Source organism: Dendropsophus ebraccatus, chromosome 5, assembly GCF_027789765.1.
Source record: "Dendropsophus ebraccatus isolate aDenEbr1 chromosome 5, aDenEbr1.pat, whole genome shotgun sequence".
Classification (NCBI taxonomy): domain Eukaryota; kingdom Metazoa; phylum Chordata; class Amphibia; order Anura; family Hylidae; genus Dendropsophus; species Dendropsophus ebraccatus.
The window spans coordinates 139,368,556-139,614,491 of record NC_091458.1 but is presented as its reverse complement, the minus strand read 5'-3'; the positions used below and the strand labels follow the sequence as shown (position 1 = coordinate 139,614,491).

The following is a 245,936-nucleotide window of genomic DNA, read 5'->3' as shown; positions in this document are numbered from 1 at the left end:
CTATGCTCCCCAATAGTATATAGCTCCCCTATGCTCCCCAATAGTATATAGCTCCCCTGTGCTCCCCAATAGTATATAGCTCCCCTGTGCTCCCCAATAGTATATAGCCCCCTGTGCTCCCAATAGTATATAGCCCCCTGTGCTCCACCATAGTATATAGCTCCCCTGTGCTCCCCCATAGTATATAGCCCCCTGTGCTCCCCCATAGTATATAGCTCCCCTGTGCTCCCCCATAGTATATAGCTCCCCTGTGCTCCCCCATAGTATATAGCCCCATGTGCTACCTCATAGTATATAGCCCCCTGTGCTCCCCCATAGTATATAGCCCCCTGTGCTCCCCAATAGTATATAGCTCCCCTGTGCTCCCCCATAGTATATAGCCCCCTGTGCTCCCCCATAGTATATAGCTCCCCTGTGCTCCCTAATAGTATATAGCTCCCCTGTGCTCCCCCATAGTATATAGCCCCCTGTGCTCCCCCACAGTATATAGCTCCCTCATAGTATATAGCTCCCCTGTGCTCCCCCATAGTATATAGCCCCCTGTGCTCCCCCATAGTATATAGCTCCCCTGTGCTCCCCCATAGTATATAGCCCCCTGTGCTCCCCCATAGTATATAGCCCACTGTGCTCCCCCATAGTATATAGTTCCCCTATGCTCCCCCATAGAATATAGCCCCCTGTGCTCCCCCATAGTATATAGCCCCCTGTGCTCCCCCATAGTATATAGCTCCCCTGTGCTCCCCTATAGTATATAGCCCCCTGTGCTCCCCAATAGTATATGTGCTCCCCTGTGCTCCCCCATAGTATATAGCCCCCTGTGCTCCCCAATAGTATATGTGCTCCCCCTCCCATATAACATTGAAAAAAACAAACACTTTTACTCACCTAGGTCCACGCGTTCCTCTTCTCTTCCCTCTTGTGGCCGCACTTCCTGCAGTGACAAGAGGCTGCACTCCCCTTACCCTCGCGCCGACGCTCCAGTGACGTCGGGCGCTAGAGGGAGAGTGCGGCCTCTTGTTATAGCAGGAAGTGCGGCCACAAGAGGGACTGACAGGGAGGGAGCCAATGGCTCTCTGTCTGTAACGCTGCCGCTGAAGCGCTGAAGCGCCGTAGCGGCGGCAGGCGGGCAGGGGCAGCGGCGGACGGGGGGCCCTGCAGGGGGCGTCATGAAGGGGTAAGTAGATTACCCATCCATGGCGCTCCCCCCTGATAGGCTGGTGGCCCTAGCCCTGTGCGACCGCACTGGTCGCACATAGCAACGGCCGGCCTGCTCGGGGGGCCCCTTTAACCAGTGGGCCCGGTGCACGTGCACCATGTGCCCTCTGGTTAAAGCGGCCCTGGCCATGTCAGCCATTTTATGGACAGACTCACCACACAGCAAGGCAGTACAGCCTGGAGGAGGGGAGTCTGACTTAAAGAGAACCAATCACCTAAATATAACTGTCCCTATTATGAAAGTACATCTCTCCCTAAGTCTATTCATGAAGATACAGACTGCCTTTGCAGTCTGTATCTTTATACTTTACCTGATCCTCTGTTCCCTGGCTGTTCCGGTGGGCGCCGCCATCTTGATGACGTCACTTGCGTTCCAGCTGTGCGTTCCAGCGTGACGTCATCAAGATGGCGGCGCCACCGGAACAGCCAGGGAACAGAGGATCTGGTAAAGTATAAAGATACAGGCTGCAAAGGCAGTCTGTATCTTCATAGATAGACTTCATGAGGATACAGACTGCATTTGCTGGAACGCAAGTGACGTAATCAAGATGGCGGCGCCGGCCTTGCTGCACCGAAGAAGAGGATTAGGTAAAGTATAAGATACAGACTGCAGAGGCAGTTTGTATCTTCATAAATAGATTAGAGAAGAGGGACTTTAGATAATACACAGCGATCTTGCGCTGTATAGCGCGAGATCACTGTGTATTAACAGAGCGGCAGGCAAAGGATCATGGGAACCTTTCCTGCCACTCTGCATGACGGGAGTTTCCTGTCTCGCGCCGGCTCTTTTGAAAAGAGCCGGCTCGAGACAGGAAAGTAAAAAGGGAATAATTCAAAAACGTGGCAATAAAAATAATTAATTATATTTGCAAATGTCAATAAAATTATGATTTGCATCTAATTAGGGAATAAAGTTTTTTTAACTTTCGTCCATGATTGGTTCTCTTTAAGCTCTATGAGGTACACAGGGAGCTGCTGTCAGTATATACAGTGAGTACACCTACTAATACTGTATACGAAACTATTTTGCAATAAAGTGGCCAACCCCTTTAACGATTAACGATTGCAAACTAGATCATTTATCGTTAACTTGAAATATTACACAGAACGATAGTCGTTAGTTACAATCGTTTACTCTACCTGATCTCAGCAAATGAAGGAGCGATGTGGAATTATGCTGCGTTTACACGGAAAGATTATCGTTCGAATTTTCGCGATAGCGATGGCATTTGAGCGATAATTCGCCCGTGTAAACACAGCGAACGATCAAGCGACGAGCGAGAAATCGTTCGTTGTGATCTTTCAACAACTTCTCAAATCATCGTTGGTCGTTTACAAAAAATTAGCAGTTTGCTTTGTTTAAACCGTCTTTCACCGATTTACCGTATGTGTGAGATGGGCTTAAACAATCTTAAAACGATATCGTTTCGTCTAAACGCTGTTCGTTCTAAAAAACACATTGTTATATCTAAATCGTTAATCGTTCGATTGGGCGAATTATCGCTCAGTGTAAACTCACCCATTACACTGAACGATTAGTGAATGAATGCGGAATTACAATGCACAATGAACAATTTCTCATTGGTCGTTTGATCGTTGCCTGCATTTACGGTTATTGTTTAAATGTAAACAATATACCGATAATTCACTCGCTAATCCTCCATGTAATAGGGCCCTTACAATCTACAAGGTAAGGGGATGGAGACTGACGGTACAGGCAGCTGGTCGCAGTGTAGTGCAGTTATTATTATCTTATATCATGTTAGTTTCCATCGTTCCAGCAGCCGCTTTATTTCCAAGCTCTTGACCTCCAGATGGAGCAGTCTCACCACTTATCCAGAAGCTGCTCACACACTGCAGTCGCTAGTAACATTACTGCATATTATTCCTATTAGCATCAGCGGAATTATCATTGATAATTTCATGATCATTACGACCTTAACTTATGATAATGAGGGCAAAACAGACAATAAAGGAAACAACAAAGCGTAAATTCTAAAAGAGAAAATGTAACACCATTATTACATTCTTCTTACAGAGAACTTTACCCTCCCGCTTTACACAAGAAAGATTTACAATTGTTCTACATCATTTAAACAAAAAACAAAGACTGATATACCCTCTGATATATGAAAAGTCATGTGACACATTGTTGATAATATACCACTATATTTTATATCTAACATCTGCGTGAATGGCGTCTGTACAGTCATGGTTATTTCCACTGAATATGATTTTTACATAAAAAGATTAAATACAGTGGTGCCTTGGATTACGAGCATAATTCGTTCCGGGACCGTGCTTGTAATCCAAATCCACTCTTAAACCAAAGCAAATTTTCCCATAAGAAATCACTGAAATGCAGACAATTGGTTCCACACCCCAAAAATAATGATTTATTATTATGAATAACATGTAAAACAGATGAAACAAACAATGAGAAACAGCTGAATATTTTATATTATTAGTTACTGTACAGTATAGCAATCCCCATAATGCAGTAGTGCAGTACAACAGATTAGAGAAGAAGGACTGCTGTCAGAGGACTGTGTGGACAGCATGACAGGGGTTCAACCAATCAGGAAGTGAGAATCACAGAGCTGTGCAGGAAGTCAGTGACAGAAAATTTTCTATACAGCAGTGTGAATGGCTGAGTGCAGGCACATTATAGCAGCAGTGTGTATAGCTGAGTGTTAGTGCAGGCACATTATAGCAGCAGTGTGTATAGCTGAGTGTAAGTGCAGGCACATTAAAGTAGCAGTATGTATAGCTGAGTGTAAGTGCAGGCACATTATAGCAGCAGTGTGTATAGCTGAGTGTAAGTGCAGGCACATTATAGTAGCAGTATGTATAACTGAGTGTAAGTGCAGGCACATTATAGCAGCAGTGTGTATAGCTGAGTGTAAGTGCAGGCACATTATAGTAGCAGTGTGCATAGCTGAGTGTAAGTGCAGGCACTTTATAGCAGGGATGGAGAGGATGGGAAACACAAGGGCTGACAGATACTGCTGGCAGCATGAAGTAGGAAGGAAGTGGATCTGCCATGATTAGGAAGTAGGGATGGTTTGAACCTGCCGAGGTTTGGGTTCGTACGAACCCAGACTCTCGGCAATGATTCCTTCTGTCTTAAACCTCCGTGCAGAGGGTGGATACAGCAGGAAGACAGCCTGGAAAACTCGGATACAGCCTATGGCTGTGGCTGTATCCCGGCTTTCCAGGCGGTCCTCCCGCTGCATTCACCCTCTGCACGGAGGTTTAAGACAATAGGAATCATTGCCGAGAGTCTGGGTTCGTACGAACCCAAACCTCGGCAGGTTCGGGCCATCCCTATTAGGAAGGTGAGGGAGACTTCCTGAGTCAGAGTACAGAGATGTAGACAACCTAAGCAGACCATGCCCCTCCTGCTGCTCTTAAACCAAAGCAATGCTCTTAAACCAAGTTACAATTTTGAAAAACTGAGCTCTTCTTGCAAAACGCTCTTAAACCAAGATACTCTGCACATTTCTTTTAACCCCACCTCCTACAGTTTTGCCGTACCAGGACTGATCGCGGAGGGCTTTGCACTGAATACCCCCGTGATCCCAACTGGTACAGCAGAGTATCTCAGCCGGGACCCTGCTGTAACAGTCGGGAACAGAAAGCAGTTTGTTACCAACTGTTTAACCCTTTACATGATGCAGTCAATAGAGACCGCGCCATGTAAAGAGAGAATGACAGAGGAACTGAGCTCCCTCGTCATTCTCCAACACTGCAGAAGAAGGACATCCCAGCCAGGTAAAGAGGGGTCCATTCCAGGCAGTGGGCGGGTCGGGCGGGCTGTTCAGGGGTGGGGGTTGGGGTGATGCGCTGCCAGAGGCTGACAGGGAGAGAGGGCCTACAGGACTCATGCGGCCCCATGCAGTTTTTTAACTATGCCCCTGGCTTCATGGTTTTGATGCTGCGTTTTCTGAGATCTGGACTATTTGACGCCCTTACCCTTGAGTTCATATGTCCCTGACAGAAAGAAACTAACATTTATTGTCACACTCTATGCAGGATTTTGGTTTTATAATCCTTTTCGTTGACAGCTCTCTTGTTGGTCTTGCTTTGCTTTCAGTGATCAAAGTGTAACAGCGAGGTAATAAGCACTGTTATTTAGTTGTCCTTTTACATTAAAAGATGGGCGCTTGTTTAGGAGTCTTTACATAGCACAAGAAAGCGAGCAGTCGGGATCCATGGGAATCCGTCATTCGTGCACTAGTAAATGAAGATAGCCAGCTCACCATTGTGTGTCTTCTGGTGCACGGATCCACACTCGGCCAATACAAAAAATAGATGAGCCAGCTCTCCGGTAAAATCCACACCTTTTTATTTGTAGTCCATATAAAATTCAGGTATATCGCACCATGATGCAGCTGACCACAGGGTAACACATTATGTATTTCAAACGCATGGGCATTCTTGGTCACTGAAAACATAGCATCTAGCGCCAGGCATTTAAAGTGTAACTGTCAATTATAATTTTTTTTTTGCAGAAATCTGTAGTATAAGAAACTCTATAATATGTTTTATTAGACGAAAAAGTCTCTTTCTGTACTCAGAGCAGTTTCCCAGCCTCCCCCCCCCCCCCCCCTCACTTCTTATTTGTGCAATATCAGGCAAATCCGTCTTCATTACAGAGAAGCAAAGTGATAACGGGTTCTGCTGTGTCTATTATATCCTATGGAAGGGGGAGGGGCCGAGGGAGATGAGTAAGCAGGAAGAAGAGACATGAAGGTCGCTGGATTCAGAGGTCAGAAAGGTCAGTTCTTATCTAGGAACTTGCTGAGAGAAGATTGCAGGGTGTTGTGCTGTACTGGACTGATATTTCTCTCCTCTGTGCTCACTCACTCCTCTCAACCCCTCCCCTCTCCATAGAGCATAATAGAGACCCGGCCGGGTCACAGAACGGCCGGTGTTACTGATGATTATCCCATTATTGTCGAGGTTGAGGTCATCCTTATCAAAGCGGGTGTTCCAAGAGGCCGGAACAGGAGTTTCAGGGATAAATTAGGACTTAATATTCCTCTCATTGCCATTCAGCTATTAAAGGGGAACTATGATCAGGTTAGACAACTCTAACATGCTGTTATGCCCCTATTGTGCAGGAGGTGCCGAGGAGGAAGGTATAAAACAACTCATAGGTACAAAGGGCCCAATAGCCCACCTAAATCTGGATTAAGAAATAACTTTTAATAAAGAATAGTAAATGTTTTGTTATATAAGACACACATTTAAAAACACTCTGCTACCACATTTCTACAGGTAAGTAATAAGTGGTGTGAACCCTAATATGGGGATTCATTGAGAGCCGAGATCCTATGCTCAGTGTCTATATTAGTAGCTGCAGACTATCTAATCAGACAAGGAACTGTGGTAGAGGTGAGAATACACTGTTTTTTTATGTTATCTCCATAGATAGTGACATAGCCAAAGTTATTTTTGAGCGGAATACCACTTCAAGCTTTACAAAGTTTTAAAGACTGAGAACTGCCCCCACAAATGCACCTGCTGTAGTAATGCCAGGTCCCTTGAGTGGACATAACCAGATGTTCTGTGTGAGTGACATTTTACAATGCATTTCTTGACAGCCACACAATATGTTACTTAGGTTGGTAAAGCTCATAAATGTTATCTAATCTAATAAACCATATACTGTTCATTGCCCTGTCATACCGGCTCCAAATCCATCTCAAGTTAATGTAAAACGTAGGACAGACGGGTCAGACCACGAGAGTTCATGTCTTTCATGCCATTTATTCACCTTTTCTGCTTGTTTATGAGAATGCCATGCACCCTGAGACTGCCATCTGTCCTGAGACTACCATGCGTCCTGAGACTGCCATCCCCCCTGAGACTACCATCCGCCCTGAGACTGCCATGCGTCCTGAGACTACCATCCGCCCTGAGACTGCCATCCGCCCTGAGACTGCCATCCGCCCTGAGACTACCATGCGTCCTGAGACTGCCATCCGCCCTGAGAATGCCATTCGCCCTGAGACTGCCATCCCCCCTGAGACTGCCATCCGTCCTGAGACTGCCATGCGTCCTGAGACTACCATGCGTCCTGAGACTGCCATCCCCCCTGAGACTGCCATCCGCCCTGAGACTGCCATGCGTCCTGAGACTACCATCCGGCCTGAGACTGCCATGCATCCTGAGACTGCCATCTGCCCTGAGACTGCCATGCGTCCTGAGACTGCCATGCGTCCTGAGATTGCAATGCCTCCTGAGAATGCCATGCCTCCTGAGAATGCCATGCGTCCAGAGAATGCCATGCGTCCAGGGAATGCCATGCGTCCTGAGACTGCCATCTGCCCTGAGACTGCCATGCGTCCTGAGACTACCATCCGCCCTGAGACTGCCATGCGTCCTAAGACTGCCATGCATCCTGAGACTGCCATCTGCCCTGAGACTGCCATGCGTCCTGAGACTGCCATGCATCCTGAGATTGCAATGCCTCTTGAGAATGCCATGCCTCCTGAGAATGCCATGCGTCCAGAGAATGCCATGTGTCCTGAGAATGCCATGCATCTGGAGACTGCCATGCATCCTGAGAATGCCATGCGTCCTGAGACTGCCATGCATCCTGAGAATGCCATGCGTCCTGAGACTGCCATGCGTCCTGAGACTGCCATCTGCCCTGAGACTGCCATGAGTCCTGAGAATGCCATGCGTCCTGAGAATGCCATGCGTCCTGAGAATGCCATGCGTCCAGAGAATGCCATGCATCCGGAGACTGCCATGCATCCTGAGAATGCCATGCGTGCTGAGACTGCCATGTGTCCTGAGACTGCCATGCGTCCTGAGAATGCCATGCGTCCAGAGAATGCCATGCGTCCTGAGAATGCCATGCGTCCTGAGACGGCCATGCATCCTGAGAATGCCATGCGTCCTGAGACTGCCATGCATCCTGAGACTGCCATGAGTCCTGAGAATGCCATGAGTCCTGAGACTGCCATGCGTCCTGAGACTGCCATGTGTCCTGAGACTGCCATGTGTCCTGAGACTGCCATGTGTCCTGAGAATGCCATGCGTCCAGAGACTGCCATGCATCCTGAGAATGCCATGCGTCCTGAGACGGCCATGCATCCTGAGAATGCCATGCGTCCTGAGACTGCCATGTGTCCTGAGACTGCCATGTGTCCTGAGAATGCCATGCGTCTGGAGACTGCCATGCATCCTGAGAATGCCATGCGTCCTGAGACGGCCATGCATCCTGAGAATGCCATGCGTCCTGAGACTGCCATGCGTCCTGAGACTGCCATGAGTCCTGAGAATGCCATGAGTCCTGAGACTGCCATGCGTCCTGAGACTGCCATGTGTCCTGAGACTGCCATGTGTCCTGAGAATGCCATGAATCCTGAGACTGCAATGCGTCCTGAGACTGCCATGTGTCCTGAGACTGCCATGCATCCTGAGACTGCCATGCGTCCTGAGAATGCCATGTGTCCTGAGAATGCCATCTACCCTGAGACTGCCATGTGTCCTTAGACTACTACAACTACCCTGAGACTAACTTTGCTGCCTGACTAATCCATCTTTCCCAGTCCCTTTACTTTCCATAGCCCAACAAATTCTATGTAAATTGTTGACCATGACATACAAGGCCATCCACCTGTCCCCTATGTATATCTCTAACCTGATATCATGCTACTGCCACACTGACCTCCGTTTGTGCTCTTTCTTGTTCGTACCTCACACAGCCGCCTCCAAGATTTTGCCCAAGACTCCCCCATGCTCTGGAAGGGGTGTGGCTTATGCTAAAAGGTCTACTATACTATGGTTTACTTTGCACCAAAAATGCACCTGAATCTGGTTGAATATTCTGGCGGACTTTAACAACTGTCCTCAAGTGCACCATATTTGTCAAACATCTGGCACTTTTAAAGATTTATCTAGTCTAGGTTTGCACTTAGACAGTTTTAGTAAATGTGGGCTAATATAATAAAATACTGTATTTTTCGCTTTATAAGACGCACTTTTTTTCCTCCCAAAGTGGGAGGAAAAACCAAGTGCGTCCTATAAATCGAAGACGGCTCCCAAGCAGTGCTGAGCACCGCAAGGAGCCCGTCCCGCCCGCCCCCTGTATTGCCGCTCACTATGCATATGCATAGTGAGCAGCCCTGAGTGATCCCCTCCGCCCGCCCAGCCCGCCCCTTCTATCGCCGCTCAGCTGAGCCGATCAGAAGCCTGGGAAAGTGCAATGAGCAGCACTTTCCTGGGCTCCTGATTGGCTAAGCGGCGATGGAGGGGGCGGGCTGGGCGGGCGGAAGGGATCGCTGTCCTACTCACCTGTCCGCCAGCACCAGCAGCTCCTCTCCCGACACTCGGGTCTCCCATCATCCTCCGGCACAGGCAGCGGGGTACAGAGACGCAGCGGCTGCAGGACACTTCTGGCACAGGCAGTCTCTCTGTACCCCACTGCCTGTGCCGGAGGATGACGGGAGACCCGAGTGTCAGGAGAGGAGCTGCTGGTGCCGGCGGACAGGTGAGTAACCTGTTTGTTGTTTTTCTGGTCGCAGGGGGCATTGGCTACTGTATGGCGGCATTGGCTACTATGGGGGCACTGTATGGGGGCATTGGCTACTATGGGGGCACTGTATGGGGACATTGGCTACTGTATGGGGGCATTTGCTACTATGGGGGGCACTGGCTACAATGGGGGCACTGTATGGGGGCATTGGCTACTATGGGGGCACTGTATGGGGGCATTGGCTATTATGGGGCACTGTATGGGGGCATTGGCTACTGTATGGGGGCATTGGCTACTATGGGGGGCACTGGCTACAATGGGGGCACTGTATGGGGGCATTGGCTACTATGTGGGGCATTGGCTACTATATAGGGGCATTGGCTACTATATGAGGGCATTGGCTACTATGGGGGGCACTATATGGGGGCATTGGCTACTATGTGGGCACTATATGGGGGCATTGGCTACTATGTGGGGCACTATATGGGGGGATTGGCACCAATCACACTGCTGCTATCTCCAAACTGTGACAATGAGCAAAATATTTTTTTTTCTATTTTTCCCCCCTAAAATCAGGGGTGCGTCTTATCAAAAGGCGCGTCCTATAAAGCGAAAAATACGGTATATGACTACAATAATTGGCAAGAAGAAGGTAGTAAAACAAAAAATATGAGAAGAGTGATATCATATAATATGGTCCATTAGTAGTGTTGCAGGAACTTTCGAGTACAGCAATGTTCGACTGAACCCAAACACTCAGCATTTGACTCCCAGCGGATACCACATTCAGAAGTAGCACGTTAGAAGTCCAAATGTGTGCGAATTCCGGGACACCAAAGCACTTATCGGCACTTGCAGTTCACCGCATCAAGGATGATGGGAGACGTGGTTGAGAATCTAGAAAGTTCTATTTATAATTAAAACTTTGTTTATAAGAAAACTTTCTAGCTTCTCAACTACGTCTCCAATCATCCTTGTTGCAGTGAACTGCCAATGCCGAACATTCGCGCACATTTGGACTTACAACAAGCCACTATCTTCTGATTCAATACCGGTCTCCCCGGATCCGTGGATGGGGAGCAAGGGGCACAAGTTTTACAAGCGGTGTGGGGCTCGTAGCATGACAGCCAGAGGTCAGTGGCATCACTACAATTCAGCTTATCCTTTTCAGTTTGTAGTTTTACGCTATGTGCACCCCAGTGTCTTTTTATTCTTCAAGTGATTCTAGATATTGCGTTGTCATTTGTCTCTCATACGTGGAGGGATAAGAGGGAGGAATTAAGACCATGTGAGGTACAGTAGATACGTTGGACCCTATTTTCTCGGTGTAGAGAGGCCTCTATTCAGTCCGTGAGAAAGAGATGGTGGGGAAGGGTCTATCTATCAGTGAAAAATAGATTTTCTTGCAGCATTTGAGACATAAAATAGCAATTGTTTGTCAGTGGTTATTCATATTGGGGGTTCTTCTGAAGGAATGCCACATATACACTAATGGGGTTGAGGGTTGAGAGAACAAGAAAGTCTGAGGGTCCTATTCTATGGGCCGAGCAGGGCCAGATCAACGATGTAAACGAGCGACAATCTCCTAGATCGGCGCTCGTTTACTGGGCCTATTCCATGGGCCGACAATTGTTAGGAAGGGCTGCAGGGACATAGTTACCGATGTCCTTGCAGCCCTTGCAGCACACATTACCTTGCAGGGATTCTCCTCCGTTCCGTCTTCCTCCCTGGGTCCCGCGGCGCAGCATCACATGACAGCTCAGTCAGGCCGCTCCGGAGTTGATGCTGTGCCGCGGGACCCAGGGAGGAAGACGGAGCGGAGGAGAAGCCCTGCTAGGTAATGTATGCTGCTTCTTAAATAGTCGGTCACCCGCCGTGCACCGCTATTCCACGAAGCGATGCACGGTGGATGACCGATGATTTTAGGTGTGGGCCTAAATAAACGATAAGCTGATGACACGATCATCGGCTGATTGTTTTCTCTATTCCACCGAGCGATAATCGGCTGAATCCGGTCGATTCAGACGATTATCGCTCCGTGGAATAGGCCCCTGAGACGGGTGGTCACAAATGTTACAACCATATTCGAAAAAGTCTTTATAAACAGGAATGCCTATAAGCAATGGAAGAGGTTGGCATAGGGGGCCTTGCACTTCAAGCAGGAGTGGTCTGTTGTATTTCCCATAAGGTATTCCCTATGTGGAGAAACATATGCTATATGGTTAATTTTCTAAGACATTTCCCAAAAGAAAGAGGATGGAAGACATTTGGCTGTAGTGAGTAAAGGTCTCCAGGACACCTTAGACTTATATGGGCAAAATCCACTGCTCGTGGTGGATTCAACCACCGGTATAACGTGTATGGGGCCGTCTAGAACAACCACCAACAGATTATGGAAAATCACGGCCAAATCTTTTGGTAAGAAAAAGATTTACTCCTGCCTATAGGCGTTTCACATACAGTAACTGTGACGACCGGATTGTTCGTCTGTCAGTTATTAAAGGTGTATCGGAATCTTAGGGCTTGTAATATATCATCAACCATGAGGTCTTCTATTACCGGGCGTCCACTATGATATTTCTGTGGTGGAATTGAATTTTACGGGTCAGCCACAAACTGTACAATAAATTGTTATTTTCTTAGAATTTAATTGTTTAGAAGGCGTCAAAGCAAGGAAGGGGTCATCCCAGTCATCCCTACTTTAATAATGGAACTATAACTTTGGAGAGAATAGAAGTGGTGAGGGCCCACAATCTCATTGCGCAGGTGGAGCTTACGGAAGTAGGATGGCTGCTTCTGAGCTTTGTCCATTATGTGTTCCAGCTGAGATATCCTATTTTCATGCGATCTATGGAATATAGATAGGGGGGTGCCATTTTGGAAGCTAGGGATATGAGTGAGCGTTATAAGCAAAGAGTAATGAGGGTTTAGGGAAAGTATGTGTCTGCTTTTAGTCCATGATTTCGAGGTGGTGTGCAGAAGGGGATTACGTTTGACATCCAGGGGTAGATCAGAGTGGGGGAGATGTAATAGGTTAATCAGGGGTAAGTCCAGCCTACAGTGTTCGTCTAGGGATGTGTCTGTGTATACTGAAGAGTACGCTATCCAGTCACCCACCACCCACAACTGTGTCGCCAGGCTATAGAGAAATAGATCGGGGAACTTGATCCCTTCATTTCATTTATGTTGTTTTAGGATGTGGATGCCGTTCTTGGTTTACGATACGTCCTTGAGGTATGAGTGTCATTGACAAGAAGCAAAGCCACTGATCATGTCACATATACTGCTGGCATTTTTTAATTATTTTATTTTTTCTATAATCAGAGCCCTATGAGGATATGTTTGTTTGTGGGACCAATTGCACCTGCATAAACGTCTTTCAGCTTTAATGAATTTGTACTGTTGTCTGGTTAGAATATGTATTCTGAGAGGTTAGGATGGGGACATCACAATATAAGGGGAACACTTACCTGGAGGAAATATACAGGTAAATCCAAGGAGCAGGAATAGTCTGGAAAAGATAGTTTAAACAGGTATGAGACCGGGAACAATACTCGGACAGGAAGTAAAATGGCTCCTGTTAGTATAAACATTGGCCATCTTGATTGAGGGCAAGTTTAAGGGCAAAATAGCGGCCTCTAGTGGTCAAGTGTAAAGGTATATTCACCCATCCCAAGGGCACTAGGCCCAGGGGAGATAAACTTCTTAGTTAGCGCACCCCTAAAAATAACTTTTATTGTTTGAATATAAAACATCCCTGGTAGGGTATAGAGAACCAAACTAAAAGATTTGCAGGCCTCCCTGGGCATATATCTAACTGACGTAATATATCTAGGCAAGAGGTATACTCAGTGCCTAGTCCAGAGGTTAGCTCATTCATCATGCACAGGGAAGGTCACTATTAAAATATAATATAATATGCCCCTTCTACATGTTTCATCACATCAGCAACATCATCAGGAAGTATGGCTATTAACCCGAGGGGGGGGGGATTGTTGGTCCTGTGCATGGTAGCATGATCTTCATTGGGCAGGAGTTGTTTATCATAGATCACATGATCTCCAATAGGTGGGATATCAATCATGATATCAAAAATTCCCGCCCACTGGAGATCATGTGATCGCCCTGTATGGGCTGGTGATCATATGATCTGTGACATCAGCGATCTGAACTGGTAATCATTGGACATTCAGTGTGGGGCGGTTCTGTTAGCGGTCATATGACCAATGACATCAGGGATAAGTATTAGTAATAAAGAAATCAATGAATGGCTGATGTGAGTATCCTTAGCAATGATTGGATACATTGGGGGCGATTTATTTAAGGGGGGTAAAGTTTTACCACAAGTTCTTCACAGTTAAAGGGAAGCAACTAATGGTCAATTTAGAGAAAAAATATCTTGACAACAATGACAATGCTAAGATCATAATGTTTTGAATTCAGTCAGGGAGCATCAATATTGTTTATTGGTTCCCAATAATTATCCTCAGGGCCATAGCCATAACCTTGAAATTGTAAGACAATGGGGGAAATTCATCAAAGGCTTTGCGCCTATTTTTAGGTGAATAATTGGATTTTTCACCCATCTATGAACCAGTATTCGACGGGCGAATATTTTTTAGCCAAACAGTTGCAGGGAAAATTTTAAAATCGAAAAGACACGACTTTATATTTTAAATGTCCATAATGTGGTTCTATTAATCACATGGTCTAAATTATAGACACCTCAAGGATCTATCGTAGTGAAAATCTTTGCTTGATGAACTCAATCCAGCATCTCGAGAATCCGTGGCGGAGAGTAACGGTTTTTGATTGTGACTTTGTTTAATTGTCTATAATCAATGCAAGTTGTGCCGGAGACATCTTTTTTACTAACATAGATTGCACCTGCTACTGATGAGAATGTATGAGGAAACTCTCCAGGTTCATCTATGTATTCTTTATTTCTAGCTCTGCCATTGCGTATATGTAACCAGAAGGCTTGGCTCTAGGCAACAGTCATTCAGAAGATCATAAGGTCGTGTAGGGAGTTTGTCAGCGTTCCTCTCGTCCCAGACACCAGTGATCTCTTCATATAAGAATCCCTCAGAAATTTCTAATTCCTGCATGTATTTGACCTAAAATTACATAAGTCTTTAAGTCTTAAAAGTATTTAAAGAACCAAATCAAACAAATGAGTCAAAAATATAAAACTTGGTCATTAATTTATTGATGAAAATGATTTATTATCACATATTTATTCCGTATCTGGTATGACCTCCGGGTGCAGCGTATTTGCTGCTTTTTCCTAACTCTCTTATGGAGATAGTGTTTTCTGTCATATATTTATTCAATATGTTGTTATGTATTATTCCTTAATAGTACAAGTGTTGAGCTTGATCAGTGCTCCTCCCCTGCAACCTATCCCACCCTAGTGATTGGCCAGGGGAAAGCTAGCTCCGCCCACCTTCTACCCAGAAGGGCTGTGCGGTCTTGTCAGTGACAGTTGGTAGTCTGGCATTGCCAGAGTCACATCTAACCTCCCTACGTCACCTCAGTAATCCTGTCAGACTCCATCTTCAACCCCCTAACCTGTTTCCAGTCAGCCATAAGGACTAATACGTGTCTTCAAAGTCTCAGCAGGACGTCCTCTGTATTTATTAGTGCCTGCTGTCGGATTGGTGAAGTGATAGAGGGTCTCCTATTCACTGTCCACATCTTCCTGGATTCCAAGTCAATGTGTCCGTGCGTCTTCCTCCTAGATGATAGCGAGTGTAGACAAGGTAAAGTCTCTTCAGTAACTTCAAGTACCTATTCACACGTACCTTATAAAGGCTGGAAAACAGCAAAGTCCCTGGAACAGGTCTGTCTACTTAAAACCCTATTTATCTACCAAGTCTAAGCTTTAGTAACCAAGGTAACCCTCCCCCTGAAGCTAAGGACTCCGATCAAGCCAACAGTTTGCTGTCATCAGATGCCCCTGTATTGGATTGTACATAGTTATCCTTCAAGTAAAGTCTTGATATACTTTCACCGCTATTGTGTGAAGACTTTTATTAAAAATTATATGTCCCTGCTGAAGAAGACAGCACCATCGGACCCCACCGTGACAGGAAGGTTTCAGAAGGTGAGCCCTAAGGTTGCACTACACCACCCAGCAACACAACCCCTCAACATCACTGCACAACACCAAAGGGACATTATAAATCCACTCCTGGTTTTGGTTGCCAAATACTGACTCAAGTACTGTGTGTGAACATAGCCTTCATTTTCATAGTGCAGTGCTAATAAATATGTTAAAAAAATCCATTAAAAATTCTTAGAGCACCCTTAAGGGGGGAAGTTTACAAAATTAAGTCTACTGAGAGGTCTTTCTTATTCAACTCCTTTGCAAACTGGAATGATGCTTAAAAAGTATCCTAAGAAAAAAACACACATAGATGTTTGCTGAGGCCTGTGTGGGAGATAAGTAACACACTTGGGCCACATACCGTATTATTTCTTTAACCCTTTCACACCCAAGCCAATTTTTGTGCTTTTGTTTTTTCCTCCTTGTGCATAAAAGGCCATAGCACTTGTATTTTTTGACTTACAAACCCACATGAGCCCTTATTTTTTGCGACATAAACTGTACTTTGCAATGACAGAGTTGTTGTGTTTGTGTTGTGTTTACGAAAATTGACATGTTATCTATGTTCCTCAGGTCGGTACGATAACAGTGATATGCATCTTATATAACTTATTTTATCTGACGGCTTTTAAACAAACTAAATTTTGGTCTATGGGGCTGTGTGAGGAGTTTTTTTTTGCATCATGATCTGTACTTTACATCGGTAGCTGGCGGGCATATATATGACTTTTTGATTACTTTTTATTTTTTGACCAAAAATCTGCAAAATCTGATCAAGCTGGCTGAGCAAGCTGGAAGCTATGTGATGTGAACCATCCAATAAAAATACTGCCGGTGTGCATGCGCACCAGTAGCCTTTTCTCTCCCATTCATTTCACAGGAACCCGGAAGTGATGGAGAAATAAAGATGCTGACCGGAGCTGACGGAGACTGGTGGGAAATTCAAGCAGAGATCGCCTCCAGAGTGATGGTGAGTATGAAATGTATGTTTGGCAGAATTTTTTTTTTTTTTTGAACGCTGGAGTTGTCCTTTAACATTCTTCGCCTTTGAAAAAGTTTGGCCAATATCCATCTTGCAAAACTATTGCAGTTTGCCATAGGAAGAGGGTTAGTCGTTTTATCATAATAAATCACAATATTTCTGCCTGTTCATGTAAGCGCGATCGGGAGAAGATTAGATTTTCTAGGTTACACGGTTGAGAATTGCATTCTAATAAACTTGCTATTCAATTTCTTAAGTGCTTTCTCCGGAATCTTCTAGCGGAATCCTAGTCTATAGGTGAATTGGGATGAGTCTATGGAAGAAAGATGCAACATATATTTAGCTACACTCTTATATGTATTGTGGGAGGCCAATCTGGCCACTAGACCACCACGGAGGGCTTTAACGGCCCATTTAAATGCTGACAGTGGTATTAAAATGTTTTTTTAGCAGGCACAAACAATTAGTTTGTCCTTTGTACAGGGGAACAAACCCTGCTCTGTATAGCGATAGCACTGTTCAGCATCATTAGAACAGAGCGGGTATCGGGAACTGCAGGTCTTAGAGCACAACACATTTGGAGTACCCCTTTAACCCCTTGACGACCTAGGGCATATGCGTACGTGACCCCGCTCTTAATTTCACGAATCCCGGCTGCTATTAGCAGCTGGGGACTGCGGCTATTAACAGGGCGAACCCTTCTATGAAGGGACGAATTCTTCCCTGCTTGTTGCCTGGCTGAGGCTCTGCGCCGTAGTGGCGCTAATCCAGGCTTGGCGATCCATCGCTCTGGGCTTCAGCAGGCCAAAGCAATGCATCACTGATTTCATGGATCTATGCAGTACATATGTATTACAGCTATAGCGCTATAAGCCTGGGAATAGAGCATGATTAAGAACTTTTTTTTTATCTAAAGGTTTTAATTTTTTAAAAGCTGTCAAAAGAAATAAAAGTTATACAAGTTGCATATCATTGTAATTATACTGACTTGAGGAACATAGATAACATATCAATTTTATCATAGGACGGACTGCGTAAACATGAAACCTCCCAAAATGAAAAAAATTGAGTCTTTTTTTTTTTTTTTCAATTTCGCAACTCAAATAATTTTCTTCTGGTTTAACTGCATGTTTTATGGAAAAATTAGGGGTACTATTACACAAAGCAATTTTTTTAATGATAAAATATTAACGATAAACAATCTCAAATGACCGCTGTGACGAGCGACCTGAAATCATTCACCCAATTACATGGAACGATGATCGTTACTCATGATCATTCTTGCGGTCGTCTTGTCGTCACTATTGTGTTTGTCGCTACTGCGAACGACCGAACAACATCTTATTCCATGCAAATGATTTGCAAACGATCAACGATAAAAATAGGCCCACATTCTATCAAACGACCAATGATTTCTCGTTGGACGTTTAATCATTGTCTGCTATTACGATTATTACTTTCGATTATCATTCAAATCCAAACGATCTAACGATTTTTCGAACAATAATCGTCATTGCAAAGTACAATTGGCGTCACCAAAAATAATGGATCTTGTGGGTCTGTAGGAGAAAAAATACAAGTGCTATGGCCTTTTAAACACAAGGAAGGAAGAAAAAAAAAGCGCTAAAACGAAATTTGTCCTGGTCATCAAAGGGTTAAGCAGATTAAGAGCACCATTACAAAATTTAGAAACAAAACAGTCGCAGTGATGTGGTTCTTATTCAAAGCAGCTGGATATTTCCGAACATACTAAAAAGAGCATTATCAAAGCCCATCACACTTACTAAGAGAACAAGCAAAATTGTAGATCAAAGAGCAAAAAAAATAAAATAAAAAACACTACTGGTGCCGCTTCATTATATAAACCAGTTTTTCTTGTGTTCCAACTAGTAACAGAAGCAGAAAGGCGAAGGCTGTGTACATTGAAGATCCTGGTAGATGTTTTAAATGCAGTTAATATTGTAAATGACATTTGGGAAACTAAAGCAAAGCTGGATTCTGTGCCATCTCTAGGACGACTGCCAACACGCTGCCACAGAGGCCGTCATCATTTTACCTTTGTATTACGTGACACTTTTTTGATTCCAGACCAAAATTGCTTATGAAATATTAAGAGCGTAATCTCAGATCCCCCAGTATTGTTAATATATGTGTACGTGTGCCGACTAAAACGGGGCATTAAAGCAGAACTGGCTGCGAGGGACTGATCATTTGCACTCTGTTAGTAAATAATGTTCAATCCCCGTAAGGTTACTTGTATGAAAGAAAAGCAAAAACAGATAAATCTTTTCATGTGCTCCGTCTACAGCCCATAAATTATATTCATTTATCCTTATATTTTTTTCATGCATTCTGCATTCAGACAACTGTCGCTTAACTCTATTTATGGCAAAGTGATATTAGTTTGCAGGGTAGCAAAAACAGTAATAATTCATGAGGTTGTTAAACTCTTTAGAGACTGGATAACATGGTGAGCAGCCAGGGTACCGAGGGATACATTCATGTTTTTTTGTGATTTATTAAAATGTGATTAAAGGGTTGTTCACCAATCAACTAGTGCTAGATAGTGCCAAAGATTTGTAATTTACTTCTATTAAAAATTCTCAAGTTTTCCAGTACTTAGCAGCTGCTGTATGTCTTACAGGAAGTGATGTATTGTTTCCAGTTTGGCACACTGCTCTCTGCTGCCACCTCTGTCCGTGTCAGGCACTGTCCAAAGCAGTAGAAAATCCCCATAAAAAAAACTTACTGCACTCCAGACTGGAAAGAATACACCACTTCCTGCAGGACATACAGCAGCTGATAAGTACTGGAATACTTGAGATTTTTTTTAATAGAAGTAAATTACAAATCTCTGGCACTTTCTGCCACCAGTTGATTTGAAATCAAACATTTTTTGGTTAACTACCCCTTTAAATGCAGGGAATTCTTAACTAGCATATACATTTATATAACCAATACAAATGTCTAAAAAAATCATTTTTTTTTTTTGCCTGACCAGCCTTATTTCTTGTGATTATATGTGAGATTATGCAAGAAAAAGGTCTCTGGAGCCTAAGTTGCGAGTCTCAAAAGACAGGAATAGCCAGATATCCCTCCAGGGAAGGAAAACCTGTTGCCAAGGGGAGCCTCCCAGATCACTAAACCACCTTGATAAGTAGCCCCTTAAGTCCCACTTGGTTGCGAGTATTGGAACATAAATAGGGAAATACCAGGGTATTACTTCATTGGATTTTTTCAGTGTTCTCCCTAAGCTCAGTGATTGCTGTGTTTTGTTGGTCTACTTTTCATTGCTTTTTTTTTTTTAAATTCTTTATTTAAAGCAAAGGCAGGGAAATACAACAACACCTCAGTGCGATAGTGCATATAAAAGAGCCTGCACCCACATAATACAAACGACAGAAATAACCAAGTGAGGACCGGGAGCAATGTCAGCATAAAATACAGAAACAGCATATACATATCACACCTAGCGTCGCTGGACTCCCCACCTTCCTCAAAAATTTTTATTTTCCTTTGGCATAGAGAAGCATAAACACCCGGGGTATGCCCAGAACAGGGGAGGCAGGCCCCAGGGTTCAACAGATAGAGAAAGTTCGTCTTAACCCAAATGTAGGGAAAGGACAAAAGGGGAGGTGGAGGGGGGGGGGAGGGTATGAGGGATCAAGGGGGAAGGAGAGTACAGGACAGTGAAGAAGGGGCGAGTATGGGGAGGGGGAGGGAAGGGAGAGGCGAGTCTGTCCCCACCCCCCACGGATACGGTGACCCGCTAAGGGCAGGAATCCTGTCCATCGATCCAATCCCCGCCGGAGAACAAGGATCAGCCCCAAGCAAGCCTAGAGAGTTGAAGACAGCATCTACTCCGGGGTCCGTAGGAGGTCAGAGTACTCAGTAGTGCCTTTGAACTCCATCCAAGCCCACCACGTTTGAGTGAATTTCTTATTGGAGTCCGTCAAAGAGGATGTAAGATCCTCCATCAGCATCAAGTTATTCACTTTACCGATCCATAGGGACACCGGGGGGGGCGCCGCTTTTTTCCAGAAGAGGGGGATGCAAGCGCGGGCTGCCATCACCAGGAAGCGGAGGAGAGATTTTTTGTACTTCTGGGTCGAGATATCACAGTGGTGTAGGAGGAGCAGCGCAGGTGTAAGCTCAGAGGGAAAGTTAGTAATACGTCTAATCAGGTTACAGATTGCATCCCAAAAAGGCCGCAAGGAGTCACAAGACCAAAATATATGCAGGAAAGTGCCATCTTCCCGGCCGCATCGCCAACACACCGGGTCCACATGTGGCCACATGGCATGTAGACGGGTAGGGACCCTGTACCATCTAGTGAGGATTTTGTAGCCTGCCTCCTGATACCCTGAGTCCATGGACGACCTGTGAACCAGGAATAAGATCCTGTCCCGCTGGGGAGTGGTTAGGGTCAAGCGTAGCTCCGCTTCCCATTTTAGCAAGAAGTCGGGAGGTTCCTGATCTGGAGGAGAAATCAGGAGCGAATATGTCATGGAAAGCGAATGGTGCAAAGCACCCTGTTCTAAACACATCGTTTCAAACGGTGTCCTAGGTGAGCCAAAGGAGGACGGCATCGGGAGTGAGAGGAGGAAATGTCGGATCTGCTGAATTCGCCACGGGCCTAGAGGCGTCGGGTCCCTAATGTCACCTATAGCTTCTGACGAGAGCCAGGTCTGGTGGGACAAAAAATCCCGTGCACGGGCCCTGCCATGTTTCGCCCATGCCCTAAAGACGGGGTCATCCACGCCAGGTGGGAAGGATGGGTTCCCCAGTATGGGAAAACATGGCGAGTGAGATGGTAGCAGGAGACGTCTACTGGACTGGGAGGAGCAAGCAAGTAGTGTGGGGCCGATTGTCGGGTGAGTTCTCAGGGAGGGGGCGCTGGAGGGGTGGAGCCATGGCAGACAAGCGAGGGGGGCATCAGAGAAGGACTGTTCTAGAGATACCCATGGTTTAAACGCCGCATGTCTACACCAGTCCACCACTCGAGTAAGCAGAGCGGCCAGGTGATACATACGGATGTCCGGCAGGCCCAGCCCACCCGAGGACTTCGGACGGCACAGTAAAGACCTTCGCAAGCGGGGGGCCTTGTTGTTCCAAACAAATTTAATTTGGAGGGATACCAACGTTTTGAAGAAGGAGGCCGGGATGGACGTCGGAACACATTGGAATCTATAGAGGAGTTTGGGAAGGATATTCATTTTCAGGATTGCACAACGCCCAAACCAGGAGAAGTAACCCCTGGACCACTCGGCACAATTCGATTGAATGCTGGATAAGAGGGGGGGAAAATTTAGCTCGTAAAGTTTCCTCAGGTCAGAGGGGAGAAGTATGCCCAAATATTTGAGGGCGACCGAGGACCATTTGAAGCGGAAGGAGGACCGCAGTGTCGACACCACGCATTCGGGGAGCCCCACATTCATCGCCTCTGACTTTGCAAAATTTATCTTAAAGTTGGAGAGATGAGAGAAAATTTCCATCTCCTTAAGCAAAGAAGGCAGGGAAATCGTGGGATTGGAGACAAAAAATAGCAAGTCGTCTGCATAAGCGGCAACCTTATGCGTGGCGTCGCGTACTGCTATCCCCCCCACATCAGTATTGGCGCGTATTCTACAGAGAAATGGTTCTAAGGTCAACACAAAAATGAGGGGCGACAGAGGGCACCCCTGCCTGGTCCCGTTCCGAATCCTGAAGTCTTCCGAGAGAAGGCCATTCACCCTAACTCTGGCGGAGGGCGTCTGATATAGAGCAAGAAAGCCACGTCCCAGACCGATGTAGGAGAGCGTTTCAGACATGAATGACCAGTTGACACGGTCAAACGCTTTCTCCGCGTCGGTGGAAAGGACCATAAGCGGTAAATCCTGGGACGTGGCCCTGTGGAGTAGATTGATAGCCCTGATGGTGTTGTCTCTAGCTTCCCTTTGTGGCATGAAGCCCACTTGGTCAGGGTGAATGACCGCTCCCAGAAGGCCGACCAGCCTCGTGGCCAAAATCTTGGCAAATAGTTTGAGGTCAACGTTCAGGAGGGAGATCGGGCGGTAGCTACTACAAAGCGTGGCGTCCTTCCCCTCCTTTGGGATGACCGAGATATGTGCACGAGTGGTATCCAGAGGCAACTCACCCCCGGAGGACAGGGAGTTGTATGCGGCCAAAAAGTGTGGGGCCAGTTTATCAAGAAACAGTTTGTAATATCCAAGGGAAAACCCATCAGGGCCTGGTGCTTTGCCCGTCTGGGACTCCTTCACCGCCATGGAGAATTCTTCCCTCGTGATTGGGGATTCCAATGTTTCCGACGCCTCAGGGTCAAGCCGGGGCATACCCGAATTAACCAAGTATCGTTGGATACGGTCCCGAAAGCTCGCGCTGAGCATGTCAGGGTTTGAAGTGTCGATGTTGTACAGGGTTGCATAGAAGTCTTTAAAGGCGCGTGCAATATCAGCGGGCATGTGGAGAGGGGACTGTGCAGGCGACTTAATCATGGGTATGTAGGACCTGGCCTGTTGGACCCTCAGGGCGCGCGCCAGCGCCCGCCCTGGCTTGTTGCCATGCTCGTAGTAGTAGCGTTTACATTTTGTCAATGTGGCTTTGGCTTTATGGATCAAGTGGGCCCTCAGCTCCTCTCGTTTAGCTAGTAGTGCGGAAGTGGTATCAGGGTCTTGAACGCGTTTATGGGCCGTCTCAAGGTCTCTTAACTGAGTCAGTAGGCGGTCGGTTTTTGCCGCTCTGTCCCGTTTCAATCTCGCCCCATGCTTCACTAGGACGCCACGTACTACACACTTGTGCGCCTCCCACAATGTCAACGGGGAAACCTCGGGAGAGGAGTTCTCCTGGAAATAATTGTCCATGGTGGTCTGCATGTCCGACCGGACCAGTGGGTCCTGTAGGAGTGACATATTCAGTGTCCATTGCCATTGTGTGGTGCGCAAAGCAGGCAAGTCCAAGGTCAGGGTCACAAGGGCGTGGTCAGAGAAGGTTATGCTGTCGATTGTCGAGGAACGGGTCAGTGATAGGTCTCTGTGGCGCAGAAGAAAGTAGTCAAGCCTAGAGTAGTGGTTGTGAGCAGGGGAAAAAAAAGTATAGTCTCTGTCGGTCGGGTGGCATAGACGCCACACGTCTACCAGGCGATGGTCATGGAGCGTCCGTTGGAACCGGCGAAGCGTCGAGCGGCTAAGGTGTGAGAGGCCAGAAGAAGTGTCTATGGATGGGTCGGGAGTCACATTGAAGTCACCCCCCACCAGAAGTGTCCCCTCCACAAAGTCGTCCATGGAGTCCAGCATAACAGAGAGCGCCTGCGCCTGACCCGCATTGGGTAAATAAAGGGAGGCAAAAGTGAACACGTGTGTGGCGATGCGGCCTTTCAGAAGCACCATCCTACCTGCGTCGTCTGTCCTGGTGTCCAAGTGTTCCCAAGGTAGGTGCTTGGAGATCAGGATACTTGACCCACACGATTTGGGGTTGGCTGAGAAACTGTGGTAAGCAAATGGGAAATATGCATTAGAAATAGAGGCAGGTTGAGACTCTGTCAGGTGTGTCTCTTGGAGAAAGACCACATGTAATTTCTGCTTGCGCAACAAATTAACCAGAATAGAACGTTTGCCAGGGTCGTGCAGGCCCTTTACATTCAGAGAGCCCACCCTGAGATCCATCTGGGGTGAGGACATGTCGCCTAGTGAGGAGGGGGGAAGGGAGAGAGGGTGGGGGGGGGGGGGGGGGGAGGGGGGGGGGGAGTGAGAAGGAGGGGGGAGGGAAGGGGAAAGAGGGGGAAGGGGAGGTGAGGGGAGGGGAAGAGCTGGTGTAAGAGGAAAAGGAGAGAGGGAACCCCTTATCCCTTAGGGCAGTTAGAGCCAAGGAGGGAGGTCAGAAGTGAGAGAAAGACCCGGAAACCTCCCTAGGGAGGGAAGAGAGAGAGATATGAGAAAGAGCGGCGGGTAAGACCCTGAAAGATCCCCACTGGAGACCACCTAAATCGAGGGCCCCAGGGGGAGAGAAAAGAGGGGAACGTAGAAAGCAATGGGGAGAACCGCAGCCAGCGACCGCCATAAATGGCAAAAATTTCTCCGAGGAGGCATCGCCGTCCCCCAACAAACAAAGGGGGAGAGGCGAGGCCCCCACGGGGCACAAAACTTAGCGGGAAAGAACATATTACAAATAAGCGCAAATATCTAACTGCATACAAAAACATATGAAAAGGCACTCAGGCAGAAACAAAATGTAGAGTTAGAGCCCCCACCAATTGGGGAGGAGGCCAAACTGACTAGGAATGAGAGGCAGAATTGGACCCCTTCGGCAAGGATCGGAAGCAATTCAGGGAGAACAACGTCGACCTGAGAAGAGGACCCATGCCATTAGTGTCCACTCTAGAATAACTGGATGGCTGCAATGGGGAGATGTGAGGCCATCAAGCCTCCCATGGCAGGGGAGCAGACAAGTCTGGGCCTGCACGAACATCTGGCGGAGGTAATGGTTCGCCACGGGGCGCAATGAGGGTAGATGGTCTGCGTCGCCGTCTATTCGAGGTCGCCGAGGTGCGCTCCAGTATCAGCCAGTTCGGAACCGAGACCGCTGGAATCTCGAGAAAGGCAAACAGGTCTGGCAGCTCTTCCGGGCGGCGGAGTGAAAACGTGTTGGTGTCTTTCCGGACGATAACATGGAACGGGTGGCCCCATCTGTAAGAGGCTCCAGCCTCCCGGATTGCTATCAGTAAGGGCTGCATGCTCCTACGCATGGACAGCGTGCGTGTAGACACATCTGGGAATAGATGGACCGTCATGTCCTCAAAGCGAACCTCGCCATATTCTCTGGCCGCACGCAGGATAGTCTCTTTGTCGGTGTAAAAGTGCAGTCTACAGAGAATGTCCCTGGCCGTCCCGTCAGGGAGTGGGGCTCTGGCCACCCGGTGGACCCGGTCTATCATGTAGGTGGCATCGGCAGGGCGGTGAGTGACCAGATTAAAGATGGTGGAGACCCGGGTTAGGAGATCATCTCGGGCCCCCAGTTCTGGGACTCCTTTGAGGCGCACATTGTTGCGACGCCCCCGGTTCTCTTGGTCATCAACCAGCAGGGACATAGCTTGTAGCTGGTTGCTGGTGCGGGAAGAGTCAGCTTCCAAAGAGGTGATCCTGGCAGTGAGGACAGAAATGGCGTCCTCCGCTGCCGAAGTGCGGGCAGTCAGTGACGTCACGTCCTCCCTCACGGCCTCCAAGGCCTGTTGTTGGGCGGCCTCGATTCTTTGTACCACCAGGTCTAAGTCCTGTTTGGACGGGAGGGCTTGGATGAGGCTGCGTAGCAGCTGTAACTCACTGTGCACTATGGCGGTGGGGGAGTCCTGCTGCACGTGGTCCAGAACCTCCATAGCTGTAGAGGACCGCGGAGGGGAGAAGCTCCGAGCCGGTAACCGGGATCCCTGAGGCCCGTTCTCCTGAGTGTTGCAGGTCTGACGGTCTGCAAAGTTCTCTGAGGGAGAGGTGAGGGGCTGATCGGCTGCCAAGCGATGTGCAGGGGAGACCGGCGCCATGTTGTTGTGTGGCGCGGTCTGTAGGCCTGCTGTGGCCGGTCTGAAAAAGCGGTCAATACCGGGAGTAGCGGAGGCAGATCTCGTCACCGGACGGTTCTGTGGGTCAGCCGGGGTGCCCTGAGGCTTGCGCATAGCAGTTGAGCCGCGTCGGTCCCGCTTATATGGGTTGCAGGCGGCCGCTGGCACGGAGCTCCTGTGAAAGACGTCCTCACGGCTCCATTGCTAAGCCACGCCCCCCCTTTTCATTGCTTTTGTTAGCCAGAATCCTGCTCCACACTGATGAGGGGCAAATATCCCAAAACAGTTGTCTGTGGATGGACGCCTGGCTTTAATAAACTCTTGTCCTGTCGCAATACTCGCAACTGAGGTAGACTTTGACACAAAAGGGGCCAACTTGGTATTTCCCTATTTATGTTCCAATACTCGCAACTGAGTGGGAGTTAAGGGGCTACGTATTAGGGTGGTTTGGGGATCTCTCCACTGAGAGGCTCCCCTTGGCAACAGGTTTTCCTTCCCAGGAGGGATATCTGGCTATTCCTGTATTTTGAGACTCGCAATTGAGGCTCCACAGACCCCTTTTCTGCATATTTAAATTTATAGGGGGCAATGTATCAATGGAGATTTTTTACTGATGTCCCTGAGCTCAGTGATTGCTGTGTTTTATATGTGAGATTATTAGTCTAGCTTCGGCTGCCCAGGCATAATGGGAATTGGATTTAGCAACAGCTGGAGGGCTGAAGGTTCCCCATCCCTGCTGTACACTTTTCTCTCTGACTATAAGAGAGGGGTTTCCTGTTCTAGTTAGTCAGTTAGTTCTGCATAGTATGTATAAGAGACAGACTCCAGACCAGAGTTCCTGCTGTAGTGACTAAGCCGGCCTGACTTAGGCCTGAGCCCTTGACAGGGACTACACATTTTTCCTGTATGCTGAGACAAAAAGCATACAGGCTGTTTTGAACCCTAGAAGTAGGGTAACCGGACATTAGGAACAACCCTTTTCTATGCCATAGATTTTCTCTAGTCAGGACAGTCACCCCCTAAGGAAAGGCAGAGGGACCGATCCCCAGTAAGGCAAAGATGCTAAGATCTGAGGCACCTTACTGACACATGCTTGTCCATTAGGGATAACTTCAGTGGGAGCTCAACCTAGAGACAGAGACCTAGGACTCGAACTACCTCACTTGGCAGCCTATGAACTAGTGCAGACAGAAGGCGGTCAGATACAAATGATATCTAAATGTGAGTACGAGAAGTTCTTCCAGTATACTATATTCAACCTTCATCCCGATCGAGTACTGTTACTAATTACACAAGGGCTCCTACCCGGCCCCCATACTACTCTGCACACAAGTCTTCACCTCTTCTACTACTACGACATCTCAAAGGTTCGTCTAAACTGTATTGTATTTTTTGCACTAGAACCCGTGAGCTCTGGGTTTTTCTTATACCTTGTATTGCACTGAAGCTGTTTCAAGTAACGTTGAACCACTGGTTAAGTCAGGACACTGTCATCACTTGCATCGCACCTTGTACCTAAACCTGCACCTCACACCAGTTCTACCAAGATCCGGTGCTTGTGTGGCCGAGACCAGTGGACCGGATCTGCGGGATACCAGGCACCAGCGTTGGAGCAGGGGAGGTGAGATCATGTTACTACTTTCATCCTCCCCCTCCCCATCTCAGAGTTCTCCTTTAAATGAAGCCCTACCCCCACCTTCCTGGCCAAATTTACATGCGGGACCATGCCTATATTCCTATAATAATAATAATAATAATTTTTATTTATATAGCGGCAACAGATTCCACAACCCTTTATTCTGGGGGTACATACATAGACATAAATCAGACATTACAGAGATATACATATATTTATCCATACATGAGGAGTGAGGTCCCTGCTCGCATGCATGAGCTTACAGACTATTAGGTAGCAGGAGGCCACACCTCCTCTTCTCATTGCCACACCCCCTGCCCACCCATCATGCGAGCAGGCTTTATAAATGCCATGGAAAAGGTAAGAATCTGCGCCTTTTTCGTGGCATACACCAGAGCCGTATAATTAATAAATGTGCCCCATTGACTACATAATAGCTGTTGAATCTTTTAAAAGTTTGACTTTTGTGCTTATGGTTTTCAACTGTTGAAAGAAAAGGTGATTTTTCTGTCATGTGGCAGAGATGTAATTTTTCCTCTTAGCTTTTATTCCCTGGCTGGACTGTAGCAATCTGTCCGCTAACACTCTATACATACATAACACTCTATACATAAAAACATAATGCTCTATACATACATAACACTCCATACATACATAACACTATACAAACATAACACTCTATACACACATACATAACACTCTATATATATATAACGCTGTATCCACACATAACACTCTATACACACATAACATATACATACATAATACGTTATACACACATATCGCTCTATACACACATACATAACACTCTATGCACACATACATAACACTCTATATACACATAATGCTCAATACATACATAACACATCCATACATACATAACTCTCCATACATACATAACACCCTATACATACAAACATAATGTTCTATACATACATAACACTCTATACACACATACATAACACTCTATACATATATAACGCTGTATCCACACATAACATATACATACATAATACGTTATACACACATATCGCTCTATACACACATACATAACACTCTATATACACATAATGCTCAATACATACATAACACTCTATACATATATAACACTCTATCCACAGATAACACTCTATACACACATAACATATACATAATACACATATCGCTGTATACACACATACATAACACTCTATACACACATACATACCACTCCATACATATTACTCTACACATACATAACACTCTATACATACAAACATAATGGTCTATACATACATACATACATAACACTCTATACACAATATAATGCTCAATACATACATAACACTATATACATATAACACTCTATCCACATATAACACTCTATACACACATAACAAATACATACATAGTACGCTATACACACATATCGCTCTATACACACATAAATAACACTCTATACACACATACATACCACTTTATACATACATATTACTCTATAGATACATAACATTCTATACATACATAATACTCTACACATACATAACACTATACATGCATAATACTATACATACATAACACTCTATACATACAAAACGCTCTATACATACATAATACTATACATACATACATATGTACATAACACTCTATACATACATAACGCTCTATACATACATAAAACTATACATACATACATACGTACATAACCCTCTATACATACATAACACTCTATCCATACATAATACTATGCATACATAATACTATACATACATATATAACACTCTATACATACATAATACTCTATACATACATACATATCACTCTATACATACATAATACTATACATACATACATACATAACACTCTATCCATACATAACACTCTATACATACATAATACTATACATACATAACACTCTATACATATATAACGCTCTATGCATACATAATACTATACATACATAATACTATACATACATACATACATACATAACACTCTATACATACATAATACTATACATACATACATACTGTACATACATACATAACACTATACATACATTATACATACATACATACATACATACATACATACATACATAACACTCTATACATACAATATTTGATGATATAATGCTATGGCCACTACATGGCAGCTAGTCGGCCTCAAAAATGTATTGGTAATTATTACATTGCTCATGTTAGATTGAATCAGGCGCAGTGTAACTGGCAGGGGACAGGCGAGTCTACAAAGTCTATTACTGAGAAGTGACTGCCTTCTCCATACAGCCCGCTAGACATTTGTCACTAGATTTAATTAAACCACTCAATTAATTTACTCAGCTAACTCTACCCCAGGATTGTCCCTCACTTCAGTAAAATAAAAAAGTGTCTTCTCTCCTGAGCAGATGGATAAATAGATCATATACTTCTAGTATATTATATATGATATTTATACTCTTATACATCCTTTGCCTGTGAATGGCCATTACCAACATTCCCTCAGCAAGTATGTTTTCTATGGGATTTTCCATATATCTCACCCAGCTTTCCCTGGATGAGACATGTGCTTCTTGATACCTGGTTGACACATATGACAGCATAGTTGCCAACAGTCCCGGTTCTGAGAGGGGTAGTACTATGATGATGGAGGAGCAGGAGTATGAAGGGGGAAGTAGTATGATGATGATGGAGGGGTAGGAGGACGATTAAGGGGTAGTAATATGATGATGGAGCGGCAGGAGGATGAAGGGGGTAGTAGTATGATAATGGAGGGGCAGGAGAATGATGAAGGGGTAGTAATATGAGGATGGAGGGGCAGGAGTATGAAGGTGGTAGTAGTATGATGATGGAGGGGCAGGAGGATGATGAAGGGGTAATAATAGGATGATGGAAGGACAGGAGGATGAAGGGGGTAGTAGTTTGATGATGGAGGGGCAAGAGGATGATGAAGGGGTAGTAATATGATGATGGCAGTGCAGGAGGAGGAAGGGGGTAGTAGTATGATGATGGAGGCGCAGTAGGATGAAGGGGGTAGTAGTATGATGATATGGGGTGCAGCTGGATCATGTGCATCACAAACTACCAGTATATAGAGTCAGTCAGTAGAATGCTATCTCTGAATCTCAGTCTGCTCTGAGTGGGGTGTGTAATATACTGGGGACCTAATACTAGGGTGTGTAATATACTGAGGACCTAATACTAGGGTGTGTAATGCTCCTTTTTCGTTGTTCTGACTGTAAATTCTAACTGAAAAATTTTGAACTCACACCCATGATAGGCCACCCCCCACCGAGACCACACCCACAATAAGCCACACCCCCTTTAACATTAAAGTGTCCCTGGAAAAAAAAAAAAAATGTTGGCAACTATGTGACAGGTATCTTACATAGTAACCTAGTTAATAAGGCTGAAAGAAGACAAGAGTCCATCAAGTACAACCACTGTGCTGACCCAGAGGAAGGCAAAACCCCTCACTAGGCAGGTCCCAATTGCCCCATCACAGGGAGAAATTCCTTCCTGACTCCAAAATGGCAATCAGCATATTCCCTGCATCAGCAGCCTATCACATGTAATTTAATGCCCATAACTTGTAATATTATATTTATAGAGAAAATCATCCAGTCCTCCCCTGTACTTATATAACTAATTAGCGATGACAGCATCCTGTGGCAGAGAGTTCCATAGTCTCACTGCTCTTACAGTAAAGAATATAGAGAGCTCCATAGTCTCACTGCTCTTACAGTAAAGAATATAGAGAGTTCCATAGTCTCACTGCTCTTACAGTAAAGAATATAGAGAGTTCCATAGTCTCACTGCTCTTACAGTAAGGCTGGGTTCACACTACGTATATTTCAGTCAGTATTTGGTCAGTATTTTGCAACCTCAACCAGGAATGGATTGAAAACACAGAAAGGATCTGTTCACACAATGTTGAAATTGAGTGGATGGCCGCCATATAACGGTAAATAACGGCCATTATTTCAATACAACAACAAATATTTGCCATTAAATGACGGCCATCCACTCAATTTCAACATTGTGTGAACAGAGCCTTTCTGTGTTTTCAATCCACTCCTGGTTTAGGTTGTAATATGAGGACCACAACACTGACTGAAATATACGTAGTGTGAACCCAGCCTCAAGAATATAGAGAGTTCCACAGTCTTACCGCTCGTACAGTAAAGAACCTGTGTCAATGCTGGTTACACACCTAGGAGTAAAAAGATCCCTACAAAGATCTCTGTACTGTCCTTTCATATATTTGTTCATTGTAATCAAATTGCCCCTAAGACGTCTTTTTTCTAAACTAAATAGCCTCAAGCTTGATAACCTGTCCTGGTCCTGTAACGTCCAGTTGCTGTTGCCACCAGAAGTTGGGATAGTTACAGATACAACCACGCCGAGTCAGTTCCGTTCACAAGCCATATTCTGATTCTGTAGTGCTTGTGAACGGAACCGACCCAGCGTGGTCGAATTCATAGTTATCCGGTGACAGGAGCGACTGCACGCCGATCAGGTGAGTAAACCTAATGACAGGCACCCTTTAAGACTTATAACATTCTCCATGTCACAAATCTCACTGGCATCTCCAGGACTTTACCCAAGCTTCACCAGTTCTCAGAAAATCCAATTTTTTTCCTAATACACAATCGTTCCCTCAAAACTCAACCTATATATATATATAAAATATTATTGTTATTATGCAAGGACAAAGAAATGAAAAAAAAAGTTGTGAGGTCCCTACGGCCCATAAGAGGTTAATATGATAATAGAGTCCGATTTGCATTCCTCTCCCAGCAATCACTTCAGCACCTGTGATATCGCGTTTATTCCTTTAACAACATGTGATTTGCATTTCTCCTTTTTTACCACATTTCCCTATGTCTTTATTTTTCTAGGTCGCTCTTGTCTCGCTATACATTGAGCTGTGCGCCATAAATAAATACTATAATTGTATGAAGTGAAAACTGAGAAAAAAATCTTATAACATTAATATGAAGCAATGGTGTAAGCAATGTTATATTATAATCAGCGTCGCGGTGTAATCATAGATCCATGGAGAACCTTTCCCAACAGTATTAAGCCTATTATTATTATGTGTAAATACAAAAATTACTTCAAATTGTTGACTATAAACTTGTCATTTGTTTTCTACATCTAATAAATTGAAGCCCTGTAAAGCATTTACTTTAATCATATTTGTAGTGAAACAAAAGCACTTAAAGGGGAACTCCGACATCAGGTAAAAAAAAAAACTGCTGCAGAAGCATATAGTTTTGTTTACCCATCTACCCCAGATGCGAAACCACAAAAATCCATTTGTTTTCAGGGTCTTAGTTCTAGGTTTCATGGTTGTGCTTCCTGCTTGAACAGCTGCTCAGTACAAGTCCCAGAATGCATTGCTTTCCATCAACTGTTCATCACAGTTCTCCCACCCTGCCTACTCTTCTCCCTCAGCACTCCTGCAAGTTCCTTGCCCAAAGCTGTGTCACTGCAGACTATTGCATTAGTGTAGGAGATGAGCACAACTTGACTCCATCCAAACTCAGAACTTCTCGGTAATTGACTACCGGTGCCTGAAGAAGTTGGATGCAGCCCTAGGGGGACTGGGAAAACATGGACACAGCCTGTGGATGGGCTTGAGTTGCGCTCATCTCAGTAAAGTTGCGGCACCTGCTTCTTTTACTCTGCTCAGGATGATGGCAATGAAGGCTGGAGCGGCTGGTCAGGGATGGTGACATCACTCAAGGGGTGGAGCTAGAGCACAAAGACAAGTTCCAGCCCCGCCTCCTGTGACATCAGAGGATGATGCATTATCACAGGAGAGAGGGAGGAGCTCTAGACAATACTCAGTCTGTAATTCTTCTATTTTCCATTTCCTGTCAGTGGTGAAGCAGCTATAGCCAGTACTATTAGTGACAACTCTATACAGTGGTGCCTTGGATTACGAGTATAATTCGTTCGGGGGCCGTGCTTGTAATCCAAATCACTCTTAAACCAAAGCAAATTTTCCCATAACAAATCACTGAAATGCAGACAATTGGTTCCACACCCCAAAAAATAATGATTTTTTTATTCTGAATAACATGTAAAACAAATGAAACAAACATTTAGAAACAGCTGAATATGTGATATTATAAGTTACTGTACAGTATAGCAACCAGCATGTGAAGTATAATGTATAGTAAGGGCATAAAGCTGGAAAAACAGCAGCAGTTTGTAGATACAGGATGAAACTGCAGATCCCCATTAGTACAACAGGCTAGAATAGCGAGGGCTGCTGTCAGAGGTTTTGCGGTCACATGACCGCAATCAGGAAGCATGGACCAATCAGGAAGTGAGAATCACAGAGCTGCGCAGGAGGACTGTGACAGAAACTTTTCTATACAGTAGTGTGTATAGCTGAGTGTAAGTGCAACCCCAGTCTGAAGTGGATCTGCAATGATTTGGAAGGTGAGGGAGGTGTCCTGGCGCAGACTACAGTGCTGAAGACCCCGCTGTGCAGACCATGCCCCTCCCCCACGCAGTACAGGGAGCTTTTACACCAAAGCAATGCTCTTAAACCAAGCTACAATTTTGAAAAACTGTGAGCTCTTCTTGCAAAACGCTCTCAATCCAAGTTACTCTTAAGCCAAGCTACCACTGTATTAGTATGTTATATATCTTGGGGTGAAACAATCTTTTAATACAGGAATACCCCTTAAAATGAAGACCTCTATCAGATTTCTATACAGGGTTAACGATCAGCGTTTAGATGGAACGATACATCGTACGGAAAATTTGCTATGCGATCGTTTTGCGATCGTTTAAGCCTATCTCACACATAGGTGAAATCGCTGAAAGAATGTTTACACAGAATGCTCGCTGCGTTTACACGTACGATTACTGTTCGAATTTGACCGTTATCATGCAAAAACAAACGATCAATTGTCCCGTGTAAGAGGACCATAACTCATCCACAGTGCTTTGGGAAAAAAAACAGCTGAAATCCAGAGGCAGCATTATACATATGGGCACTAGGTGTCTCCCTTCCTGTCAAACTGTACTCCATTCTCACAGACATGGTTGTGAATGACTGTTATTCCTGAGCAGCACAAGTCTTTACTAGGCATGTATACAGCTGCTGCACGTCCACTTTCAGTAGCAGAGAATCATGGGGGTGCTCGCATTGTATGGTCAGCTCTCCTGTCACACAGCTGTCCGAAAACACACAGTGACATTATACTGAATTGTAACAAAACAAAGAGCATTGTCTCCTGGTAAACATTAACATCTAAAGGACCCCTGAAAAAGGGAATGAATGCGCCAATTCCCAATGCAAAAGAACCTTAATGAAAACAAGGAAGCATTTAATAGGAAGTTAAAACACTTTATTAATCACAAAAGATAAAAAAAAATGGGTCTATACAGCACCAAGATATATGAAGAACATAGACAAATCACATAAAAAGCAAAGACCCACAAACAGCAAAGAGAGAGTAAGCCCTTGTAAGATTGCATATAGGATAAAGTGTAATGGTGCTAGGCTGAACTGGCATGTCGAAACAAAAGTATATACAACCACAGAGTCTGGAGCCAGGTATACGGTACGTGTCACCTGGATTCTTGCTTCAGTGGCGCAGCTACCATGGAGGCAGACCACCCAACTGCTTAGTAGAAGAAGAAGTGAAAAAGATAAAATACTTGTGATCACATTTAGATATGGTATTTGACCGCCTTCTTCCCTAACCAGTCCAACCAGTGCCAGGTTGAGTAGTACAAGCATAGCAGACTTTCAAAGACTTCCCAGAAGAGCCATGTGAACAGTAGGACACGTCAGCTTTTCCCGCTATTTGTCCTACTCGGGTCAGTACCTACCAGCACTGGTTATTGCCAGGCGTGGACAAGGTTTTCCTCAAAGGACAGCTATCCCTCTCAAGGGGTTTTAGCACTGCGCGCTAGGAGGTTACTTGCATAGAAGAGAAACTAGTAGAGCCTCTATGGTCCCTGACAAGGGTCCTGGACTAAGCCAGGCCTGGCTTTACTGCAGCAGGAATTCTCTCTCTCTCTCTATCTCTCTCTCTATCTCTCTCTCTGTCTTTCTGTACCTCTACTGACAAAAGACTAGAAGGACCCCCCACCTGGAACTAACCTCCCTTCTATAGTGGTAAACCAAGCTGTGTGGTGAATGGTGGGCTGTAGAAAGAGGAGAGTGAAGAAGTATGATAGGTGAAAAAAGTGAGGGAAAGATGTATTGACCCGGTACGGGCTCCTAAGTCCTGTTGCACCTGAATAAGTAAGTGGGATGAGGTGTCCGCTGTAACTAGCATTTTTCCAACTAGTTGTCACTACTATGTTTCCTTGTAACTTATTCTATGCGCGGCTGAAGTCTTCTGGGGGTTAACTGTTATGTGTCACGTGTTGCCTTTATGACCACTCACAGGTGCAGATGCTTTCCCACCTTTCTCTAGCCTATCTCGTTCACACTCTTTTCTACACACACCGTCCCACCAATCAAAGACAGGGTTAGATAGATCCCTGGAGTTAGGACTTAGATCCTGGTGGGAGGATATAGTCATTCTAGCTTCAGTTTTAGTGTTGGAGAGAGCAAAAAGAACGAGTCTCAGCAGAAGCTAAGCTGGGGCCTGGCTTTAGCCAGGTTCTCTAACAGGGACACAGCTAAGCAAGCTGCAGCATCTTCCTATGAGCAATAGAACCGCTATGCAGTGCTAAGCCTTTCACAAGGGAAGAGAAGCCAAAAACAAGGAACACCTTGCCCACGCTGCAAAGCTCTCTAAAAAGTGCAGGGCAGTTAGCTTCAGAGTCACAGGAACTGACCCCAGTGGAACAAAGGTGCGGAACGTCTACGTATTCTACTGCGCAGCGCAAGACAACTGGGAAGGCTGAAGAGTAGGCTCAACCCAGATAACAAGGCCTGGGGCTCGAATTACCCACCTATGACGGATAGCTCGCAACTAGGGGGAATAAGGCGGTCAAGACTAGAAGTCATCCGTAAGTACGAGTACTTTCTCTTCTGCTACACAACTCTACTGTTTCAGAAGAGTACACTTCTACCTTAGGCAAGGCCCTACTGGCAACCCCTCTCCTCTACTGCAAAGCCCCTCCTTACTACAAGCATCTGGTCTCTACTTCAACTCCTAGCACCTGAGCTATCGCAGGATTGTAACTATTGTATTGCACTGGACTGTATTGTTGCCACCAGTATTCTTTAGTATTGCACTATAGTTATCCTAAGTAAACTGTTCTACTTTGTTAAAGTACTGGACTCTGGCTTATCTCTTCCGCACCAGCACACACATCTCTACACTTGGGTTATTCCCTTTTTTTTTTTTTTTGTGCTGGAGAGGCTCCAAACTGTCCGGGGTGGGTTCTATACCACTCCAGGCTACCATGATAAGTGCCCAAGTGACTCTAGACCCACTTAGCTACCACAGCACCGTACCAGCTGACCCGATGGGCGTTCACCCAAACAAAAACTCCTGGCGCCTCACCGCAAAGAGCCTACAAAACAAAACATGTGACAAAAACAGTTAACCCATTCCACTTTCAGCTGTGCCTAATACATAACATATAATACAGACAGTGACACCTAGTGGGGAAAATACATACTGACATCTCCTTCATCCCCTTTGTGCTACCTGGCAGATACTTTACTCAGATGTAATAGAATGAAGTGGAACCACCTGTATTGGGACACAGGGCCGTTTCTTGCACCGGGCGGGCCGGGTGACGGCACGGGGCGCCGAGAGTTAGGGGGCGCTGGTGGCTCCCCCGGGACCTCACACAGCCTGGGTTGGATAGCGCACCACACGCTCCCACACCCAGACCGTCACCCGGCCGCCCGGCATCTCGCCCCCCTGAGATGAGCGGCACGGGACGCTCATGTCAGCGACAATCCCGTCCGCAGCTGCCGCGACCGCGCTCATGTGACTTGCCCCGGCCGTCCCTGCGCCTCACCTACTGCCTGCACTCCTCCAATCAGCGCAGAGCGGGAGCTTGGGGCCGCTGCGGCCGGCCGTGGTGCACGCAGCCAATCAACATGTTCGCCACAGCCGGCCGCAGCGGCCCCACGCTCCCGCTTTGCGCTGATTGGAGGAGTGCCAGTAGGTGAGGCGCAGGGACGGCCGGGGCAAGTCACATGAGCGCGGTCGCGGCAGCTGTGGACGGGATCTGACAGATCGGGGGGGCGAGATGTCGGGCGATGCGCACTACTACCGCTGCAGCACTCATCTGAGAGGTGAGAAGGCAGCCATCTATGTAATATGAAGTGGGGTAGTGTGTATGTGTGAGGAGGAAGGGTGGGGGTCAGAGGGATAGTGTGTGGAGGAGGGGGGTCAGGGGTATAGTGTGCGGAGGGGGGGGGTCAGGGGTATAGTGTGTGGAGGGGGGGTCAGGGGGATTGTGTGTGGAGGGGAGGGGTCAGGGGTATAGTGTGTGGAGGGGGGGGGTCAGGGGTATAGTGTGTGGAGAAGGGGGGGTCAGGGGGGATAGTGTGTGGAGAAGGGGGGGTCAGGGGGGATAGTGTGTGGAGAAGGGGGGTCAGGGGGGATGGTGTTTGGAGGAGGGGGAGGTCAGAGGGATAGTGTGTGGAGTAGGGGGGTCAGGGGTATAGTGTGCGGAGGGGGGGGTCAGGGGTATAGTGTGTGGAGGGGGGGTCAGGGGGATTGTGTGTGGAGGGGAGGGGTCAGGGGTATAGTGTGTGGAGGGGGGGGGTCAGGGGTATAGTGTGTGGAGAAGGGGGGGTCAGGGGGGATAGTGTGTGGAGAAGGGGGGTCAGGGGGGATGGTGTTTGGAGGAGGGGGGGGGTCAGAGGGATAGTGTGTGGAGGAGGGGGGTCAGGGGTATAGTGTGCGGAGGGGGGGTCAGGGGGATTGTGTGTGGAGGGGGGGTTAGGGGGATTGTGTGTGGAGGGGGGGTTAGGGGGATAGTGTGTGGAGGGGAGGGGTCAGGGGTATAGTGTGTGGAGGGGGGGGGTCAGGGGTATAGTGTGTGGAGAAGGGGGGGTCAGGGGTATAGTGTGTGGAGAAGGGGGGGTCAGGGGGGATAGTGTGTGGAGAAGGGGGGTCAGGGGGGATAGTGTGTGGAGAAGGAGGGGTCAGGGGGGATGGTGTTTGGAGGAGGGGGGGTCAGGGGATAGTGTGTGGAGAAGGGGGGTTGGGGGGATAGTGTGTGGAGGAAGGGGGGTCAGGGAGATAGTGTGTGGAGGAGGGGGGGTTAGGGGGGATAGTGTGTGGAGGAAGGGGGGTCAGGGGGATAGTGTGTGGAGGAGGGGGGTTAGGGGGGATAGTGTGTGGAGAAAGGGGGGTCAGGGGGATAGTGTGTGGAGGAGGGGGGGTTAGGGGGGATAGTGTGTGGAGGAAGGGGGGTCAGGGGGATAGTGTGTGGAGGAGGGGGGTTAGGGGGGATACAGGGCTCCAGATGGCGACCAAAATGGTCGCCAATGCGACTGACATTTTGCAAATGGCGCCCAGATTTATTAATCTGGGCGCCATTTGCGACTGGCCCCGGTGGCGGCACGCTGTCTCTTTAAGTCCGGGCCCCCGGCTGATGCGCGGCTGCCGGGGGTGTCCCGTCCTATCCCCGGCAGCGCAGCGCATCAGTGAGCTGCCTGGGGCCCTGACTTCTGGCACAGGAAGCGCACGTCAGAGACGCTTCCTGTGTCAGAAGTCACAGCCCCGGCGTACAGGGAGCTCACTGATGCGCCACGCTGCCGGGGATAGGACGGGACAACCCCGGCAGCCACGCATCAGCTGGGGACAGCGTCCGAAGAAGAAGAGGATCGCCGGGGGAGCGGGTTGTCAGCTGAGTTTGTGTGTTTGTTTTTTTTAAATACTGCTTAGCATAGAGGAAAGGGGGGGGGGCATCTATAATGGGGGGGAAGAGAAGGGGGGGCATCTATAATGGGGGGAGAAGAGGGGCCATCTTCAAGGGGGGGAGAGGGGGCCATCTATAAGGGGAGGGGGTATCTATAAGGGGGGGAGAAGAGGGGGCATCTATAATGGGGGGGGAGAGGGGGCATCTATAATGGGGGTAGAGGGGGTCATCTATAAAAGGAGGGGGTCATCTATAAGGGGAGGGGGCCATCTATAAGTGTAGGGCAAACTGGCTGCAGACACTGGGAGATAGATATATGCACAATTATTATTATCAGGGCCCCTCAGGTGTCTGTATTGTAGGGGGTCACTTGCATTAGTCACTAGGTGAGAGATATATCTATCTATATACACATCTTGTGGGGGGTCACTATGGCTGCAGTCATAAGTCTAGCTCAGTATGTATAGACTGTTGCAAGCTTTTAAAGGGAACCTGTCACCCCCGGTAACGGGGTGACAGGCTCCCAACCCCCCGTTAGAACCCCCTATACTCACCTCATCGCGCCGGGTCCCGCTTCTGAAGATGGTCGGGTCACGGAGATCTCAGCCGCTACAGCCCGGCGCGCACACTGAGAGATGAGTCCAACGCTCATAGATAATGACGGAGCGCTGGACTCTCCCGTCATTCTCTATGAGCGTTGGACTCATCTCTCAGCGCACGCCGGGCTGCAGCGGCTGAGATCTCCGTGACCCGGCCATCTTCAGAAGCGGGACCTGGCGCGATGAGGTGAGTATAGGGGGTTCTAACGGGGGGGTTGGGAGCCTGTCACCCCAGCACGGGGGTCGACAGGTTCCCTTTAAGTTCAAGTTCAGAAGAGTAAGCCTCATTAAAAGGCTAACCAAGTGAAGCTGAAGTACTGAGTCAGACTGTAAATGGTTGTCAAGTTGCAAGTTTCCATGTTGAACGTTTTCAAACTAAGAAAAGAAAGGATCTAAAGGAGGATGATGCTGCCGTGGCCTCTGCACACAGTAAGTCCCATTTAACATAACATTAATTTTACATGGTTTAAAATGTTGGCGACCAAATATTCTATTTGGCGCCTAAATTTTTCAGGTTAGGAGCCAATGGCTCCCAGGTAAATTTTTTAGTCTGGAGCCCTGGGATAGTGTGTGGAGAAAGGGGGGTCAGGGGGATAGTGTGTGGAGGAGGGGGGTTAGGGGGGATAGTGTGTGGAGGAAGGGGGGTCAGGGGGATAGTGTGTGGAGGAGGGGGGGTTAGGGGGGATAGTGTGTGGAGGAAGGGGGTCAGGGGGATAGTGTGTGGAGGAGGGGGGTCAGGGGGGATAGTGTGTGGAGAAGGGGGGGTCAGGGGGATAGTATGTGGAGAAGGGGGGTCAGGGGGGATAGTGTGTGGAGGAGGGGGGGTTAGGGGGGATAGTGTGTGGAGAAGGGGGGTCAGGGGGATAGTGTGTGGAGGAGGGGGGGCTAGGGGGGATAGTGTGTGGAGGAGGGGGGGGTCAGGGGGATAGTGTGTGGAGGAGGGGAGGTTAGGGGGGATAGTGTGTGGAGAAGGGGGAGGTCAGGGGGGATAGTGTGTGGAGAAGGGGGGTCAGGGGGAATAGTGTGTGGAGAAGGGGGGTTAGGGGGGATAGTGTGTGGAGAAGGGGGGTCAGGGGGGATAGTGTGTGGAGAAGGGGGGGTTAGGGGGGATAGTGTGTGGAGAAGGGGGGTCAGGGGGGATAGTGTGTGGAGAAGGGGGGGTTAGGGGGGATAGTGTGTGGAGAAGGGGGGTCAGGGGGGATAGTGTGTGGAGGAGGGGGGGTTAGGGGGGATAGTGTGTGGAGAAGGGGGGTCAGGGGGGATAGTGTGTGGAGAAGGGGGGTCAGGGGGGATAGTGTGTGGAGAAGGGGGGTCAGGGGGGATAGTGTGAGGAGAAGGGGGGTCAGGGGGGATAGTGTGTGGAGAAGGGGGGTCAGGGGGGGATAGTGTGTGGAGAAGGGGGGTTAGGGGGGATAGTGTGTGGAGAAGAGGGGTCAGGGGGGATAGTGTGTGGAGGAGGGGGGGTTAGGGGGGATAGTGTGTGGAGAAGGGGGGTCAGGGGGGATAGTGTGTGGAGAAAAGGGGGGTTAGGGGCGATAGTGTTTGGAGGAGGGGTGGTCAGGGGGGATAGTGTGTGGAGGAGGGGGGGGTCAGGGGGGATAGTGTGTGGAGGAGGGGGGGTCAGGGGGGATAGTGTGTGGAGAAGGGGGGTCAGGGGGGATAGTGTGTGGAGAAGGGGGGTCAGGGGGGATAGTGTGTGGAGAAGGGGGGCCAGGGGGGATAGTGTGTGGAGGGATGGTTAGTGGGGATAGTGTGTGGAGAAGGGGGGTCAGGGGGGATGGTGTTTGGAGGAGGGGGGTCAGGGGGGATAGTGTGTGGAGGAGGGGGGGTCAGGGGGGATAGTGTGTGGAGGAGGGGGGTCAGGGGGCATAGTGTGTGTGTGGGGGGGGTTAGGTGTGTGTTGATAGTGTGTGTGTTGGGGGGGGGGGGGAATGGCGTAGTGTGTGTGTGTGTGTGGGGGGGGGGGCGCTTTTGTCAAGATTCGCCCTGTAGTCAAAATTACCTAGAAACTGCCCTGTTGGGACACTACAAGAGTGGTGGTCTGTAACCTAGTAAATGATCTGTCAACAATGGAAGGAAAGGAGAAGCAGATCAGGAGAAGGAGATACGTTTGGTAAATGAATGTATGGTCAAACTTTAACTATGTTAGCTGAGATATAAAAACCCTCCTAAGCTGTTACTGACCGGAGCAAAGAATTTTATGGATTTCTCCTAATAATGCCAGTGTGTCTGCTGCTCCCTAGTCAGGAATTTGTCATAAAAAATTCTTATGGGGGAGACATGTCCTGACTTCCTGCTAATAATAACGGAGTATTTAAATAAAACTCAAATCTAAAAATCTAAAATGTCTGCCTACAGATAAAACTATAGCTATAGAAGGATAATGTATGTACAACTGCAGAGAATGTACAGGATGTATAACCTTTATTGTATGATATGTCATTTACCAGAGCCCTCCAGTGCATCCTGTTGTCATCACTGTGAAATTAAGCACTATATCCCATCACATGGCGATGACACATGACCAAGGTGGCATTAGACCAGCATTAGGCCACAACATCTTTTTTGGCTGCTTTTTTTTTTATTTTGGTGCGGTTGTGTTTTGGCGCCCAAATACCTGCCATTATTCTACAAATTGTTTTGAAATAGCAGCCATTAAAAACAACCAAAAAATACATTGTGTGGTTGTATTATACACTTAAATTCCACTGGACATGCGCCGCCGTATCTCAGCATAACACTAGCCTGATGTCCATTTAACAAAACTTAAAGTCCATAACAATACATTATCTACAAAGAAGAGGACCAAGTATAATAACAATGAATCTTTATTAATCAAAAACACTACTCATGATAAAAAATAAAAAGCTGCATTACATGGTGTATTATGGCAATCCAGATAAACTGACACAGTGAGGTAGGTAACATAGGCTTAAACAGGCAACTGCTCCGAAAGTGCTCAGTGCAGTGTAAACATGGGTTATATACAGGGGGATGGGATAAGACCAAGCACAAGCTACCCACAATGGGGACTATCTCCCTACTTCCTCCCACAAGAACCATAAACCCTGTAGGCCCGTAATGATTCACCACTCACCCATGTTAGCGTCTCCCCAACGTACGTTTCACGTTTGGCGCTTCCTCAGGGGACGCCCCCTTAAGCCCCCTTAATCACTTAAGCCCATCTTTCACATGGGGTGAATCTTTGAAAGACTGTTTACACAAAGCGATCTGCGAATTTTTAGCGAATGACGATTTGAGAACATGTGGAAAGATCACAATGAACGATTTCTCGCTTGTTGCTTAATTGTTTGCTGTGTTTATACAGAACAATTATCACTCAAATGCGATCGTGATTGCAAAAATTCGAATGATAATCATTCCGTGTAAACGCAGCATAATTCCACATCATTCCTTCATTTGCCGGAATCAGATGGAGTAATGTTGTGTTTACACGGAAGGATTATCGTTCGAATTTTTGTTATAACGATCGCATTTGAGCGATAATTAACACAGCAAACGATCAAGCGACGAGTGAGAAATCGTTCATTTTGATCTTTCAACAGGTTCTCAAATCATCGTGGACGATTATCGTTTGCATAATCGTTAACGATTAACGATCTCAAAAGACTGCTATTTCGAAAGACCTGAAAACTTTCACTCATTTCCATGGAACGATAATCGTTACTTATGATCGTAATTGCGATAGTTTTTTCTTCGCTATTTATCTATTGCAAACGACCGAACAATGTGTTATTCAATGCGAACGATTTGCGAACGAGCAACGATAAAAATAGGTCCAGGTCTTATAAAGCGATCAAAGATTTCTCGTTCAATCATTAATCGTTAACTGCATTTCAACCGAATGAATATCGTTTAGATTCAAACGATTTAACGATAATCTGAACGATAATCGTCCGGTGGAAAAGGGCCCTAAGGGTTGTACGCTCAGTGTGGACATACATGGCACATCAGTTATCTCTAGTGATGGGTCCACTAATGGCCTTGATGGCCCAGATACCGGGAGTGCACACCATCAATCCAACAACTGGTGCCTGGACCTATAGAAAGGCAGCCATAGAATATCTTCACACACAGTATTTCCATCAGTGTTTTTTCATCCAAAACCAGGAGTGGAACTGACATGGCAAAATTATAATGGATCTGTTTGCTGCTTTATTTACATCCACTTATATACTGGGTTCACACTACGTATATTTCAGTCAGTATTGTGGTCCTCATATTGCAACCAAAACCAGGAGTGGATTAAAAACACAGAAAGGCTCTGTCCACATAATGTTGAAATTGAGTGGATGGCCGCCATATAACAGTAATTAACGGTCATTATTTCAATATAACAGCTGTTGTTTTAAAATAACAGCAAATATTCGCCATTAAATGACGGCCATCCACTCAATTTCAACATTGTGTGAACAGATCCATTCTGTGTTTTTAATCCACTCCTGGTTTTGGTTGCAATAAGAGGACCACAATACTGACTGAAATATACGTAGTGTGAACACAAGATGTGCAACATTTTGTCAATAAATGCCTTTATCATAAAGGTTATTGACATAACATTGCATGTCTAAGAGATTTATCTGACAGGTTTTTAAAGCCAAAGCCAGGAATAGACTAAACAGAGAACAGGTCATAAAGGAAAGACGCTTTTCAAATCCATTCCTGGCTTTGGCTTCAAAAATCTGTCTGTGTAAACGCATCATTATGATTGGATATAGATAAAGCAACAAACAGCATAATTTGACCAGACCTCCGACTCCACTGTGGCCTTTTTGAATTTCGCACCTTCTTACAGTGCTACACTGTCTCCGATTTTTTAAGATGCGGCACCCTGAGCAGTACCATCATCTGTTATGATGAATACTGTATTGAACTCAAATAGTACAGCCTTGTACAAGTAAATATATCATACCCGACTGAAATAACATTGCTCAATCATTAAACAAGGAAACGTAGCTGATTTGTATAAGACTATGTCCACACATAGTATTTCCATCACTTTTTTGGTCAGTCTTTTTCCAACCAAAACCAGGTCTGCTGGCCCCCATTATGACCATCTCCCCTCTGTGATGCGGCTCCATTAATTCTAATGGAGCCGCATCACAGAGGGGAGGGGGTTTTGTCCCACTGGGCACTGGCAGTCCTACTCCCGATGCTCTGGGGCGGGCCGTGATTGGAAATAGACCGGCGCCGTGCGCAGGAACCGGGCAGGGGTTAAAAAAAAGAACTGCACCACTGCCATCTAGTGCCGGTCTGTTCATGTAAAAAAAAAAGCAATGTACCTAGTGGTACATTCGCTTTAACTATCCCTCCAATACTCTGGAGTGAGCACCGGGCCGCTCATGGGCGCTTACCTGGGGCGGAGAATAGGACCAGGGAGGCGATGCAGGCCCCGCCTCATTGACACCGCCGTTGAACAATAAAAGAATGTTTTTAAAATAAAGGACGGCACCAGGAGGATATTGCAAAAGACATCCAAGAAGGACTTCACCTCATCTAACGATTGATACCAGTGGTTTGGAGGGGGCAAGGTTGGGTCAGTGGGTACAGATTTGCTTTAAATCATGTACTTTCCCTTTAACACCAGCCACCTGGTCAGGGTTCCCTTATTACGGCTCCTGGCTAGGAGGGCATTCCAGCTAGTTGCATTTCTTCACAAGAAGGTAAAGGTATTTATACTGTAGTAAGCATAAGAAAAATTCTCAAAATTCTGTAAACGGTACCGGACAATCTTGTCTGTCCAGTTGAAAACCAGAAAAGTAGCAACCGCGTAGAGAGTCATCTCAATACCGCGCTCACTGAGGCGTTTATGCAAAGGTTTTTCTCCTTAATCCTTAAAAACACTAACATTACCTCCAGATCTGTCCTTCCTTACCTCACGAGTCAACACCAGGCAAACGTATATATGTCAATGTCTACGCTACATGTGTCAATGTGTCTTCCTGTTACTTTTTACAGACTTCTACACACATCAAGATTTACAGTATTATTTGCAAAACTGGACCAGACCCCAAATTCTAGGCCCCTAGGCCTGACACCATAGGAGAGCCGGATGCCAGGGGCGTGCTGCCATTCTGGGAGCTCAATCAGCACAATTATGTTCATGGGGTTATCCAGCGCTACAAAAACATGGCCACTTTCCCCCCTACTGTTGTCTCCAGTTCAGGTGCGGTTTGCAATTAGGCTCCATTTACTTCAATGGAACTGAGTTTCAAAACCCCACCCAAACTGGAGACAACAGTAGGGGCAAAGTGGCCATGTTTTTGTAGTGCTGGATAACCCCTTTAAGGGGAAAGTAAGAAGAATCTGAACTGCTGTGATGTTCCTGTAGGTCATTTTCTTACCCTCATACTCAGTGCCGGTCTCAGCTAAATCTTCAGTTTAATTAGTATGTAAATTAGCTGGTTTGGTGCCGGGGGGCGGCACAGATCTGCCCACCCGTCCTCATGAATAAACTTTCGACATTAAAGGGGTTATCCAGCGCTACAAAAACATGTCCACTTTCCTCCTACTGTTGTCTCTAGTTTGGGTGGGGTTTTGAAACTCAGTTCCATTGAAATAAACGGAGCTTAATTGCAAACCACACCTGAACTGAAGACAACAGTAGGGGAAAAAGTGGCCATGTTTTTGTAGCCCTGGATAACCTCTTTAATAAAATCTAGAACACAGTCCTCTACCAGGACTGGAGGACGGCCTTATTAAAGGGGTACTCCAGCGAAAATCTTTTACTTTTAAATCAACTGCTATCAGAAAGTTATACAGATTTGTAATTTACTCCTATTTAAAAATTTCCAGTCTTTCAGCACTTATTAGCTGCTTCATGTCCTGCAGCAAGTGGTGTAGTCTTTCCAATCTGACACAGTGCTCTATGCTGTCAACTCTGTCCATGTCAGGGACTGTCTAGAGCAGCAGAAAATCCCCAAAGAAAACCTCTCCTGCTCTGGACAGTTCCTGACATGGACTGAGGTGGCAGCGGAGAGCACTGTGTCAGATTGAAAAGAATACACCACTACCTGCAGTACATACAGCAGCTAGTAAGTATAGGACTTGAGATTTTTAAATAGAAGTAAATTACAAATCTATATAGCTTTCTGAAACTAGTTGATTTAAAAGGAAAATATTTTTAATCCACAGTTTTGACAAGAGTCAAATTTCACAGGAAGTTGCTGCTGGTGTTCCCCCCACTGTGCACAGGCCACTGTAGCCAGTCACTGGCCACAGAGGTCACAACCTCTTGCACATGACCAGTGATTGGCTACAGTGACTCATGTACAGTATATGGTAACAGTCTTTCTCTACTATTTTCTGTGAGTGGGCCAGAAAACTCCTTAAATAATATATATATATATATATATATATATATATATATATATATATACACACATACACACAAGTGGAATGTATGCAATTCTGGCCCCCCCAAAAAATCCTCCAATATTCTTTCTTTCCCATTTCTGCCTTGTTCCGGGGCCCTATCCAAACTTTTTCCAGCACCTGCAGTCTTCATGCATGGTATGAAGGGAGTGCAGTGCGTCTATTGTTCTTGTGGTCACATGGCAGCGGTGATGGCAGATGTGGGCATGGTTGGTCAGCGTAATAATGCAGCCCAGGCCCACAGAGGCGATGGAGATCATGTGTTTGGCTGCAGGCAAGCTGTGCCGAAAAATTAAAGATGACTATTAGATTTCTCTTTGTACAGTAGATGCGGTTTGAAGGCTGGTAACTCTTTCCTTTCCGGAATACCCCTTTAAAGTCAATGGGGTCACTGTCAGTATGCAGCAGTGTATGTTGGCATCTTTTTTAGTCAAGATGCTGACATACCCCAGGAACATATAGAGAAATTGACAGAAAACAGGCTGGGATTACGGCTGATGTAAAAGGCCGGATGGCTACTTCAGTTATGGTCACTTCAGCTTGGGATAAAACAAGTGATACTGATGAATGTGAACCCAGCCGACACAGCCCACCCAACACAAATGGGAATGAAGATCCAGCGTATTAGCAGAAATGCCATGACTGGATGTATGTGTAACACTGGTCAGTTGTCCCGGCGACCGCTCTTTTACTTACTACCATGGCCATCTTCCCCCCTCTGCGGTGATTGGTGTCCCTGCTCTCCATCGCGGGCCGGGTCATTCAGGCCTAGCTGCATGGAGCAGCATGTGTCCTACCTCTTTGTGCAGTATAGATCTGGTCACTAGAGGGGGCATGTGCCAACCCTCTCTGGATCAGCAGATCTAACCTGCTAATATGTCCCTATTGCACTGAAGACGCTGAGGAGGAAGGTGTCTCTTACCTTCTTCCTCAGAGCCGTTCTGGTGCGGTAAGCTGCATGCTCCACAATCTGGAGAGACCGTTAGGAGCACTAGAGCACCCATCAGGAGCACTCTATAGCGCTCTACAGGGGGGACATTATAGTAAACGGACTGGCACCAGGGAACTAATCAAAGGATGAGTGCAAGTCCCAACAGCCAAGAATACATATATGCCACAAGAAAAAAAGACTGAAAAAATTGGACTGCACCTCACAAATGATGTAAATTGATAGAAATTTTATTATACATAAATGCCGGGAACAAACAAAAACCATAAAAACAATAAAAAAATATGTTCTCTCCTACCCACTGAGAGATGGCCATAAGTGGTTGTATTGCACTTACCCCCTCTTCTTTGCACTTTGCTTGCACTTGCACTTTCTGATTACTTGCATTGTCATGATGTATTTATTTTTGTGATTCAGTGAGCTTCAGCACAGGGGATTTGAGATATTACCGCGTCTGGTCATTGTATATATTCATTTGTTTCAATATAGTTATTTATTCACACATTTATTTATATATTTATCTATATATTTATTTATTTATTTATTCATTTTTTGATGAAGAGTATGGCCATCATCTAATACATTTTTCAGTGGTCTAGGTACCACCTGGCCGTATCGGGGCCGGTGGTTTGGTGGTATTTTTTAATTGTTTTTATGGTTTTTGTTTGTTCCCGGCATTTATGTATAATAAAATTTCTATCAATTTACATCATTTGTGAGGTGCAGTCCAATTTTTTCAGTCTACAGGGGGGACATGGCTACTAGGGATACTAGCTACAGGGGGGACATGGCTGCTAGGGATACTACCTACAGGGGGGACATGACTACTAGGGATTCTACCTATAGGGGGACATGGCTGCTAGGGATACTACCTACAGGGGGGACATGGCTACTAGGGATACTACCTATAGGGGGACATGGCTGCTAGGGATAGTACCTACTGAGGGGTACCTGGCTACTGGGGATACTACCAACAGAGGGGCACTTTGCTGGGGGTGCTACCTACGGTGAGGGGGGGATGGGGGCATACCCACTGAAGATACTAACTACAGGGGGACCAGGCTATCAGGGATACTACCTACAGTGGGGGACCTGGCTACGGGGGATGCTACCTACATGGGGGACATGACTATTAAGACACTACCTACATGGGGGGATACGACCTACGAGGGGGGGGGGGGTTCGGGAAACATGGCTACCGGGAAAACTATCAACAGGGGGACATGGCTACTGGGGATACTACCAACAAAGGGGGACATGGCTGCCAGGGGTACTACCATGGGCGGATTAACTTTACCATAGGCCCGGGGCTGTTCAGTAAGCTTGCCCCCCCCCCCCCACCCCACTGTAACTATGGCAGCACTAGCGTGGTGTTCATAGCGCAGAATAGATAATATCATGATGCCCTGATTTGTGGTAAATATTGAGGTAAAAAAGCAGCAATTTTTTTGCAAATTATGGCAGAAATGTAGCCAGGAGACAATACACCACTGAAAGTAAAAATCTTTTTGGGTGTTCAAGGGCCCCCCAGGAGCTCATGCCCCGGGCTACCGCCCGAAACGGACCTATTATAATCCACAACTAGGTACTACCACCAGTGGGAGCTGGCTACCGGGGATACTACCTACAGGGGGGACATGGCTACTGATTGCTGGGAGTCCAGGACCACCACTGACCTCACACAGCTGGTTTAGCAGCTCCTTCATACTGTAGTGTTTCCTGCTCGGTAGCATTGCTGCCACTGATCAGAAATCTATTGGATCTAAGGATTGCTAAGATTCCCATTCTTCAGTGACCACATATCTTACACGGCCCTACCTTGAAGTCATGTGACTTTATGAGAACAATATTACATACAAATGGTTAAAGATATCTTTAATGTTTGCATCAACTCTCACACCCTGAAGGATTTTAGGCCAGACTAGAATCTATGGTAGCTGCAGCCATATCAGCCTATCAGCTATAGCTATATAGTACCCCCAGCCCCCATCCCTTCACATCTGTGCACTACCAAGTCCCTTACACACTAAGGGTATGTTCACACTGAGCAAAATCAGCAGAATTCCATGGCGGATCTCTCCGCTGCGGAATCCCACCCGCCTCAGTGTCAAACTCCGTCAGAATTCTGGCGATTTTGCTCAGTGTGAACATACCCTAAGGGGCAGCTGCATCATCTACGCATTATTGAGCAGATGGCACTTTTTATGGGTTGTGCAAAATTTTACGGTTGTTGTTACAAAATCATCATTAGGTGCAAGTGCCTTAATAAATCTTGTACAATCTTTTGACTAAACAACTATGCCAGGGTAGGAGGGGAGGACTGCTGCAGGGCCGCTTTAACCAGAGGGCACAGGGAGGACAAAGAGGGGCTATATAACCGGGGCAGCACACAGAGGGGGTCTATATGCTACTAGAGGTGCCACAGGGTTGTCTATATACTACTGGGGGAGTGCACAGGGGGGTATATATAACTGGGGGGTGCACAGGGGGGTATATATAACTGGGGGGGTGCACAGGGGGGTATATATATATAACAGAGGGAGCACACAGGGGGTATATATAACTGGGGGAGCGTACAGGGGGGCTATATGCTACTGGGGGGCGCACAGGGGATAAATATATACTACTGGGGGCACACACAGGGGTCTATATGCTACTGGGGGCCAGCACACATGGGTCTATATACTACTGGGGGGCTCACAGGAGGGGTCTATATATAACTGGGGAGAGCACGGGGGGGCTATATACTACTGGGGGGCGCCCAGGGGATATATATATAACTGGGGGGGGGTACAGGGGGGTATATATAACTGGGGGGGTCCATAGGGGGGTATATATAACTGGGGGATTGCACAGGGGGGCTATATACTACTGGGAGGCGCACAGGTGCTATATATATATTTTCAACTGAGGGGGTGAACAGAGGGTTATATATAACTGGGGGGCGCACAGGGGGGGTATATATAACTGGTATATATAACGGGGAGTGCACAGGGGGCTATATACTACTGGGGGGGTGCACAGGGGATATATATATACTACTGAGGGCACACATAGGGGTCTATATGCTACTGGGGGGCAGCACACAGGGGTCTATTTACTACCTGGGGGGCGCACAGGGGGGTCTATATATAACTGGGGGAGCGCACGGGGGGCTATATACTACTGGGGGGTGCACAGGGGGTATATATAACTGGGGGAGCACAGAGGGGGCTATATACCACTGGTGACAGCACAATGGGGTCTATAGTCCTGGGGACAGCACACAGGGGGTCTATACTACTGAGGGCAGCACGTAGTGGTCTATAGTACTGGGGGCAGCACACAAGAGTTATGTCCTACTGGGGGCAGCACACAAGGGGAATATCCTACTGGGAGCAGCACAATGGGGTCTATATACTACTGGGGGCAGCGCCTATTGGTCTTTAGTACTGGGGGCAGCACATAGGGGTCGATATACTACTGGGCGCAGCACACAGGGGTCTATATACTACTGGGGGCAGCACACAGGGGGCTATATACTACTAGGGGAAGCACACAGGGGGTGCTATAAACTACTGGGGGCAGCACAATGGGGTCTATATACTACTGGGGGCAACACAATGGGGTCTATATACTACTGGGGGCAGCACATAGTGGTCTATAGTACTGGGGTCAGCACATAGGGGTCTATATACTACTGGAGGAACCACAAAGGGGGGCTAAATACTACTGGGGGCAGCACAATGGGGTCAATATACTACTGGGGGCAGCACCTAGTGGTCTATACTACTGGGGGCAGCATACAGCTGTCTATACTACTGGGGGCAGCACATAAGGGGTCTATACTACTGGGGGCAACACACAGGGGTCTATACTATATTGGGGCTGCACAGAGGTGCCTATATTATATAGGGACCTTACTACTATATTGGGGCACAGAGCATACCTAATTATTAAGTGGGAACAAAGGGGTGTAACTACTATATAGGGGCACAGAGGGGGGTAACTACTGTATGTGTTGGAGCCTAAAATGTTTCTCTGGCAGATTCTGGAGAGAGGATTCACAGCCGGGGAGACTTCAAGATGGCCCACGCTGTATGGAGTAAAAGAAAAGGTGGCAGACTCTGATCAGAGAAGACGCTCCCTGTGAGTAAATGGATGTAACTGCACTCTGTTATAGGGTTGTAGTGATAGTGGTCATGGTGTGGCGGTATTATGTAATGGTATCATTGGTGATATCTTTATAAAGTTATAAGGTAACTACCATATGTATTGGGGCTCCTAATACAGTGTGGGGCACTTTCCGGGCATTATACTGTGTGTGGAGCTCCGATCCTGATAACGCTGGGTTGGGCGGGCGCCAGAAAGGGAAGGGGCCCACTCTTGAGGGCCCTGGACTGCTGCACTTTTTTTTTTTTACACTAAAACAGAAAAATCGCATATGATAAACCTCACTAACATAGTCGCTAATATGAAACCGCATCCCCTCCGAGCGTAAAATAATGAAAAAGGCGCAAACTGCTCAAAAGTAGCGGAAATATCTTTATGAATGGAGAGCAGGGTTGTATAGCACCTATCTGCCCCTCAGGCTCTTGGGGGGGTCACATCACAGGTCTGTCCCCCCACTATCTGCCCCCTTGTTACTACCTTTCTTCCTAGTGTAGAAAGTGGCTGTTTTCTATGGGGCAGAGTGGAAGCCTCTGAGGGCAGAAGAAGAAGCAGCCAACTGGTAGAAGTGTGTGAGCAGTGCCCTGGTGTCCTGTATGTACAGTATATACAGTATGGGAGGGCAGGAGAGGGTTAACCCGGCACAGAATGCAGGGGTGTGCCCGCACAGCAGACACTATTTGCATTCATGAAAACTTCCTGGTTGTGTTACAGGTGAAGAGCAAGACAGTGAGGAGGAGGAGGAGGAGGCGGGAGAGGAGGAGGAGGGTGAGGAAGGCTGTGAGGGCTGTGAGGGCTCTGCTCCGGGCTCACACCGGGAAAAGACGAAGGAGCAGCTCAGCACCGGGCACAGAGTGCTGCCACCAGGTCACAGTGCTGCCACCCCACCCAGAGTGCTGCCACCGGCCCAGAGTGCTAACATTCAGAGCGCTTCCATCAAGTTAGAGTGCTGCCACCCGGCCAGAGTGCTGCCACCCCGGGGGCCATTGATGCCAGGCAGTCCCCGCACACAGCACCGGCAGGCGGGCACCGGCACAGCGGGCAGGAGACAACCCGGAGCCGACAACCATGAGTGACAAGTCCAGCTTCCTGCACATCGGGGACATCGTGTCCCTATACGCGGAGGGCACAGTATGCGGCTTCATCAGCACCCTGGGGTAAGTGTGAGCAGGGCAGCCTGGGGTAAGTGTGAGCAGGGCACCCTGGGGTAAGTGTGAGCAGGGCAGCCTGGGGTAAGTGTGAGCAGGGCAGCCTGGGGTAAGTGTGAGCAGGGCAGCCTGGGGTAAGTGTGAGCAGGGCAGCCTGGGGTAAGTGTGAGCAGGGCAGCCTGGAGTAAGTGTGAGCAGGGCAGCCTGGGGTAAGTGTGAGCAGGGCAGCCTGGGGTAAGTGTGAGCAGGGCACCCTGGGGTAAGTGTGAGCAGGGCAGCCTGGGGTAAGTGTGAGCAGGGCAGCCTGGGGTAAGTGTGAGCAGGGCACCCTGGGGTAAGTGTGAGCAGGGCAGCCTGGGGTAAGTGTGAGCAGGGCACCCTGGAGTAAGTGTGAGCAGGGCACCCAGGGGTAAGTGTGAGCAGGGCACCCTGGGGTAAGTGTGAGCAGGGAAGCCTGGGGTAAGTGTGAGCAGGGCAGCCTGGGGTAATTGTGTGCAGGGCAGCCTGGGGTAAGTGTGAGCAGGGCACCCTGGGGTAATTGTGAGCAGGGCAGCCTGGGGTAAGTGTGAGCAGGGCAGCCTGGGGTAAGTGTGAGCAGGGCACCCTGGGGTAAGTGTGAGCAGGGCACCCTGGGGTAAGTGTGAGCAGGGCACCCTGGGGTAAGTGTGAGCAGGGCAGCCTGGGGTAAGTGTGAGCAGGGCAGCCTGGGGTAAGTGTGAGCAGGGCAGCCTGGGGTAAGTGTGAGCAGGGCAGCCTGGGGTAAGTGTGAGCAGGGCAGCCTGGGGTAAGTGTGAGCAGGGCAGCCTGGGGTAAGTGTGAGCAGGGCACCCTGGGGTAAGTGTGAGCAGGGCAGCCTGGGGTAAGTGTGAGCAGGGCAGCCTGGGGTAAGTGTGAGCAGGGCAGCCTGGGGTAAGTGTGAGCAGGGCAGCCTGGAGTAAGTGTTAGCAGGGCACCCAGGGGTAAGTCTGAGCAGGGCACCCTGGGGTAAGTGTGAGCAGGGCAGCCTGGGGTAAGTGTGAGCAGGGCAGCCTGGGGTAAGTGTGAGCAGGGAAGCCTGGGGTAAGTGTGAGCAGGGCACCCTGGGGTAAGTGTGAGCAGGGCAGCTTGGGGTAAGTGTGAGCAGGGCAGCCTGGGGTAAGTGTGAGCAGGGCAGCCTGGGGTAAGTGTGAGCAGGGCACCCTGGGGTAAGTGTGAGCAGGGCACCCAGGGGTAAGTGTGAGCAGGGCACCCTGGGGTAAGTGTGAGCAGGGCAGCCTGGGGTAAGTGTGAGCAGGGGAAGTCTGGGGTAAGTGTTAGCAGGGCAGCCTGGGGTAAGTGTGAGCAGGGCAGCCTAGGGTAAGTGTGAGCAGGGCAGCCTGGGGTAAGTGTGAGCAGAGCACCCTGGGGTAAGTGTGAGCAGGGCACCCTGGGGTAAGTATGAGCAGGGCAGCCTGGGGTAAGTGTGAGCAGAGCACCCTAGGGTAAGTGTGAGCAGGGCAGCCTGGGGAAAGTGTGAGCAGGGCACCCTGGGGTAAGTGTGAGCAGGGCACCCTGGGGTAAGTGTGAGCAGGGCACCCTGGGGTAAGTGTGAGCAGGCACCCTGGGTTAAGTGTGAGCACAGTGTATGTGTGGGGGTGTACAGGAGCCGGAGAGCAGAGTGTGTTAGAAGTTCTAGCACTGGACGGGAACTTCCTAAGGGGGGAAACCCATGAGGTAACAGTGACAGCAGTGGATGCTACAAGCTGCCCGTCTGTATCTGGATGCCCATTACCCATTATGTATATGCCCATTATGTACTGTATGCCTATTACCCATGATGTACTGTATGCCCATGATGTACTGTATGCCCATTACCCATCTGTATCTGGATGCCCATTACCCATGATGTACTGTATGCCCATTACCCATCTGTATCTGGATGCCCATTACCCATGATGTACTGTATGCCCATTACCCATCTGTATCTGGATGCCCATTACCCATGATGTACTGGATTCCCATTACACAATATTATTTCTGGGCATTGTGGGTGTTTCCATGCAGAGGGGTGATTACCTGGCCATGTGTATGTATGGCAAATCATCACAGAACAACCAATAACCGAAAACTGACAGACCCCAGGTATACATCAGCATCCCTGCCCCGGGCCTATTCACTCTAATGGCCCAAACACAGTCAGCAAGTGACTACACTGTGGTGAAGAACGGTGCAGGAAAGTGAAGAAACCTGCAGCCGGGGCCCCCAGTATATGCCAATATACACCTGGGATGCCAATATACACCAGGGATGCCAATATACACCTGGGATGCCAATATACACCTGGGATGCCAATATACACCAGGGATGCCAATATACACCTGGGATGCCAATATACACCTGGGATGCCAATATACACCAGGGATGCCAATATACACCTGGGATGCCAATATACACCTGGGATGCCAATATACACCAGGGATGCCAATATACACCTGGGATGCCAATATACACCTGGGATGCCAATATACACCTGGGATCCCCATGTACACCTGGGATGTGCTGTATAACACGTCATTTCTAGGACTTGTGGGTGTTGAGCGGATTTCCACGCCATATAATGTTCCCTGGTAAAGTTCCAGTTCCCATGGCTTCAGAATATTGTGCCCTTCCTGTTGAGCTTTGGGGAACAGACCATTTGATAAGCCACAAATCTTGCCCGGTGTCTCCGCCGGCCGTAGTAGTGGCTGCCGTCCATAGACTTTCATTGCCCGGTGTCTCAGTCGCCCGTGGTAGTGGCTGCCGTCCATAGACTTTCATTGCCTGGTGTCTCAGTCGCCCGTGGTAGTGGCTGCCGTCCATAGACTTACATTGCCCGGTGTCTCAGTTGGCCGTGGTAGTGGCTGCCGTCCATAGACTTTCATTGCTCGGTGGCTCAGTCGCCCGTGGTAGTGGCTGCCGTCCATACACTTTCATTGCCCGATGTCTCAGTCGCCCGTGGTAGTGGCTGCCGTCCATAGACTTTCATTGCCCGGTGTCTCAGTCGCCCGTGGTAGTGGCTGCCGTCCATAGACTTACATTGCCTGGTGTCTCAGTTGGCCGTGGTAGTGGCTGCCGTCCATAGACTTTCATTGCTCGGTGGCTCAGTCGCCCGTGGTAGTGGCTGCCGTCCATACACTTTCTTTGCCCGATGTCTCAGTCGCCCGTGGTAGTGGCTGGCGCCCATGGACTTGCATTGCTCGGTGTCTCCTTTTGTTGTGGTAGTGGCTGCCGTCCATAGATTGCATTGCCCAGTGTCTCCACCAGCCGTTGTCATGGCTGCCGTCCATAGATTTGCATTGCCCAGTGTCTCCACCGGCCGTTGTCGTGGCTGCCGTCCGTAGATTTGCATTGCCCAGTGTCTCTACCGGCCGTGGTCGTGGCTGCCATCCATAGATTTGCATTGCCCAGTGTCTTCACCGGCCGTTGTCGTGGCTGCCGTCCATAGATTTGCATTGCCCAGTGTCTCCACCGGCTGTGGTCGTGGCTGCCGTCCATAGATTTGCATTGCCCAGTGTCTCCACCGGCCGTTGTCGTGGCTGCCGTCCATAGATTTGCATTGCCCAGTGTCTCTACCGGCCGTGGTCGTGGCTGCCGTCCATAGATTTGCATTGCCCAGTGTCTCCACCGGCCGTGGTCGTGGCTGCCGTCCATAGATTTGCATTGCCTGAGGTTTCATTATTGAATAGGCCGCACTTTTGTGATGATGAAAGTTGAATTTTCTTGCAACAAAAAGTCTTTGTTTCCGCGGCTGGGGGTGACTTGTGGTCCCCACTGTAAGGCCAGAGCTACTGTACATACAAATGCCTTAAAGGGATTGTCTGTGAGTGTTATAAATGAAAGGACCAGCAGGAAATGCTATAAAGTAACAGAGCAGCCATTGCTTCTATGTCAGTTTCTGCAGCATTGACGCCTGGGTGGTCCCCACTGATCTGTGGTAACTGATCTGCAGTGATGACGTCCTGTACATCTCCAGAGCATCCAGAAAATATACACCTTGTATACCTGTATACCTGTACACCTGGGATGCCAATATACACCTTGTATACCTGTACACCTGGGATGCCAGTATACACCTTGTATACCTGTACACCTGGGATGTAAATATACACCTTGTATACCTGTATCCTGGGATGTAAATATACACCTTGTATACCTGTACACCTGGGATGCCAGTATACACCTTGTATACCTGTACACTTGTGATGCCAGTATACACCTTGTATACCTGTACACCTGGGATGCCAATATACACCTTGTATACCTGTACACTTGGGATGCCAGTATACACCTTGTATACCTGTACACCTGGGATGTAAATAAACACCTTGTATACCTGTACACCTGGGATGTAAATATACACCTTGTATACCTGTACACCTGGGATGCCTGTATACACCCTGTATACCTGTACACCTTGAATACCTGTATACACCTTGTATACCTGTACAACTGGGATGCCTGTATACACCCTGTATACCTGTACACCTGGGATGTAAATATACACCTTGTATACCTGTACACCTGGGATGCCTGTATACACCCTGTATACCTGTACACCTTGAATACCTGTATACACTTTGTATACCTGTACACCTGGGATGCCTGTATACACCTTGTATACCTGTACACCTGGGATGCCAGTATACACCTTGTATACCTGTACACCTGGGATGCCAGTATAAACCTTGTATTCCTGTACACCTGGGATGCCTGTATACACCTTGTATTCCTGTACACCTGGGATGCCTGTATACACCTTGTATACCTGTACACCTGGGATGCCAGTATACACCTAGTATACCTGTACACCTGGGATGTAAATAAACACCTTGTATTCCTGTACACCTGGGATGCCAGTATACACCTAGTATACCTGTACACCTGTGATGCCAGTATACACATTGTATACCTGTACACCTGGGATGCCAGTATACACCTTGTATTCCTGTACACCTGGGATGCCTGTATACACCTTGTATTCCTGTACACCTGGGATGCCTGTATACACCTTGTATACCTGTACACCTGGGATGCCAGTATACACCTAGTATACCTGTACACCTGTGATGCCAGTATACACCTTGTATACCTGTACACCTGGGATGCCAGTATACACCTTGTATACCTGTACACCTGGGATGCCAGTATACACCTTGTATTCCTGTACACCTGGGATGCCTGTATACACCTTGTATTCCTGTACACCTGGGATGCCTGTATACACCTAGTATTCCTGTACACCTGGGAGGCCAGTATACACCTTGTATACCTGTACACCTGGGGCTTGCTGCATTATCGGAGTAATTCTTGATTTATTATTTGATAACATATTCTGCAGGTGCTTTGATTTTTTTCTTATGTCGGACAAATCCTTTAAATCCTTTAAATCCTCTACAGTCAGGAGCCTCGATAATAATTTCATTTTGTAATCTATACTTCCTGGGATTTCTTTTCTTGTTTTCATTTCTCCTGTATGATTTTATTATTTTGATGAAAAATCTTTTTCCTGTACAGAATCCAGTGCTCACCCACATCAGAAACCCACAGACATACCCGTGCATGGCTACGTTCACACGTTCTTTTTTGGCCGTTTTTTTGGATAGTCGTCATTTTGGCTCCAAAACACAGCAGTTTTATGCAAATGACGGACGTTATTGGAATATAATGGATGGTCTTTGGCGCCAAAATATCGACCATATAAAAAAAAACCGGCCACGAAGCAGCCACAAAAAGAATGTGAATGTAGCCCATTTCTGATGCAGATTTTCACTCCACTGTGTGTTGCAAATTTTGCTGTGGTTTTAGGGTTATGTTCACACTATGTGCACACAGCGGCCGTTGTTTTATATGTTCATCCGTCCGATACTGCATTATCAGCCAGATAAACTTTAATGGGTGTGACTGAGAATTATTTAAAGGGGTACTCCGGCGAAAATCTTTTTCTTTTAAATCCACTGGTTTCAGAAAATTATATAGATTTGTAAATTACTTCTATTTAAAAATCTCCAGTATTTCAGGACTTATCAGCTGCTGTATGTCCTACAGGAAGGGGTGTATTCTTTCCAGTCTGACACACTGCTCTCTGCTGCCACCTCTGTCCATGTCAGGAACTGTCCAGAGCAGTAGCAAATCCCCATAGAAAACCTCTCCTGCTCTGGACAGTTCCTGACATGGACAGAGGTGGCAGCAGAGAGCACCGTGTAAAACAGGAAGTCCAGTCCTGGAAGACTGGAGATTTTTAAATAGAAGTAAATTACAAATCTATATAATTTTCTGAAACCAGTTGATTTGAAAGAAAAATATTTTCGCCTGAGTACCCCTTTAAGCATTGATGTAATTGACAGTGTGTGAACTGTCAATTACTTCCCGACACTTTTTGGAAACAACGGACGGAAATAATTGACAGGTCAAATTGTTCCACGGCCGTGTTGCACAACATCTGTTTTTTTCAATTGATTTCAATGCAGTGCGTTATTTTATGACAAGAACGGCCGTTGCTTTAATCGCCAACAATGGCCGTTCTTGTCATAAGAACTACAGTCCAATACAATAGAAAGGCATCAGTAGGTATCATGGCTCTTACTTTTATCCCCACATTGGAAAAATCTGCAAAAAATAGTAACGCACAATGCAGATTCCTATTGAACATAATAGGATGTGGTGGCGTAGGAATGGAAGTCAGGCGAAATCTGTGTAATGGGAACAGATCCTAAGGATCAGCTATAACAAGTAGGAACAGAGGCTGCCGATTAGTTTTTTCCCCAGGAATTCTGGGAATGCTCACACTATGTATTGATTCCAATAAAAGGAAAATATATTAGGGAATTGGTAGGCAATGGATTGTTTATGTAATTCTTTAATCTGGAGATTGATTTAAACCAGGGATAGGGAACCTTCAGCCCTCCAGCTATTGCAAAACTACAATTCCCATCATGCCCGGACAGCCAAAGGCTGTCCGGGCATGATGGAAATCGTAGTTTTGCAACAGCTGGAGGGCCGAAGGTTTCCCATCCCTGATTTAAAGGGTTATGTAAAACTCACAATGTTATGTGAATAGGGAATTACTAGGGATGACTAATTGACTTTTAAGAATCAGCACTGAATCATCGAGGAAAGTGTTATGGACGGAAAGTGGTCTCGCGGAATTCCGTGCGGAATCGAAGAAAAAAGTGTTCCGCCTGGAATCATCTCTGGCGGAATTCCACGCAAATGAATTTTTCATTTAATCAAATTCATTCTTTTTTCCCCAATTCCGCCTGGATTCCGGTGCTGATTCCATGCTGAAAATTTTTAATGGAATTGCGCCAGTGTGGCAGAACGCGGATCCACTGCGGAAAATTCTGTGCTGAAATTCCCCTGTGTGTCCTGCAGAGCGCAAATTCCATTGAACTCAATTTGGCTCTGCACTATATTTTCAGGCTGAATTTGCAGCGAGGTTTCAGCGCTGATTCCTCAGTGTGAACTGGCCCTAATAGGGAAGAAAAATCTGGCACCAAAAAAAAGCTACATCAGCAAACCACCACGATTGGTTGTGTGAATTGATTTTGGATTGGTTGTGGAAATTATCTGTAGTAAATCCTATCCGCATGGATTCATCCTTCCTGTGTGGAGGAGAGATATCCCCTTCATATCCCTTATATCCATAGACGCTGCATTGTTCAGCCCTTCAGAGGAATGCTTGTGTATTGTGTGTCTGGTGTGTTATACAGAGCGCCGTGACATTATAAGACACAGGGGGAATACAAGTGTTTTGGAGAGTGCGTCGATGTGAACATTGTGCAGTGTAACCGCACAGTGAGTAAACAGTGAGTATTCCTTCCACCAGTGTTTGAATAGAGCACTGCACAATGAGCTTAGAGGGTGCGGTGCGCAGATAGTGTGTACTTGTACTAGGACTCTCTATTACTTTATATCTCTACCTCCTCTGGCTAGTCTCCACTTGTGGCATTTCTTAAAGGATTTTCTCATTGCAGAAAGTTATCCCCTGGATAGATAGGAATTACTGGTGGGTTGGTGGGGGTTCAACCAGCAAGCCCCCCGCCGATCCTGAGAACGAAGGACAAGTCTTCATTGTATGGCTGGTTCACCTTTTAGCCGTGAGCTTTAACACTGGAGGACAGGAGATGATCGGTTTGGCATCGGTTTTGTCATTGCTTCTGTTTGCACTCAGATAAATAAGTTATTTTGGGGGCTATTCCACTGGTGCACACGGGGGGCACTACTCTACTAGTGCACTTTGGGGACTACTCAATTGGTGCACGCGGGGTTGGGGGGTGGACTACTCCACTGGCGCACTGAACAGGACTACTCCATTGGTGTACTGGAGAGGACTACTCCACTAGTGCACTGGGGGGGGACTCTTCAACTGGTGCAGGGGGGTGGGGGATGGATTACTCAACTGGTGCACTGGAGAGGACTACTCCACTAGTGCACTGGGGGGGGACTCTTCAACTGGTGCAGGGGGGTGGGGGATGGATTACTCAACTGGTGCACTGGAGAGGACTACTCCACTGGTGCACTGGGGGGGGGGACTACTCCACTGGTGTACTGGAGAGGACTACTCCACTGGTGCACTGGGGGGACTACTCAACTGGTGTACTGGAGAGGACTACTCCACTGGTGTACTGGAGAGGACTACTCCACTGGTGCACTGGGGGGACTACTCCACTGGTGCACTGGGGGGGGGACTACTCCACTGGTGTACTGGAGAGGACTACTCAACTGGTGTACTGGAGAGGACTACTCAACTGGTGTACTGGAGAGGACTACTCCACTGGTGTACTGGAGAGGACTACTCCACTGGTGTACTGGAGAGGACTACTCCACTGGTGCACTGGGGGGACTACTCAACTGGTGTACTGGAGAGGACTACTCCACTGGTGCACTGGGGGGACTACTCCAATGGTGTACTGGAGAGGACTACTCCACTGGTGCACTGGGGGGACTACTCCAATGGTGCACTGGGGGGGGACTACTCCACTGGTGCACTGGGGGGACTACTCAACTGGTGTACTGGAGAGGACTACTCCACTGGTGTACTGGAGAGGACTACTCCACGGGTGCACTGGGTGGACTACTCAACTGGTGCACAGGGTTGGACTACTCCTTTGGTGCACTGGAGAGGACTACTCCACTGGCGCACTGGGGGGACTACTCTACTGGTGCACTGGAGAGGGCTACTCCACTGGCGCATTGGGACCATAACACTGGTGCACTAGGGAGGACTACTCCACTGGTGCACTGGGGGAGACTATAACACTGGTGCACTGGGGGGGACTACTCCACTTGTGAACTGAGTGGGCACTGATCCACCCTTCTTAATGAATATTGGAGCCTAGCATTGACGTCACTCCAGCTTTGACGTAACTTCATAGCGGGGGATGAATATTCATTTGGTGGGGCGGAACGGTGCACTGAGCGCAATATCACCCCCCCCCACACACACACACACCTGGTGCCTCATTTGCATGTTGAATGAAGTCAAGATTTCCCAAAAGGAGGAGCAAGGCAAGAAAATGACCTTCATCCCCAGCGTCTGGTGTGCTATGGGGGCATAATGTCTCTAGCCTGCTGTTACTTTCCCTTTTAGATAAATGTATTTCATCTGAGGAAGGGTTTTAGGTGCAGAAGTGCAGTTTAGATGGCGGCATATTCATTTATCATGGAGGGATTGCACCATTGACTCTCCCGGACACCTTCCAGCCCTATCTGATGTCTATTGCTTCAGGCCAGGAGACCCCAGAAATACAGGTCACACAGGTCTATTCTAGCTGATACCCTACAGGGTTATGTGCTTTACTGCATAATTATAAGGAGTTTCTCTAGATGGCGGAACATGATTAGGAGCTCATAAGGCCTAAGGAGAGATAATAGTGCGGACTAACCTGTTAGGGCCTGTTATACACGAGCGTATTGTTATACGTCCGGAATACGAATGTACTATGGAATGGATTAGTGTTTCATCTCTATTGCTGCAGCATTGCGTCTGTATTTCTGTACAGTAAAGAACTGTATGTCCTCTAGGCAGGAAACTTATAAATGACCGACAATGCAATATGTATGATATATGCGGATGCATCCGTATATCGGAAATATTTTCAGGCTATATTCACACACAGTATTTTTGGTCAGTATTTTGTTCAGTAATTTGGTCAGTAATTTGGTCAGTATTTTGAAACAAAAACCAGGAGTGGGCTGAAAACACAGTAAGGCTATGCTCACACACTGTTGAAATTGAGTACATGGCCGTCATTTAATGGCAAATAATGGCCATTATTTCAAAACAATGGCCATTATTTGCCATTAAAAGACGGACGTCCACTAAATTTCAATAGTGTGTGAACATAGCCTTTCTGTGTTTTCAATCTCCTATCCATCTCTTTATCTCTCTTTCACTCTCTATACAGTAGATAGTTGGATTTCACTACTTTTCTGCTATTTTTTCGCAATTTTCTTTCTATTTTCGAACCAACTGGTGTCAGAAAGTTATATAGCTTTGTAATTTACTTCTATTTAAAAATCTCCAGGCTTCCAATACTTATCAGCTGATGTATGTCCTGCAGAAAGTGGTGTATTCTTTCCAGTGTGACACACTGCTCTCTGCTGCTACCTCTGTCCAAGTCAGGAACTGTCCAGAGCAGCTGAAAATCCCCATAGAAAACCTCCCCTGCTCTGGACAGTTCCTGACATGGACAGAGGTGGCAGCAGAGAGCACTGTGTCAGACTACAAAGAATACACCACTTCCTGCAGGACATACAGCAGTGGATAAGTAATGGAAGACTGTAGATTTGTACATAGAAGTAAATTACAAATCTCTATAACTTTCTGACACAGATTTTTTTTTTCTGTTGGAGTATCCCTTTAAACAATGTGTGTAGTAATATCCTTAGTTTGTGCCCATAGGCCGTATATCCTGCAGTGTGTGAGCGTCCCCTAATTCCTATGTGTTCGGCACAATGCTTTCATTGTGATCTATATTTACTAGCAGGCAGAAAGGTATGTTCACGCTTCTTTTCTCCTTATTTGGCACCTAGACCTGTGCTCGGAAAGCCTGGGACTCTGTCTAGTGCTGCCATAGATGTCTCTTGAATGGGTTAAGGAAAGTTCTGTCTCTGTGCCTTGCAGATAAAGAGAGGAAATGAATGGGGTGGGGGAGAGCAGGAGACTCTGTGTTCCTTCTTCTGCCGTATAGTCGCTGGGATTGGCACAACTACTTTTTGTAAAAGTAAAAATTTTCTGACTTTTCTTTTGGTTTCACCATTTTTGCTGAAAAAATACAAAAAGTGTAAAGGCTTTAGCGCTGGGCAAGAAGCCAGGGCCCATTGATTCTGCTGAGACTGGATTTACATCTTACTGTGTTTGTTCCTTGAATCCCTCTATACCAGGGGTAGGGAACCTTGGCTCTACAGCTGTGGCTAAACTACAACTCACATCATGCCTGGACAGCCAAAGCTTTAGCTTTGGTGATGGGAGTTGTAGTTTTGCTACAGCTGGAGAGCCAAAGTTCCCTACCCCTGCTCTATACTCTTGAATGGCTTTGGTCAGAAGTTTAGGTATCTGCTTTGCTGTCAGTTCCCTTCCTTACATTCATACATGTAAAGGTTGCGATGCTCTGCAGACGCCCTGCAGGAAGGTGACTACCTTGCAGGATTATTAACGGGGTTGGCCACTTTATAGTAAAATAGTTCAGTGTACATTATTAGTAAGTGTACTCACTGTACATACTGACAGCAGCTCCCTGTGTACTCACTGTATATACTGACAGCAGCTCCCTGTGTACTCACTGTATATACTGACAGCAGCTCCCTGTGTACTCACTGTATATACTGACAGCAGCTCCCTGTACTCACTGTATATACTGACAGCAGCTCCCTGTGTACTCACTGTATATACTGACAGCAGCTCCCTGTGTACTCACTGTACATACTGACAGCAGCTCCCTGTGTACTCACTGTACATACTGACAGCAGCTCCCTGTGTACCTCATAAAGCTACAATCAGACTCCGCAGAGTCTACAGACTGAGCTACAAAATGAGTCTGTCCAAAAGATGGCTGACATGAAGTAGCATGTGACCATGCCCCGCCCCCAGTGTCCTCTATATGCATATACCGGCTCAATGGTGAACACTGGGGGGGCGGGGCATGGTTACATGCTCCTTCATGTTGGCCATCTTATGGATAGACTCACCACAGAGTAGGACAGCACAGCCTGGAGGAGGGGAGTCTGATTTTAGCTCTATAAGGTACCCAGGGAGGTGCTGTCAGTATATAAAGTGAGTACACAGGCAGCTGCTGTCAGTATATACAGTGAGTACACAGGGAGCTGCTGTCAGTATATACAGTGAGTACACAGGGAGCTGCTGTCAGTATATACAGTGAGTACAGGGAGCTGCTGTCAGTATATACAGTGAGTACAGGGAGCTGCTGTCAGTATATTCAGTGAGTACACAGGCAGCTGCTGTCAGTATATACAGTGAGTACAGGGAGCTGCTGTCAGTTTATACAGTGAGTACACAGGGAGCTGCTGTCAGTAAGTGCAGTGAGTACAGGGAGCGGCTGTCAGTATATGCAGTGAGTACAGGAAGCTGCTGTCAGTATATACAGTGAGTACAGGGAGCTGCTGTTAGTATATACAGTAAGTACACAGGGAGCTGCCGTCAGTACATACAGTGAGTACAGGGAGCTGCTGTCAGTATATACAGTGAGTACACAGGCAGCTGCTGTCAGTATATACAGTGAGTACACAGGGAGCTGCTGTCAGTATATACAATGAGTACACAGGGAGCTGCTGTCAGTAAGTGCAGTGAGTACAGGGAGCGGCTGTCAGTATATGCAGTGAGTACAGGAAGCTGCTGTCAGTATATACAGTGAGTACAGGGAGCTGCTGTCAGTATATACAGTGAGTACATGGGGAGCTGCTGTCAGTATATACAGTGAGTACACGGGGAGCTGCTGTCAGTATATATAGTGAGTACACAGGGAGCTGCTGTCAGTATATATAGTGAGTACACAGGAAGCTGCTGTCAGTATACACAGTGAGTACAGGGAGCTGCTGTCAGTATATATAGTGAGTACACAGGGAGCTGCTGTCAGTATATACAGTGAGTACAGGGAGCTGCTGTCAGTATATACAGTTAGTACACAGGGAGCTGCTTTCAGTATATACAGTTTGTACACAGGGAACTGCTGTCAGTAAGTGCAGTGAGTATACAGGGAGCTGCTGTCAGTATATACAGTGAGTACACAGGGAGCTGCTGTCAGTATATACAGTGAGTACACAGGGAGCTGCTGTCAGTATATACAGTGAGTACACAGGGAGCTGCCGTCAGTACATACAGTGAGTACAGGGAGCTGCTGTCAGTATATACAGTGAGTACACAGGCAGCTGCTGTCAGTATATACAGTGAGTACACAGGGAGCTGCCGTCAGTACATACAGTGAGTACAGGGAGCTGCTGTCAGTATATACAGTGAGTACACAGGCAGCTGCTGTCAGTATATACAGTGAGTACACAGGGAGCTGCTGTCAGTATATACAGTGAGTACACAGAGAGCTGCCGTCAGTATATACAGTGAGTACAGGGAGCTGCTGTCAGTATATACAGTGAGTACACAGGGTTGCTGTCAGTATATACAGTGAGTACACAGGGAGCTGCTGTCAGTACTGTATATACAGTGAGTACACAGGGAGCTGCTCTCAGTATATACAGTGAGTACACAGGGAGCTGCTGTCAGTATATACAGTGAGTACACAGGGAGCTGCCGTCAGTACATACAGTGAGTACAGGGAGCTGCTGTCAGTATATACAGTGAGTACACAGGCAGCTGCTGTCAGTATATACAGTGAGTACACAGGGAGCTGCTGTCAGTATATACAGTGAGTACACAGAGAACTGCTGTCAGTATATACAGTAAGTACACAGGGAGCTGCTGTCAGTATATACAGTGAGTACAGGGAGCTGCTGTCAGTATATACAGTGAGTACACATGGAGCTGCTGTCAGTATATACAGTGAGTACACATGGAGCTGCTGTCAGTATATACAGTGAGTACACAGGGAGCTGCTGTCAGTATATACAGTGAGTACACAGGGAGCTGCTGTCAGTATATACAGTGAGTACAGGGAGCTGCTGTCAGTATATACAGTTAGTACACAGGGAGCTGCTTTCAGTATATACAGTTTGTACACAGGGAACTGCTGTCAGTAAGTGCAGTGAGTATACAGGGAGCTGCTGTCAGTATATACAGTGAGTACACAGGGAGCTGCTGTCAGTATATACAGTGAGTACACAGAGAGCTGCCGTCAGTATATACAGTGAGTACAGGGAGCTGCTGTCAGTATATACAGTGAGTACACAGGGTTGCTGTCAGTATATACAGTGAGTATACATGGAGCTGCTGTCAGTATATACAGTGAGTACATAGGGAGCTGCTCTCAGTATATACAGTGAGTACACAGGGTTGCTGTCAGTATATACAGTGAGTATACATGGAGCTGCTGTCAGTATATACAGTGAGTACACAGGGAGCTGCTGTCAGTATATACAGTGAGTACAGGGAGCTGCTGTCAGTATATACAGTGAGTACACAGGGAGCTGCTGTCAGTATATACAGTGAGTACACAGGGAGCTGCCGTCAGTACATACAGTGAGTACAGGGAGCTGCTGTCAGTATATACAGTGAGTACAGGGAGCTGCTGTAAGTATATACAGTGAGTACAGGGTGCTGCTGTCAGTATATACAGTGAGTACACAGGCAGCTGCTGTCAGTATATACAGTGAGTACACAGGGAGCTGCTGTCAGTATATACAGTGAGTACACAGAGAGCTGCTGTCAGTATATACAGTGAGTACACAGGGAGCTGCTGTCAGTATATACAGTGAGTACACAGGGAGCTGCTGTCAGTATATACAGTGAGTACACAGGGAGCTGCTGTCAGTATATACAGTGAGTACATAAGGAGCTGCTGTCAGTATATACAGTGAGTACAGAGAGCTGCTGTCAGTATATACAGTGAGTACAGGGAGCTGCTATCAGTATATACAATGAGTACACGGGGAGCTGCTGTCAGTATATACAGTGAGTACACGGGGAGCTGCTGTCAGTATATACAGTGAGTACACGGGGAGCTGCTGTCAGTATATACAGTGAGTACAGGGAGCTGCTATCAGTATATACAATGAGTACACGGGGAGCTGCTGTCAGTATATACAGTGAGTACACGGGGAGCTGCTGTCAGTATATACAGTGAGTACACGGGGAGCTGCTGTCAGTATATACAGTGAGTACACAGGGAGCTGCTGTCAGTATATACAGTGAGTACACAGGGAGCTGCTGTCAGTATATACAGTGAGTACACAGGGAGCTGCTGTCAGTATATACAGTGAATACAGGGAGCTGCTGTCAGTATATACAGTGAGTACACAGGGAGCTGCTGTCAGTATATACAGTAAGTACAGGGAGCTACCGTCAGTATATACAGTGAGTACACAGGGAGCTGCTGTCAGTATATACAGTAAGTACAGGGAGCTACCGTCAGTATATACAGTGAGTACAGTTACTAATACTGTACATTGAACTATTTTACTATAAAGTGGCCAACCCCTGACCCTTCACTTTGCAGGTTTTGCTGGCACCATAGAAGAATCTCAGGAATCTTTAGCCTGGGCGCTATCACTGACGCATCTTTATTTGACCATCAGCTTATCCCACATTATCTATGCTATTAATCCATGACCAGTCACATGTCTGCTTATGAGTAATAGTCTGCAGGAGTTTCCTCGGAGTTCCCAGGAACAGATGATTCATTTGGCCATCGGACAGACGTCTGCTCTGCATAGAAGTTAATGGATTTCAACATTTGTATTTGCATTTGTGTTAGATTCATTACATATCAAACATCTATTGATGACTGTGAGGACGTCTGTTTATTCAGCCTTGGTACCAGTCTGTGCTGAAGTCATTATGATAATGGGACCCCACCTCCAGGTTGGTGCGGCAGGACATGTGGTGTTTAAAGTCCCTATTACACCAAGCGATTTTTGGCAGTATTCGGACGATTATCGACCCGTTATGGGCAATTATTGCTTGGTGTCATAGATCCTGTTAAAAGGCAATAATCAGCCAATACGCATGATGTCGTCTCATCCTTGTCTTTCAACATGTTGAAAAATGTGTGAGTGATGACGACTATCACCGCTATCTCCTATGGGCTCCCCACATTGTGCGGCGAGCCCCTCCCCCTCCTGCAGCTCCCTGCCCCCCCCCTACTCTTACCCGCTTGCTGTTGGCACGTGTAATATCACCAGCAGCAAGTGGGAAACGAAGAGCAAGCAATCGCTCATCTGACAGGTCGGCGCTCGCTTGCTCCTCCTAATCGGCCATGTAATAGGGCCTTAATAGTAAAAATACTTAACTTAGAGATTTAAAGGGAAACACCAACATTTTTTTTTTCTTTCAAATCAACTGGTGTCAGAAAGTTATAAAGATTTGTAGTTTACTTTTAAATACAATCTCTAGTCTCCTAGTTCTTATTAGCTGCTGTATGTCCTGCAGGAAGGGGTGTATTCTTTCCAGTCTGTCACAGTGCTCTCTGCTGCCACCTCTGTCCATGTCAGGAACTGTCCAGAGCAGGAGCAATTCCCTATAGAAAACCTCTCCTGCTCTGGACAGTTCCTGACATGGACACAGGTGGCAGCAGAGAGCACTGTGTCAGACTGGAAAGTATACACCACTTCCTGCAGGACATACAGCAGCTGATAGTTTTTTCCCCCCTGTGGAGTACCTGTATAAGTCAGTCGTGCCTGGCAGGGGTAAATGTCGGACACAATAGAGAAGCACTCACCATTTTAGCCACTGCATGTGCGCAGCTGAGCGGTGGTGAGTGCTTGGACCTGCAGACATGGTGCCAACTGCAGTTCTATTAAAGTGATATTGTCACCCCCTTATACACCTGTATAAAACATGTCTGTGTCTTCTTTCTGCTCTAAAATTACTTCATTTTATCAGTGGAAAGTGTCACCTAGGCGGGGCTTCACTCCCCTGGGGAGATAGCCGAACTACCATGGAGCCCCGCCTAGGTGACACTATAAACTGATGATTAAGCGATTTTACAGCAGAAAGAAGACACAGACAGGTTGTATACAGATATATATAACATGTACAGCATGTAAACTTGTGCATGGTGCGGAGGACCACACATAGAGTAACATTGACAATATCACTTTAAGGCTCCAGTCGGTGTCTACTTGTTGGCTACAGTTTCTGACACTAAGGTCTCCTTGCCCCCTGTCTATCTCTGTCCTCTCTGTAGCTTTGTATTCAGTGCATGGGGAGCAGATTACTATTATTGAAAAATATCATTTTAACTTAAACAGATGGAAAACATAGTCACCAAATGTGTATGTGACAGAAGACACTGACTAGGGGAAGAAAATAAGTAAGAATTATAACAGTGTATACACATTCAACTTCAGAGGAGCCGCAGGTATCAGTGTCAGTGTAGGAAATGCTTTACTAAGCCGGTTAGACCAGTATCTGCAATCACATATACTCCACGCTGATCCGGATCCTGCAACGATCTTCATTCCTATATGCAAATAACTTACTGCCCCCAATTGTTACCTATTTCCTATTGGCAGAATGTGTTTCTTATGTCTTAAAGGAGAAGGGCGGTAGTTTTGAAAATCCGGCAGCCGACAGAGACACGGGGGAATTTAATAACAACTTACGCTCTCTCCCGCAGTGAGCAGTAGGATCGGCCTTGAGACCCCTGCCGGTGTCCGGGATCTCCAGCGCTGATAAGTCACGACCTGGCTGGGACAGGCCTTTTCCCCAAGCTGTGGCGTCATCACAGCTTGGTGGAAAATGCCTTCCGGCGGGGGTCCCAAGGCTGTCCCGCCGCTCACCACGGGGAGAGGTAAGCTCGTACGGGTTATCAAATTCCCCCCTGCCCCTGCTGGCCGCTGGATTTTCAGAACGGCTGGAATTCACCTTTAAAGAGAAGATATCCCCATGAAAATGCTATCCGATCTGCCAACATAATGTATAGAGCAGGAGGCGATGTATCATCAGTCCAGTGGACGGTCACACTTACCCATCCCCTGTATACACATGCACACAGATAGAACCACCCACTTGACTACTAAAGGTGCAGAGATTTATGGGATGAGAGAGAGACAAAGAGCCTGGGCTGTGCAATGTGTGGGCCAGTCTGCCTGCTGAAGATTATCAGCTCTGTTTCTCAAAAGGTAAATCAAGGCTTCCATCTCATCTCTGACCGTCCATAATGTTCTGGGCATCAGTATCCCAAATATCTGTATATCTACTCCTGTATGACTCCTGCTGCTCTCCGTTCCTCTCTTCCTCCAGCCTCTCGGTGCTTAGTGTTAAACCTTCTCTTTCTAAGATCTTGTTGTCATTTCTTATCCTTACAAACTCACTTAAAGTGGTTATCCGGTTAGGGATAACCTTATATATGGTTGCAAGTATATAGAAAATAAAAAGAACCTATGCTTACCTCTCCGCGCTCCCCCGGTGTCCTCCTACGGGTCCTGCAGTCTAGATGAAATTTGATCCTATAAAAATATGCAAATTAGATCTTTTCGACCACCGGTTGGCCTACCCGCCAGCTCAGATGCTCACGAGTACTTATGCATATTCCAGTCTGCCAACTTATACATATGTATAAGTAGGCGAGAGCAGGCCCAGCGGTGCTCTATGGGGCTGAGGAACGCCCTCAGTGCTCCAAAGGATCTAGTTTGCATATTTTTATAGCATCAAATTTCACCAAAACCGCTGGACTTACAAGCTTCTTATGTACGTAAGAGAAAGTAAGTGGCTACCGGGAACTATGCACCAACCAGGGCTGTGGAGTCGGAGTCATGAAGTCGGAGTCAGAGTCGGAGCTAGTTTTGGCTGGAGTCGGAAAAAATGTACCAACTCCAGTTTTAAAAAAAATCTTAGAACAATTTAGAATTGAGTTTTGATATGAATTTTATAAGTTTTGCTCATCAAAATATATTATGAGCAACATTTTCATAGGACACTGGCCCTATTAGATCAGGGTGGTCGAGGAAAAGTTGTCGGTCACTATTTGTTTCTGAGCTGGAAAAGTCCATTGTGTGGGGGGAGATCTGTGCTGTTCTCTTCCTGGATGCTGGATGACTGTATATGAGCAGCAGTGTAATATGGAGATATCCTGTATAATATAGAGGAGGAGGAGGAGAAGACATAAGTAGTGGAGCAGTAACCTCTGTCGTCAATGTGGTGTTTTTCTTCAGTGTTCTATGGCTGCAGCTTTGTGTGTATGCTATGGCTGCAGCAGGCTGTGTGTGTATGCTATGGCTGCAGCAGGCTGTGCGTGTGTGTATGCTATGGCTGCAGCAGGCTGTGTATGTGTGTGTATGTACTATGGCTGCAGCAGGCTGTGTGTGTGCTATGGCTGCAGTAGGCTGTGTGTGTGTGTGTGTGTGTATGTACTATGGCTGCAGCAGGCTGTGTGTTTATGCTATGGCTACAGCAGGCTGTGTATGTGTGTGTATGTACTATGGCTGCACCAGGCTGTGTGTGTGTGTGTGCTATGGCTGCAGCAGGAAATGTATGTGTATGTATGTACTATGGCTGCAGCAGGCTGTGTGTGTGTGTGTGTGCGCTATGGCTGCGGCAGGCTGTGTGTGTGCTATGGTGTGCCCCCACACCCACAGTGACCCCCCTTTATCACTATGGCTGACCTCTATTTTACAGGGATCTGGCATTGTTAGCAGTGTTTCTTTAAGTATGGTAAATATTTAGTTAGAAACATAGAAGACTATCAGCAGGAAAAGACCACCTGCTCCATCTAGTCTAGTTGTGAGTAGGTCAGGACATAGAGACTGGAGACTGGCTGCATCCACTGCACACACAGGAGAAGTTGCTTTATATCTTTCCTCATTCCCTCAGAAGTAGTCCCAGGATCATGTAGGACATTAGGGAGAAGCTGCTGAGCCAGTGTGATAAATAACTCCCTTGGTATATGACTGGCCATGTATGAAGGAGCAGGAGTCGGAGCCGGGACTTGGAGTTGGTCCTGATTAAATTCAGGAGTCGGAGTTGGAGTCGGAGCTGCGGCTTACCGACCCCACAGCCCTGGCACCAACCTGCTAGAGTTTAGTACTGTGCTGCGATTGGCTAGAGAAGTAAAGGAGGAAGTACCTATTTGTATAGTACTGACAAACAGTCCAGCTCTGGCCCTGCCCCCTGATAAAAAGCTGCGCACGTTGGAGGTGGTTCTCAGAGGCTCAGTAACAGCATTGTGACCACTAATAACTCTGTCTATAAAAAGGTAATCAAAACTATGCAAATCTCTTTAAACCACGGATACACTTTAAATGAATGAAGGACAAGTTATACTGGAGGTTTCCATAAAATTATATATATAAATCTGCAGCTCCAGCTGCCCTGTAACATACTAGCAAATCAGATTGCTTGTTTAGAGTACGTTCACTTGTACCGGATCCGCATTGGAGATCCGCTGCGGATCCCTGCCCAGTAAACTCTATGGGCAGACAAACTCGCAGCAGGATGCACATCCCGATGCGAGTGTGTCTGCAGCCCGCCCCGTTGACCCCCTGGCCATCGGAGCCTATACATCACCTGGTCCCTGCTCTGGCTTGCTTCGGGGGTTCTCGGGAGGTCCCGCTGCACCGCCGCAGCCCACTGAGTGGGACGTGAAGACACCGGGAGCCCCGAAGCAAGCCGGAGTGGGGACCAGGTGATGTGTAGGCTCCGGCGGCCGTGGGTTAACGGGACGAGCTGTAGACAAACTCGCAGCGGGATGTCCATCCTGCTGCAAGTTTTTCTGCACATAGAGTTTACTGGGCAGGGATCCGCAGCATATCTCGCTACGAATATGCAGCGAGAAATCCGCTGCGGATCCGGTACGTGTGAAAGTACCCTTAATGTACCAGTGTCCCTTCGAGTAGTGTCACCCTTGCTGCATGTGAAGTGAGAAAAAACTGCCAGTACTAATGGGACATATCATGTGACTGCGATTGAACTTCCCAAGAAAGTGGATGCCTTATCCAAGGACAACAGGTTATTAAATAAAGTAGCACATGGGGGATTAGTGAGTTTGTACATTGGAAATATGTTTAACATAATGCACCACTATAAGCCTACTTTTCCTCTTTCTTTTCCCTGATTCTGTCTGTGTGGCCTGGCCTTTTAGGGTGCACTGCAGCCTTTAGTTACCACCATGTGATCTCTAAAGGTTGCAGTGCAGAGGAAGTCAGAGTGAAGCCTGCAGTGCAGAGGAGGGGAGAACACAGCCTGTAGTGTAGAGGAGTGAGTGTTAAGGCTGTGTTTGCATTTTGTGCTTGTTTTTAGCATTTTCAGAAAAAAATGTTAAAGTGTCACTGTGTTTTTTTTTTTTTTTGCAGAAATCAATAGTACAGATGATTTTAAGAAACTTTGTAATTGGGTTTATTAGGCAAATATGTCATTATCTGCATTCAGAAAGGCTTTCCCCAGGTCCCCCCCTCCTCTCTCTGATTCACTGCTTATTATCAGGAAATCTCGACTCTTTTACATCAGTCGGGCCCTGTGTAACCTATGGAGAGGGTAGGGGGGAGGAGGGAGATTAGTCGCCAGCAGAGAGCAAAGGATTACACAGTGGGAGCTGTGTGAAAGCCGGTATTCAGAGGTCAGAGAGGTCAGTGCTGACTTCAGAGGAGATAGCCCCGTGATGTAACTGTAAATTAACTCTTTGTTGTCATGTTTTGGTGCCTCATCTCCCTCTACCCCTCCCCTCTCCATGGAAAACGATGAAGACAGGGGGGAGAGCTTCAAACTGCTTTTTCATTATAAAAAAAATACATTTTTCGGCTAATAAACCCAATTACAAAGTTTCCTAAAATCGCCTGTTGATTTCCCCCCAAAAAATTTAAACGACAGTGACATTTTAAATACAATAAGTAGGAATACAGCCATAATAAAAGCTCACTATCTGTCCCGTGTCCCCCAGTCTGATTGGTGTGGGGGTATTTGTGTTGCCATCACGTGTCTGTGGGCTGATGGTTACAGCTGAGTGCTGTACCTGTGACTGGTGGGATATGGATATGGCCCATTGCTGTATCCATGTTTTCCTAGGGCTGCATCCAACTTCTTCAGCCACTGGTAATCAAATGGAGCCAGAAGCCATTATTAGACTATGTTCAAACAATGTTCTTTGAATCAGAAATATGTCTGTATTTTGATAATTATGGACGTAAATAAATACATGATCACGTTGTAAGCTGTCAGTGTTCAATGCAACCCTATGGGTCAGGAAATCCTGACAGGAATTCCTGATAAGAAAAACGGACAGATTTTCCTGAAGTATGAATGGAGTCTAACACTGGCATTGTAGTCACACTGATAAAAACTACTATATAAATGCTTTCCTATACAATTGTGTAGTGTGTAGAGAGATGGAGCACATGTGGGGTTCCTGACCAAAGCAAACGTAACGGATATATAAGAAAGCTGCTATTTTGGTTGTATGTTTTGTCTATTACATGGATAACTTTGGTATTATTATAATTTGCTGTGGTCACTCAGGGCTTGAGGAAAAGTTCTGCTGTAAATGATAACTCCCAGCTATATTTAACCATGTTTTCCATGAGTAACCTGTGCTTCCTGTAACACCTCCCATGTGTCCGCACTATGAGCCGCCAGCTTCCTATATGCTCTCTGCTTTATCACAGCTATCCTCACAGCTGGGCACTGCAGGCCAGGCACAGCTTCATTTGTATATCCATTGTATATGTACACTTATTCAAATAAGTTCAGTTATACACATTGTAGGTTATTACATAATAATAGAAAGCAAATGTGACAACACACTTAGCTTATAAACTGTTAAAGGGGTTTTCCAAGTGATTTAAAACTTAGCAAAATGCATAAGAATCTAGACTCTTTAAAGGGGTACTTCAGAGAGAAAAAAAATATTTTTAAATCAACTGATGTTATATAGATATGTCAATTACTTGTATTAGAAAATCGACAGTCTTCCAGTACTTATCAGCTGCTGTATGCCCTGCAGGAAGTGGCATATTCTTTCCGGAATGGCACAGTGCTCTCTGCTGCCACCTCTGTCCATATCAGGAACTGTCCAGAGCAGTGGCAAATCCCCATAGAAAACCCATATAGGATAACTGCGTGTATGAACGCAATACATGCAGACTTACCATATTTTTATGAATAACACCTAAAGACACGCATTGCATGAATATATGTCATATTGTGATTATTGTTTACTTTTGTTTACTTTTCTTTGCCTTTCTTTATACTTTAACTATATAATGTGTTGAAAATTTTATTCCTTTTTGATTGCAAAACCTGCTATGTATGCAATAATATATGGAGATAATTCAATAAAAAATATATTGAAACAGAAAACCTCTCCTGCTCTGGACAGTTCCTGGCATGGACAGAGGTGGCAGCAGAGAGCACTGTTTAAGACTAGATTTTTGTATAGAAGTATTTTACAAATTTATATAACTTTCTGACACCAGTTGATATAAAAACTATTTTTTCTCTCTGAAGTACCCCTTTAATCCACCACTGTTTCCAGCACAGCCCTTTTGATTCCCCTCACCTGCTTTGATTACTCCTCTGTATACCACTGGAGTCACCAAAAGTTGTCATATGGGTTTATTGCTACAGCAATGAAGACAAAGCCTGGCGGGGAGGACCAGAGAGGTGATGGGTGTTTTTGCAATTTCTAGCGTAAGGGGAGGAAAAATAACTCAGAAAACCACTTTGGGAAGTGCACAAGTGTTATGGTGAGCCGTAAGTGTTTGCTTTTAATATGTAGAACAAGTTTTTAAAAATATGTAAAAATGTCTTCACTCAGCACCATGTCTTCACTCAGCACCATGTCTTCACTCAGCACCATGTCTTCACTCATTTTCACCACAAAATGCTAACTCACCACTAGTATTCCAGCAGTATTTGTTTCATCCATACAGTTTGAACACCTTAGATGTGTCATATCATCTCCAGCTAACCTCTGTCCCACAACATGGCTGACCTCTGTGCCCCCCACAACATGGCTGACCTCTGTGCCCCCCACAACATGGCTGACCTCTGTGCACCCCACAACATGGCTGACCTCTGTGCACCCCACAACATGGCTGACCTCTGTGCACCCCACAACATGGCTGACCTCTGTGCACCCCACAACATGGCTGACCTCTGTGCACCCCACAACATGGCTGACCTCTGTGTCCCCCCACAGCACTGCTAACCTCCGTGCCCCAACAGCACGGCTAACTTCTGTACCCCCCACAAAGGGCCGTTTTAATACATTGGTGGGCCCAGTGCACAGGCCTCAAGAGTGCCCCCCCCCCCAACCCAGCGTTATCAGAATCGGAGCTCCACACACAGTATAATCCCCTGAAAATGTCCCCACACTGTATTAAGAGCCCCAATACATATGGTAGTTACCTCACAACGATATCACCAATGATACCATTACATAATACCGCCACACCATGACCACTATCACTACAGACCCTATAACAGTTACATCCATTTACTCACAGGGAGCGTCTTCTCTCATCAGAGTCTTTCACCTTTTCTTTCACTCCATCCAGCGTGGGCCACCTTGAAGTCTTCCCCCGGCTGTGAATCTTCTCTTCAGAATCTGCCAGAGAAACATTTTAGGCTCCAACATATACAGTAGTAAGGTCCCTTGTACCCCTATACAGTAGTTACCCCCCTATGTACCCGTATATAGTAGTTACCCCCCTCTTCCCCCTATATAGTAGTTACACCCCTCTGTGCTCCCCCACAGCTGTGTGCTGCCCCCAGTAGTATATAGACACCTGTGTGCTGCCCCCCGTACTATAGACCACTAGGTGCTCCTCCCAGTAGTATATATACCCCCTGTGCACCCCCCAGTAGTATATAGACCCCATTGTGCTGCCCCCAGTAGAATATAGACCCCTTGTGTGCTGCCCCCAGTACTATAGACCACTAGGTGCTGCCCCTAGTAGTATATAGCCCCCTCTGTGCTCCCCCAGTTATATATACCCCCCGTGCATCCCCCAGTAGTATATATACCCCCCGTGCAGCCCCCAGTAGTATATATATATCCCCTGTGCTCCCACAGTAGTATATACTCCCCCTGTGCACCCACAGTAGTATGTATATCCCCTGTGCTCCCCCAGTAGTATATAGTCCCCCTGTGCTTTTCCCAGTAGTATATATACCCCCCTGTGCACCATCCAGTAGTATATATATTCCCTGTGCTCCCCCCAGTAGTATATAGTCCCCCTGTGCATCCCCCAGTAGTATATAGTCCCTCTGTGTGCCCCCCAGTTATATATACCCCCCTGTGCACTCCCCCAGTTATATATACCCCCGTGCGCTCCCCCAGTTATATATATACCCCCTGTGCGCTCCCCCAGTTATATATATCCCCCTGTGCACTCCCCCAGTTATATATACCCCACTGTGCACCCTCCAGTAGTATATAGCCCCCCCGTGCACTCCCAAAGTTATATATACCCCCTGCACCCCCAGTAGTATATAGCCCCCCTGTGCCCTCCCCAAATTATATATACCCCCCGTGCACTCTCCCTGTTATATATACCCCCTGTGCGCTCCCCCAATTATATATACCCCCTGTGTGCCCCCCCCCCAGTTATATATGCGCCCTATCCCCCCCCCAGTAGTATATAGGACCCCCTGTGGCACCCCTAGTAGTATAGACCCCGCTGTGTGCTGCCCCCCCCTTATATAGCCTCCCTTTGTGCTCCCCCCTCCCATATAGCAAATAAAAAAAAAAACACTTTATACTCACCTGGGTCTGCGCGTTCCTCTTCTCATCACCTCACCCTTGTGGCCGCAGGCAGTGCTTTGCCCGCGGTCACAAGAGGCCGCTCTCCCCTCTCGCGGTGTCGGCTCTGAGTGACGTCTCTCAGCACCGATACCACCGCGGGAGAGCGGCCTCTTGTGACCGCGGGCAAAGCACTGCCTGCGGCCACAAGGATGTCCGACAGGGAGGGAGCCAATGGCAGCTGCTGCTGCCTGTACCTATGAGCGCTTGTTACGAGCGCTCATAGCTACAGTACAGAGCGCAGCAGCAGGCGGGGGGCCCTGCAGGGGGCGCCATGGATGGGTAACTTACCCATCCCGATGGCGCCCCCCTGGCAGGCTTGTGGCCGGAGCCCTGTGCAACCCCCTGCGCAGGGTGGGCCCCTTTAACCAGTTGGCCCGGTGCACGTGCACCATGTGCCCTCTGGTTAAAACGGCCCTGCCCCCACAGCATGGCTAACCTCTGTGCCCCCCAACACGGCTATCCTCTGTACCCCCCACAACATGGCTGACCCCTGTGCACCCCACAACATGGCTGACCCCTGTGCACCCCACAACATGGCTGACCTCTGTGCACCCCACAACATGGCTGACCTCTGTGCACCTCACAACATGGCTGACCTCTGTGCACCTCACAACATGGCTGACCTCTGTGCACCCCACAACATGGCTGACCTCTGTGCCCCCACAGCATGGCTAACCTCTGTACCACCCACAGCATGGCTAACCTCTGTGCCCCCCACCCAACACGGCTAACCTCTGTGCCCCCCCCACCCAACACGGCTAACCTCTGTGCCCCCCCCCACCCAACACGGCTAACCTCTGTACCCCCCCCCCCCCCCATAACATAGCTATTAAAGCTCCTGGTCTCCTCCATGTCATGCTGCCCTTATTGCTGCAGCTTCCATTGAACTTAGATGTTAGCTCCTCCCACGGGGTTGGGGCTAAATCAATGTAGACGCATAACCCCACCCACCTGATGACTCACTGTTCCCTCAGGAATCGGAAACTGGCATGGAGCGTGACATCACAGGAAGTAAGGAAAACACAGGTAAAGGTCATGTGACTAAGCCTGAGAACACAGTAAGCGCTCTAAATAAAAATGAAAGTGTATATAGAACAGACAGCACCCACATAGGTCAATGTCAAAAATCCTGGATGCTCCCTTTAATTCCCTTACTCACACTGCCTATGTCTCCTCTGTGCAGAGTCTCTAGTGTATCCTATGAGATGCAGCTTGACATTGCTCTCCCCTTCCTCCTGCCACAACTAGAAGCGTCACACAGGAATACATGACGACTCTGGAGGGGGAGATAGGGAGATTGTGGTGAGACTCCGGAACATTAGGAGAAATAGAGACTGAATTAGGAGACTCTTATCAGAGGGGAAGAAAAGATGGCAGACAGCTCATACACAGCTCATAGAAACTAGAATAGTCGCCACAAGGCACAAGCCGACATTTCTTTTTAATAATGACCTTTTGTGCACATATTTGTGCTTCCCTACCTGGGTGCGCCACCAACCAACGCATGCAATTCATTAAATAAGTGCAAGGGAGGCCTGGATGCTTTTCTTGAAAAATATAAGATTACAAGTTATGGGCATTAGATTTCTGGTGATACACTGATCCAGGGATTATTCTGGTCGCCATTGGAGTTAGGAAGTCATTGGGGGTTTTGCCTTCCTCTGGACCAACACAGTAGGGTTTCTCCAGGCTAAACCTGATGGACGCTTGTCTTCTATCTTCCTTATTAACTATGTCACTATGTTACAGAACTCAAAAGCGGCCACGTTTTATAAGTCTGCTTAATCCCTTAGCATAGATCTAAGGCCCTATTACACAGGACGATTATTGTGCCGATTATCGCTAACAATAATTGTTTTGTGTAAATGCAGGCAGCGATCAATTGACCAATGAGAAATGTTGGGATCAGATGGAGTAAACGATCGTAGTAACAGTCGTAACTAACATGTAATATGGTGAACAATTTCAGGTTAACAATAAACATTCTCGTTTGCTATCGTTAATCGTCTAATAGGACCCTTAGGGCCCTATTACACCGGGCGATAATTGGCCGAATGTAATAGAGACAACGATCTGCCGTTGATAACGATCATCGGCTAATCGTTGTTTTAGGTTTGGACCCAAAATCATCGGGTACTGACCGTGTATCGCTACGTGTAATAGCATTGTGCGGCCGGTGGCTGACGATTCCCCAAACACCTTACCCCTCCCCGTTTCGGGAAAGGGGAGAGGTAAGGTGTCAGGTGTTTGGGCAAGGGCTGCATGGACATCGCTAACAATGTCCATGCACCGATGACATTGTGGGGGTTCCTTGGTCACCTGCTGGTCTTTGTTCCCCCAGCTCCAGCGATGACATTGTGGGGGTTCCTTGGTCCCCTGCTGGTCTTTGTTCCCCCAGCTCCAGCGATGACATTGTGGGGGTTCCCTGGTCACCTGCTGGTCTTCGTTCCCCCAGATACAGGGATGACATTGTGGGGGTTCCATGGTCACTTGCTGGTCTTTGTTCCCCCAGATACAGGGATGACATTGTGGGGGTTCCCTGATCACCTGCTGGTCTTTGTTCCCCCAGATACAGCAATGACATTGCGGAGGTTCCTTGGTCCACTGCTAGTCTTTGTTCCCCCAGCTCCAGCGATGACATTGTGGGGGTTCCTTGGTCACCTGCTGGTCTTTGTTCCCCCAGCTCCAGCGATGATATTGTGGGGGTTCCTTGGTCACCTGGTGGTCTTTGTTCCTCCAGCTACAGCGATGACATTGTGGGGGTTCCTTGGTCACCTACTGGTCTTTGTTCCCCCAGATACAGCGATGACATTGTGGGGGTTCCCTGGTCACCTACTGGTCTTTGTTCCCCCAGATACAGCGATGACATTGTGGGGGTTCCTTGGTCACCTGGTGGTCTTTGTTCTGCCAGCTACAGCAATGACATTGTGGGGGTTCCTTGGTCACCTGGTGGTCTTTGTTCCCCCAGATACAGCGATGACATTGTGGGGGTTCCTTGGTCACCTACTGGTCTTTGTTCCCCCAGATACAGCGATGACATTGTGGGGGTTCCTTGGTCACCTGCTGGTCTTTGTTCCCCCAGATACAGCGATGACATTGTGGGGGTTCCTTGGTCACCTGGTGGTCTTTGTTCCCCCAGATACAGCGATGACATTGTGGGGGTTCCTTGGTCACCTACTGGTCTTTGTTCCCCCAGATACAGCGATGACATTGTGGGGGTTCCCTGGTCACCTACTGGTCTTTGTTCCCCCAGATACAGCAATGACATTGTGGGGGTTCCTTGGTCACCTGGTGGTCTTTGTTCTGCCAGCTACAGCAATGACATTGTGGGGGTTCCTTGGTCACCTGCTGGTCTTTGTTCCCCCAGATACAGGGATGACATTGTGGGGGTTCCTTGGTCACCTGCTGGTCTTTGTTCCCCCAGATACAGCGATGACATTGTGGGAGTTCCTTGGTCACCTGGTGGTCTTTGTTCCTCCAGCTACATCGATGACATTGTGGGGTTCCCTGGTCACCTGCTGGTCTTTGTTCCCCCAGATACAGCAATGACATTGCGGAGGTTCCTTGGTCCACTGCTAGTCTTTGTTCCCCCAGCTCCAGCGATGACATTGTGGGGGTTCCTTGGTCACCTGCTGGTCTTTGTTCCCCCAGCTCCAGCGATGACATTGTGGGGGTTCCTTGGTCACCTGGTGGTCTTTGTTCCTCCAGCTACAGCGATGACATTGTGGGGGTTCCTTGGTCACCTGGTGGTCTTTGTTCCCCCAGATATAGCGATGACATTGTGGGGGTTCCTTGGTCACCTGGTGGTCTTTGTTCCCCCAGATACAGCGATGACATTGTGGGGGTTCCCTGGTCACCTACTGGTCTTTGTTCCCCCAGATACAGCGATGACATTGTGGGGGTTCCTTGGTCACCTGGTGGTCTTTGTTCTGCCAGCTACAGCAATGACATTGTGGGGGTTCCTTGGTCACCTGGTGGTCTTTGTTCCGCCAGCTACAGCGATGACAGTTTTGAAGAAATAGGGGTGCACGGCAGGAGTATTGTGGGGGTTCCTTGGTCACCTTGGCCAAATACGTATGATAATCTCTTGGTGTAATAGGTCCTTAATGTATGTGGACGCTCCCTAAACTACTATTAGCAACAGCAACATCAGGAGCCACAAAGTTTTACTCTATTATTTTTCCTGTCAATTAAGAATATGGAAACGTAAAAGTAATTCAGGTCACTATTTCTATAAAGAATCTGGGTCATGTCCGTGTAGCGGGGAATTATAATTGTTCTGGGATGTCAGATAAGTGTCTCAGACGTTGAACACGAAGAAAAAGGACAATGACAGAAGCGAGCGACTTGTTGTAGGGTTCTGAGATTAGTACTGTCTGTATTTATACCATAATGGAGTACAAGTCACAATAAATAAGGATTAGACTGAGAGGTGCGCCATTGGAATATTGGTGCTGACAAGGATCATATTAGACAAAGCGATTTTTAACAATTAACATTCGCAAATGGGATCATTTATTGTTAACCTGAAATTGAACTGTTATACTGAAATGACACTGAATGGTTAGTGATCGAATGCGGAATTACAGCGAACAATTAAGAGGAATTTTGGTGTCGGCACCAAACAAACGATGAACGATTTCTCGTTGGGGGTTTGATCATTGCCCGCATTTACACGAAACAATTATTGTTTAAATTTGGACGATATAACGATAATTCCCACGATAATCGTCCTGTGTAATAGGGCCCTAAGTGTCCATTTACACAGAAAGATTATCTGACAGATTATCTGCCAAAGATTTGAAGCCAAAGCCAGGAACAGACTATAAACAGATATCAGGTCATAAACAAAAGCCTGAGATTTCTCCTCTTTTTAAATCCATTCCTGGCTTTGGCTTCAAATCTTTGGCAGATAATCTGTCAGATAATCTTTCTGTGTATATGGACCCTAAGGGTGGGTTCATACTGAGGAATTCTCGCGGATAATTACCGCGGAATTCCGTCGGCTGTACGCGCTCGCGGCCGCGCCTTTCCGCCGGCTTCATAGACACCATTCTATGGGCCGGCGTATTCCGCTATCCGCCAAAAGAAGTGACTTGTCACTTCTTTCGGCGGATAGTGGAATACGCCGGCCCATAGAATGGTGTCTATGGAGCCGGCAGAAAGGCGCGCGGCAGTGCGCGCGGACAGACAGCGGAATTCCGCGGACATTATCCGCGAGAATTCCTCAGTATGAACCCACCCTTAAGTTGTATGCAGCCCCAGGGAGTCTGGGAAAACATGGATACAGCTATAGGCCACAGGCTATGTTCACATTACGTAAAAAACACGGGCGTATTTCATAGCACACCCCGTATTTGCGCAAACAATGGCCGTTATTTGGAAAATAACGGCCGTTGTTTTCGCAAATACGTCCGTTATGAAATACGGCCGTGTTTTTTACGTAGTGTGAACATAGCCATAGGCTGTATCCAACTTCATTAGCCACCAGTCTCAAGCATGCCCAAGTACCGCTCATCTATAATAAGAATGTTTTCACACATGTCAGAAATGCTGCTGATTTCTTTTTCTCTATGTAAAAACATCCTTATAAGGTTGCATACACACATACAGGATCGGCAGCAGTTTTGAAGTTGCAGATTTGCTTTGAATCTAATCTAAACCATCAAATCTGCTGCGGATCCTGTATGTGTGAACGCACCCTAAGGGCGGGTTCAGACTATGGAATTTGCGTGGATAAAATCTGGCGGATTCCGTTGCTCATATGCGATCACGGCTACGCGCCTTTCCGCCGGCTCCATAGACACCATTCTATGGGCCAGACGATTCCGCTATCCGCCGAAAGAATTGACACATCAATTCTTTTGCCGGAATCCGGAATCCGCCCATGCATAGAATGGTGTCTATAGCACGGGCTGAGAGGCGTGCGGCCGTGAGCGCGTACAAGCAACGGAATCCCCTGGATTTTATCCACGCAAATTGCATAGTCTGAACCTGCCCTTAGGGGGGGCAGATTTGAATGTGCTGCAGATCCGAAGAGGGCCCAGATTTGATTTGCTTTGAATCTGCAACTTCAAATCTGCGCCATCAAGGGCACTTTCACATGTACAGAATCTGAGCAGATTTCATGGCGCAGATTTGAATATGCAGCAGATCAGCAGCAGATTTCATGGCCCAGATTAGCTTTAAAGCATATCTTCAACTTCAAATCTGCTGCAGATCTGCTGCGGATCCTGTACGTGTAAATGCAACCTAAAAGGGTACTCTGGTGAACAAATGTTTTCAGATCAACTGTTGTCAGAAAGTTTATACAAATTTTTAATTTACTTCTATTTAAAAATCTCAAGTCTTCCAGTACTTATCAGCAGCTGTATGTCCTTCAGGAAGTGGTGGTTTTATTTCCAGTCTGACACAGTGCTCTCTGCTGCCACCTCTGTCCATGTCAGTAACTGTCCAGAGCAGGAGAGGTTTTCTATGGGGATTTGCTACTGCTCTGGACCAGTGCTTCTCAATTCCAGTCCTCAGGCCTCACCAACAGGTCATGTTTTAAGGATTTCCTTAGTATTTCACAGGTGATATAATTATACTCAGTTAATAAGGTATCATCACAGGTGTTCTTTGTATGGGAAATCCTCAAAACATGACCTATTGGTGAGTCCTGAGGACTGGAATTGAGAAGCACTGCTCTGGACCATTCCTGACATGGACAGAGGTGGCAGGAGAGAGCACTGTGTCAGACTGGAGAGAATACACCACTTCCTGCAGGACATACAGCAGCTGATAAGCAGCTGTTTTTATACCCCGCTGGTGGTGTTCATAGGTTTGGGACACTGCTAGGAATATTTTTCCTGTAAAAAACAAAACGCTGCGGTGGCTTTGCATATTTCCATGTGCCTATGGCGTATGGCTGTGGCTCTCTGTCCAGATACCCTTATACTTCATAAACGTTTGTGACAAGCTTGTAAGTTAGCAATTGTTGGCATACGGCTATGGGTCAGAGTGTGCAGATAACACTAAAGGAATAAAATAGGTTAGAACATGCAGGTTGTGTGTATAGTTGTGGTTTGGCCTGTAACCAAGTCAAAGCTTGTATGAAGGAGTGCTCCGCGTAATAAGGAGCAGTCTATGGTGTGAATGAGACTTTCACAGTCATTACTTTTCTCCAGATATATTGAGAGCGCTTTTCAAGAAGAGCTCACAGTTTTTCAAAATTGTAGCTTGCAATAAGAGCATTGCTTTGGTGTAAGAGCTCCCTGTACTGGGTGGGAGGGGAGTGGGGGAGGGGTATGGTCTGCTTAGCGGGGTCTACAGCCCTGTACTCTGACCCAGGAAGTCTCCATCACCTTCCAAATCATAGCAGATCCAGTCCAGCCATTTTTAAAATCTGGCAGGGGCAGGTGGGACCAGCCTCAGGACCCTCATCGGGTTTCGGGATCTCTATGGCTGACACATCACGACCCGGCTGATGGACTGGTCGCTTAGCCAGTCGGTGACTGTGGTAGGAAGCCGCCCCAGTCCCTGATTGGCTGAGCAGGCAGTGCATCAGCCGGGAAGGGTATTTTCCCCGATGTGACGTCATTACAACTAGGGGAGGGGGGGAATGCCTTCTTGCGGGGGATCCTGAGGTTGGTCCCACCGCTCAGCGTGGGCACGAGGAGAGGAAAGTTTGTACTCCTGATCAAATTCCCCCTGCCCCTGCTACTGGATTTTGAAAATGGCTGGACTTCTTCTTTAAAGAGGTTTTTCAAGATAAACTAACTTGTCCCCCATCCACAGGACTGTACCCCCTATCCAACCTACATAATCTCTGGCGATCCCCATATTGATCCCCGGCTTCTTTGTTTTGCATAGAGCCGCGTACGGCACATGACCCGCTGTTCTATTCATTCCTATGGAGCCGTCAGAAAGTGCCGAGTTTTGTACTCCACCCCCTCCGGCTCCTTCATAGAGAATGTATAGAATGGCTGCAGAGAGGTCAGTACAGAACTTGTCACTTTCCAGTGGCTCCATAGGAATAAATAGAGCCGCGGGTCATGTGCCATTCTCGCAAAGTTCGGACCCCTTGCAATCTCTTACTTGTCCCCTATCCTGTGGATAGAGGACAAGTTATTTTATCTTGGAATACCCCTTTAAAGCTATGCTGTAAGTGAGGTATAATGATGAATGGGAGAGGGCGCATTACAATGGAATTTACTGGGGAACCATTAAAAAATAGGTGTTTTGCAGCAAAGAGGGAAATTAAAACCCCTGCATCTGGTTAGGTCCAGCTTAGGTTCTGTATGGCCAGATGTTTAGGGATATGTAGAACCTGTCTCCAAGGCCTCCATTCTGCTGGTTTCACGCACGGCAGTTTCAGAAGTGGATCCAATAGGAAAGTACAAGTCCTCCTGAACTAAATAGTGTTATTAGAAAGGTTCTACCATTTAGCTGCCGATCAGCTGATGGACGGTCTGCTCTTTTAATGGGGTTATCCAGCGCTACAAAAACATGGCCACTTTCCTCCCTACTGTTGTCTCCAGTTCAGGTGTGGTTTGCAATTAGGCTCCGTTTACTTCAATGGAACTGAGTTTCAAAACCCCACCCAATCTGGAGACAACAGTAGGGGAAAAGTGGCCATGTTTCTGTAGCGCTGGATAACCCCTTTAATGCTCCAGTCAGATCGTTCAGCAATTGATCACCGGTTGGATGCAACCCTAGGGAGCCCGGAATACAGCCCACTTTTAGGGAAGATATTTGGAATGTTTATAGGCCAAATACAATAATAAAACCTAGACACTGACAAATTGAATGAAACCATTTACACTTCTCGCTTTTCCGCACCCTGCTGGTTTGGACAATAAAAAAAATCCAAATCAAATCTGTGTGAACGTGACAAGATGAAGATAGGCCGAGCGGTATCATAGGGCAGAGAGAGTACAGTCTGTTCTCACTTGTCTTGTTTGTATTGTGGAGTTTTTTATTTGTCATTTCTTCTCTCGATGACAGATTGGTTGATGACAGATGTGTGGTGGAGCCGGCGGCTGGAGATCTAGACAACCCACCCAAAAAATTCAGAGGTGAGAATCTGTATATGCATTAAGTATAGTTATATTGATGCCGGGGCAGAACGGGGGGTGGCAGAAGTATTGACAATACAGTTAGTAAGTTTTTGGGTTCTAAAAAAAAAATAAAACCTCCACACCAGAATGACATCACAACAGTGACTAAATAATACCATCATACTGTTACTACATAAAAACCACTATACACAGTCCAATATCAGCAGTTCCTCCACGGGGACCCACACCAAAACTACTATACACAGCCCATTATCGCCAATACCACCACAGGGACCAACACCAAAATCACTATACACAGCCCAATATCAGCAATACCACCACAGGGACCCAGACCACAACCACTATACACAGCCTAATATCACCAGTACCACTACCACTATACAAGGGACCCACACCATAACCACTATACACAGCCCAATATCACCAATACCACCACAGGGATCCACACCAAAACCACAACACACAGCCCAATATCACCAATACCACCACAGGGATCCACACCATAACCACTATACACAGCCCAATATCAGCAATACCACCACAGGGACCCAGACCAAAATCACTATACACAGCCTAATATCAGCAATACCACTACAGGGACCCACACCAAAATCACTATACACAGCCCAATATCAGCAATACCACTACAGGGACCCACACCAAAATCACTATACACAGCCTAATATCACCAGTACCACCACCACTATACAAGGGACCCATACCAAAACCACTATACACAGCCCAATATCACCAATACCACCACAGGGACCCACATCAAAATCACTGAACACAACCCAATATCACCAGTGCCACCTCTATACAAGGGTACAACACCAAAACCACTATAAACAGTCCAAAATCACCAATACCACCACAGGGACCCACAACAAAACCACTATACACAGCCCAATATCGTCAGTACCACCACTATACAAGGGAGCCACACCAAAACCACTTTACACAGCCCAATGTCACCAATACTACCAATATACAAGGGACCCACACCAAAACCGCTATACACAGCCCAATATTGCCAGTACCACCACTATACAAGGGAGCCACACCAAAACCACTTTACACAGCCCAATATCACCAATACCACCACTATACAAGGGACCCACACCAAAACCACTATACACAGCCCAATATCACCACAGGAACCCACACTACAACCACTATACACAGCCCAATGTCACCAATACTACCAATATACAAGGGACCCACACCAAAACCGCTATAAACAGTCCAATATCACCAATACCACCACAGAGTCTTACACCTAAACCTTTATACACAGCTCAATATCGCCAACACCACCACAGGGACCCACACTAAAACCACTATACACAGCCCAATATCACCAATACCACAACTAGGGACCCCTATTACCCCATTACCCCGCCCCCTCTAACTCATGCCCTGCCCCTCCCGACCCATCTACCCACGACCTGCCCCCTCTTCACCCCCTATCACACCTGCATCCTCAGTCTGTGCTCAGCAAACAAACTGCATGTGAGACCATTTTTTCTATCCAGAGTTGCCCTTTAATTTTACTGTATTCAACGTGTATCCTAATGTTTTTATGTGTCTCTTTCTCACTCTTCTCTATAGACTGCCTGTTTAAGGTCTGTCCTATGAACAGATACTCCGCTCAGAAGCAATATTGGAAAGCTAAGCAGGCCAAACAGGAAAAAGAAAAGATCTCCGATGTCCTCCTCCTGCAGAAGCTTCAGGTAACATGCAAACCCCACATTAAGCAGCCTGACGCCATCCAATTACCTAAACAAATATCCCCCTATCTGTAGGGCTCAGCCAACTAATAACGGAGGATTATGGAGATCTTAACGCTCTAGTTATTGTTGAGTTGTAGGAGAAGCCACCTGAGGCACTTGCCATATTTATTTGTAATCTGTTCTATAGCTTTAAGAAATTTTAGATAATGCTAAAGGGGTACTCCAAGCAGAAAGTCTTTTTTCACTATGGTCGGAGGAGGGGTAGATGAAAGCAACAACGTCCACTTACCTCCCCGGTTCCAGTGGGCTTCAAACGTCACATCTTAAGCTGCGTCATAGACCAGCAAGCGGCCAGGGACCAGAGACCGAAGCGGCACTATTTGGGACCCAGCGCTGGAACCGGGGAGGTAAGTGGTTGACATTGCTTTCATCCACCCCATCCCCGTCCATAGTGAAAAAAGCCTGCTCGCCTGGAGTACCCCTTTAACATTGTAGTATAGGATATTATATTCTGTTACCAAGGTTAGTGCCCCCAATTTTCATTACTGTAATTAACTGTTACTCCTGTTGTTTGATTTGTTGATCAGCTTATTACTGTAGTTTTCAATTACTGATTTGATCTGCACGTATACCCTCTGAATTGTAAACTGCAATGTTATGAAAGAAATAAAGATTAAAGAGGTACAAATAAAAAAAAATAAAGAAATAAACAGAGATTGTAATCACAAGCAATTATGCAATGCACTCTCTGGGGCTGCTTGCATTGTATGGTCAGCTCTCCTGTCACACAGCACCAAAACCTCTGTAACACACAGTGACATTATACTGACGGAATTGTATTGTCTCCTGGTAAGCTGCAGAGCTGTTAATATTATTAGTAAAAGATAAGTTAATTACCCACTGGTGATATACAACCTGCATGATGAACAGGGGTCTTTCCTTGTGTGAGCAGCAAAGGACTGGGACTTCCTGTGTCCGGTACAGAGGGAGCACGGAGCACAGTTTGGCCGGATGTATAACGTTGATTTAAACATAGAAAACTTAAAAAATAAAGAGTATATTGCAGAATTGCTTGTGGATTTTTAAAATTTTCTTTTTGCATCAGATATGCAATTTTTTCTGCTCCTCAGATGGGAAGGGGCCTTATTGTGTCACAGTTTTAGGCTGTCTGGATGTTATTATTGTGCGGACAGGTCGTGGATGTGTGTGTGTGTGTGTAAGCTCTTGCGTGTGTCAGCTCCTGTGTGTAAGCTCTTTGTTTCCTCTCATTTCTAGCATGCAGCCACAATGGAGCAAAAACAAAATGACACGGAGAATAAGAAGGTTCATGGGGAGGTGGTAAAGTACGGCAGTGTGATACAGGTAAGAACCAGATTACATTTAAATTCACTTCATATATATATATATATATATATATATATATATATATATATATATATACAGGGCCTTATTTACCATTAGGCACTCGTGGTCCGGTGCCTAGGGCAGCACCTTGCAGAGGGGCAGCACCAGGGAGCAGGGGGAAAAAAACAACTTTTTTTTGTTTTTATATTTTTAGTCTCCCACCTCCTGTTCAGACTTGGCAGTAAATCTGTTGTCTTTTGGAAGGGGGTGGTTGGTCAGGTCAGGTCTGGTATGATTGGTCAGGTCAAGTCTGGTATGGCCAGTCACAGTATGGTGGTATTGATTAATTCTGGTATGACAGTGTTATCCAGTGTCACAGTATGGTGGTATTGGTCAGGTCTGGTATGGTGGTGTTATCCAGTCACAGTATGGTGGTATTGGTCAGGTCTGGTATGGTGGTGTTATCCAGTCACAGTATGGTGGTATTGGTCAGGTCTGGTGTGGTGGTGTAATCCAGTCAAAGTATGGTGGTATTGGTCAGGTCTGGTGTGGCGGTGTTATCCAGTCACAGTATGGTGGTATTGGTCAGGTCTGGTATGGTGGTGTTATCCAGTCACAGTATGGTGGTATTGGTCAGGTCTGGTGTGGTGGTGTAATCCAGTCAAAGTATGGTGGTATTGGTCAGGTCTGGTGTGGCGGTGTTATCCAGTCACAGTATGGTGGTATTGGTCAGGTCTGGTATAGTGGTGTTATCCAGTCAAAGTATGGTGGTATTGGTCAGGTCTGGTATGGCGGTGTTATCCAGTCACAGTGTGGTGGTATTGGTCAGGTCTGGTATGGCGGTGTTATCTAGTCACAGTATGGTGGTATTGGTCAGGTCTGGTATGGCGGTGTTATCCAGTCACAGTATGGTGTTATTGGTCAGGTCTGTTATTTTGGTATTATCCAGTCACAGTATGGTGGTATTGGTTAAGTCTGGTATAGCTGTGTTATCGTGTCACAGTATGGTGGTATTAAGTCTGGTATGACAGTGTTATCCAGTCACAGTATTGTGGTATTAGTTAAGTTTGGTATGGCGGTGTTATCCAGTCACAGTAAGGTGCTATTGTTCGGGTTTGGTGTGGTGGTATCCAGTCACAGTATGGTGGTATTGGTTAAGTCTGGTGTGGCAGTGTTATCCAGTCACGGTATGGCGATGTTGTTCAGGTCTGGTGTGGCGGTGGTAAATGTGACGTCTGTAGCTATTACCTACCAATCTAACAATCCTGTGGTGAGAATACCCTCAGACAATATAAAGACGGTTCTCATTAATGATTAAATGTGGAAATTTGTTTATAATTTAAGCAGTTAAAAACCATAAAAAATGCGATTCAGACAATGTTTCCATATTGCCATACGCCTATTGGTTACCACATGAGGTTCTGGTTATGGCTGCATGTGGTGACGTACAGTAAATGTGGGAACGCAGTCTAAGGATATGTTCACACTGCGTATGAATCCGTCCGTAGTGCGAACCGCGAATGTACGCACGTAGTTTTGAGGTTGATGCGTTCGCTTGAAAGTATACGATATACGCCCGCACAGTGCACACTACGTATGAGCTTACGGCCGGATCGTATACGGTGCCGTGAAAAATGAACACGACCATTGTTTGAGGACGGAAATGTTGAAACTCACGGCCGTTGATTTTTATGCGGTCCCGTACGGAGTACTTATTTCAGCCAAATTGAACTTGATTTTTCGATCCAAAAGGTTCTGTGAGTTTTATTGGGCTGGGCGAAGATTTCCAAGTAAATGACCTGTTTCAGATCGCTTCGAATCAAGCTAGGGAAGCATAACTCTACTACGGGCGTATGTTCGCGGTTCGTACGCATCCGGCCGAATGTCTATTTTTCCCACACCTGTAGTTTCAGCCGCACATGTACGCCGGCGTATGAAATGCGGCCGGACTCATACGCAGTGTGAACATAGCCTAAGACTGATCAAATAACAAATATATTCCTATTAAAGTCAATGGGGAAAAAGAACTGTAACAAATCCCATGATCAGTCGTGCAGCAGAACTAACATTGCAGCGCAGGTCTAATTCTGAGGATAAGATGTACAGTAAGTGGGTAAAATTTTGTGAAGTCTTATCCAGCTTCTCTATGGAGTAAGGCAGGGATGGGGAATCTTCGGCCCTCCAGCTGTTGCAAAACTACAATTCCCATCATGCCTGGACAGCCAGAGCTTTTGCGAAAGCTGGAGTGCCAAAGGTCCTCACCCTTTCTGTAAGGCTATGAGCACATGGGCTGAAGCCTTGTTCAGTGTGGTGGTTCAGGTTCGGCAGACTCCTATCACTGATTTCAATGCGAGCTTCAGAGCTTGTCCAGGGGGAAAAAAATGACAGACTTGTTGAAGTATTCGGGGTTCTACAATATCCTTCAAACCCAAAACGCTCAGCTGCAGAAGTTGGATGCTGCCCTGGGTCTGCCAGGAAAACATGGATGCAGCCTATGACCTATGGCGGCATCCAACCTCTCCAGCCCCCTTCAGTCAAATGCCGAGCATTTAGGTTCGGAAAACATTGCGGAACCCAACACTGTTCAGTCCCATAGCATTTTGCTCAATGTGTGAAATAGCCATAGTGGTATATAATTGGAGGGAGACACATGAACATGGTTACTATCTAGGACTGATCATACTATAGCATGATAGTATGACCCCTAGATATAGGTTATGAACAGTGTCCGGAGTTTACTGTGTGTCAGTGCTGGGATTTTTACTTACCTGTATTTTATTTTAGTTGCTTCATATGAAGAGTAACAAGTACCTTACTGTGAATAAACGCCTTCCTGCCCTGCTGGAGAAGAACGCCATGCGGGTTACACTCGACGCAACTGGAAATGAGGGCTCCTGGCTTTTCATCCAACCTTTTTGGAAACTGCGTAGTAATGGAGACAATGTAAGGAAATCCCTGAAACATAAAGGGATCAAGCAAAATAAATCATACTGTTGGAATGAAACAATTCTATTCAAATATATTACTTTTCTGGAGAACCTTTGTTACATTTAGTGTGCTGCTGCTGTCAGGAACTGTCCAGAGCAGGAGAGGTTCTCTATGAGGATTTGCTAGCTCTGGACAGTTCCTGACATGGACAGAGGTGGCAGCAAAGAGCATTGTGTGAGACTGGAAAGAATACAGCATTTCCTGCAGGACATACAGCAGATGATAAGTACTGGTAGACTGGAGATTTCTAAATAGAAGTAAATTACAAATCTGTATAACTTTTTGACACCAGTTGCTTTGAAAGAAAAAGATTTTCACCAGAGAACCCCTTTAAGTTTGCTTCATTAAATACTGTAGATAAGATTTGTTTTAGATATAGCAAGATAGAATGTTCAGCATAGGTACAGTAACAATACACCTGAAATATATATCAATAACTGGGGGGAATTTACAGTTGTTTCCTGACTGTCCGACATGCCAACTGCATTGTGGAAGGTACGTCTTGTTTCTTTAGGCCTGACCTGTACCTGATGTGCGGCTCCAGAGGACAAGATGTCACAGTTCCCTCCGCAGTGTTATTGGTTACTGGAGTCTGTACACTGAATAACTCGCATCTCTCTTATAGGTGGTCGTTGGCGATAAGGTGAATCTTAACCCTGTGAATGCTGGACAGCCTCTTCATGCCAGTAACTATGAGCTCAGTGACAACCCAGGCTGCAAGGAGGTGAGAGCCATAGATGGATGGGCCGTTATGGTGGTTATGCATACATTCATACAAAGATACAATGGTTTCCTATTCTCTACAGTGCAATGAATGATCATAAAGCACACACACGTGTCCAGTAATTTCAGGGTGGCTCTGCCTTTTATTGACTTAGCCTTCTAGATTTCCCAGATTCTGTTTATGTGTGTAGGTGTGTCTGGCTGACTATGCAGATGCAACGTGTGACCTCATAGACCTCATGGACTCCATTATGGAATAATGAACGAGACTCTGCTGTGCTTAGGATAATGCAATACATTTGTGTTTAAAGTGTAAATGCAAGGTGCAAAATATCTATTGGAAGTTATATATATATATATATATATATATATATATATATATATATATATATATATATGTAGATATATACACAAATATGATATTTCTTTGTTTTATGCCCAGTCACAGCTAACTGTGACAAATATATATATATATATATATATATATATATATATATATATATATATATATATTTATATTATATATATCATTTTATTTTTTTGACACACTTTGATTGCCTAACTGCAGCAACAGTTAGATATATATGGTGGTTGCCTAACTGACCCCATAGCTCCTAACTCGCACATATACTGGCCCAATGGTGACTTTGTGCCCTAAGAAGGGCATTTAGTAGAATATGCCTGCTGGCTTGCGCCTGCCTAGCAGCAGCACCATTCTCCCTACTCTGTACAGCAGAAGAATGGCGGCGGGACACATGACCCCCAATTTTATACAGCAGGATCACATGTCTCGCCTGTCCAATCACAGCTATGCCAATACGGGACATGGCTGTGATTGCTCTATAACTGCCCAAACAAATAAAGCAGCAGCCTTTCAACAAACTTTATTGTTTGTACAAATGCCTGACCCGAACATGTGGTAACACTGACATGTAAAACACCAGTCTTAGTCAATTTCCCCCTATATTATGTTCTGACCCCGTGAAATACAGCTGACATCCTACTGCTGATGGCAGGGCAAAGCACAGAAGATGGCGGCAGTAAGACTGTAGTGTGCACGAGTGTTTGATGGGAATTACTCTCTTCTAGGTGAACTCCTTAAACTCTAATACCAGCTGGAAGATCAATCTCTTCATGCAATTCAAAGACTACATGGAGGATGTCCTAAAAGGGGTAAGAACAAAAATCAGAAATCCATGTTTTATTATTTTCATCCTTCCTGATGTGATATACCATTTTTCTCTTATGAACTTTGTTTTAATGAACACTAAATCTATAGGAACCCCTTATAGGCTACATTATTAAAGGGAAACTAACAGCAGGTTAGATAGATGGTTGTAACCCGCTGTTATGTTCCCATATGGAGGTAGACGCTGAGGAAGAAGGTCATTTTCTCACCTTCATCCTTAGTGCATTTTTCCTAATATGTAAATTAGGCTGTTTGGTGCACTGGGGGCGGGACTTCAGCTCAGATCCACCCCGCCTGCCCATGACATCACTGAAGAGCACTGTCTCAATATCACAACAGCGGGTGGATGGGGCGGATCAATGAACCAAGGGCTGTAGTTCCGCCTCCAGTGTGCTAAACCGTCTAATTTACTAATGTGTGACGAATGAAAAGTTGAATCTGATTGGTTGCTAGGGGCAACTAAGGGTCCATTTACACAGAAAGATTATCTGACAGATTATCTGCCAAAGATTTGAAGCCAAAGCCAGAAACAGACTACAAATAGAGATCATGTCGTAAAGGAAAGCCTGAGATTTATCCTCTTTTTAAATCCATTCCTGGTTTTGGCTTCAGATCTTTGGCAGATAATCTGTCAGATAATGTTTCTGTTTAAATGGACCCTTAGCCAGTTCTACTTTACACAAGTTTGATAAATCCTCCTCTAATTTTTTATATTAAACATTTTTTTAAGAACTTAGATGCTTTTTCTGATGTTTAGGTGACACTCGTAAATAGCAAAGCCAATAGCAGCTCAGCCTCCCCCTCCATGTGGAATTAACTTTGCACATATCAACGAGGTTACAGAGCATGCTCACAAGTGTCCTATATGAAGAATAGTTGTGTCTATGTCTATGAGGCTTGCCGCAAAGCATGTCACTAAATACTGTAACTCAGACAAGATGGCTGTCTCGATATACTAAAAATAAAATAAAAAAATTACAATTAGAAAACAGAAACAGATTAGAAAAATATTACACGTTTCAGTATCTGGATCGAATCGGTAAAAACAAGTTTAGGTGATACGATCCGTTTGAAGTGTTACTGGCAGAACTTTTCAAAGTACACATGGGGGCTCTGTATCAGTAAATCTGTGTCAGGGGCGGGACTCCATCGGGGAGGGTGAGCAGAGGGTGGGGCTCGGACAGCCCTGCAGTTCCCGACATGAACATGAGTGGCAGCAGAAGGGCCTGTGTTGCCCCTTACTGTAGTGTATAATAGTACATAAATAAAATAAAAATATTAAATACAAAGTAATGTGACAGGGCCTAATTTAATAGTCGGTCTTAATAAATGCTTGTGATAACTTCTTTATTAACTACTTCTGATAACTTCTTTATTATTTTAATAGGGGGATGTGGTTCGCCTCTTTCATGCTGAGCAAGAGAAGTTCCTTACATGTGATGAATATAAATCTCGGCACCATGTATTTCTGCGTACCACTCTGCGCCAGTCGGCCACTTCAGCCACCAGCTCTAATGCACTCTGGGAGGTGGAGGTGAGAAGCCTTATGTCTTTTATGGAATATATATCCTAAACCTTATTGTGCCAGTATGTTCCTGTTCTCAGTTGACCCAGCTACATGACATGCAGACAACCACAGTAGCGACCTCACTTCTGCCGTCAGTGATTGGCTGTAATGAACACATATCAACATGCTGCATCATCACTGGCCACCGGAGGAGGAGAAAGAAGTCATCGGCATGGGAATGGCAGGGAACGTTATGGGGTTGGATTACCTGTTTTGAAGCTTATACTGGCTATAATGGCTGATACGAGAAGCTCATATTGATCTCACAATATTAACTGCATTGGTATTGCAGGGAAATATTTTATTGGAGGGAAAATACATTTATTTTAAACTTAAAAGGGAACCTGTCACCAGAACAACACTATCGAATCTATCGCCATCATGTTATAGAGCAGGAAGAGCTGAACAGATTGATATATCTTTGGGGGGAAATATTCAGTATAACATGATGATTGAAATCCCTGCTTATTCTGAGTTAAGGAGTCCAGTGGGCAGAGTCACTCAGTGGACTGGACTCCTCCTTAGCATGGAAACCTCAGAGATTTCATTCAATAAATTAAGTTATGCTGAATCTTTTCCCATAGACATAGATCAATCCACTCAGCTCCTTCTTCTCTATAACATAATGCCGAGGTAGCTTAGGTAGCATTTTCATGGTGACGGGTTCCCTTTAAATTGGTTCTAATCATCTTCTTCAAATTGATAGTATTCAAGTATGTGCTCTGCACAGTGCTCTCCTTACAGTACCACATACTTAAAACAACTCTGTACCAACAATCTGCCCCCTCCTAACAGCTTGTACCGTCAGATAGCTGCTTTTAATCTAAGATCTGTCCTGGGGCCCATTCGGCAGGTGATGCAGTTATTTTCCTTAAAAAACAACTTTTAAACTTGCAGCCCTGAGTCAAATTGGTGTGGCCTAGAGAACCTATGTCCTAGGATTGCGACACCCCTCCATGAATCCTCCCCGCCCGCCTTTTTATTAGGAAGGCATGGCAATCCTAGGGCACACACACTTTAGGCCACTCCCGTAGGGCACAGGGCCGCAAGTTTAAAAGTTGTTTTTTAGGACAATAACTGCATCACCTGCCGAACGGACCCCAGGACAGATCTTGGATTAAAAGCAGCTATCCGAAGGTACAAGTGGTTTGCGGGGGTCAGATTGTGGGTACAGAGTCACTTTAAAGAAGGATTCTGATATACAAAAGTTATCTCAATTTAAAAGTATACAATATAATGTATAAATCCTCAATATATAATTGACTAGATTTATGACCTGTTATTCAGCTTTAGATTTCTGGCCCCACAAGGTCAGTTCCATCTATATTAAAGAGAACCTGTAGTAACCCCCCCACACTCCCAAATCAGATATTTGTATCATGAAATAGCTTAGGGTGCCCTGAGTACACACCTTTTACAGTTTCTTGATTCCTAAGATTTTTAAATTCTCTGTCAGTTCAGGTAATAGTCAGATGGGTGTAAACGTAATTTTTATAAATAGGGTGAATATCAGGTGATGGGTCAGGGGGTGTGTATTAGGCATTGACTTTTTTTCACTTGGTAATGACGCCCATCACCTGGCAGCCACTCCCAATATTAAAATTAAGTTGACGCCCATCTGATTATTAACCAAAATTGTCAGACAAATTAAAAACCCACATATAGAATAGAAGGGCAAATCAAGAAACTAATAAGTTGTGTATTTTGGCCACCCAAGGCTGTTTCATCATATTAACATCTTACATTTATGCTGGTTTACTATGGTTCTTTTTCGTACCTGTCATTATAAAAAGAATTATTTTTTTTTTAAATGTCACAAAGACGTCAAAAATTTTGAGTGTTCAGAGCGCAGCTGATCAGGAGAACAAGTCGGGAGAAGTTTGTGGAAGCACGTTCTCCTTCCCCGCTCTCCCTGTGTCTGTCCTGTACCAGTTCCTTAGACTTACAGTACATTATACGGCCGTCCTTATCACATAACACAGAGGTGGGAGAGTCCTCTGACTTTTCTGGCTCATTCCCCTGACAGAACACTCAGACCCAACTGATCAAAACTTCAAGGGTTATTTCTTTCTCCCATTCGTTTTTCTTCATATCAGATATATAAAACGTGTCACGTTTCCAGATCCTTGCCAGAATTCTGATGCCTTTTTCTTATTCTAGGTTGTACATCATGACCCTTGCAGAGGGGGTGCTGGTCACTGGAACAGTTTATATAGGTTTAAGCACCTCGCCACTGGGAATTACCTTGCAGCAGAGGTAGGTTTAGGTCATTACACTGTATTTGTTCTTAAAGGGTACCTCTTATTCAGATTGTGTGCCAGGATACCCTTATAAACCCCCAGCAGGTCTGTAGACTGCTTCCAAAGTGGATCGTATACAAAACTGCCAGAAGCTCCATAGACTTGCATTGTAAGTATATTACAATGCAAGTCTATCAGGGTTCTGGCAGTTTTGTATACCGTTTCCTTTAGGAGCAGACAATGGACCTACCAGGGATTTGAAAGGGTATCCTGCTACGCAAAATAAATGAGAGGTACCCTATGAACATGAATGCAAGCAGACTGTAATTTGATGCCATTTGTGGTTGTAGCTAAGAATTAAAGGGGTACTCTGGTGGAATTTTTTTTTAATCAACTGGCGTCAGAAGGTTCTATAGATTTGTAAATGACTTCTATTTAAAAATCTCTAGGCTTCCAATACTTATCAGCTGCTGTATGTCCTGCAGGAAGTGGTGTATTCTTTCCAGTCTGACACAGTGCTCTCTGCTGCCACCTCTGTCCATGTCAGGAGAAGTTTTCTATGGGGATTTGCTGCTGCTCTGGACAGTTCCTGGCAGGGACAGAGGTGGCAGCAGAGAGCACTGAAAAGAATACACCACTTCCTGCACGACACACAGCAGCTGATAAGTACTGGAAGATTGGAGATTTTTAAATAAAGTAAATTACAAATATATATAGCTTTTCATTTTTCCCTCCAGAGTACGCCTTTAATTTGACAGTAAGAAGCATGCGTAATATGAAGATATGAGGTGTTGTAGTATTTCACAACCCTGTCACTGCTGTGCCCTTCTATAGTGAGTGGTATAGCAGGGCTCTGGGTTATGGCTGCTTATCTCTATGTATTGTTTCTCTTTTCTCGCTGTGTAGAAATATATCAGTAATGGGGTGTATTCTGTTTGTGTAAGCTGTGTGTCTGTATGTAAAAGGATGTGCAGCACTATTGGGAGCGTGGTGTTCTGCAGGCAGATGGAGGAGGGGAGGGCGTCCATTCTCTGCTTCACAGAACTTCACTTTTATGAGGTCATTTCCATAGTCATCCTTGTTTTGAATGTGTCATACTCCCTTACGCAATGTAGTCAACTCTATGAAAATCCATCACATTGTGGGTTATAGATCACGGCAGTGAAAGCGGACCTGTCTACATATACGCTGTGACATCACTACTGAGGTGTAATGTGATACTTTACAACATGCCTAACAAATACCTCTGTGCATCTGAAACACATTACCCGTTCTCCTAGGAGAAGGCACGCCTTGTTTTAAAGGGATTCAGTATGTTAGACGTGAAAAAACATGTTTTCCTTGCGTTTTAATAGTCATGTTAAAGGTGTGTGTGTTACGTGCAGTTATTCCAATTAGTCTGGAGTTGCCAGGAATTTAGGAATGGGATAGAAGGGTTTCTTTAGGCTGTGTTCACACATTGGCAGATTTGTTGTTTCATTATTATTATTATTATTATTATTATTATTATTATTATTATTATTATTATTATGTTGTTTATTATTGATCATGTGATCTCTGCACAGTCGACCGTCTGGGCTCTGCCATGTGATCAGCATTACCAGGCTTAAAGAAGAAGTCTGGCAAAATTTTTTATTAAAGTATTGTATTGCCACCCAAAAGTTACCCAAATGACCAATATACACTTATTACGGAAAATGCTTATAAAGTGTCTTTTCTTTGTACTACTGCATCAAGGCTTCACTTCCTGGATAACATGGTGATGTCACTTCCTGGATAACATGGTGATGTCACGACCCGACTCCCAGAGCTGTGCGGGCGGTGGCTGCTGGAGAGGATGATGGCAGGGGGACACTGAGGGACACAGGGCACTGGAGGGACACTGAGCATCCCTCTGCCATCATCCTCTCCCGCAGCCACAGCCCGCACAGCTCTGGGAGTCTGGTCGTGATATCACCATGTTATCCAGGAAGTGACATCACCATGTTATCCAGGAAGTGACATCACCATGTTATCCAGGAAGTGACATCACCAGTTTATCCAGGAAGTGACATCACCATGTTATCCAGGAAGTGAAACCTTGATGCAGTAGTAAGTGCAGGGAAAAAGCACTTTATAAGCATTTCCCGTCATAAGTGTATATTGGTGATTTGTATAACTTTTTGGGTGCAATACAATACTTTAATAATAATGTCTGCGCTACTCCTGGCCCCAGATTCACACTTTTACAAATAATCCCAGTTTTACATCCTGGTACCTCGCCAGGAAACTACATCTCCCAGGATGTACTGCACCTCAGAGCCACTGATGGGTACCCACCCGTCTTGTAGTATCCACCCATCCTGTTCCATCTTTTTCTGCCTTGCATAGTAAACACAGTATCTATCTATCTATCTATCTATCTATCTATCTATCTATCTATCTATCTATCTATCTATCTATCTGTACTACTTAGGAGAGGCTGTTGTTTCCCTTTGCTCTTGGCCAGGTGATCACTCTGGTGAGCGGGGTTACAGATGAGGTGTTACAGATTGCCTGGCAACAGAAGAGACACAGATCATGTGACCTTTGTCTCAGAAGGGAGGGGTAGGACAGAGGAGCAGAGACAAAGTGGAACAGGCAGTGAGGATTTTCTGTAGCTTCAGGGTGTCAGGATGGGCTGCAGACAAACGTCCCAATTCATGTAATAGAAATCCAAGCTTAGGTTATGGGTGAAAATTGAACAGGTTCTATCTTTCTTAACTGGAGATCCCCTTTACTTTCGACAAAATTAAAGAGCCCACACAATCGATTAGGCTAATTATGTAACGGCAACAAAACTACAAATGTGAGTATGCAGCCTTATCATACTAATAAGCATAGAGTCATCCATTATTATCACACATCCCCCAGCTGTTCTGGGTGGCCACACCAGGGTTTGCCGCTTTGTTTGTTTTAGTTTTATGTCAGAAATGCTGCAACCAGATGTGACTGCAGTGAGATATAGACGGCAGCAAGTACAAAAGCTTTTGGTTTGTCACATTTCTGGGGAGGTTTCAGGGTTAGTGTTGCAGCATTTTTTGGGTTTTGTGGTTTTTCTGGAGTTTTTCCCCTGAATTCACGGTAAAACACCAAAAATGATACAATACACAATAGTGAGCATGTTTTAGAATGAAAGAGAAACTGCTAGAAATGTTTCATGTGCCTTGCAGAATATGTCACATGGCCTCGGCAGGGAACCGCAGACACCTCTAGATACCTGTGTGGTCAGTTACATTGACTTACACAAAGTGGATTCCATTAGATGTCCAGATTGTATTAAAGGGGCACTCTGGCAATATTTTTTTTCTTTTAAACTGGTGTCAGAAAACGATATAGATTTCTAATTGATTTCTATTTAAAAATCTCCAGTCTTCTCGTACTTATCAGCTGCTGTATGTCCCGCAGGAAGTGGTGTTTTCTTTCCAGTCTGACACCGTGCTCTCTGCTGCCACCTCTGTCCATGTCAGGAACTGTCCAGAGCAGTAGCAAATCTTCATAAAAATACTGGACAGTTCCTGACAAGGACAGAGGTGTCAGCAGAGAGCACTGTGTCAGACTGGGAAGAATACACCACTTCCTGCAGGACATACAACAGCTGATAAGTACTGGAAGAATTGAGGTTTTTTTTTTTATTACCAGTAATTTACAAATTTTTATAACTTTTTGACACCAGCTGATTTAAAAACATTTTTTTATTTGCCAGAGTACACCTGGTGTTATATAATGTCCGCGATATAATATACGTTATCTGTATTATCGGTGTCGGACTGGGGTATCTGAGGCCCACTGGAGGAAATGATCCTAAGGGCCCACCAATTAAGAGCCGGTGAGAAGCGACATGTCAGTTAATATTAGTGCAGGTTCTAAAGCTGGGGGCTCCGGTCCTGCGCTGGTCCAGTCCGACACTGTCTGTAATTATCTACTTGTGTACATGTATCTGTTATCGCTGTTATAGAAATTAAACAATAAGCTAAATGCAGACAAAACAAGGGAAGTTGCCATCCTGAGAAGTGCTAACAATGATGGGAAAAGAACAAGTGCCGACAAGTAGGAAGAACTACAAGTGCAGGAGGAACTCTGCAGGGAGGGTTGGGGAATACAGTTAGTAAGCAGTGTGTAGTGTTACAGGGCTGGTACATCAGTGTATGGGGGAGCTGGCTGTACTGGCGGCAGTGACATTAGGTAAATGACATGGAATGTGAAGAGGAGCTCTGTCTGTGGCGGCATCCCTCACATAGAGCCATGGAGCGTGACCAACCTGCTTAAAGGTGAAATCCACTATTTGCACAATAGGTTTTTCATCACATATTAAGGTATTCACAGGCCGTCTGATGTGGGATTTATTTGGAGAATGGATATGGTGCTCTCATTTCTCTTAAGATCTGTTTGATCTTTATGACTAAGTAGTTATTGGAAAAGAGAGATTAAACCCACTAGATTGATATATACGTTCACTCCGTCTACATGTGAAAGAGATATTTTAACTCCACTACAAAGCCAGTGGTGTCACTACAGTAACAGTTTACTCTTGACTTCCAGTGGCACATTCATAGCTCTTTAAGAGATATAGCGATTTGTTTAGCATAGACTTAAAGGGGAACTCCATCTATCTATCTATCTATCTATCTATCTATCTATCTATGCCTCTACATAGATAGATGAAACAGAGATGAAACAACAGGGTCTCCTTTGCCCTGTACTACTCAGGAGAGGATGTTGTTTAGGCGATCACTGTGTGATGTCAGTGGTAGGTGGAGTTACAGATGAGGCGTTACAGAGATCATGTGACCTCTGTCTCAAAAGGAAGGGGGAGGACAGAAGAGAGGAGACAGAGTAGAGGAGGCGGTGAGGATATTCAGCAGCTTCAGGGTGTGAGTCAGGATGTGCTGCAAACAAACGGCCATTTCATGTAATAGAAACCTATTACACACAAGCTTGGATTATGGGTGGGGATTGAACAGGGTTAAATCTTTCTTAACTAGAGTTCCCCTATAAGGTGTCTGGGATTCTCTTCTATAACAAAGTAATGGCTGTGCTGCTTCTGTGCAGTGTGAGGACTTTCTATACCTTTTATGTTGACTGATCTGGAGTGAAATATTGTTCTTTATTGCACCTCCACCTGAGTGTCCCCATTATAGCCGGCCATTAGGTGTGATAGTGCTGCACTTGAGGACATACCATCTGACTAACAGCGCAGCAGTAAACACATACATCCTATACATCCTTTATATGCTATACATCCTATATATGCTATATATTCTATACATCCTTTACATGCTATACATCATATACATGCTATACATCCTATATATGCTATATACATCCTATACATCCTATATACCCTATACATTCTATACATGCTATACGTGCTATACATCCTATAGATGCTATGCATCCTATATATGCTATATACATCCTATACATACTATATACCCTATATATCATAAATATGCTCTATTTATCCTATACATGCTATACATCCTATATGTGCTATATATCCTATAAATGCTATATACATCGTATACATACTATACATCCTATATACCCTATACATCCTATATATGCTATATATTTTATTCATGCTATACATCCTATATATGCTATATATTCTATACATACTATACATCCTATATACCCTATACAGGCTATACATGCTATACATCCTATACGTGCTATACATTCTATATATGCTATATACATCCTATACATACTATATACCCTATACATCATAAATGTGCTCTATTTATCCTATACATACTATACATCCTATATGTGCTATATATCCTATAAATACTATATACATCTTATATACCCTATACATCCTATAAATGCTATACTCACTATATATGCTATACATTCTATACATACTATACATCCTATATACGTGCTGTACATCATATACATGCTATACATCCCATATACCCTATACATCCTATATATGCTATATACATCCTATATATGCAATATTCATCCTATACATGCTATACATCCTATATACCCTATACATCCTATATGTGCTATATACATCCTATACATGCTATACATACTATAAATCCTTTATGTGCTATATACATCCTATACATGCTATACATCCTATATGTGCTATATACATCCTATACATGTTATACATACTATACATCCTATATACCCTACACATCCTATATGTGCTATATACATCCTATACATGTTATACATACTATACATCATATATATGATATGCATACTATACATCCTATATACCCTATACATCCTATATGTGATATATACATCCTATATATGCTATACATCCTATATGTGCTATATACATCCTATACATACTATACATACCATACATCCTATATGTGCTATATACATCCTATACATGTTATACATACCACACATCCTATATACCCTATACATCCTATATGTGCTATATATATACATCCTATACATGCTATACATCCTATATGTGCTATATACATCCTATACATGCTATACATCCTATATGTGCTATATATCCTATAAATACTATATACATCCTATATACCCTATACATCCTATAAATGCTATACTCACTATATATGCTATACATTCTATACATACTATACATCCTATATACGTGCTGTACATCATATACATGCTATACATCCTATATATGCTATATATATCCTATACATGTTATACATACCACACATCCTATATACCCTATACATCCTATATGTGCTATATACATCCTATACATGCTATACATCCTATATGTGCTATATACATCCTATACATGTTACACATACTATACATCCTATGCATGCTATACATCCTATATACCCTATACATCCTATATGTACTATATACATCCTATACATGCTATACATACCATACATCCTATATACCCTATCCACCTTTATCTGCTATATACATGCTATATACATCCTATACATGCTATACATCCTATATATGCTTTATTCATCCTATACATCCTATATACCCTATACATCCTACATATGCTATATTTATCCTATACATGCTATACATACTATACATCCTATATACCCTATACATCCCATATATGCTATATAAATCCTATACATACTATACATTCTATATACCCTATACATCCTATATGTGCTATATACATCCTGTACATGCTATACATACTTTAGATCCTATATACCCTATACATCCTATATGTGCTATATACATCCTATACATGCTATACATGCGATACATCTTATATACCCTATACATCCTATATGTGCTATATACATCCTATACATGCTATACATCCTATATGTGCTATATACATCCTATACATGCTATACATACTTTAGATCCTATATACCCTATACATCCTATATGTGCTATACATACTTTAGATCCTATATACCCTATACATCCTATATGTGCTATATACATCCTATACATGCGATACATCTTGTATACCCTATACATCCTATATGTGCTATATACATCCTATACATGCTATACATCCTATACATCCTATATGTGCTATATACATCCTATACATGCTATACATCCTATACATCCTATATACCCTATACATCCTATATGTGCTATATACATCCTATACATGCTATACATCCTATATGTGCTATATACATCCTATACATGCTATACATACTTTAGATCCTATATACCCTATACATCCTATATGTGCTATACATACTTTAGATCCTATATACCCTATACATCCTATATGTGCTATATACATCCTATACATGCTATACATGCGATACATCTTGTATACCCTATACATCCTATATGTGCTATATACATGCTATACATCCTATACATCCTATATGTGCTATATACATCCTATACATCCTATATACCCTATACATCCTATATGTGCTATATACATCCTATACATGCTAGACACATCCTATACATACTATACATCCTATGCAGGGGGGTTATTGCATGTGAAAGGTGATCTGCATTTCCGCAGCTGCTTCACACATAGAAATGGTCCCTGAAAGGGTGAAAGCAATCCCCGGTGAGATGAAGCCGGCCGCACAGATGTTCTGGAATAAGAAACAATCAATGAGTCTGTTTACAAAACATAAAAGGATTAAATGTGATACAAGAAATAAAAGATTCCTCACAAACCTATTTGCAGAGTGAAGCCTGTGTCCTTGGGGCGGTGTAACCGGTCACTGATCCGCTGCCAACTGCAAGAAGCAGGAAAGTGATGCCGCTATTGTTACAGCCCATTCACATGCAGAGAAAGCCACACACAAACAGAACTAGCCAAAGGGACATTATTCCTGTTATCCGACATGTTCACAACTCTTTTCATCTATACAATTATGACTTTTAGCATTTTTTATAATTTCATATTGTCATATTCCTTTACTAACATAGAAAGATTAAAGTAGAGCGCCAAATAAAAATGTTTTTCTTCCAATCAGTGCCACTTCCTGCAGGGCATACAGCAGCTGATAAGTACTTGAAGACTTGAAATTTTTAAATAGAAGTAAATAACAATTCTATAGAACTTTCTGACATCAGTTGATTTCAAAGAAGCTGGAGTATGGCTGTGACTGCATTCTGACAGCAGGATAAAAATCAACAGCGAGATTACCAAGTATTGCAGCGGATTTGCTGTGAAACTTGAAATACTTGCGAAGTCGCTGTGTGTTTTAAAATAGAAATTACTTGAGATATTTAAAAGATTGGAGTACCCCTTTAAGCCTCTGGAAGCCAGACTGAAATCTTGAAATAACAGGTTAGAGGAGCTACATTATGATAGTAGTGTGTTATGATGGTAGAAGTAGGGGTGGGGATAAAACTTTTGTGCTTATAGAGTACTTGTTTATGTTTTTATGGCGCTTATGACACTTTGACTGTAGAAGAACCCTGTCCTTGTCTTGTTTTTTTTTCTATTTTTTTTATGTAATGCACAAAAGTTAGAAGTCCGCCAAAAATTAAAATTTTCTACCAGGCAGGGGCAGGGAGGATAAATATAATAAAAGTGCTACTTACCTCTCCCATGCCTCCTCAGCGCCACCTCACAGACTCTGGGACTCCCATCGGACTCCTGAATGGCCTCATCACTGACGTCACGACCTGGCTGATGGATTTCCCACTCAGCCAATCTGTGACTGGGATAGGACAGCAGGCAATCCATCTACCAGGTCAGACATTTTCCCTTGAGTCATGACGACATCAGAACATGGGGGAAAATGAGTTCCAACGGGGGTCCCGGAGCCTGTGACATGGTGCTTCAGGGGACACGGGGGGAGGTAAGTAGTGATTGTTTATTATGTCCCCTGCCTGATGGAACATTATCCTTTTCACTAGACTTCTCCTTTAAAATGTATGTTAATTTTCATTTCATTCCTAATTTTCTAGGAAAACCCTACGTATAAAGGGGACGCCCCAGAACCCAAGTCGGGATCTTCCTATGCGGCAGCGTCATCTGTGAGTTTTGTTTCCTTTAAATTTTTATGTTCTTTTTCTGTATTTTAATAACAGAACAGAATAGTTTAGCGAAATGCAAGTTGACCTTGAAATGTGCAACATAAGCGAAAATATCTTACAAGGCGAAATGCAATGTAATTGAGTCTTATGACACGGAGAAGAAGGTGCCGCGCGGGATCGTGGAGGATGGAGACACAGAATGTTATATAAAACACAGCCCCATTAATCGCACTAGAACACAACCTACAGCCCTGAAATGACATATCTAGTCCATCTCCCTGGCGAGAAGACGTTAATCTACACATCTCAAGCTAATACCCAGCGCTGCCGTCTCATTTCTCTGTTTGCTTTGTGCTAATTTTACCTCGGTGCAGACTGTAACTTCACTGATGTATTAAAAAACAAATATGGCTGCGAGGCCTCCCCGGAGGATTGTTAGTGTCTCCAGGAAAGTGACCTTCTCTATTGTATTTTGTTTATGCTTCCGCAATAGTCTACATGTGCTCTTAATATTAATCCATTGCTTAGTATTTCCTCTCCTCCTCGCTTATTGTTAAAGGGGTATTCCATCCAAGAGCTAACAAAATGAAATGCTCCCAAACCTAGGTGGTCTTACTCACCAAGTCCCCCTGAATATTTTTAGCCGTCTCCCGTCTTTCTAGCTGCCGCCGTTCCTGCATTACAAGTTTTTCCAAAAGCCAGTCTATATTCAAGATGGTGCAGTGCGGGAAACTACATATCCCAGCATGCATTGCACCTCAAAGCCAACTCCCAAGTATCCGCCTCCTCCCTTAGTATCTGTCCATTGGACGAGTGGGGAACACGGCAGGTGTACGCCAGGCAGAAGGGGCGAATCTGCACCTTCTCCCCGGCATACACCCAGGACACAGGCTTTGTAAATGTCTATCTCCCCTCTCTCTCTCTATCTATCTTCTATCTATATAGATAGATTAGAAAGAGAGCGAAAGAAAGAGATGAAACAACAGTGTCTCCTTTTCCCTATTCTGCTCAGGAGGCTGTCACTGTTCTGATGTGTCCCCGCCCTTGGCAGGTGCTCACTGATTGGTGTGATATCAGTGGTGGGCGGGATTACAGATGATGTGTTACAGCTTGCCTTGCAACAGAAGAGACAGAGATCATGTGACTTTTGTCTCAAAAGGGAGGGGGAGGACAGAGGAGTGGAGACAGAGTTGACCAGGAAGTGAGGATTTTCTGTAGCTTCAGGGTGTGTGTCAGGATATGCTGCAGACAAATTGTCCAATTCTATGACACACAAGCTTAGATTATGGGTGGAGATTGAACAGGGTTAACACTTTCTCAGGTGGAGTACCCCTTTAATGTCTCTCTGTTCCTTATATATTGTAGTCCAGTTATTCCAGGCTTTCTGCCGTCTTTTTCCTGGGCTTTCCTGAATTATTTAACACAACCTCTCCATAGATCCGACTCCTCTCAGTACATTTATATCTTTTCTTTCTCTTGGTTTTTTTCCTTCTTTGTCTCAGTTTTCGGCCTCTTCCATCTCTCCATTGACCACCGATCTTCTCTCAGGTGCTGAACAGTCGGGCCAATCGCAGGAATGCCGGGGAGAAGATTAAGTATCGCCTTGTTGCCGTCCCCCATGGCAATGACATTGCTTCACTCTTTGAACTGGATCCCACTACTCTACAGAAGACAGATTCATTTGTGCCCAGGTAACTCCGACACAACATCAGATCCCTCCATACAAAGACGAATCGTCCATCGTTGTGCTCCACTTTTGCCAGAGTACCCCTTTAAAGAGGTATTTCACTCAAACATAACTTTTCATATGTTACTGCCCATGGTGAGACTAACAATTTAGTCCATACTTGTTATTAACTATTCAGTCTCCTTACTCCAGTTCTCAGCTGCTGCTTTCTCATTCTCCTTCCCCCAATCACTTTCGTGACAGCTGATGTAAACAAGTCCCTGGCAGGCTTTACCTGTAACATTGTAGTTTCTTTTTAATGCCGGTAGTGTTATTTTAAGGTCAAGTTGCTAATGAATTCACTGTGATTAGCCCTCCCAGCATTACAAAGAAACTACAATGTTGCAGATAAAGCCTGCCAGGGACATGTTTACATCAGCCGTCTCAGAAGGGAGGGGGTAGTGGGAGAGAAAAGCTCACACACAGATTTTTGTGTCTTCAGCAGAAAGCAGCAGCTCAGAACTGGGGGAAGGACACTGCATAGATAATAACAGGTATGGAAGGAATTGTTAGTCTCACAATGGGCAGCAACATATAAAAACTTATGTTTGAGTGGAATACCCCTTTAAGTAATAAACTGCATGTTATTTTTTTGCAGTTTGGGTAGTGGATGGTCAAAATAAAGGTACCAATAGATTTGTGATCATAAACAGCATCTACAGCACCCGGGAAAGCAGTGTGCCTGCTGATAGAATCACTTTATAATACAAAGCAGGCTCTTTCCCTCACCTTGTCACGATATATTCAGCATGGCAGGTGCTGATGGACGTGTGATCACAAGGGCAGAGAGAACGTCCTCATTCTATTTCGCAGTGGGAGGTTAGGAGTCCTGTATAACATAAGTCATGAACTGGACAGTATAACATTATTTTTGAACAAGCCATTGAAAGAACAGCTGCCACCCTTTGTTGTTTAGGCTGTTTCACACTCCTTATTGATCAGACGAAAAACACAGCCAACTGGGGAGTGGAACGTCGTCATATTTGGAGGGGGGGGGGGGTGGGGGGTTAGGATGAACATTTCTGATGACTGTAAACATTCCTCCTGTTCTTTCCCGTTAAATCAAGAATCAGCGCCATTGTGTCAGATAGTACAATAGCCCAATTCAGATTGTCCCTCCACTCCGCTCTACACTGACATTTCAAGAGATCCCTATAAACACTGCAAATGTTTTATCTATTGGATGAAATTAGAGACTTCACATTTACTAAAATACATTTATTTATGGAAATGTTTTTTTACACAGCATTTAAAGGGGCACTCCGGCACAAAAAAAAATCATACCCACTGGTGTCAGAAAGTTATATAGATTTATAAATTACTTCTATTTAAAAATCTTATCAGCTGCTGTATGTGTTGCAGGAAGTGGTGCATTCTTTCCAGTCTGACATATCAGGAACTGTCCAGAACAGGAGAGGTTTTTTATGGGGATTTGCTCCTGCTCTGGACAGTTCCTGACATGGACAGAGGTGGCAGCAAAGAGCACTGTGTCAGACTGGAAACAATACACCACTTCCTGCAGGACATATAGCAGCTGATAAGTGCTGGAAGACTGGAGATTTTTAAATAGTAAAAGTAATTTACAAATCTATATATCACCCGTTGATTTGAAACACAAAAAAAAAAAAAACATTTGCCAGGGTTCCCCTTTAACTAAATATTATTACAAAGTGTCTTGGTTCCAAAATAGTAGAAATTATAAGTGGTAAATGAATGCGGACTACAGGCTGACCTCCATTGCTTCTTGTCTTTTGTCAGAAACTCATTTGTGAGGCTGCGGCATCTGTGCACCAACACGTGGATACAGAGCACCAATGTCCCCATAGATGTCGATGAAGAGCGGCCAATACGTCTCATGGTAATGGCATATGGATAGATGGCGTGTCTTAAGACCTTGTCACCTAATGTAGTTGTCATTTTAATGGGGCGTCCAAGAAATTACTATTGATATATTCATTTCCAGCATGCAGAGCCTCATTTATCAACTGGATCCATTAAAAAATGCCCCTGTGTCTGCAGGGTTGCTGTGGTGCCCCCCAGTGTACTTTTAGGCTATGTTCACACAACATTATTTCAGGCGAAAAATACAGCCATATTTTAATTATTTTGGCCGTAAATGACGATCATGTATTGTATTGTGTTTTCGCCTTACAAAACGTTATGTGAACACAAACAGCCTTTGTCTCCTCTCTAAATATCCAATATTTCCACTGTCCAATAGGTCCCTCTGATTCCTATTGCACACAAATATTTACCTTGATCCAGCAGAGTAAATTAATATTTCATTGTGAGACAACCGATCTCGATATTTAAAGTTGTACTCCAGCGGAAAAAAAAAAATCTTTCAAATCAACTGGTGCCATAAAGTGTCAGAAATTTGTACTTTACTTCTATTTAAAAATCTCCAGTCTTCCAGTATTTATCAGCTGCTGTATGTCCTGCAGGAAGGAGTGTATTCTTTGTAGTCTGACACAGTGCTCTCTGCTGCCACAACTGTCCAGAGCAGGGAATGTTTTCTATGGGGATTTGCTACTGCTCTGGACAGTTCCTGACATGGACAGAGGTGGCAGCAGAGAGCAGTGTGCCAGACTGAAGAGAATACTCCACTTCCTGCAGGACATACAGCAGCTGATAAATACTGGAAGACTTGAGATTTTTAAATAGTTGCAAATTAAAAATCTGTATAACTTTCTGACACCAGTTTTATTTTTATTTTTTGCTAGAGTTCCCCTTTAATAGTATATAAAGCTAAAATTTCAGTATACTACCAGTCCTTTATCCAGCCACCATGATCTTCTCCAGAATCGAGTGACTGCAGAAATGCCCTGAGTTCTGGGACTTGTAAGCGGGATTGTCAATGTCAGGAAGGTAACCGGCCTCTACTTTTCTCTGTGTACTTCCTCTGAATAGCTCGGGACTTGTCCCACAAAAGAAGATAAGGAGGCCTTCGCCATTGTATCCGTTCCGGTGTCAGAGATTCGTGACTTGGATTTTGCTAATGATGCCAGTTCCATGCTCGCCAACTTTGTGGAACGCTTAAATGAAGGATTCATCAGCCAGAATGACCGGAGGTAAGATCTGCCATTCAGAATGGATTAACTTTTAATAGTCACATCTTGGCAGCCGCTCTAGACTTTAGAGACTTTTTTTTCTTCTTTATCAGAGAGGATCCGCAGCGTATTAGATTAATCACATGTGAAGGATTGTAATTTGTAATTTACTTCTATTTAAAAATGTCAAGTCTTCCAGTACTTATCAGCTGCTGTATGTCCTGCAGGAAGTGGTCTCACACAGTGCTCTCTGCTGCCACCTCTGTCCATGTCAGGAACTGTTCAGAGCAAGTTTTCTATGGGGATTTGCTACTGCTCTGGACACTTCCTGACATGGACAGACGTGGCAGCAGAGAGCACTGTGTCGGACTAGAAAGAAAACACCACTTCCTGCAGGACATACAGCAGCTGATAAATACTGTAAAACTTAAATAGAAGTAAATTACAAATCTATATAATGTTCTGAAACCAGTTGATTTGAAAGAAAAAGATTTTCGCTGGAGTTTCCCTTTAAACCGGTTAAATGGCTAAACGCTATCAACACAACAACTATTGTGGTGGGTCTGTTGCTACCACGCCCTGTTTGCTCAGGTTTATTAATAGGATGTGTAGGTTAAACAGCAGCTTTTATCACCGGCAGATTCTAATAGCTATTCAGTGTATTGTTAAACAAATCCTTATCTGCAGCGAGCACATTTATGATGTAACAATGAGCATCCGCTCTCTCCACCAACACAGATAGCCGCCCTGAGATAGAAGGCTGCTCATTCCTACTAGGTGTATCCCATCACTTATTGTGCATATATAGTCAGCGTACTCTGCCAGCAGCCTGCCTGTATCTGATGGGCAGATTAGCCAGATCCCCAGCACTGAGGCATTGTGCGGAGGGTTGGACTGAATTAGGATGTTCTTACCCCGGGGTTGTGTTTCTAGTCTAGTCCTGTTGAGCGCACAGGATCCTTCCATGTCTGCTGTGAATATTGTGTCTGCTGATCCTTCTATGAATGGTAAAAATTCCTTATTGCCCACACCCCGATGACTTCATTCCTGCTGTCTGAGACATGCACGGTCTAATATGGTGCCTGCGGAACAAGGATTAAGTAGACTCTAAGCAGTTTGATGCTGCACTCCTCTAATCCCCTGGGGTTTCTCATTTTAGATTTTTTAAAATATTTACATTAAAAACTAATTGGTGTTGTGTTACATCCTGAAGGAGCATTCCACTCAAACATAACTTTTGATATGTTGCTGCCCATGGTGAGACTAACAATTCCTTCCATACTTGTTATTATCTATTCAGTCTCCTTTCCCCAGTTCTGAGCTGCTGCTTTCTGCTGAAGACACAAAAGTTTGTGTGAGAGCCCCTCTTTCTGTCTCCTGCTCCTCACCCCTTTCTTCTGAGATGGCTGATGTAAACAAGTCCCTGGCAGGCTGTATCTGCAACATTGTAGCTTCTTTGTATTGCTGGGAGAATTATTCTGAGGTCAAGTTGCCCATGAACTAACTGAGAGTAGTCCTCCCAGCATTACAAAGAAGCTACAATGTTGCAGATAAAGTCAGTCAGGGACTTGTTTACGTCAGCCATCTCAAAAGAGATGAGGGAGGAGCGGGAGACAGGGAGAAAAGCTTAAACACAAATTTTTGTGTCTTCAGCAAAAAGCAGCAGCTGAGAACTGAGGGAAGGAGACTGAATAGATAATAACACTTATAGAAGGAATTATAAGTCTCACCATGGGCAGCAACATATAAAAATGAATTTGAATGGAATACCCCTTTAAGATATGTGCTGGGCAGTAAACCATCTCTGGTCCACACGCAACAAGCACCAGATGGCACCAACATCCAAACACTTAAAGGGGTAGCTCAGCAAAAAGAAAAATCTTTTTGAATTAACTGGTGCCAGAAAGTACTATAAATTTGTAATTTACTACTATTAAAAAAAATCTCAAGTCCTCCAGTACTTATCAGCTGCTGTATGTCCTGCAGGAAGTGGTGTATTCTTTCCAGACTGACACAGTGCTCTCTGCTGACACCTCTGTCCATGTCAGGAACTGCCCAGAGCAGTAGCAAATCCCCATAGAAAATGTCTCCTGCTCTGGACAGTTCCTGACATGGACAGAGGTGGCAGCAGAGAGCACTGTGTCAGACTAGGAAAAATACACCACTTTCTGCAGGACATACAGCAGCTGATAAGTACTGGAAAATTGAGGGTTTTAAATAGAATTAATTTACTTAGCTATATAATTTTCTGGTACCAGCTAATTTAAAGTTACTGTTAAACCATCCAGTAATCTTGGAAATCTCATTGCCCAGGAAATTACTGTAAATATGCTAAATTACAGAATGGATTAGACAAAATGAATTCTTTTTATCCTTCTGAATGATGAGATAGAACCCAGTAAGAACATATTGCAGTGTGCCATGCCTAGGTTATAGCTGAACTGAGTACAGTTTATGTGATCTCTATGGTGTGATGAATGGCCATTGCCCATACACTGTCCACCTGTAACAGGAGCTCCTAACATATACAGTGGTACTTTGGTTTTAGAGTAACTTGGTTTAAGTGCGTTTTGGTTTAAGAGCTCACAGTTTTTCAAAATTGTGACTTGGTTTAAGAGCATTGCTTTGGTGTAAGAGCTCCCTGTACTGGGTGGGAGCGCGAGTGGAGGAGGGATATGGTCTGCATAGCGGGGTCTACAGCACTGTACTCTGACCCAGGAAGTCTCCCTCACCTTCCAAACCATAGCAGATCCCCTTCAGGCTGGGGCTTACATCAGGGGACAGGACTGTGGGGGTAATCTCTCCATAGCTGTAACCCCTCTCTCCCCGGACAGAGAGTGCTGCATGTATGTGCCCACATCTGCTCATTCCTTCATGCTCCCTGCAGTCTCTGTCCGCCCTTGTGTTTCCCGTCCTCTATATTACTGTACAGTAACTTATAATATCACGGATTCAGCTGTTTTTGAATGTTTGTTTCATTTGTTTTACATGTTATTCAGAATAATAAATTGTTATTTTTTGGGTGTGGAACCAATTGTCTGCATTTCTATGACTTCTTATGGGAAAATGTGCTTTGGTTTAAGAGTGATTTGGATTACAAGCGAGGTCCTGGAACGAATTATGCTCGTAATCCAAGGCACCACTGTACTTCACATTCAAGGCAAATCTAAAATATTGTGAGGGATAAAGTAAATTGTACATTCTTACCTTAGACCATATACAGCTTAAAGGGGTTGTCCGGCGAAAAAAAATTATTCACAGAATAACACACATTACAAAGTTATACAACTTTGTAATGTATGTTATGTCTGTGAATGGCCCCCTTCCCCGTGTCCCACCACCCCCACCCGTGTACCCGGAAGTGTGGTGCATTATACTCACCGCATGTCGTGTCGTCCACGGTCTCCGATCGTCAGCAGTGACGTCTTCTTCGGGAGCTTGGCGGATCTTCCCGAGTGCCGGCCGCCCTCTGCAGCGTCATCCGAAGCTCAGCCGCGATTGGCTGAGCATAACTGTGCTCAGCCAATCGCGGCTGAGCGGCTGATGACGCGGCCACGTCATCAGCCGCTCAGCCGCGATTGGCTGAGCACAGTTATGCTCAGCCAATCGCGGCTGAGCTTCGGATGACGCTGCAGAGGGCGGCCGGCACTCGGGAAGATCCGCCAAGCTCCCGAAGAAGACGTCACTGCTGACGATCGGAGACCGTGGACGACACGACATGCGGTGAGTATAATGCACCACACTTCCGGGTACACGGGTGGGGGTGGTGGGACACGGGGAAGGGGGCCATTCACAGACATAACATACATTACAAAGTTGTATAACTTTGTAATGTGTGTTATTCTGTGAATAATTTTTTTTCGCCGGACAACCCCTTTAATCATAGAATATTGGCCATGACCTTACAGCGTCCTTTACATTGCCTTATGGACAGAAACATTTTCCTGGCTCCATAACCCATATATCTCACCTGGCACTATATACGACATCTGACACTATATATCACACCTGACACCATATATCTCGCCTGACACTATATATCACACCTTACACTATATATATCACACCTTACACTATGTATATCACACCTGACTATATATCACAGCTCATGCTATATATATGTCACACCTTACACTATATATATCACACCTGACACCATATATCTTGCCTGACACTATATATCACACCTTACACTATATATATCACACCTTACACTATGTATATCACACCTGACACTATATCACAGCTCATACTATATATATCACACCTTACTCAATATATATCACACCTGACACAATATATCTCGCCTGACACTATATATCACACCCACCTGACACTATCACAGCTCATACTATATATATCACACCTTACACTATATATATTGCACCTGACACTGTTGTAGTTGAGGATGTGTTGGGATTTTTCTTTTTTCATAATAGTCTGAGATCTCTATCTTCCTGATGTTCCATCTTCTCTCCGACTTTTTATTATATATTTCATGGACCCTTTAAACATGCTTAATTCCTTATTTTTTAAGATTTGCCATCAAACTCTTAGAAGATTTGGTTTTCTTTGTGGTGGATGTTCCCAATAATGGTCAAAATGTGTTGGAAATAGTGATTTCCAAGCCAAACCGAGAGCGGCAGAAGCTTATGAGGGAGCAGAACATACTCAAGCAGGTTGGATACGTGAATATTATGTACTTGCCTATTGTATTGTGCCATTATTGTATTATTGCCTATTGTATTGTGCCATATGTTTCCTATTATATAACATGTTATCCTAGAAGATTCTATGGGTCTTTTATATCCTTTTTGAGGTTTTATATATATATATATATATATATATATATATATATATATATATATACATATATTGGATTTATATATTGGTTGGACTGGTGATCTGGGCCCTGTACACTGACGACTGCATTTGTAATAACTGTGGTTGGATGTGCTGCTTTCCTATAGCTATATACTGTATATGCTCCGGTCACACCACTGCTTTTACAGTAGAGTGGTGGTCGGTAAACTTGACTACTAGCTGGCAACAATGGGAGGGAAAGAGTCACTCATTATTTAACCTTTTTTCTTTCAGTAATACTTGGTCTCACTTGCTTTAGTTATGTCTTTTTTGTAGGTATTTGGAATCCTTAAAGCACCATTCAAAGACAAAGGTGGTGAAGGTCCTCTGCTTAGACTTGAAGAACTCTCTGATCAGAAAAATGCCCCCTACCAGTACATGTTCCGGCTCTGCTATCGAGTTCTCCGCCATTCTCAAGATGATTATAGAAAAAATCAGGTATTGTAGCCGCCTTTCTTATTCACACAATTTGATATATTGACACCTTCAAACCTTATTTTAAATTTATTTAGGGCGTTGTACCTATTTATTTTTTTGGTGAATGTTTTTTTTTACGCCCACTTTTTGGACTAAGTGCTATTTATGAACCAGTATTCATCCGGCAAATATTTTTTTTAGATTGTCCAAATTGATTGTCCAAAAATTTGCATAATTTGGAATTTGCACCCAATTATTCATGTATGCCAAAAAAAAATAATGCAAAAACGGGTGCAGGCCTACATCTGGTCAGTAGCAGTTGAATATTTTTACACAATTTTTAAGCACATTTTTTAATATTATTTTTATATACAAATAATATGAATATTTGTTAAATTATTTTTATTCAGCTGGGTAAATAACAAATACCCTGTAGAAAAATTGCATGTTTTAAACTTAATAGTAAATATATCTTATATCTTAGGAATAAAAATGTAACATCTATATTATTCCGCTCAAACATGACTTTTGATATGTTGCTGCCCATGGTGAGACTAATTCCAGACATGTTAGTATCTAGTCGGTCTCCTTCCCCCAGTTCTCAACTGCTGCTTTCTGATGAAGACACAAAAAGTATGCGAGCTGCTCTCTCCATCTCCTTTTCATTGCTCCTCCCTTTCCTGGACGGCTGTATCTGCAATTTTGCAATGCTGGGAGGGTTTTTCTGAGGTCAAGTTGCTGATGACCTCACTGTGATTTTCCCTCTGTCATTACAAAAGAGAGGGGGAGGAGGTGGAGACAGAGAGAAAAGCTCACACACAGAATTTTGTGTCTTCAGCAGAAAGCAGCAGCTCAGAACTGGGGGGATGGAAACTGAATAGATAATAACAAGTATAGAATGAATTGTTAGTCTCACGATAGGCAGCGACATATGAAAAGTTATGAGTGGAATACCCTTTTAGGCCACGCTCACAATGTTTTTTTCATTAAACAATGGCCTATGGAACCATGTCAGTAGTGTATACACACTGTATGTACTCTGGCCGGGATTCTATGGGGCCGCACAGAAAACTGACGTCAGCGGCCGCATAAAAAAGACTGTGCAGACAATGTAAAGTACGGCTCCCTGACATACTTTACATTGTGGGCTATTGCTAATTGCAGTGCTGTCATTCCAGTTAAAATGAGGCCATGTTAACATTTCAGACAGCGACCATTCTGTGACACGGTCGTGTCACAGAACAGCTGCTATTTTGCCATGTGTGAACATGGCCTTAATGTATGTGTCTGACTGTAACACAGGAAACTTCTTTACTGGTAATAGTGAATAAACTACAAACCATCCCTACAGAATATCATATATATATATTTTTAACATACATATACAGATATTAAATCCTGTCTTTTGTCTCTCTAGGAACACATAGCCAAGCAATTTGGGGTCATGCAGTCTCAGATTGGATACGACATTCTGGCCGAGGACACAATTACTGCTCTGCTACATAACAATCGAAAACTCTTAGAAAAACACATCACTAAAACCGAGGTTGAGACTTTTGTGAGCTTGGTTAGGAAAAATCGTGAGCCACGGTAATAGCAGTTTGCGTAATAGAAGAACATGCTCGCTCCTATTGAATGGATCATTTAGTACAATGGGGTCCTGATTAGCAGACGTGATAAGATGGAACGTGCAGAGCAGGGAAGCTGGAAAGCCATAGTGCGGCACTGTGTAAAAAACTAAAACAGTGCTGCGGTCGGGTACAGCATCGGTTCTTTTACATTTGGTTTCCTGCCATTCATCTGTCCATCTTGCTTCCAAGACGAGCCCTCGGTGCAGGAGCTTCTCGCGCAGCCAGTAACTGGCAATGACGGGACACCAATGTTATTACAGCCCCGGAATACCCCTTTGTAAATTGGGAGGGTTTTCTGATAACTGAGTTGTGACAGAACCATGGTGGGAATGGTATGTAAGTTATCAGGGGTCCTAAAAGCCACTCTCCTGGGATTATATATATTTCTTTTTAGGTTAAATTTAAAAGGGGTTGTCACTTTAAAAAAAACTAGGTCTTAAAGGAGAAGTCCAGTGAAAATTTTTATTAAAGTATTGCATTGCGCCTTAAAAGTTTCCCTGCACTTACTACTGCATCAAGGCTTCACTTCCTGGATAACATGGGGATGTCACTTCCTGGATAACATGGTGATGTCACGACGCGACTCCCAGAGCTGTGCGGGCTGTGGCTGCTGAAGAGGATGATTGCAGAGGGATGCTCAGTGTCCCTCCAGTGCCCTGTGTCCCTCAGTGTCCCTCTGCCATTATCCTCTCCAGCAGCCACAGCCTGCACAGCTCTGGGAGTCGGGTCGTGACTTCACCATGTTATCCAGGAAGTGACATCACCATGTTATCCAGGAAGTGACATCACCATGTTATCCAGGAAGTGAAGCCTTTATGTAAGTGCAGGGAAAAAAGCACTTTATATGCATTTCCCGTAATAAGTGTATATTGGTGATTTGTATAACTTTTGGGGGCAATATATTACTCTAATAAAATTTTTCGCCGGACTTCTCCTTTAACTGATGCATTATGTGAAGTAAAACATTTTAATAGCATAAGCATTTTTAGAAATGTACTGTTCATGAGATATAGACTTGCTAATCCCCCATGTGCCTGCATTGTTTTGATAACCTGCTGCCCTTGGTTATGACCCATTAAGGGAGGCTACTAAGTTTAATGGCAATATCCTGGTTGTACTGGCAGTTGGTCTCCATGGAGCCTGCAACATTCCATGGCAATGTTAGTGTTAAGCCTTTGGGGCCTAGGCACATATTCTCAATTCTTAGACACTTGCTTCTAGCTTGGATGCACCAGGTAGATGTATAATTTGGCGTCGGCCTGTAGGCATCCAGTATCAAAGCTAAACCATGGTGGCATCTGGTACATACTGTCACATATAGTATATGGATCCACTGTCAGGTCTATGTTATAGCTTACTACTATTATGGCAGAATTTCATCTTTGACCAAAGAGTGCAAGCCCCCATGGCCACATGCCAGCCTCTGCGAGTCTAATAAACTTTCTATTTCTTCTAGGTTTCTGGATTATCTTTCAGATTTGTGTGTATCAAACCATATTGCTATCCCAGTAACACAAGAGCTCATCTGCAAGTGTGTGTTAGATCCCAAAAACAGTGATATCCTCATAAAGACAGAGTAAGTACCTTCTTCAGTCACAGGCAGCACTCCTACTATCATTAGGACATGTTTTATGTTGGTTTGCCACATTTAAGTGTCACTGTTATTATAACTTTTTATAACTATCATGTTATAGAAAATGTAAATCAGAAGGGGACGTGATATAAAGCATGTTTGCAGAGCAGGGGACAGGGGGGTCTGTGTGCACCTTTATTACATTGTGCGCTGTGGAATTATTAAGGAACTTTTGGTATTGTGTAAATGAGGACATATGGGGGGGATTTATCAAGACCGACGTACTTGTATACTGGTTTTAAATTAGGCTCCGGCCCCTTTTCCCCGCTCGGCGTACCTGGAAGCAGGTGTAGTTTTGGATCATGATAAACACCTGTGAGCAAATGTGGCACGGGAGGGGGCCACACCTACTGATGAATATTCCTCCGGCGTTCTGTAGGAACATCACTCTAGTCTGCTGCTCACTGGTGGGCGGGCAGATTGGTGCACTGAAGGGCTGAAGTACTGCCCCTCATTTACATATTAATAGGGATGGTCCGAACCTGCCGAGGTTCGGGTTTGTACGAACCTGAACTCTTGGCAATGATTCCCGCTGTCTTCCACCTCTGTGGAGAGGGTGGATAAGGCCTGGAAAACTGGGTTAGAGCCTATGTCTATGGCTGTATCCCAGTTTTCCAGGCGGTCCTCCGGCTGTATCCACCCTCTCCACGGATGTGGAAGACAGTGGGAATCATTGCCGAGAGTTCAGGTTCGTATGAACCCGAACCTCGGCAGGTTGGGACCATCCCTACATATTAACATTAGTCCAAGTTAGTCAATAACAATACAGCATGCCAACATAATAGGGGGGGCGTGGTGCCTCCTTGTCCCCAGCAGGTCAGGATTGTGTAACCTGCAGCTACATTCATTTTAAATAAAAGTAGAAATGTTACTTTTTAATCAATCTTAATCTTAAATGTTCTCTTTTTTTGGAAGGCTAAGACCAGTAAAAGAGTTGTCCCAGTCCCCAGAATATATGAGTATTGAGTACTGTGAGGATGAAGTCTGGCTCGTCTGGTTAGACAAGAACAATGATACTCATGAGAAGAGCATCCGGCAGCTATCCCAAGAAGCGAGAGCTGGAAATGTCCACGATGAGAACGTACTGACGTATTACCGGTAAGCCGGTCTTTGTACAGGCTGGAGGGTTCCTCTCATGCTTCCTTGTGTACACACGTTTTGCCATCTTTCTTCTTGGCTTACTCGGCTGACGATGTTCGTGTTTTTTGTGAATATTCCAGTTACCAGTTGAAGCTTTTTGCAAGAATGTGCCTAGACCGTCAGTACCTGGCTATCCACGAAATCTCCAAGCAGCTGAGTGTGGACCTGATCTTCCTTTGCATGGCTGATGAGATGCTTCCTTTTGAGATCCGAGCTTCCTTCTGTCATCTTATGCTGCATGTCCATGTCGACAGAGACCCACAAGAATTGGTGACTCCAGTAAAGTATGCCCGTCTGTGGACCGAAATCCCCACAAGCATCACCATTAAGGAGTAAGCAAGTTGTAGATTTTACTTGGTAACTGTTATAGGAACCTAAATGGGTCGTCTGGTGAGGATATCCGGTTATAAGCCTTTTAGGGTACATGGCTGCCATTGAAGGGGTTCCTCACCTGTGCCCTCCTTTATGAGAGAATCATTCTTTAGTATTGCTGATAACATTTTAAATTGAATTAAAAATATACATCTAATAGACTTTGTATTCTTAATATACAGTATTTTTCTCACACTCGCAGGAGAGGAAGCTGGATGCGATAGACGCATGACATCCAGCTTCCCACAAGTAAACATATCCAGAACTAGAGATGAAAGTCTTGCAGGACCTTCCATCAGTCACATGACTTTGAAATCATGAAAGGTCCTACACATTCATCTTCTTATCTGGGTTTGAACTGGTCCTTTATTTGTTGTACTAGAGACTTGTCTTCTATAAAATGTGTGTGTATGTAAACTGTGTGTACAGATGTAGCAGAATTGAGTGCGTATGTATGTAGCACAGCTGTGTGTGTTGATGTAGCAGAGCAGAACTTGTTCTATTGCTCTATCCGTGGGGGTCACAGCACCCAGACCCCAACATCTCTCTATGACATGTCAAAGTTTTTTTTCAATGACTTGACACTTGGCCATCAGCTACACGCACCACTGCAGTTTGTTTCAGTGGATATAAGGTAATAATTCTAAGCTAACAGCATCTGATTTATTCAGCTTTAGACCACTAACGTTAGTGACTGAACTTTTATTAGAATGAAATTCTATGCTTTTTGTCTTTAGTTGTCTGAACCCGGGGTGCGTGGTATAGTCAGCTGCATCGTATTGTTCAGTTAACCTGTTTTATTGTCGGGAGACATATTACCCAGCATTCTATTCTTTATTTCTTATATTTTGCTACACACAGCTATGACTCAAATGTGAATGATTCAAGAGATGACAAAAAAAATAAGTTCACCAGCACAATGGAGTTTGTGGAAGATTACCTGAACACCGTCGTCAGTGAAGCCATGCCATTTGCTAATGATGAAAAAAACAAGTTAACATTTGAGGTGACTATCTGCATATTTGCTGTGTAATAACAATTATGTATTGTCCATCCATAAATCAAGAGAAAATGTAGAACAGTAGTAGGTAAGGGAATGGGACAGGTATGACTTAGATGTGTTTTTGTTACTCACTTAAAGGGTTTGTCCTGTGAAAATTGATAATTTACCATTCTGCTGGGACTACAGGAGAACATAACGGATTTGTAATACTTACCTATCCCGCTCCACTGCGGCTGCTGGTTCCCAGACTGCCTGGTTTCTGCCAATGTCATCTGCTGACAGAAAATTACCGCTCAGCATAAAAATCTATACAGAGCGGCCATTTCCTGACAGCTCATGGCACATCAGCAAAAGTTTTGAAGAAGAGGATAGCGGCAGTCACCAGACAGCCTGGGAACTAGCAGTAGGGAAGTATTACACCTCTGTTATGTTCCCCCTAGGCCTGTCAATATGTTAAATCTCCAGATAACTCCTTTTAAACTGGATGTTAGGTATTAACTTGACTGTATGGAGAAGATATGGGAGTGGGACATTTAGATGATGGAAGAAGTTAGTCTTAGATATGTAGGGAGGTGCAGCACTGTGGAGAACTTTTGGTTGAAAATGAGGAGTTTAAATAGTATTCTGAGCACAGGTGGATATGCAAAAGAAGAGCCCGTGGAGCCTCATTAAAGATTCTCGAAACACAGGACTAGCCAGATATCCCTCCGGGAAGGACCCAGCCAGGGGGTGGCTCCTGTAGGGTAACCACCAAAAACACCATATTAAGTAGCCCTATGAGTCAATGTAATGACAAGTTAAAAACCAAGGCCAGGTATCCATCCACATACAGCTGTTTTGGGGGTGATGCCCCTCATCAGTGTGGAGCACTGATGAGGGGCAACACCCCAAAACAGCTGTATGAGTATGAGTTACAGTAATGAATTCCAGTCATTTGTCGGATTCTGGAGATGTTTCTGAGATAGAAATGATATGTCCATGATTTAATATAGGAAGCAGAGGACAGATCTCTGTCTAGATCAACAGACAGGATGTCTAGGAGATATACTAGTAACATGCAGTGAAACAGAAATAACAGGTTAGCAGATGGTAGGGAGACAAGATGTTCTGTTTTCTAGAATTTCAGTTTCAGATTGAAGGAGGACATGATGTTAGAGACAGCGGACAGCCGATCACTGAAGTCTGATATAACTTTATAGGATATATATAGGATATAGAAATGGTTGTAATTGTGTGTAAGTTTGAATATGGCTGATTTAGTGCCTTTTAATCGTTCTAGGTGGTCAGCCTCGCACGTCACTTGATATATTTCGGATTCTACAGTTTTAGTGAACTTCTGAGACTGACACGGACTCTACTAGGAATCATAGACTGTGTTCAGAATCCACAGGATATAGTGCCACATGCTACATTCAATGAGGAGTCAACAGGTATGGAACACTATGTGACATATCCAGATAGAATTCTAGTCATACAGTATAGAATACCATACAGTAACAATCTACATCTGCCATTAGTCAGAACATTCCAAATTCCTATAGGATGCATAAAATAATTCCTGTGCTAGAGGGAGAGAGCCAGTGCTAAAATCTGGTGGGAAATTACATGAATTGAGCATCATTTAAGGCTTTAGAAAGGTTATCTCTTCACATTGGGGGGTTTATAACAGACTTACGTATTTGTCATTTATTAAAAATCTCCAGTCTTCCAGTACTTATTAGCTGCTGTATGTCCTGCAGGAAGTGGTATATTTTCTCCAGTCTGACACAGTGCTCTCTGCTGCCACCTCTGTCTATGTCAGGAACTGTCCAGAGCAGGAGAGGTTTTCTATAGAGATTTGCTACTGCTCTAGACAGTTTCTATATAATAAAAGAGAAAAACAAAGGCATGAGGCGGCGCCTCGTGTGATATCGTTGGCGTAAGGTATAGGGTGATAAGCGGTAGATTCAAGGCTCACCTTTCAGCCCCTTGGGCTTGATGCATATCACCCCTGGATTGGGGTATAGACATATTGCACTATATTTGATGAACAGAGTTTAGGCTCTGGAAATGCATTATATTTGTGCTTACTTCAATAAACGCTTTTTGCTTTTTTGCATCCTAAACAACTACTCCTGTGAATTTGTTGAAGGCAGCGCTGAAATAGAGAATGGGTGCGCTTTTTTCTCTTTATCCTTGCCCTAGGCAGTTCCTGACATGGACAGAGATGGCAGCAGAGAGCTCTGTGTCTGATTGTAAAGAATACACCACTTCCTGCAGGACATACAGCAGCTGATAAGTACTAGAAGACTGGAGATTTTGAGTTTTCCTTCAATTTACATAACTCCCAATCTTTCTTATTGAAAGCGCCTTACAATGATTCCTAATAACTAATAAATGTGCCTTCACTTTATAAAGGGAGAACAAGGGTATCAGGTGTCAGAATTGAGTAGGCCTGATCTATCATCTGTCAGGGAATAGTCAGGCAACCTCCATACACATGGATAAGTGTCCAGTCCCGCGGAAACTGACATTTCTCTGATGTGTATAGGGGCCTTTAAAGGGTATATCGCCCAGTCTGTAAAAGGTTGAGTACGTTTGTAAATAGTTTGAATTGCTTATCATGTACAGATCCTCAGTTATATTGTAACTAAAAGGAAAGATCACCGATTTAACTAAACAAAATGGCACACATAATATTTATTAGTGTCTGTTTTTGTTTCCTAGTTATAGATTGCTTTGGATTATTGGTGCAGCCATCTTGTTTGAGCGGCCAGTTGAGATCTGCAGCCACATTAACCATAGGGATCAGTGTACCTCTATAGGAGAGTTTTCTAGGCACGCTCTATGATCTATAAAGAGGTCACAGTGCAGAGGGGCACAGATAAGCTGCGACCATCACCTGCTGTGAATGGCATGATCCTGTCTTATCTATATATAATGGTGTCATGAGACTGGTGACAAGTGATCTTTACAGAGCAGGAAGCGTCAGCCTAATATTTGGTTTAGTGGCCAGAATGAAAACTGGATTATTTGTTAAAATAATATATGAAATGTAATAAAAGTGAATAAAAATGTTGGCAAATTAAACATAAACCCTAGGGTTTGCCTCCATAGACCTTCTGCCCACAGAATAGGAGATAAGTGTCTGATAAGTGTCCAGCTCTAGGACTCCGGCATTCTGAAAACCAGGAGTCGTAATTGGAACTCAGCCTTACCACCATTCCATACATTGTCTTTAGGGGCGCCGAAAATGGCGGAGTACAGTGTTTCCCTATGACTTGTGTGTCTTATAATATTAGACACTGAGCTGTCAGGGATGGGTCTTACCACAAGCTTATGGCTTGTTCCCATTGATAACTAGCAGAATTAGGACTGCAGTTTTAGGATAGTATGTACCCTGTAACCCAGGATCACTACATGGTAAGTCATTTTAAAGGGGTTATCCAGCGCTACAAAAACATGGTCGCTTTCTTCCAGAGAGAGCACCGATCTAGTCTCCAGTTCAGATGTGGTTTGCTATGAAACTCAATTCACTTCAATGAATGAGTTACAAAACTTGCACCCAAACTGGAGACAAGAGCAATGTTGCCTCTGGAAGAAAGTTTTTGCATCGCTGGATAGCCCCTTTAAGGTAGAAAAACGGCTGTTAAAATATGGCTGTTTTCTCTCTAAAAAAACATTGTGGGAACATAGGGGGAGATTTATCAAACATGTGGGGAGATTTATCAAACATGGTGTAAAGTGAAACTGGCTCAGTTGCCCCTAACAACCAATCAGATTCCACCTTTCATTTTCCAAAGAGTCTGTGAGGAATGAAAGGTGGAATCTGATTGGTTACTAGGAGCAACTGAGCCAGTTTCACTTTACACCATGTTGGATAAATCTTCCTGTTAGTGTAAAGTGAAACTGGCCCAGTTGCCCCTAGCAACCAATCACATTCCACCTTTCATTCCTCGCAGATACTTTGAAAAATGAAATGAAATGAAAAATGGAATCTGATTGGTTGCTAGCGGCAACTAAGACAATACTACTTTCCACCAGGTTGATAAATCTCCCCCATAGTCTAAAAGTTACTCGACCTATTTACATAAAGTTTGGAAAGTTCAACAGAAAGGTGGACTTACCCTTTAAACGGCGTGTGTAAAGTCACAGTAAGGAAGTGGAATTCTTGTGGACCTCCGCAGTCAGTTCTTGGATAGCTATGATGCTCTTTTACTTTGCCAGAAAAAAATGTGAGGCGATCTATACAAGGAATGGGACAAATGATGTCCACAATGGTGCTCACTCGAAAACCATCTGTGTTCAATTCCTCTTCACTCATGAATTCTGTAGTGGGTCAGGAGGCTCCTAAGAGGAAGACTATAGAAACGGAAAACATTACAGTGATGGAGACCAAGCTGAAGATCCTGGAAATCCTTCAGGTTTGTGGCCGTGGGTTGCAGGGTTTTTACTAACAGATTAATATGCATGCCATTGTGGTAACTAAGATTCTATTAACCCTTGGAGGAGATTGATGACCCACAGGGCAAAATGAAGAGGTAAACCAGGTTTGGGGTATCTGTCGGGCCTTGGTCTATCTGAGGACATCAACCCGGGTTAATAAAGAAGCCTTTGCTTTTCATGATGTAATGATTTGTCTGATTCTTTACAGTTCATCCTAAACGTTCGACTGGATTACAGGATATCTTATCTACTCTCTGTGTTCAAGAAGGAGTTTGTCGAGGTTTTCCCAATGCAAGATAGTGCAGCAGACGGGACAGCTCCGGCCTTTGATAATTCAAGTAAACCACATATATATCACTGTGATGGCTGAGAATACTCGCTAACACTGTGTCCTTTCATCATACTGTTCCTACATTATATTTTTGGATTATATTTTTTGTATAATGAAAGGTTTGATTCTTCCGGTACATGGTACCACGATGGGCTTCTACATCACCCCTTGCAGGACCTTTAGGGCTTGTTCCCACATACTTAACCAGCTGTGGATGATGTGGGTTTGAGGGTTCAGATTGACCAATATAAATAAATAGCTGAGATCTGCATGATCAGATCTGCAGCACGAATAGGTATGTGCCACCTCCATTCAGGGCATAGACATCTGTCATGGTCATGAGATGGACACAGTTCCTAATACGTATTGGATAGTTCTCCTCTTTATTGCACAAATGATCACACGTTTGGAATAGATACATCAGTTTATACAAGCTTTAGGCACAGATCTTCCCTCGATAGACTTTGCATGCAGTATCACGTCTGTCATGTCTCCTTGATGGGCATCAGAAGTATAGGACATGGCCCTCTGTATCTGCGATGCTTTGGGAAAGTTTTCAGGCTCTTTTTGTTATGTTTCAGCCTTGTGCTTCCTCCATCATTCTGCACTCAATACTCTATAATGACAAAGTATAAGAGACAATCACTGCAGCCTCCACCAACCTGGGCTTTCCTGCATGCAAGCCTTCATGCAGTTTGAAAAAAAAAAAGCAATATGGACTTTTGGCCTCTAAGCTTCATCACCTGCCCCAAACCATGCCCAGCCTGGTGGTGGCTGCATCATGGTGTGGGGGTCTTCTTCAGCATCTAAAATAGGGAGAATGTTCAGCTCAATGGGAAAACTGAGTGGAGCAAAGCACAGGTATATTCTTAATGGAAACCTGATGCTGGATAGACTGGGCCAAAGGTTCACCTTCCAGTAAGACAATGACCCTAAGCCCCTAGCCAGGACAACACAGGAGGAGCCTAGGGACAAATCTGTGAATGTCCTTGAGTGACCTAACTTGAACCACATGACCTGAAAATGGCTTTTGATCTGTTTTTTTTTTTATATATATATATATATATATATATATATATATATAATCAATAGAAAAAAAATTGCATCTGTTTTTGCATCAGTTTTTTCCATCACATGTATACATTAAACGGACTGCAAAAACGCGGTGTGAACCAAGCCTAATCCAGATGTGCAAATCTAGTGGCATCTTACAAAAGTCTGAAAGCTGTACTCACTGCCAAATGGGCTTCAGCGAAAACTGAGTAAAGGATCTGAAGTCTTCTGTTATCGTAATATAGAAATTTATAGTAATAAATTAGCAGAGGTTTCTAACAGGGGATATTATGAGATTGAGTGTAAAATGATGGGGCAGAACTTGAATTTTTCTTTTAGCCCAAGGAAATGGTCTGTAAACCTTCCAGATGTACTTAAAGTGAATCTAGCAGCATATTAGACAGATCTAATCTGCTGCTAGGGGAGAGCGGCCATATTGTTATTGGAAGGTCCCCTCCTTCATTACTGGTAAAACTTTCTTTTTCTTCATATATAAATGAGGCTGTTTGAAGCACTAAGGAACGTTCTGTAGCCCCCTGTGCACCACTCTGTGAGCTCATCGGCACGTGCAGCACACCTCCATATGTATATAACGTTGCATAACGGAGGTGTGCTGCAGGAGCTGGCGGGGGGAGCGGTGCACTGGGGGCGGTCCTGTAGCCGATGAGCTCACATATGAAGAAAAAGAAAGTTATCAGTATTGGAGCATCAGACCTTCTAAAAAAATGTATGGCTGCCCTTCCTGTCTCCTGCCTTATTACAATCTAGGAGCTGGTTAGATCCTATTAAACTGCTGCCATATTCACTTTAAATAGATATCCGTTCTCAGTTGACTTATACATGCATGTTCACTGGGGAGTTCGTCCATCTTATGTCTATGTCAATTTTAAAGTGACTCTGTACCCACAATCTGACCCCCCCAAACCACTTGTACCTTCAGATAGCTGCTTTTAATCCAAGATCTGTCCTGGGGTCCAGGTGATGCAGTTATTGTCCTAAAAGACAACTTTTAAACTGGCAGCCCTGTGTCCAACGGCCGGGGCTTAGAGTATCTGTGCCCTAACTTTGCACCACCTCTCCATCCCTCCTCCCCAACCATCATTAGGAATGCCTTTGGAACATTTTCTCCTGTCCGAACATTGCACAGGTGCCTTAACCCCTTCAGGACCAGGCTAATTTTCGTTTTTGCGTTTTCGTTTTTTCCTCCTTGTGCTTAAAAGGCCATAGCACTTGCATTTTTACACCTAGAAACCCACATGAGCCCTTATTTTTTGCGTCACTAATTGTACTTTGCAATGACAGGCTGAATTTTTGCATAAAGTATACTACGAAACCAGAAAAAAATTCAAAGTGTGGTGAAATAGAAAAAAAAAACGCATTTCTTTTATTTGGGGGGAATGTGTTTTTACGCCATTCGCCCTGGGGTAAAACTGACTTGTTATTCATGTTCCTCAAGTCATTACGATTAAAACGATATATAACATGTATAACTTATATTGTATCTGAAGGCCTGTAAAAAATTCAAACCATTGTTAACAAATATACGTTCCTTAAAATCGCTCCATTCCCAGGCTTATAACGCTTTTATCCTTTGGTCTATGGGGCTGTGTGAGGTGTCATTTTTTGCGCCATGATGTGTTCTTTCTATCGATGCCTTGATTGCGCATATACGACTTTTTGATCGTTTTTTATAAAAAATTTTCTGGATTTGATGCGACCAAAAATGCGCAATTTTGTACTTTGGGATTTTTTTTTGCGCTGGCGCCGGTTTCCGTGCGAGATCAGGAATGTGATTAATTAATAGTTCGGGCGATTACGCACGCGGCGATAGCAAACATGTTTATTTATTTATTTATTTATTTGTTTACTTTTATTTATAATCTGGGAAAAGGGGGGTGATTCAGACTTTTATTAGGGAGGGGATTTTTACTTATAACAACACTTTTTTTTTCTAGTATATATACTTTGATCTCTCATTGAGATCTTTGCTGTATAGATATACAGCAAAGATCAATGAGATCGGCACTCGTTTGCTTTCGGCTGCTGCAGCCGAATACAAACGAGTGCCGAGCCGGGGACGTCGCCATCTTGGACGAGTCCCCGGCCGCCACTAGACACCAGGGAAGTGCTGCAGCCTGTAATCGGATGCAGCTGTCATGTTTGACAGCTGCATCTGATTACTGTATTAGCAAACACGGCGATCGGACCGTGCCCGCTAATACCGGCGGTCCCGGGCTACAAGCGGCACCCGGGACCGCCGCAGTTCAGAGCGGGGTCGCCGCGCAGCCCCGTTCTGAACGCCCGCACCCGCGCGAGGACGTACAGTTACGTCCTCGTGCGGGAAAGGGTTAAAGAGGATGTACCACCAGGTACATCCTCTTTAATCTGAACCAACAGATCGAACGGCGCCGTCACGGAGAAGCTGGTGCCGCGGTCCGTTTTTTGGATCGCGGCCCGGTTCCCGTTCTATGGACCGGAACCGGCCGGTGCTCAAGCACTGGAGGTAGGCCAGAATTCCCTCCCCTCTATGACGCGAGTCCCTGGAACCGCGTCATACAGGGGAGGGAACACCCTCCCACTGGGGGCGGCCTGGCCGGCCTCCAGTGCTTGAGCACTGGCCAGTCCCGATGCATAGGCGCCGTGCATGGGAACCGGGCCGCGGTCTGAAAAACGGTGCCGTTCGATCCGTCGGTTCAGATTAAAGAGGATGATCCAGCCCATGTTCAGTATTCACACAGGTGATGAATAGGAGACAATCTGCCTGGAGCATTCCTAATGATGAGGAGGGGCAGAGAGGTTGTGCCAGCCTAATGCATACACAATCTAAGCCCTGGCTGTCGGGCACAGGGCTGCCAGTTTAAAAGCTGTTTTTTAGGACAATAACTGCATCACCTGCCGAACGGACCCCAGGACAGATCTTGGATTAAAAGCAGCTATCCGAAAGTACAAGTGGTTTGGGGGGTCAGATTGTGGGTACAGAGTCACTTTAAAGGTTCAGGAGGGAGGTGTTTTTTGAAAAAAACTGACCTTAAGAACAAGAGGACACAGTCAGAGATTATAGGGGCAAAGATCAGAAGCAACGTGAGAAAATCTGACTTTACTGAAAGAGTAGTAGATGCTTGGAACAAACTTCCAGCAGATGTGGTTGGTAAATCTACAATAACAGAATGTAAATCTGCCTGGTATGTACATATATCTATCCTAACATAATAAGAAAGGAAATACTAATAGGGCAGACTAGATGGACCAAGTGGTCTTTTTCTGCCAACAATCTTTAATGTTTCTGTGTAACAATACTTCTTACTTTTATAGACGCTACTTTAAATGTAGAACGCATTGGAGAGCAAGCTGAAGCGATGTTTGGCGTAGGGTAAGAGATATTGAGCATTGCTGGTCATCTAGGAGTATTCTGTCCTGCTTTGTGTCTTATACTATTATATTACTGCAGGAAGAATTCCATGCTGGAGGTGGATGATGAAGGAGGCCGAATGTTTCTGCGGGTCCTTATACAGCTGACAATGAATGACTATCCAGCCCTGATCTCCGGATCTCTGCAGCTTCTGTTCAAACATTTCAGCCAAAGGCAAGAAGTGCTGCACACCTTTAAGCAGGTAACACTCAGCAGAGTCTATTACTGTTATTTTTACAATGTTTTTCTGCCATTTCTAGTTAATTTTTGGGATCCGTTTAATTTTATTTGTTTAAAACATTGCGACAGATATTTGCTAAAAGCCAATAATAACATATAAAACTGACCACAAGCAATGCTTTTTATTTGTGATGTTCACTTTTTTTTAATATTAAGTATATATATATATATATATATATATATATATATAAAATGTATATGCATCTTATATCCTTAGGCTAATCGGGTGCTTTGGAACACAGAGGGCGGGACTACCTCCCCCAGAGCTCCTCCATCCTGCCCTCGGCTGGCCTACCCCATTGATATTCATTAGGAGGGGCTGGCTGGCCGGGGCAGATTGTTGCTCTGGGGGAGGTAGTCCCGCCCCCATTTCTCCAAACTGCCTGATTAGCCTAAGGATATAACTAATAACTACACGGAAATGGCGCAGAGGATAAAGATAAGAGATTTAGCTTCATCCTCGGCGCCCTGTGCACAAAAGGGAGATATCAGCAGGTTAGAGTCGTCTAACCTGCTGATAGTTTCCCTTTAATTTTCAAGAGCGGTCAAATATTGCTAATTCTGGCACCATGAAAGGGACTGGAAATAGATTTGGAGAGCACTAAAAACACAAAACACTGGGATTCCTCCGTCTTCCTTCCATTGCCACCAGGGACACTGGGAGTGCAGGGGGAGAGGGATAGTCAGATCTTGTCTCTTGAATGATTATTGAGAACTTATCTCTTTGGATTGAGGATTGGACTATGGGGCTGTAATGTGTGTTATGTCTGTGAATGGCCCCCTTCCCTGTGTCCCACCCCCCCCATTCGTGTACCCGGAAGTGTGGTGCGCTATACATACCTGTCACGTGCCGACTCGTCTCCGATCTTCAGTCAGCGATGTCGTCTTCAGCCGAATCCCTCCGTCCGTCCTGAGTGCCGGCCGCCCTCAGCCGCGATTGGCTGGGCATAACTGTGATCAGCCAATCGCGGCTGAGCAGCCGATGATGCGGCCGCGTCATCAGCTGCTCAGCCGCGATTGGCTGAGCCAAACTGTGCTCAGCCAATCGCGGCTGAGCATCTGATGACGCTGAAGAGGGCGGCCGGCACTCAGGACACTCGGAGGGATTCGGCCCGGCCGTCCGAAGACGACATCGCTGACTGAAGATCGGATACGAGTCGGCACGTGACAGGTATGTATAGCGCACCACACTTCCGGGTACACGGGTGGGGGTGGTGGGACACGGGGAAGGGGGCCATTCACAGACATAACACACATTACAAAGTTGTATAACTTTGTAATGTGTGTTATTCTGTGAATAATTGTTTACCGCCGCACTACCCCTTTAAGCTCCATCTGCCAGGAGTACTTTACTGAAGTGGATTTCTATTTCCGATATTTTCATGTCAATTTCTATAAAATGTCTGTTACTTTGTTTCTGAAAATATGAACCTTGTTTTTGATAAATGGTTGCAAAAATATATATAATAATATATATAAAAAAATACAAAACAAATAATACTCATGTGTCTTGATCCTCCTATAGTTCTCAGTCCCACAGCTAATCGTTGGGGGGAGCCAGGTGTTGTCACACCACTGATCATCTATTGATGGTCGATTCAGTGGATAGGCCACCCATTGCTTTATTCTGTCGTCCATCCAGCCGCTGTAAGCTTACCGCGCATTCTCATTTGTTATTCTGTTTCTCAGGTTCAGCTACTGATCTCTGCCCAGGATGTCGATAATTACAAGGTTATAAAATCGGAGCTGGACAGGTTAAGGACGATGGTAGAAAAGTCTGAACTGTGGGTGGACAAAAAAGAAAAATCAGGAGGTAGCAGTTCCCCAGAAGGAAACAAAAAGGACAAAAAAGAGGTAATCCATTATTGTGCTTCATAACAATGCAATAAAGAACCCAGGAGGAGAATCTATACGTAATACGTCACTAGAGATGAGCAAACTTCAAGTTTAAAGTGTACCTGTCGTTTAAATTTCTTTTTGCAGAAATCAATAGTCCAGGTGATTTTAAGAAACTTTGTAATTGGGTTTATTAGCCGAAAAATGCATTTTTTTCATAAAAAAAGCAGTTTGAAGCTCTCCCCCCTGTCTTCGTGGTTCTCTTATGGAGAGGGGAGAGATGAGGTACCAAAACAGGACAACAAAGAGTTAATTTACAGCTACATCACCGGCTATCTCCTCTGAAGTCCGCACTGACCTCTCTGACTGTCTAATCCTTTGTTCTCTGCTGCCGACTAATCTCCCTCCTCCCCCCTCCCCTCTCCATACATTAGACAGGGCTCGACTTATGTAAAAGAGTCGAGATTTCCTGATAATAAGCAGTGGACGAGAGAGAGGAGGGGGGGGACCTGGGGAAAGTCTTTTTGAATGCAGGTATTGGCATATTTGCCTAATAAACTCAATTACAAAGTTTCTTAAAATCGCCTGGATTATTGATTTCTGCAAAAAATAAAAAATAAATAAATAAATGTGACAGTGACACTTTAAGTCTGGCTTCGGCAACTTCTCTGAACCCGAACGCTCAGCATTTTATTCCCCTAATCTCGAAAATTCGGATGCTGCCCTCTGGCGTCCTGGAAAACATGGATACAGCCACAAGCCACAGGCTATATTTATGTTTCCAGGTAGTCCTAGGGCGGCATCCAACTTTTCCAGATACAGGAAATTAAATGCCGAGCGTTCAGGTTTAGAAAAGTTGCCAAATTTAAACTTAATATTTAATCATCTCTATATTTAACAAAAAAATTTTATTCAGTCTGTAAATGGTGATAGAGAGAATATAGACAGGAAAGGAACCCAGCAGAATGGCAACTCACAAGCTGAACATTTGAGCAAATGTATCAATAATGGTGACCACCATTGCTGCCACCTTTGTCCATGTCAGGAACTGTCCAGAGCAGGAGAGGTTTTCTATGAGGATTTGCTACTGCTCTGGACAGTTCCTGACATGGACAGAGGTGGCAGCAGAGAGCACTGTGTCAGACTAGAAAGAAAACAACATTTCCTGCAGGATATACAGCAGCTGATAAGTACTGGAAGACTGGAGATTTTGAAAGAGAAGTAATTTACAAATCTATGTAACTTTCTGATAGCAGTTGATTTGGAAATAAAATATGTTTGACCGCAGTTGCCTGTTAAATCGGAAAAATATATAAATAGGTATAGAAGCAGTGTTTCTTAAATCTAATAGCTGTGTGGAAATGCAGTGTGTGAACTTTGAAGAAATATACCGGGTCCTTTAAACACTAGGAAATGACAGCCTTTTTCATTGGACGGCCGTCATATGATGAGAATATTACACAAAAATTGTCCATCCAATAAAAACGGACGTCATATTGATGGTGTTTTCTTTTATGATATATGAAATGAACATGAAAATCCTAATCTTCTTCCTCCATTTATAGCACACGGAGAATCAGGAGGGATCCGGAAAACCAGCGGCGAAAAGCGAAAGCAGCGAAAATTATCAAATTGTAAAAGAGGTAAGAGGAGGATTTACTTCATGGAGAGATAAAACATTGGGGCGGTCTGACTTTATGCTGAGATGTTTGTCAGTAAGGCTGGGTTCACACTGCTTTTTTGCAATCCGTTTTTTTCCTCCTTCTTATGCACAAAATGGGTAAAAAAAAACGGATGAAAAAACTGATTTGTGCATTTGTGTTCATCAATTTTCATCCGTTTTTCCATTGACTTCCATTATAAAAAGGATCAAAAAAACAGATGAAAACCGTTTTTTTTTAGCATACACAAAAACGCTATAAAGAAATGTATGCGTTTTGATCCATTTTTTTTTTTTATATGGGAGGCCAATGGAAAAATGGATCAAAAGGGATGCACACAATTGCATCCGTATTTTTATGCTTTTTTTTTTTCGCTGTTGCAAAAAACTGATGAAAAAAATGCCCGAAAAACCCAGCCTAAATGTCCTATAGGTGAATGACATAGCAGCTATTCTTAATATGATTGTAGCCAATTGTGAGTTAGAATAATTTTCTTCTGTTTATTTAGATATTAGAAAGACTGAATAAAATGTGCGGTGTCGGTGAACAAGTTCGCAAGAAGCAACAGAGACTGCTGAAAAATATGGACGCTCATAAGGTTATGCTTGATCTCCTCCAGATCCCATATGAAAAAGTAAGTTATTATTTAGAGTAGGTTATTTGATACAATATACTTAAAGGGGTCGTCCTTACAGTAAATATTATATTCACTATGAAGATCATAACAATGTTTGCCATTTATTTTTAACATTTACTTATGTAGCATGGCGCCACCTAGTGTTCATATTATATAGGAGTGTGCATGACCACCTAATCATGCTCAATCACTCTCTTCGCACAGACTCGAGAAACACTCTTCAGGGTAAGTATAACTAGACCACTGCAATGGGAAGAAGGTTTCGGCTGATCAGCTATTGATGGCTCCGGCAAGGGGAACTCCGTCAAAAAATAAATCTTTTAGATCAACTGTCAGAAAGTTATACAGATTTAATATTTACTTCTATTTTAAAATCTCCAGTCTTTCAGTGCTTATCAGCTGCTGTATGTCCTACAGAAAGTGGTGTATTCTCTCCAGTCTGACATAGTGCTCCTTGCTGCCACCTCTGTCCATGTCCAGAACTGTCCAGAGCAGCAGCAAATCCCCATAGAAACCTCTCCTCCTCTGGACAGTTCCTGACATCGATAGAGGTGGCAGCAGAGAGCACTGTGTCAGACACCACTTCCTGCAGGACATGCAGCAGCTGATAAGTACTGGAAGACTGGAGATTTTTAAATAGAAGTAAATTACAGAACTGTATAACTTTTTGACACCAGTTGATTTGAAAGAGAAAAAAAATCTCTTGAGGTCCCCTTTAAGGTGGCCATACACATTCAACTGTCAGCCGAGCGACCGCTGCTTCTCCATGTTGTTATGCCGCTGCCCCACTAACATTTGCCTGGTTTCCCCCGCACAATAGATTGATGCTGTGTACTGCACCTGACATAGCATAAGAGAATAAGAGTGGACCTGTCTTCCCCCTCCTATGTGCAGTATAACATCACTAATGCTATTGAACGTGGCAGCCTCCTGTACAAGTGTTATTGCGTTATAAACAATGATTACAGATGCAGCCCTGGGGAGTCCAGGAAAACCTGGATACAGCCATAGGCCATGTTACTGCAATGACTTTTTTAGGCACAAAGACGGCTGTTACTTGATAATGACTGCTGTTAATAATGATCATGATTAATATTTACGACTGTCATTATATAATGTCCGTTATTTTACCTAAAAAGACGTAGTGGAACATGGCCTATGGCTATACCCAGGTTTTCCCGGACTCCCTAGGGCTGCGTCCAACTTCTTCAGTGACCAGTAATTAAATGCTGCCCGATCGGACTTATGCACGCTGGAGTAGCACTCATCCCTACTGCAGAGGTGTCCACAGCCTTTAAATAGGTTCTAAATAAGATAACCTGCTGGTTTTCCAATGAACTTTGTTATAAACACAATATTCAGTGATCTTGGAACGACTAATGGTGGCTCCGAAACAACCCCAGTGGGGGGCCTATTAAATCCGTGTCTATACAAGGGATTTGGGGCTCTACATTAGGATTTACATTAAGGGGACGTTCACACTTACTGGATCCGCAGCGTATTTATCTGCACCATCAAATCTGCTGCAGATCTGCTGCGGATCCTGTAGGTGTGAACGCACCCTAAGGCTACGTTCACACACACAGTAAAATAATACAAAAATATGACTGTGAAATACAGCTGTTTTTTAAAAATGTTTAACTGTTAGGCTAGGTTCACACTGCGTTTTTGCAATCCGTTTTTTGCAAAAAAATGGATGCATTTGTGTGCATCCGTTTTGATTCCTTTTTTCATTGACTTCCGTTGTAAAAATAACCGATCAAAACATCCGTTTTTTTAACGGACACAAAAGTAGTGTCAGCTACGTTTTTGTGTCCGTCAAAAAAATGATCTGTTTTGATTCGTTTTTTTTCTAAAATGGAAGTTAATGGAAAAACTGATCAAAACGGATGCACACAAATGCATCCATTTTATTCATCCTTTTTTTTGGAAAAAAACGGATGAAAAAAACGCAGTGTGAACCTAGCCTTAAGGAAAAAATAAAAACTTAAAAAAATATTAAAAAAAACCTCTTTGTAAAATAAACCCCAATAAAATTTTAATTGCCTCCTTGTCCATTATAAAAAACAATGGTAAAATAAAAAAAATAAACATATTGGGGGAGATTTATCAAACATGGTGTAAAGTGACACTGGCTCAGTTGCCCCTAGCAACCAATCAGATTCCACTTTTTATTCCTCACAGACTCTTTGGAAAAGAAAGGTGGAATCTGATTGGTTGCTAGGGGCAACTGAGCCAGTTTCACTTTACACCATGTTTGATAAATCTCCCCCATTATATATCTTAGCGTGAATTCTACCATCTATTAAAATATTTGCCCCCGCACGGTGAGCGACATAAACGAAAAGAGGAGGAAAAAATGGCAAAATTGCCGTTTTTAAATATTATAAATCAGAAAAAATTAATAAAAAGCAATCAAAAATTTTCTTTTACACAATTAGGCTATTTACACAGTACGTAAAAGTACGGCCGTTGTTGCCATCGACAACAACGGCCATACTTTGTCTGGTGTGGAACACAGCCTGAGCCTGTTCTTGTATGGGATCCCAGCTGGAGCGTATACGATGTGTATACGCTCCGGCCGGGATCCCATACAAGAACAGGCTCAGGCTGTGTTCCACACCATACAAAGTACGGCCGTTGTTGCCAAGGATCCAATGCGGCGCCGCAAAGAACTGGCATGTCAGTTTTCTGCGGCCGCAATTTAGTGAATTGCGGCCGTAGAAACCCATGTCAGTTCACGCAATGAAGGGAGCGGCTCCGGCCGCTTGCTTCATAGTGTGCTATGGGAAGTCCTGATGCGGGCAGCACTAATGCGCCCGCATCAGAACCTTGCGGTCGGAAAGATCTTTGCAGAGACCGGCTGCTCCGTGACCCGGCCGGGTCACGGAACGGCCGGTCTCTTACGCAGTGTGCACATAGCCATATGAAAGTAATAAAAAACAGAGATCGCAGCACAAAGAATGAGCCCCCAACTAGCCCTGTAGGCGGACTCTTATGGCCCTATTCCACGGGACGTCTAGAGGAGCAAACGAGCACTCTCATTGCTCATTTGCTCCTCGTTCCCCGCTCGCTGCCGCCGCTATTCAGCGCGGCTGCAGCGAGCGAGTGCTGGAGGCACGGCGGGGAGCTGCGGGGATGCTGCCTGGGTGATCGCTGATCGTCCGGGCAGCCCATAGGATATAGCAGCGTCTGCTGCCAATGCTCCTCTTCAACGGAGCGACGGCAGCAGATCGCTGCTGTATCAGACGCTTGTTTTTCAACATGTTGAAAAACAAGCGACTGCAACGATCAGCCGACATGAACAATGTCGGCTGATCGTTGCACTCTATTCCACGAGACGATTATCGTCCGTAGCGGCCGAATACGGCCGATAATCGTTCCGTGGAATAGGGCCTTTAGATGGCGAGGAAGTGACACTGCCTCATTGTGACCTATACATTTGGGCATCAATGACTTCGGTCATGAAGGGGTTAAATATTTACTTTTAACCTACACAAAAACGTTTTGATTTTTTTTCATTTTTACATTTTTTTTAAAAGACGTCAGTGGAAAAGTAGTTCAAAACGGATGCCGCACAAATGCATCCCTCTATGTATCATTTTATTATTAAACGAATACGTTAAATGGACCGAAAATGGATGAAAATTGAAGAACTCGGACAGAATTTGAAACCGAACATTTTTTGCTATTATAAATGACGTCTGTTTTTTATGCAGTTATATAATACGGGCAAAAAAAACACACATTACCTAGGGATTTTTTTTATATATTATCCCGCAAAGTCATTGGAGTTGTTTTTTTTTTTTTTTGTCATTCTAGGAAACAGCAGTGTTCCTATTAGGAGTCTTAACAAGATCTGTTCTTAGTCTAATGACGTTCTGGTTTTCTCACATCTCACATATCAGATCCCATTTGTGCGATAGCGAGAGGTGGCTATGATAATTATCTGCAAGGAAGCGGGAGTCAATAATACTCAAGGAAAAATAAATTATTCTGGCAGCTTTATTTCCTGGCTGAGCCATCTATTACAAAAATCGTTCTCCCTTTAAGAATTATACTAAGGCCCCGATAGTTTTCTATCAGCCACAACTTTAAAGCCAAAACGATACTCAGGGACTCTTCCCTGAAAATGAAGAAAGAACTTTGTGTATTGACAACACCCTACTTAATTGTCCATAGAAACTAATTTGTTGTCATAAGGAAAAATTACTTTGCGTAATAAATCCCTTTTGGCTCCGGTTCTATAGATTCCCATCATATTATAAATGAGGCATTGCCCCTACAAAATGAGCATTGATTTCCTGCGAATGACTAATCTCCATCCAACAGAGGAGTGATACTCCCTACGGTAAAGTCATCATAGCCCTGTTATCGAGCAATTTGTGGGAAATGTCAGTGGCGGCCATTTTTCATTATTTGGGGAGGAAAATACTTGAATGTTTCCAGGTTAGAAAATGTCATAGACCTAGTTTATGTAGCAGATGCTAAAGCGTACCTTTTTAAAAAAAAAAAAAAAAAAAAAATCAATGGAGGTTGTGATTGTAAGCAGTTTTACAATATACTCGTTTTATGTGTAAATCGACGTTATACATATGACCACTAGGTGTCTCCATGCTCCCTCCATTCCGATATTTAGTCTTTCATCTGTTCAAAAAAAGAGACCAAACACAGGAGAGCTGACCATACAATGCGAGCACCCCCAAGATTCTCTGCTACTGAAAGTAGGCGTGTAGGAGCTGTACATGTGCAGTGAAGGGAGACACCTAGTGGCCATATGTATAATGTAATTTAAACAGAAAACTAACAAGAGTATATTGTAAAGCTGCTTGCAATCACATCCCCTGTTGATTTATTAAAAAATTTTTTTGTGACAGCGCTTCTTTAAAGGGAGTGTAGCAGTTCAAGTACTGATTTTTTTTTTCACTATGTGGTGGATGACAGTGCGGAGATCCCAGTGGCATGATCCATTTTTCAAAACGCTGCCCGGTTCCCATGATCTGCGCCGATTTCTTTTCGCACACCGACCCACTGTATGCAGTCAAGGTGGTCCTGGTGCTCCCAGGGTAATGATATTCCCTCCTGTCTGACTTGCCAGACTTAAAGGGGTAGTTCCCCCAAAAAAATTCTTTCAAATCAACTAGTGGCAGAAAGTGACAGAGATTTGTATTTTACTTCTATTAAAAAATCTCAAGTCTTCCAGTACTTATCAGCTGCTGTACGTCCTTCAGGAAGTGGTTTATTCTGGAGGTTTTCTATGGGGATTTGCTACTGCAAATGGACAGAGGTGGCAGCAGAGAGCACTGTATCAGACTGGCAATAACCACCACTTCCCGCAGGACATACAGCAGGTGATAAGTACTGGAAGTATTGAGATTATTTAATAGAAGTAAATTACAAATTTCTGGCACTTTCTGGCACCAGATGATTTGAAAAAAATAAAAATCATTTTGGTAAACAACCCCTTTAACTCTAATGTCACCGAGGGGACGGGATATTACTTGGAACGTCAGGCCCGCCTTCAGTGCAAAAAGGAGGCCGGTGCACATGAAGAAACCAGCGCCGATCACTGGAAGCGGGCGCCGTTTTTAAAAATGAACCGTGCCACCGGGATCTCCGCACCGGCATCAATCCGGCAGTGAAAAAAAAAATCACTTCTTGAATTGATACATTCCCTTTAAGGAGAATTGTCTTTTCCTTATGCGGCTGTCAGATAACTATACATACATTTGCACCTTTTATGTTGCATGTCATTTTTTCGTTCCTTTGTGAAGTAGAAAGCTTCATCCTGTGCTATATATGTAATTCTGCAGAGGATATGTGACATCCATATACTGCACTATGCAAAAGCTATAATAGGCAATAAATGTACATTAGGAATTGGAAATAATGTGGCTGTCATATTGTGTTTGCTTTCAGCCCAGGGAAGGAACATTCTAGAAGCACCTGTATAATGTAAATGATAGCTGTAGTTTAGAGGGAGCTCGGCTTTCTTTGCTTCCTCAGGCGCTGCTCTTCTAAATGAGGCACAAATTATAAATGGGACATTTTTCTTCTAAATTATCCTCAATTCACATGAAATTGCCCCTGAAAAAAATGTTTGACAGGGCCCAGGCGATAAATTGATTTCTTATCTGGGGAAAAGATTTATAGCTATGGCTCAGGAGAAGCAAGAAATGGAGTCTGAGAAGCTGTACGCTAATAATGTAGATGTGTCGTGCGGGATGTTTGTTCTCTGTTATGGAGAAGGTTATGGTACGCCTCAGAATAATGCTGACTATGAAAAATATGTAGCGAGCAATGAAACATAAAGATACAGAAAGCCTTAAAAACATCTGCCGGTGCAGCTCTGGATGTACCTGCATTATATGCGTCATATACACACAACTTACAGGGCAAGCTTATGGATGCAAATATAAAATATTATCCATGGTAAAACTGACTTTACGTATAGTATATAACACAAAGATGACAACGTTTCATATATAGTATCTGTTCATAGAATGATGTATATTGGGGTAAAATGATCATGGACAGAACAGTATAAATACTGATTGACCAAATCAGGTTAGTTATCACCTTGTGAACCATGGGGGTGGGGCAAGGCGGGGAGGGAAAGGGGGGGGGAGGAAAGGAGGAGGAGGAGAAGAGGGAGAAGGGGGAGAAAAAAGGTTGGGAGAAAAGGAGGAGAAGGGGGAGAGAGGAGAAGAGGGCGAACGGGGGAAGAAAAAAGGGGGGGGGGGGAGAAAGAGAAGGGGGAGAAAAATAAAGGGGGGAGAGGGGGAGGAGAAGGGCAAAGAAAAAAAGGGTGAGGATAAAAGGAGGAAAAGGGGGGAAGAAAAAAAGGGTGGGGATATAAAAGAAGGGGGAGAGAGGAGAAGAGGGCGAAGGAGGGAAGAAAAAAAAAGGGGGGGGGGGAAGAGAAGGGGAGAAAAACAAAGTTGGGGAGAGGGGGAGGAGAAGAGGGAGAAGGGGGGAGAAAAAAAGGGTGGGGATAAAAGGAGGAGAAGAGGGAGAGAGGAGAAAAGGGCAAAGTGGTGAAGAAAAAAAAGGGGAGGGGGATGAGAAAGTGGAGAAAAATAAAGGGGGGAGGGGGAAGAGAAGGGGGGAGAAAAAAAGGGTGGGGATAAAAGGAGGAGAAGGGGAGAGAGGAGAAGAGAGCGAGGGGGGAAGAAGAAAGGGGGGAAGAGGAAGAGAAGGGGAGAAAAAAAAAGGGGGGGGAGAGGGGGAGGAGAAGAGGGAGAAGGGGGGTATTAAAAAAAAAGGGGGGAGAGGAGGTGAAGGGAGGGAGAGAAAAAAAAGGGGGGGGGGGGAATAAAAAGTAAGAAAGTCACTGAGCTAGAAGAGACTTAAACTCAACAGTGTCAGTGAATTGATCCCAGTAAAACTAGGTTCGGAAGAAGCGGTCACTTTGGTTATAGAGTTGAGCCGCAATTGAGCTCATTATTACACTCGAAAAACAAATGTATTTTTATGGACCTTTTTTATGTTGTTTTACTGTATGTAAACATAGCCAAAGGGTAACTTCACGGCAGATTTGTGGCAGATGTGCTGCGGGTTCTTCCTGTTGAGTTGGCCTACTTTGTGGAGTTTGAAATGCAGAGCACGTCAATTTCAACTTATTTTTACTGGCCTCTTTAGTAGTAGTTGAGGAATAAAGGAATCAGGCATATTAAAACAATCCCAGGCATGCATGTTTAGGCCATGTTAGACGCTGTAAAATAACGGCCGCCATTTGAATTTAAAATATTTATAATAAGAAGTGAGGACCCAGTGGACATCGGAAAGGCAGTGGCAGGGGAGCAGGGTATCAGTGAGATTACAGTTTTTTCCCAAAGCCAACTGGATCACTCTTAAAAAGTCTTCTCAGATACGCATTTAACCATTACTAGTCTGTGGCTTATAGAGCTGGCATCTGTGTGCAGGTTATCATCTCTTATTGCCATCACTAATTTCTAGGATGTAATTCACAGCATATACTTTGTCCATTAAGGGTGAAAGCACATGATCAGGTTCAGGTTGTGTTGCAGTTGCTTTGCAGTTTCCAATCCTACCATTACTTCCTATGGGAAACTGATACAATTCAACTCATTCACAACTTCAGTGTGTGTTTTCACCCAAACTCATACATTAGCCAAATCTAGGATTAAATAAAAGTATAAACCTTCACTTTATTGTTTTCCTCTGTTTAGAATATGCTGATGGATATGTACTGTGTGAACAAGGCTGTAAAAGATGAAATTCACTGGACTCATTTGTTTGCATTGTTTTAACAGGGAGACATGAAGATGAAGGAGATTTTGAAGTACACGCACCAGTTCTTGCAGAAGTTCTGTGCTGGGAACCCAGAGAACCAAACCCTGTTACACAAGCACTTGTCTCTGTTCCTAACACCTGGGGTAAGTTACAGGATATCCAGAGTTACTTATGATATATATATATATATATATATATATATATATATATATATATATAGTTATTCTATTAGCATTAGAGTCTATTAGTCCCTTGAACTGTTAGAATGAGGGGCATTGGGTTTCTTTGGCTTCAGATAGTCTCACAGTTCCCAGACTCTCCCTGATTTTTGCATAAACAATCACTTCAGGCATTGATCACAGTGGGTCTCACTGCTGAGACCCTCTGTGATCAGGAGATGTAGCCATGAAGAGAGCGTGGCAACGCATTTCACTCCCTGGGAGGCAACTAATTCCGATAATGTAGCCTCGCGGACTAAGGGTCCTATTAAACAGGCTATTGGTGGTCCGATCAATAATGCAAATGAGCACCGATCTGCTAGATCAGCGCTCGTTTACTAGGCCTATTACACGGCTCGATTATTGTTTAGCAAGGGCTGCATGGAGATCATTAGTGATGTCCATGCAGCCCTTGCCCTAAACTGTTATACATTACTTCTCCATACTCGCGGTCTTCTCCTGCCCTCTTCTTGCTTCCCGACACCGTGGCTGCAGCTCCTCTGAGCTGACAGGCCTCTCAGCCAATCACTGGCCGAGAGGGGACAGCGCAGTGGCCAGTGATTGGTTGAGAAGCCTGTCGTTGCAGACACCAGGCCAGAAGCGTCAGCAGTGAGCGGGGAACATCAGGGACACCAGGGGAGCACAGAGTGTAAACTTCATTATTTTGACACCATCATCAGCCGTTGGCCGCACACATCTTAAAAAATTGTCAGCAGATAAATGTTTTTATCCCAGACGGGTTTACATTCACTTATTGTAGATTTACCAACCACATTTACTGGAAGTTTGTTCCAAGCATCTACTACTCTTCCAATATAGTAATATTTTCTCATGTTGCTTCTGATCTTTCTCCTAACTAATCTCTCACTGTGTCCTCTTGTTCTTGAGTTTACATCCTATTACATACAGCAATAAAAAAACGTCCGCTGTTTGCAAAAGACGTCCGAAAATAACGATCATGTTCATTTTTTTTACGTCCGCGGAAAAAACGTCCATTATTCAATACACTGTGTACATTGGACGTCCGTCTTCTCATTGATTTCAATGATTTGCCATTGTAGTCAGTTAAATCGCGGCAAAAACAGACGTTTTTTAAATATGAAAATTAGCCGCCTTTTCAATATTTTTGACGTTGTGTGAACATAGCCCAACTGTTTTTCTTTTACACAAAAAACGGTGGTATCTAACAGTCCTATATTCTGTCTACATTGCTTATCACTCAGTACTCTGATAAGGGCGGCATTATCTTGTGTGTATTGTACATTGCCGCAGATAAGCATATGTATCCACGTAATATTTATTGCTACCCATACATATAAGAATATCTGCAAGACCACCAATGTCCGGAGACAGGAATGGAATATTCTAGTAGAGACCTAAAATACTAATGTGTTATAAAGCTCTCTCTATATATACAGTTGTGCTCAAAGGTTTACATACCCCGGCAGAATTTTTGTTTTCTTGTTCAGAGAATATGAACGATAACACAAAAACTTTTTTTCCACTCCTGGTTAGTGGTCAGGTGAAGCCATTTATTGACAAACTATTGTGTTTTTTCTTTTTAAATCATAATGACAACCCAAAACATCCAACCACACAACCCATTTTTCTTCAAGTGCCTCCTTATTGTGCATCCTGAAACAGCCACACAGCCAGTTTTCAGAGAGTCCTGGATTTCAGCTGAGGTTATTTGTGGATTTTTCTTTGCATCCCAAAAAATTTTACTGGCAGTTGTGGCTGAAATTTTTGTCAATTTGTATCATTTTCTGTGCATGTTATCAGGTCAAAATCACCAGGGTATGTGAACTTTTTATCAGGGTCATTTGGATGTTTTCGGTTGTCATGCTCGACCTGTCATTGGCTACAGCAGAACAAAGTGAAGGTTCTGGAGTGGCCGTCTCAGTCTCCTGACCTCAATATCGTTGAGGAAATCTCAAGCGCACAGTTCATACAAGACAGCCCAGGAATTTACAGGAACTGGAGGCTTTTTGCCAAGCAGAATGGGCAGATTTACCAACTGAGAAAATAAAGAGCCTCATCCAGAACTACCACAAAAGACTTCAAGCTGTCATTAATGTTAGAGGGGGCAATGCACAGTATTAAAGTGACACTGTCACCCCCTTTGTTCATTTTGACATCTCTACACAGGTGTAAAGGGTAAATTTAGTGTTTTTCATATCTTATTTCATATCATATGTCATGGTGCTTGTTCAAGTAAAAAGTGTCCTTTTATCAACTGCAGATTGTATTAAGTGGGCGTGGCCTCGCGGCACTAGCGCCACATAACCCCGCCCACAACGGCACAATTGGCCCCGCCCCCTCGCCGGCCATTGGAACAGGCTGGCTGAAAGGTCTAGACTCCACCCCCTTTACGTTGGACAACCAATGGGCGTCAAGGGGGCGGGGCCAACCGTGCAGTTGTGGGCGGGGTTATGTGGCGCTAGTGCCGCGAGGCCACGCCCACTTAATACAATCTGCAGTTGATAAAAGGACACTTTTTACTTGAACAAGCACCATGACGTATGATATGAAATAAGATATGAAAAACACTAAATTTACCCTTTACACCTGTGTAGAGATGTCAGAATGCACTAAGGGGGTGACAGTGTCACTTTAAGAACTGGGGTATGTGAACTTTTGATCAGGGTCATTTGGATGTTTTTGGTCGTCAATATGATTTAAAAAAGAGAAAACACAGTAGTTTGACAATAAATGGATTTACCCGACCACTAACCATGGGTGGAAAAAAAAGTTTTTATGTTATCATTCATATTCTCTGAAAAAAGGACAAGAAAGCAAAAATTCCCCGGTGGTATGTCAACTTTTGTCTTCTGCCCTCATTCCCTTCCCAATGGTCATGTCATGTGATCTCAAGCTTATGGTTAGGGAATAATGTTGCACATGTCTACATGTATGTTTTTTATTAAAAAAAAAATTACTATACTGAAAATTATTATTTTTTTTTTTTCTAAGATATTGGTTTTTGATAGGAACCACCCCCCCGCATCAGAAGTGACAATGTACCTGCAGAAGATTTCCAGGGTATCCTAGTGATAGGTGTGTAGGTGTCCAGGAAGGACTGTGATACCATAACTCACCTGTTCCTGTTTTGTCTTCCAGCTCTTGGAGGCAGAGACCATGCAGCACATTTTCTTGAATAACTACCAACTGTGCACAGAAATCCACGAGACTGTTCTCCAACACTTCATCCATTGTTTGGCCACACACGGGAGACACGTGCAATACCTGGACTTCCTTCACACCATCATCAAAGCCGAAGGCAAATATATCAAGAAGTGTCAGGACATGATCATGACAGAGGTAAAGAATGGTCGCCTGGCCCGATGGGGAGAGCAGGAATGAGTGTAGACAAAGCCAAAGGTGTCAGGCTAAATGTGGAAGTCATTGATGAATAAGTAGCAGTGATGCACATGGTTGCTGGCGGTTGTGGACTGATTTCCTGGGGTATACATAATATATAAAAGATAAAAAAAAACAAAGGGTATATAACCAACAAGTAGAAAACTGTATGTAACAGTGTAATTCCATGGAGAAATAAAAACACATCCATATACTTAGCACTAGCCGCTCTGCTTCTCAGCACTATATACTACTAACATCAGGAGTTAGTTACATTTTTATAAAAGTTTATAAGCCCACACACCGCGTCAAGGTTCCTGATTCGTGTAGGTCCCTAACTGAAAATGGCACAGTGCCACACCACGACCCCCATCACAGCGCCAGAGCGGGGAGCGACCCATCAGTGTAGCAGCCCCACCACTGCCAGACAACCCTCTGGGTACCACCACAGACACCGCCACAGAGCAAAAAATGGCCGCCACCTAGCACCAAGCCACACAAAGGCAGATGAACCTGCTCACTATGTGCTTTCAGCCAAAGGACTGTAGATAGTTATGCACTTTGATCATACTGTAACTAACTCCTGATGTTAGTAGTATATAGTGCTGAGAAGCAGATGGATCAGTGATAAGTTTATGGATAAGTTTAAACACTGGATAACCCCCTTTTACTCCAGTCCTCTAATTAATTTTTTTTTGTCCTTATATAAAAAAGAGCTTATTCATACCTAACCACTGTGAACACTCCCACCAATACTTTCCAGATGGACTTGTCTCACCAGTGACAGTCTGCACAGCCAATCATTGACCTAGGTGTGGCAGCAACCCCATCAGTGATTGGCTGAGCGGGCTGTCACTACCAAGAAGAGTCCATCTTGGAATTATTAATGGTAGTGTTCAGAGGGGGACCCAGAGAAGCCGCAGGAGGACCCGGGGTTATTTGGTTAGGTAAGAAAAGGCTCTTTTCTTATTTTCTATATAAGGGTAGCAATAGCTAAAACATTTTATAGGGTTGGAGTACCCCTTTAAAGTCCATCCGTGTACACTTAATAAAAACACACTTTTTTATGGACAGCTGTTTCTATCTTATCCCCCAACAATAATAAGTACAATCCAGTTCTTTCTTTTTGCAGCTGACAAATGCAGGAGACGATGTGGTTGTTTTCTACAATGACAAAGCTTCATTTGCATCAATGCTGGAAATGATGGCGGCCGCCCGTGATGGGGTAGATGAGAACAGTCCGCTCATGTATCACATCTCACTAGTTGATCTTCTCGCTGCTTGTGCTGAAGGCAAAAATGTCTACACTGAGATCAAGTGCACGTCTCTGTTACCTCTGGAGGACGTGGTACGGGTGGTGACTCATGAAGACTGCATCACAGAGGTGAGGCTTGAAGTCCGGCATCCATATGGGTAATAAATCCATAGATGCTACCAATAGACCTTAATGGTGCGTTCATACCTACAGGATCTGCAGCTGATTTTCTGCAGCAGATGTCATTTAAATAACTGAACACAGCATCAAATCTGCTGCAGATCTGCTGCAGATCCTGTAGGTGTGAACGCACCCTAAAGGAATTTTCTGCTTTGAATTAATCCTCTTGATTAGAAGAGACCTTTGACAATAACCTCATTACAAAGTGCCCTTCCCCCCAGCTGGAATACATTCACTAATGGCTGGGCCCCCGACATTTAGTTGCCTGTTTGCTTAGGCAGCTGGTTTAAAGGGGAACCTGTCCATGTCAGGAACTGTCCAGAGCAGGAGAGGTTTTCTATGGGGATTTGCTACTGCTCTGGACAGTTCCTGTCATGGACAGAGGTGGCAGCAGAGAGTCAGACTGGAGAGAATACACCACTTCCTGCAGGGCATATAGCAGCTGATAAGTACTGGTAGACTAGAGAATTTTACATAGGAATAAAAATCTGCATAACTTTATAACACCAGTTCATTTGAAAGAATTTATGTTTTGCCAGAGTACCCCTTTACCCAAAATCCATTGAATATTTAAAACAAATTACAAATACAAATTGTAATACTTTACAAAGTAAAATACAAATCTATATAGTTTTCTGGTACCAGTACATTTTAGAGAAAAACATGTTTTGTTGGAGTGTTCTTTTAAAACAAATTATGCTTCAAAAGAACATGATTTCCCTTATTGTATTGCTAATGTCTATTGTAATAGTTAATTCCCCTTTTTTAAGTCGCTGCTGTAACAGAATTATTGCAGATTCCGACGTTCTCTCTTTTTACCTATGTTGAACAATTTTGTTTCAAAGGTGAAAATGTCCTACGTGAACTTTGTGAATCACTGTTACGTGGACACGGAGGTCGAGATGAAAGAAATTTATACAAGTAACCACATCTGGATTCTTTTCGAAAACTTCATCTTAGATATGGCTCGAGTAAGTGTGAGAGAAATCAGGTGGGATTGTTAGTTTGCCATAGGGGTCAGAGCTTGGGAATGCTGCATAGTGATGGTGATCCCATAATATCTAGTGATGTCTGTGATGATAGTGATGTCTGTAATGATAGTCATGTCTGTAAATTACAAACATCACTATCATTCCAGACATCACTATCATTACAGATATCACTATCATTACTGACATCACTATCATTACTGATATCACTATCATTACAGATATCACTATCATTACTGACATCACTATCATTACAGATATCACTATCATTACAGATATCACTATCATTACAGATATCACTATCATTACATACATCACTAGATATTATCGACATCTCCATCATTACAGATATCACTATCATTACAGATATCACTATCATTACTGACATCACTATCATTACAGATATCACTATCATTACAGATATCACTATCATTACATACATCACTAGATATTATCGCCATCTCCATCATTACAGATATCACTATCATTACAGATATCACTATCATTACTGACATCACTATCATTACAGATATCACTATCATTACAGATATCGCTATCATTACATACATCACTAGATATTACCGACATCTCCATCATTCCAGACATCACTATCATTACAGATATCACTATCATTACAGACATCACTATCATTACAGATATCACTATCATTACAGATATCACTATCATTACAGACATCACTATCATTGCAGATATCACTATCATTACATACATCACTAGATATTACTGGCATCTCCATCATTACAGACATCACTATCATTACAGATATCGCTATCATTACAGATATCGCTATCATTACAGACATCACTATCATTACAGATATCACTATCATTACTGACATCACTAGATATTACAGACATCACTATCATTACAGACATCACTATCATTACTGACATCACTATCATTACAGACATCACTATCATTACTGACATCACTATCATTACTGACATCACTATCATTACAGACATCACTATCATTACAGACATCGCTATCATTACATACATCACTATCATTACAGATATCGCTATCATTACAGACATCACTATCATTACAGATATCGCTATCATTACAGACATCGCTATCATTACAGACATCACTATCATTACAGACATCACTATCATTACAGATATCACTATTAGAGATGAGCGAACCGGGTTCGGGTTCGAGTCGATCCGAACCCGAACGTTCGGCATTTGATTAGTGGTGGCTGCTGAACTTGGATAAATCTGGGAAAACATGGATACAGCCAATGACTATATCCATGTTTTCCACATAGCCTTAGGGCTTTATCCAACTTCAGCAGCCACCGCTAATCAAATGCCGAAAGTTCGGGTTCGGATTGACTCGAGCATGCTCCAGGTTCGCTCATCTATAATCACTATCATTACAAATTGTAATGATGGTGATATCTGTAATGATAGTGATGTCGGTAATATCTAGTGATATCTGTAATGATAGTGATATCTGTAATGATCGTGATATCTGTAATGATCGTGATATCTGTAATGATAGCGATATCTGTAATGATAGTGATGTCTGTAATGATAGTGATATCTGTAATGATCGTGATATCTGTAATGATAGCGATATCTGTAATGATAGCGATGTCTGTAATGATAGCGATATCTGTAATGATAGTGATGTCTGTAATGATAGTGATGTCTGTAATGATAGCGATATCTGTAATGATAGCGATATCTGTAATGATAGCGATGTCTGTAATGATAGCGATATCTGTAATGATAGTGATATCTGTAATGATAGCGATGTCTGTAATGATAGTGATGTCTGTAATGATAGCGATGTCTGTAATGATAGTGATGTCTGTAATGATAGTGATGTATGTAATGATAGTGATGTCTATAAGGATCAATGATAGTGATGTCAGTAATGATAGTGATATTTGTAATGATAGTGATGTCTGTAAGGATCAGTGATAGTGATGTCAGTAATGATAGTTATATCTGTAATGATAGTGATGTCTGTAATGATAGTGATGTATGTAATGATAGTGATGTCTATAAGGATCAATGATAGTGATGTCAGTAATGATAGTGATATTTGTAATGATAGTGATGTCTGTAAGGATCAGTGATAGTGATGTCAGTAATGATAGTTATATCTGTAATGATAGTGATGTCTGTAATGATAGTGATGTCTGTAAGGATCAGTGATAGTGATGTCAGTAATGATAGTGATATCTGTAATGATAGTGATGTCTGTAATGATAGTGATATCTGTAATGATAGTGATGTATGTAATGATAGGGACGTGTGTGATGATAGTGATGTATGTAATGATAGTGATGTCTGTAATGATAGCGATGTCTGTAATGATAGTGATATCTGTAATGATAGTGATATCTGTAATGATAGTGATGTCTGTAATAATAGTGATATCTGTAATGATAGTGATGTCTGTGATGATAGTGATATCTATAATGATAGTGATGTCTGTAATGATAGTGATGTCTGTAATAATAGCTATATCTGTAATGATAGTGATGTCTAATGATAGTGATCTCTGTGATGATAGTGATATCTGTAATGATAGTGATATCTGTAATGATCGTGATATCTGTAATGATAGCGATATCTGTAATGATAGTGATGTCTGTAGTGATAGCGATATCTGTAATGATAGTGATGTATGTAATGATAGTGATATCTGTAATGATAGTGATGTCTGTAATGATAGTGATATCTGTAATGATCGTGATATCTGTAATGATAGTGATATCTGTAATGATAGTGATATCTGTAATGATAGTGATGTCTGTAATGATAGCGATATCTGTAATGATAGTGATGTCTGTAGTGATAGCGATATCTGTAATGATAGTGATGTATGTAATGATAGTGATATCTGTAATGATAGTGATGTCTGTAATGATAGTGATATCTGTAATGATTGTGATATCTGTAATGATAGTGATATCTGTAATGATAGTGATGTCTGTAATGATAGCGATGTCTGTAATGATAGTGATATCTGTAATGATAGTGATGTCTGTAATGATAGTGATATCTGTGATGATAGTGATATTTGTGATGATAGTGATGCCTGTAAGGATCAGTGATAGTGATGTCTGTAATGATAGTGATCTATGATAGTGATGTCTGTAATGCCAGTTCCCTCTGCTTTCTCCAGGTGTGTAATAAGCGCGAGAAACGTCTTTCTGATCCGACCTTAGAGAAGTATGTCCTCACTGTGGTTTTGGAAACAATAAGATCCTTCTTTAACTCCCCCTTCTCAGAGAACAGCACCTCTCTTCAGGTAAGTGAATGGCTCACAGTAGAGTCCAGATAACCTTTCTATATAGTTTTTCATATTTTTTAGCACGCAAATATTTTAGAAAACTTATAAGGCCGGAAGAGGTATGAAGGTTAGCTGAGTTTAAAGCAAATCTTTATCCCCCGGACAGCCTCCCCAAACAGCTAGTATCGTTTTGATGTCCTCATCAAGGCATGTCTGGTCCTGGGGTCTGCCTGCCTGCCTGGACTTTTCTGTATGGACTGTTATGTATATACTGTATATTCTGTTTTGTATGGACTGTTGTGTATATATATTCTGGTCTGTATGGGCTGTTGTGTATATATATTCTGTTCTGTATGGACTGTTCTGTATATACTGTATATTCTGTTCTGTATGGACTGTTATGTATATTCTGTTATGTATGGACTGTTCGGTATAGATTGTTGTGTATATATATTCTGTTCTGTATGGACTGTTGTGTATATATATTCTGTTCTGTATGGACTTTTCTGTGTATATATATATTCTGTTCTGTATGGACTGTTCTGTATGGACTGTTGTGTATATATATTCTGTTCTGTATGGACTTTTCTGTGTATATATATATTCTGTTCTGTATGGACTGTTCTGTATGGACTGTTGTGTATATATATTCTGTTCTGTATGGACTGTTCTGTATGGACCATTCTTTATGGACTGTTCTGTATGGACTGTTCTGTATATACTGTATATTCTGTTCTGTATGGACTGTTATGTATATTCTGTTATGTATGGACTGTTCGGTATAGACTGTTGTGTATAGCATGGGCTGTTCTGTATGGGCTGTTGTGTATGGACTGTAATGCATGGGCTGTTGTATATTTGCAGTTCTGTATGGATTGTTGTGTATGGACTGTTCTGTATGGGCTGTTGTGTACAGACTGTTGTGTGCGGACTGTTGTGTGCGGACTGTTGTGTACGGACTGTTGTGTGCGGACTGTTGTGTGCGGACTGTTGTGTACGGACTGTTGTGTACGGACTGTTACGCACTAATCATTTTACTGTTTTTAAGACTCATCAAACAATAGTCGTCCAACTGCTACAATCAACGGCTCGGCTTCTTGAGTGTCCTTGGCTTCAGCAGCAGTATAAGGGATCAGTAGAGGCATGTATAAGGGCCTTGGCCATGGTTGGTAAGAAATGTTACATTACTTTAACTGGGCTGCTCTATACCCATGCTGCTTAAATTAATATTTAATGGGGTACTCTAGTGACTTTCACATCAACTGGTGTCAGAAAGTTATACAGATTTGTAATTTACTTCTATTTTTAAATCTCCAGTCTTCCAGTACTTTTTAGCTGCTGTACGTCCTGCAGGAGCTGTCCAGAGTAGTAGCAATTCCCTATAGAAAAACAATCCTGCCCTGGACAGTTCCTGACGTGAACTGAGGTGGCAGCAGAGAGCACTGTGTCAGACTGGAAAGAATACATCACTTCCTTCAGGACATACAGCAGCTCATAAGTACTGGAAGACTGGAGATTTTTAAATTGAAATAAATTACAAATCTGTCTAACTTTCTTACCCCAGTTCATTTGAAAGAATTTATTTTTGCCAGAGTAACCCTTTAAATAAAATCTACTCAATATTTCAAATAATCAGGGTACAAATACAAATTGTAATATTCTATCAGGTGTTTACAATGTGGAGTAAGAAGCATCACAATTTTCTTCATTCTCTATTTTATTTTATTTTTTAGCAAAAAGTCGCAACATTTCCCTTCCCATGGATTTAGATTCGCATGTTAGTTCTTTACTAAACAGTTCCTCAAGTTCGCTTCAAAGAAATCAGCCCACCTACAAGCAGGCGACAACCTCCAGAACCTTCACTCGTGGCGGTGGCACACAGAATCAGTGGGACTACAAGAATATTGTAGAGAAGTTACAGGTCAGTAGGAGGGAGACATTGCTGGGTCCTACTCTGAGGTAGTAGGTGTGCAGGATTATTTCATCTGCCGCTAAGGAGACTCGGATGGGGATAGCGATTTACTTGATATGAGCGAGCACCAAGATACTCAAGTCTTTTCCAGTGCTCAAGTGCGCGACTTGAGTAACGAGCCACATTGAGAACAATGGAAGACTCAATTATTTACCAGATGAGTGGAGGGTACCTGGTTAATCTTAACCCCTTCAAGACTGAGCCCATTGATGCACAGATGTCCGGGTCAAATTAATGCAATGTTTCTCCCCACCTTCTAAGAACCATAGTTAAGGTGTCATTTTTTGCGCCATGATCTCTAGTTTTTATTAATATCATATTGGTGTAATAGAAAAATTTTGATCGCTTTTTATTTTATTTTTTTCTGATGTATAATTAAAAAAAATCAGCAATTCTGTTTTGTTTTGTTTTTCTGTTCACCGTGCGGGAATGTTATGTTTTAATAGATTGGACAATTCTGCACGCTTCGATATATAATATGTTTATTTATTTTATTAAAATATTTTTATAATGGGCAAGGAGGTATATAAAACTTTTATGGAGGGGGGAAGTTTATAAGTTTTTTTAAATACTTTTAAAACCTTTTTTTTTAATTACACTTTTTTTTCACTTTCAAACATGCAATCAGTAGATAGCATATACTGATCTATGCTATGCCATAGCATAGATGAGTGTTATCGCCAATCTATGCATAGAGCCTGCCTGAGAGCAGTCTTTATTCATAGATCGCCCATCCGACAGGACGTGGTAAGTGACTTACCCCCGCCTGTCGGTACAAGCGATCAGTCAGGAACGTATATATACATTACTACTGCACAGGGTATGTGCAGTAGGAACATATATATATACGGATTGCTGACGTGAAGGGGTTAAAATGCGACAGTCTGGCCTCCGGGAGGTTAGGTTAACCCACTGGGGACCAGACTGTGATCTGCTGCACAGCCAGTCAGTAGCTGAGGCGGAACAGCAGTCACTGATTGACTGAGGGGCAATAGTGAAGACAGATAGAAGACCAGAGGGGCACTGGCAAGTATACTTTCCCTGCCTCCTCCAACAGAACACAGTCTGCCCCAATGTGGTTTAAAATATACACTTGGGCTTTCTGGATCAGTGGCAAGATCCCCTGCTAATCCGGAAGGTCAGGTCTCTATGGATACAGAGATGCAGTCAGACAATCAGGCAATAATGCATTATCATCTTATTGTGTCTCTGTATCCATGAAGATCCGACCTTCCGGACTAGCAGAGGTTCTGACCGTTGGTCCAGAAGAGTGGATTGTGACAGGTATACTTCATTAAGGCTGTGGAAACGCATTTTGCGCAGCACCTTTTAACAAGCTTTTTGTATACGAGCAGCACTCAGTGCTCGCTCCTGTATCCAGTATGTTCCAGTAGCCCGATACTCAAACAAATACTATCCCCCATAGAGCGTGATCGCTCATCTCTACAATTTACATGTCAAGATGTGTTTTAAAGGGGAAAACTCATAAAATAGAACCACAGGTAAGTAATATTTCCTTGCGGCATGGCTTATTGTCTCACATCAACGCTGCAGCAAAGGAAGGTCCCCCGACCGCCATTCACTAAGAAATGTTATAAATCTATATAAAGGTGTGGGGGAGGGGTGGATTTAGACCCCACACTATACACGAGAAGCAAATGTCATGCGTTTACCATACTATACTATACTGACCTTTATTATTTGTCTTCAGGATATTATAAACGTGTTAGAAGAACAGCTGAAACCTCTTGTAGAAGCAGAGCAGTCTGTCCTTGTAGATGTCCTCCACCACCCTGAATTACTCTTTGCCGAGGGTACGGAACCTCGTGCGCGGTGTGAGAGCGGGGGCTTCATTTCAAAGTAAGATTTTCCATAGTCTGGACCAACCACTCATTTACATGGGTTTGGGCGATGGTTAGAGTTGAGCCATATGTCATTGCGCATTGTCATTGGAAATACTTCATAAATAGCTGACTTTTTTCAATTTTTTTTTCAGACTCATTCAGCACACAAAGAATCTTATGTCTAGTGAAGAGAAGCTCTGTATAAAGGTTTTACGGACATTACAGCAGATGCTAGTAAAGAAGAGTAATTATGAGGATCGGGTACGTTGTTGTTTTGTCGCCATTGTGAAATACATTTATATAAAAGTGTAAAAATATAAAATAAAGATCCACCTTCTGTTTCATTGTACACTCCATTATATTCCAGGATTCAGCTCTGTAAAGGAATAAAGTTGTGGATTAGTTAGATACTCCAAGTAGTCATAGGTGATACTTCTGTATTTAAGATTTATGGTGGTAACTAGTGTTGAGCAAACACCTAAAGGGAATCTGTCACTAGGTTTATGCCGCCTTAAATGAGGGCAGCATAAACTAGTGATAAGTTTATGCAGTGTATAACTTACATCATTCTGTTCAACCGTTCTCCTAATATGCAGAAGAATAGGATTTCCGCCGCCCTCTGGCTGCTTATTGACAGGTGACTGCCTATACTCAGCATGGATAGATGACTGCCAATCAGCAGCTGGTGGCCAGAGTTTTCTGCTTCTCATGAATATCCAGGACTACTGGGCTCATGCACATAATGGAGAGGACTAGTTATTGTCGATATTATTCAGAAGGAAATCTCTGAATCAGCTGCATAGAACAATGTAAGTGATACATCATTCTAGTTTATGCTACCCTGAGAAAGGACACCATAAACCTACTGACAGAGTCTATTTAAAGTGCTGGTGTCACAAAATAAACTAGATCTCTACTGATGCATTATGTTAAAAGAAACATATTCTAAGTCTACAGTCATTTCTTAACCAGGTTCCCCCCACTCGGCAGAGTGACAATTTGTCTGGTTAATCTATTGCTTTTGTTCAAATTTTTGTATATTTCGTCTATTTAACCCCTTGACCCCTTGGAGCAGGTATGGGAGTTCAGCCAGGGACTGCAGCTATTAGCGGGCACGGGGCATTTTTTTCTTGACACCGGGGAGGAGGTGACTGAGGGAAACGACGTCCACTCACCTCCCAGGTTCCAGCGGTGGGTCCCGTATCGCGACGCTCCCGGTTCCCGGCCACTTCCTGGTTTCTGACGCGTGACGTCTCAAGTACGCTCAGCCAGTCAGTGTCGGAGGCGGGATCTGTTTCAAGTCCACTCAGATCCCGCCTCTGTCACTGACTGGCTGAGCGGACCTGAGACGTATCGTCTCTGGCCTGTGTCAGACATGAGGAAGCAGCTGGGAACCGGGGACCTGAGCGCCGCAATGCGGGACTCTCCACTAGAGCCGGGGAGGTGAGTGGACGTAGTTTCCCTCAGCCACCTCCTCCCCGGTCCCAGGAAAAAAATGCCCCCCCCGCCGGAGTACCCCTTTAGGACCCCTCCGCTGGAACCGGGGAGGGGAGTGGACGCCGTTTCCTTCCGCCACCTCCTCCCTGGTCCCAGGAAAAAAATGCCCCCAATCCGGAGTACCGCTTTAATCCCCATCTGTGGTGGTCTACGGGCGGGATGCAATTGGGGAGGGGCGATCCCTGCTTCTGCCCAAGTCAGGCCTCAGCACTGCAATGGCACTGATTTCATTAATCAATGCAGTACATATGTGCTGCATTGATCTCTTTGAGAGATCAGTGGAGTTATTACAGAATTCGTCGGGGGAGCTACAAATTACTGTAAAAAAAAAAACTTTGTAGGTGAATACAAGCGCTATGGCACTTTAAACATGAGGAGGAAAAAAAATAAAGCACAAAAATGAAAATTGGCCTTGTCCTCAAAGGGTTAAGGGATGTTTAAAGAAAATATACAAAAAATAGGAATAAAAATTGTAATAGGTTTCTGCAATCCACTTTAGAACTTTTGACGGGTGTCAGTTATTGAAGGTTTATGGTGAACACCCCCCCCCCTATGCTCGCTCATCACAAGTAAGAACTTAGGAACATACAAACCACCAAATCTCAGACAGAGTTTTCTTCTGTTTTCCCTAAATACTGAAATCCTCGTCTGCAGGAACTCCTACACCCAGGGCTCTAAGTTATATTTGTACTTCAAACTCATTTGAAAAGTACTTTAAACTTTTTCCTTGTACAAATGTAAGTTTCTTTGGCCATAACTTTCCAAATAGCAGCTTTGTAGCCTCAGGAGTAATGATAGAACAAATAAAACGAGCGAAGAGCCGGCACGTTTCTCTTCCGGACCATAAAGCGCGATAGGAAACGTTTTTTTTTTATTGTATACAGTACTATTCATTCTACACATGTACATTTACATCATGCCTTGAGGCAAACTCTCATTTTGGTATAGATAGGTTAGTTGGGGTAGAACCCAGATTTAGTAGTAATGAATGAAACTATGCTGGAAAGTAGAATTCTGTTAAATACCTCCAATGCTGAAGAGTTAAAGGGGCATTTAAAGGGGTAGTTCAGAAAAAAAATCTTTCAAATCAACTGGTCCCAGAAAGTGCCAGAGATTTGTAATTCACTTCTATTAAAAAATCTCCAGCCTTCCAGTACTTATCAGTTGCTGTACGTCCTGCAGGAAGTGGTGTACTCTTTCCTTTCTGACACAGTGATCTCTGCTGCCACCTCTGTCCATGTCAGGAACTGTCCAGAGCAGTAGCAAATCCTCATAGAAACCTCTCCTGCTCTCCAGACGGGAAGAATGCAACACTTTCTGCAGGACATACAGCAGCTGATAAGTACAGGAACACTTGAGATTTTTTTTAGTAGAAGTAAAATTCAAATTTCTGGCACTTTCTGATACCAGTTGATTTGAAAGATTTTTTTGTTTCTGAACTGCCCCTTTAAGCCATAATACATACATTATCAATACAAAGCAAAATTTTTCGTGTACGTTAAAAAAAAACGATCAAAATGGATGCTCACAAATGCGTCTTTTTTTTTTTCATTCTTAAAAAAAAATAAAAAAATAAATGCAATGCAAAAACGCAGTGTGAACCCAGCCTTACTGTGAAAGGAACCCTATAATGAAATTTCAGCCTCAGCTTTGCTATTAGAATGTATTGGTGCTCAGCATCACTATGTAAACCAGGGGTAGGGAACCTTGGCTCTCCAGCTGTTGCAAAACTACAACTCCCATCATGCCTGGACAGCCAAAGCTTTAGCTTTGGCTGTCCAGGCATGATGGGAGTTGTAGTTTTGCCACAGCTAGAAAGCCACTGTTCCCTACCCCTGCTGTAGAGCGTTGTGTTCCCAGTGATCAGTATACAGATCAGCAGCGTCTCCATCCGCTCTGCAGCTTCATTATTAGTACACAGCATTGCAATATCTGTATAAATGAATCCTGCAATTTACGTTCTTCTCCCTCTCTGTCTGACTCAATTTTCCCTTCTGTCCCCATAGGGAAATTTACTAAGAAAAACCCTTCTAAATAATTACCTGCAAAACAAGAAGTCAAGTGCCAAAGGCGAGACAACCGACAGCTCTGCCACCGGTAATAAACGCTTCACCTCCCCAATAAATCAGGCCCACATAGTACACTACAGAAACACCATTGCGGCTTGTTGGCCGTGTGTATAACCCCCTGGGCGGTCCTCGCTATTATTTATAGAATTTATTGTAGGAAGAATAATAAGAATATTATATTTATCATATTATTTTTGATTTGCTGTATTCTGGGCTGAAATCATATTGCCATTTGTTTTGACAGGTCAGGACCAGGACTGGTCGGTAATCGCACCCATTCAGTGTAAGCTGGATCGGGAGGGAGCGACGAAACTCGTGGCCGACCTTATTATGAGTTCCAAAAACGATAAGATCTTTCAAGAAAGCATTTTATTGGCCATTAGATTATTGGATGGGGGTAACACGGAAATCCAGGTATGACAGAACAGTCACTGGAGTATGCCATAACATTGTTATTAGTGAGGGTTGAACCGCTTCAACGTAAAGGGGTACTCCAAAAAAAAATGCTTTATAGATATAGATTTGTACTTTATGTCTATTAAAAAATTGACAGTCGTCCAGTGCTTATCAGCTGCTGTATGTCCCGCAGGAAGTGGTGTATTCTTTTTAGTCTGACACAGTTCTCTCTGCTGCCACCTCTGTCCATGTCAGGAACTGTCCAGAGCAGTAGTAAATCCCCATAAAAAAACTCTTCTGCTCTGGACAGTTCCTGACATGGACAGAGGTGGCAGCAGAGAGCACTGTGTCAGACTGGAAAGAATACACCACTTCCTGCCGGACATACACCAGCTAATAAGTACTGGAAGACTGGAGATTTTTTTAAATGCAAGTAAATTACAAATCTATATAATTTTTATGGCACTAGTTGATATAAAAAAAAAAATCCCGCTGGAGTACCCCTTTAAGACAACTTGATACTTTGTCTCTATTACTTTAATTTAACCCTAAACATACATTATTAGGCTGGGTTCACACTACATAACGACCGTTTTCTTGCGCAAATACGGCTGTTGTTATGAAATACGGCCGTGTTTTTTATGTAGTGTGACTGTGAACATAGCCTTATACTGTAAGTATCCTTCATGTTTGGAAATGGCGGCATGACGTTGTGAAAATGTTGCGTTATTGCTTTGCTTGAGGGAATTTTTTCACAATAAATGAGTACTGCGGGTCATCTTCTAAATATTTTGTTTGGTTAAAGGGAACCCATCACCACAAAAATGCTACCTAAGTTATCATCATCATGTTATAGAGCAGAAGGAGCTGAGCAGATTTATGGGAAAAGATTCAGTATAACTTGTAATTGATTGATTGAAATCTCTTTTGTTTCCACGCTAAAGAGTCCAGTCCACTGAGTGACCCCGCCCACTGGACTCCTTATCATAGAATTAGCATATATATATATATATATATATATATATATATATATATATATACAGTGGTGCCTTGGTTTAAGAGCGTTTTGGTTTAAGAGCTCACAGTTTTTCAAAATTGTGACTTGGTTTAAGAGCATTGCTTTGGTTTAAGAGCTCCCTGTACTGGGTGGGAGTGCGAGTGGGGGAGGGGTATGGTCTGCATAGCGGGGACTACAGCACTGTACTCTGATCCAGGAAGTCTCCCTCACCTTCCAAACCATAGCAGATCCACTTCAGGCTGGGGCTTACATCAGGGGACAGGACTGTGGAGGTAATCTCTTCATAGCTGTAACCCCTCTCTCTCCGGACAGAGAGTGCTGCATGTATGTGCCCACATCTGTCCTGCTCATTCCTTCATGCTCCCTGCAGTCTCTGTCTGCCCTTGTGTTTCCCATCCTCTCCATTACTGTACAGTAACTTATAATATCACATATTCTGCTGTTTCTGAATATTTGTTTCATCTGTTTTACATGTTATTCAGAATAATAAATGATTATTTTGGGGTGTGGAACCAATTGTCTGCATTTTTATGATTTCTTATGGGAAAATGTGCTTTGGTTTAAGAGTGTATTTGGATTACAAGCGCGGTCCTGGAACGGATTATGCTCGTAATCCAAGGCACCACTATATATATATATATATAAAGATATATATCAATCTGCTCAGCTCTTCCTGCTCTATAACATCATGCTGATAGCTTAGATAGCATTGTTCGGTGATAGGTTTCCTTTAAAGACTGAACCTGTCTGCACCCTGAGATTTCCTGATGTTGAGCCGCTTCCATTTCTTTACCTGAAGGTAGCTACAGGTCATAGGACGGCTCACATCAAATCTTCCTTTATATTGAAGCTCATAGAAAAAAACATTACACAAAACAATGTATAGATGTACAGTATAGGAGTAATAATCAGTGTTACTGTCCTATCTGTCTGTAATCCCAGTGTTCACCACATTTCCCCATCTGTTTCTTCCTAGAATTCATTTTACAATTTAATGAAGGGCGACAATAAGTCAGAAAAGTTTTTCAAGGTTTTGTTTGAAAGAATTAAAAGCGCTCAACAAGAAATCAAATCCACAATGTCGGTGAACATGAACGATCTGGGGGCAAATGAAGCCGAGTCAGGGGCAAATCTTACCGCAAAAGGTAACCTAGAATGGCGTATGCATTATCCCTGAAATATTTACTTTGCTGAAAGAGTAGTAGATGCTTAGGACAAACTAAGCAATCTATGCGGATTCAGAATATGTGTCAGCTGTATTGTATGTGCGCAGTGATATCTATAGCTCTGACCACAGTGTTACACATCTAACACATATTTAGGCTACATACACACGTTCAGTAGTTTTCAGGACGGTATATGATGCTCGCAATCACCCGTAATCCTCCGTATTGCATCAATATTCTTTTTTTTTTTTTTGGATCAGCAAAGAAGAGGAAGGTAATAGTTAACAGAGTGGGAATGGTTTAAAATGACCATTTATCTGTTTTTTATGGTTTTGCGGACGTTACGGACATTTCTTATGTGAAAATGATGGACTCTGCCATAGACTACTATAGGACACAGATCTGTGCCACATCTACGCTCCATACTTAGCTTAGCAGTAGTGTTTGCGGATTAGGGATCTGTAAAACTACGGATAGTAGTTGTCTGTAATTGTTGATTCGCAATTACAGACAGTATTACGGTGTGAATGTAACCTGACTCCTCTGCATGCTTTATCTTTGGCTCCGTTCACACGGAGTAAAACTGACGGGATTCTTTGCCGCAGAATCCCGCCAGCCTCCCTGTCATAATGACAGTCTATGGGAGGCTTGTGCGCCTCCTCTCTCCGTGCTGAAGCATGGACATGTCCATTCTTCAGTGTGAAGAGACGAGGAGAGAGGAGGCGTGCGAGCCTTCCATAGACTGTCATTATGACAGGGAGGCTGGCGGGATTCCGCGGCGGAGAGTTCCTCCAGTTTTTCTCCGTGTTTACGGAGCCTTTCTCCGGCACAGGATATTCTCCCTCACAAAGGAGTCCTGATCCTCACTCCATTCCCCACATTTCTCTGACATGTCAATTCTTTGGGCAGACGGCGGAATTGGTTTGAGAATATCATTGAGTCTTTGGGACAAGCGTACCTTCTAGCGGAGTCCGCCACACACATATTCCATATTGGGGACATAGTGGCCCCATACACACATACTGACACGAATACACAAGTACACCACAGTGTTTAGGACTGAGCAGCGCTGTTGTCCATGAAACACTTGTAGAGTAGTGATTGTTCACTAGGAGATGATCTGTGCGACAGGAAAGTCTCTATATTAGTAGTGCAAATCATAATGCTTTACTATTAGTGATATAACGTGTTGTGAAGATGAAGGTAGTAAAGATACTTATAATAACCTTATAATGGGGACTTTTTTCTCTTAAGGTATTGTGGTGCCCGCTTCTTCAAGAACGGTAACAGGAGGACCCCACCATCGCATAGGACATGAGGGGGGGGAGCTGGGGGAAGGGAATGAAGTCGGTCCTATTGTCCTAATAATGGAACCCATTTTGAGATTCCTTCAACTCTTGTGTGAAAACCACAACCCAGACCTGCAGGTAAGAATCAGTTTCTGGACAGCAGATATGGAGAATATATATATATATATATATATATATATATATATATATACTGTATATATGCAGTTGCATTCTTTATTTCATGGTTAAATATCACAGACCGTTAAACAGTTGCCTGGTGTTCCATTGCGTTACACACCATTGTCTAGTGGTCTGTGTCTGTAATCCAAGTACCAAGGGGTAGATGGGTAGGAAAGGCCGATTTGCAGACGTAGCGGCATAGGGCGGTTTCGACTATTACTGCAGTAACATTGTGTATATATATATATTGCTTTAGACTGAAAGAAAAGATGTGTAGACTCTTGTTGCAACCTCCCAACTATTTCCGTAATGTAGGTATGGGGTGTGTGCCCATATACTGGTCTTACATAAAGCCCCGCCCCCATGGCCTCTGCTGGGGGTACTAAAAGGCGCACACCTCTCGGTTAATCTGGCAGATCTGAGGTTAATGTACGGCACTGTTCTGGAGATTTTCTCCATGGCTTATTTTCTGGCCTTTCAGTACTTTATTACATACATGTCTCCTAGTTGGTTATCCATCTTGGGTCACCACATTTTCTCTCCATCTACCATACGCCTCCATCTTTTATCAGTATTTCCCAGTCTATAAGAAGTAATGATGGTTTTTAGTAACTGTATAATCTCTTTATCTTTCTTCTTTTCCTTTTCCCATCAGAATTTCTTGCGCAATCAGAGTAATAAAACCAATTACAACTTAGTGTGTGAGACGTTACAGTTCCTGGATATCATGTGCGGCAGCACCACCGGGGGGCTGGGGCTTCTGGGTCTATACATCAATGAGAAAAACGTAGCCCTTATAATCCAGACATTGGAGACCCTCACAGAATATTGCCAAGGACCGTGTCATGAGAACCAGGTATGTCCTATGTGTCCTGTGAAAAGTACCAGGGATAAGACAGTAATGTAGTCAGTCAGGCACAGGATTAGGGCAGGCGGCTTGAGTCAGCAAAGGGAGAGGCAAACTGTGAAATGGTATATAATAGGTTAGGCAGGCAAGCTTAAAGTGTCACTGTTGTGAATTTTTTTTTGCAGAAATCAATAGTCCAGGCGATTTTAAGAAACTTTGGAATTGGGTTTATTAGCCGAAAAATGCATTTTTATCATGAAAAAGCAGTTTGAAGCTCTCCCCCTTGTCTTCATTGTTCTCCTATGGAGAGAGCTAAATAAAAGACCAAAACAGGACAACAAAGAGTTAATCTACAAATCCCTCACCCTCTATCTCCTCTGACCACTGACCTCTCTGAGCTCTGATTACAGCTGTCACCCAGCTCCTGCCTGGAATCCATCTGCTGCCGGCTAACTCCCTCCTCCCCCTCCCCTCTCCATAGAACAGACAGAGTGTGACTCATGCAACAAGTCACAATTTCCAGATTTTTTGCAGTGGATGGAAAAGAGGAGGGAGGGGGGGGGGCACCTGGGAAAAGGTTTTTAAATGCAGATAATGGCATATTTGGCTAATAAACCCAATTACCAAGTTTCTTAAAATCGCCTGGACTATTGATTTCTATTGATACGACAGTGACTCTTTAACTCAAAAAACAGCCACAGAATACCAGCGGAATAGCAGACATAAGAACACAAGGATCCAGAAACACTCAGACAAGGAGGAACAGGTGAAGTGACCCTAAATAGCTGCAGGCAGAACAGTATTTTTTTTTCAAACAGAGAGGGATAAGCAGAACAGGATTGGAGGAGGCAGAAGTAGGTGGAAACACACTGGCCCTTAAAACTCCAGATAAGTGGCCACGCGTGCACCCTGATGGACAGAGGTGGCACCCCATTTGATAATAATATGCACTCTTTGGGTGCCGTTTTTTTTACCTTTTCATGTTCTGAGGTCTTTTCCCAGAAAAAGGGCATGGCTAGAGGGATGTATGTTTTCCTGATGAATTTGCTTGTAAAAAAAAAAAGCTAATTTCTGGCACTACACAAAAAAAAATCATGTGTGAATTACTTTGGGTTTTCCTAAATCGCATTCCCCATATGTACATCTTGCACAATGCAGCCAGTAAGTCAGACAGTCAGCAAACAATAGTAAGTTCCCCCCACTGTCTATATTTATATAATCCTGTGTTCACACACAGCAAAAAAAATATCTAAATTTTGAGTGAAAATTTAACAGCGTGTGAATACTTGAAGAAAAAAAAAACAAAATAAAAAATATCCGTAATATGGAAATCCAGTCAAAAATAATAAGCATGTTTGGTATTTGGACAGTTGTAATCATTTCTGCCCATAATTGTATATGATGTGTGCCCTCCCGACCAATTTGCCATTCAGCGGAGCCCATTATTATATTAAAAATACGGACGTATTTTAACCTCAAAATTACCAGTGTATTTTTCTTTCATTTTCCGGTATGTGAGTCTCACCTGCGTGCAGGAAGCTCATCCATCTTTTACCACTTTGTTTTTCAGACCTGCATAGTGACGCATGACTCCAACGGCATCGATATCATAACAGCCTTGATTTTAAATGACATTAGTCCTCTGTGTAAATACAGGATGGACTTGGTTCTACAGCTGAAGGTATGTACGCACAGCTATAGAGGGGCAGTATATATACTGGTTTTATTTATATATATATATAGGGATGAACATGGGTCGCAGTGTTTGGTTACTATATGGTCACAGTATGGCAGGAGATTTCACCCATAATAGTAAATGCCGTCACACTGTACATAAATGTATAGGAAGGGATCAGTGATTCCCCTTCCAGTTAAGGGAATCGATTTGTTATCCGTTTAGTTTGCCGTGTGCTTAATGTATGAGAAATAGGACGGTACTTATTCCCGAATTAAATCATCGTTTTCTTGAAGAGTTTGTGTTTTGTGGTCTTCATAAATCTGAGGAAAACAAATGCCCTTGAAAACAACAAGCAGAGAATGTGATAAAGCCAAGACCAAGACGTGGCCGGCCTATTATTAAAGATTTATATTTATCAAAGTGGGATAAATAATGTACATGGAGTGAGGGAACAGATCGTGTAGAAGGATGATGGCAGCTCCTTCTACAGTCCTGACCTCTATCTAATATATTCTACAGCCCCGGCCTCTAATATATGCTACAGTCCCAGCCTCTATTATATTCTACAGCCCCAGCCTCTATTATATTCTACAACCCCAGCCTATATTATATTCTACAACCCTGGCCTATATTATATTCTACAACCCTGGCCTATATTATATTCTACAGCCCCAGCCTCTATTCTACAGCCCCAGCCTCTATTATATTCTACAGCCCCAGCCTCTATTATATTCTACAACCCCAGCCTCCATTATATTCTACAGCCCCAGCCTCTATTATATTCTACAACCCTGGCCTATATTATATTCTACAGCCCCAGCCTCTATTCTACAGCCCCGGCCTCTATTATATTCTACAACCCCAGCCTATATTATATTCTACCACCCTGGCCTATATTATATTCTACAGCCCCAGCCTCTATTCTACAGCCCAAGCCTCTATTATATTCTACCGCCACAGCCTCTATTATATTCTACAACCCCAGCCTCTATTATATTCTACAACCCTGGCCTATATTATATTCTACAACCCTGGCCTATATTATATTCTACAGCCCCAGCCTCTATTCTACAGCCCAAGCTTCTATTATATTCTACCGCCACAGCCTCTATTATATTCTACAACCCCAGCCTCTATTATATTCGACAACCCCAGCCTCTATTATATTCTACAGCCCCAGCCTCTATTATATTCTACAACCCTGGCCTATATTATATTCTACAGCCCAAGCCTCTATTATATTCTACCACCCCAGCCTCTATTATATGCTACAGCCACGGCCTCTTTTATACCTCTTTTTCTATTAGATTATACATTGTTCCATTGTTTGATTTTTACAGGACAATGCCTCTAAGCTGCTTTTAGCTCTCATGGAAAGTCGCCATGATAGTGAGAACGCAGAAAGAATTCTCATCAGTCTTCGACCCCAAGAATTGGTAAGTAACTCTACCTGGGTGACTACTTACATACGCTGGATGGTTGTGCACCGCACCACAAGATTTGATTCCGATCTATAAAATGTATTGCTTTTCTCAGGTATTTACCTGTATATAAGAAGGACACAGCTGAACTGGAGCGGGTGCAGAGGAGGCGACCAAGGTCACTAAGGGAATTGGGGGGGGGTGGAGTTAGAGGACCAAGACAGGTTATCAAGCTTGGGGCTCTTTAGTTTAGAAAAAAAGACGTCTTAGGGGCGATCTGATCACAATGCACAAATATATGAATGGACAGTACAGAGGTCTTTCTAGTGATCTCCGTACACTTAGACCTGTAACCATGACAAGGGGACATCCTCCATGTCTAGAGGAAAGAAGGTTTCACCACCAGCACAGAAGGGGATTTTTTACTATGAAAGCAGTGAGACTATGTAACTTTCTAAATTCTTTACTGTAAGAGCAGTGAGACTATGTAACTATATTCTTTAGTGTAAGAGCAGTGAGACTATGGAGCTCTCTATATTCTTTACTGTAAGAGCAGTGAGACTATGTAACTATATTCTTTAGTGTAAGAGCAGTGAGAATATGGAGCTCTCTATATTCTTTACTGTAAGAGCAGTGAGACTATGTAACTCTCTATTTTCTTTAGTGTAAGAGCAGTGAGACTATGGAACTCTCTGTATTCTTTACTGTAAGAGCAGTGAGACTAAGGAGCTCTCCATTCTTTACTGTAAGAGCAGTGAGACTATGGAACTCTCTATATTCTTTACTAAAAGAGCAGTAAGACTATGGAACTCTATATTCTTTACTGTAGGAGCAGTGAGACTATGGAGCTTTCTACATTCTTTACTGTAGGAGCAGTGAGACTATGGAACTCTGCCACATGATGCTGTCATGGCTGATTCATTATATAAGTACAGGGGAGGCCTGGATGCTTCTCTATAAATATAATATTTTAAGTTATATAGGACACTAGATTACATGTGATAGGACGCTGATCCAGGGAATATTCTGATCACCATATTGGAGTCGGGAAGGAATTTTCTCCCTGTGATGGGGAAATTGTCATCTGCCTCCTAAGGGATTTTGCCTTCTTCTGGATCAACACAGTAGGGTTTCCCTAGGTTGAACCTGTAGGACTCTTGTCTTCTTTCATCTTTATTAACTATGTTATCCAATGGTCTCCAGAGAATTATTAGTTTAGGTCACATTTGTTGCGTGAAACTGGAAGAAATGGCACAGGTTTTGGTGCAAGTCTTCACCTCATCTTCACATCACTAACAATAAATATATATATATATATATATATATATATATATATATATACAGCACGTTCTGCATGATTATCGGGACCTAAGTCTTCACACACTATCATCTACATTATCACCTAACTGAAAGTTAAGGCATTGGCCGAGTTGAAATCCAAGATGCCTGATCATCTGCCATTGAGCGTTCCATATACACTGCCCACTGAGATCATCGGGTATAGCCCATGATACCGTATATGACCGGCTTAACAGTGTTAGAGGTTTATATGATTGTTTCCTCTTTTTATAATTTTCTGTTACCTGAGTATTGTGACTGACATGGTGTTTATTGTTGGGGACTCTCCGAGGTGCGGATACAACATACAATCGCTGTCAATTTTGGACCATTAATATCCCTTCGTCTCTATGGAGTGTGGACAGAAGATTCTAGTGGTTTCTCTTTATGAAGATAAACTCATTTTATTTTTCATGATCACATTATCAGAATTTTGACTTTGGGAGGATTTCTTTTGATAAGTCATTACTATGTATAACTGTAGGCTATTCCTGTGTGATGTGCTGTGAACATGTATTACTTCACACCCTCCTGATGATGTGACAGTCATATAGTCTAAGTTTAGAACATGAAATTGCACAAACAGCTGTTTTACAATTGAGTTCCATAGAACTTTTTGCAATATGGGGTGGGGGGGGGGGGGTGCTATAGTGTGGGGCTGATGGGGTTGTAGTGTGTGTAGTGATTGTACTATATGGCAGGTGTAGTGTGTGGGCTGCTGGTATGTTTGGTATTTGGGCTGGTGGTGTGTGTAGTATATGAGCAGGTGGTATGTGTAGTGTGTAGGTTGCTGGTGGTGTGTGGGTTGCTGGTGTAGTATGTGGATTGCTGGTATGTGTAGTATGTGGATTGCTGGTGTAGTGTGTGTAGTGATTGTAGTATGTGGCCTGGTTGTGTGCGTACTAGGTGTAGTGTGTTTGTTTGGGCTGGTAGTGTGTGTAGAATGTGGGCTTAGTGGTGTGTGTAGTGTGTGGGTTGCTGGTGGTGTGTGTAGTTTGTGTAGTATATGGGCAGGTGGTGTGTGTAGTATGTGGGTTGCTGTTTTGTAGTATGTGGTCTGGGTGTGTGTGTGTTGTGTGTAGTATGTGTAGTGTGTGGGTTGCTGGTGTAGTGTGTGGGTTGCTAGTAGGTGTAGTATGTGGGTTGCTGGTGGTGTGTTTAGTGTGTGTGTTGCTGGTGTAGTGTGTGGGGTGCTGGTGGTGTGTGGGGTGCTGGTAGGTGTAGTATGTGGGTTGCTGGTGGTGTGTTTAGTGTGTGGGTTGCTGGTATTTGTAGTATGTGGGTTGCTGGTACGTGTAGTATGTGGGTTGCTGGTGGTGTGTGCAGTATGTGGGTTGCTGATATGTGTAGTGTGTGGGTTGCTGATATGTGTAGTGTGGGTTGCCGGTGGTGTGTGTAGTATGTGTATTAGTGTGTGCAGTGTGTGGTTTGCTGATATGTGTAGTGTGTGGGTTGCTGGTGGTGTGTGTAGTATGTGTAGTAGTGTGTGCAATGTGTAGGTTGCTGTTATGTGTAGTGTGTGGGTTGCTGATATGTGTAGTGTGGGTTGCCGGTGGTGTGTGTAGTATGTGTATTAGTGTGTGCAGTGTGTGGTTTGCTGATATGTGTAGTGTGTGGGTTGCTGGTGGTGTGTGTAGTATGTGTAGTAGTGTGTGCAATGTGTGGGTTGCTGTTATGTGTAGTGTGTGGGTTGCTGATATGTGTAGTGTGTGAGTTGCTGGTGGTGTGTGTAGTATGTGTAGTCATGTGTGTAATGTGTAGGTTGCTGTTATGTGTAGTGTGTGGGTTGCTAATATGTGTAGTGTGTGGGTTGCCGGTGGTGTGTGTAGTATGTATATTAGTGTGTGCAGTGTTTGGGTTGCTGATATGTGTAGTGTGTGGGTTGATGGTGGTGTGTGTAGTATGTGGGTTGCTGATATGTGTAGTGTGTAGGTTGATGGTGGTGTGTGTAATATGTGGGTTGCTGGTGATGTGTAGTGTGTGGGTTGCGGTTATGTGTAGTATGTGGGTTGCTGATATGTGTAGTGTGTGGGTTGCTGGTGGTGTGTGTAGTATGTGTAGTAGTGTGTGCAGTGTGTGGGTTGCTGATATGTGTAGTGTGTGGGTTGCCGGTGGTGTGTGTAGTATGTGTATTAGTGTGTGCAGTGTGTGGGTTGCTGATATGTGTAGTGTGTGGGTTGCCGGTGGTGTGTGTAGTATGTGGGTTGCTGATATGTGTAGTGTGTGGGTTGCTGATATGTGTAGTGTGTGGGTTGCCGGTGGTGTGTGTAGTATGTGTATTAGTGTGTGCAGTGTGTGGGTTGCTGATATGTGTAGTGTGTGGGTTGCCGGTGGTGTGTGTAGTATGTGGGTTGCTGATATGTGTAGTGTGTGGGTTGCTGATATGTGTAGTGTGTGGGTTGCCGGTGGTGTGTGTAGTATGTGTATTAGTGTGTGCAGTGTGTGGGTTGCTGATATGTGTAGTGTGTGGGTTGCCGGTGGTGTGTGTAGTATGTGGGTTGCTGGTAGGTGTAGTATGTGGGTTGCTGGGGGTGTGTAGTATGTGGGTTGCTGGGGGTGTGTAGTGTGTGGGTTGATGGTGATGTGTGGAGTATGTGGGTTGCTGGTGTTGTGTAGTGTGTGGGTTGCTGGTGTTGTGTAGTGTGTGGGTTGATGGTGATGTGTGTAGTATGTGGGTTGCTGGTGTTGTGTAGTGTGTGGGTTGCTGGTGATGTGTAGTGTGTGGGTTGCTGTTATGTGTAGTATGTGAGTTGCTAGTATGTGTAGTGTGTGTAGTATGATATCTGTTATTCAGTTCCATTTCACCTCTGCATTTCCCAGCACATGCGGATGTTTGTGACTTTTCCAGCACATGCGGATGTATCAGAACATTTTAGTGAATGTCAGTTTAATTATTAGAAATAAAGCTATCGTTCTTTCCATGCTTTCCATTCATTTTCTGAGTGTTTCTCCCATAAAGTGTTCTGGTGCAGGTAATGTAACACCTATGTATTCCACCTGACTCATCAGGACTGGACAAGCTGAATAGACACCTTTCTAGTCTATGTCGTATGTAGTGAAAGTGCTCAGATATGAATAACATGATACAATGGGATTTGCTCAGTGTCTAGAAGTGCCAGCTCAGCACTATATAAGTCACAGCTAGAAGAGTCTATAAAACAGATATTGTAGACATGATCCCCATATATCCTGGCCTATATATTCCATTACAGTTGATATCTTTTCATTAGGTGGATGTTATCAAGAAGGCTTACTACCAAGAAGAAGAGGGGGACTCCGATGTGTCTGATGTGTCACCACGTGATGTCGGCCATAACATCTACATCCTGGCTTTGCAGGTCAGGCCGTTATTACTATGCTAGTACTATATTTCTGTATATAGGCTATAAAGGATATAATGCAGTTATGAAACGCACAATGTACAACCTGCCCATGTGTAAACTTGTAGGTTTATGTACAGATGGAAAAGCAAAATATTTTATTGCATGGATTGTTATGGATGCATTGTGTCCTTTTTATGTATTACATGCCATAGGTAATGGGGTTTTCCGGGACCCTGGTATTAATGGCCTATCTATTGAAGTGAATGGATCAAGCTGCAGTACTACGTCCAGCCATTTCCAAACGTGCGGAGCTGTGTATGATAGGTAGTGAGGAGGCCGCACGGGTGGCTGGAGTTGAACATTGAAAAAATTAACCAGCACATAATGTTGGACCTAACAACCTCACAGTAATAAAAGTGAACACTTACTCCAGCGAAAATAATTTGTTTTCAAATCAACTAGTTTCAGAAATGTATAGACATTTGTTTCTTCTGTTTTAAAATCTCAAGTCTTCTCGTACTTATCAGCTGCTATTTGTCCTGCAGGAAGTGGTGCATTCTTTCCAGTCTGTCACAGTGCTCTCTGCTGCCACCTCTGTCCATGTCAGGAACTGAGCAGGAGAGGTTTTCTATGGGGATTTGCTGCTGCTCTGCACAGTTTCTGAAATGGACAGAGGTGGCAGCAGAGAGCACTGTGTCAGATTGGAAAGAATACACAACTTCCTGATGGACATACAGCAGCTGATAAGTGCTGGAAGACTGAAGCTTTTTAACCAAATTTTAAGTCTGTATAACTTTCTAACACCAATTGATTTGAAAACATTTTTTTTTCTGCCGGGGTTCCTCTTTAAAGGAATAACGCATTCATTGCATTATACCTACTGTGGGACCTGTTATATTGCTGAATGGTACAATAATTCAAAGAACATGAAAGAGAGAACAGCCATGTCATGCATGATTTCCACAGACTCAATAGCAACCAGATAGGATTGGTTATTTTTTAGTGTTTATTTTTTATTTTTGGGGGTATTTTTTCAGTGTTTTAATAATTGTGTATTCTACACTCGCATTGTCAGGATGTGTAATGTGGCACATAGCTCGCTCTGCCGCCACACTGTACATCTGCATGCCAGTTTTTTACAGACAGCTTTTCCTTTTTCAGTCATTCTGTTGGAATTGCCTAGATAAAGTTAGTTTGATCCATGGCACGCCGTATGTCCTATCATAGAGGCGCCATATGTACAGGTAGGGGAATTTACAGCCGCTAATTTGTTGCAGAGATTTCTGCGAGTGTCGGACTCCTCTGAAATATCTTTATTCAAATGAACAGAAGGGATTCTGAGTCACACAAATTTCTGCAACAAATCTGCCGTATGTGAACTCTCTGCTTTTCAGATTTCTTATTCCACACAGTTGGCGGTTCACAGAGCGAGGAATAGACGCCGCTTTCTATATAGAGCCTTTTAGACGGGTCTCTTGTCAGTCAAATAGGGCGATTATAGTTCTGTGTAAAAGATCCAGTGATCAGACAACAAGTGAGCCGATCGCTGGGAATGTGCCGACCCTAAAGCGCATTGTTGCTTTGCTGCACATGTATGTAGTGCCGGCAGTGATCAGTAATATAGTCCTGACTGCACATGTATGTAGAGCCGGCAGTGATCAGTAATATAGGCCTGGCTGCACATGTATTTAGAGTCGGGAGTGATCAGTAATATAGTCCTGACTGCACATGTATGTAGAGCCGGCAGTGATCAGTAATATAGTCCTGGCTGCACATGTATGTAGAGCCGGTGATCAGTAATATAGTCCTGGCTGCACATGTATGTAGAGCCGGCAGTGATCAGTAATATAGTCCTGGCTGCACATGTATGTAGTGCCGGCAGTGATCAGTAATATAGTCCTGGCTGCACATGTATGTAGAGCCGGCAGTGATCAGTAATATAGTCCTGGCTGCACATGTATTTAGAGTCGGGAGTGATCAGTAATATAGTCCTGGCTGCACATGTATGTAGAGCTGGCAGTGATCAGTAATATAGTCCTGGCTGCACATGTATGTAGAGCCGGCAGTGATCAGTAATATAGTCCTGGCTGCACATGTATTTAGAGTCGGGAGTGATCAGTAATATAGTCCTGGCTGCACATGTATGTAGAGCCGGCAGTGATCAGTAATATAGTCCTGGCTGCACATGTATGTAGAGCCGGCAGTGATCAGTAATATAGTCCTGGCTGCACATGTATGTAGAGCCGGCAGTGATCAGTAATATAGTCCTGGCTGCACATGTATTTAGAGTCGGGAGTGATCAGTAATATAGTCCTGGCTGCACATGTATGTAGAGCCGGCAGTGATCAGTAATATAGTCCTGGCTGCACATGTATGTAGAGCCGGCAGTGATCAGTAATATTGTCCTGCTGCACATGTATGTAGATCCGGCAGTGATCAGTAATATAGTCCTGGCTGCACATGTATGTAGAGCCGGCAGTGATCAGTAATATAGTCCTGGCTGCACATGTATTTAGAGTCGGGAGTGATCAGTAATATAGTCCTGGCTGCACATGTATGTAGAGCCGGCAGTGATCAGTAATATTGTCCTGCTGCACATGTATGTAGAGGCGGCAGTGATCAGTAATATAGTCCTGGCTGCACATGTATGTAGAGCCGGCAGTGATCAGTAATATAGTCCTGGCTGCACATGTATTTAGAGTCGGGAGTGATCAGTAATATAGTCCTGGCTGCACATGTATGTAAATCCGGCAGTGATCAGTAATATAGTCCTGGCTGCACATGTATGTAGAGCCGGCAGTGATCAGTAATATAGTCCTGGCTGCACATGTATTTAGAGTCGGGAGTGATCAGTAATATAGTCCTGGCTGCACATGTATGTAGAGCTGGCAGTGATCAGTAATATAGTCCTGGCTGCACATGTATGTAGAGCCGGCAGTGATCAGTAATATAGTCCTGGCTGCACATGTATGTAGAGCCGGCAGTGATCAGTAATGTGGTCCTGGCTGCACATGTATGCAGAGTCGGCAGTGATCAGTAATATAGTCCTGGCTGCACATGTATTTAGAGCCGGCAGTGATCAGTAATATAGTCCTGGCTGCACATGTATGTAGAGCCGGCAGTGATCAGTAATATTGTCTTGCTGCACATGTATGTAGAGCCGGCAGTGATCAGTAATATAGTCCTGGCTGCACATGTATGTAGAGCTGGCAGTGATCAGTAATATAGTCCTGGCTGCACATGTATGTAGAGCCGTCAGTGATCAGTAATATAGTCCTGGCTGCACATGTATGTAGAGTCGGCAGTGATCAGTAATATAGTTCTGGCTGCACATGTATGTAGTGCCGGCAGCGATCAGTAATGTAGTCCTGCTGCACATGTATGTAGAGCCGGCAGTGATCAGTAATATAGTCCTGGCTGCACATGTATGTAGAGCCGGCAGTGATCAGTAATGTCCTGGCTGCACATGTATGTAGAGGCGGCAGTGATCAGTAATATAGTCCTGGCTGCACATGTATGTAGAGCTGGCAGTGATCAGTAATATAGTCCTGGCTGCACATGTATGTAGAGCTGGCAGTGATCAGTAATATAGTCCTGGCTGCACATGTATGTAGAGCTGGCAGTGATCAGTAATATAGTCCTGGCTGCACATGTATGTAGATCCGGCAGTGATCAGTAATATAGGCCTGGCTGCACATGTATGTAGAGCCGGCAGTGATCAGTAATATAGTCCTGGCTGCACATGTATGTAGAGCCGGCAGTGATCAGTAATATAGTCCTGGCTGCACATGTATGTAGAGCCGGCAGTGATCAGTAATGTCCTGGCTGCACATGTATGTAGAGCCGGCAGTGATCAGTAATATAGTCCTGGCTGCACATGTATGTAGAGCCGGCAGTGATCAGTAATGTCCTGGCTGCACATGTATGTAGATCCGGCAGTGATCAGTAATATAGTCCTGACTGCACATGTATGTAGAGGCGGCAGCGATCAGTAATATAGTCTCGGCTGCACATGTATGTAGAGCCGCCAGTGATCAGTAATATAGTCCTGGCAGCACATGTATGTAGAGCCGACAGTGATCAGTAATATAGTCCTGGCTGCACATGTATGTAGAGCCGGCAGTGATCAGTAATATAGTCCTGGCTGCACATGTATGTAGAGCCGGCAGTGATCAGTAATATAGTCCTAGCTGCACATGTATGTAGAGGCGGCAGTGATCAGTAATATAGTCTCGGCTGCACATGTATGTAGAGCCGCCAGTGATCAGTAATATAGTCCTGGCAGCACATGTATGTAGAGCCGGCAGTGATCAGTAATATAGTCCTGGCTGCACATGTATGTAGAGCCGGCAGTGATCAGTAATATAGTCCTGGCTGCACATGTATGTAGAGCCGGCAGTGATCAGTAATGTGGTCCTGGCAGCACATGTATGTAGAGGCGGCAGTGATCAGTAATATAGTCCTGGCTGCACATGTATGTAGAGCCAGCAGTGATCAGTAATATAGTCCTGGCTGCACATGTATGTAGAGCCGGCAGTGATCAGTAATATAGTCCTGGCTGCACATGTATGTAGAGGCGGCAGTGATCAGTAATATAGTCCTGGCTGCACATGTATGTAGAGCCGGCAGTGATCAGTAATATAGTCCTGGCTGCACATGTATGTAGAGCCGGCAGTGATCAGTAATATAGTCCTGCTGCACATGTATGTAGAGCCGGCAATGATCAGTAATATAGTCCTGGCTGCACATGTATGTAGAGCCGGCAGTGATCAGTAATATAGTCCTGGCTGCACATGTATGTAGAGGCGGCAGTGATCAGTAATATAGGCCTGGCTGCACATGTATGTAGAGCCGGCAGTGATCAGTAATATAGGCCTGGCTGCACAGTCATTGAGATATGGAGAAGGCTCAGTAAAGCAGGGATGATCTGCAGCCTCAGCGCTCACATCGGTAAAGGTCTTACTGTCTAAAGAGACGCCACCTTACGAGATCAGCAATTTACTAATTCCCCTCTCCACAATATACAGGTAATTCATGTAAATGAGCACAAGCTTATGTCTATTGCTTTGTGTCTATTGTTCTGTAGCTGGCGCGTCACAACCGGCATCTACAACAACTTTTAAAACCTGTCCGGAGAATTCAGGAGGAGGAGGAGAGCATCTCTACTATGGTAATATTATTTCTGGGACTGACCATCCACCTGTTATTATCAGTATTACCCTAAAACTGTCTTTACATGGGCCTTAGCGCCGTATTAGACAGCCCAATATGCTGGGTAAGTGAGCACTGATCTGCCAGATGAGCGCTCACTTACAGAGCTTATTACATGGCTGTGGCTTTATATATATCATTATCTGTGTTTTTAATTTTATTTAAAAAAAAAAAAAAAACAACTTTATTTGAACCATGAATGCTGTCAAATAGGCGGAGCCTACTATTATTAGGTCCTTAGAACCACTACATCTCACTGTGCTGCAGAGTGTACATGACCGATTATACAAGGAGCAGGTATACAGAATGGTAAGTCATAGCGGCACTAAGGGTCCTATTTCACGGGCCGATGGGGGCCCGATCAACGGTGTAAACAAGCGCCAATCTGCTAGATTGGCGTTTGTTTACTAGGCCTATTCCACAGCCTATTCCACGGACCTGGCCTGTGATTGGCTGAGCGGTCTGACTGCTCAGTCAGGCCGCTCCGGAGCTGCTGATGCTGTGCCGCGGGACCCGGGGAGGAAGACGGAGCAGAGGAGAAGTCCTACCAGGTAATGTATGCTGATGCTTCTCAAATCGTCGGTCACCCTCCGCGCACACTGCTAATTCCACCGTAGCGATGCGTGGTGGGGGATCGATGATTTTAGGTCTGGCCCTAAATAAACGATCAGCCGATGACACGACCATCGGCTGATCGTTTTCTCTATTCCACTGAGCGATAATCGGCCGAATCGGACCGAATGGGGCCGATTCGGCCGATTATCGCTCCCGTGGAATAGGCCCCTAAGGCCCAGAGAATAATAGGCTCCACCTCTTTGACACCATTCACAGCACTAAGAAAAATGTCACAGACACAGGGAACAAATATATGAATACTTTCTTTTATATCGGTCGAGCGGTGCCGTCAGCTCAGTACACAATCAAGAGGGTCAGAGGTTACTTAAACCTGGTTAACCTGGTGCAGTGAGACATTTTCATAGTATGTACACCTCAACCTTATGAGTAGTCGACATATTATACATTGACTAGCTGGTAGTGTACTTGGTCGGAGCCATTCAGGATGAATTCCAGGAACACAACAGTCTGGAATATCATTTCCCACCCATGACTTCCTAAAGAGTTCTTTTCCCCCTCACAAACCGCCACATAACCTAAAAATACACTGACAGTAGTGGGATTTGCACAAATCAGTAGTTTCCTCCCTGCGTATCATTATAAGGCCCTAATGTTGGTTATTTCACTTGCAGCTCAGCCTAAATAATAAACAGCTGACACAAATGCTGAAGTCGAAAACGGCCCCAGTGGAGGAAGAGAAAGAGGATCCTCTGGAATATTATGCCAAACATACTTCACAGATTGAGGTAAGTGTGTTACTAAAGGGCCTTATACACCCGACCATTATCGGCCGGGTGCAACACAAGAAACGCTCCTGTGGCCTGATCAGCTGAGGACGGGAAAATGCCCGATCCTCGTCTGTTTGCATCTTTTGGGGCGGGCTTCAAAATTCAGCAATATCGGCCGCACATCTTCTGTGTATAGCAAAGGAGGTGGAAGAGCGGGATATCGGATCACAAGCATCGCAGAAGGTAAGTATACACTGCTGCTTTTTATCTGGAAGCTGACAGCACTGATTTATACATATCCTCTATGTATATCCTATATACTTATCCATGCTGTCATTGTTCTGGTCACAAGCAGTGTATACTTACCATGCACGCTGCAGACGTCCAACCGCTGCTGTATCTTTAGGCCCCGCCTCCTTCATAATGATTGACAGCTGTAGAGTGGGATGACAGATCACAAGCATAGCAGAAGGTAAGTATACACTGCTTGTGATCTGGAAATAAAATGCACGGATTTATACATATCCTCTATGTATATTCTATATACATATCTGTGCTGTCAGTTTCCATGGCCACACTAATGATACAAGAATCATTTGTGTAGCTTGGCAGCTTGATTCGTTCTCTCTGATCGTGGCTTGTTTGCGTCTTGGCACAGCCCCATGGCGAACTGTGTAAAAGGAGCCTTCGGGTATGTTCACACTGAGTAAAATCGTCGGAATCCTGCCTGTCTCAGTGTCCCACTGTATGTCTATGGGAGGGCTCGCGCGCCTCCGTTCACGTCGGAATTCCGCCGATTTTACTTAGGGCAAACACACCCTTAGAGAGAGCTAGACCAGTGTAGGAGCGGGCCCCTATCTCTGATTATATGACTTATGGCCGGAAAATCATAGGAATCCAATATCTCCCCAGTTGTCGGATAACATTTTTCTACTGTAGATTTAATTATAGAGAAAGTTTCCACAGCGTAAAAGTGAAAGTAATAGATTGTATAAATCGTGAGACGGATGCGGCTTCGGTTTAGCCTCAGGCAGCCATACGCTCCACCATATTACTGTACACATTTATTTCACACATTGTGGAGATACTATTACCAGGAGCCTCATGAATGATGTGTGTTTGCCGTCCATAGATCGTACGTTCAGACCGAAGCATGGAACAAATTGTGTTTCCTGTTCCCAATATCTGCAAGTTCCTGACAGAAGAGACGAAGCACCGAGTCTTCACCACCACCGAGCAGGACGAGCAGGGCAGCAAAGTTAGCGACTTCTTTGACCAGTCTTCGTTCCTTCACAATGAGATGGAGTGGCAGAAGAAACTAAGAAGTATGGCCGTCTCCCATAAGCTCTGAATGGGATTTGTCAGGAAATGAACAACTGTGGGGTCTCAGCACCTGTTATAGGACATATAAACCATAAGGATGAGGCCCAAGATGTCGTCTGCTATGAAAACTGATGATAATAGGCCGACTGCCCTGATCTGTATACACAGTGCCATTGTCATTGTATATAGCTACAGCTTAGACATTGTACATAGCAGGCATGTGCAACGTTCGGCCCTTCAGCTGTTCCAAAACTACAACTCCCATCATGCCTGGACAGCCAAAGCTAAAGCTGCGGCTGTCCAGGCATGATGGGAATTGTAGTTTTGCAACAGCTGGAGGGCCATGGGGACATGCCTGGTATATAGTTATAGGTCAGTCATTGTATATAGCTATAGCTCAGTCATTGTATATAGCTATAGGTCAGTCACTGTATATAGCTATAGGTCAGTCATTGTATATAGCTATAGGTCAGTCTTTGTATATAGCTATAGGTCAGTCACTGTATATAGCTATAGGTCAGTCATTGTATATAGCTATAGCTCAGTCATTGTATATAGCTATAGGTCAGTCTTTGTATATAGCTATAGGTCAGTCACTGTATATAGCTATAGGTCAGTCATTGTATATAGCTATAGCTCAATCATTGTATATAGCTATCGGTCAGTCATTGTGTATATATATAGCTCAGTCATTGTATATAGCTATAGCTCAGTCATTGTATATAGCTATAGGTCAGTCACTGTATATAGCTATAGGTCAGTCATTGTATATAGCTATAGGTCAGTCTTTGTATATAGCTATAGGTCAGTCACTGTATATAGCTATAGGTCAGTCATTGTATATAGCTATAGCTCAATCATTGTATATAACTATAGGTCAGTCACTGTATATAGCTATAGGTCAGTCACTGTATATAGCTATAGCTCAATCATTGTATATAGCTGTAGGTCAGTCATTGTATATATATAGCTCAGTCATTGTATATAGCTATAGGTCAGTCATTGTATATAGCTATAGGTCAGTCATTGTATATAGCTATAGGTCAGTCTCTGTATATAGCTATAGGTCAGTCATTGTATATAGCTATAGCTCTGTCATTGTATATAGCTATAGGTCAGTCATTGTATATAACTATAAGTCAGTCATTGTATATAGCTATAGCTCTGTCATTGTATATAACTATAGGTCAGTCATTGTATATAGCTATAGCTCAGTCATTGTATATAGGTATAGGTCAGTCATTGTATATAGGTATAGGTCAGTCATTGTATATAACTATAGGTCAGTCATTGTATATAGCTATTGCTCTGTCATTGTATATAGCTGTAGCTCAATGATTGTATATAGCTATAGCTCAGTCATTGTATATAGCTATTGCTCTGTCATTGTATATAGCTGTAGCTCAATAATTGTATATAGCTATAGCTCAGTCATTGTATATAGCTGTAGCTCAGTCATTGTATATAGCTGTGACTCAATGATTGTATATAGCTATAGGTCAGTCATTGTATATATATAGCTCAGTCATTGTATATAGCTGTGACTCAATGATTGTATATAGCTGTGACTCAATGATTGTATATAGCTATAGCTCAGTCATTGTATATAGCTATAGCTCAGTTATTCCATAAAAATTCAGCACTAGTCTGAATTGTTGCTATGGGTGAATGGTGTATTCTTTCCAGTGTAACAAAGTGTTCTCTGCTGCCACCTCTGTCCATGTCAGGAACTGTCCAGAGCAGGAGAACTTTTCTATGGGGATTTGCTACTGTTCTGGGCAGTTTCTGACATGGACAGAGGTGGCAGCATAGAGCACTTTCAGACTGGAAAGACACCACTTGATTTGAAATAAAAACATTTTTGCCGGAGTTCCCCTTCAAGTCTAGGCTTTCTGTAGATAAGGTTTACTGAATATATACAAATAACAGTAGAGGTGTGGTAGATAGCAGCACCGTTTGTGCGGTGACAAAACTCAAGCCACTTTCATCATTTACAGCTGATGGTGAATAAAAATGGGCAGAAAAACTGTAAAATGTTAAAAATTTACAAATAACTGGACAAATTCTAAACCAGCTTCCTTGCGTCCTCATCTAAATCTTAGCCTGCACTAACTTCTTGACATGACCAGGGAAGATCCATCAGACTCTTAAGAAAGAAAGAAACAGAATGGAAAAGATTTCTTGATGAGACTATAATAATACGAGTGATCTAAGCCAAGAGTTCAGAGCATTAGATTATTACTGTCATTATATATATATGTAACAAACAGCTGATCTTTCCTCCATGTCTTCTGTTCCTTCTTCAGGTATGCCGCTAATGTATTGGTTTTCACGTAGAATGACACTATGGGGAACTATTTCCTTCAACCTGGCAGTGTTTATTAACCTAATCATCGCCTTTTTCTACCCCTATGTGGAGGGGACATCAATGGGTAAGATACTAATGAATATTTAATAGTTCTTGGGGGGTAAGTATGAGACTGAGGGGGTTCCAATAAGGCTCAGGGGAGAAACAGCTGTAGGTTTAACGTGAAAAAAAAAAAAAAAGCTATGTGCAAGTATAGAGATAAAATTGAGCTCACACAGTAGAGAAACTAAAGACTGATGGAGGAAAAGTATTTTGCAGCACAATAAGAATAAAGCAAGAATAAAAAAAGTGTTTTACAAAGGTTTCCATAAGGTTTTTATGCCATTGTTTATCTTTAACAGGGTAATGAAGGGTTAAATGGGTTTATTTATTGATGGCCAATACTAGAGAACAATGAGTCACTTGTTTTCACTTGTTGGCCACTTTACAGCTGCGTTTTTGGACAGCTGACTTTTTGGCTCCAAGATACGGTGTGTTATTACAGCCGTAATTTGCATAATACTGTCGTATTGCTGCACCAAAATGAGGAACATTCGAAAAGACGCCGCAAAAGTTGTGAAAATCGTAGTTTGCCTTCATTATTCATATTATGCATTTTGGCATGTAAAAATCTCCAGTCTTTCAGTACTTATCAGATGCTGTATGTCCTGCAGGAAGTGGTGAATTCTCTCCAGTCTGACACAGTGCTCTCTGCTGCCACCTCTGGCCATGTCAGGAACTGTCCAAAAAGAAAAAGAAAACCTCTTCTGCTCTGGACAGTTCTTGACATGGCAGCAGAGAGAACTGTGTAAGACTGGAGAGAATATATCACTTCCTGCAGGAAATACAGCAGCTGATAAGTACCGGAAGACTGGAGATTTTATCACATAGAATAAATTACAAGTCTGTATAACTATCTGACACCCGTTGATTTGAAGAAAATAATTTTTTCCTGGGGTTCACCTTTAAATTCTTCATTATTATAATGCTGTAACATACTCCCAAAACAAATGCAAACCAAACACTGTTTTTGTGTCTGTCCACAGATTTTTTGTTCTCTAACACGCATTTTGTTTTGTTTCCTAGGAGTATTGGATTCTCCCCTTATCTCTCTTCTTTTCTGGGCCATGGTTTGCTTCTCAGTTATGTCTCTATTCACAAAGCGCTACGGTCTCCGGCCCCTTATCGTGGCATTGATATTGCGTTCAGTGTATTACCTGGGAATTGGTCCTACACTCTACATACTGGGAGGGCTGAATGTAAGGCTTGATATGCTTTTTACTTGTGAATATACTTGTAGATGACAGTGAGAGCCATTACCTTTTGTGAGCACAATGCACACAGCACAGAAATCCAGACCTGATGGGTCTTTGTGCTGAGAACGGAACAGTTAGAATCCATATTAAAGGATGCCTTTCAGACACCAGCAGTGTTACATTAGTTAAAGTGACACTGTCACCCCCTTAGTGCATTCTGACATCTCTACACAGGTGTAAAGGGTAAATTTAGTGTTTTTCATATCTTATTTCATATCATACGTCATGGTGCTTGTTCAAGTAAAAAGTGTCCTTTTATCATCTGCAGATTGTATTAAGTGGGCGTGGCCTCGCGGCACTAGCGCCACATAACCCCGCCCACAACGACACAATTGGCCCCGCCCCCTCGCCGGCCATTGGAACAGGCTGGCCGAAAGGTCTAGACTCCACCCCCTTTACGTTGGACAACCAATGGGCGTCAAGGGGGCGGGGCCAACCGTGCCGTTGTGGGCGGGGTTATGTGGCGCTAGTGCCGCGAGACCACGCCCACTTAATACAATCTGCAGTTGATAAAAGGACACTTTTTACTTGAACAAGCACCATGACGTATGATATGAAATAAGATATGAAAAACACTAAATTTACCCTTTACACCTGTGTAGAGATGTCAGAATGCACTAAGGGGGTGACAGTGTCACTTTAAAGTATACCTGTCACCATCTTATTTATTTTGCAGTATAATCCCTTTTTTTTTTTTTTTTTTTTTTTTTACATTTTCTATGCTTAAAGTGACACTGTCATCCCCCTTTTACATTATGACTTCTCTACACAGGTGTTAAGGGTAAATCTGGCAGTTCTCATACCTTATTTTATATCAAACATCATACGTCGATTGTGCTAAATTGGCGGGGCTTAACCTTTGCCCCGCTCACAATACCATACAATAGTCATCAGTACATAGGCCCCGTCCCCTCTGTGGCCATTGGTATTGGCTGACCTAGAGTGGTTGGGGCCTAGACCTTTAGGCTGGCCTGTTACAGTGGCCGTTGATGGGTGGGGCCTATGAGCCAATGACGTCATGAGGGGGCAGGGCCAATGGCGCCGTTGTGGGTGTGGCTAAGTGGTGCTTCGGTTGTAAAGCCCCGCCTAGATAGCACAATCCACTCATGATAAAAGATCACTTTTTACTGGAACAAGCACCATGACGTATGATATAAAATAAGGTATGAACACTGCTAAATTTGCTAAATTTACCCCTTACATCTATGAAGAGAAGTCATAATGCAAAAAGGGGGTGACAGTGTCACTTTAAATCAATGTTATACAGCAAACAAAATACTGATCTCAGGGAGACAAGCCAAAGAAGACACTGTTTGTTGCTGGTTAAAGAGATAAATACAGTGAAATCCCATTGCCCCCTGGGAAACATTAATATAAAAAAAATCTGGGGAGCCTCAAAACATGGGACTAGCCAGATATCCCTCCAGGGAAGGATCCAGCAAAGGGATGGCAAAATGAGACTACCAAAACCACCATATTAAAAAGGATGTACCACCAGGTACATCCTCTTTAAGCTAAACCCACGGATCGAACTGCGCCGTCACGGGGAAGCCGGTGCCGCGGTCCGTTTTACATGCACGGCGCCATTCTATGCACCGGAACCGGCTGGTGCTCAAGCACTGGAGGTAGGCCGGGCCACCCCCAGTGGGAGGGAATTCCCTCCCCTGTATGACGCGGCTCCGTTAAAATGAATGGAGCCGCGTTACACAGGGGAGAGAATTCCCTCCCATTGGGGGCGGAAAACAGACCGCGGCACCGGCTTCCCCGTGACAGTGCCGTTCGATCCATGGGTTCAGCTTAAAGAGGATGTACCTGGTGGTACATCCTCTTTAAGTGGTCCCTTAAGTCCAACTCTACTAGGCATTGCTCCCACCTAGCCAGAATCCTACTCCAGACTGATGAGGGGCAACACCCTGAAACAGCTGTCTGTGGATGGATACCTGGCTTTGGTATTCCCCTGGTCATATCATCCGACTTGTAACGGAGTTGGATATTGACTGAAGGGGCCACTTAATATGGTGGTCTCTATCCAGGAGCTATCCTTTTGCTAGGTCCTTCCCTGGAGGCACATCAGGCTAGTCCTATGTATTGAGACTAGTAAATGAGACTCTACAGACTTTTTTTCATATTAAATTAACATTATACATGCGGCCAAAATGTGCTCCGTAATCCCCCCATGCTGATATTTGATCTTTCCTCTTTTCAAAAAAAGACACCAAACCCAGGAAGTCCCAGTCCTTTGTGCACTCACACAAGGAAAGACACCTGTTCATCATGTAGGTTGTGTATCACCTTAAGACAAGTAGCTTAGGCTTATTATATTATTAACTTTTGCTAAACATATTATCAGCTCTGCAGCTTACCAGGAGACAATGCTCTGTGTTATGTAACAATTCAGTCAGTATAATGTCACTGTGTGGCTACAGAAGTTTTATTGCTGTGTGACAGGAGAGCTGACCGTACAATGCGAGCGCCCCAGGATTTCTCTGCTACTTTATGCGGATGAACAGCAGCTGTGAAGGGAGACACCTAGTGGCCATATGTATAAAGTTGATTTAAACATATAGTATATTGCAAAACTCCTTGCGATCACAACCCCTGTAAATAAAATTTTTTAAAAATCACAAGAGTAATCCATTATCCGCTAAATATTTGCTGTTCTAGGATTCAATGTGTCTGTTCAGATCACAGCTACAGTGTAATTTCAGTTTTTTTTCTTTATCTACTATTCTTGTTTATTTACGGGCATGCATGAACGAAGAAAGAATACAGATATCTTGCGAAATCTAGGAAAATACTTTTCTTTTGTATGTAGAACGAGCCTTTTATATGTTCTCTATCTTCTCATCATAATATACTCTAGTCAGTCAACTTTTTTTTTTTCTTTTAACAGCTGACGAACAAAATCGTTTTTGTCGTTAGTTTTGTGGGCAATCGAGGAACCTTCATCCGCGGCTATAAGGCCATGATCATGGACATGGAGTTTCTCTATCATGTCGCCTACATTCTGACCAGTTTTTTGGGAATCTTTGCTAATGAGTTGTTTTACAGCATCTTGGTAAGTGAGTTGTGATCCGCACATCCGCTTATTTATGGTATTCCTCCCATCGGTGACCGCAGCACTTCATCTGTGTGACGTACCAGTCTAGAAGTCAGCGACGGTTACAACTTATGTGTCACGGCTTAACGGCTTAAGCTAAATCTTGGAACCGTCTTTGAAAAGAGGAGTATATGTGTGTAGATCTATAACTACATAGCGATACTTTAAAGTGCTCGGCATCAGCGCTTCTATCCTGCAGGTCAGCAGAAAGTCTACCCAGCTGCTTTATTACATTGAACATCACTGCTCTAACACAACTTGCTCCTCTTCTCCCTTTTCCCCTCTAAATGCCTTTCTATTAAGCAATCTTAGTCTCTACTGTTGGAAAAGTTAGCGATATTGCCTTTGGGACTTCATAAAGCTGCTGAAAGAAACAAAGTCATTAAAAGAGAGAGCCGTACATGGAGAAACACATTAAAGAGAATCTTCTTTACGACTTTAAGGAATGGGGAATAAGTTACATTGCATTTTGCTTTCATTTTATGTTCATTTCTTTCACCTTTTAGCTTTTCGACCTGATATATCGGGAAGAAACCCTTTTTAATGTGATTAAGAGTGTTACAAGAAATGGCCGCTCCATTCTGCTGACTGCCCTGCTCGCCCTCATCCTGGTCTACCTCTTCTCCATTGTGGGCTTCCTCTTCTTAAAGGACGACTTCATTATGGAGGTGGATCACCTTCCCAAGGGTGAGTTGTAGAGGAAACAGGAAGAAAGCCATACGGCATCATTTGTATTGAAATTTACAATTTAAAGGGGATCTATCAGCAGGTTATACAAATCTAACCTAATATATCCCTATTGTGCAGGAAGCGCCGAGGAGGAGGGTATGTCTCTTACCTTCATCCTCTGCGCCATTCCGGTACAGTTAGTGGTTTCCTTCTCAGTCCGGTGAGACCGTTAGGGGCATTGGGGCGCCATTAGGAGCACTGCCCCACCCTTGGCCGGCCAGCCCCTTCTAATAATTATCAATGGAAGGGGCCGGATCGACACTATGGGGGCGGGCAGTGCTCCTAATGGTCTTACTGGGCCAAGAAATGAATGACTAACTGCATGGCAACAGCACTGAAGGTGAAAGTATCCTCGGCGTCTCCTGCACAATAGGGACCTATTAGCGGGGTTAGATTTGTCTGCCCTTCTGATAGTTCCCCTTTAAAAGCTTTTTTCATGAAAGTAACTTTTTGTCTGATTAATTAAACAGTTTTATAGGTTGAGTAAAGACAAGAGTCCATCAGTTCAACCTGTAACCCTGTTGAGGAAGGGAAACCAAAACATGTTAGGAGTCATTCATACGCTCTGTAATCTACAGACCCTATGGAGCGTGAACCTGCGCAGTATCAGTACAGTCCCTCAAACATTTAAAGCAAATGTTCCATCAGAACTATAGAAAAAATTTCAGTTCTCTGTGAGCGCTGGCGTGGCGCAAACTTTTTTCAAAACGCTGTCCGGTTCTCTCACTCAGTGTTGTTTCCTTCTTGTGGGACGGCCCAGCTTTAGGCTAGGAACTGGTTAGCGCTTTGAAAAAATCACTTACATTTGCTTTAAGTGTAGCATAACAATAGAACGGCGCCGGCAGGGGGTGTCGGGGACCCTTTTTTTGAACTGCTTACCGGTTCCTGCCCCTGGTGCTGGTCTATTACCAAGCACCGCCCTGGGCTGAAGCACTGAAGGCGGGCCGGCCCGTCCCCAGTGGAGGGAAACCCCCTCAACTATATGACACGGCTCCGTTAGAATCAATGGAGCCGCACCATAGCGTCTCCAGTGCTTCAGCTCAGGCCGGTGCTTGGTAATAGACCAGCACCATGCGTGGGAACCGGACAGCGGTTCATAAAAAAGGACCCCGGCACCGGCTTATCCACGCTGGCACCGTTCTATTCATGTGCAAAACTTAAAGCAAATGTACCTAACGGTGCATTCGCTGTAAACACTTTTAGCTCATTAGTATGATGCCGGGAGGTCTGCGAGTCCACTGCGCACCTCTGCGCTCTGTCGGGTCCATGGATTACGTAGCGTGCGAATGACTCCTGACAAATGATGAAAGTAATTAAGTCCGTTTCTCCACAGCTCCACTCACCATGGCTCAGTCAATGGGATCCAATTATTTTGCAGAAACTTGTGGAAAGGACCAAACGGACTGCACGTCTGAAGTCACAGTGCTGGATAATACTGAAGGTGAGTGGTGCACATTACCGCTATATACATGTTATTACCTTCTATTTCTAAGCCCAACAATCACAAATACATTACACTTGTAATCTGCTTCTATGTCTTTCCTTTAAGGCTCTCAGTAATTGTCCCTAGGCACATTGGGAGCTATTTATTTAATGGGGTATACATAGTCCTTAACTGCATACTGGCTAGAGCCGCAGCAAATTGGAAAGTGCAGCCAGACTGCAGCTTATTTGTTACTTTCCAAGGAAACTGAAACAGAAGAAACAAGATATCACTGTTATAATAATGCAGCCATTGCTTCTAATCCTTATCATGTATTATACACATAGTAATAGGAAACATTCCGGCACTTCAGGTACAGCAAGGAAATAGGCTGCTCCAGTGTCTGTGCTATAACTCAGCTGAACAGAAACAAGCCACTACAAACACGCTTAGTACTTTCTTCATACATGAGTGGATATTTCTTTACCTGTCCTTCTCTTCCATATCAACTGGTACCAGAATTACTTCTATTTAAAAATCTTCAGTCTTCCAGTACTTATCAGCTGCTATATGAACTGCAGGAAGTGGTGTATTCTTTCCAGTCTGACACAGTGCTCTCTGCTGCCACCTCTGTCCATGTCAGTAACTGTCCAGAGCAGCAGCAAATCCCCATAGAAAACCTCTCCTGCTCTGGACAGTTCCTGACATGGACAGAGGTGGCAGCACAGAGCACAGTGTCAGACTGGGAAAAAACATCACTTCCTGCAGTACTTACAGCGGCTGATAAGTACTGAAAGACTGGAAATTTGAGAAGATAGATAGGAGATAGGTAGATAGTGTGTTTATGTGTTGCTTTAATTTCTTCTTGTAAATCTTTTTAGATGAGGATGATGACACGGAGAGAGCCTGTGATACGCTACTCATGTGCATAGTCACTGTTCTCAATCATGGGTTGCGGAACGGAGGAGGCGTGGGAGACATTTTGAGAAAACCTTCTAAAGAAGTAAGGAAGTCATTACACTTATAGGCTGGGTTCACACACTGTATACTTCAGGCAGTATTTGGTCCTCAAGTCAGGTCCTCATAGCAACCAAAACCAGGAGTGGATTGAAAACACAGAAAGGCTCTGTTCACACAATGTTGAAATTGAGTGGATGGCCGTCATATAACGGTAAATAACTGCCATTATTTCAATATAACAGCCGTTGTTTTAAAATAACAGCAAAAATTTGCCATTAAATGACGGCCATCCACTCAATTACAACATTATGTGAACATAGCCTTTCTGTGTTTTCAATCCACCCCTGGTTTTGGTTGCTATACAGCCTCACAAATACAGCCTCAAATATACATAGTGTGAACCCAGCCATAATAAGCAACGATTCTGTCCTGTACACCTGGGGCGATTAAATAAAGGTCGTCATTTCCTGCTCAGATCCAATGAAAAAAGTGCAGTGATTTACACGCCTCTAAATGTATGCGTGACTGCGGCTGTCAGTGCACCACACGTCTGCTACAGCTGCTATCATTGACACCAGTTTCTGGCAGAGATTACAGTATCTGCCAGGCTGTGGAGGCCACTCTCCTTCAAACTAAGCCCCACCCACAAGTACTGGGTAGAAAGGTAAAAGGTCCTGTATTTTGTGGATACTAGGGCTGGTGCAGACAGTGTGACAGTGTTACACCCCCCATGTTAGTAATAGGAACTTGTAGATATTTGTTTTATTTGAATGTAAATAACTTGATGTTTTGCCACCAGGAATCGCTGTTTCCGGCCCGTGTGATATACGACCTCCTCTTCTTCTTCATTGTTATTATCATTGTTCTCAACCTCATTTTTGGGGTTATTATTGACACGTTTGCCGATCTGAGAAGTGAAAAACAAAAGAAAGAAGAAGTCCTGAAGACGACCTGCTTTATCTGTGGTAAGAAACAATTATTGTCAGGTATATCGGATTCCTATACAGATGTCATGTATATCGGATTCCTATACAGATGCCATGTATATCGGGTACTTATACAGATGTCATGTATATCGGATACCTATACAGATGTCATGTATATCAGATTCCTATACAGATGTCATGTATATCGGATACCTATACAGATGTCATGTATATCAGATTCCTATACAGATGTCATGTATATCGGGTACTTATACAGATGTCATGTATATCGGGTACTTATACAGATGTCATGTATATCAGGTACTTATACAGATGTCAGGTATATCGGATTCCTATACAGATGTCATGTATATCGGGTACTTATACAGATGTCATGTATATCGGATACCTATACAGATGTCATGTATATCAGATTCCTATACAGATGTCATGTATATCGGATACCTATACAGATGTCATGTATATCGGGTACTTATACAGATGTCATGTATATCGGATACCTATACAGATGTCATGTATATCGGGTACTTATACAGATGTCATGTATATCGGGTACTTATACAGATGTCATGTATATCGGGTACTTATACAGATGTCATGTATATCGGGTACTTATACAGATGTCATGTATATCGGGTACTTATACAGATGTCATGTATATCGGGTACTTATACAGATGTCATGTATATAGGGCACTTATACAGATGTCATGTATATCAGGTACTTATACAGATGTCAGGTATATCGGATACCTATACAGATGTCATGTATATCAGATTCCTATACAGATGTCATGTATATCGGATTCCTATACAGATGTATACTGGGTACTTATACAGATGTCATGTATATCGGATACCTATACAGATGTCATGTATATTGGGTACTTATACAGATGTCATGTATATCAGGTACTTATACAGATGTCATGTATACTGGGTACTTATACAGATGTCATGTAAATAGGTACTTATACAGATGTATATTGGGTACTTATATAGATGTCATGTATACTGGGTACTTATACAGATGTCATGCATATCAGCTACTTATACAGATGTCATGTATATCGGGTACTTATACAGATGTCATGTATATCGGGTACTTATACAGATGTCATGTATATCTGGTACTTATACAGATGTCATGTATATCGGGTACTTATACAGATGTCATGTATATCGAGTATTTATACAGATGTCATGTATATCAGGTTCTTATACAGATGTCATGTATATCGGGTACTTATGCAGATGTCATGTATATCGGGTACCTATACAGATGTATACTGGGTACTTATACAGATGTCATGTATATCGGGTACTTATACAGATGTCATGTATATCGGGTACTTATACAGATGTCATGTATATCGGGTACTTATACAGATGTCATGTATATCGGGTACTTATGCAGATGTCATGTATATCGGGTACCTATACAGATGTATACTGGGTACTTATACAGATGCCATGTATATCGGATACCTATACAGATGTCATGTATATCGGATTCCTATACAGATGTATACTGAGTACTTATACAGATGCCATGTATATCGGATACCTATACAGATGTCATGTATATCGGATTCCTATACAGATGTATACTGGGTACTTATACAGATGCCATGTATATCGGATACCTATACAGATGTCATGTATATCGGATTCCTATACAGATGTCATGTATATCAGGTACTTATACAGATGTCATGTATACTGGGTACTTATACAGATGTCATGTAAATAGGTACTTATACAGATGTATATTGGGTACTTATATAGATGTCATGTATACTGGGTACTTATACAGATGTCATGTATATCGGGTACGTATACAGATGTCATGTATATCGGGTACTTATACAGATGTCATGTATATCGGGTACTTATACAGATGTCATGTATATCAGGTACTTATACAGATGTCATGTATATCGGGTACTTATACATGACATCTGTATAAGAACCTGATATGCATGACATCTGTATAAGTACCCGATATACATGCCATCTGTATAAGTACCCAATGTACATGACATCTGTATAAGTACCCGATATACATGACATCTGTATAAGTACCCAATATACATGACATCTGTATAAGTACCCGATATACATGACATCTGTATAAGAACCTGATATGCATGACATCTGTATATCGGGTATTTATACAGATGTCATGTACATTGGGTACTTATACAGATGGCATGTATATCGGGTACTTATACAGATGTCATGCATATCAGGTTCTTATACAGATGTCATGTATAAGTACCCGATATACATGACATCTGTATAAGTACCTGATATACATGACATCTGTATAAGTACCCGATATACATGACATCTGTATAAGTACCCGATATACATGACATCTGTATACGTACCCGATATACATGACATCTGTATAAGTACCCAGTATACATGACATCTATATAAGTACCCAATATACATCTGTATAAGTACCTATTTACATGACATCTGTATAAGTACCCAGTATACATGACATCTGTATAAGTACCCGATATACATGACATCTGTATAAGAACCTGATATGCATGACATCTGTATATCGGGTATTTATACAGATGTCATGTACATTGGGTACTTATACAGATGTCATGTATATCGGGTACTTATACAGATGTCATGTATATCGGGTACTTATACAGATGTCATGTATATTGGGTACTTATACAGATGTCATGTATATCGGATACCTATACAGATGTCATGTATATCGGGTACTTATACAGATGTCATGTATATTGGGTACTTATACAGATACTTATACAGATATCATTTCCTGCTATTTATCTGCACCCTGAGCCCTTTTAAATACCAACTTTATGTTGTAGTTTTTGCTAAGAAAAATGTCTGTGCTCAATACTGTTTTATTTACTGATTGCTCAATAATTGCTTCCAGCAGTAATGAAATGCAGGCCGGTGTTACCCTATGGGGTTGGGTTATATCCCATCCCATATATCTGTATATCCAATATAGAATGAGTATTTTCCTCCCAGTAAACTGCACTGACAGTCATGGGCCTTTCACTAAACGCTCTTAGCATTAGGGTATAAATAAAGGATCATATATTTTATGCTTTTGAATGTTAGATGTACTATATAGCTGGGATAAAGACAGTTCAATACATCTTTTCTGTAAGGACAGGAAGGCAGGATAGTACATGCAGGTGGCTTGGGAAATCATCGGAGAGGAAGAGCAATTACTTGGTGTACGTCTACCTCGATAGCCGGCGACATCACTGCTAAACTACCGTCTGACAGTACAGGTGAGGGAGCAGCGGCCCCTTATAAAAGCTCTGGGGCAGGAGCGATGCTGAGATCCTCCCTGATGGCAGCGTCGGCTACCACTGCAATAATTCAACTCAAAGTTTCTTGTTATAACAAAGAATAAAGAAACCAACGCAAATTGGAGAAAATTTTTTTAGCAATGATAGTAAAATGATAAAAAACATAAAAAGACATGAGGCTAAATACACACAATGGCCCATGTACCAATTTTTTGGGATAATTTGTAAGGCAAAAACTGATACATTTTAGTTTTAATTCCATGCTTGTTATTACATGATCAGTCTCCTTCCCCCAGTTGTGAGGCTGCTGCTTTCTGCTGAAGACATAGAAAACTGTGTATGAGCTTTTCTGTCCATCTCTGCTCTGATCTCCCTCCCTTTTGTACAGGCTGTATCTGCAACTCTGTGATACCGGAAGGATTAATCACAATGAGGTCACCAGCAACTTGACCACTGATTAACCCTCCCGGCATCACAGAGTGTAGAGACAGCCAGTCTGGGAGCTATTTACACGAGCAGTCTCGAAAGGTAGGGGGGAGGAGGGGGAGACGGAGTGAATAGCTCACACAAAGTTTTCTGTGTCTTCAGCAGAAAGCAGTATATTAGAACTGGGGGAAGGAGACTGAAAAGATTATAACAAGTATGTAATGAATTGTTAGTCTCCAAGAGGGGAATAATTCCGCATGAATTTTACTTCTATAAAAAAAAAAATCTCAAGTCTTCCAGGACTTATCAGCTGCTGTATGTCCTGCAGAAGGTGTTATTCTTTTTAGTCTGGAGAGCAGGAGAGGTTTTCTATGAGGATTTGCTACTGCTCTGGACAGTTCCTGACATGGACAGAGGTGGCAGACTGGAAAGAATACACCACTTGCTGCAGGACATACAGCAGCTGATAAGTACTGGAAGACTGGAGATTTTTAAAAGAATTTAATTACAAATCTCTGGCACTTGCTAGGATCAGCTGATTTGGAGAAAGAAAATAAAGATTTTTTTTCGTGAACTGCCCCTATTAGGAGTCCAGTGGGCGGTGTCACTCAATGATAGGATCACTCATTGAACGCTTTAGTATGTAAACAGAGATTTCAAAAAATAGCTTGCAAGTTATACTGAATATTTCCCCATAAAGATATATATCAATCCGCTCCATTCTTTCTGCTCCTTTATTGTTTAAAACACGAACATTCTATGGTCCATGACTATGGATCATGGACTATGGAATGTTCGTGTTTTAAACAATAAAGGACGATTTGCATTGGAACTCCTGCGCTGGTGCTGGACATTTATTTATTTCACGTTTTGGTCTGGCTGTGTTGCCTGCAGCGGTCCTGTGGACAGGTGTGAGACCCAGACAGCAGCGGTGAGCTCCTTTTTTATACATTAAACATTAAAAGGTACTCTCATCATCTAACCTAACACTTCTGATCCTGTCTGTGAAGGAAGAAACCGCTTAGCCAATCGCTGGCCAAGACATGACAACGCCGGCCCAGTGATTGGCTAAGCAGGCTGTCACTTCAGAGACACTGTTTCGGAAGTGCTGGAGGCAGCTGCAGTAAGCGGGGAACACAGGAACAAGGCAGCAGAACATTGGGGGAGCCTGGGCAGGTGAGTATACCTTTTAATTATTCTCTTTACCCTTGCATCATCTGTCGGCCACACATCACTATTACACGATTTTGAATGACAGCGATCAGTTGATGATCGGTTCTTTGGCTGATCGTTCTCTTCATCTGCCTGAATCGCTCTGTGTAATAGGGCCATAACCCTTTAAGTTACTACTTTATTTTATGTATAAACCGTATTGACTGTATATGAAATAGTGATTGTCCTTATTGCTGTGAATCCATATTATATCTTTGTAACAGGGGGCATTTAGAGCAGAAGTTTGCAGGCTGCTGTGGAGCCGCGCACGTTAAACCTATCGATAATGTAATTTAATAATGATAACATTAATAGATCTTAATATTTAGCCATGAATGCAGCTCCCTCTGCGAGCAAGCAGCCATTTTATCCTGGAAGACGTTCCTAATAATGGTGTATAATGGTGTCATCAGGGTTTTCTCGTTACAACTAGTGGAAATATTAAAATAAATAGTAAATTTATACTTTCTTTTTTGCTATGCTGTTTAGACTAGTGTGTCTGCTTTCTCTTTGAATCTACATACTTCAAAGTACTTTAAAAGGGTACTCCGGGCAAAAAAAATAAAAATACAGTGCGGGCAGGGGGAAAATAAACAATGTATACTTACTGGGCTCCGGATATCTTTTTCCGCTCGGCTGGTGTATTCCCCTCTCAGCCAATGAGTGACTGCTGATGGAGACAAGGAGACAGCACTTCAGTAAAGAATAAACTTGTGGCATTGCCAGGTCAATAAAGTAGCCACACGTTTGATCTTCACTAAAGAGCTGTCTCATCTTGTCTTCTCTTGGAGTTACTAATGGACTAATGGTCCAGTCCGGTGTGCATTGATAGGAATGGTAAGGTGCTGCTGTACTGCACTGGTGATATTGCAGCGGTGTCCTCCTTATTCACTGACTGGCTGAGGGGGGCATCCATCTGCTGTGCAGGAGGAGGGCGGCAGAAGTCTGGGAGTGGTAATGTAACACTGCAGGGACACAGGGACAGGTAAGTATACATTCTTTATTATGTTCCCCCTGCACTGTATTTTTTGTTTTTTCCCGGAGTACTCTTTCACAGTATGGAAGTACTTTTTTTTTTGCCCAGTATGAAGTGTGTAAAAACCAAGACAGCTAAATTACTCAACTAAACAACTTAGGAGGGACACAAAAACCTTCCCTTTTTATTGCAGAGTTTGATGTTACTTGTAGATGTTTTGCAGCAAATTACAGTATATCATCATCAACGTATAACCAACAATCAGCTGATCAGTGGCCGATCCAGGCTAAAATTCACTGACCGCCATCCATCCATTGCCACGTGTGATAGTGATGCGTGGCCGGCGGCTGATGACAGTGTAAAAAAAAATAATAGACGTTATACATACTTGCTCCCTGGTGTTCTTCTAGCTTCTGCCAGCTCCATGTAGCCGCCCCTGGAACTTCTGAGTCAGTATCTGAAGTGACAGGCCGCGCAGCCAATCACTTGCTGAGACTGGACAGCACAGCGACAGTGATTGGCTTAGTAGCCTGTCACTTCAGAGACCAGCTCAGAAGTTTCAGTGGCGGCTGCAGTGAGTGAGCAGAAGCTAAAAGAACACCAGGGAGCGTGGACAGGTAAGTATAACATTTATTAATTTACACTTAAGGCAAGGGATACATGGATATATATATATATATATATATATATGTATATATGTATATAGGCACAGTAAGTGAGCGCCAGTCTAGCAGTTTGGTGCTCGTTTATCCGGAATATTGGGCTGTGTAATATGGCCCTAAGGTGTATGGGTCTCACCTGGCCGTCCACCAACAGATTATGTCGATGGAGATACGGGTCAGGCAAGATAGAAAATTACCACCCTACCCCTTTGTTTCAGGAGGGATAAGCTGCAGGGTTAGCTCTCTCGCTCCCGCTTACCCCCTCCCCATAAAGAACACAGGAATACTCGGCCGTGCTGAACTTTCCTGTCTATGGGCGGACCAAAGTCGAATCGATCGCTTGGTTGTCAGTCACTGAAGGTGTATGACCACCTTTCTAGCCCTTTCACACAGCCGTTTATCCTGTTTATTGATTTCCATAACCCAGTACATACGTAGTTGTTTTGAATCCACCTTGTGGCCGTGATCCGTTCATTTGAATGACTGAGTCCATGTGAATGCGGACAGTTACACTTACACATCAGTAACCCTGTTGTAACTACATATACCATTACCGATTTGTGAATGGGGCCTTATGTTGAAACCAATGATGTCCTAAAGTGCACTGATATATAGATTTTTAGTTTATCAGTGAGTTGATGCTCGTGGTTCTCCATTTAGTCCTGATATCCTACTATTATACTAATTGGATCTTTTACATTGTGTGCATATTAAATGTGCATTATCCATACCAGGACAATGGGGTCAATCGAAGGGCAGATAAAAAATAAATACATTTAGGACCATTCATTTGATGTAGAGTTTCAACTAATGGCGAACGTCTGACAGCGTAAAATGTTTAATGGTTTTTATGTTTCATACTGCAGTCTTTTAGTTTTAGTGTTTTAGTTTCTGCTTCCTGTTTTTTAAAGGAAGTCAAAAATCTATTTTGAGAACTATAGGTATAGATATTAACTCATGAGATCCCTGAAAACATCACTTTAAGGCTATGTTTACACACACAATTAAAGAAATATCCCAATAGGGTCGAAATTTTGAGTGAAAATAAGACAATGTGTCGTAAATAACATAAGTTTCACCCAAAAACCTAAAGGAGAACTCTGGCAAAAATTTAGTGGGGGTGGGGGAAGGGTGTTTAACATAATACAAAAGTTACACTTACCCATCCCAGTGCCCCTGCAGCGCCAGCAGCTCGATCTCAGCCTCGGGTTCTCTCCTAGTCCCTGAGTCGTCACAACCCGGTGGGAACTAGCCAAGCAGCCAGTCATCTCCTGAACAACTCAGAACTAGACTAGATGGAGCAGGGGGTCTTTTCCTTCTGACAATCCTCTATGTTTCTAACTAACTATTCACCATACACGAAGAAACATTGCTAACAATGCCAGATACCTGTCATATAGAGGGGCCAGCCATAGTGATATAAAGGGGTTAGCCATAGTGATATGGAGGGGTCACACATAGTGATATAGAGGGGTCAGCCATAGTGATATAGAGGGGTCAGCCATAGTAATATAGGGGGTCAGCCATAGTGATATGGAGGTTTCACACCTAGTGATATAGAGGTCACCCATAGTGATATAGAGGTGTCAGCCATAGTGATATAGAGGTGTCAGCCATAGTGATATGGAGGGGTCACACACAGTTATATGGAGGGGTCACACATAGTGATATGGAGGGGTCACACATAGTGATATAGAGGTCAGCCATAGTGATAAAGAGGGGTCACACATAGTGATATAGAGGTCAGCCATAGTGATAAAGAGGGGTCAGCCATAGCACACACACAGCCTGCTGCACACATGGCGCATACACACACACCCTGCTGCAGCCATAGCACACACACAGCCTGCTGCAGCCATAGCACACACACACAGCCTGCTGCAGCCATAGCACACACACACAGCCTGCTGCAGCCATAGCACACACAGCCTGCTGCAGCCATAGCACACACACACAGCCTGCTGCAGCCATAGCACACACACACACACACACAGCCTGCTGCAGCCATAGCACACACACACAGCCTGCTGCAGCCATAGCACACACACACACACACAGCCTGCTGCAGCCATAGCACAAACACACATACGTAGCCTGCTGCAGCCTTAGCACACACACACGCACACACAGCCTGCTGCCGCCATAGCACACACACAGCCTGCTGCATCCATAGCACACACTCTCAGCCTATTGCAGTCATAGCACACACACAGCCTGCTGCATCCATAGCACACACACAGCCTGCTGCATCCATAGCACACACACAGCCTGCTGCATCCATAGAACACACACAGCCTGCTGCATCCATAGCACACACACAGCCTGCTGCATCCATAGAACACATGCAGCCTGCTGCAGCCATAGCCCACTGAAGAAAAATACACAAACTTCTCTCAGAAAGAAAACACCACATTTAGGGCAGAGGTTACTGTTACACTACTTATGGCTTCTCCTCCTCTATATTACACAGGATATCTTCATATTACACTGCTGCTCATACACAATCATCCAGCATCCAGGAAGAAAACAGCACAGATCTCCCCCACACACACACAATGGACTCTCCCTAACCACTGATCAGAGTTGGTGCATTTTTCCGGCTCCAACCAAAACTAGGTCAGACTCCACAGCCCTGGTTCTGGAGTCCATTTCGCAGTGCAAAGTCCTGAACTGAGGACTGTGCACTGAACATGTGAATGCCCCTAAATGTGGTCTATTTACCTATAAATATGCTATTTATTTAATATCAGATTTATTCTTTATTCTTAACATTAATTACACAGGCAATTTCTGATAATCTTTTAGAGGAAACATAATAAACATAAAAAAAAAAACCTAGGGAAATGGGCGTTGTCAGTCTTGCCAGTCCAGGCTCCCATGGTTGTTTTGCAGCAGTCAGTGAATCTGAGTCTCATCGTAACCAGTAAAGGTCACCTGGCTCCAGGCACATGGTGCTTTACACCCAGCCTGGGATCCATAGCTGACATAGTAATTGTACTAGTCATGTGGTATTATAAAACCTCATCCAGAAGGACTGGACAAACCTGTCACTAGACTCCAGACACTGTCAACTTGTCATTAAAGCTAATGGCAGCCACTTTAATGAGAAGAAAGCTGGAGGGTAACGCAATGAACTGCACTAACCGCAGAATTAAATGTGTGTGAAATGCCACAAATTAGTGACATTTCCAACATGCGTAAAAATGATTTCTAATATTATTTTTCTCCAAGAATGTCAGAGGCGGCAGCTTCCCGAGGCAGCGATTTATAATGATATGCACATAGAGGATGCAGATTGGGAAAATGGCCTCTTTGTAGTGGAGATAGAAAGACAATTCACTATAAAACTATCATTAGGGGAACTAGCGTTCAATCCAAATGTTCATTCTTAACCCCTTCATGACCAAAGGTCATTGCTGCATGGATGTCCAGGTCATGCTGAACCCTCCTCGCCTTCTATGAGCCATACTGCTTATTTTTTTCTACTTTCAGGGTTGGTTTGGGGTCATTTTATGCCGCCATGATCTATAGTTTTTATTGGTATCATATTGGTGTAAATGGGAAATTTTGACCACTTTTTTTTTTCTGATACAAAATAAAAAAAAAAAATTCTGGTGGTTTACGCTGTTCACTGCGTGGGAATGTTTTTTAAATATTTTAATAGCTCAGACAATTCCGCACTCTACAGTGTTTTTACATTTTTTATTTGTATAATGGGAAAAGGGGTTATTTTAAGGGGAACTATAAGCAGGTTAGACAAATCTAATTTGCTGATATGTCCTTACTGCACAGGAGGCGCTAAGGAGGAAGGCATGTCTCTTACCTTACTCCTCGACGCTGTTCAAGTGCAGTTAGTCTTTTGCTCCACAGTCCAGTGAGAGCGTTAGGAGCACTGCCCCCGCCCCATAGCACCGATCCGCTTCATTCATTATCATTAGAAAGGGGCGGGCTCCTAACGGCTTCCCCAGGGCTCCTAAAGGTCTCACTGGCCCATGGCGCACACAACTAACTGAACTTGAATGGTGCCGAGGATGAAGGTAAGAGACATACCTTCCTCCTTAGCGTCTCCTGGGCAATAGGGACATATTAGCAGGTTAGATTAATATCAAACTTTTATTGGGGGAGGGGCTATGTTATGTTTTTAAAAACTTTTTTTTTTTTTACATTGTATAAGTCCCCCATGGGTACTATTACCTGCAATTATTGCCTTGCATATACTGATCAATACTATGCCATTGCATAGCATTGATCAGTATTAGGCTATGTTCACACTGCGTATGAGTCCGGCCGCATTTCATACGCCGCCGTACATGTGCGGCTGAAACTACGGGCATGGGAAAAATAGACATGCGGCCGGATGCGTGCGAACCGCGAACATACGCCCGTAGTACAGTTATGCTTCCCTAGCTTGTTTCGAAGCGATCTGAGGCAGGTCATTTACTTGGAAATCTTCGCCCCTGCCCCATAAACCACACAGAACCTTTTGGATCGAAAAAATCAAGTTCAATTTGGCTGAAATAAGTACTTCGTACGGGACTGCATGGAAATCCACGGCCATGAGTTTTAACATTTCCCTCCTCAAACGATGGTCTTGTTCATCTTTCACGGCGCCGTATACGATCCGGCCATAAGCTCATACGTAGTGTGCATTGTGCGGGCGTATATCGTTCACTTTCAAGCGAACGCATCAACCTCAAAACTATGTGCGTATATTCGCGGTTCGCACTACGGCTGGAAACATACGCAGTGTGAACATAGCCTTAATGGCGATCTTCTCATGCTCTATGACCAGCAGGGGCGTATTAACTAGGGCTGTTTACCAAGCCTGGGCCCACGCAAACCACTATTACTATGGAAACACTACGCTGCGGTATATGACAGGCAGCAGCATAACATCAGCTGGCTGTCATTATCCCTGTCTCCTGGGAAACTAATGTGTATGGAGCTGATCCTATTGAAGCAACCCTCTACACAAACATTAAAAGCCTCTTAGTGTCAGGACCGTTTATACATGTTCCTACATCAGCATTAGCAGTAGAAACGTATTTAGACTTAGTTTCCATTCAAAGACAAGAATTAGAGGCACTCACCGATCATGGCAGGCACATGCATGTGAAGTGGATGAATAACAGGCTACAGCTGTTTCGCAGGTTGCAGCGTGCTTCTTCACAGCCCACAGAGGGTTTCGCTGCAACATGCGCAACAGCTGTAGCCTGCTATTTATCCACTCCTGCTACCTTTGGTGAGTGCGTCTCATACCTGTCTTTGAATGGAAACTATCATTAGAACTGTCTATACTGTGTATCTGTGAACGGCACCATTGATAACTCATGGTCTGAAGGACGCAGCCTCCACCACACTACAGTCTGGGAGCAGACGTACGGGAGTGCCGAGGTTATCTTGTTGGCTATTTGTATATAGTCTTAGAGCTTATTCACGCGTTTCCGTGACAGAACCACGGACGAGTAAATGATAATGTATCTCTCCAGTCCACACGGCTGTGTCATTACAGTCCTCTGAACACTTGAAGTGACTCTGTACCCACAATCTGCCCCTCCAAACCGCTTGTACCTTTGGATAGCTGTCCTGGGGTATGTTCGGCAGGTGATGCAGTTATTGTCCTAAAAAAACAACTTTTAAACTTGCAGCCCTGTGTAAAATTGGCCTGGCCTAGAGTACCCATGCCTTAGGGTTGCGACCCCCCTCTGTCCTACCTCCCAGCCCTCCTCATCATTATGAATGCAACTGGGTAGGATTTTTACTATTCATCAGTTGTCTAAACACTGCACATGTCCCTTAACGATCCAGCTCATGTGCAGTGTTCTAGGGGCATTCCTAATGATGAGGAAGGTGGGGAGGAGGGATGGAGGGGTGTCGCAATCCTAAGGCACGGGTACTCTAGGCCACGGCAATTTGACACAGGGCTTCAAGTTTAAAAGTTGTTTTTTTAAGGGCAATAACTGCATCACCTGCCGAACGGACCCCAGGACAGATCTAGGATTAAAAGCAGCTATCTGAAGGTACAAGCGGTTTGGGGGGGGGGGGTCAGATTGTGGGTACAGAGTTGCTTTAAACATCTTCCCCTATTAATACATGACGCTGGGCAGGGAGTCATTCCGTATCATCAATTATCCGTTCGTGTTTCATGGAAACGTGTGAATAGGCCCTTATGGCTAAAGCGATGGGGGAAAAAAAAAAAACATTCCATATAGAACCATGAACCCAGGTAAAAAAAAAAACATTAGACATAATTTTAGAGGGCCACCATGCATACTGACTACTGGTATAACTGGTATATCTCACTTTTTTACAATTTAATAAATGATCTGTTTTTTTGCTGTTTTTATTTACCTTGTGATTAACAGACCCTTCCATGTCATGGGCTCTCATGTAAGGTGTGAGATGTGAGCCTTGTAGGATGTGTGCCTTCCGGTGCCTGCCTTGTGCAGCTTCCTCGGTGACTCTGAATATGATTTATCACACATAAAGCCGCACTAAAGACCGTCTAAATGTCAGCCATACTAATAATACTCTTATCTGCTTGTAAAATGGGAATCTTATTCACTTCTGCAGGACTGGAGAGAGATAAGTTTGACAATAAGACGGTGTCCTTTGAGGAGCACATTAAGGAAGAGCACAATATCTGGAATTATCTGTACTTCATCGTGTTGGTGAGAGTGAAGAACAAGACAGATTACACCGGTCCGGAGAGCTATGTGGCACAGATGATAAAGGTCAGCCTCAACTCGCAAAATGCGCTTGGTTCTGATAGCGGCATCAAGAAGCATCATTTACTTGTATCTTTCCGGCTATCCTGCAGAATAGCAGATATGTGCTGGACATACTTATAGCCATTTCTATACCGTTGTCGGACTGTAATGACAAATTGTTTGATTCTAAGTGGATATGTACCTACGTTGTATCCTCAGGCTACATTAACAAACCGTCAAAATGACGTCCGTTTTTATTGGATGGCCATCATTTAACAGCAAATGATGGACGTTATTTTAAAATAACAGACATTGGGGCAGATTTATCAAACATGGTGTAAAGTGAAACTGGCTCAGTTGCCCCTAGCAACCAATCAGATTCCACCTTTCATTTTCCAAAAAGTCTGTGAGGAATGAAAACTAGAATCTGATTGGTTGCTAGGGGCCATGGATTGGTTGCTAAGGAGCCAGTTTCACTTTACACCATGATGATAAATCTCCCCCATTGTTTGTATAATAACGGCCATTTTTACCCCTAAATTAGAAGGGGGCCAATAAATATGACATTGACAGCGTGTAAACATAGCCTTTGCATATTCTAATAATATGTTAAAATACTGTACATTCAGCAAAAAAGGTTGACCTGTTAACATACAAACCCACTGCTCGAACAACACTCCACCAACAGGTGATTTAGGTGGAGATGGGGGTCGGGCCTGATGAAAAATTATTACACAAACCCAAACCTAAATTATATATAAATTCGCTCATCTCTAATTAAGGTCTTTGTAAAAATGATGTCTGGCAGCACTCAAAAAAACTCTGAAGCTGGGGGCAAACGGTGTATTTTAATAGTCCAAAAGCAAATTACTATTGCACATGAAATATCAGTGAAAAAAACGAGTGAAAATGTATTATTTCTTCAAGATCCCGCTGTATAGAGCCCTAGTGAGACCTCATCTGGAATACTGTGTCCAGTACTGGAGACCTCACCTACACAAAGATACTGATAAAATAGGAAAGGTCCAAAGACGGCTACAAAAATGGTGGAGGGTGTGAGGCATAAAACATATCAGGAAAGACTTAAGGATTGGAATCTGTATAGTCTGGAGGAAAGAAGGGAAAGGGGGGACATGATTGAAACTTTTAAGTTATGTTAAAGGACTAAATAAGGTTCAGGAGGGAAGAGTTTCTTAGAATAAAACTGAACTCAAGAACAAGAGGACACAGTGAGAGGTTAGTTGGGGGAAAGATCAGAAGCAATGTAAGAAAATATTACTGTACTGAAAGAGTAGTAGATGCTTGGAACAAACTTCCAGCAGATGTGGTTGGTAAATCTACAATAAGTGAATGTAAACCTGCCTGGGATAAACATATATATATCCTAAGATGATAAGAAGGGAAATACTAAAAGGGCAGACTAGATGGTCTTTTTCTGCCGACAATCTTCTACATTTCTATGAAACAGCAAGCGACATTTCAGATCCGCCAATAGGTCCATTTCTGCTGCGCTTCTGGTTTTCTCAGACAGCTTTGTGAACAAGAAACGTGGAAACTGTCTTTTCTTAACATCAAACTCATAGGCCTAATGAAGACTTGTGAGCGCAGATCACTTATATTCATCAAAGCCCAATTTTGGGTTCTGAAGAGTACAGAACACAGAGTTATACTACATGCACATGTTCCATAGTTTTATTTGCGGATTTATTTGCAGTTGCGGATCCGCAATTGTGGACAAATTTAGGGCTCATTGATTTCAGTTGGGCTGTTTACACTATCCTTATATTTACGGATCAGCGAAAAGCTCCAGTACGGACTGTAATTCCGGCGCATAGAAGTCTATGAAATTGTCTGTAGATCAGTAATTTTTACAGGTAAGGCTGGGTTCACACTACGTTTTTACAATCTGTTTTTTTCATCTGTTTTTTGCCAAAAACGGATGCCTTTGTGTGCATCCATCTTGATCCGGTTTTCCATTGACTTCCACTATAAAAAGACGGATCAAAATGCATCTGTTTTTTTAACGTACACAAAAATGTAGTCGACCTTATTTTTGTGTACGTTAAGAAAAACTTATCCGTTTTGATCCTTTTTTTAATAATGGAAGTCAATGGAAAAAAATCTGTTTTTTGCAACAAAAAAAAAAAACGTATTGCAAAAACGTAGTGTGAACCCAGCCTAACACGTTCGTAACATTAGCAAATCCCCCCAAAAATACGGATTAGTAATCATTTTAAACCGTTCCCACCTATTTAACCCCCTTCCCATTTTTTGCGGATGATTGCAGGCATCATATACTACTGAACCTGTGAATGTAGCCGCAGTCAGCACTAAATAAATCAGTTTTTTTTTCCTCTAGTAAATGGTTCTTTTGCCATATATTATTGTCTAAATAGAATTTTGTGCATTTACATGACCTGAAAGTGCAGCCACCCACACAGAAATATCGCGCTCAGATCCTGCCAGCAGAAAGAGAATGAAATGTATTATGCGGTCGCTGTGAGGAGCTGCATTCAGGATGTTATTTACCGAGCTCAGCCAGTAAGCTGTTTGTGGTATTTCCAGCGATTTCCATCTTTGTGGAATTTATTCAGCGTTATTCGTCATTAAACAAATATGCTCGGGAACAATCCTGTGAGTTACACGTCCTCCCTGATGCACACAAGGGCCGTATTCTAATGTTCCAGCTGCTTCAGCAGACTAAAGGGCACGTACTTGTTAGGAGTATCGGCCCTAAGGACTATAAGCTGCGAAGAAGCTCAGACTATAGTCATCAGTTTCCTGACCAGATATATATCGCTCATACAAACAGACTAGAATCATAAAATGTTTTGTTAATTGAGAAAGTGAAAGAAAATACTTATAGACTCTGTCAGTAGGTTTATGTTGTCCTACCTAAGGGTACTGTAAACTAGTGACAGAGAAGCTGAACAGAATGATGTATCACTTACATTGTTCTGTGCAGCTGATCCAGAGATATCTTCCTGAATAACATGGACAATAAGTAGTCCATGTGCATGAGCTCAGTAGTCCTGGATATTCATGAGAAGCAGAAAACTCCGCCCACCAGCTGCTTATTGGCAGTTATCTATCCATGCTGTGTCTAGGCAGTCACCTGTCAGTCAGCAGCTGGAGGGCGGGGGGAGGGATGCGGCAAGAATCCCACTTTCCTGCATATTAGGAGAACGGCTGAACAGAATGATGTCAGTAATACACCGATCTGCTGAGCACTTCTGTCACTAGTTTATGCTGCCCTCTTTTAAGGTGGCATAAACCTAGAGAAAGATTCCCTTTAAAGAGAATGGATGACCTTGAAGAGACGGATACTGAAACATGTTCTTTTTTTTTTCTAATCTGTTTCTATTTTCAGATTTTAAAAAGGTTATCCAGCGCTACAAAAACATGGACACTTTTGCACCACTCTTGTCTCCAGTTTGGATGGGGTTTTGAAACTCAGTTCCATTGAAGTAAATGGAGCCTTATTGCAAACCACACCTGAACTGGAGACAAGAGTAGGGGAAAAAGTGGCCATGTTTTTGTAGCTCTTTAATTTTTTTGTATTTTATTTGCAGTACATTATTATGGGGGCTGTCATCATACTTGCTTTTAACAGCATTTAGTGACATGCTTTACAGTAAGTTTCACCAGACCCACCTGGTGCCTCCTTAGTACTCCCATACAGTAACAGTGACCATAGTAATACCGTTCCCAACACAGTTGAAGTGCTTCCTTAGGGCTTATTCCCACATTTCTTATTTTATGGAGGCTATGGACGGGGAAACCCTGTAGTGGAGTTTCTCCCCGCCTGGCATGATGTATCAATATGATGCTGTGGGGATTCAAACAGTTTCCCCACTCCCGGCATGATATTGATACATCATGGCAGGAAGGAAAACACTCTAATACAGGGCTTCCCTGTTTGTAGCTTCCGTAATATACAGGACATAGGAATAAGCCCTTAGTCAGCCACTCAGCACTGTAAAACATAAGGCTGGGACATAACAGGAAATCGCTGTCCAATCCACAGTTATCTGCATGGGAATATCAATAGTAGTCTGGGTAAAATAAGGATTGTTTATTTGTTTTTTTGTTGTTGTTTAAAGGGGTCCTCCAGCGAAAAAAAATCTTTCTTTCAAAGCAACTGGTATCAGAAAGTTTTTCAGATTTGTAATTTACTTCTATTTAAAAATCTCCAGTCTTCAAGTACTTATCAGCTGCTGTATGTCCTGCAGGAAGTAGTGTATTTTTTCCAGTCTGATACGGTGCTCTCTGCTGCCACCTCTGTCCATGTCAGGAACTGTCCAGAGCAGTAGCAAATCCCTATAGATTTGCTCCTCTCCTGCTCTGGAAAATTCCAGACGTGAACAGAGGTGGCAGCAGAGGTCATTGTGTCAGACTGAAAAGAATAAAGCACTTCCTGTAGGACATACAGCAGCTGATAAGTACTGGAAGACTGGAGATTGTTACAAAGAAGTAAATTACAAATCTTTATAACTTTCACCAGTTGATTTGAAATAATTTTTTTGATGAACTACCCCTTTAAGAGGATTACCCCAATACTTGCGTCCATATAGTGTATGAATGTTCTGAAGACATATCAATATTCAATGCTGTTTAGGCAATTTTGTCAAATGTAAAAAAAAAACTCCATTACATTCTGGAGGAAGCAGTACATGTAGATAGATTGTATTTTTCAGTGTGCATATATTTCAGCCATTTTAATAATGTATGTGTATTACATTTGATAACCTCTCCTGCAGAGTAAAAACTTGGACTGGTTCCCCAGGATGAGAGCAATGTCACTAGTCAGCAATGAAGGTGAGGGCGAGCAGAATGAGATACGTAGCCTCCAGGACAAACTCAACTCAACCATGCGGCTGGTTACTCATCTAACATCGCAGCTCAATGAACTCAAGGAACAGGTACAGGATTCACCTCCATCAATTTCAGAGAAAAGAGGTTAATGTGTCGTCTGTGACTGGTTAGTGTGGGAACGGATGGTCATCTCACTGCGGCGGCTCTGTGACCTCCTACCGTCTGTGGCTGATGAGACTGGACGATGATGTCATATTGTAGCACCACAGTCACATAACCTTATTATAACTTTATAATTGCTTTCTATTAACTTACTAACTGGTGTCAGAAAGTTATATAGATTTGTAAATTCTTTTTAGAACTTTACAGTCTTCCAGTACTTTTCAGCTGCTGTATGTCCTTCAGGAGGTGGTGTATAGAGATGATCGAACATCGGGATTTTGCAGGTTCGATCGAACTTGAACCTTGTTGAACCTTCTGCATTTGATTCCCGATGCCTTACCGTGGGGAAGGAGGAGACTGCCGGAGTACCGCCTGGAAAACAGGGATACAGCCTATTACTTACTTAATCAAATGCGGAAGGTTTGACAAGGTTCAAGTTCGATAGAACCTAACTTTTCCCGATTTTTGATCACCTCTAGTGGCGTATTCTTTCCAGTGTGACACAGTGCTCTCTGCTGCCACCTCTGTCCGTGTCAGGAACTGTCCTGTTTTCTATGGGGATTTGCTCCTGACATGGACAGAGGTGGCAGCAGAGAGCACAGTGTCAGACTGGAAAGAATACACCACTGCCTGCAGGGAATACAGCAGCTGGTAAGTATGGGAAAGCTAGAGATTTTTAAATAGAAGTAAATTACTAATCTATATAACTTTCTGACACCAGTTGATGTGAAAGAGTTCCCCTTTAACGCCCCCTTTCGTTTTCCTTGTGGCTTTGTATACCAGTGCCATCAGCCACCCATCTGTTATGGCAGCAGCAGGTCTGAGTGGCTTGTGCACATTACGATGGTTGATGAGAATTCCTAAAAGATAATGAGTCTCTCAACCTCTCAGTATTAGAATAATTCAATTTTACTGCTTGGCTATTGGATGACAAGGATTTCACTTCTCTGAAGTTCCCTCAAACATGAACGCTCTGCCAGTAATTTATCATTCGCTTAACTATCCTTGGAGATTAATCTATGGCCGGCTTCAGAGTGCAAGTACTCAGGCAGAAACCAATTTAGAGGCATATTTGATTCTCTTGTACATTTTTTCATTTAGATGACCGAGCAACGGAAGCGGCGACAGAGAATGGGATTCGTAGACGTACAAGCGAATGCAGGACACTCCATGGCCAGCAATCAAATAGTAGTCAGCCAGTGACGGAGTGGAACCATAGTGAGGATGAGCCGTGCACCATGAAGACCGGGGCGGAACACTGTGCTAATAATAATGAGAATGCTGCTGCTCTTTATATCAGGATGGAATTGTGTGGAGGAAGAACTTAAAGGGATCCAGGAAGACCTCCCGCGGTGGTGTGCAATATCTGTGCCAAAAGGGGAGACCCAAAGTTTTCCATGTATGAATCCTGATTCTTATAAATAAGATGAATATAACCAGGACATTGACCGGCACCCACCTAGCACTCCGAGCCATCGGGAATGTGTCACGTCATTACCAAGATTGATACAATTATTGACTCACTTTGCATCGTCCGTCTTCCATGTCGAGGAGGATAGAACCATTAACTGTTCCTCAGACTAGAATGGAAGCTGAATATCGAATGAGGTCAGATTGATGGTGATAGAAGATCATGGGCGCAGCGCATCGAGAGATTTCAGGGCAGGGAAAAAAATCTTTACCATTTCCATAAAGGAAAGATTTTTCTTCCTAGACCGGTGGGGATCTCTCGTTTGTCTCTTTGGATGGTTAGAAGAATGGATAGGTTTACAAACATTACGTGTACATATTCCTAGATCTCATTTCATAGTATAGGGCAGAGGCGCCATGATGTGCCGACCGAGAAGACTACTGTTTACAGGATGATGGGGCAGGTGGGGCATTGGGAAATCTAGATATTGGAGTAGAAATCTGGGAAGGAATGGGAATGAAATATTGTCTCTTTACCTCCTACTTAATAAAATACCTAAATGTGTGTAATCATGTGACTCAATCCTTTTCTCCGCTGCCATTGTGGGTTCCGGCATTTCTTCCTGTGGTCTGGACAATGTGGGACAAAACATCACAGAAATCTCTACAAGTGCAGGTACAAACATCTTTATTTCTTTAGGCTAGGTTCCAGTCATTGTTGGCAGGTGAAGCTTCATCAGGGCTGGCGTCAGCACAGGGATTGCCTGGGCAATGCCGGGGCCCCAGCTAGGGACAGGAGCCCGGCATCCTGATGTTCAGCCCGCTCACTGTAGTGCAGGGAGAGCGTCTGAACAAGAAGACACAGGAGCAGGATCTGCCAGCGTCCTGCACACAGAGGAGACCGGAAGGTCCTTAATACTACAGTGTGGAGATTGGCAGGGCAGAGAGGAAGAGGGAGAAGATTGAGCTGTAAGTGCTGTGTGTCTGTGTCAGTTTTTGTGTATGTCAGTCAGTAAGGGCCCAATTACACGGAACGCTAATCGGCCGAATTGGCCGTATCTAGCTGATTATCATTCCCTGTAATATACACAACGATCAGCCGATGACAACGATCATCGGCTGATTGTTGATATAGGTTTGGACCTACAATTGTGCGCCGACCGCGCATTGCTACGTGTAATAGCGGTGCGCGCCTGGTGGCTGACGATTTCCAAACTCTATACATTACCTATCCATGCTGCAGGGCTCTTCTTGCGGTCTTCTTCTTCTTCGCGCTGCAGCTTCAGAGCAGCCTCTCTGAGCTGACAGGCCGCTCAGCCAATCACAGGCCGGGACCCAGGGAGAAGAAGACCGCAAGAGGAGCCTGCAGCATTGATAGGTAATGTATAGAGTTTAAGCAAGGGGTGCAAGGACATCGGTAACGATGTTCATGCAGCCCTTGTTAAACGATTATCGGGCCGTGCAATAAGCCCAGTAAGCGAGCGCTGATCTAGCAGTACCATCCAGTACATACATCTAATTGTACACCGGTGTTTGGACTTCCAGGACTTCCTAGGGCGGCATCCAACTTCTCCAGCCAACGACAATCAAATGCCAAGAGTTCAGGTTTGGACAGACCAAGGCTCGAGGTTCGCCCTGCATCAAGTTTATAAAAAAAAAATCTTAAGGTAAAATCATACATTATAAAAACATCAGAGTTTGGGCATATTAAGGGACAGTATAAGCCTTGTCCAGTAGGAGGTGGCATTGGAGAGATTTAAAGCTGAACAGTTTCTTTTGGACAAATACTTGGGGCATTTTTTATGGCGTGTTCACACAGACAGATTATCTGACAAATTATTGAAGCCAAAGCCAGGAATGGATTTAAAAAAAGGAGATATCTCAGTCTTTATGATCTGTTTGTTTATAGTCTTCCTGGCTTTGGCTTCAAAATCTGTCTGTGTAAACGCACCATTACACACTGCTGTTTTGGGAGGCACCAGGTGCGGATCATAATGGATTAGATAACAAAAAGAGCAGGTGCTGCTACTTGTAGGAATGTTTATCCCAGATTCCAAGACATCTACAGCCAATGCAGGAAGTGTGTAAATAGTTGTTTATTAACTTTACTAGTATGTAGGAAAATGGAAAAGATTCCAAAAAATATACATAAAAAATACATCCCACAATATAAATTATACTACAGGAAGATTTACTAAGCAGAACAAATCAGAATTATGGTAGAAGGCTATGTTCCCACACAGTATTTTTGCTCAGTATTTTGCAACCAAAACCAGGAGTGGATTGAAAACACATAAAGGCTCTGTTCACACACTGTTGAAATTGAGTGCATGGCCGCCATTTAATGACAAATAATAGATGTTGTTTTAAAATAAGGGTAATAATTTGCTATTAAATGCCCATCCACTAAATTTCCACTAAAATTATGTGATCGCCTATTATTGATTGTTAAATAGGACCCTAATAGGACCCATGCACACTGAGCAATAACAAGTAATTGAAGAGGAAAGATTTCTGCTTGAAATTCCTCTTTTCTTCTGCTCTGGCAGAATAGGGGTGGGTTCATACTGAGGAATTCTCGCGGATAATGTCCACGTATTTCCGCAGTATGTCCGTGCGCACGGCCGCGCGCCTTTCCGCCGACTCCATAGAAACCATTCTATGGGCCGGCGTATTCCGCTATCCGCCGAAAGAAGTCACATATCACTTCTTTCGGCGGATAGCGCAATACGCTGGCCCATAGAATGGTGTCTATGGAGCCGCCGGAAAGGCACGCGGAAATACTGCGGAATTCCGTGGAGTTTATCCGCGAGAATTCCGTAGTGTGAACCCACCCCAGGAGTGGAATTTGAGCAGAATTCAAGCAGAATTTAAGCTAAATGCAAGTGGAATTCAAGCAGAATTATAAGCAGAATTCAAGGATTCCTCTAGCGGATTCTGCCTAAGGGTAGCTTCACACGTACCGTATCGCTCTGTTTTTGGTGCGATTTTTACATGGCAGTTTTGATTTTCACATGAAAATCATGTGAAAATCAAAACGCGCATGTAAAAAACGCAGCAAAAACTCAGCGGATAGATCCCGCCGAATTCCATAGCTTGTACCCGCTCACGGCCGCGTGCCTTTCCACCGGCTCCATAGACACCATTCTATGGGCCGGCTGATTCCGCTATCCGTCGAAAGAATTGACGCATCAATTCTTTCGGCGGAATGCAGAATCCGCCCGTGCATAGAATGGTGTCTATGGCACAGGTGGAGAGGTGCGTGGCCGTGAGCGCGTACAGGCAACGGAATTCGGCGGAACTTATCTGTGAGAATTCCTTAGTGTGAATTCAACCAAAAGAAGCAACATGTCACTTTTTGGGCGGAAAGCGAATCCGCGCCCGAAAATTGCAGCAGAAATTCCGCTGTGTGAAAAGCACAGTGCAAAGCCCATTGAAAACAAATGGAAACTGCATTTCTCAATTTAAACGAGCGGAATTTCGTGCGGAATCCGCTCGAAAATCTGCCTCCTTTACCCAGTGTGCATGAGCCCTAACAGCAAGACAATCCGAACGAAAGATAAGCTGAGGGAACCTGGTTAGGTTTTCTTATCTTTGCGATTCATCAATTTATCCAATAGGAGAGTTCATCACTTTTGGAAAAAGGTCCATAAATATTCGGTGCTGTGTTTTAGGCCCCAAAGCAAAGGATTTGGTTTCACTGCATGCCACATAAATTATGAGCAGTTTGTTCTATTATATTGTGGTTATATTTAAAATAAAAAAAGGGAACTCTTCAATCCCAAGGGTCACATTGACAAAATTAATCTTGAAGGCAGTGGTTGCCAGACAGTCATTTTTCTTTTACATTACACTGAATATTTCAGAAGAAATTATGGGTAAACAAATCTTAAAATAAATTGAAGATATTCCATGAGGAATTGTGTCAAATGCTTTTGAGCCTATAATGAAACTAATGAGATGTAATTATTTTGGATTTTCACACAAGCTCATGTTTAATCATGACCTTAATTTTATTTATTATAATTATCATCATATCAGGATTTCAGGGGGGAAAAAAGATGAATGTGCCATCTGTATCTGCAGGTGTGCCATACAACCAAGTGTGGAGACCTCCACTAAACTAGATTCAAGACTCTCCCCTTATGTACCTTCAGTATATGACTGATGACCCTTCTAGACCCTTTTATGACAGGAATTACGTTTAGAGCCAGGGCGTCTTTTCTAATATTTACCCCAGGCTGCAGCATACTTACCTAACCTGCTCCCTTGCCGCTGCCATCTTCTTCTTCTTGGTGCTTGTGATGTTATGTGTGGGCTGGGACTATTTGTTTAGCACAGAAATAGGCTGAGAGGCAGTTCCTACCTATACAAAATGTCACAAAACGACAGGGAAGCTGGCTGGGTTAATTTTTTTTTTTTTTTTTTTTGCTACTTTCCCTACAACACAAGGCATATATTACAAAACCCTCTGGGCCGTTAGCAGTGTTTTTTGTAGCTTCATTTGTCTTTTCCAGCTTCATTTGTCTCCATATCATGTCTTCAGAAAGTAACAGCTACGCATGGTTTCCACTAACCAATCATTCTTGGCGAGAAGAAAAAACAATTGGGCCTGATTTACTAACATGTTTCGGGCAGCAAATTGTCAGATTTTTGTCTATTTTCCCTGTCAGTTTAATAGTCAAAAATATTTACTAAAGGTGTGCAATAAAACCTGACAAACCCATAATTTTTGTTCCAAAACTTAAAGTGACTGTACCACCAGGCCCAGGCTGAAGCACTGGAGGCGGTCCGATCCACCCTTAGTGGGAGGAAACCCCCGCCCCTCTATGATAGGGTTCCATTCATTCTAATGGAGTCACGTCATGGAGGGGCTGGGTTTTTTTCCCACTAAGGGTGGGTCGGCCCGCCTCCAGTGCTTCAGCCTGGGCCTAGTGGTACAGTCACTTTAAGAATTGGGTGTGTCATGATGTGGCCTTTAAAACCCGCTTTAACCAACAGTTCTGAAGACAACTATATAACAGCTATACTTACAGTATTTAGGTCCAGTCTCCTGAAGGCGGCTATATAAATTTTTACGTACTGTATCCAGATCCAGTCTCCTAAAGACAGCTATATAACAGCTATACTTACTGTATCCAGGTCCAGTCTCTTGAAGGCAGCTATATAACATTTATACTTACTGTATCCAGGTCCAGTCTCCTGAAGGCAGCTATATAACATCTATACTTACTGTATCCAGGTCCAGTCTCCTGAAGGCGGCTATATAAATTTTTACATACTGTATCCAGGTCCAGTCTCCTGAAGAAATGCTATATAACAGCTGTACTTACTGTATCCAGGTCCAGTCTCCTGAAGACAGCTATATAACAGTTATACTGTATCCAGGTCCAGTCTCCTGAAGGTAGCCATAAAACAGCTATACTTGCTGTATCCAGGTCAAGTCTCCTGAAGCTTTTTAGTCTTGTGCTGGTTGAAAAAAAGAGGCTAAACCCCACTCACCACTCAATTTGTCCGTCAATCACATAACTGCCTTCTCTGTGTGTACAGAAGAATTAGACTTCTTGCAACACATGAATGGCTACTAAAAAATCTGACAGCTGCAGTGCCAAGGGACTGGGTGAGGTAAGTATGCAGGTGTTTGTAGTTTTAATGCACAGGAAGGCAAAGTGTTAACTCTTTTCCATGGAAAACCTCTAAGCATTATGTACATAAAATTCCTTTAACTTTGAAATGCATTTTCACAATATAAACTTTTGTTTTGTATGTGATGCAATAGGGGTTCTGTGTGCAGCTACCAAACACCTGGTTGGGAACACCCACCCCCTCCCTTAAGACCAATGCAACGTCTGTTCCTCCAAAATAAATTGCTCAATAAATAGACATGCTGCACTGCCCAGATTTCAGCTAAATGGCTTGGCATTTACTTTTCATAACTGTGGTCCAGAATGATTAAAGATTCCAGGGTTTGTATTCAGTAATCCCAAGATAATTAATATATTAACAAGCGGTGGAATGACAAATGGATCGTGAGGAATGTTTCATATTCTGGTTTGCTGTTAATTCAGTCCAAGACTTGAGGTCCTGGGAAATGTCGATAACTCCTGGTCAATAGAAACTTCCCTTTGTAGTGTTTGGAGATTTACAGTAAGAGGGTAAAGTGTGAGATATAATACTGTAGCACTCCAAACCACATAAAAGTCAGATCGGCACCCTCAGCAGCTTCCTTCGGCCAACCATGACCATCTAGCACAGGTCTTGTAGGGTGTTCCCAGTATGTAATGATTAGTATCCAACAAAAGCAATGAAAGGAAGGACAACCAGCAAACTGGCGACAGGGTCGCAGATGCCTAAGGCTTCGTGATGGAAATATACAAAAGTTATATCTACAGATCCAATCCAACAGGCGAGCGGCTGGAGCACAAACTGCTGAAAGAGTACACACTGCATCACACCTCCCTACATATATAGGGCGGAAAAGCTGCGCACATGAGGCCTCTTGGTGCTAAGGAGCCACACACTCAGGCTGAGGATTAATACATATGTACATAATAAAATTAAAAAAAAACTGGGTTGGAATTGGCACCCAACATGGAATAAAAACTTGATTTTAAACTGAAAAACAAGGCCTAAACCCTTATGCAGCACGTTTGGGCCTTAACCCCTGGGGGACAAAGCCATTTTTCATTCTTGTTTTTCTAAAATCCGTAACTCTTTCATTTTTCCATCAGAAAAGTCATATGAGGGCCTAATTTTTGCAAAATGTTTACTTACTTTGTGAAGTAAAATTAAAAAAAATAAAAACAGAAAAAAAACATGCATGTTTGGTAATTTGGGGGGGCTTTCATTTTTATGCAGTCCAATATATAAAGGTTTTATTTTTCAACTTAAAAAAAAAAAAATGTAAAATATTTTCCAAAAAATGAAGAGGCCTAAAAGTGCCCTATTCAGACCCTTTTTCCTTTTATTTTTTCAGCTGTGGAGCTATATGACATGGTTTGTGCCATGGTCTGTACTTTACATTGGTAAAGTACAGACCATGGGACTTTTTGATTGCTTTATATTCATTTTTCCCCCAATTTTGGAGTTTGACAGTTTTTCTTCGTCTACTCCGTTCAGCTTAAGACATTGATAATGTCTTAATAATTCAGGCAATTACGCACATTGCGATAGCAAATATGTTTATTTATTTACAGAGATGAGCAAATTTACAGTAACAATAAAGCCAGGCGCTTTGTTATCTGCGATCCGCTCATCAACCGTCTGTCTTATAATTCACTGCCGCTCCTCCCTGGGTGCTGGGAAATGCTGGATCCAGTCCTGGGAAACTTCTCCTAGTTTCCCTGGACTGGATCCAGCTTTTCCCAACACCCGGGGAGGAGCGTCACTGAGTTAAATGGTAGCAGGATGGTAAGCAGATTGCAGATAACGAAGCGCTTGACTTTGTTAATACTGTAGATTCACTCATCTTTATTCAAAGGGGTAGTGCGGCGCTCAGCAATTATTCACAGAATAACACACATTACAAAGTTATACAACTTTGTAATGTATGTTATGTATGTGAATCGCCCCCTTCCCATGTCCCCCCACCCCCGCACATGTACCCGGAAGTGTGGTGCGATATACATACCTGACGTGTGTCGACCCCTGTCTTCTGTTGATGCAATCTTCGGGAGGCCGGCCGAGTCGCTGCAGCCGTCTCGCATGCCGGCCCCCCTCTGTAGCGTCATCAGCTGCTCAGCCGCGATTGGCTGAGCATAACTGCTCAGCCAATCGCGGCTGAGCACAGTAATACCACGGCAGAGGGGGGCCGGCAGGAGCGGGTCGGCTGGCCTCCCGAAGATGACGTCTTTGAAGAAGATGGCGGACGGGGTCGGTCGACACGGATCAGGTATGTATAATGCACCACACTTCCGGGTACACGTGCGGGGGGTGGGGGGACACGAGAAGGGGGCGATTGACAGACATAACATACATTACAAAGTTGTATAACTTTGTAATGTGTGTTATTCTGTGAATAATTGCTGAGCGCCGCACTACCCCTTTAAACTTTATTTGGATTATGGGGAAAGGGGGTCGATTAGAACTTTTACCATGGGAGGTTTTTCACACACATTTTTAGTCCCCATAGGAGACTATTATAAGGAATCCTTCGGACATTCTTATGAGAAAGCTACGCTCAGTGTTCTCGACGATAAACTGATAAAGGCTGAAGGGAGTCTCTATCAGTCATCGCTCCACATAGCCCACACACAGATGTGAGAGGCCTACAGCCGACACATCAGGAGAGGATCAGGCACTGGGTATCGCCACTGGATCACCAAGTACTGAATTTAAAGCCACCTTTAAGATTTGAAAATGGGATCTAAGGGGTCAGTTCATGCCGACACAGTGATCGTGCTGTACTGGCAAGAAGTGGCGGCCCGTCAGCTACATGTAGTAACAAAGATCCACCTGGTATAACAGGAGATTGAATCCCGATCTCCCGTTATACCAGCAGTGGAAGTTAATGGAAAAACAGAACAAAACGGGATGCACACAATTGCATCAGTTTTTTTTTTTTTAAACGTACTGTGAACCCAGCTTAACCTCCAACAGGAAAAGGGAGGTACATGAGTAACCTTGAGAGAACTTGCCTAATGTTCACCTTTGGTCAAACCCAAACACACTCGACATTTGACCCTGTGGTGGCTGTATCCATGTTTTCCAGGCAGCCCTAGGCTGCATCCAAATTCTCTAGCCACCAGGAGTCAAATGCAGAGCAATCGAGTTTGGCTGAACCCAAACGTTAGGCAAGTTCGCTTAGCAACTTGGCATACTGGGTTTAACACCCATGGCAGACCTATGGATCTTCTTGGCAGTATGCATGGCTGCCAGGTAAAGGGAGATCCCAGCTTGCTAAACAAGATACATGCCAGCCGTTCCAGCTCCAGGTTTCCCTCCAGAGACAGGAAAACACTGGGGGAGGGCAGGAGGAGTCCTTTTATCCCAGTGTTCCTGTCCTCATGACAGGACACTCTCTCTTTCTCTCTTAGTTGCAGTCAGCGACCCCCCCCCCCCCAACAGTTGCACTCAATACATCATAATAAGAATATTGAAACAGTAATTTTTTGACACTTGAAAGTTAGCACTAGTCATCTCACCCTTTTCCTTATATTTGAGATGTTTCCACACCTTGATCGGAGTCGATCTGTGTAAAATTCAGTTGATTGGACAGTATTTGGAACCACAGCCCTATATCAGGTCTCACAGCTAACAAAACATATCAGAGCAAAAAACAAGCTATGAGGAGGAAAGAACTGCCTGTAGAGCTCAAAGACAAGATTGTGTGGAGGAGCAGATCTGAAGAAGGTTACAAAAAAATTATATTGGGGTAAAGACCTTCAAGAGCACAGTGGCCTCCATAAATATTAAATGAAATATATTCAAAAACAACTTGGACTCTTGCTAGAGCTAGCTATTCCACCAAAATAAATAATCAAGGAAGAAGGGCCTTGGTAAGAGAGATAACTGAGAACCAATGGTCCTATGGTTCAATTATTTCTAGCTGAGCTCCAAAGACCCTGGATGCTGATGCTGGAAACTTCCAGAAGGTCAAGCAGCCTCTACCAATCTGGTCTTCATGGTGGAGCAGCAAGAAAGAAGCCTCATCAGTAGAGATGAGCGAACCAGGTTCGGGTTCGAGTCCATCCGAACCCGAACGTTCGGTATTTGATTAGCGGTGGCTGCTGACCTTGGATAAAGCTCTAAGGTTGTCTGGAAAACATGGATACAGCCAATGACTATATCCATGATTTCCACATAGCCTTAGGGCTTTATCCAAGTTCAGCAGCCACCGCTAATCAAATGCCAAAAGTTCAGATTCGGATGGACTCGAGCATACTCCAGGTTCGCTCATCTCTACTCATCAGTAAAACATACATAAAAGACCAGCTGTGATTTGCAGAAAATCACCTAAAGGAGTCTCGGACTGTGAGAAAGATTTTCTGGTCTGATGAAACCGAGATAGAACATTTGGACTTAAAGGGAAACTGTCACCTCCCGTGCCAGGGCAGAGCCCGGCCGACCCCCCCCCCAGTGCAGACCCGTATACTTACACCTTTCACGAAGTCCCGTTCTCAGAACACGTCCCGCCGCAGAGAAATCCCTGTCCGAAGCCGTGCGCTCTACCCAAAAAGAAGTCCGACGTCCATAGAGAATCACGGCTCCAATCATTCTCTATGGACGTCGGACTCATCTCTGGGGAGCGCGCGCGGCTTCGGACGGGGATTTCTTCTACGTGCTCTGGGAACGGGACTTCGTGGAAGCTGTAAGTAAATGGGTCTGCACTGGGGGGGGGGGGGGGGGGGGCTCTGTCCCGGCTCGCAGGGTGACAGGTTCTCTTTAAGTATAAGCATCATCTCTAGAGGAAACCAGACACTGCACATCAACAGCCCAACACCATCCCTACAGTGAAACATGGTGGTGGCAGCATCATGCTGTGGGGGTGTTGTATTTCAGTGGCTGTGATAGGAAGACTGTTCAGGGTTGAGGTAAAGAACAAATATATCCTAAAAGTGACTCTGTACCCACAATCTGACCCCCCCCAAAGCACTTGTACCTTCGGATAGCTGCTTTCAATCCAAGATCTGTCCCGGGGCCGTTCAGCAGGTGATGCAGTTATTGTCCTAAAAGACAACTTTTAAACTTGCAGCCCCGTGCCCTACGGGAGTATCTGTGCCCTAACTTTGCACCACCCCCTCAGTCCCTCCTCCCCACTCTCTTCATCATTAGGAATGCTCCAGCCAGATTGCCTCCTATTCATCAGCTGTGTGAATACTGAACATGGGCTGGATCCTTAAGCACCTGTGTAATGTTCAGCATGAAGAAAATGTTCCAGTGGCATTCCTAATGATGGTGTGGAGGAGGGACAGAGGGGTGGTGCAAAGTTAGGGCACAGATACTCCCGTTGGTCACGGGGCTGCAAGTTTTAAAGTATTTTTTTAGGACAATAACTGCATCACCTGCCGAACGGCCCCCAGGACAGATCTTGGATTAAAAGCAGCTATCCGAAGGTACAAGTGGTTTGGGGGGGGGTCAGATTGTGGGTACAGAGTCGTTTTAATGGCAACCTGATCCGGAATATTCCAGACCTCAAACTGGCCCAAAGGTTCACTTTCAACAAGAAGCCAACTCTAAGCACACAGCCAAGACAACACAGAAATGGCTTAAGTACAACTCTGAATGTCCTTGAGTGGCCCAGCCAGAGCCCTGACTGTCTGGAAAACATAGATACAGTCAAAGGCCATAGGCTGTATGCACCAGGACTCCCTAGGGCTGCATCCAACTTCTCCAGCCACTGATAATCAAATGCTGGGTTCGGATGAGCAGGAAGGTACTCGAGGTTCACTCATGTTGAGTGCAGATTAATGAGGAAATATTTTAGCACAAGACCGCAACATTACAAATGTAAAAAAAAAAAAAAAAGAGAAAGGGTCTGAAGACTTTCCGAATGCATTGTATGTCATAGAAACATAGAAGATTGTCGGCAGAAAAATACCACTGGGTCCATCTAAGTATTAGTATTTCCTTTCTTATCTTAGACTAGATATATGTATATTTTGATCATGTCCCCCCTCTCTCTTCTTTCCTCCAGACTATACAGATTCAAATCTTTCCTGATATGTTTCATACCTCACACCCTCCACCATTTTTGTAGCCGTCTTTGGACCCGTTCTGCATTGTATGTCATGTTGGATCTGGGGACCGATCAGTCCCATGATGCCTCTGTGTAGCACAATCACATTAGGGAACAGCAGGAATGGAAGTATATAGAACATGCTACTGACTATGCGGGTAAAAGCATGACCCAGCAAGAAATGGTAAGAAGTCTGTTTATTAGGAAACTCCATATACTCCATACAAAAAGAAAAGAACGGACGCTGTAATACAACGATACAGGTCACTCCTTCACTTCATCCTGAGGGGACTTTACATTGAACTTGTCTTTGAGCCTTTTCCACATTCCTTTCTTCATCTCGTCCATCTGTTTCAGAGAATCTGTTGGAATAAAGGACATTTATTACCTTTGGATGCAGTAAACCATACAAGAAATATGTTAGTAAATAGAAACAGTCAGGGCTAAGGGACCTTTTACACGTGAAGATCTGGCAGCCCTGGCAGCCGCTAACAAATCGAGCGGCCATGCTGCACCAACGATCCTCGTATCATTTGTGCAGCCATGGAAACTAACCTTCTACATTGCTTGTGATCAAACATAACGCTCTTCTCGTCCTGTCTTCAGACCCCGCCTCCTTCGGCTGTCAATCATTCTGGAGGAGGCAGGGCCTGAAGATAGAGCAGGACGGGAGACCCGGAAGCCGGATCACATGCAGCGCAGATCCAGCATAACCCTCTTCTCGTCCTGAATCTTCAGATCCAGTCTCCTTCAGCTGTCAATCATTCTGGAGGAGGCAGGGCCTGAAGAGCAGGACGGGAGACCCGGATTCCGGATCACATGCAGCTCAGATCCAGCATAACCCGATCCAGCATAACCCTCTTCTTGTCCTGTATCTTCAGATCCAGTCTCCTTCAGCTGTCAATCATTCTGGAGGAGGCAGGGTCTGAAGAACAGGACGGGAAAGCCGGATGCCGGATCACAAGCAGCGCAGAAGGTAAGTATAGACTGCTTGTGATTCAGCATCCTACTCTCCCATCCTCCAGCCGCTGCTGTATCTTTAGACCCCCCCCCTCCTTATTCTGTCAATTATTCTGGAGGAGGCGGGGCCTGAAGATACAGCAGCACCCGGATGAAGGGAGAGCCGGATACCGCATCACAATCAGTGCAGAAGGTAAGTATGGACTGCTGCTTGTGAAACTGACAGCAGCGATATATGTATTCTCAGCCGCACATAACCCTGTTTACAAAGGACGATGTGCAGCCTATAACAATACATTCTGAAGTAGAAGCAGGATCAGCCGAGGATCAGACGTTTCCCCGTTCTCACAGGCTGATTATTGGCCGCAGGAACATTTCTATCAGCACACCCTGCCTATTATCGGCTCGTGTAAATGCCCTTTAACATTCAGCAGTCCACGGATATTTTGGGAAAATAAGCCTGAATTTACACATAATATAGAAAATGCTTACAAAACAATGTAATGGCTAAGTTTTTTTTGTTTGTTTGTTTTTTTACAATTGCAGAAGTGAAGTTGCTCTGCATCTCACTGAGAACATACAGAATGGGGGAAGCCTTCTGTTCTATAAGGAAGCCTCCTTACAGACACAGCTGTCCAGTCCACAGTCTTACCAGTCGCAAGCACCATCCGGTATTCATCCGCAGTGATTTCTGTAAAGCTCGTGTCTTGAAGTCGTGGATACTATTATAAAGAAGAGAAATAAAACAAGTCATTACTCTCCAGAATGTTGACCACTGGCTTCTCAATCTCTTTGATATTATTTACTGGGTGTAACTGCCCACTAGTGGTCAATGTTATCAGTCTGACTATGAAAAATTTAAAGTGTCACTGTCGTTTACATTTTTTTTTTTTGCAGAAATCAATAGTCCAGGCGATTTTAAGAAACGTTGTAATTGGGTTTATTAGCCGAAAAATGCATTTTTATCATGAAAAAGCAGCTTGAACGCTCCCCCCTGTCTTCATGGTTTTCTATGGAGAGGGGAGGGGTGGAGGGGATAAGGCACCAAAACAGGACAACAAAGAGTTAATCTACAGCTGCATCACTGGCTATCTCCTCCTCTCACTCTGACCTCTGAATACCATTTCCATGCAGCTCCCAGCTGTGTAATCCTTTGTTCTCTACTCTCTGCTGCCGACTAATCTCCCCCCTCCCCTCTCCATAGAACAGACAGGGCCCGACTGTGTAAAAGAGATGAGATTTCCTAATAATAAGCTGTGGATGAGAGAGAGGAGGGGGGGGGGGGGTTGGGGAAAGTCTTTTTGAATGCAGATAATGGCATATTTGCCTAATAAACCCAATTACAAAGTGTCTTAAAAATCGCCTGGAGTATTGATTTGTGCAAACAAATGAAACCACAGTGACACTTTAAAGGAAAGGATACAGGTTGTCTTATTTAGTGATTTTTCACCCTTCTGTCCCAATGGCTATACCTGGCATTGTAGCACATCTCTATGTAAATCGGCTGATCTGCACATAAAAATATCATTAGCATTATGGTAAAAAACAAAATCCAGACCTTTTAATAACTCTGGACAATCACTTTACAATCAATTTAGTACCATCGATGATTGAAAAGATCTCATTTCCATCAGACTCACTATAAATACTACTGGTAACTTAGCCCTGCTGCATGTATGATGCCAATGCCATGTTACGTATGCCTCATGTGTGTCAGTACCAAGAAGTTACAGCCTCCAGTTTTGCCATAGAAAGTAAAGCATTTAGGTTTTTTCTTATTTTATCAGAAATATTTAGCCTCTTAATACTGAGTTTCACACAGTGGAATCTTTTCCAAGACCTCAAATTTCCTTAAAGGAGTACTCCGATTATTATTATTAGTTTATTTACTATTAAATCAATTGGTGTCAGAAAGTTATACAGATTTTCAAATGACTTCTATTTATCAATCTCGAGTCTTCCAGTACCTCTCAGCTGCTGTATGCCCTGCAGTAAGTGGTGTATTCATTCCACTCTGACACAGTGCTCTCTGCAGCCACCTCTGTCCATGTCAGGAACTGTCCAGAGCAGCAGCAAATTCCAATAGAAAACCTCTCCTGCTCTGGACAGTTCCTGACATGGACAGAGGTGGCTGCAGAGAGCACTGTGTCAGAGTGGAATGAATACACCACTTACTGCAGGGCATACAGCAGCTGAGAGGTACAGGAAGAATGGAGATTTTTAAATAGATGTAAATTACAAATCTAACTTTCTGGCGCCAGTTGATATGAATGTAATTAGATCCTTTGGGCAATAAAAACCTTTGAATAGAAATTAAACAAAAGGAATATATTTCTCTACAATTTATCCGAGCGTACACATTCTTATCCTCCGCCATGTAATGGGTATAGTCAGCTGTAGAATACCTTTTCTCTGTAATAGCTGCTGTTTATCCGGCTGAGGCTCTCGTACATTTGGTCACAGGCTTCTGGATCTTGAATCTGTAGAATAGAGAAAGAAAAAGAATAAACTGCAAAACAATGAGTTATGCTGAAAACATAAGTATCTGCTATATACAATGAGCGGCAATGTGAGGAAATATATATATTTTTTTGTTTAAACTCATTTTATTGAAAGTTTACAGGCATCACATATATACACGTCATAGGATCGCATAAAGGACAATAAAGGCATTGTAAGGAGAATAAGGGGTGTGGTCCATTTTATGCGCACCCTTTTACGATGCAAGGAGAACATCTCAAAAAACATAATAAGATAGTGCAAGGTCAGCGCATATATAGAAAAACCAAAGAGCATTCGAGGAAACCGCATAGCACATTCATATCTGTATAGGGGCTTATCGACATTTTGGTAATTTAATAAAGAAAGGTAAGGTGATGGTAAGCAACATGGACAGGCAGTAATCTAAAAGGGGAAAATGAGGAGGCGATAAGGAATTTGGTGCAGTCAAAGTATTCCTAATGCTAGGTTTACACTACATTTTTGCAATATGTTTTTTTTTAAAAAAACAAATGCAAATGTGTGCATCCGTTTCGATCCGTTTTTCCATTGACTTCCATTATAAAAAAGGATCCATTTTTTTAATGTACACAAAAACGTAGTAAACACTATTTGTGTCTGTAAAAAAAAAAACGGATCCATTTTTTTTTAATGTACACAAAAACGTAGTGAAACCTGTTTTTGTGTTAGTTAACAAAAAAACTGATCCGTTTATAATGGAAATCAATGGAAAAACGGACCAAAACGGATGCACACAAATGCAGTTTTTTTTTATGTTTTTTTTTTTTTTTGCAAAAAAACTGATTGCAAAAACGTAGTGTGAACCCAGCCTAACGGCCCTATTCCGCGGGCCGAAAGTGAGGAGCAAACGGGTGGCTCCTCATTCCCAGCGATCTGCTGCTGTTGCTCCGTGGAACAGTGGCGGCAGCAGACCGCCACTAACCTCTATGGGCTGCCCGGAAGACCTAGCAATCACCCAGGCAGCCCCGCCGCGGCTCCATGCACCCAGACCTCCTCCATCCTCCCCAGACTCACCTGCTCACTGCCGAAACGTGGAATAGCGACGGCAGCGAGCAGGTGAGTCTGGGGAGGGGGCGCATGGAGCCGCGGCGGGGCTGCCTGGGTGATAGCTAGGTCATCCAGGCAGCCCATAGAGGTTAGTGGCGGTCTGCAATGGCAGCAGATCGCTGCTATCCTGGTTGTTTGTCTTTCAACATGTTTGAAAGACAAACGACGCAACGATCAGCCAACATAAATGATGTCGGCTGATCGTTGCCGTCTATTCCACGGGATGATTATCGCCCGTAACGGCCGATAATCGTCCTGTGGAATAGGGCCTTAAGGCGGGTGAACCTAGCCGTGGAATAATTAGTAGAAGAGTGATGGCACCACTGCCCCCACACTGTATGAAGCTTAGCTGCGCACCCCCTGTGTTTGAAAACTACATTTTCATAGGACACAGCCATATTTACTAAGGCTATCCATTCAGGAAGTGTGTGAGGGGGGGGGGTCTAGGGTCCATCCATTTGAGGGTAATGGCCTTCCTAGCCATAAACAATGTTTCCTTCAAACATATTCGTTGATGAGTCCAGATCTCATCGTCTAGTATACCAAGTAAACACCCTTTAGGCTCCAGCTCAACTGGACGTTGCATAATACTGCTAGAGTGGTTACATCTTCCCAGAAGGATCGTATATATACGGACAGTCCGCGATCAGATGTCTAAAATCAGAGTGGGGATGTCTACATCTGTGACACTCTGGTGAAGAGCATCTTCCCATCTTATGTAATCGAACCGGCATTAGATAGTATTGATGAAAAATAAAAAGTTGTGTGAAAGGTTGGTCTACAAAATGAGAATGCTGGGACTCGGGGAAAATGTATGCAAATGGGTAAGTAACTGGTTGTGTGATAGAAAACAGAGGGTGGTCATTGATGGAACATATTCAGATTGGGTTTTAGTTACTAGTGGGGTACCACAGGGGTCAGTGTTGGGTCCACTTCTTTTTAATATTTTTATTATTGATCTTGTAGAGGGGCTACAGAGTAGAATCTCCATTTTTGCAGATGATACTAAACTGGGTAAAGTAATCAGTACAGAGGAGGATAATATCATATTACAGAGGGATTTGGAGAAGCTAGAGGCTTGGGCAGTGAAATGGCAAATGAAGTTTAACCCCTTAACGACATCGGGCGTAAACTTACGCCCTCGCGCCCTGGTACTTGGCGCATCAGGGCGTAAATTTACGCCCGATGTTTCCCCATCGCTGCGTGTTCACACACAGCGGTCGGGGAAGATGGCCTGCTATAAATCATAGCAGGCCATCTTAGCTTCACGGCACGGGGGGTGGTTAACACCCCCCGTGCTTACGATCGCCGCTATAGGCTGATCAATTCAGATCAGCCAATAGCGGCGATCGGAACCTTTCCGGGTCATCGGCGACCCGATGACCCGGAAAAAAATGGCGGTCGGTGCTGTCCGAGGACGGCACCGACCGCCATTACTGTAAAAAGTAATGGTGATCGCCGTGCCACCGGCCCGATCGCCGTGAACGGCCGGCCGGTACCGGCCGGCCATTCACGGCGATCGGGCCGGTGGCACGGCGATCAGAGTCCCACAATATAGTAAATACCTGCCCTGGACCCCTCAGCTAGGCAGCCGAGGGGTCCAGAGCAGGTATTTGTACATTACTCACCTGTCCCGGGCTCCTGATCGGCGTCTTCCGGGTTCGCGGCATCCTCGTCTTCGTTCGGGTCTTCGGCTTCTTCCGTGACGTCACGTTCGGCTTCTCTCGGCTATTTTCGGCTCCAGCGTCGGCTCTTTCCGTATTTTGCGCTCTGCTGCCCTCTAGCGGCTGATATGTGTAATACACTTATCAGCAGCTACAGGGATGTTCAGAATTTTTATTTTTTTTTTTTCAAATTTTTTTTTTTCTATTTTCCGCACCCTATCGCCGCTGAGTGTTGATCAGCATCGCACGAAAGTGCGCTGCTAATCAGCAACTCCTCCTTTTTGGCGTAGGGTGTTTTTTTTCTATATTCTACTGCCACGGTCTGCTTATAAGTGCCGCACATAAGTGCGCATTTATCAGCAACTCCTTTGTTGGCGTAGGTTTTTTTTTTATACTTACTGTAAAAAAACACGTAAAAAACACTACATTACACCACACTACATTGAATAAAGTTTGACACTACACCACTACATACCCCATATACTATTCCCCGTATAAAGATGGCCCCCTGGGTGTTTTCGGCGTCAGAGGGATACGTTATTATTACCTCCGACACCGAAACAGCCAGTGAGGATGAATGGGGGGTCCTTCGTTCCTCCATTCATCCTCATCCTCCAGTGACGTGTCTGGGGGTAGTGTAGCGTACGCTGCCCCCCAGACACATCTTTTCCGCCAGTACCGTCCCAATAAGAGATGACGGTATGGAGTGAAATTCTACAAACTCTGTGAGCGTACCTTAGGGTACACTTACAGATTTAGGGTACGTGCACACTGCGGAATGGCGAAGGATAACCCTTCGTGCATTCCACAGCTGGCACCCGCCGGCGGACTGATGCAGGCATGTGTCTCCACCCGTGTCATAGAATCCATTCTATGCACGGGCGGATTCCATCGTCCATCCAAAGAATGAACACGTTGGACGGAGAGCGGAATCCGCCCGTGCATAGAATGGAGTCTATGACACGTGTGGAGACGCGCGCCTGCATCAGTCCGCCGGTGGGTGCCAGCTGTGGAATGCACGAAGGGTTATCTGTCGCGATTCCGCAGTGTGCACGTACCCTTAGAGTGTATGATGGAAGGGACACCCGAATCCAGCCCCCAGATGCCCCCTCCCCCCCCCATCCTCGGAGTTAGTGGGAAGATCGTCCGGGAACTGATCTTCCCACTGCTGGATAAAGGTCACCACCTGTACGGGGATAACTTTTATACCAGCGCCCCCCTCTTCCAGTCCCTCGCTGCCCTGTAGCTTGCGGCACGATCCGAACATATCAGAAGCAGTAATAGCGCCCTAATATTTAGTAGCCATGGAGCGGACCCAGCGCTTCTGGATATGAGGGACCCCGTATCGCACCAGGGCAACATTTTCCAGGTGACGTCCCCCACACTGGAGAAAGGGAGACCCCAGAAGAAGTGCAGAGTGTGGTGTAACAGGGGGATCAGGAAGGACAACATTTTCCAGTGTGACGCCTGTCCTGATCACCCCGGCCTCTGCATAAAGGATCGCTCCAAGGCGTACCACACGTCACTGGGGTTCTACATTATCTAAATTCTGTCCCTTATTCCTATTTCAGGGGTCACGTTGATCCAGGGATTATTCTGATCGCCATTATGGAGTCGGGAAGGAATTTTTCCCCTGTGATGAGGCTACTGTCGTCTGCCTTACGAGGGTTTTTTTTTTGCCTTCCTCTGGATCAACACAGGTTGAGTTTGATGGACACCTGTCATTTCCAACCTTATAAACTAATAATTGGCCTAATACCCCCAAATAAATTAGAATTGTCCCTTTTCCCCAGCTAAATAGGTATGGCCGCCATTCCCATTAGAGGATGCCATGATGCAATTACAAAGCCTCTGTGCGGCCAGGACAGTAGAAACCCCCCACAAGTGACCCCATTCTGGAAACTACACCCCATAAGGAATCTAACAAGGGGGGCAGCGGGGATATGGCCCCCTGGTGACGGCCACATTTGGGACGTGAAAATGAAAAAAATTGTATTTTTTATTTTCTCGGCACATGTTCTACGTAAGTGCCCGTCACCAGTGGGGTCCATATGCTCACTGCACCCCTTGTTAGATTCCTTATGGGGTGTAATTTCCAGAATGGGGTCACTTGTCGGGGGTTTCTACTGTCCTGGCAGCACAGGAGCTTTGTAATTGCGACATGGCCTCCATCCTCCATTCCAGCCTCTAAATGGCGCTCTGTCCCTTTGGTGACTTGCCCTGTGCCCATATGGCACATTATGTCCACATGTGGGGTATTTTCGTACTCAGGGGAAATTACCCTACACGTTTTGTGTTCATTTTCTTTTTTAACCCCTTGTGGAAATGGAAAAAAATCAAGGCTAGACCAACATTTAGTGTAATTTTTGTAAAATTTTTACTCTAAATCATTAATCTTGTCATGTTTTTTCATTTTCACAAGGGGTTAAAAGATAAAAAAAACATTTAATGTGTAGAGCAATTTCCCCTGAGTTTGGAAATACCCCACATGTGGACATAAAGCGCCATGCGGGTGCAGGGTAAGCCTCCGAAGGGAAGAAGCGCCATTTGGTTTTTGAAGGCTGGATTTGGATGGAATGGATTTCGACGGGCCATGTTGCATTCAAAAGGCCCCTGTGTTGCCAAGACAGTTGAAACCCCCCACAAGTGACCCCATTATGGAAACTGCACCCCTCAAGGAATGTAACAAGGGGTGTAGTGAGCATATGGACCCCACGGGTGACGGACACAAATGTGGAACAATGTGGCGTGAAAATGAAGTATTACATTTTTTACACTATAATGTTGGTTTAGCCTTGAATATATCATTTTCACAAGGGGTTAAAAGAGGAGAAAAAAAACTAAATGTGTAGCGCAATTTCCCCCGAGTCCGTAAATACCCCACATGTGGACATAAAGCGCCATGCGGGTGCAGGGCAAGCCTCCGAAGGGAACGAGCACCATTTCGTTTTTGAAGGCTGGATTTGGATGGAATGGATTTTGAGGGGCCATGTTGCATTCAAAAGGCCTCTGTGTTGCCAAGACAGTTGAAACCCCCCACAAGTGACCCCATTATGGAAACTACACCCCTCAGGGAATGTAACAAGGGGAGTAGTGAGCATATGGACCCCACTGGTGACGGGCACAAATGTGGAACAATGTGGCGTGAAAATGAAATATTACATTTTTTACACTATAATGTTGGTTTAGCCTTGAATTTATCATTTTCACAAGGGGTTAAAAGAGAAAAAAACACACAATATGTGTAGAGCAATTTCCCCCGAGTCCGTAAATACCCCACATGTGGACATAAAGCGCCATGTGGGCGCAGGGCAAGCCTCCGAAGGGAAGGAGCGCCATTTGGATTTTGGAGGTTGGATTTGGCTAGAATGGATGATGAACGCCATGTCACATTTACAGAGCCCTCCTGCTGCCAAAACACTGGAAACCCCCCACAAGTGACCCCATTCTGGAAACTGCACCCCTCAAGGAATCTAACAAGGGGTGCAGTGAGGATATGGACCCCTTGATGACGGGCACATTTGTGCCATGAAAGTGAAAAAATGAAATTTTTCCCTTTCACGTCACATTGTTCCACATTTGTGCCCGTCACCAGTGGGGTCCATATGCTCACTGCACCCCTTGTTAGATTCCTTGAGGGGTGTAGTTTCCAGAATGGAATCACTTGTGGGGGGTTTCCAGTGTTTTGGCAGCACGAGGGCTCTGTAAATGCGACATGGCCCTTGAAATCCTTTTCAGTGAAATTCAGCTTCCAAAAGCCAATTGGCGCTCCTTCCCTTTGGAGGCTCGTCCTGCGCCCCCTTGGCACTCTATCGCCACATGTGGGGTATTTCTGTACTCGGGAGAAACTGCGCTACACATTTTTTGTCTTTTTTTTGCCTCTTATCCCTTTAAGAAAATGAAAAATTGAAGGCTAGAACAACGTTTTAGTGTAAAAAATAAATTTTTCTTTTTTCACGCCATATTGTTCGGAAAATCTGTGAAGCACCTGTGGGGTCCAGATCCTCACCGCACCCCTTGTTACATTCCTTGAGGGGTGTAGTTTTCTAAATGGTGTCCCTTTAGGGGTGTTTTTTAGGTTTTGACACCCCAGAGCCTCTGCCAACCTGAAGTGGTACAGTCAAAAATGACCAAATATAACGGAGGCGTTGAAATTCACTAGGCGCTCCCTTATATCTGAGGCTTGTGGTTGCGTCAAATAGCGCAATAGGGCCACATATGGGGTATTTCTATAAACTGCAGAAACGGGGCAATAATTATTGGGGTGCATTTCTCTGGTAATAGGTTTATAATTATGAAAAATATTGGATTACAATAAAATCTCTGCACAGAAAATTAAAATTTTCAAATTCCTTACACACTTGGCTTTTATTTCTGTGACTCCCCTAAAGGGTTTAAACACTTTCTGGATGTGCTTTTGCAGAGTTTGGGGGGTGCAGTTTCTGAAATGGGGTGCTTTGTGGGGCTTTCTAACATACAGGCCCCTCAAATACACTTTAAACCTGAACAGGTCCCTAAAAATATCTGATTTTGAAATTTTACTGAAAATTTGGAAATTTGCTGCTAATGTTTTAAGCTTCCTATCGTCTAAAAAAAATGAAAGATAGTTTAATAAATGCCGCCAACATAAAGTAGACATGTTGCTAATGCTATTTAATATATAATTTATGTGGTATAACCACTTTCTGTATACGCAAAGAAGTTTCAAAGTTGGAAAAATGCATTTTTTCACATTTTTTCACCTTATTTGGGTTTTTTTCATAAAGATTTGTTATGAGTATCGACTCCAATTTACCAGAAATGTAAAGTACAATATGTCACGAGAAAACAATCTCAGAATCAGCCGGATAGGTAAAAGCATCCCTAAGTTATTAATGACTAAAGTGACACTGGTCATATTCATAAAATTTGTCTCTGTCATTAAGGCCATTTCAGGCTCTGTCCTTAAGGGGTTAATGTGGATAAATGTAAGGTCATGCACTTGGGCCGTAGAAATAATAAGTACAGTTATGTGCTAAATAATAAAACACTGGGTAAAACTACTTCCGAAAAGGACCTGGGGGTATTGGTGGACAGTAAACTCAACTTTAGTGATCAGTGCCAGGAAGTAGCTGCCAAGGCTAATAAAATAATGGGGTGCATCAAAAGAGGTATAGATGCTAAAGATGAGGACATATTTTTGCCTCTTTATAAATCACTGGTCAGACCACATATGGAATACTGTGTACAGTTTTGGGCACCAGTATATAAGAAGGACACAGCTGAACTGGAGCAGGTGCAGAGGAGGGCAACAAAGGGCATTAAGGGAATGGGTGGGTTACAGTACCAGGACAGGTTATCACGCTTGGGGTTATTTACGCTAGAAAAAAGATGTCTTAGGGGCGATCTGATCACAATGTACAAATATATGAATGGACAGTACAGAGATCTTTGTAGTGATCTTTTTACTCCTAGGTCTGTAACCATGACAAGGGGGCATCCTCTACGTCTAGAGGAAAGAAGATTTTATCATCAGCATCGACGCGGGTTCTTTACTGTACGAGCGGTAAGACTGTTGAACTCTCTGCCACATGATGTTGTCATGGCCGATTCATTAAATAAGTGCAAGGGAGGCCTGGATGCTTTTCTTGAACAATATAATATTACGAGTTATGGGCATTAGATTTCTGGTGATACGTTGATCCAGGGATTGTTCTGATCGCCATTGGAGTCGGGGGGGGGAGTTTTCTCCCTGTGGTGGGGCAATTGTCGTTTGCCTCACAGGGGTTTTTGCCTTCCCTGGATCAACACAGTAGGATTTCCCTAGGTTGAACCTGATTGACTCTTGTCTTCTTTCAACCTTATTTACTATGTTACTATGTAGTTTATTGTTAATGGCAGGCGATGCATACAGGTGGGAAGACAAGGCCTCTTTCCACTCATCGTCCGAGGAAATGTATTTCTAGTAGAAGTACACAGAACTAGTAGTATTATTTATTACAAAGAGTACCTGTCCTAATGTCCCCTCACCCAATCAGGCTCCTTCTGCATAAAGGCGGCAGAACCCCCCGCTGTGGAATCCCGCCTGCCTCAGTGTGTCAATGGGATGTGGCGTGCGGCTCCGCTCTCCGCTCAACAAACTGACATGTCAATATAATATCACTGGAGCGTGAACTTTTTACATTTCCCATACATTTCCGCCTCACACTAAATATCCATACATTTTTGTGAGTATTGTGTATGCACAGGTGCCTGTTGCGATTCCAAAATTAGACTTTTTTGGTATTCCAGGGGTGGATTGGTTTGCCAGATGATCCAGAAGTTTCTTTTCACATAAAGCAAACATGCGGCTTCACAGGTTAATCATAAGATCGCCACATTGGAGCCGGGAAGGAATTTTCTCCCTGTGATGGGACAATTGTTATCGGCTTTGTGAAGGGTTTTGCCTTCCTCTGGATCAACACAGTAGGGTTACAAGTTGAACCTGATGGACTTTTGTCTTCTTTCAACCTTATAAACTGTGGAACTAAACAGTCTGATTTCTAGTCAGAAAAAAAAAAACAAAAAACACCACACGCAAGAAACCTGGTAGATGCCACTAACATTAATTGGACGTGTTAGGATGAATTATACCGCCATCATGTCTTTGTCAAAAAAAAGAAAACCGTAACGCAGCTGTGAACAAGCCAAAGTCTATTAGAAAGGTAATGACATGGGATATGAATGAAGTTTCTACCAGACCTCTGCATGTGCTTCACATCAATCACTAACAAGGGCTCCATTACTGGCAGATCCTTCACGTTACACCCCCCCCCCCCCCCCCCCCCCCACACACACACACACGCGCGAGCAAAAGAAAAAGACGACAACAACAAGCGCTTCACTTTAACTGCCCATTCAGCAAACCCGGAAAAGGAATAAATCTGAAGAAATGGCCTATGTCAAAGACGAAGGAGAACACAAATCGCACCTTAAATGAATATTGTTCTTATTTCTCTGTACAGCCAATTTTACGGTCAAGAAAGTGCAATAAATCCTGCAGTCAAACGGTGTGTCCCAGCTCCTAACACCGCTAGGCCAGCTGTAAGACCCACTCCTCTGATGAACGGGCAGGGAAGGCGCAGCGAGGCGAGGCCACCTCATTTATCATGGTTACCAGTCGTAAAACCTTGCAGAAATCTGCACCTGCTCCGGGGCAGTCCTGCAACAGGGGACCGTACCACCAGATTTACTAAGTGGTGTGCGCCTCTTAGTATAAATCTGACGGGGTAATTGGGGGCAGGGCCTTAAAGCGACTCTGTACCCACAATCTGACCCCCCCAAACCACTTGTACCTGCAGATAGCTGCTTTTAATCCAAGATCTGTCCTGGGGTCCATTCAGCAGGTGATGCAGTTATTGTCCTAAAAAACAACTTTTAAACTGGCAGCCCCGTGCCCACCGGCTTGGGCTTAGATTGTGTATGCATTAGGCTGGCACAACCTCCCCCTTCTTTCCTCCCAACCCTCATCATTAGGAATGCTCCAGCAGATTGTCTCCTATTCATCAGCTGTGTTAGACACATGGGCCGGATCGTTAAGGCACCTGTGCACATGCACAGTGTGCATTCCTAATGATGAAGAGGGTGGGGAGGAGGGGTAGTGCAAAGTTAGGGCACAGATACTCTAGGCCACGCCAGTTTGACACAGGACTGCAAGTTTAAAAGTAGTTTTTTAGGAATATAACTGCATCACCTGCCGAACGGACCACAGGACAGATCTTGGATTAAAAGCAGCTATCTGAAGGTACAAGTGGTTTGGGGGGTCAGATTGTGGGTACAGAGTCACTTTAAATTGTCACTGTCGATTGGAAAAATGTTTGAAACAACAGTGACACTTTAAGGCGAAGGAGCGGAGAGAAGACCATGCTGTAGCGCCTCCACTCTGTGTTAGAAAATAAAGTCAAGCTTATAATGTGAGTCAATGGGGCTCAAATCTTTTTCTTCCGTACAGTGGACGCCCTGCAGCCGGTCCTCTCTCCGCTCTTTCTCCCGATCGGTGCAGGTCTGAACACTCAGACTCAAACCGATCAAAACTTTTGACATGTCTCTGTGGTGTCTGAAAGTTTTCCCAAACAACAGGTACACTTTAAAGGGGTTATCCAGCGCTACAAAAGCATGGCCACTTTTCCCCCTACTGTTGTCTCCAGTTCAGGTGCAGTTTGCAATTAAGCTCCATTTACTTCAATGGAACTGAGTTTTAAAACCCCACCCAAACTGGAGACAACAGTAGGGGGAAAGTGGCCATGTTTTTGTAGCGCTGGATAACCCCTTTAACACCTGCGTATGAGTATGATGGTCTAAATAAATGTCCCCCACAGTGAAGGTGTCTGCATATAAACCTGTTCCTTTGACAGACTGAAAATAGTTAAAGGGGCGGCGACACCAATTTTCTTGGCACATAAACCTCGGCACTTTGTGAGCAGGATTTCAAGTACTACATTCTATAATACATTACCAGTACGCTGGATCAGATGCCTATTGGTTCCAGTAATTGAAAAGGAAGGTAGATAAAAACATAAAACTTTTATTGAGTAATCCTAAAAAACACCAAATCTCAGCCCTGGCACAGGGACGGGAAACCTTGGCCTTCCAGATGCAAAACTACAACTCCTATTATGCCTGGACAGCTAAAGCATTGGCAATCCAGGCATGATGGGGATTGTATGGGAACACATCCTAAGGGTACAAACACACACAGCGTATACACAGCAGATACGCAGCAAATACGCAGCAGATCTGCAGCAGATTTGATGGTGCAAATTTGATGCTGTGTTCAGTTATTTAGATCTAATCTGCTGCGTATTTGTTGCGTATCACAGCAGTAAATACGCTGCGTATACGGTGTGTGTGTTTATACCATTAAGGGGTATTCTGCTCAAACATTGATATGCTGCTTCCCATGGTGAGACTAACAATTCCTTCCATACTTATTATCATCTATTCAGTCTCCTTCCGCCAGTTCTGAGCTGCAGCTTTCTGTTGAAAACAATAAAATCTGTTTGTGAGCCTCTCTCTCTGCCTCCGCCCCCCCCCCTTCTGAGACAGCTGATGTGAACAAGCTCCTAGCAGGCTTTATCTGTAACTTTGTAACTTCTTTGTAATGCTGGAAGGATTAATCTGAGGTCAAAATGCTGATGATCTCACTGTGATAAATCCTCCCAGCATTATAAAGTTGCAGATAGGGACTTGGTTAAATCAGCAATCTCAAGGGAGGAGGAGGAGTAGTGGGGGAGACCAATAGAAAAGCGCTCACACAGATTTTTGTGTCTTCAGCAGAAAGCAGCAGCTCAGAACTGGGGGAAGGAGACTGAATAGATAATTACAGGTATGAAAGGAATTGTTAGTCTCCCCATGGGCTGCAACATATAAAATATTATGTCTGAGTGGAATACCCCTTTAAGCTTTGTTCCTAGGCTGCAGCTCTTCTCCATTATAACGTTATATTAGTCTTGGTGTGACCTATATAGCGCCAGGTCACTGGAAGGAATCGTTTGCTTTTAGCTGCAATCTTCTCCCTTACTATGCGCTGCTACTCTGATGAATACGGTACCGTTCCTCATATCACCGACTATACGATATTTACATAAGCTAACACCTTGCGCGCCCCCTATCTGTCAGCCATACACATGTGTTACTCCGCTCACCTGTGTGTTCTCGCCTTCCTTGAACGCCTGCGCCACTCGCTGCCTCAGGAAGGCGCCCAGGTCCCGGCCTCGCCTCGTCTCGTCCACCGGCCATTCCTCGCATAGTTTTAGAAATCGCCGGTAACGTAAAGCCGCCATTTACAAGCCTAATGTCAAAGTAAACAGCCGACGAATCAGCGGGCAGGGGTGTGGTCACAATCAGCCAATCGCATTGCAGGAATTGTGGGTGGGTCTTGTTGCCTGGCGCTATGTGGGCGCGGCTTCCCTCGCTGCTATTCTTATTCCCCTGAGTCTCTCCGGTCTAGCGCCACCTGGCGGCCCCCGTTCTCTGTGTTGCTGGTGTCGGAGGCATGTTATCAGGCCGGGCTGTCCATAGAAGCTTTGATAACGTAACCGTGCAGCTAGTCAGGATTTTCAGCCATTTGAGCCACGTGACTTCTTCCTCCCGTTAGATGATATGTAATACGCCTGCATCTGAGTGCACATAAGGGAATGCAGCCAGGGCGTGATGTGCTGCATGGTGCAATAGTCTGCAGACACACATTGTAGGATCAGATAGCTAGCATTGGTAGAAGTCTGTGTGTATATATATATATATATATATACACACACACACACACACACTGTATATACTTGTATACAGTGCTAATTCAGTGACTTGCATTTTTTCCCCACAAACCCACATGAGCCCTTATTTTTTCTGTCACTAATTGTACTTTGCAATGACAGGCTTAATTTTTGCATAACGTGCACTGCGAAACCAGAAAAAAAAATTATATGTGTGGTGAAATTGAAAATAAAACTAAATTTTTTTATTGGGGGGGGTGTTTACTCCATTTGCCCTGGGGTAAAACTGACATGTTATCTATGTTCCTCAGGTCAGTACAATTACAATGATATGTAACTTGTGTAACTTTTATATTATTTGATGGGTTCTAAAAAAATTAAAACCTTTTACAGATAATATATGTTCCTTAAAACCGCTCTATTCCCAGGCTTATAGCGCTTTTATCCTTTGGTCTATGGGGCTGTGTGAGGTGTCATTTTATGTACCATGATCTGTACTTTCTATCGGTCGTATATGCGACTTTTTGATTGCTTTTTCTGGATTTCATGCGACCAAAAATGCACAATTTTGCACTTTGGCGGGTTTTTGCGCTGACGCTGTTTACCGTGCGAGATCAGGAATGGGATAACTTAATAGTTCCTCGATTACGCACGCGGCGATACCAAATATGTTTATTTGTTTGTTTTTATTTATAAAATGGGAAAGGAGGGTGATTCAGACTTTTATTAGGGGAGGGGGTTTTTATTAGTAAAAAATTTATGTAGAAATAACTTATGCATTAAAGGGAACCTGTCACCCCCCGTGCCGGGGTGACAGGCTCCCGACCCCCCGTTAGAACCCCCTATACTTACCTCATCCCGCCGGGTCCCGCTTCTGGATTCGGTCGGGTCCCGGAGATCTCAGCCGCTGCAGCCCGGCGCGCGCGCTGACAGATGAGTCCAACGCTCATAGAGAATGACGGAGCGCTGGACTCTCCTGTCATTCTCTATGGGTGTTGGACTCATCTGTCAGCGCGCGCGCCGGGCTGCAGCGGCTGAGATCTCCGGGACCCGACCGAATCCAGAAGCGGGACCCGGCGGGATGAGGTAAGTATAGGGGTCTCTAACGGGGGGTCGGGAGCCTGTCACCCCGGTACGGGGGGTGACAGGTTCCCTTTAAAGGAGACCTGTCACCCCCCGTGTCGGGGTGACAGGCTCCGGACCCCCCGTTACAGCCCCCTATACTCACCTGATCCCGCCGGATCCCGCTTTCTGATCCAGTCGGGTCACGGAGATATGAGCGCCCGAAGCCCAGCGCGTGCGCTCACAGGAGAGTCCGACGCTCATAGAGATCAGCGGGATCAGCCGGGATCAGCGTCATTGCGAAGCTGAGACCAGGGGCGGTAAGAGGAAGGGATCTCCCTCTGAACTTCCCTAGCGACGAGATGCCGTAAATATACGTCATCCGTTGTTACAGGGTTAAAGGGGTTTTCTCCAGTCTGACTCTCAGCTGCCACCTCTGTCAATGTCAGGAACTGTCCAGAGCAGCAGCAAATCCCCATAGAAAACCTCTCCTGCTCTGGACAGTTCCTGACATGGACACAGGTGGCAGCAGAGAGCACTGTGTCAGACTGGAGAGAATACACCACTTCCTGCAGGACATACAGCAGCTGATAAGTACTGGAAGACAAGATTTTTAAATAGAAGTAAATTACAAATCTTTTTTTTAACAATTGTAATTTTTATTTTTTATTTTTTCCAACAAAAAGGCAGACAGACATAAAATTGTACAAACTGGGTGATGCATATGTAGAGGCAGCAGAACATTGTTATAATGCATAACGTAAAATAAATGTCGATAAGACAGTTTAGCCCCTCCACAGGAGCAGGCAGGAAATTCAGAATAATAAACCGTAGCAAAACAGCAGCTACCAGATCCCGGTCAGGGTTCAGAGAGAACAACGTCTGCATGGGTAGGGTTCTGAGACCATACTAGTCCAGTAGCAAAAACAAGACAGGACAAGACATAGACGCGGGACAAGAAGGGAGCAAGAAATGATGGGGGGGGGGGGGAGGGGGGTGGAGGGGGAGACAAGGACAGGGGAAGACAACGACGGGAAGAGACGGACTAGGGAGGGAACCTAGGATGAACCAGTGGCAGATGCTGCCGGGGAGGAGTACAAGTCCCAAGGGGCCCAGATAGAGTCAAAGGCCTCCAGCCGATTGTTCAGGGATGCCGTAAGGCGCTCCAGGGAGCGTAGCTCCCTGACTCTAGCCTTAAAGTGTATAATGGAAGGGGAGGACGA

At 44.1% G+C, this 245,936-nt stretch overlaps 2 protein-coding genes across 3 annotated transcripts; one reads left to right on the top strand and one right to left on the bottom strand.

Moving 5' to 3' along the window:
* The first annotated feature begins 53,641 nt into the window (after positions 1–53,641).
* ITPR3 (inositol 1,4,5-trisphosphate receptor type 3) lies at positions 53,642–216,124 on the top strand. Of its 2 annotated transcripts, none has more exons than XM_069971461.1 (58): positions 53,642–54,027; positions 88,866–88,936; positions 90,551–90,672; positions 91,948–92,034; positions 94,801–94,959; positions 95,630–95,728; positions 96,817–96,900; positions 98,304–98,450; positions 100,644–100,739; positions 110,096–110,164; positions 111,713–111,855; positions 113,649–113,748; positions 114,801–114,961; positions 119,478–119,619; positions 120,080–120,241; positions 121,638–121,810; positions 123,308–123,427; positions 124,400–124,582; positions 124,705–124,956; positions 125,858–126,002; positions 127,279–127,429; positions 130,314–130,402; positions 130,633–130,762; positions 135,121–135,178; positions 135,257–135,419; positions 137,147–137,311; positions 138,859–138,936; positions 139,463–139,588; positions 147,868–147,990; positions 151,186–151,386; positions 152,558–152,809; positions 153,706–153,831; positions 157,018–157,143; positions 158,174–158,294; positions 158,859–159,046; positions 160,809–160,957; positions 161,094–161,202; positions 164,445–164,535; positions 164,752–164,921; positions 166,898–167,066; positions 168,342–168,514; positions 169,212–169,412; positions 170,974–171,084; positions 172,422–172,517; positions 177,071–177,178; positions 182,250–182,333; positions 183,622–183,735; positions 184,850–185,042; positions 187,347–187,472; positions 188,474–188,646; positions 191,597–191,761; positions 192,310–192,490; positions 193,866–193,973; positions 194,837–194,958; positions 195,715–195,880; positions 209,031–209,191; positions 213,928–214,089; positions 215,246–216,124. In XM_069971461.1, the coding sequence occupies exons 1-58, from the start codon at positions 53,939–53,941 to the stop codon at positions 215,345–215,347; spliced, it is 7,935 nt and encodes a 2,644-aa protein (XP_069827562.1). In that variant the 5' UTR covers positions 53,642–53,938; the 3' UTR covers positions 215,348–216,124. The 2 variants fall into 2 exon arrangements, with proteins under 2 accessions (XP_069827562.1, XP_069827561.1); XM_069971460.1 differs by having other exon boundaries at positions 130,206–130,402.
* Positions 216,125–227,410: 11,286 nt separating this feature from the next.
* Positions 227,411–243,271, bottom strand: UQCC2 (ubiquinol-cytochrome c reductase complex assembly factor 2). The gene is made up of 4 exons (XM_069971476.1): positions 243,085–243,271; positions 230,597–230,671; positions 228,844–228,913; positions 227,411–227,593 (listed from the first exon to the last, which is right to left on the bottom strand). Exons 1-4 carry the CDS (start codon positions 243,220–243,222, stop codon positions 227,496–227,498), a joined length of 381 nt encoding a protein of 126 aa, XP_069827577.1. The 5' UTR covers positions 243,223–243,271; the 3' UTR covers positions 227,411–227,495.
* Positions 243,272–245,936: the final 2,665 nt, after the last annotated feature.

Coding starts and splice junctions, on each gene's coding strand:
- ITPR3 (XM_069971460.1), top strand. CDS start 53,939: ATGAGTGACAAGTCCAGCTTCCTGCACATCGGGGACATCGTGTCCCTA. Junction 195,881..209,030: donor GACGACCTGCTTTATCTGTG/GTAAGAAACAAT, acceptor TCACTTCTGCAG/GACTGGAGAGAGATAAGTTT. Junction 209,192..213,927: donor ATGTGGCACAGATGATAAAG/GTCAGCCTCAAC, acceptor CCTCTCCTGCAG/AGTAAAAACTTGGACTGGTT.
- UQCC2 (XM_069971476.1), bottom strand. CDS start 243,222: ATGGCGGCTTTACGTTACCGGCGATTTCTAAAACTATGCGAGGAATGG. Junction 230,672..243,084: donor AGGAAGGCGAGAACACACAG/GTGAGCGGAGTA, acceptor TCTATTCTACAG/ATTCAAGATCCAGAAGCCTG. Junction 227,594..228,843: donor CCGGATGGTGCTTGCGACTG/GTAAGACTGTGG, acceptor TTATTCCAACAG/ATTCTCTGAAACAGATGGAC.